At 40.1% G+C, this 288358-nt stretch overlaps 10 protein-coding genes across 18 annotated transcripts; 3 read left to right on the top strand and 7 right to left on the bottom strand.

Annotated features, from left to right (window-relative positions):
• Positions 1–103787: 103787 nt before the first annotated feature.
• zbbx (zinc finger, B-box domain containing) lies at positions 103788–129816 on the bottom strand. Of its 5 annotated transcripts, none has more exons than XM_078792932.1 (9): positions 129606–129816; positions 129069–129182; positions 123159–123246; positions 122173–122224; positions 121480–121589; positions 116583–116793; positions 113661–113820; positions 109988–110088; positions 103788–104939 (listed from the first exon to the last, which is right to left on the bottom strand). In XM_078792932.1, exons 1-9 carry the CDS (start codon positions 129668–129670, stop codon positions 104734–104736), a joined length of 1107 nt encoding a protein of 368 aa, XP_078649058.1. In that variant the 5' UTR covers positions 129671–129816; the 3' UTR covers positions 103788–104733. The 5 variants fall into 5 exon arrangements, with proteins under 5 accessions (XP_078649058.1, XP_078649057.1, XP_078649059.1 ...); XM_078792931.1 differs by having other exon boundaries at positions 122173–122227; positions 129606–129815; XM_078792933.1 differs by lacking the exon at positions 103788–104939 and adding an exon at positions 108222–108422 and having other exon boundaries at positions 122173–122227; positions 129606–129792.
• Positions 129817–148086: 18270 nt separating this feature from the next.
• LOC131134353 (cilia- and flagella-associated protein 337-like) lies at positions 148087–173443 on the bottom strand. 2 transcript variants are annotated; one of them, XM_078792929.1, is made up of 16 exons: positions 173109–173443; positions 171393–171488; positions 169858–170166; positions 168565–168738; positions 167704–167787; positions 167415–167507; positions 167146–167317; positions 163009–163176; positions 161578–161723; positions 160789–161022; positions 159085–159249; positions 158155–158270; positions 157815–157945; positions 152099–152289; positions 149544–149741; positions 148087–148508 (listed from the first exon to the last, which is right to left on the bottom strand). In XM_078792929.1, exons 2-16 carry the CDS (start codon positions 171471–171473, stop codon positions 148449–148451), a joined length of 2322 nt encoding a protein of 773 aa, XP_078649055.1. In that variant the 5' UTR covers positions 171474–171488; positions 173109–173443; the 3' UTR covers positions 148087–148448. The 2 variants fall into 2 exon arrangements, with proteins under 2 accessions (XP_078649055.1, XP_078649056.1); XM_078792930.1 differs by lacking the exons at positions 148087–148508; positions 149544–149741; positions 152099–152289 and adding an exon at positions 154272–154360.
• A 4844-nt stretch (positions 173444–178287) lies between these two features.
• Positions 178288–187603, bottom strand: pdcd10a (programmed cell death 10a). Its single transcript, XM_078793008.1, is given in 11 exon segments — positions 178288–178370; positions 178421–178472; positions 178763–178786; positions 178788–178850; positions 178901–178979; positions 180539–180560; positions 180563–180652; positions 181050–181167; positions 181268–181321; positions 183448–183550; positions 187548–187603. Coding segments are annotated over 11 exon segments (744 nt in total).
• serpini1 (serpin peptidase inhibitor, clade I (neuroserpin), member 1) lies at positions 184884–196003 on the top strand. Its single transcript, XM_058079523.2, has 9 exons — positions 184884–184986; positions 190304–190588; positions 191205–191435; positions 191512–191706; positions 193971–194175; positions 194273–194370; positions 195246–195332; positions 195555–195644; positions 195905–196003. The coding sequence occupies exons 2-9, from the start codon at positions 190318–190320 to the stop codon at positions 195979–195981; spliced, it is 1254 nt and encodes a 417-aa protein (XP_057935506.2). The 5' UTR covers positions 184884–184986; positions 190304–190317; the 3' UTR covers positions 195982–196003.
• An 826-nt stretch (positions 196004–196829) lies between these two features.
• Positions 196830–201671, top strand: LOC131134358 (uncharacterized). The gene is made up of 8 exons (XM_058079536.2): positions 196830–197369; positions 198462–198666; positions 199181–199310; positions 200104–200197; positions 200294–200430; positions 200511–200653; positions 200726–200923; positions 201041–201671. Exons 2-8 carry the CDS (start codon positions 198656–198658, stop codon positions 201156–201158), a joined length of 831 nt encoding a protein of 276 aa, XP_057935519.2. The 5' UTR covers positions 196830–197369; positions 198462–198655; the 3' UTR covers positions 201159–201671.
• A 958-nt stretch (positions 201672–202629) lies between these two features.
• Positions 202630–214137, bottom strand: golim4a (golgi integral membrane protein 4a). 2 transcript variants are annotated; one of them, XM_058079521.2, is made up of 16 exons: positions 213538–214137; positions 210081–210155; positions 209828–209877; positions 209276–209329; positions 209042–209192; positions 208693–208775; positions 207731–207814; positions 206176–206340; positions 205823–206095; positions 205271–205533; positions 205062–205138; positions 204924–204979; positions 204432–204650; positions 204248–204316; positions 203868–203978; positions 202630–203336 (listed from the first exon to the last, which is right to left on the bottom strand). In XM_058079521.2, exons 1-15 carry the CDS (start codon positions 213722–213724, stop codon positions 203871–203873), a joined length of 1914 nt encoding a protein of 637 aa, XP_057935504.2. In that variant the 5' UTR covers positions 213725–214137; the 3' UTR covers positions 202630–203336; positions 203868–203870. The 2 variants fall into 2 exon arrangements, with proteins under 2 accessions (XP_057935504.2, XP_057935503.2); XM_058079520.2 differs by having other exon boundaries at positions 203880–203978.
• Positions 214138–215391: 1254 nt separating this feature from the next.
• On the bottom strand, positions 215392–219138 carry LOC131134643 (lysosomal amino acid transporter 1 homolog). The gene is made up of 7 exons (XM_078792927.1): positions 218530–219138; positions 218206–218335; positions 216995–217082; positions 216806–216906; positions 216517–216618; positions 216085–216270; positions 215392–215566 (listed from the first exon to the last, which is right to left on the bottom strand). The coding sequence occupies exons 1-7, from the start codon at positions 218730–218732 to the stop codon at positions 215450–215452; spliced, it is 927 nt and encodes a 308-aa protein (XP_078649053.1). The 5' UTR covers positions 218733–219138; the 3' UTR covers positions 215392–215449.
• Positions 219139–219940: 802 nt separating this feature from the next.
• Positions 219941–275709, top strand: veph1 (ventricular zone expressed PH domain-containing 1). Its single transcript, XM_058080026.2, has 15 exons — positions 219941–220100; positions 227966–228471; positions 229457–229675; positions 233703–233877; positions 251160–251323; positions 251667–251876; positions 255457–255677; positions 258713–258907; positions 259585–259964; positions 262156–262295; positions 262366–262500; positions 264456–264573; positions 270628–270764; positions 273619–273672; positions 273741–275709. Exons 2-15 carry the CDS (start codon positions 228334–228336, stop codon positions 273921–273923), a joined length of 2469 nt encoding a protein of 822 aa, XP_057936009.2. The 5' UTR covers positions 219941–220100; positions 227966–228333; the 3' UTR covers positions 273924–275709.
• ptx3a (pentraxin 3, long a) lies at positions 235805–243647 on the bottom strand. The gene is made up of 4 exons (XM_058080027.2): positions 243394–243647; positions 240608–240767; positions 240123–240526; positions 235805–237447 (listed from the first exon to the last, which is right to left on the bottom strand). The coding sequence occupies exons 1-4, from the start codon at positions 243602–243604 to the stop codon at positions 236780–236782; spliced, it is 1443 nt and encodes a 480-aa protein (XP_057936010.2). The 5' UTR covers positions 243605–243647; the 3' UTR covers positions 235805–236779.
• A 973-nt stretch (positions 275710–276682) lies between the features above and the next one.
• ccnl1a (cyclin L1a) lies at positions 276683–284276 on the bottom strand. Of its 3 annotated transcripts, XM_058080448.2 has the most exons (10): positions 283908–284276; positions 283642–283716; positions 283278–283387; positions 281683–281803; positions 281532–281596; positions 279616–279715; positions 278667–278771; positions 277882–278135; positions 277713–277805; positions 276683–277630 (listed from the first exon to the last, which is right to left on the bottom strand). In XM_058080448.2, exons 1-10 carry the CDS (start codon positions 284259–284261, stop codon positions 277171–277173), a joined length of 1737 nt encoding a protein of 578 aa, XP_057936431.2. In that variant the 5' UTR covers positions 284262–284276; the 3' UTR covers positions 276683–277170. The 3 variants fall into 3 exon arrangements, with proteins under 3 accessions (XP_057936431.2, XP_057936433.2, XP_057936434.2); XM_058080450.2 differs by lacking the exons at positions 283642–283716; positions 283908–284276 and adding an exon at positions 282722–282888; XM_058080451.2 differs by lacking the exons at positions 276683–277630; positions 277713–277805; positions 277882–278135; positions 278667–278771; positions 279616–279715 and adding an exon at positions 279753–281130 and having other exon boundaries at positions 283908–284246.
• Between the last annotated feature and the right edge of the window lie 4082 nt (positions 284277–288358).

Here is a 288358-nt window from a genome sequence, read left to right as displayed (position 1 = left end):
CGGCTTATATTACCTCTTTGAAATGTTTTGGGATTTTGTTGGCTATCTAAAAAGCACCATCAGCATTAATCATAAAGCATAAATTCATTGCAAGTCTGAATCCCCTATGCAGGCCGGTGTCATTTGGCAGGAACTGGATGCAGCCAGGCGCAACATGAAAGAGTTCTGATATATTATTAGCTGGAGGAATATAAAATCAGCAAGTGAAGTCGAGGCAAGCTTTAGTAATGATCAATCACCTGAGCCCCTCTCATCCATTTTAATAGCAAGCAACAGATGAAACGAGTGGAAAGAGGTTGTTTCTTTCGAGAGAGAGGAGGACTTATCTGCAAAACACTAAGTTCAAACATTCACAGAAGCCAAACATTGTGAGGAATCAACTAGGAGTCCATGAGAATGCCCAGAGAAGTTATGTAACTAAACACATTAAAATGTTCACATTCATTTATGCATTCATTCATATTCTACCGCTTATCCTCACGAGGGTCGTGGAGGGGGCTGGAGCCTATCCCAGCTGTCTTTGGGCGAGAGACGGGGTACACCGTGGACTAGTCGCCAGCCAATCACTGGGCACATATAGACAAACAACCATTCACATTCACATTCATACCTATGGACAATTTGGAGTCGCTAATTAACCTAGCATGTTTTTGGAATGTGGGAGGAAACCGGAGTACACGGAGAAAACCCACGCATGCACGGGGAGAACATGAAAATTCGACACAGATATGGCTGAGGGTGGAATTGAACGAGCTCTCTCTCTCCTAGCTGTGAGGTCTGCGCGCTAACCACTCGACCGCGGTGCAGCAGTTTTTACATGGGGAATGATAGCGTTACTTAGAAATTTTGATCAGGGTTTTATGCTGTTTTTTTTGGAAGGTGCAGAATCTGGAAGACCTAGAATTTGGAGTCGCCAATTAACCTAGCAAACTAGTAAACTGTTTTTCAGTACTCTCGCCCAAAGACAGCTGGGATAGGCCCCAGCATACCCGCGACCCTAGTGAGGATAAACGGCATAAAAAATGGATGGACTAAGAAGAACTTGAAAACAATTTGAAAGTATTTTGGTTATCCTCTTAACAAGCAATCTATATTAACATAAAAAAGGGGGACAAGCCATAAACCCCAGCATACATCACTTAATATTCATTCATTCATTTTTTTACCGCTTTTCCTCACAAGGGTCGCGGGGGTGCTGGAGCCTATCCCAGCTGTCTTCGAGCGAGAGGCACGCATGCACGGGGAAAACATGCAAACTCCGTACAGAGATGGCCGAGGGTGGAATTGAACTCGGGTCTCCTAGCTGTGAGGCCAGGATGAGCCAGATACTTGTGTTAACAAGCATCAGTTATGGATAATGTATTTCTGCTGGATCGGTATTCGTGTTTAAAGAAATTGGTCATTATTTATTCGCTCTGGCCAATCACAGAGCATCTGTCTATTAGCGAGGCCCTCACACAATGTACGTGGTGAAGTGAAAGATACATTTTTGAATTAAGCTGCCAATGCAATGGCCCACAGGATGAGGGTAGTCAAAGCTTGGTGATAAAAAAAAAAAACGCTCTCTTCTCTTAGGAAAACCTCACCAGACGGGAGGATGACGGGTCTAACTGACAGATTGGACAGACAGGTGTCTGCATATATAAGTGTGCACAATGGTATAACCTCATTTGATTTTATTTAACCCTGCGCTGTAGGGTCTCTTGTTTTAATGGAGTTGTCGATTAGTTTTGCAGTCCAACATAATTGGTTAAGTGATAAAGAATACTGGTGGTATCCTTATCATGCCATTACGTTTCACAGTCTGTCCTTTTTGCTCTCTCACACTGTACTCTGTCCTTTCTTAATTCACTCTTAAAACACACAGTTAATCTGTCTTTTGTTGTTGGGTGTATTTTACTTACAGTAGATTATGGTTGAAAAATATTGGTCTTTACATTTGAGGCAATGGATCATTCTTAATTTTTAAGATCACGGGCCGAGATAAGAGATTTTGTTTTCACGTCTTCAGTAAGTGCAGCATGTAAAATTCGTAGCAAATATTTGGCACTTGCTTTTATTGGCACTCCTAATGGGGAGTTAATTTTAAGTAACATACACAAAAGGATGGGATGGTTTGGAATTAATTGGCTGTGATGTAATGGGATTTGGGTCATTATGGTAGAAAAGCTTGCGCTGCAAATTAGCATAGCCAATATACTGCTCTTAAAGCTGATTTCCGTACAAATATGCTTTTCATTCATTCATTTTATACCACTTATCCTCACGAGGGTCGGGAGGTGCTGGAGCCTATCACAGCTGTCTTTGGGGGGAGAGGCGGGGTACACCCTGAACTGGTCGCCAGCATGTAAACAAACAACCATTCACACTCACATTCATACCTATGGACAATTTGGAGTCGCCAATGAACATGCACAGGGAGAACATGCAAACTCTGCACAGAGATGGCCGACGGTGGAATTGAACTCGGGTCTCCTAGCTGTGAGGCCTGCGTGCTAACCACTCGTCCACAAATATGCTTCATATTATATTATATATTGTCGATGATGTGCTCTTGTTGGCACAACCCTGTTGGACTGAAGTATATTAACAACAAAACACCATCATTTTTTTTAATTCAAGGTCATATTCAAAGTCAACATACTTCTGCTTGCGTCTGCAATCAAGAAAATATCTTGCATATGTATAAAACTGATTTTAGGATAAGTTATGTCACCTTGCATGAATTTTGCCTCTGCAGTGTCCCACAATTGGCCGTGTCAATATGTATCACGCTTGAAAAGCGTGGAAACTAGTTTGTGCACTGTTTGCAGTCTGTTTACGCATAAATTACACACTTGGCACCCAGTTTGTGAAAATGGTGTCCATTGGCACAAAATACCACACTGTTGCATGACTTATTTACTTATTTATACTTAAGTCACGTACTGTTTAGGGTCAGTGTATGACATCGTACAAACAAGGTGCATTATTCCCACATGGGGATGCATTTTCATCACTGCATTCCGCAAATGACCTTCAGTCGAATGTGTTCGAATGCCCTTGGGCATACCAGCTAGTCTTTGTGTTGCTCTCAGTACCTTTTTGTTACCTTGTTCAGGTAGCACTTGTATCTATTTAGCTCCTTATCAACATGCTCAGCTCTAGACATTGCCTCGTATTTTTGTATGTACCCAAACCTTCATAAACACATTCCTGGATGCAACTGAGCCTCCGGACTTGCACTAACACGCACACCTGTGAGGGTTACGGTCCGAGTCCATCCAAAGACAGGCCTGGACTATGATGCTGCATCAAGGCATTACTGTACGCTATGCTGGTTCGCTCCTCCCCCCCAGCAAAAACCTCCTGCTAGCTTGACGTTACAGATTTTGGATCAACATTTGCAATTAAAGTGACTGTAATTAATAATTATTCAGTCCGATTAGCTTCAAAACCCTCCTAGTCTCTCTTCAATTGTTCACATGCAGTGGCCCAGTTGTGCTGATCCTGATCCTGATCCTGGTGATCTTGAGCCTGTCTATCAAAACAACTCTAGCATGTTTGAAGTTAGTTTGTTTGAGTGGTATCACTTACTATAAAATTGTTGTCCACTATGCCATTTCTCCAATAGCACAAATCAATACAAAGAATAATCCCAGCTCAAGCCGCGTTCTTCTTCCTTTATCGCATGCGTTTCACCAAATACAGCCCGTCTGTTTCAGCTCTGCTTTTAATCTGCCTGTGTCTTTTTATGAGCTTTTATTGTCTGGTTTGAAAAGGAAATGTGACATCCGGTGCTCCCAGAATTACTTTTATGGCCTTACAAGTGCGACGTACCCTGACTTCTGTATTAAAACCAGCTGAAAGGAACGGAAAATCATATCGGTGCAGTGCAGCAAAGTGGGTTATTTGATGGTAAAAAGAGAGACTGAAAAGGAACAAGATCCAGACTCATTGCTTGTACAGAGGAGGGATAATTACACTATTTCAAAAGGGAAGAAAGGACCAGCAAAGGAGAAGAGAAGCGCGTCAGTGGGACTGATCGGTTCAGTTCCATCTTATAGCTCGCGTTGGACATGTACAGCGGGGATTTACTCTAATAATAATAGGTTTAAACAGTGGAAAGGCACATTGTGCAGCTGCAGAATTAGTCCTACACACCGACAGTCAAGACTTAAAAAGCCATAAAAAACCAAATAGGAGAAATATAGGTAGAAAAGAAGGAAGGGTCATGCGTGCTGTCTCAGTTGAGTGGACTTGAGAAGCGCATTACCATGCCTCGAAGCTTGGATTCTAAGGTGGCTAAACAGACTCCAAACAGCAAGCATAATTAAGACCCAGTTGAATAGACAAGATAGGTAAGAATCAGCCAATAGGAAGTGAAATAAAAAAGGTCAGCTGTTGACACTGGTGCAATGCGGCGGCTCATTGGAGGAATGTCATGGAATAATTCAAGATGGAAAAAACGTCCATGGTCGAAAATGTGAAGAATAACAGAAAAACAAATATATATTTAGCGTACCAATCATCCATTTATTTATCATTTATTAATTCGTAATGTTACTACAAACCTTGTTATACCATTCATGGTGCATTGAGTGTGCTGCATCCGCGGCCGGTTTATTGATTCAGTTGTTGTAGATGCAGTGTAATATTCTATGTGACCTGCAGGTCTGTCATATTGCGTGCTGCAAAATTACTGAAATGTTTATGAGTTGATGTTCTCGACCCTCAGGTCACGCGCAAATAAGTAATCACAAATAAATCATATTCAATACTTTCTATTGGAGTACTGTAAAAAAAAGAACAAGGCATCTATACTTGTAACATTCCTTTCAAATGTACAGATGATTGTTATTTACGATGATAAAACAATACTGGCGGGTGGCACGGCGGATGAGTGGTTAGCGCACAGACCTCACAGCTAGGAGACCAGGTTCAATTCCACCCTCGGCCATCTCTGTGTGGAGTTTGCATGTTCTCCCCATGCATGCGTGGGTTTTCTCCTGGTACTCCGGTTTTCCCACATTCTAAAAACATGCTAGGTTAATTGGTGACTCCAAATTGTCCATAGGTATGAATGTGAGTGTGAATGGTTGTTTGTCTATATGTGCCCTGTGATTGGCTGGCGACCAGTCCAGGCTGGGATAGGCTCCAGCATCCACCGCGACCCTCGTGAGGAAAAGCAGTAGAAAATGAATCAATGAAAACAATACTGGCTTTTTTCAGAATTAGTCATTATCATGCAAGGCGCCAATGCACTAGAGTTTTTATATTGTCTCATACAGTGTGCCATTTAATGACTTAAACATCTTGTTTAGGTTTTTCTGTTAAAAAATGAATGTATAATATACTAAATTAAAATGAGGGAAATTTGCATATTACATGTAAAAAAAAATATTCCAACTGATCATCATTAAATTTCTCTCAGCGGTGATCATCATTAAATTTCTCTCAGCCGTAATAGCTCTCTAGGCTCGAAAATCATTTTAGGGACTTAGCTGCACAGATTAACTGACATTCTGGGGGTTTTTTGGCTCTCAGATGAGTCATCGAATCGTGTTCTCTATGAAATCTAATTCAGGACACATCACTAAGTTGAGCATTCCTGCACACAGGAATTGGAATAGTATGGAGAGGGGGTGCTGGAATTGATTTGTGTAGATGAATTGCTATGTACCAATTGGTAAAAAGTGGAGAAATTTAACAGAACTTATTTTAACTGTGACACAGTGTAGCAGCAGGAATACTGAGGTCAACATTTCGTGATTATCCGTATTCGTGTTTAAAGAACATGCTCATTATGTATTCAATCTTTACGCTCTGTGATTGGTCAGTCCTCTACCAAGATGGTGGCAGTGGCAATGGCTGAGCGGTGCTTCAGGGAAGTTGAAAACGGCTCGACATTTGTCACAATGTCGGTTTTCTTCAGCTCACCTCTAGTTTGGTTTGTATCTTAAGTTACTTGGTAAACTTGTTCCAGGAGCACAAGAGCGTGTATGGCTGACATGAGCCATACATAAAATATGACTCCCTTTCAAGACAGCAGGCATGATCATGCATCAGTCAAATTGTGAGGAGTTGTGCTGCGTTATTTATGTATTAATAAATGTAAATATGTATTATGTACGTGCTACTGCTTAGCAAACAGAAAATAGGAATTGGATGTAGAAAATAATTGGGTGAATATTGAAGTGTCTTGGCTGCACGGCGGTCGTGTGGTTAGCGCGCAGGGTTCAGTGGAGGTGTGGAGTTTGCATGTTCTTCCCGCGCATGCGTGGGTTTTCTCCGGATACTCCGATTTCCTCCCACATTCCAAAAACATGCTAGGTTAATTGGCCACTCCAAATTGTCCATAGGTATGAATGTGAGTGTGAATGGTTGTTTGTCTATATGTGCCCTGTGATTGGCTGGCTACCAGTCCAGCGTGTACCCCGCCTCTCGCCCGAAGACAGCTGGGATAGGCTCCAGCACCCCCGCGACCTTAGTGAGGAAAAGCGGTAGAAAATGAATGAATGAATGAATTGAAGTGTCTTGTGACGAACTGTGCTTTGTTCACATGACAGATGTCCATGAAGTGGAAAGAGCAGCGGGATCACCAACCATGACGTGTGTCTTTCGCTACCCCAAAAAGGAAAAACACTTACCCTGTCCACTTTAGATTTTTTTTTTTTTTTTACTTTTTCTAAGAAAACTTAGCTGATGTTTGAAAATGATCTTTGCACTATGGGGTGTCCAGCTTTATGACGACACAAACTAAGAATAACCAAGACTACCTTTGAAATACTGACTGATGCGGCTTGTCAGTTTAAATCATACCAACCTGGATGGTATGCCATGAGCTCGCACCCACACATCCTGACTGTAGTTATTAAAGCGATGTGACGTGAAGACTAGTGAAGTGCACTGAAGCAAAATAGTTGTCTCGTGTCAGTGCCTGCATGAAATGATAGCAATGCAATGTTTAAAAATTCCCCGCAGACTACATTCAATAATTATTAGAATGTGACTCTTGTCGGGCTTCAGGTAGGACTTGATGCTTATTTTAGATGCAGATGTTGCGTGTGTTTCTCAATTGAGTGTGTGTTATTTAGACCTCTATAATTCTTTCTAAATGTCACACATTGTATATATTGTGTTGGTTTATTGCACACTATCCATCCATCCATTTTGCATACCACTTGTCTTCATTCGGGTCACGGGTTACATAGAGTTGGGTATTGTTTAAACATATATTATCCAATAGCGGTGCCCAATCGGTAGTATTGAAACAATGCTGGTGCATTTTTTTTTTTAGCTATGCTCACCGTTGTCTATGCAAGTGAAAAACGACCAATCACCTTTAGTTGACCCGGCGGTGATTCAACCTAATTTTTGCCTCATTTCAGTGCCACCAAACTAATATCTACTTTTATCTAGTTTTTAGCCTGGTTAAACTGTGGTCGGCATTGGTGCCATTATTGTATCAGGTTTTGGCACCCATCCTTAAGGGTAAACTGCAGCCAATTTTTGCAAACTACTACAAACTTTTCAAATAAATCAAATTTACATTGCCAACTGAATAATTCCGAGTGCATATATTTTGGTATTTTGCATGTGTTCATGTGACTGTGGCTTGTTCTCTGTATTGAATTATTTATTGAACAGCTGGATTTATTAGTTTTGTTGGGGACACATTAGCATTAATTGAATTCAGACCAGACACCTTTAGAGGTCAGGACAAAATGATTTAATCGATACTGATTGCTCTGCATTTGGCCCTTTTTCGCATAGTTACAGTAGAGAAATGTACCATTGCTCCTTATGACATTTTTTTAAAGCTTATGATGCATTATGGAAATGACCTTTAGGGAAAAAAAAACACAATTACAATGTATGTTTCATCTTTTCTCTTGGTGTGGACAATATGTACACACTTATGCATTTGTAGGCCTGTGTAGAGTCATACGTATGGTGCTATTTTAGAACCATTTTATGAGCTTCATCAGACGGAGGGAGGTCACTGTAAAGGTTACGGAGGTTCAAACTTATGGCCTCATTAAATGTTTTAGGAGAAAGGCTGAGCAGTCATGCATATCACCTTCCAGTCCTTTCAATAAGACAGACCAGAGCAATCTATCCTACTAAAGAAGAGTTAGAGCCTCACTCCCTGGATACTTCCTCATTAAGCTTCATCACACAATATTGTTAAAGTACTCATTTTGTATCATTTTGATTAATGCAATTTAATTATTTTTAATGATTGCAACTATTTTCTATAGAATAATAACTACGCCAAAGCTGTATTTGGTGTTGGGAAAATGCTATGCATTTGTGGATTTTATATTCTTTAATATTTGTTACATTCAAGTTATTACCCTACTGTTACTGTTACCCTAAATGATCGGATTTTCCTTTGTCGTGCTTTGAAATCAGATACATTATTTCCTCGTAAAATATGTATACTATAATACTATAATATAGCTCATATTTTGATGGTGTTAATGTTATCATGAAGTCAAATATGTTTCAACTATCTGTCTGGAGTTACAGCAATTCATTTTTCAATATAACGTCATCCTCGTTTTGGGTGATTGCTTCCAAATTTAAATGAAACTGATTTTGCTGAGATTATTCATGCTCACAAAAAAATGGAAATGTGTGCCTTGACACCCAAAACATGTTTTTTTAGTTCTACCACCGTGCGCCTCGTTCCACTGACGCTGTTGACAGTGGACTCGCTCATCTTCCTCTTGTGATGTCACTGTTATGTCCTCCAAATATGATGTTTTTATGGGCATGCAGCTCTCCCAACTAAAATTTCCACCTCAGCTTCAGCTTCTCAGCAGCGGCGATTCATAAGAACCAAGCAAAATGCAAGGGTCATTAAATATGGCCGCAGCATTCGTGATGTACTTTGCATTGACCATTTATGGTAAAATATGGGTGTTTTTAGGGCAGGATGAGAGGTGAATCCACCCATGCAATCTTCCAGGTTGAGTGTGAAAATTGTGTGCAGGTGTGTGTACACACAGTTTTATAAATCTGAATATTTTTTGGTGTACGCCTTTTTCAGTTTTTGGACATACGCACACTTTTAGTATGGATTCTACACAGCAATTATTAATTAATTAGTCAATTCATGAATTAATTAATTCCACAGCATGTGATTTCTTTTCACCGTCCCTCCAAAAGATTGGCAAAACCAAGACGTAGAATACACCTCAACATGCCATGTAAGAAGATTTACGTAATTAGCCTGAGTAAACTTACTGTAGCGGGAGATGTGAGAACCCACAAAAAGGGGCAAGATGGAGTAAATCAAATGAAGAAAATTAAGCGAAGCGCTTAAATGATGAAACGGCGCGTAAAATAGCTCCACGTAGATGTAGACTTTTCCTTGTAAGAACCAAATGAAAAAAAAAAAAATCATCTCTTGCCCTGAGTCCCAGGCTCATTAAAACATATCACGACTCATGTCATGTGGGGACCTGGCAGAAACATGTCTCTGACCCATTCTGGTTCTCGACCATTAAAAATATTAAGCCAGGAGAAGCCAGGGGATAAAGATAAGAGGTAAGCGAAAAGGACTGAGGAGTTGGCGGGAATGTAGAGGCAGATGAGTAGTCAGCAGAGGAAAGACTGTGCATTTTAGGGCCTCACTTCAGCTCCCAGCCTCAGTCGATCCTCCCTTTCTTCTTCTCATTGACTGCCATGGAGGCTAATGTGCCATGAAATATGTACTGAAAGCCAAGCTCAGGTGCTGTCATAAAAAGAATAGGAGACTGTCTGCTTTGCATGTTTATGTGTGTGTCTGCCTCCGTGTACACACATTTTCCAGTATGGTGTCATTCATTCATTCATTTTCTACCACTTATCCTCACGAGGGTCGCGAGGGGGGGGGTGCTGGAGCCTATCCCAGCCGTCTTTGGGCGAGAGGCGGGGTACACCCTGGACTGGTCACCAGCCAATCACAGGGCACATATAGACAAACAACCATTCACACTCACATTCATACCTATGGACAATTTGGAGTCGCCAATTAACCTAGCATGTTTTTGGAATGTGGGAGGAAACCGGAGTACCCGGAGAAAACCCACGCATGCACGGGGAGAACATGCAAACTCCACACAGAGATGGAATTGGGTGGAATTGAACCCTGGTCTCCTAGCTGTGAGGTCTGCGCGATTTTTATTTTTATTTTTATTTTTATTTTTATTTTTATTTTTATTTTTATTTTTATTTTTATTTTTATTTTTATTTTTATTTTTATTTTTATTTTTATTTTTATTTTTATTTTTATTTTTATTCCAAACCTGTCTAAAATTTAAAATAATTTCCACCCAGGACTGTCAATCACAGAACATTTATAGACCCTCGCATTCACACCTATAGACAAGTTGATGAGCTTATGATATGACGTCAACTCAGTGAGCAACCACAGCTCTCATCGACAACGGTAATTAAAGAGAGAAGGATAGTGTTACTATAGCTGGAACTAACCGATGCCTTACAACTGTCATATTAACCACTCGACCGCCGTGCAGCCCCAGTATAGTGTCATACAAAAAAAACTGCTAATATGGTGCTTACAGAAGCATTTGTCTCATTATATACCAGCACATATGAATCATGTATTTTTATTAGGTTAGCAGAGTAGATCTATTTTGAGTAAATTCCCACATTGTACTGAAATTGTGAGGAATCAAATCAAACGCAATCAAGTAGTTACATAAAATGGAAACAACTACTTAAAAATTGAAAAGATCAATCTCAATATGACAGTTATCCAAACTATGTTGGGGTTATTGGGTCATAGCAGCCTCAGATGGGAGGCCCAGACTTCCTGGTCCCCGGCCATCTCCACAAGCTCCACCGGGAGGACACCTCGGCCAGCTGTGAGACATAATCCCTCCAGTGTGTCCTTGGCATGCCCGGAATACCTCACCAGGGAGGCATTTGGGAGTCATCCAGACTAGATGCCCGAGTCGCCTCTTGATGTGAAGGAGATGCAGCTCTACTCTGAGCCCTTCCTTGATGACATACACTACATGCAAAACAATATCCATATATCTACAACCCACAAGTCATTCTTCAGCACAAAAAAGTTACATTTGTATATTTAAATCAATAATTAGAACAATAGGACAAATACTGATTCTCTGATTCAACTCTTTAATAACGCATCCTTATTGTTTTTGAAAGGTACATTAATTAGTTTATTATTTTGTTGAACATGTGGAAAGGAGTGGTTAGCGTGCAGGCCATACAGCTAGGAGACCGGAGTTCAATTCCACCTTCGGCCATCTCTGTGTGGAGTTTGCATGTTCTCCCCGTGCATGCGTGGGTTTTCTCCGGGTACTCCGGATTCTTCCCACATTCCAAAAACATGCTAGGTTAATTGGCGACTCCAAATTGTCCATAGGTATGAATGTGAGTGTGAATGGTTGTTTGTCTATATGTGCCCTGTGATTGGCTGGCCACCAGTCCAGGGTGTACCCCGCTTCTTGCACTAAGACATCTGGGATAGGCTCCAGCACCCCCGTGACCCTCGTGAGGAGAAAATGAATGAATGTGGCAAGCATTATATTATTAGCATTATATATTATTATTATATTATTTCCTGCTTCGGGCATGTAAGCTGCACCTCAGGTGACATACATATGCAGGAGCCTATGCCAGTTGAAAACAGTCCCCTTAATGAGAAAACATTCAAGTGCAGTTTGAATTTGAGGTAGTACAAAATAACACAGTGTGCCAGCAAAAAAAAAAAAAAAAAAAACATTTCACAAACAATAGGTTTCATCCACAAATTCCAAAATAAATTGAACAACATGTGTGTAAAGGTTTTCAGTACTTGGTTTCTGCTATCTGGAGAGTTGAATCAGATAATTTGCAGTTTGTTTTGAAACAGAGTCTTGCCTTTAACATTGAGAAGTGAAGCCTGAAATGAGAAGAAACGAGATAACTTAGATAACTGGTAAAGCACCAACAAGATTCCAGCATATCAGTCCAAATCCTGGTGTACTGCATTGGAGGACAGGTTGAACGACTAAATTGCAGAATACAGGATTATTACACCCAATGGAAAATGTCACAAATAGTTATAAACACCAACTAAGTGCTTCATTTTTCTCCTTAGTGAGCTACTCTTTACCCTACTCCCTCATTTATCTCCAGGCTCCCAATAACTTGTTGTCATCCATCTTTGCAGTTATCCATCCATCTGCCTATTTATCCATTAATTCCCTGTTCCCATTCTCTTATCTTATTTTCAGATAAGTCTCCTTTTCTTTCACCCAGACTCATCCCATTCCGGCTACAAAGAGAAAACTCCAAATCACTATTGATTTTGCTCTCATGAAAAATACATTTTGTGCATTACAATTCAGTATCAGCTCTCTTTCTGTAGGCCCACTGCGTTTACTCCTCTCCTAATCTCCAACCTCCATCATTTCATCCCTCTTCCCGCCTCACAGCAGGTGAGAGGTATGTGCTCAATCCATACGTCTGCTGAAGTTTCTGTCCTCTGATTGATCTGCGACTGGAACTCTCCCGGTTGATTAGAATGAGTGTTTTTATAGGAAATACTTTGGCTTGTCTGTCTCCATCTCCTTCCTATTCTTTTATATTTGTGTTCCCTTGCCCACTATGCCATTCAAGTGTTTAGTTCTCTGAAATCGCACTGCCTCGATATGTCTGTTTGTATTTTCACTAGGGCTTAAATTGCCCCATACTATGAAAACTCAAATTACTTTTCCTCACATGAGCCAGAAAGAAGATCCATTATAATAAAAAACAACTATGTTGTGGACAAAGTGTTGTCTTAAAGGGGGACCTATGATGCTTTTCCACTTTTATGACCTATAAATGTAGTCAGAATGTTGTATTCTCGTGTTAAACGATGCCAAAGTTTCAGATAATGACGTTTGTGCGTTTGGAAGTCTGCCCTGAAAGACGAGACGTCTTGAATTAATCTCTTTTCTTGAGAAACTTCAGAGTTAAAAGTTAGCGGCACAAACAGAAGTCTTTCCATGCACGTGGTAGTGTGACCAACCACAGCGGAGGAGGCGGACCATGGGTGGAATACATTAAAACAGACCGTTTTCACAGGAACCGCACAGCTGAATAGGTGCAGATTCTGGAAGACCTATGAATCTTTGTGTGTTGGTTATTGTGTGTAGCTACTCTATAGGAGTCCAACACTCAATACAAAGATTTTTAGTGTTAAGTTGTGTTGACTAATATTTAAATGTGTTTGATGATCTGACACACTTAAGTGTTAAGTGTGAAATTAATCAAATTAACACCACTGTATATTGAACATAATTTATACTGCTTACAAAACATACACAGCTACAACCGGTAAAATGTTGCATAATAACAAATAAAGTCATATTCATGGTCCCACGTCAACTTCTTCTCAAGTGCCACTAAAATATGAAAAATATGTTCATTTTGCAAGCTCTTCATATTACATGTAGTAGCTTACCATTTATATTTCCCCAGTTTGTTAAGATAATCCTGCCTCAGTGCGCCAAGGAGAAAAGCCAATTAAAATGGGTTTGGAATGGTGCCTTTACATCTTTACGCCTCCCTCAAGCTTTCAACAACACAAATGATAGCCGTATTTTTTAGTCGAAGGAACCCATAGGCTTAGTGTTTCAATACAAAATAGCTTGTACCTGCTTCTCAGAGACTGTTAGAATCAGAGTTTGAACAGCGATCAATTTTGATTGATTTTTGTTTTTTTGCGAACCATTTAAAAAAAATGATCATACTAATTAGTTACAGAAATTTAATTAATTTGGTTGAAAGTCTTGACAGTGTTCTGCAGGATTTAAAACAATATAACTTGCATGGATCACCTCCATATATCTATAACTTTAAGTTCTTAAAATTGCAGTCACTAGAAAAGGTCAGATAAAAGAACAGGATATAAATGTGTCCTATCATAATCCAATTTTGTGGCCCGGCTGAATGCCGTATATCTAGGAAAACTCAAATAGGGACACAGCATTATGTCTCCAGTGAATAAATGATCATATCTCACACTTCCGATTAGAATGACAAGTGTAACAGCAGGCCTCATTTCTGAGCTGAATGCAGATCAGTAGACTATGGCGCAGCAAAGAGGTGAACAATATGCAGGCACTCTTGTTCCATTACAAAAGTCATTCTATATTCTATGTATCACACCATTTCCACGTGTTGTCAGCTATCTGGATCTGCATTTGTCAGTGTGTGCAGTCGGGACTGTATTTCTTGCAATGGCGTTGTCCCAAATGTTTGTTTAACCCAATGAAGAAATAATTTAGTCATAGAAAATGAATATATTGATTTTTACCATGCTGACTATTATATACTGTAACTATGTATTGTATCATAGGATACAAGTATAAATGGTCAGGTGTAAGTATCATACATGGACAGAACATCACACATAAGATAATTAGATCACAAGAATGCTAAGAAGTATTTATGAGCGGAACCCCCCCCTTATGTACCCAGGATGAACCAGCACATGATGCATTGCCATGGTACCCCCCAAGACAAACGGGAGGGCTGCCAAAAAATGTCAGCCCTGGTGGACTGCAAGACGTCCAGTTGTCATACATCTTCCCACCACTTGATTTAAATAAACTTCATTCATTCATTCATTCATTCATTTTCTATACCGCTTATCCTCACGAGGGTCGCGGGCATGCTGGAGCCTATCCCAGCTGTTTTCGGGCGAGAGGTGGGGTACACCCTGGACTGGTTGCCAGCCAATCACAGGGCACATATAGACAAACAACCATTCACACTCACATTCATACCTATGGACAATTTGGAGTCGCCGATTAACCTAGCATGTTTTTGGAATAGACGGGGGTTCAATTCCACCCTCGGCCAGCTCTGTGTGGAGTTTGCATGTTCTCCCCGTGCATGTGTGGGTTTTCTCCGGGTACTCCGGTTTCCTCCCACATTCCAAAAACATGCTAGGTTAATTGGCGACTCCAAATTGTCCATAGGTATGAATGTGAGTGTGAATGGTTGTTTGTCTATATGTGCCCTGCGATTGGCTGGCGACCAGTCCAGGGTGCACCCCACCTTTCGCCCGTAGACAGCTGGGATAGGCTCCAGCACACCCGCGACCCTCATGAGGATAAGCAGTAGAAAATGAATGAATGAATGTTTTTGGAATATGGGAAACCGGAGTACGTAATAGTAGTAAAACGGGGAAAACGTGCAAATTCCACACATAGACTAAATGGCTATGGCACACTCCTCCATTCTTGGTCCTAAAAGGGCAATGATGAGGGTTTCACTATTCATCTGTGTGAGCCAGCGACAAAGAAAGACAGAAATGGTGGGAAATGTACTTCTCTCAAACCATAGAGTGACAGGGACTCCTTTTTCTGTCTTGAATTTATGATGGCGTGTGATATCCGAGTCTCTCTCCTCATCATGTACTGCTTCCGTTCTTCAAGGATTTTTATGTCTCTTGTTGGGTTCATTTTATCCTTTCCCTCCCAGCCTCTCTTTGTCTGAGTCCTTCATCTCGATTTACAAGCCTCGCTCTCGCTCTCCTCTCTGCATATCTCCTACCTACCTGTCTCTCTGTACTGTTCCTCCTCTCAGCAATCTGTGCTGCTGCGCTTGTTTCTGCAGCACGGCCCTGCTGTTTCCCTGGTCTATAAGGCATAACGAGCGACTTGTGTCAGGTTTGGCTTAGTTATGCTGTTCTGCTACTTGTGTCTTCCCGTGTTTCTCCTGTGCCCTTGTTTTGTTCTCTTAGCCTGTAATCGACTTTCCTGGGTTTGGGGTTGTCTCCAACTTTACCCTCTCTCGATACATCACTGTCAAAAGAGGCTGGACTTCCAGACAAGAGTCTGCTTGCATGTTCTTGTCATGCTTGAACGCTTTTCCTCACGAGGGTCGCGGGGGGTGCTGGAGCCTATCCCAGCTGTCTTCAGGCGAGAGGCGGAGTACACCCTGGACTGGTGGCCAGCCAATCACAGGGCACATATAGACAAACAACCATTCACACTCACATTCATACCTATGGATAATTTGGAGTCGCTAATTAACCTAGCATGTTTTTGGAATGTGGGAGGAAACCGGAGTACTCAGCGAAAACCCACGCATGCACGGGGAGAACATGCAAACTCAACACATAGATGCCCGAGGGTGGAATTGAACTCTGGTCTCCTAGCTGTGGGGTCTGCATGCTAACCACTCGACCACCGTGCAGCCCCTACAAATACGTATAACAATATACAAATATTTTGAATTACAGAAAGCAACATTAATCCCTGGTAAAAACACAGGCTACTGTTGTGGTCATAACCCACGACAAGCTAAAACTCAACTCTGAACCCCTGACATCACTTCCTGTTCGCACATTTAAAGCAACACACACAAGCACAAGTTTAATTTATGTCTTACGTGTTTTTGTTTTCATGTTATTTCTGCTATACTGGTAATACAAGTGAAAATGTGACTTTCACCATTTGGGTGTCATTTCATGTTTAAAAGTGCAAAAATATTTCATTGATAAATAAGGATTCCTTCTTTGCAGAAATTCAACTGGAACCACTTCAGTGTGATAAACAAAAGATTACAGTATCACTGTTTTTCTTTAATTACAATACGGCTATCAAGCCACAAGAAAATCTCATGCCCTGTTAGTTTGAAATATGATATGTTTGCATCAGCCCATTTGCATTGGATTTTGTTTTCATGTGTATCACCACATATTCCTCTTAAAACTAAAAGATAATGGAAAGACAGAAAATATGGATACAAATCAATCATAGTCAACCATGAGTGCGGGTCCTGTGGGTGCTGTAGACCTTTTCAGCGAGTTGCCGCTCATTATACATCTGTTCGGCCTGCAGCTTTATTATTTTGGTTCATTCTCTCTGTGCGCATTCAGAATGGGGGGAAAATGCTGTTTTTCAGCACAGTAAGAATGAACCAAAACAATAACATTTCTGGCCAGTCAGATGAATAATAAGCTACAAATCACTGTAAAGCCGTGAGGTGTTTGCATTCATTTCTGATTTTTTTTTTTTTGCAATGCAATAACTATATATTTTTATATATATCTGTAGTGTATAATTTGACTGATCTAAAATTAATATAATATACTTGTGTTCATGTGATGTTTCCTGTTTCTGAATACGTGGCCTGGAGTTGCAGTGAAGAACATTCATTACAAAGTGATCATTTTAAATGACAGAAAAGCAAAAGCTATTAATATGATTTTTTTTTTCTAATGCCTGCTTACCAGAAGCAGGGACATTTTTCTCAAAGCCAGTCTAGTTCTGAGGAGAAAAAACAGCTTACCATGCAAGAGTGGAGTGGATTGGAGTGGAGACCCAATTTTGTGTTGCAAAGAGGAAAAAAAACATGCTGAAAAATCATCATGCTACAACAAATATTGTGAATTAGCTAAATGGCACAATAATTGAGCATTTGGTCGAAACATAATGTTTGTTCGTGTCAACACAGTGTCAGGAATAGGAGGGGATGATACTTGTTATACTTTGTTCTCCTACATTCTGAGATCCTTTGTAAAATTGTATCAGTCAAACAGGTAATTGCTTACCTTGTTGTGACGCAAAGGCAGAATTTTCTTAATGCTTTGTGGCAAAATATGAAATAAAACTGGTTAGCTTGGAAAAAAAAAATTGAAAAAATTCCAATGGATCGTATTGGATGTATTTTTGCTGTTGATTAACCACATGGCACAAATACACAGTAAGGAACAGGTTTTGGCAGCCATGTGGGGACTGGCATTTAGTCTTGGGAGTGTTGCTCTTTTGTTCTTATTTCCGCTCATTTCCATCCTCGACTATCCTCTTTATTCGACTGGCACTCTGTAAAGGTCCTGCTGTCAGCATCCACCTGTCCCTGTCACAGTAAACAAAGACAACCAGGATATACAGCACCCCTCTGTTTTCTCCTGTGACTTTTATTTCTCGACGCCGCATCTTCGTCTTATGTTATTTTATTTTGTTGCATCTTAATTCAAACCGTGGGCCCACGTCTTCCGGTCTTCCGACGGCATTGTCTTTATGACTAGGGTTGTAATGATAATGGTAATGGTTTAATTTCATTTGAACATGCATCAGATTACAATTGAATGCATCACATAATCAGTTCACAGTTCCACATGTCCAAAAAGAGTAGGAAGAAGCAAAGCTTATTAAATCCTACCCCTCCATCTGGTACTTTTACAATCAGTAACTGTTACATTTGTTCACTTCCTGCTTTCCATAATACAATTTAAGTTTTTTTTTGTTTTTGTTTTTTTAAATAATGTACCTACCAAAGTACGAGGTGATATGAGCATCCAATGACATAATGGGTACCATAGTAAGTGTCAAACATCAACTGCTTGTATTGTTTCTTGAATTCGCTCATCGTTGTGCATTGTTTGAGGTCCTTGAGGTCCTTGTGGGTGTGATGGAGTCTATCCAGAAAAGAACATGTAAAATGCAAACCATATTCTACCATACCAGTACCATACCATACAACAATACCAGTTATAAACACACACTTGAGCCTCACCTTAATTGCAAAGACCATAATTGCTTCATTACTGTATGGTGGTTTTACACCACGTTAGTAAATATCGAGTGTATACTCAAAACACTTGCAAATACGGAATACAATTCAGACGTTGTGAAGAAAGAGTCAAGTTGTAAAATTAAGCAAAGATTTCATTTTAAATGGAAAAAGTACACAAACATATAATCTCTCTAATTGTGAAATCCAGAGTTTTATATTCAGGCCTGGTTTTACCACAAACAGAGTCTCAGCAGACTCTGAATGTCTGCATTATGCAAATCACTTCCTGCCCGCACAAACAAGCCGGGACCAATCAATGTCAATCCCCATTCCCTTGGCCAATCAATGTCATTCCCTCTCCCACACAAGCAGGTCTAATCGAAAGCCATTGTTCCTCGGGCATCGCATGCTAAATCAGAAGGGCTGAGAGAGTCTAAATTTCTCACATTCCACTTTGTAGAGCATAACTTCAAGAATCACTAATGTACAATAAAAAGAGATGAAAGCATGACCAATCCGACTCAGGGAGACTGAAATATGGAGAAACACAAATGAAAGAAGTCTGACAACTCCAAGACATCAGCTAAGTACGCTATGTCGTCTACATGCAAATCCAATTTCAAGTGACAGTTAGCTTTCTCCAGTTCCCAAAATCCAAAAAAGTCACCGGAAAGAAGTTTAGCCATTTAGTTGGTTTGGCATACAGTCTGGCAAAAATGCATGATCCATAATGGATGCTTGTCTACAACGAGTTTGTGGCTCATCCCTCCTAACCAACATCACTTCCTGTTCCCCTCGGAACACGTAGATACTTGCAACACACAACACATTCCTCCATTATAAACTACTTTGGCATTTTGATTTTAAACAAATTAATTAATTTAATAGGGTTGAGTGGATAGCGCGCAGGCCACACAGCTAGGAAACCCGAGTTCAATTCCATCCACGTTCATTTTTGTGTGATGTTTGCAAGTTCTCCCCGTGCATGCGTGGGTTTTCTCCGGGTACTCCGGTTTCCTCCCACATTCCAAAAACATGCTAGGTTAATTGGCGACTCCAAATTGTCCATAGGTATGAATGTGAGTGTGAATGGTTGTTTGTCTCTATGTGCCCTGTGATTGGCCGGCGACCAGTCCAGAGTGTACACCGCCTCCCGCCCGAAGACAACTGGCATAGGCTCCAGCACCCTCGCGACCATCATGAGAATAAGGGGTGGAAAATGAATGAATGCATAAACATTTTATACAGAGCAAAATTCACAACCAATCTAAATGTCAAAACTATTTAACTATACAGTATATGACTAAATAAAACTATATATACTAAATATACTATATATACTGAAACTATATGACACTGTGTATGTACAAAAAAGGCACCTTCAAATGTGATAATTTTAACTATAGCAAAGCATGCTGTAATCTGCCAATGTAAAAAATGCCCATGTTTGGGGGGGGGTGATGTCCAGTTTGGCCCACGATCAAATGATCTAATGAAGGCCTTGAGTTTTGGCCCTGTGTGCTATTCAGTTTGCCAACCCTGCTATAGTGAATGGTTTTAATGTTTATACCATAATGTTTAGTTACAAATACAACATCGGCATACCACTAACAATCAGAGTATCCCAGCAATGACCGAAAAAACACCCATTATCCATACTTTCCCTTTTATCTCTTGAAGATGTAAAGCTCATCCAGCTGGAGTAGAGTCGTTAAAGTCAAAAGCGCTTATGTTAATTGTGAGAGATTTGGTCTTTTATGAATAAAAAACTCTCTAGTATGGGCTGCTTGTACATTTAATCAGCTATCATGTACTTTGTACCACCTACACATTTTGTGGGTGGCAGTGTTGGTAGAAACTAAGCACTTAGGCCGAATCCCAATTCTAGCCCTTATCCCTTCTTCTTCGTTTTACCACTTGTGTTACCTCTTCCTCTACCTCTTAAAACCTAGAGCCAAGGGGAAGAAGCCACTAAGAAATGGGACACCACTTGATTCTCATTACGCATAAATTTCTACATTATTTCAATGTTATATGAGAACACTTTTTTTTTTTTATAAAAGGCACACGTTTACAAACTGAAATAGAAATAACAATATAACAAACTTCAAACAGCATTTCAAGGTTGAAAACCTCCCTGTTTTGATGTTCTCCCTCAGAATCTTCTGTAGGAAAGTTTGGAATTCGGAAAAAAAAAAAGAATTTTCGGAATGGCATTTTGTTGTCGTCTACACTGGGATTGCAGCTTTTGAATGGTCCTGGTGTAGCAGAGGGCTGACTTCTGTTTTGGCTGAATTCCCCCAACATTTTTTTTTCTCCCCATGAGAAGACTTTGTACTTTTATTTCATATTCTTTGCAGGGTTCCAACTCATAACATCATATCGGGACCACAGGTTTCCTTGCAGTTTATCCCCCGTCTTTATCTTCCATAGTTGTCTTCTATCTGCTCAGAATAATAATCAGGACAATGGAAATGTCATAAAAATTATTTCATATTTCTAACTGATTAGAATTCATGCCAATGATGGAGATGGTCAGCTATTCTGCTATACAGGATAGAGCTCTGAAACTCACATCATGTCAGTTCACCTCAATAAGTATTGTTGTACGGTTGCAAGGTTTACATTTAAACAGAAACTGCTGTTTTCACCATTTGATTCACGAGTGAATGAAAAGTGCATATGTTGAAAAGTGTCATGCTTTAAGTATTACTTTTCTACATGCTCATATATAAAAAAAAAAACATTTGGCAGCTTTGCAATTTTGCCATCAAACATGCCAGGTTCCCTCTTTTGTCATTCAGGGATTTTTCTGGTATTTCGAGGTCTAAAAGTGAAAGCACATATTTTTATAGGGTTACTGCGGAGAGGTCCAACCTTCCTCACAATACTCACAAGTTGTGACTGCACAGTCAACTCCTGTTGCACACTATCTGCCTCTACCGGAATCACAAGCAGAGGTTTATTGTTGTAGTGAAGGAGCACAGATGAGAAGACGAAATAGAAAGAAGAAGAAGACCGTCCAGACAGAAAATCATCTTCATTATGTGTGTGGGTGGTTTATCTTGTAGATTCGTTCATAGAACACACAGAGTGCAATGAACATCTTTGTATCTGTCACCTTCCTCACCCATTTCAAGCACTGCACCGTGTTCTGATGAGGCATTCAAGTGCACTGAGTGCTAGAGGAATCTGTGCTTTTTAAAAATTAAATACGACTGCCAAAAAAAGTTGCAAGTGCCAGTACGATCTTCCGTCATTTTTCTCTAAACTCTATATCCTTTCATTCTTTGGTGTCTTTTTTTCTCTCCCAGAAGTCTCTTCTGAATACTTTTTCCCAGGCCCCGCCCCTGAGTCCGACAGCCATCGCCATTAGCCTGCATGCCCTCTAGTAGCCTTTCTTGGAACATATTTAAGCAATATGTTTTTGCTAAAATTAAGCATTTTCAAACACTAAAATGTTTAAATGAACTAAAATACATATGCAAGGCACTCAAAAGATGCATAAAAAATGCACCGTACTCTACACTTGTCATTAGGTGTCAATAATAAAAATATATAAAATAAATAAAAAATAAATAAATAAAACTAAAACTTATAAACTTATAAAACTATATTAGGAAAGCAGGAGGTGAACAAATGTAACAGTTACTGATTGTAATAGGATTTAATAAGCTTTGCTTCTTCCTACTCCTTTTGGACATGTGGAACTGTGAACTGATTATGTGATGCATTCAATTGTAATCTGATGCATGTTCAAATGAAATAAAACCATTACCATTACCATTACCATTACCATTACCATTACCATTACCATTACCATTACCATAATGTACAGTAACTGTAATGTTCGGTGAGACACAGACAGCAGACCACCGGAACAACAGGCACAATAATCTCAAATTAAAATCCCTAATAAAAACTCAGACCTTAACCTATGGCAAACTGAAAGTAATCTCCAAACCTCCAACATCCTGTCTGACTCTCCCCCCTTAGTTTTTTAGTGTGACACATGAGCAGGAGTTTAATTTATGTTTTAAATGGCTAATTTACTGTTATTATATCTACTGTATTGAGTAACACAAGTGTAAAGGTGACTATAGGGATGTTAGGTAAGGCCTAGAGGGCTCTAATACTGTTAAAAATGGTATTGTGAAGATCACGACCGGGTTATTAACTGGGATAAATGATAGACTACTGTATTTGTAAATATTGTTCAATGCTTGGTTGATTTCAAATTTTTGGTTCTGCCTGTTTAGAAAATATTTTTGTAAATTAAGTAAGTAAGTATACTTATATACTGAAGTATCAGTTTTTCTAGTGAAATATTATTCCTTAGTATGAAAAGCCACACAATTAAAGCAGCTAAGCCATAAATGATTGCAAGTACTCATTTAACCTAATGGGACAATTTGTCTGTCATATTTTTTTTGTTATTTAATGCAAGTGTTGAGATTTCTTGAACCAATTATGGTTTTACTTCTTTCAGTATGGAATTTGTGTCCCCAGTTAACCTTTCTCCCTCAAGGCTGGATTTCATTCTGTTTCCAACATTTCTAGCCTTTTAAATGGTTTACCCGAGGCAACGCTGTGAGCTGTTGGCCCAGTCGCCAGTGCCCATCCCTACCCATCAGTCTTCTGACATATTAAATAGCTTTCCAAACCCCACAGTACCCCGGCTCTGGTGGTGCGTTGACCTGTGTACCTGGCTGCTTCTTACTTTCCAATCCAGTCTGTTGTTCATCTCCTTTAGCACCAAACTCTGACACAGGAAGTAGATCACCATTGCACTGAGTTTATTTATTCATTTTCTACCGCTTGTCCTCACGAGGGTCACGGCGAGAGGCGGGGTAAACCCTGGACTGGTGGTCAGCCAATCACAGGCCACATATAGACAAACAACCATTCACACTCACATTCATACCTATGGACAATTTGGAGTCGCCGATTAACCTAGCATGTTTTTGGAATGTAGGAGGAAACCGGAGTACCCGGAGAAAACCCACGCATGCACGGGGGTGGAATTGAACTCAGGTCTCCTAGCTGTGAGGCATGCGTGCTAACCACTTGACCACCGTGCAGCTTTCTACTGACTTCTTAAACCTTAAACAGATAAACCTGCCAAGAACTCCAAGTTCTATTCAGTTAAGTAAACTGAATTATCACTTGATGAGCAGATATACGCTTCCCTTCCTAAATAGAAGAAGATAATTCCCCCGGGTTGCCAATCAGTAGCTGTGGAATACTGGAGTGCTGAAAGATGCTAATCTGTTTGACTGAGAAAATTTCACAACACCTTGATTTCAAATCCCATTTCCTTGAAACATGTTTATTTATGGATTAGTCAAGGGAGTCACTGCAGTTCACCGTATGCCGAAAATATGGATGCATGTAAATACTATATGTGTAAATACAGTACACAGGTTTCAGGTAGGGAAATACAGTACGTGTGACAGATGAGAGAAACTGTAAGCCAGAGCAAACTTAAGTTGCTCTATGGTCCCCGCCCCTTCATCTGTCGCTTGTTATATCTCTCCCAGACTTCTCTCATCATCCAATTTCTTTCGTCACTACCATCATCACCTGCGGGTGTCTTGTGTGCCATAGTGCAACACAACCAGCTCCTTTTGCTGCAGACAGAACTGTGGTGACATCTACTGAGATGAGTAGAACCAGGACTTGCACCACTGATTGGCAGAAAGGGAAGGAAGGGAAAGAAAGGGCAAACATCACTCAGACTGAACTGTTCATTTTTGTAATATCAACCTCTTAGAGTCCTTCTCTCCTAAACACAGGATGGCATTCCACCTGTAGTAGTGGATATGTCGTTTCTCTTCGGCGTGGTACTACATGCTGCTACATGTCCTTTTTTCAGAAGTACAGCTGGTGTTATTTTTTGTAGCACGAGGTTGAGTGACAGGGTAATGCTAGTTTGAGAATGTAATTTTAAGATGGGATACTGTAGAAATCCTCCCCATGAGGACTCTAAGTGGGTTTCTCATAGAGGATAAGGGAATCTTAAAGAACCAAATTATAGAAAAAGAATCAGATTGTTTATTCCTGACAACAATACCTAATATAGACGTCCGGGCTTATCTGCAGTCCCTGTATGCCTACAAGTAAGCGTGTCTTATTACAGTGCAACTGCAAAAAAGCACCCTTCCTTTCCCTGCTGGGCCTTTTATACACTCAAGATTGTGTAAGAGGCTGGAGTTCTTGACCAATCAGCTTTCGTCACTGCCCTTGCTTGAACCGCTTTCATGGTGTTTCTGTATTCGTTTGTTCGCTGGGGCATCAAGGCATCTTTTCCTTTGCAGGGGCACCAAGGCGTCTGGAACATTCTGCTTTTCCTTTGTTGCAAAGCAAGCTGTCATATGTATCTTTTGTCTGTATTTGTGAGATTATGTGTTTGTTTTAGCTTTTATCTTTAGCTAGCAAAATTGAGCAAATACCTTCAATACAGAGAAAAATGTTGATTTCTTGGGTACAGTACTGAAAATGAGAGCTATAAAATGGTACCACTTGTGCTAAGTCGAGGGAAAATTAAAATAAAAGTGAATGGCCGAGTCAAGGTGTCAAGAGCGAGAGAGGATAAAACAACATGGGAATGAAGGTGGGGAAAAATATTCACACGTTGAACTCCTGGATCACAGTAACTCGGCCTTATTTAAATAGATCACACACACTGGAGACCCAACCAGTGTTGCACTTCACACACCTCGTGTTAGAGAGTGTTGAAGGACTTAAATTCGACAAGAGGGACTCCTTACTTATTTTCCCTCCTATTTTAACACACAAAAATATTGAAAACACATTGTATATGAGTGACAACTCATACACAATGTTGCTCACTCACATAAATTAGCTGGCTTTGAATAGAACACATTATACAGCTTTTGGCACTGTGGGATGTGTTGCTTTGACGCAGAACAATAATTCCTCACCTGCCATACACGTATGAAAATAAGTTAACCGCTATTAAGGAGTAAGTAGGGATGTACAATAATATTTTCTACTGGGTGATATTGACAGAAAAATTAAATATCAGTTCATATCATACCAGTAGGCTGGACGGCGGATGAGTGTTTAGCGCATAGACCTCACAGCAAGAAGACCCGAGTTCAATCCCACCCTCTCTGTGCACCTGCTCTGTCCCACCCTCCGTGCATGCGTGGGTTTTCTCCGGGTACTCCGGTTTCCTCCCACATTCCAAAAACATGCTAGGTTAATTAGCAACTCCAAATTGTCCAGAGGTATGAATGTGAGTGTGAATGGTTGTTTGTCTATATGTGCCCTGTGATTGGCTGGCGACCAGTCCAGGGTGTACCCCGCGTCTCGGCCGAAGACAGCTGGGATAGGCTCCAGAACCCTCTGTGACTCCTTGTGAGGATAAGCAGTAGAAAATGGTGTATGACGATGATAATAATCACACCAGTAATTCAATAATGATATTGTGCATGAGTGAAACCTCATAAAACTCCACTGTGCTCCACAGAGCACCCCCAAAGAAGCTATACTGTAAAACACCACACACAGAAAACCAAAGTGAAAACGAAGAAAATCCAAAACTAAAGTCCAACCTGTCATGTGAAACATGACATAAAGCAAGAGGAGGTTAGACTGTTCTATCATTAGTTCTGATCTAATATCACACCTCAGAAAGAATCACTCTGGACCAGAGGTGGGCAAACTTTTTTATGAAAAGCTACTTAAAGGGGACCTAGTACACTTTTTCCACTTTTCTGACCTATACATGTAGCTAGACTGTTGTATTCTCATGTTAAATGATGTCAAAATCTCAGATCATTTGGACGCAAGCCCTGAAAGAAGCGTGGTAAAACTGCTCCTTTGTGATGTCACAAAGGCATGGGCATGGCTGTAAGATATACGTATATATACAAGCTCTCCCCAAACTGGCAGGCTGTGGGTGGAATAAATTAAAACAGTCCGTTTCCAAGAAAATAAAGCTTGAATAGGTGCAGATTGTGCAAAATCAAACTTTTTTCCCTGTGCACGTTATTGTGTGTAACTGCTTTACAGGAGGCTTGAAAATGAGCATAACAGGTCCCCTTTTAAACCATCAAAAGATTGTCTCAGATTGACTCTGACTCAGATTACTTGCAAGTCATGTTGCCAGCTTGTATGTTAAAAGTTTAAATGAAATACTTTGGAAGCAACTGCCAACCAGATGTGGCCTCCACGCTGTAGTTTGCTCTAGACACACTGGCACTGTTTCAATAACTTTTATTGCATATTATTTTGATTTATGAAATGCATCCAGTAAAAGAAGCATAATGTGTTCATTACACAACATTAGTTTGGAGGAAGAGCTGCTTCCGAAATCGGGAATGAAGTGCTGGAAAATATTGGTAAAAAAAAAGCAGTATTAACCTTAATGCAGAATATCATACTGGGATGGTGAGCTCTTGTTTGATACTGAACAATTATACAATATATTGAAGTTCAGCAAGATTGGTACAAATAATGCAACACCTTTAAGCTTGTGAGGTTGTGTTGCTAGAGTTTCTACATTCATTTACATAATGCAGTAAAGTATACTTGATTTGTATTTAGGGGGAAAATAGAGCAGGGGAGATTGCATGCATAAAAAAGTAAGACTGCATGACATGTATCTTTTAGCATGCAAATGATAGCAATTCTCTTAGCCTTGCCACGCGTAAAGTGATTGAGGTGTTTACTCCATTGCATATGTTTCTAAATTAGCAAAAGGGTGGGGGCACTGGCTTTGTGCCCATTTCTTTCTTATTATGTTGCAGTGAGATGCAGCACACAATGGTGGATCAATATTAGGGCCACCTTTCATGCACATTTCACCGCAGGACACACTAATGCAATGTGGAAAAAACAAATACATACAGTTTATGATGAGCATTCATGTGTACAGACATGAACTTGCACAAACGGGTATGCTTGTTTGGCCATTTTCTCAGTTTTTAGATGATTAGTGCCCCATTACAACAGTTTTTCTGCCCCATACACACATTTTTTATGCAGTAGGTGCCATGGGATGTTGAGGCATTGTTACCAAGGGCCATGAATCTTCTGCTTCCTCAAATTAAACCTGGTGTGTCATAAACAATTGTGGATAGCCGAAGAAAAACAACAATACAGGTGTGTGTGTGTGTGTGTGTGTTTAACGGAGCACCTAGTATCCCAGTTAAGGGTAATAAAGCACAGGGCTAAAGTAATGTGAGTTTAATCAGCACAACAGCCATGCATTCAACATTACCGATGCCCTACACTCTCCCCTCCATCTCCTTGTATGTGCACAGGCAGCTCCAAGCTAGGCTGGAAGGTAATGTGATTCGACTTGAACGATTAATCTTGCTCAGGTGAGAGTGCATTGGGGGGGAAACATGGGAGGTGACAGGGGGAAGAGATATGGCTTGAGATGGTTAAATGTAAAGGAGGTGGAGAAGTGGAGACTAAGAATGACATACGGCCAATGATTCTGCCCGTCTTTTCCCTGTTTTCCGCCTGCATCCCTTAGTCATTTAATCATGTTTCCATACACATGCTTCAACTCTATGCGTCTTTTTGTTTCCCCTTTTCTGTAAATCTGTGTGTAATGTTTAACGCTGGAGTATGTCCCGTTTAACTTCGGGCAAAAAGCATACTTGCCAGTGAATGACAGGGCACGGAGAGACGGCCAGTGGCAATCACATTCACACAGTCAGTGAGTGGGAACCAAAACCATGCTGGCTGCACAGACGTGTAATAAATTAAACCCAAAGAATTGAAACTGACTGTTGGCAGGAGAGTTGAGGGTTAAAGTCCTGCTACTGGCAAATCATCTATAAGGAATATATTGCCTATCTAGAATTGATCGGACAGCTGATGTTATACTGTACTTCAGTGATATGCAATAATAGTGTGCAATACAGCAAGTGCATTTAGTAGCAACTGCAAATAGCAAAACAGTAATACAGATAAATATTGTATTGAGGATAAAAGCGTAATATCTGGCTAAATAACATGACACCGTGTTACATCCGAAAACGTAACAACTGCCCTCAAACGTAATAAACCCCAAAGGTAATACAAATCTGTAGCTTTGAATGTAATAATCCCGCAAATGTAATAAATTTCCTACAAATGTAATAAAATTTGCCTACTGCAAATGTAATACTGAACATATTACATATGTGGGAAAGTGAAAAACTGTAAATGTAATAACTTCCCACAAATGTAATATGAGACAAAATAATGATCTTTGTGGTTGTTGTTGTTCATTTGTTTATTATAAACTTGCCAATAGTGACTGAATGTTGACAAGCAACCCGCAGGTTAGGTGGGGCAGGTCAGAAAGTGACAGAGCAGTGTTCTAAATGATTAATAACAAACACACACACACAGGTCATGCTCATAATAATCGTAATAATAATTTTATTAAAATAATTGCAATTCAAAATCTTTTTTAATTTAAAATAAATTATAATTTAATAATTAAAGAATCATTTAATGTATTCAAATGATACCCTTTGAATATTTTTTCTACAAAAAAAAAGAATTATCTTGTTAAAATCCTCAAAATGACATCTACACCTTCTCCCTCATTAAAAGAAGAAAGAAGAAACAACAACCACAAAGATCGTTATTATAGTTATTACGTTACGTTTAGGGTTTTTTTTTTTTAATAATGTACCTCACCTTGTACTTCGGTACGAGGTACATTATTAAAAAAAAACAAAAAAACAAAAAACTAAAATATTATGGAAAGCAGGAAGTGAACAAATGTGACAGTTACTGATTGTAAAAGTACCAGATGGAGGGGTAGGATTTAATAAACTTTGCTTCTTCCTACTCCTTTTGGACATGTGGAACTGTGAACTGATTATGGGATGCATTCAATTGTAATCTGATGCACGTTCAAATGAAATAAAACCATTACCATTAGTTTTGCGGGCATCCATTGAAATTTCCTTTCAATGTTTAACCCTGTGCACGCTACACACCTCTTTGCTTTCTAACTTCCTGCTTGCTGTGCAGTGCTCTATTACATGGTAAAGATGTATGCCAAGCTCTTGGGTGAGGTAGCAATTTTCTCCTCTAACCTTTATTTCAGCTTGTATCTGTGTCTTGTATCTGTGTACATTTGTATAAAACATATCTGCATATTTTCTGTGTTCAACAATCCAATTTTAGTTGAGGAGCTACTTTCCTGAAATCTTATTTCAGTCATTACGGTTTTAAAGCTCAGAATGTTGTAATTGCTTCAGTTTCTCAACATTCCAGAGTTCAAGAATGCCACAACGTTGCAACCACAACCACCATGGTATTATTATGATGTGGCTTTTCTTTTTGTGATGATGATTAAACCAAAACTAATCATTTAACAGGCTACAGCATGGCAGTTCTTTTATACCCATTTAAAAAAAAAAATTAATTTCCTTTATCAAATAAAACATGGTCATTTGTTTTCGGGACAGAATTTAGCTGCTAAGCTGTTTGGCAGCAGTAATGGGGATAAACAGCTAGCAGGACCAGCATTCTAATCATACTGCGTCTGTTAAACACTCCTTCATATATACAAACACACATCCATGCACACACACGCACAGTCTTATTATGCCACAAATATTTATAAATCCCAAATTACGACTTCATATGAATAAGCAGCCTGTCAACTAACCTGTTAGCCAAATGGATTTGTAGACACACACACCAAGGAATTCAGATCCCTAATTTAGTAGCTTATGCAATCCATAGCAATATGCCATCCGTTTAATTTTAATTAGTACGTCAGAGTATTCCAACAATTTTTTTCTTTATCCAGAGATGGCCAGATGAGAGGGAATACTAAGTTTTATGTCTAATAAACCAAAACATTGCGCAGCATGATGAAATAACTTTTATAGACTAATTCAAAAGGCTCAGAACAAAAAAAGTGTCTTTCCATTATTACTTGTTTTATTTGCACACCATGATTTTACCTTCCCATAAAATACTCATCACTGTTTTACGATATATTTCTGTGTCTATACATAAAATTATGAATGATATTAGAGCACAATGTTCGCCTCGACCCAGTGAGACGTTTACATCTAAACATGGAGTTTTTTTTTGTTTTTTTTTATTTCAGAGACTAGAAGTGTGGGCGTAAAGAATTCCATGTAGGTTTGATTGACACACGGCCCAAGATAGAAGCCACAGTCACTCTTCATCCTACATAGACCACCCTCCATGTTCTCACTTGTCATCTCCACAAAATTCTCTCGCTGCTTTCAACAAATAAACTCTTTCATTTTCATCCCATCTGTCAGTTATTCTTGCTTTTCTTCACCTGAGTGGATGCTCTCATTTCCTCTCTAAATTTGCCAACTTTTAGCCTCATCCTTTTGTCTCCTTTGCCTCCACGCCCCCATAAGGTTCATGGTGCTCTGGTTCCTCTTGAACTTAATGCTATCATCTATTCATCATTGCAGTCGCTGATGCTGTGAGCCAGCAGCGAGCCATTGGTGGCATATTTCAAAGTATGCAGTAAAAAGGGACAGCATGTTGCCGTTATTTCTAACATTCAGCTCCGTTCATACTTGACAACACTCGCTTGCCACTTCTGTTCAAAGGTTCTGAGTGACATAATTCTAATATTTAATATTTTCAGGCATGCAGGTCGAACTACAGGCAGCTGTTCGTATTGGAAGAAACAGAAAGTGACATTCGGTCAGGGGAGGCAGGTAAAGCAGAGCAAAGCAGAGCATTTGTCAAGTGAACTCTATTATAAATGAAATTTATTATAAAAATGTATAGAAATGGGCGACACGGCGGTCGAGTAGTTAGCACGCAGACCTCACAGCTAGGAGACTAGGGTTCAATTCCACCCTCGGCCATCTTTGTGTGGAGTTTGCATGTTCTCCCCGTGCATGCGTGGGTTTTCTTCGGGTACTCCGGTTTCCTCCCACATTCCAAAAACATGCTAGGTTAATTGGCGACTCCAAATTGTCCATAGGTATGAATGTGAGTGTGAATGGTTGTTTGTCCATATGTGCCCTGTGATTGGCACATATAGTCCAGGGTGTACCCCGCCTCTCACCCAAAGACAGCTGGGATAGGCTCCAGGACCCCCGCGACCCTCGTGAGGATAAGCAGTAGAAAATGAATGAATGAATGAATTCATAAAAATAAAAAAATCATAAAAATTGTAAAAATATATATTTTTTTTATTTCGAACATCATCCAAAGTGCAGCAAACCAAACATAAACACAAATAAAAATACCTATGTACATATAAACATACACATGTTCGAAAGGGAATGGGACGAAGTCAAGACTTATCTAGTCCCACCCCCCCAACCACCCAGATTCCAACCTCATCCCAACAAAACATATATTATTCCTTGTCTACACAGAATAAAAACCCCACATCCAACCACCCTCACCCAGCTTGAGGCACCCAACTACGTGCCAACAGTAACCAGTTCATTACTAGTCATTGTATCCTACATAGTCCAGTACAAAAGAAAGAAAGAATGAAACCACTCCAACTCAAAAAAAAAAACCATCAATATTATGGTATTGTTTCAGTGACATTAAAAAAATTAATGTGAGAGAAAAAAAGAAAAATATTCTTTAAAATACCTCAAATTAAATAATCACACTTGTAAAAAAATTCTGTAAGATTCCAATGTTTTAAAATGTTTTCTGAAGTTAAAATGGCTGAATTTGGACATTCCCTACAGGGATTAAGCTGCCACAACTTGTTGAATCCTTATTTACTGTTTTGATACTTATTTTGCAAGCACTTCCTGTTGTGTCACCTTTGCCTCTTTCAAAGGAAGCTGCCAATCACAGCCGGCCCTCCTTTGTAATTAGTTGGCTTCTTCGGGAGAGTCTTTGTGGTCTTTGTTGTTTGCCTGTTCATTGACGGTTGCTGGACTTGTGATGGTATGCATTCCACTGCTTCACCTCTCGTGACTTATGTGTGTTTTTTTTCTCTTTTTGTTGTTTACACCTGGTTGTGCAGCCATTAAAGACATTTTTGTACCTGCACTACGAGCAGATAAGTTAGCTTAGAGTTATAATCTTAGCGTGCAAGAGTTGGATCATGACAGTTTCTGTTTGTCAGTATGTTGACAATAATTATAAATATTGTAATAATAATACAAATGCTGTAAACATACCTGACTGTCATGCTAAGGCTCTGGTTTTCCATTGAGTGGTAATTCGGCAGCCATGTGGGTTAGTGTTGCCAAAAAGGTGAAAAAAGCCAAAGAAAAATCAAAACGTCCACAAACCTAAATCATCTGATGCTTTCTGAGTTAAAGTCCCTTAAAATTTGGGACGTCCCTGCTCAGCTGCAGATCAGGGTTTCTAGTTCTTGTCACTTTAGGGGCCAAATTTTTTTTCCGAAATTTTTTTTGCAAAATCTAACAAAAACCTCCAGTTATTGTGTTCTGTTTTTGAATGATTCTTGTTTTTGAACATTACTATTTTGGAATTTGTGTCTTTGGTTGTAGATCATATTTTGGAATCGTAATGGAACACATTTCTATCCATACAGAGAAGTTATGTATAAAAATTAGAAGACATCTTTGAGTAAACTTAAGTGTCATTTGAGTATCTCTGCTGGACAACTGGGGCTGCATGGCGGATGAGTGGTTAGCACACATACCTCACAGCTAGGAGACTGGAGTTCAATCCCACCCTCGGCCATTTCTGTGTGGAGTTTGCATGTTCTCTCATGGCGACTCCAAATTGTCCATAGGTATGAATGTGAGTGTGAATGGTTGTTTGTCTATATGTGCCCTGTGATTGGCTGGCCACCAGTCCAGGATATACCCCGCCTTTTGCCTAAAGACAGCTGGGATAGGCTCCAGCAACCCCCCAACCCTTGTGAAGATAAGCGGTAGAAAATGAATGAAGTAATGAATGCTGAACAACTGAACTGTTTTTTGGTAATCAAAATTTGGTCACCAGAATCTTGGATCATATTTATTATTAATTTTAAACCGGAATGTTTTCCTGCTCCTGGAATAGAACAATCATTGGAAGTAAAAAAAAAAATGCATGCCATATCATTAAAATATTGTTATATTATCTTTGCCAAAAGTACCGAAAGATTCCACGCATGTCAGTGCTCAAACGTACACATGGTTCAAACTATTGGGAAGCTTCTGCTGACTCCATTTGGGCAAAGCACCTCTGAGTAAAGGGGCCAGATTGCAGCATAACTAAATAGGGAGGGGATTTAAGCAGCATCACTCCTGTCTGATCCCCTAAAGTAAACTCTTGGCTCTTTTTGACATGGATTTGTTTGCAGTAAGTCGTCAAACCTTTGAGAACTGTGGTTGAACTCTGTAACTTTAACTCACATTAGGAACTACTTGAGACATTTAGGAAATAGTTCTGTTGGGTCTTTTTTTTTTTTCTCTGAGGTTCTTCATTAATAAATACTGCGCTTGCATCAGCCTCCTTCTTCTAACTAGCCTATTCGGAGTGTTGATTTCAGCTATGAAGAATCTATTCTCAGTCAGTTCCAGTTTCTATACCTTGTAACTGTTTTGTTGTATACTTACTGTGGTTTTGGATGCTTGTTGCGTCTTTGTACATTTACTTTGTCTGGACCTGGTGGATCTGCATTTTTAGTGATTGCTCTTTCTGATCCAGTCTCCAAAAGGCTGCACATTAAAGACCATATGCATGAAGTAGGCTGCACAGTGGCCAAGTGGTTAGTGCGCAGACCTCACAGCTCGGAGACCAGAGTTCAATCCCACCCTTGGCCATCTCTGTGTGGAGTTTGCATGTTCTCCCAGTGCATGCGTGGGCTTTCTCCAGGTACTCCGGTTTCCTCCCACATTCCAAAAACATGCTAGGTTAATTGGCGACTCCGAATTTTTTATAGGTATGAATTTGAGTGTGAATGGTTGTTTGTCTATATGTGCCCTGTGATTGGCTGGCGACCAGTCCAGGGTGTACCCCGCCTCTCGCCCGAAGACAGCTTGGACAGGCTCCAGCGACCCTCGTGAGGATAAGTGGTAGAAAATGAATGAATGCATAAAGTAAAAACTTGGTTGGGTAGTTTTTGTGACATATATCAAATATTCCAAACCAAAATGCTGTTTGCACAGTTGGAGATTTTTTATATTCTGCTGTATTTTCCAGCTTAGTTTTCATTAAAAGCTTCTACAATCAACTTTTAGAGAGCGCCAGGATTGAGCAGAACAGAAAGATCACTGAACACTCGTCCATGTCTTCGGTAAATGCAATGTTAGGGATAGACTGTGACAAAAGTGGGGTCCTGGACTCTATGGTCCAGACTGGTACACTACACCTCGCCCCAATGATCTACATATAAATAAAATAATTTAACGGTGGGCTCACTGGGCTGATGGGGTCTCTGGTGTGGTTGTGTCCACATTGTGGCCTGAAACGTATCATAAATCTGGAAATGAAAAGTAAAAGAATTGTGTGCAATAAATGAGTCTGCATGCAATGAGAACTTGGATAAAATATGGGAAAGAAAAATATAACCATCTGGAAAATGTAAAAACAAAATTTGACAGACAGTAATGTATAGACAGTAACAGTGTTATTATACAGAGTATCTTATTCCATTCCAGAAGTGTTTGTTTCATTGTTTATTTTCATTATTTCATTTAGATATATTTTGTTCCTTTCACCCAGTTTATTGGTTAGTATATGAATAATATAGAACAACAAACTCTACTTCACAGCAAACTCTAGTCCAGCATTGGTCCTCATTGACCCTTTAGGACCAGCATACTTCAAGCTTATGATGTGGAAGTGGAAACCAGTTGACAAGCAGTATTGCACATCACTCTGTTCATGGAAAGAAAAACAATTACGACAGTCCCAACCTCCGAGACCTCCGAGCTGGATAAGGCCATGACTAACAGGGTGTCTAAAATTGGTGGTGGGGGGGGTTAAGTAGAGAGGGAAATGGACGCTAGGCAGTCAGAGCTGTCAGGATGTCTGTTGCAACTCTGAAATTATGACTATTTTATAACAATTTTTGCTTTTTCTTCTTTTAAAAATGGTTCAAGTGCTAACGTTTATCTCTTATGTCGCCATGGCAACAGCAGATATGCTCCTCCTCACAATATTCTTTTAGTTTTTCTTTAAATTATTTCATTTTAGCAGTTTTTTTAAAGGATCCCTGTCATCCACTTGAGATTCATTGCACAAGTAATATTGTTTTTATTTATTTATTCAAATCATCCAGGATTTGTGGAGTCTGGCCAACAAACAAGCCGTCGGATTCAGTGAGCAGCAGATGTCCTGTATGTGCCTGCACATATGTGCTGTGTGTCCATGCTTGTTTTTGTGGGTGTGACAAAGTACTTTGGAAATGATGTATGACAAGCAAGAGACTTGAGACTCCCCAGTTGACTTACTAACAAGCTTTGCCTGCACACAAACACACACGTACCGACAAACGTGGACACATGGACACATGGACACATGCACATCAACAGCGTCACAGGTAAATTACTCCCAGATATAAGACTGATGTTTTACTAAATTCATACTGAGCGACAAATTATATCCAAAATTTACCAAAATGTAAGTTAACAATATGTTCTCTGATTGCACAGCATAATATTAAGTGAGGGCGGCACGGCGCACTAGTGGTTAGCGCGCAGACCTCACAGCTAGGAGACAAGGGTTCAATTCCACTCTCGGCCATCTCTGTGTGGAGTTTGCATGTTCTCCCTGTGCATGTGTGGGTTTTCTCCGGGTACTCCGGTTTCCTCCCACATTCCAAAAACATGCTAGGTTAATTAGCGACTCCAAATTGTTCATAGGTATGAAAGTGAGTGTGAATGGTTGTTTGTCTATATGTGCCCTGTGATTGGCTGGCGACTAGTGCAGAGTGTACCCCGCCTCTCGCCCGAAGACAGCTGGGATAGGCTCCAGCACCCCCGCGACCCCTGTGACGAAAAGCGGTAGAACATGAATGAATGAATATTAAGTGATGTATGCTGGGGTTTGTGGCTTGTCCCCTTTTTTAATGTTAATATAGATTGCTTGTTAAGAGGATAACCAAAATACTTTCAAATTGTTTTCAAGTTCTTCTTAGTCCATCCATTTTTTATGCCATTTATCCTCACTAGGGTCGCAGGTATGCTGGGGCCTATCCCAGCTGTCTTTGGGCGAGAGGACTGAAAAACAGTTGATTTTCCCTTTTATTTCATTTCATATGAATGTGAGTGTGAATGGTTGTTTGTCTATATGTACCCTGTGATTGGCTGGCGACTAGTCCAGGGTGTACCCCGCCTCTCGCCCGAAGACAGCTGGGATAGGCTCCAGCAAGCCCCGCGACCCGAGTGAGGAAAAAGCAGTAGAAAATGAATGCATGAATGAATCTGTTTTATCCTTGGGCTGCACGGCGGTCAAGTGGCTTCACAGCTAGGGGACCTGAGTTCAATTCCACCCTCACTCATCTCTGTTTGGAGTTTGCGTGGGTTTTCTCCGGTTACTCCCGCATTCTCCCCCATTCCAAAAACATGCTAGGTTAATTGGTGACTCCAAATTGTCCATAGGTATGAATGTGAGTGTGAATGGTTGTTTGTCTATATATGCCCTGTGATTGGCTAGTGACCAGTCCAGGGTGTGCCCGCCTCTCGCCCGAAGACAGCTGGGATAGGCTCCGGCACGGCAACGACACTTGTGAAGATAAGCGGTAGAGAATGAATGAATAAATTTTTTTACTTACTTTTTCAAGAGAACTTGCATCATTTGTGAAACTTACAGAGGATGATAAGCCTTCTTTAAGGAGACTTTCAGTGTCAGAGTCCGTTGTCTGATGGACCTCTGGCAGGACTTACAAGTAGCACACAGCGGGGCTCCAAGTGAGAACGAGCACTCGGCAGAACCGGATGTCTCCCACCGCTGAGAAAGGCTGCTCATCTCCTACGATGAATTCAATTATTTTCGGGTTATTTGCTTAGCCTTCTGACTGTCATGCTCATGCTGGCGAGTGTTGACTATGTGAGCTGCCGTTTGACTGTCCGTATTCGTCAAACACCCTATTAAACTAAAACTTTTTTTTAATGTGCTACCTGGATGAGATATTTTTCATGGCATATGTTGCAAGATGCAAACTTTACATCACTGCCACAAATATTATATAAATATCCACACGGGAGAAGTTTGGTTTGCCGCTGCATGCCTGCACATTGTGAAGGAAAGCAGTAGGGGGGCATAAACCAAGATATTGTTTTTTATGATTGTCATTGAAAGGCATTAATCAGCATATGCCAATCACATGCTTTTCCACGAACATGATGGGTGCCTGATTGATCGGATCATCCCTAGTTTGGAACAGATTAACAACAAAAACCACTGAACTTGGCTCCAGGTCATCTTAGTGTCAGGCTGTTACTGTCATTAGCTTCCTTTTTTTTTGTCAGCGTGAGTCCTGCTGCAGGTGACAGGCCTGCAGCGAATACATATACTAAGATGGGAAAGGGAGAAAAAAAAGAACAGTAAGACATCATGTAAAAAGCCATCTGTTCGAGTCCACAGGACATTGGGGCTGCTGTGTTTGTGGTAAATAAAAAAATATATTTTGGTTCAACTTTGTGTGTGTCACTGTGGGGCACATGCGGTGCACGTTGTGTACCGGGCTCCAGTTATTTTTGAACCAAGCAATCACAGGTCATTCTTGAAGCCTGCATAACAGCTTTCCTTCTAATCTGTCTCTGATTCTGACAGGCCTCGAATGCATTCCCACAGTGACTCATATTACCACCTCCGAGTGAGAGGGGTGGGCCTGGAGGATGAAAAAAATGAAAAAATGGGACCAAAAAAAAATTGTAAGTTTGAGGGAAGGGCAGAGGGTTATTTCGGGATCATCTATGTATTTCCTCTAACACTGATTTGTGTGGTGACCAAACACAGATTCATTCATTCATTCAAACAACCATTCACACTCACATTCATACCTATGGACAATTTGGAGTCACCAATTAACCTAGCATGTTTTTGGAATGTGGGAGGAAACCGGAGTACCCGGAGAAAACCCACACATGCACGGGGAGAACATGCAAACTCCACACAGAGATGGCTGAGGGTGGAATTGAACCCTGGTCTCCTCCAAACACGGATTGTTACAGCAATTATTTACTATTTTAAACGTATCGTGATTGTATCAGAAAGACAAGACTGTCAAACTTTATACTGAATATGATTATGTAAAGGGCGGCACGGCGGTCGAGTGGTTAGCGCACAGACCTCACAGCTAGGAGACCAGGGTTCAATTTCACCCTCGGCCATGTCTGTGTGGAGTTTGCATGTTCTCCCTGTGCATGCGTGGGTTTTCTCCGGGTACTCCGGTTTCCTCCCACATTCCAAAAACATGCTAGGTTAATTGGCGACTCCAAATTGTCCATAGGTATGAATGTGAGTGTGAATGGTTGTTTGTCTATATGTGCCCTGTGATTGGCTGGCGACCAGTCCAGGATGTAATCCGCCTCTCGCCTCCAGCACCCCCCGTGACTGTCGTGAGGAAAAAGCGGTAGAAAATGAATGAATGAATGAATGAATGAATGATTATGTAAATGTGTACTTTCCAATCCTGGTTTTAGTAACATTGTTATTAATCATATGATAAATTAAAATGAAGTCAATCATTTCGCCAGCCTCGATTTTTTTGCCATGGTCATGCATGTCTCTGTTTTCTGTGTCTCAGACAGGAAGCAAGATCTCTCTCAGCATTGGTTCAGCACCAAGGCATTTCATATATACTGTATATTCATCGGCGAACAGAGTGAGACCTCTTGTAGGTCATACATTCCCTTTGTCTCCATAGGGGTAGGCGGGGCGGCTAGCATTCTCATACAGCAAAATAGTGGAGCTTCGTGAGAAGCAATGCAAGGTAACGTTAGGGAAAAGCATGGAGAAGAGCCAAATGAGGTGGCTCAGGCAACTGTTCAAAGCATGTCCAACCAGTTGAAGGCCCCAGGACATGTTCGAGAGACTATGTCGCCTGGCCTGAGAACGCCGCAGGGACAGGAACGTCTTGGCTTCTTGTCTTCTCGCCTGCGAACCGAGCTCAGACAAGCGGAAGAATATGGTTGGATGGAAGACAGCCATTTATAAAACATTTATGTAAGAAATAAAATGCAAATTTATACTGTATTTTATGCTGAATTTATGCAACCACCAAGAAACATTTGCAATCACAGCTCTGACACATGTCCCAAAAGGAGACAATAGAGGACATCACACAAGACACGAGGAACTCCATAGTGTCATCAGACGGGCGGCACTATTCACCACACACCTTATCTGAATCCCACAGTGTTGATTGTGCGAGTCACACACTTGGGCTTTTTGCTTGATGGGGTTATCAAGTTGGGACTTCTTTTCACAGATGTTCCATTGAATTATTCCCATGACCCCTCCGGGGAAGCTCAGCCTTGATTTCCAGCATCCTAGACCTGCACTTAAACTTAAAGGACAAAAGCCGGCATGGGTATTCCACAAAGATAGAGAAACATTTCTCATTATTCTACTTAGAGACCTTGTCAAGTCTCTTGGTGAGCGAATTCAAGTCCACAACTCTTTAGAAGTCATTTCATTAAAACATACCCAGGGATTTGACCTTGACAACGGTTTGGATGGGAAGAGGAGACAAGAATGTCACTGAAGTAATAATTGAGAATTCTCATATTCTGCAGATTATCGCTCTGGTGGAGGCTTTCGTGTAATAATATGATGTATGGGAAGTGTACCACAGGAAATAGAGTCAAAAGAAGAACAAAGTATTATTTTTATTTTATTTAAAAAATCTATCATACTTCCTCATTCCGCATGCAATGTGCAATGATATGTAGGATCTGTAGGTAAGTGTAATAATAACGATCAGTCGCTCCAACTGGGCATTACAAAACAGTACATTCCAATACGTTATACTGTACCTGGTAGTCTTCTTTGTGGGCGGGATTTTCCCATGCAACTTCCCTTCTGCATCTAGCTAGATAGCTGTGAGTCCACTCTTGATGTCTTTCCCCTTCCATTCAAGTTTGACCAAGTCGCCAATAAACATGGCAAGCGCAGATGTGAGATGCATTCACAGACATCGGGTCATTGCACAATTTTTTGGGAGGCCAAAAATATTGGTGAAAACCCCCCACGACCCACTGAAAATGACAATTAGATGTTTATGTAGTCATGAGCGATACTATATTTTAGGGTTAAAGGGTGAGTGTACATTATTTTCATGCATTTGATAGATAAAGGAAGCTTTTTCAATATCCCAAATATTCATTCATTCATTCATTCATTCATTCTCTACCGCTTTTTCCTCATGAGGGCCGCGGGGTGCGCCGGAGCCCATCCCAGCTGTCCCCGGGCGAGAGGCAGGGTACACCTGGGCACATATAGACAAACAACCATTCACACTCACATTCATACCTATGGACAATTTGGAGTCGCCAATTAACCTAGCATGTTTTTGGAATGTGGGAGGAAACCGGAGTACCCGGAGAAAACCCACGCATGCACGGGGAGAACATGCAAACTCCACACAGAGATGGCCGAGGGTGGAATTGAACCCTGGTCTCCACACTAACCACTCGACCGCCGTGCCGCCTATCGCAAATATATTCAAATCAAATTAATCTTCATTGTATGGAATATTTATTGTATCGTTCATAGTAGTCAGTCACTTTTAATACAAATGTTGATCCGAAATGCACTTATGTAGCACAATGGGAGTTGTAACTTCTTAAAGATGCAGCTGAGTTGGTCACCTGGTAACAAGTAACACAAATAATGTTGCATTTTAGGCTGTTAAGGAGTTGGAAAAATGATATCTCACTTGAGTTTCCAAGACACTGGAAATGCTTGGAAAACTGAGTCAATGACAAAAAGGCCAGGTACTAAAACCTTGATTTGTACCGTTGTTTTGAACCCCAAAGTAATTGCCTATTAGTGTCATTGATTTGTATGACAATTCAGTTTCCTTCATTTTACCCTATAGGCCCTCTTTGTGTACCTCTTGTCATTTTCACAACATCATCCGAGCAAAGACAATCTGATTGCCTCCTCAAGCATCGGTCCCATACTGCGTCATGATGCAGACAGCAGGCGGTAGAGATAACCTCGCCACCTCTACAATCCACAATCTGTTGAAAAAGTCATGAAGTCTGACAAGATGTGGTCGAGGGAAACAGGAAACCCACAGGTTTGACGTGTCCCCTCACTTGAATATGAGGGGATCAAAACATGCAATCTCTTGCTGTTGTCACTTATGTAGTGAGGAATTGGAGTCAGAGTTGGGAAATGTGTAAAAAAGGAGGAGAGAGGAGGGGGAAAAAGACTGGAGGACAAGAGGAAAAATGAAAACAGAGGGCAGAGGAAGAGCATCTTTTTTTTCAGTGACTCTGTCAGGAGCCATAATCCCATTCCGCACAGTTTAATGTGAGAATCAAACATATTGAAGAGCGAAGAGAGAAAAGAAGCAGGGGGATTACACAGCAGGATTGGGAATAGAGGCTTAATACTACGTTTACATGACATTGAGCTACTAAAAACACCAATATTTTTTTTATATATTTCAAATCCATACAAAAACATTGTTAAAGTGATTATCATTCATAATATGAATGCCTGGTTTTTGGAGTCTTACCTCACTGAGTGCTCCCAGTATGTCAGAGTCCAGTCCGTTAAATCAGTAGCCCTCAGGCTGTCCACTGGTATTCCTCAAGGATCATATTTAGGACCGTCATTGATGTTCTCATATTACATTAATGACCTCCCATCCATTTGTCTTGATGTCCCTGGACAAATGTATGCTGATGACACAGTCATTGACACTCATGACAGTGATATCTCACAGGCTCGCTAACTCCATGGTTAATAGGGTTGGAGGTTAACTGGGTTGGAGCCATCCTGCCTGTTGTTAAACACGTCTAAAAAAGTAGCGATGTTCTTCACTAAGGCCAACAATTCCTCCAGTGCCGAACCGATATTTTTGTTTTAGGAGAAAGACTGTAGATCCTATCAGAATACAAATATCAGGCTGTCGTTTAAATCGCATGTAAAAAGGGTCTGTAATCAAATCAAATTTTAATCTCAGTAACTTCAGACATATTCACCATCAAATGTACAAACAGGCAGCAAAAATGTACATGCAGTCGCAGGCTAGTATTAATCGTATTTTCCGGACTACAGTTCTGGGGAAAAAAACCCAACATCACATATTTTCTAAACTATAAGTCTAAACTTTTTTTCATGGTTTGGCTGGTCCTGCGATTTATACTCTGAAGTGACTTATATACCGTATTTTCTGGACTATAAGTCGCACAAGGCCAAAAATGCATAATTAGGTAGAAAAAAACACTGGAGTTTAAGTTGCATTTTTTGCGGGTAATTTATTTTACAAACTACTTGACCAAAACAGACATTACGCCATCTTGGAAGGCAAGTTCTAACATTAATAAAAGAATAGAGAACAGGCTGAATAGGTGTAAGATATGCTAACACAATGGTTATTCAGCTACACAAAAAATAAACATGAACAGAAAAAGTGTCCAGTGTTTATGTAACATAAACAGTTTTTTCATTTATAAGTCGCTCTGGAGTATAAGTTGCAGGAACAGCCAACCTATGAAAAAAAGTGTGACTTATAGTTTGGAAAATACGGTATGTTGTTTTTTTTTTTCCATACTGAGAACAGCAACAGGGATCTCTAGGCTTGTTGCCACTAATTGAATTAATTATGTTATTACAATTCAATGCCATTAGATGGCACTAATGTGCTGGGCATCTATGGAATATCTTGTCTTTTTTATGGAAGAACCATCAGTGTTATTGTCGCTATGCTAGAGCCAAGATGTTGCCGCCCACTCAGATATAAAGCCACCCAAACAAGTTTTTAGTTGATATATGGAAATTCCATAGACAGTGCTATTCTTATACAGGCGATGTGAGGACAATGACGTCCAATGAACAGAAGTGAGCTTTGAGGACAAGACAACATTCTCCTGATGTCTTGTTGTCTTTTACTCCATAATGAAGTAAGGAAGTCGGTATCACGTGATGTTGGTGTTTACGCTTGACTGTGCATGCCCCATTGACTATTCTGGTTGACTATAGCGACGCATGTATTTGGAATTGGAATTGGAATATTCCTTTCCATGTATACCATTGCTTTCGGAAAGGTCATTCGGAAAGAGAAAAACTCCTCATGTAAACGTGGCTAATGACACGTTTTCCGTTTCCTTTTTTCATTGGAAGTGTCTTGTAAACAGTTGGCAGCATATAAAGTACGAGCAAACACATCCCGAGATTGGAAAGAGAAACGGAGAAAATGTTATTATTTTGAAAAATACCAAGTTTTAAGATTTATATCTCTGACCCTCATGTTGTCAAGACTCATTACAACCAAAAGTAAGCCTTCAATGTGGTCAAAGAGATAAAAGGAGCAACTTTTTTAATCCTAAACAGACTCTCATCGCACATTCAGCCTGTGTTCGAGCTGCTCACTTCTTCAGGTCAAAATCCAAAATATGCAACAGGCAAGAAAAGCAATGTGTTTTAATGAGCTGCAGTGAGGCTATGTTTCTCTAGGTACAGCATGAAAATATTTATAAATCTCACAACCTTCACCTGGCGCTCATTTTGGATAGAGGCCGATGAATGAACATGCATAGCAAACGCACAAACCCGTACACGATGCTTGCCGTTCGGTATTTCCATCATAAAGCCCTTGGCTGTCACTTCACAAGAATGTCGAGGCTCGTAATGAATATGATGTCTCTCTGCCAATTCAGGCAATAACCATATCATCTTAAAAGGCATGTGGCTTGTAAATTGAAGCCATGCCACTCTTTTCATTTGGGAGTGTGATTTTTGTGTATTACTCGAGAGACATGCTTCCAAAAAAAAAAAGGATGGACAACATTGCATGGATTTGTGTGTAACTAATTCTCAGTACTCCAAGATGCATTTTACTGTATCTTATCATAATTCACTGGAACTGGCAGACAAGCATTAAATGGGCTGTGTGTGTGTTTTTCCTACACGTTTGCGGGGTGTGACTGTGGAGATTTGTTCTGCTCTGTGTTTGTAATGGTTATTCTTCACCATTGGGACTGATTTTGACCCCAAATTGTTTAATCAAATAGCAGCACCGTGGTGGCGTTATATGATGGGGACAATGAAAATGAAAGTCAGACGGACTTTACATCACATTGCGTACTCGGAATGTTCAAAACAAAACACAGTATGCTGCTTGTTGCTATGACACACTAAACTAAAGAAGTACATAGAACAGGGGTCTCAAACTCAATTTACCTGGGGGCCACTGGATCTAGGGTCTGGGCAGGGCTCGGTCGCATCAGGTTTAAAAAAAAAAACAAAAAAAAAAACGCATTTATTAAAAACAGAAAAATATAAAAACTTTTTCAGTGTTTTGGTTCCGATTTTCTACAATAAAAGCTCTGATAAAACATTCCACTGTTCTCAAATATCTTAATTTGTATTTTTGTGCACAAAATAAGATGAAAAATAAATAAATCAAGAATAAACAAAATCAATCAGTAATAAATAAATATAACAATAATAATAAAACGGCACATAATAAAAACTTAAGAAACCACATATAGTTGGTGGCTAGACAAATTATTTTTTCAGATTAAAATGAACAAAGCATTATTAGAAACCTGTAGACATGACAAAACACGACTATAGTCACATTTATACTTTTTTTATTTACAACATATTGCGCAACTGCAGGGTCTTGAGACACATGCTAACTCGCAAACTAGACAGCTAGCGACCTAAACGGTAGCCTTTAAGTTATTTCCTTTAAACTTAAATAACCAAAAACTTACCACTTCCACACGAATAGGGAGGATAACTATTAACAGTTATTTAACCTTTAACATGAACATTAATCAAACGTAATAATTTTTTCTGGGTACATGATACCATACAGCATCCATATCAAACTTGCGCGGGCCGCACTAACATTAAACTTTCATATCAAGGCGGGGGCCTCAAACTAGTCAAGTCATTCTGAAGTATAAGTCGCAGGAACAGCCAACCTATGAAAAAAACGTGTGGAAAATACAGTATGTTGTTTTTTTTTTCCCTACTGAGAACAGCAACATGGAAGAGGAAGAATACCAAACAATCAGGTCCTCTATTTCTGTCCTTTGTTTACATTGGAGTTAAGTGCCCCCATCCATCTGTGGTGTGAACTGTACCACTGCTACCTCTTCAAAACTGCAATAAACAGCAGGAACGGACTGTTTTATACTCAAATTCACTGATGTTTCCATTTTACGGCTGAAATTTTAAACCATCGTCCTTAGCTGTGAGCCAAACACAGCCCGCCAATTAAGAAATTAGGACTCCTCATTGAAGATGATGGCTTTGACAAACTACCACTTTATGACATCAATAAAGAGCCCAGCATGTATAAATGGCTCACATGCAGGAGTTTCACAAGGCCGGACTGTTATGTGCATCCAAATGAGCTGTGTTAGTAACACTGCCCCGCATGCTACTTCCTGTGTTGTGTAATGGAAATGTATAGCATGTTTCATGGATTTGGATCATATCGTCATTCACATTGCTGTTCTTGTTGCAACGCCAGTCAATAGAAGAGGATGCTGCGGTCCAAAGGGGACCAGCCTCATGAAAGGGATTACACGGTAAGGCTGTTTTTTTTATTGTTATTATTTATTCAAAACCTGCAACATGTTGACACAATGCCACATATAGAGTTAATTTGCTTTTTACATGTTGTAATGCAGTTCTAACATTTCAATATTAATACATGCCATAAACCGTAGTAACGACACTGATTAGTTCAGTATTTTGGATGTGTGTCTGTTTGCGTTCGTGGGTGTGCATAAAACTACAAGAAGACATTGCAACATGAGTGGCAGGATTTGTAGCTCGCTTTATGCAACGATTACCTCTTGGACAATCGGCAAATAGCAAAAAAAAAACATGAGTAATTAATGCAGTCATAAAATGTTTATCCACTTTCAGATCAAAAAAAACAAACAAATACCAAAAAAAAAACCTAAACTGTATTATGGAAAGCAGGAAGTGAACAAATGTAACAGTTACTGATTGTAAAAGTACCAGATGGAGGGGTAGGATTTAATAAGCTTTGCTTCTTCCTACTCCTTTTGGACATGTGGAACTGTGAACTGATTATGTGATGCATTCAATTGTAATCTGATGCATGTTCAAATGAAATAAAACCATTACCATTACCAACATTAACAATAAATGTGACTATGACTCACAACACAACCCAGGTTGAAACCCTAAATATTCTTCAGACACAATCATTGGGTGTCCAGTTAGCCATGCCATAATATGTATATTTTTCCACAGGAAATGTATTTGTATTTGTAGAATATGCTAATCTACAAAGAGTATACGTACAATACTGATACTTGTTACAGCCGTAATTGTCTTGTGCCGGGTCCCTTTAAAAAAATGTGCACACACAAATGCATGCGGACAGCTTATCCCAGGTATCCATGCGTGCCCACACACAGATACCCACAAAATTACAAATCTCCTTCCCAGACAGGGCAGGCTAAACCCAAAGGGAACTTCACTGTGTGATTCGGGCTGAAGAGCAGCAAGCCTCTGTGGTATAATAGCAACAATCTGACTGAAGGCGGTTTCATTTCTGTATCAAAGTGGCTGTAATGAAAGCTGAATGACACCAAGGAAGGACACAATAGCTCAGATACTGCTTGTAATTAATCTGGCTCGTGCTTGAAACACGAATTGGATCTTTTTCGAGTTGAGCAATAGATGTAATTAAGTCTGTTCACAACGACACACTCAGTTCCATGGTCTTTTTTTAAAATCATTTTTCTTTTATTTTTTTTTTATTCTTGTTTTTGTCACAGACTAATACCCCTGATCCATCCACGCTTGGCGATTTTTCACACCCTTACACACACTCCAAAAAATATATAGCGGTCTTTTTGTAAGGGTTTTTAATATTCCACTCATTTGGTCTCCATACTTCAGTGCACATCTTACCTCGTGCCTCTCGAAGGAGGAACCTAACAAGCAGCTCGTCTATGCACCGTGACGTCTCCTGTGGAGGCTGGTCCGACCTCTTCTCACACTCTTGTCCTTTCACCTTTAGAAAATAAACCCAAGCCTAATTGACACCGACAGGATTACCTTAATTGACATGATTTTCAAGTTTGTTCTCCTGAGTGCCAACATGCCTTGTTGCCATTCTTAGACAAGTGGATGGAGTTTTCTGATGAACAAAAAGTTGAGGGCTATGCAGTGGGAAAAAGAACCTGGCTCGTAATATATTATACATTTCATGCATAAAAGCAGTGTACACCTTGACTTGGTTTTATAAAAATACAGTATAGCTTTAAGATGGTATCAGTACTCCAATGTAAGGAGCCATGCATCCATTTTTATTTCATTTTTATGTAACTTTGCAGTACTGAGTCGGCTAGTGTCTATCTTCCTGCAAAAACCTGTTTTAATTTATCCCGGCCCAGTCTGGCGCAGCGCTGCGCACCCACGCCTCTATGTCTCCCAAAGGCGCAAGTGACAAAGAGGCTAGAGAGAAGGCGTGAGAGGGTTTAACCCAGCTGAGAGTGATCTTCAGCAAATAAATGAACGCCTCTCATTGCTTAAATGTCACGTTAATCCAAGCATTTTACTTGTCTACCTGTATGCACACTATATAATGCTACACAGACAACTGCTTTTGCACTAATAAATTGTTACTTACTGCTTGCTCTTCTGACTCTTCCACACGATCAAGTAATGTTGGAAAGGCGTCAGGCTTCAGCAACAGTTTGTTTCGGCTCATTTATGAACATCATTCATTTCGCCGGACACTTAGAGGAAGTCCGACTTAGCACATCAAAGATGAGGTACTGTGTTATTTCTACACCATGAATGTGTGAACATTAGTCACGTTGGTGATACACCCTCCTTTGCATTATATCATGGTGTTGTAAATGTTGCTCTGAGCAGACCACTATTTTTTATGGAGTAATTTTGTGAGAAGTAACTTTTTTTCTACCTCACAGCCCGGAGACCCGAGTTCAATTCCACTCTTGGCCATCTCTGTGTGGAGTTTGCATGTTTTCCCCGTGCATGCGTGGGTTTTCTCCGGGTACTCCGGTTTCCTCCCACATTCCAAAAACATGCTAGGTTAATTGGCAACTCCAAATTGTGAGTGTGAATGGTTGTTTGTCTATATGTGCCCTGTGATTGGCTGGCGACCAGTGCAGGGTGTACCCCGTGTCTTGCCCGAAGACAGCTGGGATAGGCTCCAGCAACCCCCGTGAGCCTCCTCCTTTGGCTATTGTTTTTCCTTCCATTTCTGCACCTTCCAACTTTTGCAGTAATCTTGATTTACAAGGCACATATTGCCTGGGTAGACATGTGGTCATTGATTGGCGTATTTCAGTAACGTCCAGCTAACCCTGTGCTTTTGATTTAAGCCAGTGCCTCACAGCAATATCAAACTATTCAAACCTAGTGTCAAGTCGAAATATATGGGATGAAAACCCAAGGGAGGTATGCTCAGCTGATGGATAGAAAGAATGGAAGCAGGTGAGAGAGAGGGAAAATGAGATTAGGAAAAGGGGGCGAGCTACATTTAAGGCAGAGTTGTCAGCAAAGTGTGAATGACACAGCAGACAGTTGTGACAGGTCTGGTAAGAAAGAGGCGAGGGAATGGGATGGAATGGAAACTGATGGAGAGAAAGAGAGAGAGAGGGAGACCGTGGCACTGTTTGACAGACAGGCATATCATAAATTTGAGCAAGAGATGAGAAAGTGCAAGAAGGGGAAACAATCCTGGTAATATGAGCCGTTTATTTGAGTGTGCGTGATGCTTTCCATCAAGACAAAAAAGGAAAGTCATTTGAATATTGGGCTTGTACCAAAACTGAGCTTTAATGCCTGGTTTGCCAGACCCAGCATGGGTATGCTTCAGTGAATTTCTCACTCCTGATTGCCATCATGTCCATGCAAGCAGTGTGACCAAAGGCCTTCAGAGGTGACTTTTAAAGACAGCGCTAAATAGACTGTGAGAAGAGCAGATGATACTTTTTAATCTTTCCGTCCTTATTTTATGGTACTGACCTTATCTCAGTCGGACTTGACCTCAAAATACTAAATTCTTTCCCTCCAATCCAAACACCACATACACATTTTCATGATTTTGACAAATTATTTCAGAATGTATTTGTCATTACTCTTGGTAATGGTAATGGTAATGGTTTTATTTCATTTGAACATGCATCAGTTCACAGTTCCACATGTCCAAAAGGAGTAGGAAGAAGCAAAGCTTATTAAATCTTACCCCTCCATCTGGTACTTTTACAATCCGTAACTGTTGCATTTGTTCACTTCCTGCTTTCGTAATATATTTTAAGTTTTTTTAATTTTTAAATTTTTTTTATCTTTGAACACATGTTCTCCAAGGCAGAGCAAACACGTCACTATTAACACAGCAGGTACAGAAAATGTTCTCCTCTTCCCAAGAACATGCTGGCACAGCTTACATTTGTCTGTCCAACAACTTGTAAACGGTGTTATGTTTTTTAGTCATTGTATTTGGTCATTGTATTGTATCGGGTTCTACCATATCTTACTTATTGTGTGGAAATATGGAGTAATAACTATAAAAGCAATCTTCACTCGCTAAATGTACTGCAAAAAAGGTCAGTAAGGATAATTCATAATGACGCCTACTGAGAACATACTAACTCCTTATTTCTAAAATCACAAATACTTAAACTTGCTGATATAGTTCATCTTCAAACAGCTAAAATAATGCATAAGGCGAAAAATAACCAATTCCCTAAAAATGTCATCCAATACTTCTCTACAAGAGAGGAGAAATATGATCTCAGGGAAGAACTACATTTGAAACACTTCTATGCTAGGACTACGTTAAAAAGCCATAGCATTTCAGTATGTGGAATCAAACTATGGAAAGGATTGAGTAAGGAACTCAAACAATGCACAACGATGAGCCAATTCAAGAAACAATACAAGCAGTTGATGTTTGCTAAATACAAGGATGAAGAGTCTTGAACCAGTCATGATGTGCTATATATATCACTATATTGACACTTACTATGGTACCCATTATGTCATTGGATGGTCATATCACCTCGTACTTCGGTACGAGGTACATTATTAAAAGAAAAAAAAAAACTTAAACTGTATTATGGAAAGCAGGAAGTGAACAAATGTAACAGTTACTGATTGTAAAAGTACAAGATGGAGGGGTAGGATTTAATAAGCTTTGCTTCTTCCTACTCCTTTTGGACATGTGGAACTGTGAACTGATTATGTGATGCATTCAATTGTAATCTGATGCATGTTCAAATGAAATAAAAACCATTACCATATTTGCAGTAGTTTTAGATCAATTCTACTAGTCTTTCGCCCTAAAGAATGTGACACCTTTGCACAGATGCCCATCTTCCTCAGTAGTTATCAGTCTTGTGTTCTGTACCAGTCACTCAGTCCTGCATGGAAGCAAGGCCTTGACCCACAGCCAGCTGTTGTCTACTGTCCACCCTCTGTTCCTTCCCCAAGGTTTTTGCCAGCCAATGGGCTATCATCCAGAGTTCTGTCTTCTTCAGTGCCAGGATACACAGTATACCGGACATGTCCTCCAAAATGGCCTCTCTTTTGTCACTGACATTGTTGTTACCCGACAGAGTTGCCCCTGCTTAAAACTCACACAAGGGCACGTCCTTTGTTTTTGGTCTGTGTCAGCATTGTTCTCCCCAGGACCTCCATTCATCAACCCAAACTTCAATTGCTCTTGAGGATGTAGCCACCGTTCTCCAGCCTGACGTCCAACTGAGATCTTCTGGCTGGCAAACAACACAAGGGAATGGGTTTGTTCGACCTTCCTGTGGTCACACTGGTCATCTTTGTTGAGCTTAATGTATTTAGTCTTTGGTAGGAAATGTTTTGTTTGGCTATCCCTTCTTTAAATTTGCTCGGAACAGTTTAGATCTTGTTTAAAGGAGCAGCGGTTCAACTCCAGATGACTGTGCTCCACAATTTTGTCCTTTCGGTCGCTACCCAAAGCACATGACCATAGGTGAGGGAAGGAACATAGATCGACCGCTAAATTGGGAGCTTTGCCTTTCAGCTCAGAGGAAGCCGAGGAATGGACCGCCAAGGTTCCCGCCTTTGGCCGCCACCCAGCTTGCTCTGCACCCGACCCCTTTGGCTCATGGGAGGGGGGGACCCATGTCTTTATGTTGAAAAAAAAAAAAAAAAAACACCGGCACTGCATTGCCTCACATCATCTGTCGGAAAACTGTCTTGGGGCTTGAGCCCTTTTGCTGCCTTTACAATCTCGAGGCCATCCATCATAGTCATATAAAAGTCACTATTAATCATGCAGATATACAGTCCAGTACATGCTTACATGGTAGCAAAAGACTGCACACACATTATGGCACAGCCATACACTATGGTGAAAATGTCTTGGGCTGCTATTAGATGTGCTGTTTTAGCACTACTTTAAAAATCATATTAAGCAAGTATGTCATGCAGTAGAGAATTAACTTCTGTCAAAGCCAAATTGAAACAAAATGTGGCTAACACAGAATTCCAAGAACTGCAAGTCTTCGGGAGCTTGGGAAGGTATCTCCGTATCAGGGTTGCATTGGTTGCCACAGTCATGCCTTATTCATGATATCATATCTCGTACAATGAAGTGAAACTCTTTATACAGCACTACATGTGGTCCCACGTAGTCAGGCACTACAGTGTTGAAAATGACCTGCCTAGGCGACCGCATTTGGGATGCTTTATGTTCAGGTTCCGTCTTTGTAACTCTAGCCTATTAAACTGTCTGCGTCATTTATAGGTGAGCCATGTAATTGCATTATCGAAGCACATACCAGAGCCTCCTGCTCAACAATACCGCTGTGGTGTCTTTCCAGCCTGCATCAAACATGATGATTCCCTGGGTCGTATAATTTGCTAAAAAGAATAAATAAAAAGCTTGCATCTTCGGTTAACAGCGGCGTTTTGATTTGCATGTTTAACAAAGAGTTTAATATTTACTCAAATAGGCCGACATCTGTAAAAGCACATATACTTGCACTTTATAATTGCTACTGATATATTTTCACACAGCAGCAATAGCTTTTATTGCCTCGATGCACACTGCCGCTATTGACGGGCTGCAATTTAGAGAGAAACTCCCCCAGTGTCTTTTAGACCGCATGAGGTATAAAAGAGTGGAAAACAGAGAGAGAGAGACAACACAAGGATGTAAAACTGCAGAAGAAAACAACTGAGATATAAAAAAAAAAGTACAGCGGTAGCAAATTAAAGTAGGACTTGATCACACATCCACACCGCCGCCTCAACGTCATGGTGACGATGCAATATACTTGGAAAAAAAATGTCCATACATGTCTAAATTGTCCTTGAACCCCCCTCTGTGGTGTCAAGCTGTTTTCATTCATTCATTCATTTTCTACAGGTCATCCTCATGAGGGTCGCAGGGGGTGCTGGAGCCTATCCCAGCTGTCTTTGTACAAGGTACACCCTGGACTGGTCGCCAGCCAATCACAGGACACATATAGACAAACAACCATTCACACTCACATTCATACCTATGGACAATTTGGAGTCGCCAATTAACCTAGCATGTTTTTGGAATGTGGGAGGAAACCGGAGTACCCGGAGAACATGCAAACTCTACACGGAGATGACCGAGGGTGGAATCGAACACCGGTTTCCTAGCTGTGAGGTCTGCGCACTAACCTCACGACCGCCGTGCAGCCTGCTTCTGTTTTGTAACAAAAATATTATGCTTTGTCCTAGCTAATTTCCTGACCAGCAATTGACAGCTTTATGACTTAGTTGTGGCTGCACGGCGGTCGAGTGGTTAGCGCGTAGACCTCACAGCTAGGAGACCAGGGTTCAATCTCTGTGTGGAGTTTGCATGTTCTCCCCATGCATGCGTGGGTTTTCTCTGGGTACTCCGGTTTCCTCCCACATTCCAAAAACATGCTAGGTTAATTGACGAATGAATGAATGAATGAATGAATGACTTATTTGTGTTTGCCATAAGACATCTAACACTGTGGGCCAAGGTCACCGAAGGGTCAAGTGAAGTGTTCGGGAGGTACTGGGGGTGGCCCTAGGTGAGCACACCGAGTTGCTGACAGTTCATGCAAAAACAAGCTTGATGGATGGAGAGCTAAAAGGTAAATATGATGTTGAACTTTAAATGCCCAGAGCATAGAGTTACCCACAGAGAGTAAAAGTGGGGTCCCGTTTCTGTGTTTCATTTTTAGTCATAAAGCATCCCCAACTTGTGCCCTGTTGGCTCACCATTTCTCTTTTTCTATCCCTTTGCATCTGACAAGTTGTGAGTGTCGTTAAATGTATACTATTTTGTATTTTCCCATCTCTCATCTCTCGCTTCTCTCTTTCCTCTTGCTCAGAGAAGAGGGGCACTCTTCTTAATCAAAGCTCCTGCCCCAGAGCTAACCCAGCACACTACAAAGTCTAATCATCGTCATCATCTTCCATGGGATCCAATCAATAATTCAGCATGCTGCCCCATGCATCACCATTCATAGGGTTATTTTGGCTCACTCCTGCACAGTCCGTGAGCTCTCATACATGGCGATGGAGATATTCACTGAAGGCCGATAACAAGGAGGAAATGGCAACTACAAGCCAATAATCCCCAGTTAGTGTGTGATACTTCTAGTCCTGATGCTGGAGGGCTTGAAGAAGTGGTATACTTTGTTGACTGGCATCGGAAATGCAGACACACAAATGGAGGGGGGGGTTTAAGGGAGAAACTGCACAATCACATGGGTGTCCCCTGCAGGCAACAAATGATAACACAGGTGCAAATAAAAACACTGAAATGATTGATGAAGTTTGGATTGTGGTTTGACCCCAGGATGAAGAGAACAGGACCAAATGCAGGTAAAATTTGTATTTTTGGTAATAATTGCAGCAGCAGGACTGACAAATGATAATCTCGCGAAGGGGAGAAGCATACACCTGAACTAAATTGGTAACAGAAATTAGGAACAGGTATGGATGATAGGGGGCAAAGCAGGAAGTGAATGCAAAATAAGGGTGTCCGAACAGAAACTAAAGCCCAAGAAGGTAACATAAACAGACTGTCACGCGGGAACCTACACAGGGCAGTGACATTGGCCCTGTTATTGTTTTTCCTTCTTCTCTGTTTGACACAGTTTGTTAGGTATTGTTCATTCATTCATTCATTTTCTACCGTTTATCCTCACGAGGGTCGCGGGAGTGCTGGAACCTATCCCAGCTGTCTTCAGGCAAGAGACAGGGTACACCCTAGACTGGTCGCCAGCCGATCACAGGGCACTCCACACAGAGACCAAGGGTGGAATTGAACTCAAGTCTCCTAGCTGTGAGGCCTATGCGCTAACCACTTGTCCGCCATGCAGCCAGGTATTCATTAATTCATTTTTTACCGCTTTTCCTCACAAGGGTCGCAAGGGGTGCTGGAGCTTACCCCAGCTGTCTTCAGGTGACAGGCAGGGTACACCCTGGACTGGTGGCCAGCCAATCACAGGGCACATATGGACTTAGACTTGATCCAGTGATTTGATTCCTTAGGTGACATCAACTCCGACTTTGAGGCTAGCCACTGATTAAGATCATAAGAAAGATGGATAAGATGGATTTCTCAACAGTCTTCATACGCTCATTGGATTTTTATTTGCGTTATTATTATTCGACCATTTGAGATGCTTCTAAAATGCATGTCCATGTACCAGGAGCTCATCCTATGCAGACAGCTTTGACAACTGTACTAAACCTTTATGCTGTTATTTCATGGTTTCCTGCTGTCTTTGTAACAACGGTCCACGTCTTTGATCTGTGCAACATTCACATTTTATCTGAACAAATTGCAGTCAGACTTCTTCAAGCAGTCTTGGTCCACATAGTTGGTGTGCGCCTGGTTTCATATGACAGTCTTCACACTTCCTACACAATCAAATCCCAATGTCGGAATGTCTGTGAGTTTTGCATGTTTTCTGAACCTGCTGAATAAAAATCTGCCAAGGGAGTCAAAATTTAAATTCGAGGTGCACTCAAAACTTGCTTATTGTTTCATAAAAAGATGTCAAAATATGTCTCTACAAGGTTGAGTTCATGAAAAATAATGGCAGATAAAACCGCTCACTCACAAAACAACAATTATGATAGTTTCTTCACCTAATCTACACATCAATTTAGTTAAATGGGACCTTTTTATGCTTAATGCACATCTCTGACCCATATATGTTGTATTATCGTGTTAAATGATGCCAAAGGTTCAGACAAGTTTGCGCTTTTAGAAGTGAGCCCTGAAAGAAGATTGGATGGCTCATAGTGCTGAATGAGTTTTTTCGGCTTACTGTGACTTCATAGTGAGCCTTATGAAAAGTCACAGCTCCACCCAGTCGCTAACTTCCTTATATGGGCTTGCCCACCTTATGTGGGTGTGCCCGGGTACAAGCTGTTAGCCTGAGTGTCACCAATCACAGCGGAGTGACCATGGGTGGAATAAATGAAAACAGACTAGTAAATACAGAAAATCTTTCTGTGCGGGTTATTGTGTGTAGCTGCTCTATAGGAGTCCACAACTTAATACAAAGAGCCAAAAATTAGCATAATGGGTCCCCTTTAAAATAAAGCACTTACATTGGGCAGTTCAGTCCCTTACAAAGCATCCTTATTACACAGCGTGTGGTACTCAGACTATTGTGAGATGTTTGGCAGACTACAAAATATTTCAAACTCAGTAGGGAAATTGTGAGTACTAACAAGAAATTCTGATTTTATACTGGACGTGGGGGATTATTTCATATTGCCAAGCAAAGAATGTTTAAGCTCCTGCAGGCTGATAAGTGATCCCAGTCCACTTGGCTGTGTTTCCATTGTCCAACTGCAAGTCGGAGACACAGCCTGAGCTGGTAGAGCTTGGTTTGTTTAAAATGGATTATACATGAAAACACCTATAGTGTCTTTATGTGGATACATTGAAGAGGAAATGAGATAAATAACACAAAGATGTAAAAAAAAGCACTTATTTATTTCCTATAGAATTGTATTTGTATTTGCTCAATCAATATGACATCTAAATTAGCAGGCTCACACTGCCCCCCACAGGCTGGTGATGATGCTGCACACTGAAGGAGAGGAAACTACTTTCCTCCCTCTGTGATTTATTTATTTATTTTTTGGTTTGAAAACCGCGTACCGTCCTTCAACTCTCTCCCCGCTGAGTCTCATTCACATGCCATTACGACACATGCACTGCCCGCACACATGTTCACAAAGACGCCAACACGCACACAGAGGCACGTTCAAGAATACACTCCAGACTCATAGAAGAGACACGGACACTTGAACAAAATTCTGTAGGGATGCATACCTCTGATATGATAAATGCTATGTGTGGTGCTCATTGATGTCACAAGGATACAGACACTCTCACACCTGGACCATAAAAGATATGTCAGGGGGCCTAATTGCGTACCCAAGTCATGGACGGCGAGGTGTAATGTGAGGGTGAAAAAGCAACAGTGGAGATGTTGATGAAGAATGAATACATAGTCATTGGGTATTTCAGTGCTGCCTCGCAGAGCAATCCTAGACGCTGTCCAAGGGCACTCAGTCTCATTTTAGTTGTGTGTATGTGAGCAGAAAATTTGCATCACACCTTGTATTTATGTGACAAATGGGATGCTAACTTAAAAATTAATTGGAGGCAAAATATGGTGAGCAAATAGAGGCCGCACTTGACCATGGCTTTTATGGTATGGTATATTGTAGGGATGTCAATACAATACAGGTACATTTTGTTTATCATCCCATAAATTGACACTCAAAGATATTATTGTTATTTTAACACACCAAAAAAAACATTAATTCATTCATTTTCTACCGCTTATCCTCACGTGGTCGTGTTGGTGCTGGAGCCTATCCCAGCTGTCATCAGGCGAGAGGCAGGGTACACCCCGGACTGGTGGCCAGCCAATCACAGGGCACATATAGACAAACAACCATTCACACTCACATTCATACCTAGTCGCCAATTAACCTAGCATGTTTTTGGAATGTGGGAGGAAACCGGAGTACCCGGAGAAAATCGGGGAGAACATGCAAACTCAGACACAGAGATGTCCGAGGGTGGAATTGAACCCATATCTCCTAGTTCTGAGGTCTGCGCGCTAACCACTTATATACCACAATAATAATAATAATAATAATAATACAGCTCAGTCTTTGTCGATTTATGTCAGGGCTGTCCAGCTATCGTTTGATATAAATCATTATTTTTTAATATTTTATAATAAATTTATATTGCAACATATGGCTGCTTTATTATTTACGGATTAGCTTTATTAACCAAGTGGTTAGCGCTTAGGCCACACAGCTAGGAGACCCAAGTTCAATTCCACCCTTCTCTGTGTGGAGTTTGCATGTTTTTCCCGTGCACGCGTGTGTTTTTTCCGGGTACTCCGGTTTCCTCCCAGATTCCAAAAACATGCTAGGTTAATTAATATTTGATATTATTTGATTATATTAGATATTATTTGATTTGACAAATGTTGAAGTAAATATAATCAAATGTAAAATTACGACAACTTGTGCTTGGACGTCAAGAAATGGCAAGTGGAAAAAAAACATCCACACGTCACTCGCTGGCGGTGGGAAAGTTACGTTCGTAGGTTGGATTTGATTGCCTACATTACTTTATGTGCGCTTCGGATCAACTGGTGACCAGTCTGGAGTGTTGTTTGCCTTTTGTCCAAAGTCAGCTGGGATAGGCTTAGGCTCTAGCAATGGTGACATGATTTGTTTTATGATGCAACAGACAGAAAAGATGATTATTTTCCAATGATTTTATCAAACAAAAGGTTTAAAAAACATAAACTGAAAGTTAACAATGTGTCTTAGGATGCGTTCAATGTAACAAGTTCCAATGTGAAATGGTGGCAAGTATTGCTATATTATGTTGAATGGAAATTTTTGAATGGAATAAATCAATCACTCTTTACAATTTCAACATTCAAGGCATCCATCATTTTTTATTTCATGCCAGTATCAAAAAATACCCCTTAACAATACAGTAGTTTTAGTATACAGTGTTATTATCAGTGCGTAACATGTATCCCGGAACCTGGTACCAACGAGCAAATTTATTTTATATTAGTTATAATTTACTTTCTATTTTCAAGTATTTAAATTACTATTCTGTTCAACAAAATGTGGGTGTTTTCCTTTTTTTAAAGTACTGGTTTGAGCACCATTGATGCACTGGCACCGTGTCAAAAGTACAGATTTGGCATTGGTATCAGATAATATGTAAACGACAACCCAACCCAACCCACTGTGTATTTGTCTGCATGTGAGATGCTGAACATTGGCTTATTATTCCAAACAAACCGACTCAGATGAGCCTCCATCCCGTATCACCACAGATGCACACATACAAACACACACACACACACACACACACACACATACACAAAGAATCAAATAGACTGTAATGCTGTTACCACAGGAACAAATATTGCCAGCTCACACAGCTGATGAAATAGTCGGTGTTTACTTTCCTCCAAATGTCCCCTTAATTCCTGCATGTGGGGTTATGTGCGTGAAGCGTGTGCCCTCAAATAACACACCGCGGCGAAGAACACAATTTTGACTAACACATAATCAAACAAGTACACACAGAGAGGACACCGCGGCTAATATGATCATCCATGGTATCGACTGTTCTGCTCGTAAATATAAAACCAAGGACATGTTTCTTCATGGAGACACCAGGGTGGACGGATATTTTGTATTGCAGAATAATACAGTACATTGGGGATACGATACTTTATATTCTTGCCAAAGATGTCAGCTCCACCATAAATCCCAGTTCTTTCTACAAAATTGTCGAGCAGAAGTACAAGACAAGCTGTAATATACGTATGTCAAGTATTAGGAACTTAGTCAATGTAGAAAATTACAGTTTTACAAAGTATTAGAACTACACTGAAAATGACTACTATACTACAATACTACAATAAATTCATATAAATACATACTTTTTTTTCAGGAAAAAAGTTATTTCAAGAAAAATATAGTCTTGAGTTGAATTGCAACTTGAAAATGTTCATATTTTAACTACTTAAGTTCACAATCCCAGGCAGCACGGTGGTCAAGTGGTTAGTGCACAGACCTCCCAGCTAGGAAACCAGGGTTCAATTCTACCCACGGCCATCTCTGTGTTGTCCCCATGCATGTGTGGGTTTTCTCCGGGTTTTCCGGTTTCATATTTACTTATGTTGGGCTGCACGGTGCACAAGTGGTTAGCATGCAGACCTCTCAGCTAAGAGACCAAGATTCAATTCCACCCTCGGCCATCTCTGTGTTGACCCCGTGCATGCGTGGGTTTTCTCCGGGTTTTCCGGTTTCATATTTACTTATGTTGGGCTGCACGGCGGACGAGTGGTTAGCATGCAGACCTCACAGCTAAGAGACCAAGGTTCAATTCCACCCTCGGCCACCCTCTCCCTGTGCATGTGTGGGTTTTCTCCGGTTTCCTCCCACATTTCAAAAACATGCTAGGTTAATTAGCCACTCCAAATTGTCCATAGGTATGAATGTGAGTGTGAATGGTTGTTTGTCTATATGTGCCCTGTGATTGGCTGGCCACCAGTCCAGGGTGTACCCCGCGTCTCACTCGAAGACAGCTGGGATAGGCTCCAGCACCCCCACGACCCTCGTGAGGATAAGCGGTAGAAAATGAATGAAGGTTCACAATCTGCTAAACCTTTGCAGAGCAACCAACCCAACGCTCATCTTGATCAGTGATGGTTACTTCACGGTTACCGGACTTTGATTAGTTCCAATTAATGTCCTTAAAGATCAGACATCTGTGTATGGCGGAGGAAGCCACATTTGCATTTTGGAATGAAACCCTCAGGTTGGTCATCTTACGTTTTCACTTCGGCCCTTCACCTCTCAGAACACTTGCAGGGATGCTGTGGTTAATGATGGTGCATCAATTAGCGGGAAATCAATGAGAGAGCTGGCTAGAAGCCAGAAGCTTATTTACTTAAATGACGGTGACACTTTTGATAGATAAAAATGAACTGATTTATTTTTTCTCCAACACCAAGACTTCGCCAGTGCTGAAGGAGTCCTCGGGACATGAATGTTAGCGAAACAAGCTGTCAGCTTTGGCAAAAAGAAAAGTGTTTTGACAGCCCCAAATGTGTTTATAGTCATAAGCAGTTGACATTTGGCAGGGGTAGTATTAGCTGTGCTCACTGCGCTCGTATTTGTTAATTAGCAATGGAGATCAAAAACAACCTGCTAAAAAAAAAACTGACTCTACTGGTCAGTTGATGGCGGCATGATATACCAGAGTCCTGCCTCTTCTGTCAATAATCAGAACCGTATCCAGGATTACTCGGGATTATCTTGACTACAAAGGTGGGACAAAGCCTCAGTCGATGTTTTTTTGCTTATTTTCAGTTCCGTCCCCTCATAATGGCGGTCTAAAAATAAATCAGTCACTGGTCACCAGTTTCGACACGGAAACGTTCTCAGATCAGATTTGTGATTTCTAAAATCACAAATACTTAAACTTGCTGATATACTTAATTTTCAAAAAGCTAGAATAATGCATAAGGCTAAAAATAACCAATTACCTAAAAATGTCATCCAATACTTCTCTACAAGAGAGGAGAAATATGATCTCAGGGAAGTACTTTGGTGCATAATTTAATTTAATTTAATTTAATTTAATTTAATTTAATTTAATTTAATTTAATTTAATTTAATTTAATTTAATTTAATTTAATTTAATTTAATTTAATTTAATTTAATTTAATTTAATTTAATTTAATTAAAAAAAAACTTTTAATGTATTATGGAAAGCAGGAAGTGAACAAATGTAACAGTTACTGATTGTAAAAGTACCAGATGGAGGGGTAGGATTTAATAAGCTTTGCTTCTTCCTCCTCCTTTTGGACATGTGGAACTGTGAACTGATTATGTGATGCATTCAATTGTAATCTGATGCACGTTCAAATGAAATTTAACCATTACCATTGCCATTAACAAAACTGCAAAGTTTTTAGACTGTATGTGTTGTTTGTGTGAAAAGATCACCCACCCGGAGCCATGGCGCCAGTTTTGCAAAAAGCCGTTTTCCCGCATCCTTGTTTGATTGATCATAATGAATTTGCTCCAATTATTACCCAAATACATAAACGAAATTGATTCTTTGCCTTATGAGTGTTTCACCACATCAGTCTGAACACTGGTTGCCTCTAGGAAAAAAAAAACTGACAATAAAGCTGAAACGAATAATTGAAAGCATAACATTCAATTATTATAGCAAAAGATTTTTCTTTTTGCTCATTTGCCTTTTTTTTTATCACACCTACTGTTTGCATTATCAGACCTTCCTGCTGAGTGATGTTATTGTCTGAAATGCCTTTAATATGGAGACTCATTACCCATTGCAAGTTATTGCAGCTTTGTGAGTCTCCTCAATAGGAGCCCACGACGAAAGCAGGAAATGTGACTGAAAACATGAAATTGGACTCTAATGAGTTCAATCCCCGTGTGCGTTTATGTTTATGATTTGTATCCCACAGTGAATACATTGTGTGAATTATGTGAAGTTTTTCAGAGTCTCAGTGCCTTTTGGCACTTAGAAAACTAACACACAACAAAAGGAAGTTGAAAGCAGCTTTTTAATTGGACATCCAAGCGGACCCTTGTCTTAACAAAGAGTTACATTCCAGAGATGTTGTCTTGTTCGGAATCTTGAAGGCAACTGAAGAGGTTCATGGACCGGGCAGGATGCATCACAGTGACACTGATGCAACATTCCAACTCATTTGTTTCCAGAACCGTGACATTGTTCTACGGTAAGTCATGAAATCCACACGAGGACTTGATTTCACACAGACACGCCTCAACGGCACACGCACACTTGCCTTCTCGCACATCAGTCAACAACATGCGTTGATCTGACAGCAGCCATATTGAGCAGCAGGCGTGAAGTGCGCCGATTTATCAGCCATTTAGCAGTCGATGACCTGCGGAGAAAATGACCCTATCATGACAAAGTACCTCAACCCAGCACGTTCAATTACAGGTCAGAGGGCAATACGCACATCGGTATGCTGCATTCATCACCACAGGTATTGATTGTGCCGCTGCTGTGTGTGTGTTTGTGTGTTAGAAGATGTGCATGTGTATAATTGCATGTGGTGGTGCATCCCATCGCATAAAATGGCGCTCGGGTAAGTGATATCATTAAACTTGAGAGTCACAAATGTTTTTGTTCTACACCTTTACAGACGCAGTACAAAGTACACTTTTTAAGAATGTGGAAATTCATCCATTTATGTCTTCACTTTTCAGTATATGAATGTGTCACAGTTTATTGGTAGGATTCCTCATTTATGAATACAATATATTTGTACTTAGAGCATAGAAAACCTGTTTACAACCTTTTAATTACGAGTTTTAACATGAATAAAGACATTAAATAACACCCTTTACTTTACTTTTTTACTTTACTTTACTTTTAATCAACATCAATCGGAGAGAATAAGACTTGCGCTATATAACCAGCAACTAATAAACACATTTTACTTCAATTATCCATTATTATGTTCGAAAATGCGCAGACCTCACAGCTAGGAAACCAAGGTTCAATTCCACCCTCGGCCATCTCTATGTGGAGTTTGCATGTTCTCGACTCCAAATTGTCCATAGGTATGAATGTGTTTTAGCACATGTGGTTAGCACGCAGGCCTCACAGCTAGGAGACCCGAGTTCAATTCCACCGTCGGACATGTTCTCCCCGTGCATGTGTGGGTTTTCTCCAGGTACTCCGGTTTCCTCCCACATTCCAAAAACATGCTAGGTTAATTAGCGACTCCAAATTGTCCATAGGTATGAATGTGAGTGTGAATGGTTGTTTGTCTATATGTGCCCTGTGATTGGCTGGCCACTGTCAGGTTCAAAAGTCCTGTGAAACTTGTAAAAACACTTAAATACAGAAAAGACAGACAACAATATTCAAAGTTACTCGCAGTGAGGAGAGTGAAACCACATACCCAGTGACATGCAGCTCCACTCTGAGTATGTAGTTCACACTCCTCTTTTTTATTCTTTTTCAGGGGTCCCTACTACATGGTTGTGCAACTCTAAGGGGGGGAGGGGGGGCAGTTGCACGAGCTGTATTTGTTTGTCTATGTGTGTGTGTATATGTGAGAGTAATTACTTTTATTGTTTTATGAGTTCATATCTTGACACATTCTTGCAGGATTAACGGAAACATCTGCAGGGTTGCTGTTGGCGCATCATGGCACCTCCAGGACCTGTGTTGGGGGTCGCTGGGGGTCTCTGATCAGGGTCACAGGAACATTTCTTCTTCAGCACATTCAAACACTTTCTATTGTCTAAGCAAATGGATATAAGGGTGATAAGTAACGCTATAATAATTCTATCTACATTTTATTCCAACAGCCACCAGTCCAGGGTGTACCCCGCCTCTTGCCCGAAAACGGCTGGGATAGGCTCCAGCATCCCCCGCAACTCTTGTGAGGATAAGCGGTAGAAAATGAATGAATAAATGAATGTTTAAAAATGCTTAATTTAGATCATGAAATATGCTATAATCAACAGGCTATATATAACCATGAAATTAATACATTTTTTAAAAACTGTTATTCAATCTGCAATTTGGTGAGGCACAACTGTATATCAAAATAGTATTTCAACCGACTTTTGCGAGGCCACACCCCTGAAACACACAGTGTCCAATCACAGACCAGCACAGAGCGGATTCCGTCCATACACTTTCCCCACAGCACTTCATTCAATGAAGCAAATATGAATATGGAAATTGGTATTTCACTTAGACAAGACTTTTCCACCTCCAGGCACTCAAAGAACATTTACCGACTGATGACGCAGCATCAGAAGAAACCGGGGGTTCAGTATCTTGCCCAAGGGTACTTTGACACTATCATTGGGGATCGACCCTGCAACCTTCAGGTTGGGAGACAACCTCCCTACCACCGGTGCCGCTCCGTGAACATGACTTTATGTGGACATGGCTTTGGTGGCTTAAACATTTATGTCATCCAAATTCATCGGAGCATACAGCTGCCATCATGATAACCCATTACACTTTTGTCATCCTCATTCAGGGTAGACATCTTGTTTCATTACAAATTCATCTTCCTGTCACTTGAAACAAACATCTACACTGCATGCAGTCATGCGGCTCAGGTGGGTAGAAATGTGTCACATTCAGTGGTTGGCTGTTATTTTTAGTTTCCCTGCCAAAGCTATCTTCTTGTGTCATTGTTCTTTGCTGCTCTCTGTCTCTCTCAAAGCATTGGACCCATCTGCTTCGTTGTTGTCTAAGTACACTGTACCGTTACTTGACCCCTGATGATTTCACCAGAATCATTTTACACGCACTGAACACTCCACAGATCCAATACAAGAAGCTGTGTATCGAAAAGATATCTATCAATCCTTATCCTGATTGAGTCTGCTGATACAGTTCTACTCCAGTCCTCTAGGTGGCAGTACAATAGGATGCCATACACAGGAAGCTTGTGTCCACCACAAACCATTCTGGGCTTACGTTTTGTGTGAACTGTTACACCCGCAAACGTAATAACAAACGTAATAAAAAAAACAACCGTAATACAAATCTGCAGCTTTGAATGTAATAATCCCGCAAATGTAATAAATTTCCCACAAACGTAATAAAATTTGTCTACTTCAAACATAATACTGATTTTCCTACAAATGGAATAATTATTACAATAGCAGGAAATTATTAAATTTTGTTTGTGGGCATACATATGCGTTTTAGTTAAAGTATATTATTGTATGTGTGATTTTGTGTGTACTATATGGGGAAGAAATAATCAAAAGAAATAATAACATATAATAATAATAGCAATAATAATTTTATTAAAACAATTGCAATTATCACAATTTTGTTTTTTTTTATTTAAAATAAATTATAATTTAATAATTATAGATTCCTTTAATGTATTCAAATGATACTCTTTGAATAATATTTTTTCCACAAAAAAAGAATAATCTTGTTCAAAATTCAGTATTATTAAAGTGAAAATCTCTAAATGTAATAACTTCCCACAAATGTAATATGAGGCAAAATAATGATCTTTGTGGTTGTTGTTGGTTTGTTTGTTTGTTTGTTCTTTCTTCTTTTGATGTCATTTTGAGGATTTTAACAAGTAATTCTTTTTTTTCTTTTTTTTGTGGAAAAAATATTATTCAAAGAGTATCATTTGAATACATTAAATGAATCTTTAATTATTAAATTATAATTTATTTTAAATGTAAAAAATAACATAATTGTGATAATTGCAATTGTTTTAATAAAATTACTATTACTATTATTATTATTATATGTTATTATTTCTTTTGATTATTTCTTCCCCATATACACACAAAATCACACATACAATAATATACTGTAACTAAAACGCATATGTACGCCCACAAACAAAATGTAATAATTAACTTCAAATGTAAGAGTTATTACATTTGCAGGAAATTCAGTATTACGTTTGCAGTAGGCAAATTTTATTACGTTTGTGGGAAATTTATTACATTTGCGGGATTATTACATTCAAAGCTGCAGATTTGTATTATATTTGTGGTTTATTAAGTTTGTGGGCAGTTGTTACGTTTGCGGGTGTAACATCATAAAGACAGTAAAATCATTCATCTTTTAAATGCGGTAAATATCCATTGCTTTAATGGAAAATATGGCATTTCCATGCTGTTAAATTGTAATGTAATGATATGATACAGTACTGTGCAAAAGTCCTTCACCACTGTTTTATATGTTGTTTAAGAAATACTTTAGGTTAGGTTTTTCTATGAGTACATGAAGGTAAACTTGTTTTGCAGTCAGCAAGATTAGGATACGTTCCGAAGAAGGATGCTGAAAATGATGATGTAGGTTGTACAAGATGTACAAGAAGGTTGGAAACAACTGAGATTCACCAATTAGTCGACTACACAGTTGAAACATTTTGTTGAGAGACTTCCTGTCTTTGAGTGAAACAACACAGATTCTATGAAAGTACGCTAAACATAACCATAATGGCTCTGTCAAGATTAAAATCAAAGAATTTTCTCAGAAGCCGGCGAGCCTTTATACACACACCGAATCATAATTAGCTTTAAATTTGAGTTTCCATCAGATATGGTCCAAAGATTCGTGCAATGGGGCCATACGTGCAAAGGATACGCATCACTGCTGTGACACGTGCGTACAGCGCCAAGTCAGTTTCAAGCTCCGTCACCAAGTCGAGAATAAAATGGTAGAATTCACCCACACTTTCTGTTGAATCTTCATCCTAGCCTTTTTTTCTTATTTTCTAAACAACAGTAGGCTCGTAATGCGGTCTGGTACCAGTCTGACAAATCTGGCAGGTTGCCTCAACCTTAGAGAATCAGTTCCCGACCTTTTTTGACCCACGGACTGGCTTATGTTCCCACAAATCTCCTCTGGCGGACCAGGGTGAGGCGGCTTCATTATAGCGATCTAATGTGTCTTATTTATTATGTATTGTGTAAAACGAAGACCGAAACATCATCAAATTAAAAGCATACAGTAAATACAGACACATCATCCACCAGTACGAGTCTTTAATTATCACATTAATTAGGCCTGTCATGATAACATACAGTACTTTACTGGTCGATAATTGTGCTATAAATTATCGTCTATAATCAACATTATCATTATGAGAGGTGTAATTCACATTTGAACTACGAGATGGTTCTCATGTATATTGAACCTGTGTAAGTCGCATTAGTTTGACACATTAGTTGCCTGTATTTATGCCACACATGCCATGTAGCCATTATGAATGGTTGCATTTGTTTTGCAACATAGCGAGTGACACTGTCTGTGAGCACGCACCATTTTGCACGGTTTCGTAATGGTAATGGTAATGGTTTTATTTCATTTGAACATGCATCAGATTACAATTGAATGCATCACATAATCAGTTCACAGTTCCACATGTCCAAAAGGAGTAGGAAGAAGCAATTTACATTTACATTTGTTCACTTCCTGCTTTCTTAGTATAGTTTAAGGTTTTTTTTTTTGTAATTTTTTTAATTTTATTTTTGTCACGTACCGGAGTACGAGATGATATCACCATACAATGACATTATGTGTACCATAGTAAGTGTCAATATAGTGATATACGTATATAGCACATCATGACTGGTTCAAGACTCTTCATCCTTGTATTTAGCAAACATCAACTGCTTGTATTGTTTCTTGAATTTCGTTGTGCATTGTTGATGTTTACATTGCCAACCAAGCGTTTCTGTGAGTTGTCAGGACGAAGGCTAAAAATTGTGCAGTGTGTTTGTGAGTATGGAACAATTTTGGTTAAAATGTGTCCTTCTGTACAATAAAATTTGCGGATATCGTTTTGTTTTGCACTCATGAATGACAACAATGGTGTGTACTAAATCCGTGCCCACCTCAACATTTCAGATGCTGATGGTGAAAACTCCAAATGTAATAGCAAACAACTCTTGTACAAGCTTGACAGAATGTACTTTTGTGTTTGAAAGAAAGGACTTCAGTGACTTCTACATTGGTGTAGTCTCTTGTGTTACATGGTGGGCACCAACTAATCTTATTGTAAAAGTTGATATTGAACATTGAGCATGTCAGCGGTTTTCCACTTCAGCATTTCCAGTTGTATTACGTCACTTCCAGCTTCACCAAGCTCCATTCTCTCATTTAAAAAAAAAAACACTTGGACCATACAGTCAGCAGAAATACATATATTGCTCAAATTCATTATTTTCAAACCCTCAATTGATTTCTCTCTCCTCTAAACAGAAACTCACATTTGCTAACACATCTGAAAAAGTCTGTGTGGAAGTAGTTTCCTTCAGTGTCAAGTACTCCCAGTTCTACTGTCTCAACCAATCAGTTCCAAGACAATGGCTGAGGAATGGCAGAAAAAAGTACGCAGCGCCAATCAATTGGCTGACAAATACTAAGACGTGGTGTCAGAATAGATGGTGAGAAGGAATATTGCTGTTTTCAAGTGACTAAGTGCGAGAGGCATAAAGTAAAATTAAAAGAAAGTGCTGATGTGCATGTGCGTAATTTTGCACAGCGTTAATGCCTGAGCATGTATTGTGATCAATAACACTTGAGCCGGAGAGGAAGTCAATATGAGCTGCACTGCGATGGGAGTGCATAGAGAATGGATGAAATGGAAAGCAAACACAGAAAAACAAGGTTGAGTCTGAATGTGAGATAAATAGAATAACATTACATAAAATAACACAAAATATGAGGAGCAAGAAATAATCAATGTGGGAGTTAGGTGCAAAAAAAAAAATGCACAGCAAGACATTTGTCAAGGTAGGCAAATTTTTTGCATAATTGTCTTGGTGAGCCTGTAACCCCTTGTGAGGCTCAAGGGACAGGGAAATTGTCTCAGTGAGGTGAAAACGAGCAATAAAGTTTTACAATCACACGGAAAACATGGGGGGGGGGGGGGGGGGCAATGCAGCTTTGTAAGGGGCCGTGTTAAGTTTGCATAGAAATTAAAGGTATCTTTATATCAAGCTTTCTTTTTTCCTGGTTGGTGAACACATGCTAACAAGGAGTTATGTGCACATGTGACCTTTGACCTTCAATCTATTCATTATAGTAATTCAATAAAGGCCACCTTCATTTCCAGGGAGATTTGATGCAATTATCTTGAAGATTTTCATTAGATACCATATTGATGAATATTGTCAATACAGTAGTGATAAGGGTTCATCGCAAATTGTCGACTTTTAGAGGAATTGCTGAGGGTCACACATGACTGGATTACATTCAGGTGCATCTCAATAAATTATAATATTTTACATGATTTATGAATTAACTTTATCAAAATTTATATGGTCCCCAAATTGTCATTAAAATAAAAAAAAAGAAAAAAAAGTGCATACAAGTAAAAGGTAAAAAGGCATTGCATTAATGTGGATGCTCCCCCTCCATTGTTACAGCTTTTTATACCATTCCAATATGTTAAAACAGATTGGCTTTATTCATCACAAAATATGCTCATAGGATATGCTGAGTGTTTGCATCTGTATGTAGAGAGCGCCCTTGACATACACATAAATAATTCATTTTGGGGGGCTGACATGTTAAGGTGAATACATGGTCAAAGTCACAGGTCAGGGAGATGGGGGTTTGGCTCGAGGTGGGTCTCAAGGATATGACTGTGAGTTTAACGGACTCCTCTCCAAAGTGATTGAATGTGTGCGGGAGAGAGAGCGAGAGTGTGCTGACGCATATACACAGCAACATAAACTAAGAAATTATTAAGTGCCTTATTCATTCAACCCCATGAAACTGCATAAGTAGCCATGTAAGTTACATACAAACAAACACACACAGTTACAGTATATGTGCTCTCTATGTTAGGTTCATTGGTGATTACCTGGTGATTCATGTCCATAGGTATGAATGTGAGTGTGAATGGTTGTTTGTCTATATGTGCCATGTGATTGGCTGGCCACCAGTCCAGGGTGTACCCCACCTCTCGCCCGAATACAGCTGGGATAGGCTCATACCCGTGACTCTAGTGAGGATAAGCAGTATAGAAAATGGTTGGATAACCATGATGTATTGATTCTTCATGCACTGATTTGAAATATTCTGCTTTTTCGGATGCTTTAAATTCACATAAACAAGTCACCTTTTTTTGTTAATGTCAATGGCCACATAAAAAATCTGATTTAACAAAAAAAAATTCGGAATTGGGTATCATACTCTGCAGTGTGGACGTAGACATAATTTTGTGATGTGAGATGAGGGCATGTTGTAAGACTCTAACATCAAAATATTCATAATATACACATCCGAATGCAAACACACCCATTTAGTTAGCTGTCTCACTACAAGACTTAATTAAATTAAATTAAATTAAATTAAATTAAATTAAATTAAATTAAATTAAATTAAATTAAATTAAATTAAATTAAATTAAATTAAATTTAATTTAATTTAATTTAATTTAATTTAATTTAATTTAATTTAATTTAATTTAATTTAATTTTTATTTCCCAAACCTGTCTAACATTTTAAATTCATTTCCACCCAGGACTGTCAATCACAGAACATTTATAGACATCACTCTCGCATTCACACATATGGACAAGTTGATGAGCTCATGACGTCAACTCAACCACAGCTCTTATCGACCATTTTGTAAGTAAACAACGGTAATTAAAGAGAGAAGGATAGTGTTACTATAGCTGGAACTAACGGATGCCTTACAACTGTCATATTTATTCCGTATGTTGATCTGAAATAGGAGAAACCCTCTGCAGCAGGAAACGATGTCCTACAAGCCAACCAATCACGGTGTTAATGTTCGGCGAGGATTTTTTGGGAGGTAATATGCCATTTTGTAACGTTGACAGCTTAAACACCAGTGTATACGTATGTACAAATCTGTTTTTTCCCCGAAATGTATTTTTATGGGTTTTTTTTTGTATTTAATTTTAAGGTATAAACGCAAACTCATTAGTCGGTGATCAGACATTTCCAACAAAGTATCAAGTATTTTTCTTGGAGAAAGAAAAGGCTTCATGTACTTTATACACATATACTGTAAAACGTAAGAACACAAATGTTTTTCATTTGGGTCGAAGAAGTAACTTAAACAAAGTGGTTAGTTAGGAGATTCTGGCCGTCTCAGTACAGAGTTTGCATTTTTGATGGGGTAGCTCACACATGAACAGGATCAGCGGCAGAAAATGTTACTGTTTGAGTTACTTGTATGTGTATATATGTGTGTATCTTTATTTTATACTGACAGGGTTTTGTTGTCCGAAACAAAAGTTGTCACAACAAAACATTTTTTTAGTCCCCACCAATGCATAATTAGTTGTCAACATTTAAAATTAACAACACTAATGACAACAAATCCAAAATGTGCACGTTGTTTATTAGAGTCCAACGGCTCTACTGAGTAATGATTTTCTGGAAAGTAAAACTGAGATCGCCTCTAGTATTCAAGGGCTACATTATCTGTTATCCAGTTTGCCAAGTCAGTGATTTTAATTTCTTCATTACTGTAAAAAGTGCCAATTAGTGTCCAGGGATATCATTAGTACGCTCTATGCCTTTTCTGTAGTTGCCTGCTAGATTGAATGGGTTGTAATTGTGTGTCACGGTGGTACAAAAGGTTGTGAGCTGTGATCCAGACTGATAATAGCACAGTAAGTTACAGAGCACATTAAGGCTGACAGGCAACGCTTAATTTGAGAGGGGCTACGAGGAGAGGGCTGTTGTTTAAATAGAGAATTATCTGGATTCAAAAGGCCGCCCCTTTAAGAGCAGGACGGGGAAGATGAAGCTTGAACAGTTCTCACTGACGCAAATCATGTGGCGTCACTGAAGGCAAATTGACAAGTGACTTCAGTTTTTCTGAAGGAATATTCCAATCGCGTGTCTACATGCGCCGCTACAATCAACCAGAATAGTCAATGGGGGCATGCGCAGTAAAGCGTAAACACCAACATCACGTGATACCGACTTCCTGGAGTTTATCTTTCACTTGTTGGAATAACTCCGTATTGCCAGTTTTTCGTTCGTCCAGTCTTGAAATTTAGTTTGAATCAAAAACAAACTTTCCGCAGCAGTCCAGTGCCGATTGCTTGCCTCCATTTTTTTAAATCGAAGAATGTCTCAAGCTGCGTATTACGTCATATCTTAGCATTCGCTGAAAGAACGCACCTGGAAACAGGAAAAGATAAAAATCAATCTTGCTAATATTTTATAATTAAGCACATGTTTTATATAGATATGTATTTTCTTTTTTAATAAAACTGGACTTGTGAATGGCGTATAGAAGGGTTTAGATTCTGTTCCACAGATGGCGCTAATGCACACGAAAGCTGCTTGCCAACCGCCAATAAACAACAGAAGAAGAAAAACACCACGAAGAAGAACGCAGTCGGACAACTTTCCGATTGAGCGGGTACAAGATACCTCAATCAGATTGGGGAAGGGAATATTCCACCCCTGTGAATCCGATTATATATTCATTCGGAATTCGGTTACATTCTTTCCGTTTGAGCAAATAACCCGAATGGAATTGGAATATTTGGGTCCATGTAAACGTGGCTATTGGCGCACCAAGGCCAAAAATCTATTACCATATTGTGGTAATGTATTATCCATTTGGTCATTGCCCCTACTTGTGAATTGGTTCGATTCTTAATAAATATCAATAAAGTGTCTATGTAAGCAAGCAGTAAAAAGAATCAAAGAGTAATCCCAAGCTAGGTCTCAAAGTTAATTGGTTCAAGAACAGACCCCTGAATTTCCGCAAAGTCGGATACCTTATTTATAAATGGAATATTTTCATAGTTGGACTAGTTTTTAGCATTATTGGACATGAAATAAATCACTTATAGTCAAATAATGTTCAAACCGTGTTGTAGCTAGGGACAACTGTACTTTGTCACTGCACCTTTGGCAGCAATTACAGCTTGGCATACCAATCATTGAGCGGATTCGGTCATTCTTCATTGCAGGATCAGTCAAGCTCCATCACGTAGGATGGGAAGCGACGGTGCACAGCCATTTTCAGATGTCTCCAGAGATGTTGAATAGCATTCAAGTCTGGGCTCTAGCCGGGTCACTTCAGGACATTTGCAGAGTTGTCCTGAAACCATTTAGGATTGTTGTCTTGCTGAAAGATGAACTGTCACCCGAATCTGAGGTCAAGAGCAGTCTGAAGCAGGTTTTCATCCAGGATGTCTTTTTACATTGCTGCATTCATCTTTAGTCTCCCAGTTCCTGCCAATGAAAAACATCCCCACAGCACCATGTTGCCCCGGCTATGCTTCAGTGTGAGAATGCTATTAGCCCGGCTTGAGTAGTGTCTGGTTTTCCTCCCAACACGATGCAAAAGAGTTTAATCTGTGTCTCATCAGACCATCAAATTTGGTTTGTCAATTGAATCAAACCATCCAAACAGATATCTACGTAGTATATTTCACATTACTTTTAACCTAATTCTGTGGTCATGAGGGTTAGGGTTTTTTTCAGCTTTTTTCAATTTGCTTCTAATGCACTTTTCGGGTCAAAAAACAGGAAACCTCACACACTCAACAGGGGCCCCAGGAGCACCATAAAATGGCATAAAATGCCAAAGTTTATGGCGTAATTTTTTTTACAAAAAACGTTAGGGTTAGGGTTTTTTCAGTTTTTTTCAACTTGCTTCTAAATGCACTTTTCTGGTCAAAAAACAGGGGAAACCTCACACACACTCAACAGGGGCCCCAGGAGCACCCGAAAATGGCATAAAATGCCACAATTTTTGGGGCGTAAATTTTTGACAAAAAAACGTAAGGGTTTAGTATGTCATTTTTTTCAGTTTTTTTCAACTTGCTTCAAATGCACTTTTCAGGTCAAAACCCGGGGAAACCTCACACACACTCAACAGGGGCCCCAGGAGCACCCCCAAAATGCTCATTCAACTGCCATTAGAGAAGAGCCTTCATTATTTAGGATGCACAGACTGTATGTGCATGCATGTGTGTGTATGCGGTAAGGTTGTCAAGACATACGCATCCGGCGCAGCACACATCCACAAAGGTGTAATCATTCGGCAGGAAGAGTGCCATTTCTCCGCACTTTGAGAAGCAACGGACCATTCACCGTTGTGGCTGTATGCGGAAAATAAAAACAGATTGGGAGTGATTGAGGCGAATGAAATGGAAGAATGCAGCAGAACATTAAAGAGTATTTCAGAGCGCAATCTCTGGGGTCATTCCGAGCCAGGCAGGGACAAAGAGAATTTACACATAAAGCAACAATTTGTCGTGCCAGAAAATGTGACAGCAGGAATGATGAATAATGACTGGAAATAACATCAGTGGTTCGATTTATTTTCATAGTAACGAGTAGGCTTCTGGTCTTCTTGGTCTATCCTTTGGAAACAACCTCGAATGCCGATTTCTTATTAGCACCAACTTTAACTCCATCAAACAGGGGAACATTCACTAACGTGATAATAAAGAATACTCAAATCTTTTAGAGGCAGTGATACATATCGGCTGTTTTCTCATCCTGCTGTTTTTATCATGTCAAAGTGAATCTAGAATGCAAGAGATATTAACTCATAAGAAGAAGATGCATGCTTTTCTAACCATAATGCATAATTACTTTGGAAAAAATGAACACAGTCTGACCCCTAGATTCTTGCAAGTCTTCTTCTACATCTGTCTCTCTCACACCAACTACCCTCATGTCCTCCTTCACTACATCCATAAAGCTATTTGGTCTTTTTTTACTCCTCCTACCTGGCAGCATCCTTCTACCAATATATTCACTATCTCTCCGCTGGACATGTCCAAATCATCTCAGTCTGGCCTGTCTGACTTTATCTTCAAGGCCTCTAACATGTAATGTCACTTTGATGTACTACTTCCTGATCCTATCCATCCTGGTCACTCCCAATGAGAACCTCATCATCCTCATCTCTGCTACCTCCTCTGGACATGTCAGAACCATCTCGGTCTGGCCTCTCTGACTTTATCTCCCAGGCCTTTAACATTTAATGTCCCTCTGATGTACTCGTTCCTGATCCTATCCATCCTGGTCACTCCCAATGTGAACCTCAGCATCCTCATCTCTGCTACCTCTTCTGGACATGTCCGAACCATCTCGGTCTGGCCTCTCTGAGTTTATCTCCAAGGCCTCAAACATGTAATGTCCCTCTGATGTACTCGTTCCTGATCCTATCCATCCTGGTCACTCCCAATGAGAACCTCAGCATCCTCATCTCTGCTACCTCCTCTGGAGATGTCCGAACCATCTCGGTCTGGCCTCTCTGACTTTATCTCCCAGGCCTCTAACATGTAATGTCCCTCTGATGTACTCGTTCCTGATCCTATCCATCCTGGTCATTCCCAATGAGAACCTCAGCATCCTCATCTCTGCTATCTCCTGTGGACATGTCCTGACCATCTCGGTCTGGCCTCTCTGACTTTATCTCCAAGGCCTCTAACATGTAATGTCCCTCTGATGTACTCGTTCCTGATCCTATCCATCCTGGTCATTCCCAATGAGAACCTCAGCATCCTCATCTCTGCTATCTCCTGTGGACATGTCCGGACCATCTCGGTCTGGCCTCTCTGACTTTATCTCCAAGGCCTCTAACATGTAATGTCCCTCTGATGTACTCGTTCCTGATCCTATCCATCCTGGTCATTCCCAATGAGAACCTCAGCATCCTCATCTCTGCTACCTCCAGTTCTGCTTCCTGTCTTTTCCTCAGTGGCACTGTATCTGGACCAAACAACACGGCTGGCCTCACTACTCGCACGTATACATGCCCATAGGCTCACGCCAACAGAAACACATAAAAAAAACACTTCCACTGGCTCGGGCCAGAAAGAAAACTTGTTTAAAATGCTTAAAAACAGAATAATATATTTCGGAAAGCCAATGAGCCTCAAACAAAGGCTAGCATAACTTCATACTCAGACAATTAAAGTGGGTGGTTTTTGTTCCGCATTGCTCAAACACCCAAAGAGGATGCAGCGATTCCATTACTGCTTTACACTTATCTGTGCCAAATCTTTATCAGGTGTGTGTGCGTATTCATCTATTTATTCGGTTTAGAACAGAGTGACTGACTAAACCCAAGTGGCCCCCATTTGGCTTTTAGGTGCTGTGATGTAAATTGAAGACAAGCGGATACAGTAAATAAGGATTAAGGCGGCAAATGCATGGATTGAGTAACAACTCTTAAAATTAAGCGCAGGATTAAAGCAACCCACTGGGACGTTCAAACAAACAGCTTTGACTACACTCACTTCTGAAACTACTTGGAAAGTTTTTCAAATAAAATGTATTAATGCACCTCTTCTCTTAAGATTAAGATACACTCACTCTACTACATTTATAATTGGAATAAAGTTACAATTTAGACTAAAAATCTAAGAGACTAACAGCAAGATTATTAAGCTTTTTGTAAGGAAGTGAGTCACATTTTGAGACACTCTTGCAAAAACAGAATATCTTGGAGTAAATCAAAAGTCAACAACATGATTTAACATATTAGACTAGAGTTCAATTCCACTCTCGGCCATCTCTTTGTGGAGTTTGCATGTTCTCCCCGTGTATGCATAGGTTTTCTCCGGGTACTCCAGTTTCCTGATTGAGTGACACATCATTCAAAGGCTTACAACCAATAGGAACGACATACAGTGTCCAATTTCAAGTTGGCCCTCAAATGAAAGCTCGATCCCAATGCATGATATCCTCTTTGCATAATAACCGCTACTACTCAGTTAAATCTACATATCATTGCTTTGATTCCGCACACCACACCATGCCAATGTCTTGTCCTCTTGCAAAAATGGATCGCATTCTCATCAAAATTTCACGTATTTCCCCCCTTCTCTTACATCCTATGTACTAGATCTATTGTAATGAGATTTTCTCAATTGCTTTGATTTGTTCCCTGGTCATTTGACATCATCGGAAATGACACCACACAACAATAATTTATGGATTTAATGTGCTAGAAAGGCAAACTGCCGGACCCCATGTTCTATAAAAGGGTTGGTAATGAATCGGAATACAGTTTGGCAGAAGCAGGCAACCTTTGCGGAGGGAGTATATGAGTAGTATACATCCAAATATGTACCCACTGAGCTTTTAACACAGGAAGTGAACATATCGATAATTGCTGAGACAATGACGCACTATTATTGTAACTCTGATGTAATCAGACAATGTCGGTATACATGGCATTAGAAGATCAGAACAGATTTACATGATATTAAGATTACAGATGACCTTCAAGTGCCTGATCTGATTTCTTCATGCATTTAGTCAAATAAAACCGAAGGTTACTGAAGTGCACATCTTGCAGAGGTTGAAATAAATTCCAAAAGCATTTCTAACTCAATGGATGATATAACGAGACACAGCACAGTGCGGCGGTGACAGCAAGGACATAGAGGCTAATAACAATAAAGTGTTCAATGATATGGTGTATTAATCTGACCGTGGAGAAGACACTACATTAGCTGCTGGAGTTTCAGCCTACAAGCCTATAAACTTTTGTCGTGGCAATGCCCATGGAACCTTATGCTGTCAATCAATCATTTGGTTCACTTGGTCCAACGACGGCAGCCAATAAAGTCCCCTTAAAGTCAGCTAATTAGGTCCTTGCCTACCCTTGTGTTCTATTCTACTTTGTATCTGCTTGATGGGCATTCTAACGGCATTCAATTCCGAACTTTCTATACCATTATAATTTTAGAAGTAATATTCATAGCACTTCCTGAATAAGATGCACTCTGAGAAACTGAATTATACCTCATGTGGTGACTTGGATCTCCCGTGATCCATCCATTTTTCTCCGCTTATCCGGGTCCAGGTCGCGGGGGCAGCAGTCTCAGTAGGGAAGCCCAGACTTCCCGGTCCCCGGCCACCTCCTCCAGCTCCACCGAGAGGACACCAAGGCGTTCCCAGGCCAGCTGTGAGACATAATCCCTCCAGCATGTCCTAGGTCAGCCCCAGGGCCTTTTCCCGGCTGGGCATGCCCAGAACACCTCACCAGGGAGGCTTCCGGGAGGCATCCGGACTAGATGCCCGAGCCCCTCCCGGATCCCTTAGGGTGAGTCCAGCTACCCTACGGAGGAAACTCATTTCAGCTGCCGGTATCCGCGATCTCATTCTTTCGGTCATGACCCAAAGTTCATGACCATACAGTGAAGAAAATAAGTATTTGAACACCCTGCTATTTTGCTATTTCTCCCACTTAGAAATCATGGAGGGGTCTGAAATTTTCATCGTAGGTGCATGTCCACTGTGAGAGAGATAAACTAAAAAGAAAAATCCAGAAATCACAATGCATGATTTTTTAACAATTTATTTGTGTGATACAGCTGCAAATAAGTATTTGAACACCTGTGTATCATCTAGAATTCTGACCCTGAAAGACCTGTTAGTCTGCCCATTAGAAGTCCACCTGCACTCCATGTATCATCCTGAATCAGATGCACCTGTTTGAGGTCGTTAGCTGCATAAAGACACCTGTCCACCCCATACAATCAGTAAGACTTTAACTTGTAACATGGCGAAGACCAAAGAGCTGTCCAAAGACACCAGAGACAAAATTGTACACCTCCACAAGGCTGGAAAGGGCTACGGAGCAATTACCAAGCAGCTTGGTGAAAAAAGGTCCACTGTTGGAGCTATCATTAGAAAATGGAAGAAGCTAAACATGACGGTCAATCTCAATCGGAGTGGAGCCCCATGCAAGATATCACCTCGTGGGGTCTCAATGATTCTAAGAAAGGTGAGGAATCAGCCCAGAACTACACGACAGGACTTGGTCAATGACCTGAAAAGAGCTGGGACCACCGTTTCCAAGGTTACTGTAGGTAATACACTAAGACGTCATGATGTGAAATCATGCATGGCACGAAAGGTTCCCCTGCTTAAACCAGCACATGTCAAGGCCCGTCTTAAGTTTGCATATGACCATTTGGATGATACAGAGGAGTCATGGGAGAAAGTTTTATGGTCAGATGAGACCAAAATAGAACTTTTTGGTCATAATTCCAATAAGCGTGTTTGGAGGAAGAAGAATGAAGAGTACAATCCGAAGAACACCATCCCTACTGTGAAGCATGGGGGTGGTAGCATCATGCTTTGGGGGTGTTTTTCTGCACATGGGACAGGACGAGTGCACTGCATTAAAGAGAGGATGACTGGGGCCGTGTATTGTGAGATTTTGGGGAACAACCTCCTTCCCTCTGTCAGAGCATTGAAGATGGGTCGTGGCTGGGTCTTCCAACACGACAACGACCCGAAGCACACAGCCAGGAAAACCAAGGAGTGGCTCCGTAAGAAGCATATCAAGGTTCTAGCATGGCCCAGCCAGTCTCCAGACCTGAACCCAATCGAAAATCTTTGGAGGGAGCTCAAACTCCGTGTTTCTCAGCGACAGCCCAGAAACCTGACTGATCTAGAGAAGATCTGTGTGGAGGAGTGGGCCAAGATCCCTCCTGCAGTGTGTGCAAACCTGGTGAAAAACTACAGGAAACGTTTGACCTCTGTAATAGCAAACAAAGGCTACTGTACCAAATATTAACATTCATTTTCTCAGGTGTTCAAATACTTATTTGCAGCTGTATCACACAAATAAATTGTTAAAAAATCATGCATTGTGATTTCTGGATTTTTCTTTTTAGTTTATCTCTCTCACAGTGGACATGCACCTACGATGAAAATTTCAGACCCCTCCATGATTTCTAAGTGGGAGAAATAGCAAAATAGCAGGGTGTTCAAATACTTATTTTCTTCACTGTAGGTGAGGGTGGGAACATAGATCGACCGGTAAATTAAGAGCTTTGCCTTCCGGGTCAGCTCTCTTTTCACCACGACGGTCCGGTACAGCGACCGCATTACTGCTGAGGCTGCGCCGATCCGTCTGTCAACCTCACGCTCCCACCTTCCCTCACTCGTGAACAAGACCCCGAGATACTTAAACAGGACCTCATTCCCAAACCAGAGGGAGCACTCCACCCTTTTCCGACTGAGAACCATGGCCTCTGATTTGGAGGTACTGAGTCTCATCCCAGATGCTTCACACTCAGATGCAAACCGTCCCAGTAAACGCTGAAGGTCACAGCCCGAAGAGGCCATAAGAACCACACCCACACCACCCCCGAACCGGACTCCCTCAACACCTTGGCTGTGCCTAGAAATTCTGTCAATGAAAATTATGAACAGAATCGATGACAAAGGGCAGCCTTGGCGGAAGCCAACGTTTACCGGAAACAGGCTCGACTTACTACTGACTTACGTACTTACGTTTTTATCTGAACGCTAATTTTGCCGCATGGGTCGGATGAACAAGTGCGTAGCAGTGATGATAGCTTGTGGTCAAAGAGTGATCGACTTTCCAGCTTACGTTGAGGAACCGACTGACTGAACAGAATTTAACTTGCAAGGAAAGTCAGGTGGACGAAGCTATGAAAATGCAGCGCTATGATTGGCCGTAAGCTTTTCCATCTTCCTTTGTGCAGATTGCTGTGGCTCAGAGACTGAACTCAAAACGGAAACCAAGCGAAACAAAAATGTACTAAAGTCTGTATTTATTGTCATTCATCCAGGTAACTCAGGTATTCTCAAGGGAATTGAATCAATCGTAACTTGACTGCTCAGGTTGACTTAGTTATTTCAAAATGAGTTGAGTTCAAAGTGGTAATGTGCTCCATTTGAGACAAAAGTTTTTTGTGCTTGTTTGGGTTAAAATATAATAGCAATAGAGCGATATGCACATAATTTTGAAAGCAAAGCATAAGAAATAGTTATTGATTGTAGCGTGTGCCTGCATGCATACAGTACAAAGGACAGTGTGACCTTTGAAATTGTGCTGAGAGATAGATGGATGAGAAGATGAATAATAGATTGAGTGCCAATCGAAGTAGGCCTACCAATCATGTGTTTCAAAGTAATCTATTCCCCCGAATGCTAATTTTATGTCACGCACACACACACACACACACACACACACGTGTGCACCACTCATTCAACATAGATATGAATAGGATCTACTTCAGAGTTCCACATTGTATACATCAGTTCCATTGTATTGTTTTACATTAGTCCTATTTTGTATGGACTCATTGCAAATTCACTTTAATGTGTTGTATCATCAACACAAATTGTGCCATCATGTTCTCAGGGCATTCAATCAATCACAACTGGACGGTTCAGGTGATCATAGAAGACGTTCCGCCTCTCATCAGCTCAAGCTCAAAGACGAGGTAGAACACATACCAGTCGGACTCAAACGGTTGGATCTTTAGTAGTGTCAAATGCTGATTGTTAGGATACAATGGGGTGGGGCCTGTGCCCTCCATGATTAGTAGTTTGGGTGGTGTCACCTTCGTTAGCATCCCATTCAGGCATAATGATAGTCATGGACCTACGTGAAACCAAGGTGGCCGTCCCTTGTTTATTTGTTTGAGGCTAAATGAGCGAATGAGTTTTTCAGGTAGACCTGATCTTTTCTTCCTCCTCCATCTTGCTTTTGCTCTTTCTGGAACAAGATCAACTTTTTAAAAAACGACGAGGTGAGGTAAGGACAAGTTTGGAGGGCATCCCTCAGGTGCTTATGCTGTTTCTCTTTGGTCTGTGGGCTGGTGGGAACATTAGTAATGCTAATGCTAATGGTTTTATTTCATTTGTACATGCATCAGATTACAATTGAATGCATCACATAATCAGTTCACAGTTCCACATGTCCAAAAGGAGTAGGAAGAAGCAAAGCTTATTAAATCCTACCCCTCCATCTGGTACTTTTACAATCAGTAACTGTTACATTTGTTCACTTCCTGCTTTCTTCATATAGTTTAAGTTATTATTTTTTTTACATAATGGGTACCATAGTAAGTGTCAATATAGTGATATACTATATAGCACATCATGACTGGTTCAAGACATTTGTTCACTTCCTGCTTTCTTAATATAGTTACGTTTTTTTTGTTTGTTTTTCTTTTTTAGTTTTTTTTTCTTGTCACGTACTGAAGTACGAGGTGATATGACCATACAATGACATAATGGGTACCATAGTAAGTGTCAATATAGTGATACATATAATATATATATATATCAGCTTGGTGTTGTTGGGCTCTGCTAATACCCACCTTGTGTTCCAGTGGGTGGTGTGAATCAAAACGTAGGTGTCGGACGGTGTGTGGGTTTTTTTTTTTTAAGAACAACATGGATGCCCATCCCCAAAAAACAGCATCCTCATGTCTCAACTTGATGGTTTAGCTCGTTCTTCTTGGCTTCTCATTCTGACCCATGTGTCATACATATATGATAGATGGATGGATGGATAGATAGATAGACTGTCTTTATTAACGTATAACATTATATAATAACGTTCAGAACCCTCCTTTCCATGCCCTCCATATAGAGGTTGGCTTATACTGTAGCATCTGGCAACTAAAAATTTCCCATGATTTGAAAATATCGAGGCAAAGTTCCAGCAAATGGCATACAGCCATAACGTCTACTATTAATGTGTCAATAAATTTGCATCCTATTTCACCCCTTGTTCTTTCATCCTTCAACGCAGTGATTCCTATGACTGAAAATAACATTGTAAAGACTGGGGCATAAACAGTACAGTATGTCTTTTAATATACATATTCAGCTTACATGGATTTCAATGCAGTGTGATGCAAGACTTAGCCTTTCTTGCATGCACTCGGAATGAACCTGTCTCTCTGAACTCTTTCCTCAACATTTCCCCTTTGAAAAGACAACACGGCCAAATGAGACGACTGCAGAGCCACTGAGAGAGAAAAAAAAAAAATGACACAATAGGACATGTTCGATATCTTTCTCCGGCTAATTTTAGTTTGGCTCAAACCTCTGCCACGTTTCCATGGCATCTCGAGGGAAGCAGTTTCAAAAGAAGATTTGATTGGCCATTGGGGTTGCTTCCCCCTGTGCTGCTAATTAGCAGTCTCGTGGCTTCCCTCAGGTCTGTGTAGCAAAGTTGGTGGGACAACAGGATTCCATGCTGGCACGCACACACAGGAACAAGCACGCACAGAGCAACACCTCCACACAAAATACATTCCCGCGCACACAGTGCTGTGCGGCGTGATGCTGGTGCATGCAGGAGATACTTCTGTGCTTTTTATCTGCCTCACTTAGGGACGTAATCAGGGAAATAAAAAAACAAAAGACAAACAGAACTCCCACTGCAAAGGCTGTTAGCATAACACTCTTATCAGTATGATATCTGTATCAACTCTTCCTCCATCCGTTGTTTGTCTTCGTGAGGCAGTACTGTTTGTTAAGCTTTGTCTTCAAAAACATTTTTTTTTTCTCTTGACACTTTCTTTTGGTAATACAAATGAAACTGGCACAAGAAATGTGTCCATCTGATGTATAACAATACAAACAATTTATACAATTATTGCACAAGACTAGACACACACAAACTAAAAGCACGTCGAAAAACTTCCAGATATCAACAAGATTAGACACGTGCAATCCAGAAAATGATATGTAACTGTTACATTTAGGGGGAAAAAGTGGGCTAATAAATTGGCAATAAAAGCACAAATACTGCGGATTTCAACAGATGGAATGATAAAGAAGAAGCACTCTACAAGAAGCAATGAAGTCTGTAAAATTAAATAATTAAAAAAAAATCCAAAAATTGTTACAACTATAATGATGAAAATGGTAATATTAATGATGATTATAATAATGGTGATAATACTAACAACAATAATGGTAATAATGATATAGATTATAACAATAATGATAATGATAATAACAATAATAATATTACAATGATAATAATAACAGGGGAAAACAACTGTGGCATGAACATGATTATATCTTGCAAAAAGGGGTAGGCATTTATAAGCTTTTGCTTCAGCCTACTCCTTTTGGGCTTGTGATCAGATAGTTGAATACAAATGTAAATAATGTAAAGTTATTTTTTTGATTGATGTAAGAAATGCACTGTAATGTTTCATATATTTGCCCAAATAAAATAAAACAAAATAAAAATGATCTAACAATAACAATCAGTCAAATAATAAAGCACTATAATACACTGTACACTCATCAAAATGTTGTGTTTACTTAGATAATTATGCTCCTACTTTAAAGTGCATGTTTGATGCACATGTTAAATAACAAACACAGTGATCTACTTCTACTTCCCTTTTCTTCCTATAGAACCCCCTCAACAAACTTCTCCAAAAAAAACCTCTACATTGTGCAATAACTGTGCAATAACCATGCAATAAACCTCTGCCTTGATTATCATGCACATAACTGTAAATAGTGTATATATGTGAATATAAAGCGCAAACATTTATACAGTGGGGGCACAACTTTGTTTGGTATTTTTACTGGATTTTATCATTTCAATCAGTCGCATTTGTAATGCCTGAGCGTTTTTGGGTTTTTTTTAAGATTTGTGATAAATAACAGTAGAGTGATGCAACACGCTTCTTCCTACATGGCAGCCATAAACGGAAGTCCAAATCTCATTTTTATGTATTATCAAACATCCCTAGTATTTTGATTAGAGTGGTATTTTTATAGGTCGAGGTTAGCGCGCAGACCTCACAGCTAGGAGACCAGGGTTCAATTCCACCCTGGGCCATCTCTGTGTGGAGTTTGCATGCGTGGGTACTCCCGTTTCCTCCCACATTCCAAAAACATGTTAGGTTAATTAGCGACTCCAAATTGTCCATAGGTATAAATGTGAGTGTGAATGGTTGTTTGTCTATATGTGCCCTGTGATTGGCTGGCGACCAGTCCAGGGTGTACACTGCCTCTCACTCACTCAAGACAGCTGGGATAGGCTCCAGCACCCGCCGCTGTTATAAATTTTGTAAAGCCCAAATCTAATACAGCTGTGCTACTTTATCTTGTTAGAGTGTGCAGGCATGGCTGCTATTAAATGCCGAGGAATGCACAACATTCCAAATTAAGGAAATTTGGCAACTGACATCTTAATAAGCATTAGACTGATGCACCTTGATATTTATTTTAAGCATGAAACCTGCCACAGACTTCAGAATAATTGTTTAAAGGCAGCATATCAAAATAAACTGTCATTCAGTCAGACAGGTCAATGACAGCGACGACAGAATTAATATTCCAAATTGATGCATTCACGGCCTGCGGAATCTGACACTTCAATAAGTGCTGCAATCCGCAGGTGCATTCCGAGCCCATGGAGGTTTGCGAAACAAGGGCGAGGCAGGGGAGACGAGTTGAAAAAAGGCCGAAGAATAGCATTCATAGCTTGTTGATAAAAGACTACACAATAGCTGATAAGACATATTCAGCAAGTTCAGACAGATAATGGCGACATGAGAGGGACGGCAACGAAACGGAGAGATGCACCGAGAGGGACGTTTATCCTCCCCGTGATCTTGTAGCCGTCTGTCTCACATTTAGCCCACGGTTCTGATTAAGTCGTTTGTGTTTAAAGAGGCGGAAGCTGCTCATTCCCCTCCTTTCATCTAATTTAATTAAGTGCTGACATTCTCCTTTTTTTCTCAGAAGGATAAAAGCAGCTTAAGCTTTTATATGGAGCTTTAATAAAACTTTACTTGCCTGTTTCCTTAGCTCCAAGTGCGCTCAGCTTTAACAGTGTAACAAAACGCACAAGTACAAGTACACTCATGGACACGCGGTGTCATAACATAATTATAATCATGACACAATAAAACGGTAATGACAATAATGGAACCAAGACCTAAACACATTGCCTAAAGTTGTACCCACCAGTGGATTGCCACAGCTTTACGTTCCGTATGAAAAGTTATTTTTAGAAGCCGTCCCAAACTGTTAGTGGGTGGTCTTCCAGTATGGAAGTAATTGGGGAGGTTGCTTGTTACTATAGTAATGAATATGAACGTGGGCAAGTACTGTACATTCAGGGATACCGCCAGGAATTCTGGGCTATTAGGAATTCTAAATCATGTTGGAGCCTCACTTTTTATTTTTTAATAATGACCTATTGTTTTAATTGTCCAAACATTTCCCCCTATAGTGTGCCCAGTCTACACTGAATCATGTTCAGTGACAGAAAGAAAATATAATTGAATTCAATTTCATTTGAACATGCATCAGATTACAATTGAATGCATCACATAATCAGTTCACAGTTCCACATGTCCACAAGGAGTAGGAAGAAGCAAAGCTTATTAAATCCTACCCCTCCATCTGGTACTTTTACAATCAGTAACTGTTACATTTGTTCACTTCCTGCTTTCCTAATATAGTTTAAGTTTTTTTTTTGTTTTTTTTTTTACATAATGGGTACCATAGTAAGTGTCAATATAGTGATATATATAGCACATCATGACTGGTTCAAGACTCTTCATCCTTGTATTTAGCAAACATCAACTGCTTGTATTGTTTCTTGAATTGGCTCATCGTTGTGCATTGTTTGAGTTCCTTACTCAATCCATTCCATAGTTTGATTCCACATACTGAAATGCTATGGCTTTTTAACGTAGTCCTAGCATATAAGTGTTTCAAATGTAGTTCTTCCCTGAGATCATATTTCTCCTCTCTTGTAGAGAAGTATTGGATGACATTTTTAGGTAATTGGTTATTTTTAGCCTTATGCATTATTTTAGCTGTTTGAAGATGAACTATATCAGCAAGTTGAAGTATTTGTGATTATGGAAATAAGTAGTTAGTATGTTCTCCGTAGGCGCCATTATGAATTATCCTTACTACCCTTTTTTGCAGTACATTTAGCAATAATGGTACATAAATTATGTGTACAAAATGATTCTTCTTCTTTCATGATTTTAACCTAATTTTCCTCACATTGGTAGTTAGTGGTACACAGCATATTTTGATTGGCAACATCCATGTGAGCAAATGAAAGACCATAAGTGGTATGAGAAATCAGGGTAATATTTAGAATGTGGCGGAATTGTCAACACAGGTGAACAATCAACAAGGAAAGTCGCACTACTTTCACTTTTTGGACTTTTGTATTACAAAACATTCTTTTTCAAGGATAACAAAAATCCTTACTTATCTGATGGAATTGAAGGCGTCATTTCTTTTTCACTTTTGCCTTCCCGTGAGACGAAGCTTAGCATGAGAAATAGAAGCAGATCCGGATGGAACCTGTTCTAACAATAATTTAGTTGGTTTTATTATGAAACATGACATGTTCTCAAATATAACCTTGTGCGCGTGTTCCAAATAAATTATCTTTACCATAATGGAGCATAATTAAAAGTGATAGACTTATCTTAGATAGACTTCTCTTCTTAATTAATGAATAATATGAAAACTAACACATCTCTACAAGGTTAGAACTGCTTTCAGAATACAGTAATCCCTTGTTTATGGCGGTTAATTAGTTTTAGACTAATTGTGGTAAGTCATTCCTTGTTATGATGTTATTTTATAATCCTGTTTCATTGAACATTTATACATATATACAGCATCATCAATAATTGGTAGATGCTCCAGATACCCCAGCAGATACATTGTTGTTGTCTCTAACAATGCAATTTCTAATTCTGCATAACTGGTAATGGATGGAGGGTGGCCTCTGTCTCAGCTGGTAAAAGCTACCGTTTCCCATGAGCATGCACATAATTGATGGATGTGAAAGAAACATTTTGCAGCATCCACAATCACCTAAGTTTGGAAAATTGCATTTCTCATATGGTCCACACACACACACACACACACACACACACAGAGAGAGAAGAGGGACTGCAAATCTAAAGGGGCCTCAACAAGAGATGCCTAATGAGGATCTCTAACAGGTGTTTCTCATTAAAGCGGACGGAGCAAATCTTGTGAAATGCGAGCGTAAAGTGTGAAGAGGGGGAAAAAGGATGCAACCGATGAGCTACAATATCCCCCGTGTTATTCATTAGTGTCTTACAGACGCCTGGTATTAATGATTCGCTTTTCCATCCTATTTATACTACATTATACTATATGTACTAACACACACATGCAAAAGCTGGGGCAGGCTGCAAACAAACTACAGTATATGTATGCCTCTTTCCTCTTCTGCTATTTTATTTGGTCTCTTGGGTTAATTATGATTTGACAAAATACCACCAAGCACATTGTACTTGGCCCCATCTAGGTGGCCCTTTTAGGCTGTACCCAACCAGGCAAGGTATTAGTCCTTTCAAAGCTAGAGTAAGCAAGCAACAAAACAAGACACAAAGTTAGACAAAAAGATGCAACGTGATCAAAGTTATATTCAGTTCACTAAATAGTAAAGCCTATAAAGGTAAATAAGAATTATTTTTCCTCTGAGCTAGGAAAAACTGAGGAAAAGATGAAGCAGAACTGGAGGTATAGCAAAGATTAGGATGCTGAGGTTCTCATTGGGAGTGACCATGATGGATAGGATCAGGAACGAGTACATCAGAGAGACATTACATGTTAGAGGCCATGGAGATAAAGTCAGAGAGGCCAGACTGAGATAGCTCGGACGGGGGTGGCGAGGGGGTGCTGGAGCCTATCCCAGCTGTCTTCGGGCGAGAGGTGGGGTACACCCTGGACTGGTGGCCAGCCAATCACAGGGCACATATAGACAAACAACCATTCACACTCACATTCATACCTATAGACAATTTGGAGTCGCCAATTAACCGGAAAAAACTTTTTCCGGAATACCCGGAAAAAACTCCACACAGAGATGGGGGGAATTGAACCCTGGTCTCCTAGCTGCGAGGTCTGCGCGCTAACCACTCCTCCACCATGCCGCCCCCCAAAGCAGACATAGTCAATATATTGGTAGAAGGATGCTGCGTTTACAGCTGCCAGGAAGGAGGCGTGGACGAAAACAAAAAAGGAGGTTTATGGATGTACTGAAGGAGGACATGAGGGTATTTGGTGTGAGAGAGACATTCTCACACATGATGCCTTAAGTGAGCTGGGATAGGCTCCAGCTCACCCTTGACCCTGAACAAGATACTCAGTATAACATGAATTCATGTTTGTCCTTCCTCCCATCTGTGTGTGTTTTATCCACCGTGGGAGTGGGTCAGATCCTGAACAGACTGTGATGGATCAAAATCCCAGCAGCAGGTTACACTAGGCTGATGGTGAGTGCAAACGTGCATAAACACTTTTCCATCCCACCTGGCATGATGTGTTTTCCTCCAAGGTTACACATTTTTTTCCACTGAGCGTTTACAGACTCAAATTAACCAGCTGGAGCAATCCATCACCATGGGAACTGTGCTGATTAACCCTAAACACCTCAACCTGCACCCCCCCCCCCCCAACAAGCCCTCTCACCCACTGCACTGAACTCACCGGCTCGGAAGCCAACCATCCCCTGCTGAGGTACACATGGATGCCTTTGCTCCAGTAACATTAAAGTGGACAGTGCCAAAGTGCAAATGGGCAAAAAGGAGGAACAGAAGGATGGGGCTCTTATTAAACACATCGAGCACCCGACAGAGTCAATTACAGTGATGTATTGATTTGTCAGTCAGTCCCGGTTTTCTTAGCCAGGGTACTGGTACCCAACTGGACATGGGAGATTAAATGAGAAAGGAGCGGGAAAGACCAGAAGAAGAACAATGTCAGAGAAATTAAGGAGAAAGGAAGAGATTTGATATTAGGTGGTTGCTCGTGAGTTTTTGTTTTATGTATTATTATCTGTATTATTTATATAATACTGATTCCTCATTAAGGGAACAACAAGAAAAGAAGAAAATAATTCACATTTGTTAAAAAATTTTTTAACGATTCTTCATTCCCTTTGTTCTCAAGAAATGTCAGATTTTTTTAGTGATATGAGCTTTTTTTTATCAACTTTACTATTAATTTCTCACATATCTATTTTCACTAGCGCGCAGGCCACACAGCTAGGAGACCCGAGTTTGGTTCCACCCTCGGCCATCATAATATTTTTGTTACAAAACAGAAGCAGGCTGCAGGGTGGATGTGTGGTTAGCGTGCAGACCTCACAGCTAGGAGACTGGGGTTCAATTCCACTGTCGGCCTTTGCATGTTCTCCCCGTGCATGCGTGTGTTTTCTCCGGGTACTCCGGTTTCCTCCCACATTCCAAAAACATGCTAGGTTAATTGGCGACTCCAAATTGTCCATAGGTATGAATGTGAGTGTGAATGGTTGGTTGTCTATATGTGCCCTGTGATTGGCTGGCCACCAGTCCAGGGTGTACCCCGCCTCTCGCCCGAAGACAGCTGGGATAGGCTCCAGCACCCCTGCGACCTGTGTGTGGAAAAAGCAGTAGAAAATGAATGAATGAATGAGCAATTAATTCCTCACATATCCATTTTCACTAGCACGCAGTCCTCACAGCTAGAAGACCCAAGTTTGATTCCACCCTCGGCCATTTCTGTGTATGCATGGATTTTTTTCCGGGGACTCCGGTTTCCTCCCACATTCCAAAAACATGCTAGGTTAATTGGCGACTCTAAATTGTCCATAGGTATGAATGTGAGTGTGAATGGTTGTTTGTCTATATATGCCCTGTGATTGGCTGGCCACTAGTCCAGGGTGTACCCCGCCTCTCGCCCGAAGACAGCTGGGATAGGCTCCAGCACCCCCGCGACCCTCGTGAGGAAAAAGCGGTAGAAAATGAATGAATGAATGAACAATTAATTCCAATTAATTAATGCCTCTTGCCCGAAGTCAGCTGGGATAGGCTCCAGAGACCTACCGCATCCATTCTGTATTTATTAGAATATTTATTAGAATATTTTCTTTACCTAAGAAAATGTTAAAACAATATTTTGAATCACACACAAAATCCAGGATATGTTTAACACAATGTTTTTTTTCATGATGACTTGCCACTCCTGACTACGTCATTGGAGAGGACTTGTATTTAAAAATATGGCAGGCAGACAACATCTCTCATTATCTTCTTTCACTATTGCCCACAACCTCCTCTGCGATATCCATTTGAGGAAGACCCGTACAAATTCTCTCTCCCTGGTAATGAGGTATTGTTCCTCCAACAGACTATGTGGGACATGATTAAATGGCAAATGCCAATCCAACCTGGCATCCTAATTTGTATTCCTTTAATTCAGAGGTGATGTTGAAACTACATTTCTTGGGACTTCAATATACTGATTGTGTTTGCTTGACTCCTGGAAGCTTCTCGGGGTCAAGGGTAATGACCTTGAGGTGAAGGAGTAGAGTCACTGTGCCAATACTAGTAAAAATACATGCAAGTTTTTTATTTATTATTTTAATTCCACTGTGAATCCACTGTGGTAAAATCATGTGATCATAATGCAAATGAGGTCACTGTTTGAATATGTCTAGCCCTAATTCAATGTAAGAAATATCTTGTGTTCAAAATAATGTTAAATATACACTTTGCTGGCAAAACATTCGAAACCATCTCGAGCAACAAATATCACAGTAGCGCTATGAATCACCAAAGTGGCAGCTTTCAATGGAAAATGATTGTTGTCTGTGGGTAAATGTGAGATGTGTGATAATGGGCACTGTCCTCTCCGTCTGTCCTTTCAACAGGATATGTGGTAATTGCTGGTGATTTGCATCATCAGTATTCACCTGGAGTGATTAAAACTGCCAATAATAGCCTCGTCATTAGTTATATTGCTTTTTGTTCATCCCTTGCTCTTTGAGACAAAGAATTTCACCTCAAAGCCACAATGGTGTCCACAGAATACACCATCCCGACTGTATCAAAATTATTTATAAGTGAAATACGTTGCTTTAGAGGAGGCCGCTTATACAAAACCTCCTCAAAGTCCCCATCCCTCCTCGCCCTGTCACAGGAGGGGAGTTCCTACCCCAATAGAAATTCATATATTGTCATGTTGTTATATCTTGTCACATTCATACTGTTTATAATTTGTATAATCTGCAATAGCCATACTATAGTCATTTATATCACTGTATAGATCCACACTGTATCATAGTCACTTCATTGCACTACTGTACATATTACTGTTATTATATCTTGTCATTCATATTGTGCATACTGTTTATAATCTGTATAATCTGCAATAGCCATACTATAGTCATTAGCCACGTTTACATGAGAAGTTTTTCTCTTTCCGAATGACCTTTCCGAAAGCAATGGTATCCATGGAAAGGAATATTCCAATCGCATGTCTACATGCGCCGCTATAATCAACCAGAATAGTCAATGGGGCATACGCAGTAAAAAATAAACATCAACATCACGTGATACCGACTTCCTCGAGTTTTTCTTTCACTTGTTGGAATAACTCCGTATTGCCAGTTTTTCGTTCATCCATTCTTGAAATTTAGTTTGAATCAAAAACAAACTTCCCACAGCAGTCCAGTGCCGATTGCTCGCCTCCATTTTTTTAAATCGAAGAACGTCTCGAGCTGCGTGTTACGTCATATCTCAGCATTCGCTGAAAGAACGCACCCGGGAACAGGAAAAGATAAAGTTCAATGGGTTTAGATTCTGTTCCACAGATGGCGCTAATGCACACGAAAGCTGCTTGCCAACCGCCAATAAACAACAGAAGAAGAAAAACACCACGAAGAAGAACGCAGTCTGACAACTTTCCGATTGAGCGGGTACAAGATACCCGGGAAAGGAATATTCCACCCCTGTGAATCCGATTATATATTCATTCGGATTGGCACTTTTCTTTCGGAATGAGGTGTATATAAAGGTTACATTCTTTCCGTTTGAGCAAATAACCCAATTGGAATTGGAATATTTAGGTTCATGTAAACGTGGCTATTTATATCCTTGTATATATCCACACTGTATCATAGTCATAGCCTGTTATAGTTTGTACAAATCTGTCCATTTACAGCTCTATTCTATTTCTTCACTTATTTACTAATAAGGTATTTATAAATTTGCACTTCTGATTGGATGCTAACTACATTTTGTTGGCCTGTACCAGTGACATGAGCAATAACAATAAAGTTGAATCGAATCGAATTTAATCAAACTGAATCGAATCTAGGAGACAGATAGACAGATGGACGGATGGACGGACAGATAGATAGAACACAGCAGTGAAATTGCCAACGAAATGTAAAAATGTAAAAAAAAAAATAAAAATGTGGAGAATAAATAATTGACATCAAATATGAACAATGTACAGCGTAATTTGTACAAATAATTTAAAAATTTTAGAATAAATAATAATAATTTAATGTTTTGCATGTGCGTGTGGGCAGGTAGAGGAGCTTATTTGGCATTCAGATCTAATCTAATCTAATCTAATCTAATCTAATCTAATCTAATCTAATCTAATAAGGGCCATCTATGAAAACGTTTAACCATGACCTCCTTTAGATCTAAGACCATGGTATTATTAGAAACTATGAGATGCAGCACATCAATGGACTTATCAACAGGTACCTTTTATAGCATGGTTTCAAAAAACAGATAGAAGGTCTGAGGTACCCGGCCTTTGTGACAAGAACACATTATCGGTCCTTACAGTGCCAGAGAAGCACTGTGAGATATAGACTGATGCTGTCATTAAATAGCTAAAGAAAAAACAGTTTGGAAATCGGACAACCTAGGTCTCCAAGGAGTGCCTGACACTACAAATAAGCATATGCACACAAGTAGTGGAATTCCACTTTATCGTTACAGTCAATCCACTGTTAGACACAGGATTTATCAACCTGGAAATCAGTTGCTGTGTGATCCTCAAATGCTCACGGTGAGCAATGAGGTGGTGCTCCTGAACTTCAGCTGAGGACACGAGTAGCCAAGATTTATTAGCAGCAGCTTCTAGGACTAATACTAAATAGCAACACACACACACACACACTCAAGCCCAAAGTGCATGAATAAATTCGCTATATGACAAACTGGTTTCACTGCCTGGTGTTTATCTTCCTGCACTCATAGCTACACAGAGGGTGCAGAAGCTGTCATTGGTATGAGTTCTTTTTTGCTCTAAAGTCATTTATCATCTGCAGGTGTAACCTCTGTGCTGGGAAATGAGATGTGTGTGTTTGGGAGTTTGAGAGTCGGTGTATAGGAGCTGTATGACCTAATCCAGTGCCACCCTAACCTTATTAAGAACAAACTGATGACAAAGGTTCAGTGTGTCTCCCTGAAGGCCACGCTGGAGTCCAAGCCAAGTGTCTCCTCACTTTGTACTTTAATACACTTTGCATGCAGTTTCTATACGCATACACACATTGGAGTTTAATAACCATTTATCATTCTGTCACCAAATTCAGATTGATGGTAGGTTATCCAAAACCAGTTACTTTTTTTATTTAAGTCAAACAGAAGTACAGTGGTACCTCGGTTAACATCCACCTCGGTTAGAATGTTTTTCAGTTAACATCCAAAAGTTATGTTAAAATGTTGTCTTGGTTTACATTCGCCCACCTGGTAAGCAGGCAATACGGCATATGTGACAAACTGTTTTTATACGTTGAAGGTTGCATGGATTCTTGTCAGGATCAGCAGATTCTTGCCATGGGTGTTCAAGAATCAGTAACAAAGTTGAAGTTGTGCCGGACTTCCAAAAAGACAATGACCCTAACTACTAAGGCATTCATGCAGAACTACATTTGAAACACTTATATGCTAGGACTACGTTAAAAAGCCATAGCATTTCAGTATGTGGAATCAAACTATGGAATGGATTGAGTAAGGAACTCAAACAATGCACAACGATGAGCCAATTCAAGAAACAATACAAGCAGTTGATGTTTGCTAAATACAAGGATGAAGAGTCTTGAACCAGTCATGATGTGCTATATATATCACTATATTGACACTTACTATGGTACCCATTATGTCATTGGATGCTCATATCACCTTATACATTTTTTTTTTTTTAAATCTTAAACTGTTTTATGGAAAGCAGGAAGTGAACAAATGTAACAGTTACCGATTGTAAAAGTACCAGATGGAGGGTTAGGATTTAATAAGCTTTGCTTCTTCCTACTCCTTTTGGACATGTGGAACTGTGAACTGATTATGTGATGCATTCAATTGTAATCTGATGCATGTTCAAATAAAATAAAACTATTACCAATGTTCCAAAATGGCCGTCTCACGGGTGTAGTATATCAAGATGCTAATGGTGTAAAATTGCACATTTTGGAGTGGCCACATATGAGCAATATGGTGATTTTTCATGTGATGTTTTCCAAGTTCCATGTGTTTGTGGCTTAGTTTTTTGTTGCAATTCAGAATTGTGCAATTTGCGAGGCATTCCACTGTACTTTATTTATGGGATTATGTGTACTGTAGCCTAGTTACATAAAATTAGATGCTCTCCTCCCCAACCCCATGCAAAACAAATTGCTGGAAAGCGGTAAAAACTGACAAGATCTTGAAAAAAGATGCTGAATTATCCTTGTGTGTGTGTGTGTTTTAAAGATGTCAGGAGCTATTTAGGAAGCCCTCGGTGTGGTATTTGTTAATCTGGTATTACACGTCTCAGTGTGACATTCATAATGCTGTGCTCATCTAAAGGCCTCCAGCGACGATTATGCCTGCTACATGCATCTACACAAAAACAGCAACAACAGCCAGACACAAACAAAACCAATTCTTGAAATACATGCCCACATAGGTTCAGACAAACATTAAGCAGCACATTAAGACCTCCAAGTCAACAACACACTGTCAAAGTTAAAGTCCTTCAACTGTCTAATGATCCATTACACAATCAACATTACAGATCGAGAGCAAGATTGATGGAGCACAACAAAGAGGGATTACTCCGCCCCGCCCGCCACGGCCTCAGCATGACTGCTGTGTACGGATGAGTAGGGGGTGAAAGTGTGCAAAATTCCTGAAGCAAAGAAAATGCTTTTGTTGTGGAAATGTGGTCAACAAAATGGTATCACGTTCTACACACTTCTGTTGCCTGTTGGCTAATAATCTATCGAGACACTATTAATCATATTCCACTTTACTCTAAAGGTACTGTGTATTGGACAAGTGGTCTCTAAAACCACTCTCCGAAACCAGGTGATGGTTAATAAAGCCCAAAACAAGCTGAGTAAAAATCACAACAAAAAAAAACGGTAAAATCTAAACCCAGTCTGTAACTACGCATTATATGGTCCATTATAAATACTAGTATGCACAACGATGAGCCAATTCAACAAGCGATAAAGAGTCTTGAACCAGTCATGATGTGCTATATATATCACTATATTGACAGTTACTTATGTCATTGTATAGTCATATCATCTCGTACTACGGTACGTGACAAAAAATTAAATAAAAGTAAAATAAAGTAAAAAAAAAAAACTTTAAACTATATTAAGAAAGCAGGAAGTGAACAAATGTAACAGTTACTGATTGTAAAAGTACCAGATGGAGGGGTAGGATTTAATAAGCTTTGCTTCTTCCTACTCTTTTTGGACATGTGGAACTGTGAACTGATTATGTGATGCATTCAATTGTAATCTGATGCATGTTCAAATGAAATAAAACTATTACCAAGTATGAATGTTAACCAAGTTGGGTTTTTTTTGTAGTCTCGCAAATGTGAATGCACCCTTAGTGCATCTACACCGCACCACCTGCACCGTGAAACGACACAAGGTGCTACATTCACATATTATTGATTTTCTTACTAATTTAGCTCGCTGACACATTTAGTGCCTAAAACTAGATACAAATCTAATCTTTCCAAAAGGCATCCATTAAAAGTTGTTGTTGCCAAGCTGGGTGACAAGTAAAACTCCCATGCTTCACGTTTACCTTTGTCTTGCCAAGTGTTATTGGTCCCTCTATGCTTTATCTTAAATAGGTCGCAGTCAGTTGATGGCCAGCCAGGGATCATTAAAATGCAATGTGGTGGCTAAGAGGTCTCTCAACTACCCCCTGTTGGCAGAAACTGTCCAAACCCGTCTGCAATGCTGAGTGACCTGGGTGATGTTAGCAGTGCTCTATTAGTATGACTTGTACACATTGCAGTGTGTTTTGGAACATGAGCAGTGGTGTTGCCAGATGGGTAATTACAAATTATTGTATTTTGAGGTCAAGTATTATTCAGTGACCTCCCATTTATTGTGAATATAGTGAATTTGAGCAAAGTAGGATTCTTTATTTATGAATAAAATGTTTCGTAGTCTGGGGGCACACATTTGCCAATTAGTTATGAAGTAATAGTTTCACAAACAAAGGCGCAGAAACCACATTTCTGTAGTCGAGTTCAAAAAACAAAGCCGAGCCAACAGAAAATTATCGACAAATATAGTCATCATACCACTGAGTTGAAAGTTGCAATTTCATGTGTTGCTTGTCTGTTCACCACTTATTTTGCCATGGAGGCGCAACAGCAAATCAGGAGCGAAATGTCATATGACTTCTACAAAGTCACATGGATGACACATGCCCACACCTTTGCGATAGACCAATCGCTTGCGATTGACATAAGTATATATGATAATCAGGTTTTACCTTACAATGAGATGTTGCGCCACCCGGAAGCTGAAGCTTGACTGAAATGCTGTGGAAATATGCCAAAACATAGAATGAAAGTAAGCGTTAATTGGTAGTTTGAGCTCAAATCAGGAATTGAACCAACCTCTGTTCTCAATCTCTGGGTGTGAAGTCAGTTTAGCCATTGTCCCAATTAGTCGATAGGTGGCGGTGACAAGGGGGCTGTGACTTCTGTCTGATATGATCTGAATATTTCATACAACATGATGAATGCATAAGCAGGAATTGAACCAGGTACCTTTGGGTTGGGAAGCACGTAAGCTATCAACCAAGGCATGCCACCACTGTTAAAACCTCAAAGTGATTCAGTAATGGAACATTTTCCATTACTTTTCACCAGCAGATCCACTTTGTTTTTGGTAATAGTCATGGACTGCGGCGGTCAAATTATTGTACATTATGAGATTTTCAGAATAATTTTTCATATTGAGGGTGAAATTATTGTACAAATTCGATAACAATCGTGCGTCTGGCAATGCTGATGAGCAGTCATTTTCTAAGATGATGACTTTGAAAACACAATAACAGCCAACAAATAGGATTATTGGACAATGTTTAAATGAAATAAGAGAACAGAAGAGAATCCTGGAGGTGATGATATAAAGTAAATCAATAATACAAATAACAAAATAGCTTACTTTAATTTTCTAAAACATAAGTATTGATTAGCCTGTAATAATAACTAGTCACTGATGTTAATGTAGTCAATAAAATGTAATGCGATGATTCATTTTCATTCATGACGGTATCTTCACCAAAACAAGTGCTTAGCAAATCATGCTGGCTTCCGCTTAATGGTTATTTTTCAATTAACTGTATTGGCTAATAATTAGTTTACATCAATTGGCAATTGAAATATCAAAGGAAGTGTAGAATTCTGTCTGTCTGTCTGGATGTACAACTGACATAAAGTGCGCACTAACCACCTAATTTTCTGACTGACTGCTCAGTGGAGGAGGAAACATATAAAACCTGTTGGATCTCAGCGTTGCCATGAAAAATAACTCATCAACTCAACAACTCATGGAGAGCTGGAGGGGTTCAAATGAGCATGTTGTCAAGGTGATCCCTCGTCCATCCTCTTACCCAACCCCTCCCATCTCAGGTCCTCTCGCTCTCATTAAAGTTGGAGCTTTAACGATTGTGGCACAGGCCGCGCTGGGTTTGACGAGCTACTGACTGCCCGCTGTGATGAGGGTAGTGGAGTAGCTCATTGTCAAACTCATTCTTGTAACATAAGCTTGACAACGACAGTTCAAAGCTCGATAGGCAGGAATTTTGATGAGATCACTTCAGCCCAAAGACTTTTGCTATTGAAACACAGTAGGAAATACATTAAAAAAAAAAAGATTGAATCACTACAGTATGCATATGTGTCTTTAAGAAATAAATAATATCACGGCCTTGAGCAGGGGAATAAACCACAATGAGAAACATGTGGCTCAATGGCTGTTTATCGCCTGATATGATATGTAGAGAATATAAAATGAATTAATTAAGCAATAAATTAAAAAATATTTTTTTTTCTCTCATAAAAACCACTGTAGTTTTAAAATGGTGCATTTTATTTCTACCTCTGCATCTCTCTCGCACCTTCATGTCCTCCTTCGCTACATCCATTAACCTCTTCTTTGGTTTCCTCTACACCTCCTACCTGGCAGCTCTAAACGCAGCATCCTTCTACCAATATATTCACTATCTCTCCTCTGGACATGTTCGAACCATCTCAGTCTGGCCTCTCTGACTTTATCTCCAAGGCCTCTAACATGTAATGTCTGTCTGATGTACTCGTTCCTGATCCTATCCATCCTGGTCACTCCCAATGAGAACCTCAGCATCCTCATCTCTGCTACCTCCTCTGGACATGTCCCAACCATCTCAGTCTGGCCTCTCTGACTTTATCTCCAAGGCCTCTAACATGTAATGCCCCTCTTATGTATTCTTTCCTGATCCTATCCATCCGGGTCACTCCCAATGTGAACGTCAGCATCCGCATCTCTGCTACCTCCATTTCTGTTTCCTGTCTCTAGACCAAACAACATTGCTGGTCTCACCATAGTTTTGTATACCTTTCCTTTCATTTTAGTTGACATTCTTCTACAGTAAACCTCGGATATATCCGATTCAATTGTTCCCACTGGTTTTGTCCGATATAAGCAAAATCCGTTATATGCGTATACCGGAAAATGTCCGTTTTACGCATATACCGGATTTATATCCGGTATATGCGTAAATCGGATTTTATCCATTATAAAAAGGCACTTCCTTGACTATGTTTCCAATGTACCTAGACTGGGCAATGAAAAGAGACGTAAGGTAATGAGAATTTAACTTTATTGGACTCTGAGCATAACAAATTGTTAATTAAGCTAGGCCCTGTTACGCCCGTCAGGCCTACGTTATTTCCAATAGTGAGGTTAAGATCTCATTCACTGCTGTGCTAGTATTATTGACGTCACTCACTTTTATATTTGTCCTAAATCTGGAGCCAGGAGAAAGACACGATGCGGCCATCCGATATATGCGAGGGAAATTGGAACAGGACTGGAGATTTTGTCCGAAATAGGCGAAATCCGTTATAAAAAATCCGATATATGCAATGAATTTTTATTGGAAATGCATTACAGAAAAATTAGTTCTTTTTTATCTGTCCGTTGTGAGCGAATTTCCGATATATCTGAGTCCGATATATCCAAGGTTTACTGTATCATACATCACGCCTACACTAATATATAATATAATAATACCATACAGCAATATGTGTTGGATCCAGAATCCGATCAGCAAGTAGAAACTGGACAGTCTGGAGTTTCTCAACGAAAGAGGTTACTTCAAAACATCTCTCAATGGTAAGTAGCTTTTGCATTTTAGTGTTTAGAGTTAGGTAGCGTTTGGTTTTCTACAGCATGCTAACGTTTGAAATGGAAATACATTTTAAAATTTGTGGCTTCATGGCTCTCTTGTCCAAATAGGTTTCCGACCCGTTTTAGATAAACTCATTGCAAAACGCTTACTAAACTTCTACATCAATAACATGACTTCATAGCAACAGCAACACATCCTGTGCCAAACTGAAATTACATGGAAATATGACACAAGGGGTTCTCTGCATGTTTGCATTCAACCACAATTTAGAAGCAAGAAGACAATCACAAGACGATGAAATCCACACGAAGTTCAAATATCCAAGAAAATAAGCCCATAAGAATGGACGTGTGCACAAATATGCTCAAAATAAAAGAGGCATCTCAGGAAATCTCCCCTCGGATCCAGCGGCATTGTCCCCCTTCTCTCATTTTCCAGCACGCAAGCAGCGCTCCTCTGGGTTTAAAACTCATTTTCATCTCTCTTGTAAGCTCTGCGTTCTTACATATTTGTTCTAAATCCTATTAGGAGGCCTTTGTGATATGAGAAATGCTTGCAAATTGGAAACTATCTTCAGGCAAAAAGTTGGACACAGGAGGCAATCTTCACAATCTAATCTCTTCAAGCACAAAAACACCAACAGCATGTGTTGGATGTGGTTCATAACAAAACTGGAAGCCAAAGAAAACAGAATGAAAAGCGTATATAAAAGCCATGGCAAATATAAGCATGCTTCACTCATATTATTACTATGGGTGTGTTTTGTTTGTTTTTTTACACATTATACTATTTTTCAACAATTTAAAAGTCTCAACAGTCTAACAATAGCGTGTTGTGGCCTTGATGCTGGCATTTACACAGTTTAAAAGTGCCTTCCGTTAACCCAGGTGGGAGCATGCTGTTTAGTGTTTGTAGCGTAAATATTAATGAGCTGTGTTTGTCCGCATGGGAGGGAGTCAGGAACTCCAACGACTTGTGCCTGATGTGTCATTAGGAATTGTAAACAAATATAGTCGGCTGCACGTTGGGAAAAAGTGGTCAGCATGCAGGCCTCACAGCTAGGAAACCTGAGTTCAATTCTGTGCATGCATGGGTTTTCTTTGAGTTCTCCGGTTTCATTTCAAAAGCATGCTAGGTTAATTGACGACTCCAAATTGTCCATAGGTATGAATGTGAGTGTGAATGGTTGTTTGTCTATATGTGCCCTGTGATTGGCTGGCGACGAATCCAGGGTGTACCCTGCCTCTCGCCTGAAGACAGCTGGGATAGGCTCCAGCAACCCCGCGATCCTGAACAAATATAGTCTTCCCTTACACTTGAAGAAACACTTGCGTGCCATTGTTAACAGGTGAAGTAACATTGTTGAAGTCATAGAGTGTATCTGGCCTACAGTGAACACCCATATAAGGAAACCCACCTATGTGTGACATCACAAAATTCCAGTTTTACAACGCCCTCTGAAACTGAGCATTTTGAGCCATCCCAAACTTCTTTCAGTGTCTTCCAAATGAGCAAATCTTATTATCTTGGCATCATTTAAGACGAGAATACAACATTCTAACTACATTTATAGGTCAGAAAAGTGGAAAAAGCATAACAGGTCCCATGTAATGTCCAAAACCTGAGGGGAACACCCACCCAGACCCATGATCAAGGAACTGCATCACATTGGTGGAAGTTAATTATGAGTAAAGTTGAGGATTGCACGGAATAAACCGGAGCAGAGTTCAGAGCAACAAGGAGTTAATTTAAGTTGGTCCCTGCAGCTTGACTTTACCCACACACATCCAAAGGGCAACTTCAATTTCAGACTGCATGTGGATTTTTCATTCTCAATGGTGTAAATTCATAATAAGTAAGCATCTTCCACCTCACTCCCTCGGTTTCATTTGTTTCCAGTTGATGAATGGATTTTTAATTAACCCCTGGAACATGTGAGCGCAGCTCAGAAATGGAGGCGAGGGTTTTCCTCTTTTTCCCAGAGAAGGTGTCCCTCAAGAGACACCAAGGCTGCAATAAGGAAAATCTGTTTGGTTAAGATTAGATCAGCAGCATTAGAGTTTAGACGCAGTGTAGATGGAGAAAAAGAAGGCGGCATATGGGGCTGGTGTTGCTTTACAGCCAGGAGGGCAACAAGGAGGGAGAAAATAGGAAAAGGAAGATAGAATGAAAGACAGTTAATAAGTTAACAAGTACAGGCAAGAAATATACCCAATTATCACCAAACATCTTGAATTAGATTTGTAAACACAAGGCAGGCTACCACATCAGCTTCCATTTCAACCCAAGTAAGGCTCTGTAGAGGATTATATAATGTAAGAAAATAATTTGTATTAAATAAAACGCTGCTGTCATGTTCTACATTGTGATGTCTGTTCTCTTGAGGATAAACTTGGTTCTGGCGTCACAGAAAAGGTACACCCAGTTGTTCTTGCTCTCCAGCTCGGCCTTCCGTGTACTTGTTTTATTTCTCCATGGAGTATTTTTAGTTTATTTTAGCTTTATTTAGTGATACCATCACTTTTGGTTTTTTTTTTTTTTGTCTGCAAAGTTCATGAACGAACTTTTGCCTGCACACCTCCCTCCCGTGTGTCCCAATTGTGCATTGTTCGCTAGCTTATATTAATTGCATTGTAATGCACAGAAAAAGGAATTTTGAATGATGGGCAGATTCCCTTTAAAGAACAGTAACCAATAAGCATAATTCTGCAAAATAGTGCAGTTGTAAATGTGATATACTTAGTTTAGTTTTAGTTTTACTTAGTTTAATAGTACTTGTATACTAATTGTGTATTTTATGTTAAAAACTAGGCTGCACGGTGGTTAAGCGGTTGGCGTCCAGGCCTCACAGCTAGGAGACCTGAGTTCAATTCCACCCTCGGCCATATCTGTGTGGAGTTTGCATGTCATCCCCGTGCATGTGTGGGTTTTTTCCGGGTACTCCGGTTTCCTCCCACATTCCAAAAACATTGGCGACTCCAAATTGTCCATAGGTATAAATGTGAGTGTGAATGGTTGTTTGTCTATATGTGCCCTGTGATTGTGACCAGTCCAGGGTGTACCCCACCTCTCGCCCGAAGACAGCTGGGATAGGCTCCAGCACCAACCGCGACCCTCATGAGGATAAGCAGTAGAAAATGAATGAATGAATGTTAAAAACTAATCTTATCAAGGTTAGATTGTGTTAATGTGCTAATGTTAAAAAAACAAGAAAAGTTTGAATGCCATGCATACGTACATGCTATGCACATAACCGTCATTTATGTTCCATTTTTAATGAAACATACGATGGAATCATTATAGGTCATTAGGGATAAATTACAGTACTTTAATAGAAGTACTTTGTTCTTTTCCTTTACAGGACTTGCACCGTTAACACCTCCCGCCTTGGCTCCGCTTTTGATGAATAATGAAAGTAATAAGGTTGTGAAGCAACAAATCAGGTCAGCTACAACAATAAAGTCTACTTTATGTCGTCTGGGAAAGATGTCCTCTCAAACTAATAAAATGTCTTATGGTAAAACTGTTATTAGGGTAGAATCTCTAAGGTTGAACGCAATCCATTTCAGGACTCAAATTCGATTCTCTCCCAGTTCATCATCACATGCAGGAAAATCCAAGCTGTCACTGAACATGTCACATTCACTATCTGGTACATCCTAGGCAGGGAGAATATTACATAATAATAATAAGAATAATTCGATAACATTTCCAAGCCACATACCTGTTGAAATGTCTTCCTCCTTCTCCATCTTTCCACTGTCCAAAGCTAATGTCTGCCTTTCAAGAAGTGTGACGGAAGTGAGTTAACACTTGGTGTAGAGGACATAAAGTCTGTAGCATCATCACATGTTAAAGATGAACTGGAGTCGTGTTTATTCACAGGGATGTGACTAACCACAGTTGTGCTGGACAGAAGTAGTTTCAAAGATGGTGGAGATGAATTTGTGCTGGAAGATTTTGGTGATAAAGCTGACCAGAGCAAAAGGAGAGACTCCTGGTGGGATTGGTTTGGGGTTTCTAGATTGCTTGTTGGTGATTGGGAACATGTCAGTGATGGGATTGGTTCACGGAGTAACTTGAGATAATTGTAACATCTATGGGAGGACTGGTGATCTTGAGCCTTTTTGTAATGGCTTCAATAGGCAGGCATTGGGCAGTAAACTGCAGGTAGAATTTAAAGAAAAAAATGGTGTAAAGGGAGAGATATGCTCATATGGGATTAGCCAAGAAAGATCAGGAAGAAGACGAAAGAGAAGTTGGGGAGGTGTTTGGGATCTCAGTTCGATGATGTGGAAATAATGGAGAGTGTGGGGAACCACACTGGCGTTTTGATTTGTGGATTGTGGGAAAGGAAGTGGACATCTGTGGCTTTGAGGATGAAGTTGAAGTGTTTGCAGTCTCAGCACTGGAGTATGATGGCTTATTCTTCATGGCCAACACTGTATAAAGGAAACAAAATTAGCGTATTGGTTGATTATGTGATCACATGATGTAAAAATCGCATGAATAATAAATAAAAACCACCACGCATGCACATTAAATTATATTGTGGCCGGAAAAACTCATTAATTCATGTTCTACCGCTTATGCTCACAAGGGTCGCGGGCGTGCTGGTGCCTATCCCAGCTGTCTTCGGGCGAGAGGCGGGGTACACACTGGACTGGTGGCCAGCCAATCACAGGGCACATATAGACAAACAACCATTCACACTCACATTCATACCTATGGACAATTTGGAGTCGCCTATTAACATAGCATGTTTTTGGAGAAAACCCACACATGCAAACATGCAAACTCCACACAGAGATGGCCGAGGGTGGGATTGAACTGGGATCTCCTAGCTGTGAGGTCTGCGCGCTAACCACTCGACCACCGTGCAGCCCTGTTGCAGCAAAAGCAAGGCCGGGAATAAAGAAAGAAAACAAAGCTGGTTGATGACATCACCATGTGGACATATGGTGGAATGAACATGGTGGCGATGTTGCTATGAGATGTAGCTCTTAGTCGTACAGGGCCGCTTCCTGTGTCTGGAGGTCAGAGTGACAAATAATTTTTTTTGAAATGTTAAACATTGGTTAATTTATTTCAATGTTTCATTGCATGTGCTGTTTGTTTACTGCAAAACTTCCCTGGGAAGTATTTATAATAACGTCTGCTTATTGACTGCAGTTCATTCCAAAAGTAATAAACCCTAATAGGGGAACAAGTGGAATTCTTCATTTACATTCTTCATCTTCATTATGCACTGTGGCTCCTCCGGTATTGCACAAACAGAATATTTTTTGTATTCAAAACAAAACACATACAGTCATACCTACAGTTATGTGCCCTTTTCTTCTTGGCTTGATTATCTGTACATGTGACTGAAGTGACAGATGCATGTGATGAACATAGATAACAGAGATTAAAATTAATTTCTGCCTGTATAAATGAGCTGACGCCTCTGTACAAGTATATTCTACAGCTGTATTCTACTGCTTGTTTGGTTCATATTCCACCAAAGTTGCCTTGAAGGGTGAAAACGGTGGCAAAGAACTCCATTAAAATGTTGAACTTAATCATTTCTTACAAAAAAAAATACAATTTCATGTCTCAAAGTCTCAAGGGCAACCAATCCCTTTACTTATGTTTTTGTGAGCTTGGTAAAAATGCCTAGATTACAAACCTTTTACGACCTTTACAAAATCATGTTACATTCAAGCAAAAGAAAAGTGGACCTCGGACAGACCTTTGTCTGGATGGCTTTATAGGCTTCTCTATACAGACCCTGACCTATTAATATTTTTTTGTGTGCTTGGAATTGAATGGGTGCATTTTCTGTTCACCTGTTATGGATTGATAGTTGTCTTATTTTCTTGCAGCTTTTTTGGTCAAAGCACTCAGGAAACGCACCAATTACAGTTGGTGGAACTTTGATTTGTTTATGTCCAAAATGCACGCAAATATTTTGCCATGGTCAGTGTACATTTCCTGCTTAGCTGACAATGCCACTTGTGCAGCATCAAGTGTACCTAATGTTGTGGCCAGTCAAGAGTAAATATATAATGAGCATTTTCCTTCAACATGGTACAGTGAAGAAAATAAGTATTTGAACACCCTGCTATTTTGCTATTTCTCCCACTTAGAAATCATGGAGGGGTCTGAAATTTTCATCGTAGGTGCATGTCCACTGTGAGAGAGATAAACTAAAAAGAAAAATCCAGAAATCACAATGCATGATTTTTTAACAATTTATTTGTGTGATACAGCTGCAAATAAGTATTTGAACACCTGTGTATCATCTAGAATTCTGACCCTGAAAGACCTGTTAGTCTGCCCATTAGAAGTCCACCTGCACTCCATGTATCATCCTGAATCAGATGCACCTGTTTGAGGTCGTTAGCTGCATAAAGACACCTGTCCACCCCATACAATCAGTAAGACTTTAACTTGTAACATGGCGAAGACCAAAGAGCTGTCCAAAGACACCAGAGACAAAATTGTACACCTCCACAAGGCTGGAAAGGGCTACGGAGCAATTACCAAGCAGCTTGGTGAAAAAAGGTCCACTGTTGGAGCTATCATTAGAAAATGGAAGAAGCTAAACATGACGGTCAATCTCAATCGGAGTGGAGCCCCATGCAAGATATCACCTCGTGGGGTCTCAATGATTCTAAGAAAGGTGAGGAATCAGCCCAGAACTACACGACAGGACTTGGTCAATGACCTGAAAAGAGCTGGGACCACCGTTTCCAAGGTTACTGTAGGTAATACACTAAGACGTCATGATGTGAAATCATGCATGGCACGAAAGGTTCCCCTGCTTAAACCAGCACATGTCAAGGCCCGTCTTAAGTTTGCATATGACCATTTGGATGATACAGAGGAGTCATGGGAGAAAGTTTTATGGTCAGATGAGACCAAAATAGAACTTTTTGGTCATAATTCCAATAAGCGTGTTTGGAGGAAGAAGAATGAAGAGTACAATCCGAAGAACACCATCCCTACTGTGAAGCATGGGGGTGGTAGCATCATGCTTTGGGGGTGTTTTTCTGCACATGGGACAGGACGAGTGCACTGCATTAAAGAGAGGATGACTGGGGCCGTGTATTGTGAGATTTTGGGGAACAACCTCCTTCCCTCTGTCAGAGCATTGAAGATGGGTCGTGGCTGGGTCTTCCAACACGACAACGACCCGAAGCACACAGCCAGGAAAACCAAGGAGTGGCTCCGTAAGAAGCATATCAAGGTTCTAGCATGGCCCAGCCAGTCTCCAGACCTGAACCCAATCGAAAATCTTTGGAGGGAGCTCAAACTCCGTGTTTCTCAGCGACAGCCCAGAAACCTGACTGATCTAGAGAAGATCTGTGTGGAGGAGTGGGCCAAGATCCCTCCTGCAGTGTGTGCAAACCTGGTGAAAAACTACAGGAAACGTTTGACCTCTGTAATAGCAAACAAAGGCTACTGTACCAAATATTAACATTCATTTTCTCAGGTGTTCAAATACTTATTTGCAGCTGTATCACACAAATAAATTGTTAAAAAATCATGCATTGTGATTTCTGGATTTTTCTTTTTAGTTTATCTCTCTCACAGTGGACATGCACCTACGATGAAAATTTCAGACTCCTCCATGATTTCTAAGTGGGAGAAATAGCAAAATAGCAGGGTGTTCAAATACTTATTTTCTTCACTGTATATGTTTTATATATATATTTCAATACGGATAATGACGAAATGTTTCATACTCTTATCCAGCAAAAATGCATTATCCATAAAGGATACTCGTTTATAACAAGTATCTGGCTCATCCCTAGAAAAATCAGATACATGATGTGTTGCTAGTAATTTTGAGGACCTTTTTCTGGTTGAGGTGGATGCAGTCTCTTGCCGTCGGGAAGCTGCACTCTTGTCTTTTTTCTTCTTGTGTCACTTGACCGTGGCTGAAACCAGATACAACATTGGCAATTGAGAACTTCTGGCTGTGGTTCTGGTTACACTGGCGAGAGGGCTTGACTTATCCTTTTGTGGTGTTCACCAACCATAAGTATTTGGCCTACATCCACTCCCCCCATGGGCTCAATTCCTGGCGCCAGGTACATTGGGAACCCGTCACCCTGGGTCCCGCATTAAGAAGCTAAATGCCCTACCCCGCATTTTCTCTGGTGGTGGAGTCAGCGCCACCAGACAAGCACTACCAGGTTTAGATGGCGAGCCTTCACTTTTCTTCCGTCCCTCTTGTTGCTCAATACTCATTAGCCTTCCATATAAACTCAAGTCCCTTCCTTCATCCTTGACCCTTTGGACACTCAATTGCTGGGCCATTGAACTACTGCCCTATACTATATGCCCTGGAACCCCTAGTACCTGGCTTTCTTTTGTATAATTAATGAATGCACTGCTTTCTATTTTGATTTGTTGCACATTATAATATACGGTACCGCCACAGCTTCATTTTTACTCTCACTCCCAGAGCCAAAATTTAGATATTCTTGAGTCTAGCCCAGATCTTGTAATTATCCTTATTTAGTACTTAAGTATACTTCAATAAGACAACGTACACGCATCTGTGTTGTCCATGCCCACAGACTTCTGGGAGTTAAGCGCTAGGTAGAGACACAGACAACAACTGGTTCTATTCACCAATCATTCTGACATTATTTTATAGCTATTTTTTATTTCTTCTCGCTACGTCGAATCTCGTTCTTGTGTATATTGTTCACTTTATGCTGTTTGAGGAGTTGATACTGGGAAATCATTTTTTTTTTATGCTACCGCTTTTTGAGTCTACTTTTCCTGCTTGTTTCGTCCCAGCGGCGCTTTGTGAAATATTTCCAGCCTTGCTTTGTAGACGTTTTTATCGACAGGATCATTTTGAATTGTATATGTATATCCCTGCTATAGAAAATATATTATGACGCAGGATTAAGGTGGATAAAACCTTGCTGATCTGCATGAGTTCAGGATTGGAGTGAATCTTGATGGATGAGATAAAAGAGACATTTGACAGCCTTTAGCGTCCTAAGGCTCCGGGAGCAATAACCCTGGCCTAACTGTCTCCTAACAGCTACCGCTGGGGGCCAAACACATAGGACACTCCTCTGACTGACGACTGACAGGCCATAAGCATCAGACAGGCATGCAGACCCAAACCCCCACTGCCCTGTCTACCTTGTCCATCTTCTTACCCAGGCAAAGTGCAACCTGTCAGGCATGAGTCGTCCCCGACATGCCTCTGCCCACACAATCAGAGCCTGTGATTATACATTAGTCTGTTACAGATGGACAGGCGGGCACAATGCATCAAACCCACTCAGGAGATAACGTTCTGTGTTTAAACTCTAATGCATTTCTATTTATGTGTGTGGGTCATCTGTCAAGCCCATTACACCCTTAAATGTTTGTTTAGTTTGAGCACTCATTTGGGTATAAGCAGCACAAAGAACAAGTGCATATAACTGTTATTACTGTACATTAATGGGGCATAAAAATGGGGGGAGTTCATTACCTGTTAAGCTGCTTGCCTGTTCCTCTTCATTGCTTGCATCATTCATAGGTTTCAAAGCTGTACAGAAGGCCAATAATGGATGACTATCCTCAAATGGGGTTCTGGAAAGTACAAATTAAATCAAAATGTGTTTAAATAATTATTGCACACTTTCTGTCAATTTTATAAACTTAATTTCCCTTCTCATCTCTCACTGTGTTTGTCTACTATGTGATATATTTCACTGGAAGGGCTGATCCCAACAACTAGTGACTTATAAAGGAAAATCTTGAAAATTATCAGGGGTGCCCAAACTTTTTCGTACCACTGTATAAAGAAAACAATGAAAATCCAGGGAAATATAGCTGGAATACGTGCAGATGATTCTGGAAGATATACAGTAGAATGTTTTCTGTGCGGGTTATTGTGTGTAGTTGCTCTATAGGAGCCTACAACTCAATACAAACGACCTAATAGTCAGCATAATAGGTCCTCTTTAAGTTAATGTACGCATGGACACAGAAAATTAATTTTAGGGTTAACTATTCACATTTACAGCTCACCCTTGTCCTTCAAACTGCCTCGCTTTACATTTCCAGTCAACTTCGTTTCTCTAAGCAGGGCAAAGTGCAAGGCCGGTGAGAGCACCATCTAACCGCAATGTGAAATATTGCCCATTCTGTGTATCCACTTCTTCAGCCTTTACTCTGCACAGGCATGCCAATGTATCTATTATTTGTCTTTGTAATTAATGGACTCGGTATGTGATATTTAATCGCTGTCCCTCTTGTCATCACTGTGCTTCATCTTTCACTTTTCCATTATCCATACAAGACACCGTTGCCTGGAGACTCACTGTCTGCATCGGTTCAATGAATTTATAATTCAAACGGAGGGGCGAAAGACGATATGTTGGTTGGTTGTATTTTTCGTCTTGGACAATATAATCAATTAATAAAATGTGATTAATTCCCAAATGGTTTGTTACAAAGTGAGCATGACATCAGCTATGATATGCATATATAGACCTGATCCAAGTCCTAAAACCACTTGAAAAATTGCAAAATTATGCATTTTGCCAGGGGGCATCAAACATGGGACATTGAAAGGTGGACTGAGGGCCCTCGTCTATGTGGTAACGTTCGCTTGACTAAAGACTTCTTCGGGTAGAATAACATCACTCTTTTGGACCATCCCACGTGCTCCCCTGATTTAAATCCCATAGAGAACATTTGGAGATGGATGGCAAAGGAAGTTTACAAAAATGGTCATCAGTTTCAGACATCAAGCATGCCCAAACCAATTTTTGAAGTGTTTAACAAGAATGGTGGAGCTACTCATTACTGAGTCCAGCTGATAATTTTGTTTTGTTCTTGTCTTAAAACAGCCTATTTCAATTTGTTGTAAAATCCTTTTTCAAAGTGCTTTTTGTCACACTCCCACTTTTGCATATTGTAGCTGTACTTAAAACCTCATTAAGATTCAAACAAAATCGAAATTCTAGCTATTTTAAGATTTTGATCAATCTGTATTAACTCCACTTATCAGCATTATTTGTCATTTGAAGCAGGACTTCGACAAAGATGAGTCTCCCATTTTATTAGAAGTCATACTGTATTGGGTATTTAGCATCATGGGTTTTTAAACTAATTAATGGTCTATGATGGGAGGACTGCCAACAAAATGCTATTTAATAGACACTGTTGACGTTGTGACTGTAACTTTGCTCAGGTAAAGTGTCAAGCAGCAGCAGTGAAAGAGGGTAATCCAAAATGTAGATCATTTAGAGGTCATCTCTGATTTATGATCAAGCCAAGTTGCGGAATTATACATGAGACGGTGTGATTCATTATTTCATCAGGACTGCAGGCTGCAGGGATCTGTGAGGATCATCGGTTGGAAGCAGGTTCCACAGAACTGCAGGGTATTGTGTCAAAAAATATATATAGTCACTCATTGGATTCTAATTTCATGGCTTCACTATATTCATTAATAAATAATGCGACTATGTAGTTGAATCTGGCTTATTATTAGTGAAAACATGTGCATTTTTAAGCTAATATTACATATTTTCAAGTATAAAAATGGCTAAATGAACTAAAATACAAATATAAAACATTCAAAAGATGCATTGAAAGACAGGATGTAGTATTCCACACTGGTCACTCGGTGTCAAGGATTCGAAAGATCTCACAATAGGCACAATAATCCTTCATAAAACTCATGAGTAATCTTGATTCAAAGAAATCTTGGATGGACACCTCACTACAATATTTTTGGAAGGTTTAATATTTTTGATATAACTTGTCTAAAAAAAAATAGTAATAATACATGACTTCCTTGAAAAAGATCACAAAGAGTAGGGTGGATTTCGTTTTCAAAGATTACATTGGTGCAGTCAAGATGAGACCTCGGGCTGTACAGATTTTCTTTAAAAGGTTCAGTGCCTTGATCACAGATACTTTGACTCTGGCATTGATTGAGGAAGGTGCTCACTAACCTCACCTGCACTGCCCGGCAAATTCCCATAATCAGCCTGACAATCCTCCAAGTCACTGGACTGGTGGTGTTTACGACTCTAATACCCCTCTCCACTTCAGTGACATCTATAAAACATCTCACACTCTGTCCTTCCTTCACTCTCAGCAACTTGTTAAAATTCAGCATCTCACTCTTTTTCTGCCAGCCAGCCAGCCAGTCAGTCTCTCCGTCTCTTCATTAAGCTCTGCCTCCATCATGGCTGCGGGCTTATTGCACACTAGATTGGCTCCCTGCTCTGTTCCTCAGCTAAAGGCTGGTGCAGCTAAGGACTTAGAGCAGTCCAGCTCAGGAAGTCGGTGGGCCTTCAAGTGGACTCAAGCGCTCCTCACATCTGGCCCAGTCTCCGGTGGGCTACTCTCTCAAAAGGAGTCACTTAGAGAAAGAAAAAGTTGCAATTATGGAAGCCACGCCTGTTTTACAATTAGAGTTGACTGTTGGGAAAGGCAGATGCAGTGGAAACAAATGAGAAAAAAACGGGTGAGAGGTTTGCTCAATGAAGCTGACGGGAAATTAACCTAACATCTTTTTGGTTATTGGGGAAAGCCGAGTAAAACAGACCATGCAAATTATAAACGCAAAGACCCAAAAATCAGGTGTAATGAACTGTCCATGATGGAATAAAACACAGATAATAAAGCATTCAACGACTCAAGTTTTATTTAAAATTGCAACATAATCCTGCATTTACATACAGTAAATGTTCAAATGAAGTCAGACAAAAATATTTGTTGTTATAATAACATAAATCACACTAACCGTGATACTAAATTAAGTCAAGGTCCAATCTGTCTTCTTGTATTTGTTCTCTGAATATAGAAACTTTATACCATATAGAGACTATACTGTCAGTGGCTGGAATCTCTCATCTCTGTTCATGCAGTCATTGGCCGGTCTACATGTCAATCATTACACTTTATCGCCCTTGGCTCCAGTAGACCTGTTTACAGTAGCACATAAGTGGAAGTCACTGTTTTATAATTGTTGCTTTTTTTATGACTCAAGGCTATATTGGATACTTCCTTTGGGCTTAGTCTTTGTCAAAGCACATCAGGAGAACTGAAAGTGACTAATAATAAAATAAATAATAGAAACAGTAAGGTATTTGTTGTCTTGACAACAGCACAAGTAAAACTTTGTATGTTAAAACTTATACCTGCGATGCTTCTTGAGAAGCAACCTGTCCATGTAGGTGAGTCTGCTTTCCGGGAACTCCACCTTGATGGGTACCTTGTCATTTCCCCAGCTTTCCCTTTGTCCTTCATGGCCTCTCTCTAGAGGAAAGTCAGCCTGGACTGCTACACCAGGCATTGATACTGGAAGAGAATCAACAATGAAGTTGGGTTAGAAGAAATTGAAAAGAAAAAAAGCCAAGCTGAAGGAATGTGTCACACAAAAGTAGGATAGGAAACAAACAACTTTTTCCTCAAGTGAGAAAACACCTTTTCATTGCACCTTAAGTGCGAAAACACAGACAGACAGCAGTCGGATGCATAAGGAATAAGAACGAGATGTATACAATACAACACCAAGAGTACAGATGGAGGTAAGAAAAACGATATGATTGCTCTCCACACTTTTGAAGTCCACAGTGGCAGCTTTAAATTGGACCTGAGAGCCAGTGGCTTGACAGAAATAATTAGGGCTGAAGGGGCTGGCAGTAATTTGCAGAATAAAGCGAATGAGGAGAGGGACAGAGTTTGTCCTAGCGGTAAGGCAGAGAAAATGGGAGGCCAAATAAAAAGCACAAACACCTCGACACACAGAACCTCGACTAACATCACTAATAGCACAAACTGGCAGACAAACCGCTCTGCTGCACATGCAGACCCGCAACTTGAAAGGCTTAAAAAATGGCCTGATGCAGAGGTACAAATACATTCACACATGGTGGAGGGGCCAACCCATAACACTTCTCTCATTATTTCAATATGCAACCACCATGGATTATTTTTCTTACTGCAATGATAAGCACTTTCCGGAAGGCCTCTCAACACATCACAGTACAGGCCAGGAGAGGAGCAGCACTCAAGACTTGGCGAAAATGAAAGGAGCGAGAATGTCAAGTTGATGTAGCAAGAAAGACGTAAATAAATGCTATATAAATGCTATATATTATCACAAACAGTGTGAAAAACAAAGTTTAAATACAAGTTTCCGCATTGTGCATTGTGTTTTGTAACAAGAACAGCCTTTTCAATTATGGATGCTCTTCTTGGTTATCACTGAAGTGTAATAATTTCACCATTTTCATGAGTTACACCTACAGTACTTAAGTTTCCCAATTTCCAAGGTAGCGGGGGTTAATTATTTCAAGTTGATGTAAATATTTTCATAAGGATGCTTGCATTTTCTCTCCAGCTGTTTCATATGTAATTTGCATCTTAATTATAGAAAAATGTAAACTTGTGCCAAAAGTTAAGCCACTGGAACATATTCATTTTGTTTCCATTGTTTCTAATAAAACAATAATTCATTCAAAATTGGAACAAACCAAAGTCAAGAAGTATTCAGGAATTAATAATGCTCTGAGGATCCACCTGAATGACAAAATTGTATTTTTCGTATTTTGAAAAAATGTCACTGATGTTGTTATAACTTGCATACTATTATAATTTTACATATTGGTCTCTTTGCAATAAGGTACACAAACACACAGTAGTTACTGAGGAAGTAGTGAATAACTAATGAGTAGTGGTTAGGTTAGGTAGATGCGTTACTCATTAACTTCTGTATTTTGTGTACCTTATAGTAAAGTGTTACCTACTGCCTTTAAAGCTGGATAAGCTATTCAATAAAAACCTATAACTATAGCATTTCCTCTATGACATGCACATTTAAAGTGAACCTTTTAAGCTTTTTCCAGTTTTCTGACCTATAAATGTAGTTAGAATGTTGTATTCTTGTGTTAAACGCTGCCAAAGTTTCAGATAATGAGGTTTTCGCATTTGAAAGTGAGCCCTGAAAGAAGTTTGGAATGACTAAAAACGCTAAATTTTCAGAGAGCGTTGCAAAACTCTTCCTTTGTGTTCCAGATGAGCGGGCTTCCTTATGGGCATGGCTGTAGGCGAGATACACTCTCTGCCCTCCCCCAAACTCTGCTTCCCCCGCACTCCCAAAAGCTCTGCTTCTTTGCTTACTTTGCTCGCAAAGTGTTTTTAGGTGTCAGGGAAAGCCACATTTGTTTATAAATCCTAAAGACACCACCATCTGACACAAGTGGTTAGAGTTCCTGATTCCCTACCAGCAAAATAAATCAATTGTAATCTGTCAACAGCATTTCACACTGGACTGTTTGGTAAACATGGGTCAGTATGCATCTGGACTAGCCGACAATCTTTCTCAAGTCTGACATCTTTCCAACGTTACTTGGTTGTGTCAAAGAGTCGGAAGAGCAAGCACTTTTGTGTAAGTCATGGAGCAAAATCAGTTCTCTGTGTAGCAATATAGAGTTTGCATACAGGGAGCGGGGTTGCTAATTGCCATTTCCCACTACAATTAGTGGTTCTATCAGAGTTTTTTTTTTTTTTTTAACGGTGGTCCTGCAAAAAATGTGCATTCACCACATTGCTGATGCTATAGAAAACGTAACGCTAAAATTCTTACATATGGCTTTATGTTAAAAGCAGACATTTTAAAAAGATAAATCGGCGTATCAACTCCGATAGCTTTTATCAACCTCTGTCAAGTTGGGTTCGCAGCTAGTGGGCAAAACACTGGAAGTCCTTCTAAGAACTCGGGAGTGACCAACCACAGCTGAGTGGGTGTTCCTGGAGACGGGCCGTAAGTGGAATAAATCAAAACAGACTGTTTTCACAGGAAGCACGAAATTCAAAGAAATACAGCTGGAATAGGGCCGAGAAATGAGCATAAAAAGCCCTCTTTTTCAGGTTCCGACCCAAACGGTTTGTTTAATTTACTCTACCTCCGGCGGTCCTCTTGGTACACCCTCTCCGCTTTTATTGGATAATTTTATGATGACCATGGTTCTGGGTAAGCTCCATTTGTAAAGTGTCTTGAGAATTTGTGTTTGTATGTCATGATATACAAGTGAAATAAATATTATGGCATTTCTTACCTGTTTGTGTCCACGTAGTTACTTGTTCTCCAGCACTAATAGATCTCTCTTTTCTCCACTGTTTGAGAGCATCCTGGAAAGATCTTGCGGACGACTCCTCATCATACTCTCCACCAAGAAGACAATCTTGAAAAGCTTTTTTCACATTCATATCGGGTTCTTTCTTAGTCATTTCCACCCTTTTGTCTTGTCCATAACCTCCAACAAATATCTGCAGTAATAAAAAAAGAGGTGCACTCAAATAAAAAACAAGCCAAAATATAATGTATCTAGTACTGTAACATTATTGTAAAACAAATACAAATTAAATGACAGTCCCAAAAAACATTTTGTGATGTAGCATTGTGGACAATTTAATCTGTGTACTGCCACCACATAGCTGGATAATTAGGAGTTGAAGAAAACAAATAGAAGGGACAGTTAATGAGCTTTTTCAAGGCTGTGTGTATGCAATTGCCAATTTGAGCAGAAGTAAATACTTAATTGTCTCAACATATTTTTATGGGAGCTCAGTTAACTGTACAATCCTAGCATGATCAAAACTAAAAGTTAGGGGGATCCTCACGGCAATAGACGTAACACGGTGCCATGTTTTGCTTTGTTCAATATTGAAATAATATAATAATTGATGACATTGAGCCTACATGTTTTGGGGAGAACCTTAAGAGCTAAGAATCAGCAATCAGATCAGGCATGGTTAGGGTGAACTGTTTGGGGGTGGGGGGCTTTCAATATCAGTGCAGACCTGAGAGCATTTATGAATTTATCGTACTCAGCATGCAATTCGACTCTTGAATACGCTTCTATGCTTCACTGCTCTCCATTTTGTTGCACTTCGCTGGTTTCAGTTTTCAGTTCAGTCTGTAGAGTTCAGATAAATAAATAGATCTGTTTCTCAATACTATATCAATTCGGGCGAGCAATTCAATTGGAAATTGTGCTAAATGTAGGTTAACCCTACTAACTGTAGGCTACCTGTACTGAATAATTTCAAAGGTGTATTTAGACATTTAAGACATGTACTAAGGCATTTGCATTTGATGAAATGGATGAGAAATTCAATTCTTTTGTGAAGAACTGCCAATGAGTTTGAATGTTTATCCACATTATCCTTGTTCCGTGGTATAAATAATACATTCTCAAACCGGGTACCGCGAGGGTTCCGCATTTGTATGACCGCTCTGGAGTGCATCAGTCGCATCAGTCAAAAAATTGTCATAAAGATGAAGTAAACATTATAGTAGTACTATATATTACATTTATTTAGAAATGTCACAAAATTCATTTAATCTGGAAAAGCAAGTGTGACGGAGTAGCTATCATCGCATGCACCGTTGCTACGGTTCCCCCCATGTGACACAGCAGCACGCTAAGGGTGCACACTCCAGTGTGTTCCAGCCTGTCTCAAATTCCATCCATAGCATTATATTCCAATAAAAATACATTCAGAACTTGACACCACAAGGCAACAACAAATATATTTTGTTGGTCACATACCAAACAGCTCAGGTATATCCATACTAATGATAAAATAGGAAGCAGACTTCTTGAATGTTGATGTTGGTTAGCTTCTCTGAACCGCAGGAAAAACTCATTATTCTGTTTCATTAAGCACAACTGACCACACACAGAATGAGGTTAACCAACATGAAAACTATTCATCTGTTGTTGAAGATGTCAAGAACGAACCACACACACAAATAGGTGCACAACCATGGAGGTTTTTTTGTTTGTTTTTTAACTCAGTGGTTAACTTTTTGGTTTAGACTGGCAACTAAATATTGCAATTACTCTTAGTAAGGGTTTCATGATGGCAACAGTTTGACCCTGGAAGAGATTATTATTTTCATTTTCTATGCGAGTTATCCTCACTAGAGTGTACACTGGAGCCTATCCCAGATGACTTCAGAAAGGCGGGGTACACGCTGGACTGGTCGCCAACCAATCGCAGGCCACATATAAAAACAACCATCCACACACACACATTCATACCTATGTACAATTTGGAGTCGCCAATTAATTTAACATGCATGTTTTTGGAAAGTGGAAAGAAACCGGAGTACCTGGAGAACATGCAAACTCCACACAGAGATGCCCAAGTGGAGATTCGAACCCAGGTCTTCTTCATCTCCTGCCTATGAAGCCAATATGGCAACCACTCGGAAACTATAGTCAGATCAGGTACATCATTCTGAAATTAATATTCTTTTTGACTTCCTTTCTCTTCTTCTGTGCCCTTCGCTCTCATTCTTTCCAACACAAATGACACAGGATTAGCTAAAGAGCGAGAGATGCATGCGTCAGCAGCATGTGTATAATCCCTAGCCTTTGTACACTGCCAAAATACACAGTTGAGCGTGATTGAATAAGAGTAGAGATGTGTGCACTTCAAAATGAAGTGGGCGTCTACCGCAGTACCGCAAAGCAACTTAAATGAGAAACCCAGTCTGACCTGCCACTGACAGACTGACGCTGCCAACCAATGGTCTCACTAATTCTTCACAAAAAGACCAGAGCATTCCTTGGACGTCCCCATGCTGCTTTTTAGTGAAGCTTGTGGTCATCTTTTGCAGTTTCACAATGTTTTGCTGTCATCATGATGTCAGTCCCCTGTCACAAGACCTATAAATGTTTATTTTATAAAATTGATATTTTAGGCGTTTCTCAGAAATGACTTCTATCAAGAGCTCAGAATTTCACCGAACACAGTTCAAGCATCTTGAATGAATGGTTGTCGAGAAAATACACACTTGTATAGAAGGATTTTTTTTCCATTATTACAAAGGTTATCTGTGTGGATACAAGATTTATACCGTTTACTATGAATAGGGGCTAAAAGCTGGATATATTTCCTGTCTTGGAAACCCAACGTTGACAAATAAACTTTGACAGAAGTGCTTAAATGCTAAATTGAGTCAGACAGTGTGTGTGTGTTCGAGAGAGAGAGAGAGAGAGAAAAAAAACCATATGTCTGAATTAATCTTCAAGTCTGCTTTTTTTTTAAGTGTTATTGCATCAGCATCTAAAATGACAGGGCATATAGAGGCAAGGTGACATTGCAAGCATTGTTTACACATTTACACAATTGTACACTTTCAACTTTTGCAAATTTAGGATTGGATTTTGTTCGGATTATATGTTTGGCCTCCAAGAACATCTACTATGTATTCATTTTTTGGATTTAGTGTAGCTGTCATTGTGCATTTACTTCATATGTTCCTTTTCACTGATATACCTGTGAGTGTGTATGTCGCACACATCGGCAGTGTAGAGGCAAGCCTACACAAGTATAACACTGCCTTGTAATGGTCCCATAAAGCTGGCCCTTATTTTCCTCTCTCAGGCCTGAGGATGAATTACAGCCACTCTCCAGGGATTGGGCATGCTATCAGGCAACAAGCAGCACATCACTGCACTGCCATGCTACAGGAAATTAGTTCCCAGTTTTGTGTGAATGCAGCGCATGCATCTCAAAAGTGTAGTCTATGAGTTAAAACCAGTTGCTCTGGTGGGCGGTGGTGATAACAAAAGGACAATTACCGAAAGCAAGGCAAAGCTGTATCTATTATTTCTAAAAATAATAATTTTACTGTGTATACTGTCAATTTTACATTCCCATACTTCTTACACACAGGTGTATTGGCATATGCAGAATTGTGTAAGGTGGTTATGAAGTGAAGTCAGAAGACAGATGAAGCGCTTTTCCCATTTACAATGCAACTTCGGCATCAACACCAATCTCACTGTGGGTGCTACCCCGTTGAGGTTTGAATATGTCATTGCTGCAGGGAACCCTGTCTTCTGTTGATGTGCTCTGATGAGAGATCACTAGATTATCGATGAGTGGCTCCAGCTAAACTGTTGGCAGCGCAAACACAAACATTGCTCCAACGGCAACAGTAATGTCACAGTAACAGTGAGGCAAAACAAGAAATTAAAACACCAGCGACAGCATGATGGAGATATGCGCATGAAATACTGTATGTCAAAAAGTGCAAGTTGTGAGAATTTATAAAGAAAAAGCGACAAGCGAGTGAGGCATAGGTCATGAGAATGGACAGTATAGTATAAAAAAAAAACTCAATGGGTTATTGAAATTAAAAAAGTGACAGCATTTTATCCCCTTTCTCTTGGAACTCATAACAGCTGTGTGACATACGTTACTTAATAATGATCTAATTCATCTTTATTATGTATTGTGTAAATCTACGAAAAGAACATCAAATGTATTTTTCAGAGAGATGCACGGTAGAAATAATGTCATCAATTCTTACCTTTATGCAATGTATAAACAGGAAATTTCTTTGTGGAAAGACACTTAATGAAATTAAGTAAATTGACGTATCTTCACTTACAGCACATCCTTGCCACATCCAATATGGCGGTGAAATAGACGTAAGTAAAATCAGCGCTATGTATGTATATATGGTTTTTGACAACAGCACTTCCTGTTCCCCAGCATGCTTTGCTGTACTGTTGTTGTAAATAACTGATAAATTACATGTTTAGAGTACACATAGTTGATGGTTATTCTGAATTATTTTTTTGTAGTGTCTTGTCTGTTACTATCAACCTATTAAATTGCTGTGTGATGTTTTTTTTTTACTCTTTAAAGACACTGTGAGTAAGACTGGTAGATAGAATGTTAACCATGCCCACAATTTCTATGGAACTGGTAAATTCTTTGGGAGTGCTGATATTACACTTACACTGTTACTACTAAACATTATTGGTTTGCATTGTCGGGAAAAAAATGATACAGATGTGGGCAGATATTACCTTTAAATGTCAATATCGGGCCAGTAACTAACTTAATCTGGCATGACACCCATATGTATGTCAGAACAATGTGATTGCTACCAGCCAATCAATGACTTGGACATGGGTTTGTTCATACCTGTCCATCACCTGTGGCATCACCCTGTCCTAAGGTTGATCCGCTTAGCTTCTTTTGTCTTGTTGGTTGAGGACAACAGCAGGTTTCACACAACGGTAGATGAGGTGGAACTGGACAGACAGAGACACAGTGATTCAACAATGAGTGTTTCCGGCCATCGAGAGTAAAACGTTTCTGAAATTTTGACCAGGTGGTGGTGTCGAGTCCATTGGCCACATGAAATAGACACATTTGACAAAAGACACCAGCACGGCAACAAACGGCTATAAAAAGTAGCAACTGAGGATAGTAATAATCAGCATCCATGGTTCAACCAGACAAGGTAATGTTAGCACGTGTTTATTTTTTCATTTCTACCCTTGGAGCCTCAAATTGCTTAAAAAATGTGATTGAATATTGAGCGACCAGGAGTGCAATGTAATATTTGCATAGTTGACATACCTTCAAATATTTAAAAATCTAAAACCTTTAAACTGATTTTAATCTGACTTAAATGTATTTATAATGCTCATAAATGTTCTACCTTGCAAGGCAAACTTGTCAGAACAGTGAGGGTTCCTTTTAAATATTAACCTCCATGTGGAGACAAGAAAGATTTTGCTCCCAGGTTATTTAAAAATACAATATTTTGAAGAGCATATCCATTTGAAGCCCTGCAGCTAAAGCCCCATGCCATGGCAGAAAACTACTTACCTGTTAAAGGTTCATCCTTCAGCACTCGAATCTTCACCTTGCCTGCTGACAGTTGCTAGAGACAAGACACAAACCAGTGATAACGATTTGTTGAAGCTTGGAGCAAAACAACTCTGCCGTAAAGGTTGTTTATGCTTGGACATTTTGTCTGTAATTCTTTGTATGGAAAATGTAGCTCATGACTAAATTAAAAACATTGGGAGTTGGTTTGGCCTAACTACTTTGTGTGTACATCTATTGTGATTTCTAGACCAATGTAAAACGATCGATATTTACACTTCAGTTGGGACTGCAGTGGTTTCATTCAAGATGCAACATGGCTGTGTGTCTCTGCTGTCACAATGTAGAGAAGGCTCCCTTAGCTAGCCCTCGCTCTCGTGTTTGATTTACTGTCACGTGACTCAGCAGCGACAGGCAAGCAAACAAAGCAAACCACTACATTACACCAGGTTGCATAAGTCTTTTTCACCAGATTCAAATGTTCGTTTTCAGTCCCGTGCACTTATTGCATTGAGGACATGTGGCACCTTCTCACTCTATTTTGCAGGTTGCAGCTCGATTGCGATACAGTGACAATTACAAACGTTACCGTCGGCTAAATTTATTTTTGCTTCAATCACCTATTGTTTCATCCATGACTACAAATTATCCATTCATTCATTTTCTATCACGCTTATCCTCCCGAGGGTTGTGGGGATATCCTGGAGACTATTCAAGCTGACTTTGGGCGAGCGGCGACTGGTCACTGGATTGGTCGCCATCCAATTGCAGAGCACAACCACTCACACTCAAGACTACAAATTATGCACAATTAAAATGCATCACATTCACACTTAACAAGGCACAATAATGTCCTAGGCAATAGGCATCCTATCCATATGCCATAGCTTGACAAATATGTCCAGAACAATGTACTGGATGGATGTAAAATGAATTAAAATTGTAATATTTTTGGAACAGGTTCCACAAGTAGACAGCAATGTTACCTTTTGTGTTTTCTTGGCGTTAGCAGTTGGAGAACTTCTGTTTAATGACCCACGTTGTCCTGACTTCCACTGAAAAAGTCCTGTATGCCTAAAAAATACAAAAAGGGAGATGTTTTTAGTAATAATGATATAATCATTTTAATAGAATTGTAGTGTAAAATAATCATTTGAATTCCTCTGTTTTTTATATATAACAACGTTATACTGAAGCCATCCAATAATAAATATACCAGTACATCTTACAACTACTACTAATGCGACTTTTTCGGTGCTACATGGTTTTGCACTGTAATGCTACCTTTCTTTGCGCCTTCTTTGTGAAAGGTTTGGTTTTGCAAAATTAGCAAGCTGACTATTTGATTAATGGAGGGAAGTTTTACTTCTTGACATCTCAATGACCCGGGTAGGCTACACAATGACCCATTAATAATGGGCGTTTTCGTGTGTGACCCGGAAAACATCATAAAGACAGCTGGCTCTGGCCACCTGCATTACAGTAGAAAATTTATGTTTGGTTTAAAATGCATAAGAAAGTCAGCAAACATTTTTTTTGACGTTTAGCGTCAGAACCAGTTGCAGGCATCAAAACAGCCACATCTGGCTCCCAAGCCGTGGGTTCTCTACCCCATAGGTCTCCAAATTGAGGGCATCCTTTGTTATTTATTTCTTAGTATCAGTTTAATCTGGATTTGGAAGCCCTGTTCATCTCTCAACCAAAAGGCACCATCATCTGTGTTTCCCCACTTGTCTCACAGGTCTGATCTTTTGTCTCAGGTCAGTAGCGCTTTTGTTCAGATTACACAGAGATAGCTTTGTTTGTTTCATCCTACTTGTGCCAGTTTCAATTCGCTGAAGTTAAGACATAACGGGGAGGCTTGTTTGGGCAATATATCTTGGTAGTTCTTTGATGAGACTTCTTGATGTGGTTTGATCTGCATGCCACCACTCAAGTAAACTGTCCTTTATGTTATTTCAGGCACAGACGCCTTACTAGTTAGTCAAAGAAACAATCAACTTTAACTGCTAAAATCGGAACAAAGTAAATTTTTTTTAAAAGACAAAGCCCAAAACACTTCTAACATCAATTTCAACATTAAAGCACTTTCAGAGACTTTAGTGCAAGCGTTGAATAATGTAGAGAGAACAAATGTCAAGCAGCTGACAAGAAAATCCTTGATTCATCTTCTTAAAACCATGACTTAGCATCAACATGGTGAGGAAGATACAGTGAAAGGCACATACAAAACAAAATTATGTCTTCATTTTTTTGACCTTCTCTGGATTTTACAAAGTACGCAGCCGTGTACGAGCAACCCCACAATTTGTTGTGTCAAACTGTGTCAAATTTCTTTGATATCTGCCCACTGTAGAAACCCTCCCCCTGAGGACTCTAAGTGGGTTTCGAATAGAGGATAAGGGAATCCTAAAGAACCAAATTATAGAATGAGAACCAGATTATTTATTCCTGACAACAATACCTAATACAGACGTCCGGGCTTATCTGCAGTCTCTGTATGCCTACAAGTAAGCAGGTCTTATTACAGCGCAACTGCAAAAACACACCCTTCCTTTCCCTGGACCAATAGCTTTCGCCACTGCCCTTGCTTGAACGTCTTTCATGGTGTTTCTGCTTTCGTTTGTTTGCTGGGGCATCAAGGCATCTTTCCTTTGTTCGCAGGGGCATCAGGTCTTCGCTGGGGCATCAACGCATTTTTCCTTTGCAGGGGCATCAAGGCGTCTGTTCCTTTGCAGGGGCATCAAGGCGTATTTTCCTTTGTTGCAAAGCAAGCTGTCATATGCGGACTCGATGTTTCCACCTTAACTGTCAGTTGTCACATTAGTCCCTTTTTTGTGTGGGTGCGTGTATAAGTATCTTTGTATTTGTGAAACTATGTGTTTGTTTTAGCTTTTATCTTTAGCTAGCAAAATTGAGCAAATACCTTCACCCCTTACAATGCAATAAAATTCTACATCAGTTTGTGGAAGTTGTGGAAATGGATCAGAAAATAAATAGACACAATCAGCATGACATCAATAGTGGTAGCATAAAGTGATATCTCCCACCTACAGAAGCTTGTCAGATTGTGCAGCTCCTCCAGAGTGGCACATCCATACATGCCGTAGCCACGTGGTGTGCTGTGTCAAGTGTGGGAAGGTCATACCAGGAGAACGGCCAATAAATCAAGTAAAATCAGTAAAACAAGTAGGGGAGGCTGTAGAGGGCAACAACCCAGCAGTAGGCTTTAGGACTTGGGTCAGTGATATCTTGCATTGTCGTAGGCCCTGGGTTACTTCTGGTGCATGACAATGCCCGGCCACATGAAGTTTTAGTGTGTCAGCAGTTTTGGTATAGATGCTGTCGACTTCCCCGGACTTGAAATCACCTAGAAACCTTTGGGACTTTATGCATCATTGTATCCACCAACATATCGTGCCAGAGACTAATCAAGAGACGTCTGATTTGGTCCTATGAGACTATTGTGTAATGTTTTTCATTCTTGAAAGAAGCCTTCAGGTCCTTTTTCACAGGATATTTCAAAAATGATTGTTTGTCTTACCCTTCGTTCAAATGTTTGCTTGAACTTTTGACAAATGTTTTAACCCACAAACCCGAAAGTCTTGAACCTAAGGATATAATGGTTTGATACATATATCCATATACATATACAATTTGATACAGATATATATATACACACAAGATGTATTTTTTCAGTCATAAAGATGCAGATGTACCTGATGAAGGCACAAATGCTCAAAATTCTTGCCTGTTACAGAGTGAAAACATGAAAAGAAATCCTCATTTAGATGGCAGTTATTCATGCTCATGCAGCTGAATTATTTATGCTATTGTGAAGGCTGTTTATTTCGAGTTGAGCTGGCAACCTGTTACTGAAAGTCAGACAATATCTGTGTGTGAGGGAGAATGTGTGTGTTTAAATATGACAAGAGTTGCCAGCTCTGTGAAATCCATTGGTGTGCCATGCTGACACCGGGGGTGGGCGTCAGGTAATCACCCTGGTGCCATCGCCCTGGCAACTGACTGTCGCCAAGGGAGACAGCCGAGGCACACCTCTACTGGTGCAGAATGACAAGATGTCCCTTGAGGACATTCCACCTGGAGACACAAAGTGTGTCCGTGTGGGATTTTTTTGTAGACTGTGCATTAAGAAGCAGACAGAATTAAGTCAATAAGCCCAAATTGATGTATATGTTTACTTGTATTCTAAAACATACAATATATACACAAGGCAGTTCCATTTCAAACCATTACTCTGACTGAGTGCTGCAGGCAGAGTGCTACAGATAAAACGTGATCAGCAAACTACAGTTCTCTTCCAGCGGTAGGGTCGAGCATATGAAATGACGTCAACTCAGTGAGCAACCACAACTCGTCGACTACTTGTGAGCTATCTTTGTGGCGCACGAACATCAATTACACATACATTACCATTGGAGCTGCAAGTAATATATTAGTTACAGCAGTCACTTTTATTGCAAATGTTGTTCCGAAATTGAAGACGACGTTCACAAAGGTGGACGGTACACAGGAAATATAAAAGCCAACCATTTACAGCCTTTACGGTCCTGAGTGATGCATATTCAAGCATATTCAAGGGTCAAGTAGCATTCATTCATTCATTCATTCATTTTCTACCGCTTTTCCTCACAAGGGTCACGGGGGTTGCTGGAACCTATCCCAGCTGTCTTTGGGCGATAGGCGGGGTACAGCCAATCACAGGGCACGTATAGACAAACAACCATTCACACTCACATTAATACCTATGGACAATTTGGAGTCGCTAATTAACCTAGCATGTTTTTGGAATGTGGGAGGAAACCGGAGTACCCGGAGAAAACCACACATGCACGGGGAGAACGCCACACAGAGATGGCCGAGGGTGGAATTGAACCCTGGTCTCCTAGCTGACAAGTAGCAGACGATTGTAAATATGTAAATGAACTTTTTGCTTCTTTCGTTCTGCTTTTTCCTGATCTTTTGATCCGCACACTTGATATTCCAGATACCCTTCCTGATGAATACCAATGACGCTTACTATTTGCATTTGCACCAAAGTCCATAATGGTAACCACTACACCACGGTGGCTCTATATACCACGGTGGCTCTATATACCACGGTGGCTCTAAATATGTAAATGAACTACAATATGAAAACACTACATACAACTCTACAAAGAATGTACATTGTTATTTAACTATTAGGGCTCCTGGCTATTCTATCTGCATCAATAGATAAACAGAACAGCAAAGAAAGAGTGAGGGCAAAGTCATTCTCAATGGTACTTTGGGACAAGGCAAAATTGAGCAGATATCTACAAACCTTCAAAGCCTAAAGACAAAGCCGCATTAAAGCAGAGAGTTGGGCAGACCCAATCACAGAAGGATGTACAGCATTTGCCCCAAAGCCATCAGACTGACTTTATTATTGCCTGTGTACTCATCACAAAGTGGTGATACCACACCTCCTTTCAGCAAACTACATTTGTTCAGCTATTCTTTGAGCCTGTATAACTGAATCTGACTCTAATACAAGGATGAGCCATCTATCTACTCAGGGAGCGCTGCAATCTGGGGGACAAGCAAAGAGAAAAACAAAGTGGTGCATGGCACAGATACACAGCAACTGCACAGCTTGAGTATGAATCATAGCTTGAAGACCCGGGGGGGGGGGGGGGGGGGTTGAGCTTGTCAAATACGTACTGCTATTGTTCTGAGGAGAATAGAGAGTTTAAGAAAGGAGCTTATGGGGATTCAAATCCAGGTAGCCTGAACAATGTCATCCAGAAGATCTATAGAAATGTCACTACAAATGTCTACAATGTGTGTCAATCAAAAAAAAAAATATTGAAATATAGTTGGTGAATTACTGTGGTTATGCAATAGATTTAGATTACTATGTATCGTATAGAAAACAGATACATACAGCACCTTACATTTACAGTATTTACATATACAGTATTCCTTCATTTATCGCCGTTAATTGGTTCTGGACTGTGATGAGTGAATTTCTGCAAAATAGCATTCCTTCTTTTTAAATGTCACATTTTCTTAGTTATAGAAAACCTGTTTAAAACCTTCTAAAAACAATTTTTAGCATTATTGGACACAAAATAACAAGCTAACTGGGTAGCTACTTTCACACTTGTACCCGATCACAAAAAAAAACAATCGAGAACATGCATGATTTGAAGTCTTGATCGTAAAATTCAGAGCATGACATGGCGAGGGATAAATGTACTGTATTCTTTTTATTTCTAAGCTGTTGGAAAACATCCATCATCCATGCATGCATGTTAAAAAGGCAGCAGAACTGTTTTGCAAGGTTATCACAGGATTAATACTAAGCAAACACCTTCGAGTGGACACTTGTAATCTCCCACCTCATGTGACCTGCATGCTTTCAGACGGTATGTGGAAACTATAGCATATGTAGGGATACACACACAGTGTACTTATTAGGAATTCCTGCACATTGCCCTAGAAAGAGTATGTATCAAAAGTTACGTGAGGTTATAGATTAGATAGAAATGTTTCTTGCTTTTAGTTTGAGAAGCACTACACTGCATTTCTTATGAAATCTCAAGTAGCCAAATAAAGTACTACCCTCGCAGTAGTGTGCAGTTTGGTTATAAAGTTACCATGGAACACAATCATAACAGTTATTATTTATGGAGTATCTGCATCAAAATAACAGACAGCTGTGCCCACGCCTTCACACAACCTGGGCCCAGTAAAGAAGTAAACACTGCCATATTTCAGTACTGGTTGTCAAAAAGCAATGTTTCTGTGCGCATCATCCATAACCCTTTGTCCATATCGATTCCTGATGTATTAATTAATGTTGGACTGCCATACAGTACATACTGTACTTCCCCACCATCGATACTCACCCCCTTTCGCCTTTCTCTTTTTTCATGCTCTCTTTAAGCTTTTGCAACATTTCTTCCATTGCGTTGCCCTGCTGGGCCAGAGTCACTGTATCCATATGCAGGCCCTGTGGGTTCCTATGGTAACACACAGATATGGAGACGCACACACTGAGTATGAAGTCAATCAATGACAGTCAATCATATAAATGACCCACTCCATCAGATTGGTGAGCCAGGCTCTCATCAATATGTTCAATTCATCTACTGCATTTGCAGATCCCTGTTGCCATGGTGGATCAATATTTTCATCAATTAGTCACCGGAGGAGTGTACCACCAGACTTGCACATCAATTCAGTCAATTACTGGTTGGCAAATGAGAAACTACAGGCGGAAGTTGGACTACATTTCACATTAAGTGAGGGTGAGGGTTGGGGGGGGGCAATGCTTAAGTATCACAGTCTTGATCACAATGTTAATCTTAATTTTTTAACTCTACGCATTAATGTACAGTATAATAAAAGTATTCGGTTATATCAATGATGTTGTCTTCACTTACCTCGGGTAGAACTGTAATGATTTGGATTTATTGGAGGGAAGCGCCACCAAGTCATTTACATTCATGTGTCTTCTTGGACAGGGTGCAAGGGTATTGTTATTATGTCTTTTTAACAAAAAGACTTCTTCTGAAATAAAATGCAACAAAATTACATTAGATTCATGATCACACTGTGTATGTACCTGGTGATTGACCAGTCCTCACATCAGCTAGGATAGGCTCTAAGTGCCTGCAAACCTGAACAGGATAAAGATGGATAGTTAGCGATTTTAATAAAAACATAGTATCCATTTATCCATTTTCTATACCCGCGAAAGGTGGGGTACAACCTGGACTGGTCACCCCCCAATCGCAGCGCACATATAGAGTACATAGAGTACATACATAGAGTTGCAACCTGCGATCCGATCAACATATATCATAAGTTCATTTAAATGACAGATAGTTGTATCATCACAGCAAACAAACACTAACAGCTCTGATCCATTCATTTCCTATATACATAGGTTGTCCTCAGGGTCACTGGTGAGTTGAGAAGCAGGGTCGACACACCCACGTCAGGACAAACACTGACACTCACATTCACACCCTGGACATTTTGAGCCCCCAATGCACTCAACATGGATATTTATAGAATGTAGGTGGTAGCAGGAGTAGCAAAAACAATGTAACCATGTCAGGAAAGTAAATGTGGAACAGACACTCTTCCACCACAACATGAAAAAAAGTCAATGAATATATGTTGAACTATTTAGACAAGAATACGGATGTGAAAAAGGCAGACAAACTCACCTCTAAGTATCTAACGAGGTAGACAACCTGTCACCTCGTTGGAGTATCCACACTTTCGGTGTTAGTGTTAGTGTTAGAGGAATGGCTGAAAAATGAATTGAGACAACATTTAAACAGGTTTTAAGAAAACAAACAAGCGAGTTAGAGTGTATTGGTCCTAAAATTTAAGAAAGCATTAAGACGTTTACATGGCGAAACAGACACGTCACGAAACAGTAGTAGCCAACGTAAAGGTAATTGGTGCTAATGGCGATAAAAACATCAGTTATTACGCCTTAAAAGCTTACCTGACGGGTGTGACGCAGCCTGTTAGATTACTTAAGTCAACATACGTTTGCGTTATTAAAATATTGTGTTTAATACTAAACAGCTGGATGGTTTAAAAGTCGTAATTTGTTGTTTGGCTTTTTTTTTTACCAACCGGAAGCACGAGGGGACGAGCGAGCAAGCGGCGTTAGTTTGCATTTCCATGACAACCGAATCACGTGACACTGTTTCTCGCGATAGCTTCGCATCTGACGAGATTATAGTGGAAAGTTAATTTTTATGAACTGTATATTAAATAAAACGTTAAAATAATTAGCATTTAAGTCAAATATATTGATACATGTAACCCCTAAATAATTACAAATTGAATTCCTGTTTCTTATTGATTGATAACAATAACATAAACAACTGTCTTTCAATAAAAAAAGTCAGGTTTTTTGTATGAAAGCAAAAACAAACTGACTTCATACATCGACTGCAAGCACCTACGCATTATCACTAAATCCTACTTTTGTTTCTTTGTCATTCCATCCATCTCTCTATTTCTTCCTATATGCTGGAGTATGACCTCTTGCACCTGCCATCATGGAAGAGCGCATGTGTGACTTATTGAGCGTAGCTGTGGGTGGATGGTCTTTTAAGGTTGTGACCCCCCCAACTGGATTCTGTCTTGGCTGCTAAGCAGTGACTCTCACGCTCATTTTTGCTCTCTTCTTACTCTCGGCCCAGCCTGTGAAGACAGACCTGCATGAGCGAGCATACCGATGAGCGGGCAAGTGTGAGGAAGAGAAAGTTCAGTAAAAAAAAGTAGGAAATTCGGTGCTAAAATGAAGGATGTGGAAACGGGGCGATTAAGGGACCAGAAAGAAGACATTAAAAGCAACAATAGATACAAAAGAGCAACCTGCAGAAAGACAATGAGTCCACTGTGAAATGTCAGGGCTATTTGTAGACAGTAATGATGGTCTTGTAATGAATGTCATCTGCTGAGTTGAACTTTACGTGCTAGATGCTGTTACATTATGTACACTAAAAACACACTTCAATAGGTATTCACTCACAATATCTAATACATAATCTTTTCTTTATAGAAAGTATGCTCATTTCATCATATCTGGTCTTCTGGACCATCCATTGCGTCATATATTCATGTTAAAATTGGCTGCAGAACAGTCCTGCAGTCTTATCACAGGATTAATACCGAGCAAACACCTTCAAGTGGACACTTTTAATCTTCAGTGACCTGCACGATTTAAAATTGTATGTGGAAACTATAGCATGTAGAAGATTACACACACAGAAACAATGAAAAGATAACTGAAGTGAGGAGATGATTGTTTGGAATAATGTGATGCCATCTGCTGAATATTAATGGAATATTTATTGAATGAAGCTGATGTAAGTTAGTTAGAGTTTTGAAAAATGTTTTGTTATTAATGTTGACTGGGAAAATGGCAAGTGCAACACTTTAAAGAGATGTTTTGTGGGTTTTTTTATGTTGGGGCTCATTATATTGCATAGCTGCATCATTTTATACTATTTTTGATTTGATTCATACAACTTTCAGTTCCAAACCCATCATAGCCACAAAACTATGTTAATTTTTGGCGTGCACTATCAAATTTTAAAGTCATTTTAACATGCAGCCTGACATCTGTTTTTGCAAGGAAACTTCCCTTATTGTTGCACTAAACTAAAACGCCTGGGGTCACACAGTGCTTCTTTGTTCAATTATGAAGTAATGTGAACTTCTGCCAAGAGATGTTTCTAAATTAACTCTAGCTGTGTTGTGGTACACGGAACGGCAGCGGTATCATTTTGAAAATAATGAGATCCCATTTTGTAGAAATACATGAGAGGTTTATGTTTCCTTCGTCTAGTTCGGAAAGACGTACAGTATGATCATGCAGCATACCATGCACTGTCTTGAATAAATGTCAGTGCTAAAAACCTACAAAGCAGACTACATACACATTATTAGTACTTCACAGTCACTAAAAGTGAGTACACCCCTCACATTGTAGTAATTTTTATTTCAGTATATCTTCTCAAGAATGTATCATGCTTTACTGCATAATGTAACAGAGCATGCTGAAATGAATGAACCGCAGCTCCCCAGTGTTGGCAAGACTCATGCAGCTGCAAACCATGACATTACTATAGACAAGACACACTTATCTTGGTAATGATGTTGCAAATAATGACTGTGTGTTGAGTCATTTTCTGTGGATAGTAAATCTATACCGCCTATCCTCACCAGCATGCTGGAGCCTATCCCAGCTGCATTAATCGCCACCCAATCCCAGCAAGTTAAAATTACAACAACCTGCTGCTCATACGTTGCACCAGTACAACGCTGTGAAACATTCTAATTGTTAGTTTTATGACACATTAAGTGGCACGCTCATGTAATGGTCGGGACACAGGACATAAGACAAGCTCATAAAGTTTGAGTCATTTCCTTTCATGAGGTCAAGATTCACTTTACAGCAATCTGGCATTCAAAAATCTGCCAAATGGATACCTTTAATAATGATCTGTAATCAGCAAACTTCAGTGTTAAACATTTAAAAAGTTATTTACATGAATATATTGTGGCATCGCTGGAATGCTTCCAGTTTCCCAGCATGCTTGTGGCACCTTTTTGGAATTAGCTGTTAATATTACATGTTTATTGTTACATAAGTCGTTGTTTACCCTTCCCTGTAGCGTTTGCAGTGTGTGTTACTTACCTATTGTGTGTTAAAGGTTGTGCTGGTTGTTGTTTTCCTGACACCATGACTGTGGTTAGTGTTCTTTGCCTTGTCACGCTCTTTGCAGCATCTCTCAAACAAGTTGAAGCGCTTCACTTATGTAGTGCTGGAGTGCCACAATATTTATGAGTAGAATATAGGATTTAAATATGCTGTGGTGAGGAGGTTGTGGTTATGCAGAAAAGTGTCAAGGCTGAAAGGGGCAAAGAAATATGACAAGTATGTGATAAAATGCAGGTAGAATGGATAAGAAAAAAAAAGTGCAACAGAAGGTAAGAGATGATCTGATGTGAAAAATGTGTGACTTCCTTGTCACAGAGAGACAGACAGGTAATGAGAGCACTGGTCTGGGGTTGGGGGTTGTGAGGGACAATAGGCCGGATGAAGAAGGCCAAGTGAAAAATGGAGGGCTTGAGTGTGGGTGGAGAGGGGCCAAGGAGGCGGATGGATGAGTGCGAGAGACGGATGTGGACGAAAGGGAGGAGCAGTTTCAAACACGTGTTGTAGTTAAAGCCCAGCGTGACCTGCACTGGGCTGCCGGCACGTGTATGAGACATTGGTCAAGGGCGTAATGACTATTAGCATGGAAGACTAGATCATGATAGAATGTACAACGTTCCTTTGCTTCATCGCAGTTCACTTTTTGCTGATTTGCTTTTTATTATTTTTGTGACTTTTAAAACAATTTTACAGTGTAAGAACACTAGTCCTTTTATAAGAATTGAAACTTGGAAGTTGTGTGTTGTATTCTTCTGTGTCCTGATTGGCTGTAGACCATCTTCTTGTTGTGGTCATGGCGGGCTGTTGCTTGCCGCCTGTACAGTAAGCAATAGCCAAATGTGTGACGATTAACGCTACGCACCTCAAGCTCTCTTTCCGACAAAGAGCACAACGGTGCCGAAAGGCTTTGCAGCCCAATGGCGTAAGAAGCAAGCCGGAACCCGGGACCGAAGGAAGGCAGAAGCTATGCAGCCGGTATACGAATCCCCGGACACGGCGAAGCAAGGCTGGAACAAACAAGTCCTTGGCTCATGGAGGTTTATGGTGGATAATAATGGCACATGCAACACCCTTCAACAAGGACACAAAAACTCCACAGCCAAACAGTGAAGACAGTAAAGCGAAGTCAGTAAGTCAGTATGTTACTGGTAGGTTATTCACTAAAATTCTAACGAAACGTTAACTTTGAGGATATTTAGACAAGAGACAAATGTGAGGACATGTTAATGCCTGTCTGGGAAAAGTGTATGGTGAGGGTTTATGCAGCGTTACAACATGTATAATAATGGTAAAAAAAATACTGTTGGCTACTTTGTGGATTTCACTTATTTCACCATTCATACCTATGGACAATTCGGAGTCGCTAATTAACCTAGCATTTTTTTGGAATGTGGGAGGAAACCGGAGTACCCGAAGAAAATCCACGCATGCACAGGGAGAACATGCAAACTCCACACAGAAATGGTGGAATTTAACCCTGGTCTTCTAGCTGTTAGGTCTGCGTGCTAACCACTCGCCCGCCGTGCAGCCCCCATTTTGAGAACCTATTCCTCGTAATAATATGCATTTTTTTTCCCCATTTCCATTGTCAAAAGTGTACCACTAAAGCAATAGTATTGGTATTGTACAATAATTTGTGGCTACACAACACTATAATATCACATATTATTTGCGCTGCACTGAAAACAGAGCTACTGTATGTTAGAACAATATTCTGTGCCATTGTTGTATGTAACTCTAAGAAAGGTATGGAGTGTAACAATAAAATATGTACAGAAATCCTGGACAAGTATGACATTTAATAAACTGAGAAATTGCCACCAATTGTCATCACCATATTGTTATGCTTTGCATTATTTTATGGAGACAAATAACAGCAACAACGTGATTTAGAGTCGACAATAATCTTTCCTGTGTGTGTTGAAAATGTGGAAGAACATGTAAAATGAAGCACACACACACACACACACAGGAGTCTTGTCAGTGATGTGTCCTACTCTACTCTACTGCCATCTAAAGGTTGTGAGTGGATGATTGTGCAGGACTGATTGGATCACAGTGATGACATGCTGCGTAACAACAGTCACCTTTTAAAGGCTTTCATTGTGATTCCCTACACATGCAGACAGGTCGGGTAGGAGGATGCTGAGGGGAGAGGCAGGCATTGGTCGCCGCACTCAAGCCCATTCCAGCAATGTGACGTAAACCATATATCACAAATGACATGTAATTTGTCACTTGCTCGTTTGTCACAGTCATATTTATGAATTGTGCATCGGCAAATCTAAAGTGACACAAGGAAGTGGGCATTTCTTTGAATTTTGAAAAATGACCGATTGTGTCCATGACGAGTATTATTAATTTTTTTTTTATGATTGGAATGTATATGACTATACCGCTGCTGTGTATATGTGGCAGTGAGCTCTTCATGCTGTCACACACCAGCAGTATTTGTTTACTTGTGTCTGATCCAACAGTGTGTACCTGTCAGTATTTTTTTTTTTTGTGTTGATACAACCGTGCTGTTTGCCTCCCTGCTTTGATAAGACCTTGAAAACATACTGCTTTTGGAAATAAATAACTCTGCAAAGAGGCTACAGTACATATGTACTGCATATCGAAAATATACTATGGGGATCAAAGTATTTGGTTATGTGATGACTGTGAAAAAATAAGGAAATAGGGATTTTGGGAAGACCCTTCTGCGGAAATTTGAGTCCACTCATCCAGAAGAACATTTATGAGGTCTGATAGAAGGCCTGCGAGTTCACCATCACTGCTCTAGTTCATCCACTTGGTGCTTGATGAGCTTTAGGTCAGGGTTCTGTGCAATATCTTTCCAAACTAAACGCATCCAAGCATCCTTTCAAGGACCTCGATTTGCTCACTGAGGCACAGTCATGCAGGAACAGTGTGTATGCCTTTTCCAAATTGACAGTCCTATTCAGTTTTCGTGTGCTCGATTCCAACTATTTTGGGATCACACTCCATCACGACAACCCGGTCTGCCCTTGATGTCCATGGTGCAGAGTATGTCAACCAATACAGCTCCACAGAATCCAAGGCCTTAAGGAACTCTGGATGGATCTTATCCACCGAGGAGCTCTTTGTCCACTTCGGGCACCTCAGTCCCTGAGATAGGAGAGCCCACCATAGAGTCCCCAAGTACAGCTTCCTTCTTGGAAGACTTGTCGGTGGGATTGAGGAGGTTTTTGAAGTATTCCTTCCACCGGTACCCATCTCGATTCGAGGTCAGCAGCATACCATCCCCACCATACATGGTGTTGACAGTGTACTGTTTGTTCCTCCTGAGATGGTGGTCAATAGTTGTTCTCTATGGCTTTCTCCAACCTGCCAGTTCCCGTCTGGTGCCTACAGAGTCCCATACGCCACAAAAAGGCCCAATAAGAGTCCTTCTTCAGCTTGTTGGCAAATGTTCCATTCCTAAATAAGAAATCCTACTTCGCAGAGATCCACTTATCACGGTCACAATTCGCAGCTCCCAAACTTCCGCCGTTCATCGTATCTCCCAAGCACAAGGCAGATTCCCCCGATGGCGGTATGGTAAAGCAAAGGAAAGTAATCAACCTGAGAGTTAAATTAGACTTTTTATGATTGAATTTTATATGTAATATTTTTTATTACTGTATTTGTGGTGTTAATATAGTTATAATTTAAAGTATTTGAGAAATCTACTTATATATAACTGAGGACAATGGAACAGAGGGTCTCTTGTAATGATTCATGGGGAAGTAAGGGGTCTAGTCCAACTCTTTATTGGTTTGTAATTGAATAATAAGTGTATTTTTTTTATTTTATGGTGTGATTATAGTATATATATAGCGTATGAAACAAGTATACCTTACCGCCATTGCACACAAATCACATAACAGCAAGATGCAAGATAGTACTGTGCTATTATTCTTTAAAATGGACATGTTTTATCAGTTTTAAGGCTTATTTGCTTTCTTGCCAAGGGTTAGATGAGGAGATACCGCTCGTATATATCAAGTATGGACCAAGAGTGAGGAAGGGTAGACAACAATCTAAAAGGTGCATTATCTTCCAAATCCACCTGTGTTACCAAAGCCCACAAATTTATTCTGTTTTATTGTATTCATGTAAAGTTGGAATCAACAACTAACTTTCTGTGCATGTTGAGCCAGTGTCTTCGTGACGGACTCTATCACTACCACTACAATCTGTACACTGACTACTCTAAAGTATATCCATTTCATGTCTATAGTGTATCCCTTGAGATGATACACTGTAATAAAAAATGGCTGCTGAAATGTGAGATACTTTTGTGAGATACTGTACCGAAAATGTAAGTTATTTTAACAAAAAAACAAGACTTCACGTTCTCCGTTCATGCCACACACCCGCAGCCATTATTCACTGTCGACAGCGATAAAAAACAAACTGTAATGTGATAAAAATATACTGTATCTTTCAAAGCAACAAAATAAAATTGTACCCTCTTAACATGCAACAACAACAATCAAAATCATGCATCCTCCCAAATAACTCCGGAGCACACACTTACAGTACATACATACTGTACACTCCACAGACACACTTGAAAATGGACAATTTCTGTCATCACAGCACTTTCACCAAACCAGCTCTGATTAAACATCAGCTTAGAGTGCTTTTAATTTCATGGAAGAACAGACAGCGAGTGATGGGGGGGCCGAGAAGACGGAGAGAGAGGAAAAAGTGGGAGGTGAGGCACAGGGGAGAGGACAATGAATGGATGCACGGACAGAGGAAGGCAGAGGAAGGAGGGCTGATAGTAAAATGGTGAATTAAATACACAAGACACAGAAAGGAGGGATATTAATTAAGTAGAGGAAGACTGATGATAGACAAGGTGTGGCAGGGAGTATGAGGACGGGGGAGAAAGTGTTTAAGAAATAATATATATAAAAATACAAGAGAGATCTGAAGGCTGGTGGAGACTTTCAAAAACCTTGAAGAGGAGGTGAGGAGAGGTTGGGAAATAGATAGATACGCTTGCAAGCAGGTCCAGGTCTTCAATATTTCAGGCACATAAATAATTTAAATTCAAGCTAAAATCTGTGAATACTGTATTTGTAATTTGTCTTATGTTCCAACATACTTTCTGCTCTTATTTTCACACACACACAAACACACAACTGCTTTACCTAGCGCTTGAATGTAAAATGGAAGATATTAAAGAGATAATGCTGAATGCTAACACTTTTTCTATGGATAGTAACACTGAATGCTAACTCTTTTTCTATCGATAGTAACACTGAATGCTAACACTTTTTCTTTCGATGGTAACACTGAATGCTAACACTTTTTCTTTCGATAATAACACTGAATGCTAACACTTTTTCTTTCGATAATAACACTGAATGCTAACACTTTTTCTATCAATAGTAACATTGAATGCTAACACTTTTTCTATCGATTGTAACACTGGATGCTAGCACTCTATTGATAGCAACACTGTATGCTAACACTCTTTCTGACGATACTAACACTGAATGCTAACACTCTTTATATCAATAGTAACACTGGATGCTAACACTTTTTCTATTGATCGTAACACTGAATGCTAACACTCTTTATATCGATAGTAACGCTGAATGCTAACATTCTTTATATCAATAGTAACACTGGATGCTAACACTATATCGATAGTAACACTGGATGCTAACACTTTTTCTATCGATAGTAACACTGAATGCTAACACTCTTTATATCGATAGTAACGCTGAATGCTAACATTCTTTATATCAATAGTAACACTGGATGCTAACACTATATCGATAGTAACACTGGATGCTAACACTTTTTCTATCGATAGTAACACTGAATGCTAACACTCTTTATATCGATAGTAACACTGGATGCTAACACTTTTTCTATCAATAGTAACACTGAATGCTAACATTCTATATATCAATAGTAACACTGAATGCTAACACTTTTTCTATCGATAGTAACACTGAATGCTAACACTTTTTCTATCGATAATAACACTGAATGCTAACACTTTTTCTATCGATAATAACACTGAATGCTAACACTTTTTCTATCGAAAGTAACACTGAATGCTAACACTTTTTCTATCAAAAGTAACACTGAATGCTAACACTTTTTTTTATCAATAATAACACTGAATGCTAACACTTTTTTAATCAATAATAACACTGAATGCTAACACTTTTTCTATCGAAAGTAACACTGAATGCTAACACTTTTTCTATCGATAGTAACACTGGATGCTAACACTTTTACTATCAATAGTAACACTGAATTCTAACATTCTTTATATCAATAGTAACACTGAATGCTAACACGTTTTCTATCAATAGTAACACTGAATGCTAACACTTTTTTCTATCGATAGTAACACTGAATTCTAACATTCTTTATATCGATAGTAAAACTGGATGCTAACGCTTTTTCTATCGATAGTAACACTGAATTCTAACATTCTTTATATCGATAGTAAAACTGGATGCTAACGCTTTTTCTATGGATAGTAACACTGAATGCTAACACTTTTTCTATGGATAGTAACACTGTATGAAAAAGCACTTGAATGTAAAATGGAAGATTATTAAAGAGATCAACCATGGCGATGTGACCAGGGGGCCAAACTGTCACAATGTGTTCCAAGCCAACACACAAGCGAGCGGGTGTGTGCACCGACTGCAAATAAATGCAGTTAAGCCACCAGACTGGAGCAATTTCAGTGTGTGTGTGTGTGTGTGTGTGTGTGTGTGTGTGCATCTCCCGTACATGTTATAGGTTTCACTACTGGGGTGGTTCAGTCAAAGGTCTCTTTAGCATACAGAAAAGACAATTTGGACCAGGACACATACATAAACATTCTTTTATAATCGGTTTCTTCAATGCAGGGCTTACAATACATGCTAAAATACTCAGCCAGTCATTTGCTTTGAAGAGCACCGTGTGGCCTTAAGGAGAGGGGTTGCGCAGTAGCTGACTTTGGTAGCAGAATAATAATAATAATATATGAATTTTAATGCCATATCCTCTAAGAGACATGACCTTTACTTCTGGATGGTTAAGTATGGCCCGAGTAAGGATATTTCTTGAAGCCTCTGTGCGTGCTTCTTACCTTTAGACTTTCATCTTGCTCAATAGACATGTTTGTGATGTGGGGAGAGAAATTAAGGTGTCTTTAATCTACATCAAATGCCATAGGTTCCGGGCTATGTAGTTGTGTGCAGAGATTATGTGCACTAAGATGCTGCAATGGTGTGAAAGTATATCTACACAGTAGAAAAGTTGGCCCAATATAAACTTATGGAAACAGAACTTCAGCTCAGTCAAATCCATATATGTGAAGTATATGTGTGTGAATGAATAAGACGGACCTAAGTGGAAGAGCGAGGTTACAGGGAGAAGAGATGCAGAAGGTGGCCAGCCATGTTGTTTGGTCTAGAGACAGTGCCGCTGAGGAAAAGACAGGAAGCAGAACTAGAGGTGGCAGAGATGAGGATGCTGAGGTTCTCAATGGGAGTGACCAGGATGGATAGGATCAGGAACGAGTACATTACAAGAGACATTACATGTTAACATGCTAACACTCTTTCTTGCGATAGTAACACTGAATGCTATCGCTTTTTCTTTCGATAGTAACACTGAATGCTAACACTCTTTATATCGATAGTAACACTGACTGCTAACACTTTTTGTATCGATAGTAACACTGTTTGCTAACACCCTTTCTATCGATAGTAACACTGTATGCTAACACTCTTGCTATCAATAGTAACACTGTACGCTAACACTCTTTCTATTGATAGTAACACTGCACGCTAACACTTTTTCTATCGATAGTAACACTGAATGCTAACACTCTTTCTAGCGATAGTAACACTGGATGCTAACACTCTTTCTATCGATAGTAACACTGAATGCTAACACTCTTTCTAGCGATAGTAACACTGGATGCTAACACTCTTTCTATTGATAGTAACACTGAATGCTAACATTCTTTATATCGATAGTAACACTGGATGCTAACACTCTTTCTATTGATAGTAACACTGAATGCTAACATTCTTTATATGGATAGTAACACTGGATGCTAACACTCTTTATATCGATAGTAACACTGGATGCTAACACTCTATATCGATAGTAACACTGAATGCTAACATTCTTTATATCGATAGTAACACTGGATGCTAACACTTTTTCTATCGATAGTAACACTGAATGCTAACACTTTTTCTATCAATAGTAACACTGAATGCTAACACTTTTTCTGTCAATAGTAACACTGAATGCTAACACTGCCGGTCACGACTCTTTCGACCCCTGTTATGTTTCACGTAATTATTGTGTATGATGTTCAAAATGCTTTTAAAAGTTTAGAATGTTAAATGTTACTTTTAAACACTGACTGTACAGTTAATAAACACACTTCCTCGTGCTTTTGAATAATCAAGTATGTCCAAACTTTTGACTCATAATATATAATGTAAAGAGTGTGTCAAACTAAAACTAAATTAAAAACAACAAACACACATAGGCTTTTTCTTGTGTAAGCAGCTTTGGACCCCATCATAAAAAAAACACAATAATCTAACTAATTTAAATTTACTGAAGCAACAAGTATTACACCAATAAGCCACTGCTTTTAAAAAGAATGTTTTGGCAAACTGTAAGGTTATTTAGGAATATGCATAAAGAATATAAGGTTGGCAAGCCATTTCATTTGAAGCTGAACGGACCAATGAAAACAAGCCTGAATGCCAGAAGATGTACCAAAATTGAGTAACTAAAGTCAATGCTTGATAAAACATGCTTTTTCTTTTTCATGCTTGTTCTCGTTTTTAATTCCAGTTCAGTTTGTCATCTGAATAATAACTGTTGATCAACCTGGACCCTTGTTAGCTGTTGTTTGTTTTCTTCGAGCATAATAATCCCTTCAAGTTTGAAGTCTGGTTAGAATAGTGTGACAACAAACCTCTGTGGACATTGCACACCATGACTGATTGTGTTAATTATTGTGGTAGCTGTCTTCAGTGGTTTAGAACTGCAATGCATCATACTATAATGTTTTGGTCACCTCATTTGGCTATATTAGATGGGAGTATGTTGTCTATTAACTGTGTCAATTAACACTTTGCATGTATATAACATTTGTTTTTCTCATGCAAAAATCGCAACAATGTTGTTTATATTCATTCGTCTTATATGCAGGTATGCATTTCTGTTCTGTTTCTGTTTCAGAATCAAGTGCAACCTAAAAACCAACAATGTCAGGGGCTATTTAAACAACTCCACTTTCATCTGAGACACATTATTGAGAAACAAAACATCACATATTTTTTTTTATAAAACTTTCATTCGAAGAAAAATTGTGTTCATGGATTTAGTTCAGTTGAATAATGAAAGCTAATATTGATCTGGCTGTTCACACTTAGCGATAGACACTATGAACAAACTGGGATGTACTGCATACCCGCATGCATGGGTGTGTTCAGTCTTTCTTTCACAACAATAAACCTTATTTGCAGTGAACGCTAAAATTAAACAAGCAACACCAAGATGAGAAGTAAATTACATGACAAATGTAAATCTGATTTATTGTAATTATGCAGCAGTCTGGCAGCCTGAGCTGCAATGTGCATTCAGACTCAGACTAAATCACCTGCCACAGAACTCATACATATAAATGAAGCTATCTTTAAAATTAAAATAGGGTATATGAGAATATAAGAGATGAGGCAACATTACAAAGCTAGGCCAATTAATGTTTAGACTGTGAAATAACCACAGGCTGCATAATGAGTTTAAAGTCACACAAGTGAACTTCACTTTCTGTAGGCCACTTTTAAGGTGTGATTGTATTTTGATACTTCAAACTACATGTGAATATAATAAGGTTTTTGCAAAGTTTATGATTTCATTAAACATCATCTTTAATGCATAGAATAAGAGCAAAAGAAACCCTTCCTGCATCCCAAACCAAACCATAAACATTGAAGTAATATACAGTATATTTGCCTGCAATTGATGGATATAGCTTCGGAACAAGCTATTCCAAATTAACTGGTCTTTAGTGTAAAAAGTCCCATAAATTAGGCAAAGCCAGGATTGTGCTCACACAAGATGAGAGTACAACTGCCAAAAAAAAATCTGTACAGCGATGCACTATATCCACACAGTCCATTTCATTTCTCCTCATTCATCATTGTCCTGCTTCTTATCCATCTTCATAAGGATATGGCAGAGGAGGAAGATTGGCCACCTCCTAATAGCTAACTGATTTACATGATAAGTGTTTAGCCTCGCAGAAAAGGGGCAGAAAAAAAACACACACTAATAAATGTACCCACGCAGAGTGAACAAACAAGGCTCAGCTATTAAAATTGATGAGTTAGCAATGGTGCAATGCTTTACTTGCTCTCAGTTTGTAATGGTAAAGCCATCACAGATGTTCAAGGGCATGCAGTGATGGTGGGTTGTGTGTTTAAATGTGTGTGTCTTGTGTGTCTTAACTCATGCTAATTCCAGCGCCATCATTAGCAGCTGCCATAAGTACGGCACTAGATCTATTGATCACGTCGGAAAATAATGTAATCATAAAACCCCAAGAGCAGGATCCCCTTAGTCAGTTGGCAGTGTTACATAATACATGCATGAATATTTTTATATGAATTTTGACATGATGTCCACAATACCAGTTTAAAGTTAGCAGAGCTTCGTTAAGGCAAAATGTTAAATGTGAAGCTCTTGCACTGAATCTCATTAGATTATGTAACCGATGTTGGTGCCAGAGAGTGTTGGACTGCAAATGAATAAAACAACAACAAATGACAGCAAAATCCATTCCCTAATTTAAAAGATAATACATTTTTTTTAGCCCGAACATGTAGCATGGTTTAACACTATAATAAGTATACATATGTGGGTTTATAATATATTTTAGTGTTGTCATAATAGTAATTGACAGTGGACCCACTATGATTTAACACATTTTGAAATAGGTTTTGCATTGGAAATATTGAAAATAGAAGTTCTATGGACAAACGGGACTAATTATTATAAAAACAGGTTACAGTCAAACCTCAGTTTTTAGCGCGCAGGCCTCATAGCTAGGAGACCCGAGTTCAATCCCACCGTTGGCCATCTCTGTTTGGAGTTTGCATGTTCTCCCCGTGCATGCGTGGGTTTTCTCCACGGACTCCGGTTTCCTCCCACATTCCAAAAACATGCTAGGTTAATTGCAGACTCCAAATTGTCCATAGGTATGAATGTGAGTGTGAATGGTTGTTTGTCTATATGTGCCCTGTGATTGGCTGGCCACCAGTCCAGGGTGTGCCCCGCCTCTCGCTCAAAGACAGCTGGGATAGGCTCCAGCCCCTTCCGCGACCCTCGTGAGGATAAGCGGTAAAAAATAATAGATGAATGTATCTTTGCTTTTTATAGGGGAAAAATATTGTTTCATATTTGGGTCAACACAGAAGTTTGCTAGACTTTGAAGTGACCGGCTTTGTCCCCCGGTGAGAGCTAATGGCATGGCAGAATGTCTTGGGTGGTACCACTGCTGAGAGGAAAAAACAGTTTATGGTCACCAGAGAGCATGTTGTTCAGATTACACCGACCACCCAGACACATTAATATCACTGTGGCCAACAACTAAACACGCACACACACACATTCACACACACACACAGGGCTGGTGATAAAGTGAGACCATTGGCATTACTCACCTGAGGACCACTGGCTAGCAGCCCAGTGTCGACTTGCCAATTGACCCCGCCACTAAAACAACCACTCAAACTTTTCTATTGAGTTCTGTGCAGTATGTGCACTCATGCACTCTGGTTTCTCTCTTGCACACACACACACACACACACATTCATGCATTTTTATGCGTGGGAATCAACAGCCACCATGCAGCATAAAGGGACTGAATATGATGACTGTGTCAGTGATTCATAGACACGTCCTCATCTCAAAACAAGTCAAGTCTTTGCATAAACTGTGACTCCACGTCCAATCGTGAATCTTTACTTTTCTGCTGTGTTTATTTGTCTGACATATAAGACATTTTAAGCTCTCAAAAGCATCAGTAATATAGAGGTGCAATTTTCCATGGCTACAGATGTATGCAGCTGACCAATTTAAATCATTGCAACAACTTTCTAACGTCATAAAATCAAATGCAAACTCGGTAGACTCCAAACTGCTTCATCTATTCATTAACAGCTACTTTCAGACACTCGAGTATAGCTACAAAAACATCCCAAGGAAAAAAAAAATGTCAACTCCTCGACAAATTATAATAAATATTCAACTTAACATTTGCAGCACTCACATCAATTTTTCATGACACTCACTGAATAATTTGAAGCGACCACAACCAAAGCACTTGTAGGCTTTCATAAGGCAAGCGAGTATATTTGGTAATGAGTCGAAATATGGACAGTAAGGAAGTAGTGCATGTGATTTGTACTAATCAGTGAATAAATGTAACAAAAAGATGTATGTACTGTAAATATGTATAATGGCAGATAGGTATACCCCACCGGTAAATGTTAGAATTGTATTTTCTCTCCATGTTTTTCAGACCTTTCTCCTACTGAATATTAAATTATACCTTTGAGTGGTTTCATTTAATGGTCAGGCAGATCTTTTGGGGTTGGTGGGTCATATAATTCAGAGGAAGAAATATATTTTGCCACAGTACTTCAGCATCCCAGCCCAAGTCCATCACATACAGTGAAGAAAATAAGTATTTGAACACCCTGCTATTTTGCTATTTCTCCCACTTAGAAATCATGGAGGGGTCTGAAATTTTCATCGTAGGTGCATGTCCACTGTGAGAGAGATAAACTAAAAAGAAAAATCCAGAAATCACAATGCATGATTTTTTAACAATTTATTTGTGTGATACAGCTGCAAATAAGTATTTGAACACCTGTGTATCATCTAGAATTCTGACCCTGAAAGACCTGTTAGTCTGCCCATTAGAAGTCCACCTGCACTCCATGTATCATCCTGAATCAGATGCACCTGTTTGAGGTCGTTAGCTGCATAAAGACACCTGTCCACCCCATACAATCAGTAAGACTTTAACTTGTAACATGGCGAAGACCAAAGAGCTGTCCAAAGACACCAGAGACAAAATTGTACACCTCCACAAGGCTGGAAAGGGCTACGGAGCAATTACCAAGCAGCTTGGTGAAAAAAGGTCCACTGTTGGAGCTATCATTAGAAAATGGAAGAAGCTAAACATGACGGTCAATCTCAATCGGAGTGGAGCCCCATGCAAGATATCACCTCGTGGGGTCTCAATGATTCTAAGAAAGGTGAGGAATCAGCCCAGAACTACACGACAGGACTTGGTCAATGACCTGAAAAGAGCTGGGACCACCGTTTCCAAGGTTACTGTAGGTAATACACTAAGACGTCATGATGTGAAATCATGCATGGCACGAAAGGTTCCCCTGCTTAAACCAGCACATGTCAAGGCCCGTCTTAAGTTTGCATATGACCATTTGGATGATACAGAGGAGTCATGGGAGAAAGTTTTATGGTCAGATGAGACCAAAATAGAACTTTTTGGTCATAATTCCAATAAGCGTGTTTGGAGGAAGAAGAATGAAGAGTACAATCCGAAGAACACCATCCCTACTGTGAAGCATGGGGGTGGTAGCATCATGCTTTGGGGGTGTTTTTCTGCACATGGGACAGGACGAGTGCACTGCATTAAAGAGAGGATGACTGGGGCCGTGTATTGTGAGATTTTGGGGAACAACCTCCTTCCCTCTGTCAGAGCATTGAAGATGGGTCGTGGCTGGGTCTTCCAACACGACAACGACCCGAAGCACACAGCCAGGAAAACCAAGGAGTGGCTCCGTAAGAAGCATATCAAGGTTCTAGCATGGCCCAGCCAGTCTCCAGACCTGAACCCAATCGAAAATCTTTGGAGGGAGCTCAAACTCCGTGTTTCTCAGCGACAGCCCAGAAACCTGACTGATCTAGAGAAGATCTGTGTGGAGGAGTGGGCCAAGATCCCTCCTGCAGTGTGTGCAAACCTGGTGAAAAACTACAGGAAACGTTTGACCTCTGTAATAGCAAACAAAGGCTACTGTACCAAATATTAACATTCATTTTCTCAGGTGTTCAAATACTTATTTGCAGCGGTATCACACAAATAAATTGTTAAAAAATCATGCATTGTGATTTCTGGATTTTTCTTTTTAGTTTATCTCTCTCACAGTGGACATGCACCTACGATGAAAATTTCAGACCCCTCCATGATTTCTAAGTGGGAGAAATAGCAAAATAGCAGGGTGTTCAAATACTTATTTTCTTCACTGTAGTTTTGATTTTCCATCTCATTAGGATGTAATATCACAGCTCCGGCTGATAAATGGTACAGTAACCGTGACCCGTACAAAGATTTATACTTTCTCCAGACTGTAACTGCTGACGTAAGTCGAGAACATCTTTCTACTTGACTTCAAGGGACTATCATTTATGTTTAGCGCCAAAATAATGTCAAAATTTATAGAAACAAATTCCTCACTAGCATCATTTATTAGACTGAGCACACATTTCTCAATGATGCTTTTATAAAAGTGGACCAACGACAAAAATGTATTGACATTAATACCCAACATATCCATATACCCGTTGACATAGTCAACATCTCATGAGTGCGATTATGATTATGTTATGCCATGTAGCTATTCAGACAGTTAAAAAATTGGTACTTATAATAAAAGCAATATGATACAAACAGTGATGCATGTCATTATAATGCAGTGCTTCAAAAATGATAGTATGTGTTTAAACCTTTTCACACCGCTGTATGTGCCTTACAGGCTACCTTAGTAAAATGTGAAATAAGTAATGCAATTTTAGGATACTTTTTGGATGGAAATTTTGTCTAACCGGTGCAGACGTGAACTGAGGAAAAACTATATATCAGAATTAAAATACCATGACGCTTAAGTCAAAAGGGACTATTCACCCAGACAGTCTTCTTCCTCATCCGTCAGGCCACCTCCTCCTGTTGGTGCTCATGCTCAGGTCTGTTGATGCTCCACTGCTCCTCCTAACAAAAGATCATTTTAGAATAGCATAGCTTTTTTTATGTATTTACATTTGTCATCCTCTGTTATGTACCTGGGAACACAAATATGGCACACTGCTGCATCATACTAAAAGGTTTCTAATATTTCTTACTCTTTGTATTGAGTTGTGGACTCCTATAGAGCAGCTACACACAATAACCAGCACAGAAAACTTTTTAGATTTTCCAGAATCTGCACCTATTCCAGCTGTATTTCCTTGGATTTGTGCTCCACTGTGCCTCCTAACAGAAAATCATTTTAGAATAGCATAGCTGTTTTATGTATTTACATTTGTCATCCTCTGTTATGTAGCTGGGAACACAAATACGGCACAAATACGGCACACTGCTTCTTACCCTTTTTACCTTTTGTATTGAGTTGTGGACTCCTATAGAGCAGCTACATACAATAACCAGCACAGAAAACTTTTTAGATTTTCCAGAATCTGCACCTATTCCAGCTGTATTTCCTTGGATTTGTCTCGAAGTGGACCACACAAGTACTTCCAGACTACTACAAACCCCACTTTCCTAATATAGTTGGTATAGGAGTTGATAATCAACAAATAAAGTCTTTGGAGAGCTAATTGAAAAGTGTTTAAGAGCTACTGGCAGCTCATGATCTTCTGGTTGGAGACCCCTGACTTACCATGTATGAATTCAGAGTGGTAATGTAGCACTGATGGTGCAGTAGAGCTCAGAAGCCGGATGTGAGTGGGTCTGCTTTTCTACGTTTCCATGTCCATTCTGTCCATGTACTGTATTTTCATTCTTGCATGTGTTTGTGAGCCTAAACACCGTAACACTCTGCAGGTATCACTACTAGCTACCTGAATGTGGACCCCTTGAACACACGCATGTACACATTTGTCCTTTCACATCCATTTCATCCGTCACAATCATCCCACCCACCATCATGCAAGCAATGCTGAGCAATGCTTTTGCCATAAATCTCATAAATGGAAATATTGTCTTTTGACTATAGTTATACTTCCTGTGTATGAGCATGTGTTTTACCTGTCCAAACAAGCCAATAGTTTCTCCTGACAGATAGCTGAGGGCCACACTGCAGTCTGAAGATGCTGATAGAAGAAGGAGTTGATCGTTGTGGACAAACATTTCCAGGTGAGTGACCCCATTCTGGTGTGGGCGGAAACTTTGCAGCAATTCGGGAGTTTCCGTCATCGCATCCTCATCGGACTTCAGGCAATAACGCTGAGGGAAGGTTCACTGTATTTACTAAATGTTGAGCAATCATTCAAAAGAACAAATACGGATAAACCAGTAAGCTTCTTCTGAGGAGGATTCATCGTGTATGGAAGTATTAGAATAAAATGTAGATAGAATGAATATACTGTTATCACCCTTATATCTTTCTATTTAAAGGGGAACTGCACATTTTGTGGGAATTTTGCTTATCATTCACAATGCTTGTGTGAAACATGAAACTTTTGTGTGTGTTTATAACGTGAGAAAATGACTTAATATGAGCTAGCTAACAATGCATGTCATTGAGACGTATCTATTTTGACTATGAACACATACAGTGATGATAACGTGGAATACTTACAGTACCTTGCTGTATTTCTTTTCTGGGAGTTTTGATTTCACATATTTATATCACATCCGTCAACAACAGCAGCATAGATAGAGAGACAATTGTGACGAAATATAATTTTACTGCATTTTTTTGTTATGGCTTTAGCGTAAAAATAAGTGCTATGACATCCTTTGTTAGCTAGCTCATATTAACTTGTTTTTTTCTGGTGCTAAAATTGTGAATGATGGGCAAAATGTAAAAAAAATAAAAAAGTGTATTTCCCCTTTAAGTCTCACATTCCTGCATTGTGTCACTGCTCAGACTTAAATTCGTTAAACGACTACTTATATTGTTATTGTATTATATGCAAGGTGTCGTTTTGTCATTGCTGTCTCATTAAACTTGGCCCACTTTACTACAGCCAAAGAAAGCTGCTCGTTTACCACATACATTGCCATTAAGACAATTTACAGCATTAATTTACGGTATAATGAGCTGCCACAGTCAGATGCACTTCGTCTGAAAAGCACAACACAGTGCAAACGTTCAAACCATCCAGTTGATCCCAAAGCACACTTGCCGAGGGACAGGATTTTAACCAGAGTGCTGAGCATGCCCGGCTTCTTCAACTTTACTTCAACACATACATTTCCATAAATTAAACTGGGAGCAAAATGAGCTTCAGCGATCTGAATTCAACCCCTCTCATGAACAGCGACAAAGACTCGGGGTCTGAATATTATGGAAATTATACATGAGAGGGGTTATTTTACTGCAATAATGGGAAAAGTCAAAAGGCCTCTCTGAGGTATCAGTCAGTTTAGAACCCTTTGAGTGTGTGAATGTTGTATTGAAGTTGATTTTTGACGTCACGTTTTCGATGTTTGAAACCGCCTGCCCATTGTTCTTCTTCCAATCTCGTCTCATTAGTTTCACTTGTTCACTCAGTTTTGTTTTGTGAACACCGGCCTGTTTTGGTGACAGATAATTCGTTTTCAGCCAATCCTTGTGTTCTACCCAACTTTCTCATGTGTTTTGATTATTTGAGTCTTAACTTCACCAGATACATTAATTCATTCATTTTCTACACCCTGGACTGGTGGCCAGCCAATCACAGGGCACATACGTATAGACAAACAACCATTCACACTCACATTCATACCTATGGACAATTTGGAGTCACCAATTAACCTAGCATGTTTTTGGAATGTGGGAGGAAACCGGAGTACCCGGAGAAATCCCACGCATGCACAGGGAGAACATGCAAACTCTACACAGAGATGGCCGAGGGTGGAATTGAACCCTGGTCTCCTAGCTGTGAGGTCGGCGTGCTAACCACTCGTATACCGTGCAGCCTCACCAGATACATTTAAATAATTTTTTCTAGATTTGCTCATAATCTAGGTTGCACGGCGGTCGAGTGGTTAGCACGCACCTTGCAGCTAGGAGATGCATGTTCTCCCCGTGCATGTGTGGGTTTTCTCCGGGTACTCCGGTTTCCTCCCACATTCCAAAAACATGCTAGGTTAATTGGCGACTCCAGATTGTCCATAGGTATGAATGTGAGTTTGAATGGTTCTTTGTCTATATGTGCCCTGTGATTGGCTGGCGACCAGTCCAGGGATAGGCTCCAGCACCCCCCGCGACCCTTGTGAGGAAAAGCGGTAGAAAATGAATGACTGAATGAATGCTCATAATCCTAATTTCCATTATGTTTTTTAGATTGGATGTTATTGTCACTGCACACATACATGCAAACCAACAGGTGGCACCAAACAACTGACCATGATCGTCAGTATATGGCTCATGTGTTGTAGTTGTGCAGGGACTAAAAAAATGGTCTTTATCCGTTCAATTTCTACAACTTTCATGTTCAGGGAATTATGTGAGCTGGAGCCTATCCCAGCTGACTTTGAGTGGAAACACCCTGGCATAGTCGCCAGCCAATCAAATAGACAAACAACCATTCACACTCACATTTACGCAATTTAGAGTCTCCACTTAAATCCAAGTATCCAAGCACCAACAGTACCTCGATGTCCCACGTCTTGATCGTACCCTCCTGATCTGCTGTGATGAGAAATTTTCCACAGGGGCTGACAGTCATGACAATAGGGCCCGGTTGTCCGTTATGTGCCGTGAACTCTCCAAGCAGACTCCCGGTGATGGTATTCCAGAACCTGACCAGTCCAGAACTGCCACATGACACCAGGTCTGCACTACCTAAGACAATTCAAATGTCAGTCAATAACCCCAATAGTCTACATACATACACCTTATACACCTAAATCCATTGTAAGGATGCAACAGCTCATGGTAAAATACTGAACCATTACACATCCTTTGTGTTTGTGCTTCTGTGTGTCTGTCCAGTCTGTTGAAGAGCCTCTCCTGCGACTTAATGTCCAATTCCCACACTCTACATATTTCAATGAAAGACAGTCATCAGTCAACAGCCACCCAGCCCCACCTGCCTGTGTCAGCAATGTAGGTGACTTACCTATGGTGCCCACTGGGCTCCGGTCTCCTTGGCCGCAACTTGCACTTGTTTTTGAACACTTCATCTCCGTGAACAGACAAAGATGAGTGCTTACTAACGAAAGCGCTGTGATGCCATTGTTCAGTATGAGAATAAAATAATCATCACCCTGTTCAAACTCTTTCTGTTGCACCTTCCTACAATTAAACACTGTAAATCAGGGGTGTCTAAAGTGCATCCTAGGGGCTATTTTCCGCCCGCAGCTTCTCTTTTGGAACCTGCGGGTTATTCTAAAAATTCATTCATTCATTTTCTACCGCTTTTCCTCATGAGGGTCGCGGGGGGTGCTGGAGCCTATCCCAGCAGTCTTCAGGAGAGAGGCGGGGTAGACCCTGGACTGGTCGTCAGCCAATCACAGGGCACATATAGACAAACAACCATTCACACTCACATTCATACCTATGGACAATTTGGAGTCGCCAATTAACCTAGCATGTTTTTGGAATGTGGGAGGAAACCGGAGTACCCGGAGAAAACCCACGCCTGCATGGGGAGAACATGCAAATTCCACACAGAGATGGCCGAGGGTGGAATTGAACCCTGGTCTCCCAGCTGCGAGGCCTGCGCGCTAACCACTTGGTCGCCATGCAGTCCTTACAGTGTGATTTTCTGTGTAAATATCCTATGTTACAATGTTGACAACTGCAGCGTGTAGAAAATAAATGTTAAAATGTTAATTAAATGTACAAAATTCTTATTCAGGTGCAAGAAAATAATTTGTTCTCTTTACACACAAATAAGTGTCGCCCAATTAGGAATGTATGGACAGTAGCGAGTGTTACCTGCACCGTTGCACCCCAACAGACAGACAGACAAATGGACTTCACCTGTTGCTATTTGTGCGGCTGTACGACTTTGTAAAAATATCAATCTGGTGATCCCAGGATTGTCCTTTTGTTCTAGGAGACAAAAAAAAGTCACAGGCAATTTATTTATTACTAAACAAATGCTAAAATGTCTAGATTCTTCAAAACTCTCCAGTGGGTGCCCGCCTTCCGAAATACCGAAATCTTAAAAAAGGCATTGAAAACTAACCAGGATCTTACCGAACGTCCTCAGTATCTCACAAAACTTGAAGGCTGATCAGTTTCCCAGGTTTTGCTTTTACGGATTTTTTTGTCCTTAATGATCAAAATGTTAAGACCAGTTAACAAATTGCAAGAATTTACATTTTGCACTGTTGAATCTTAAGGAGGCTGGGGCGTCAAAATGCAAAAATATTTGTATTGCAAGAAAAACATTAACAAGAAATACACTGCTCTTCAGCTGATCAAACGACCACAGCCTTTAAAAGCCAAAATCTTGTCAAAAATGCTTGTTGAGCCACATGAGCAAGGACTCACCATTCCTGCTGAGGTTGGACACAGTAAGACTTTAACTTCTTAAAAGACTTTGAGGGTTATGGAACAAAAAATTTAAGTGGTACACCCCAAAAAGCCGGAGGAACCGATTAGGTGTACGTCAAGATTCTTCCTCCTGGAAACACTTCATTCATTTTCTATACTGCTTACTAGGGGTCACCGGAATGCTGGAGCCTATCCCAGCTGGCTTCGAGCGTGGAACTGGTCTTTTGTAACCCAATAATACAAATTTGAACAAATTAAAGTAATGTAATTTTCAGTTAGCGTTTGCATGTCAGAGTGGACACGCGACCCAGCTACTTACCGAATTCTTCATGCTTAGCAGGCGGCTGCAGTTTTCTCAAAGCTTTTTCAGTGTTGTTGTTTCACACTATAATCTCTCCATCACAACTTCCTGCACATTTTTTGGGGAGGTGAACATAAAGCATGCTTATAAACATTTGTCCATACATACATACATACATACAAGAAGTAAATACAGCAATCCCTTGTTTATCATGGTTTATAAATAGAATATGTTCATGATTAGAGCATAGGAAACCAGTTTATACATGTCTAAATACAGTTTTTGCCCTATGGACATGGAATAATACCCATATACAGTAGTAACCTTTACACTCATATTACTCTCGGACTACGTTAAAAAGCCATAGCATTTCAGTATGTGGAATCAAACTATGGAATGGATTGAGTAAGGAAATCAAACAATGCACAACGATGAGCCAATTCAAGAAACAATACAAGCAGTTGATGTTTGCTAAATACAAGGAGAAGAGTCTTGAACCAGTCATGATGTGCTATACATATCACTATATTGACACTTACTATGGTACCCATTATGTCATTGGATGGTCATATCACCTCGTACTTTGGTACAGGACAAAAAATTTAAAAAATAAATTAAAAATGTTTAAAATAAATTAATTAATAAAAAATATAACATATATAATATAATAAAATGTAATTTTAATAATTTTGATAATTTAATAATTTAATTAAAAATAATAAAAAATTGTATTTAATTATATTGGGAAATTGTAATCTGATGCATGTTCAAATGAAATTAAACCATTACCATTACCATTACTCAATAAAGTAGATATAATCAAAGAAAACAAGACATTTAAGAGATAAATAAAACTTGTACTTGTGTTGCAATAAATGTGTTTCAGACGTGTGGACAGGAAGTGACTATGAGAGTTGAGTTTTAGCTGGATTACGGCAGTAACAGTTGCGGTTTGTATATCTTTAGAACGCACAGAAACCAAAAAAAAATGTGATGGACACAATTTTCTTTGAACTTAAGGCAGGAATCTTCTCAGGTGGTTTCATATAGGTGTGTGCATATGTGAGGGAAATTGTGTGTTCTTCAGCTCTTGTTCAGTATTTCGGTTATATTTAATCATTTGGAGACAGGGGAACATAGAGGCTGATACTTTTTAAGATTGTACTAATCTCATACAGCACATCCTGATTATTGGATTTAGCCTCACACACAAATAAACAACAACCAGCATCATTAGTCACAGCAAATCTTCTCTCGACGGACGAGATGAATGAAGAGTTAACACAGAATTCAGATGCTCGGCGACTTCAGAAGGGATCAAAGGTTAAGTGTCATGCAAGCAGTGGTTAAACCTGGAGATGTAATAGCACTTTCACAAACTTGGCATAAACGTTAGGAACTTGGGGAGCAGAGTTTCAGAACTTTCTTCAGAATCAAGCTTTTGTTCCTGCACCAACCATTATTTCCCTCCCAGAGCATTCACCCTGCAGCTATGAGAACACCCACTCTTATCTAACTTTCCTCACGCATGCAGCCCTGACTTTATCTCCTTTCCTTACTTATCTTGAGGCTCGGTGTGCTTTAGAAGGTCAGTGCAGGTATGCGGTGTATGCTCACACAGTCTGCTACACGGAAAGTGAAGCCGTAAGTGATACAAGTCTCCTTTTTTAAAGCAACTAAAGTCTTCTTAAAATGGACTGAAAAGAGAACCGACAGTCGGTATTCATCAATTTGATGTCTGTACATTCCTGATGAAAATGTTAAGGCCAGTTGAAAATGTTTTCACTTTGCAATTCATTGCAATTGACGGCTGTGTTAAAGCTGCGTGTTACATCATTTAAAGTAAGTGTGGTGAAAGTATTGTTCATACTCTTATTCCTAACTCCAGCCTATTGTTAGACGAGCACACTCGCCGAGTGAATTATACATTTGACTGTGAAACCTTAAAATATCTGTCTGTTTAATCATGCATGCAGACGCTCAGAAAAGCAACTATGTGTGGAGAATGACTCCTTTTATAACAACCACACTTCATTTAATCAGCGCATAATTGCTCTTTGTTATTTCACTTAAGTGCTTTTCTCAGAATAATTTTCATTTCTAAATCTTTTTTTTCTCTGTGTATGCTTTTTTTTTTCCGTCCACATGACACCCACCCTACAGATTATTCTGCAGTCATTAAAGTTTAATTTACAAAAGAAATGAAAGGATAGGGACATGGTGAGAAAAATAGTTTTATGACAATCCATACGTTGGTCAGGAAGTTATAAAGCGATACTTTAACATGTTAGTGAGTTATTTGCCAAAATGTGTTTCCTCCTTATGCTAGGAGTCCACTGGGCCGGCGCCAGTTGGTGCCAGTTCGCGGCAATACAATTTATTGTCGCGCCTAGTGTCACCAATAAGGTGCCTAGTGGCGTGCAGTGGCTCAAACTGCCTCCCAACTGGTTCGTGGTGGCCCTTAACGGCGGCAAAAATTGAGTTTGGCAGCAAGAAAATTTCAAAATGTTTAAAATCTGTCCACCAAGTGGAACCAAATGTCACAAACAATCCGCCTATTGGAATCCACTAGAATGTAATGGCAAGAAAATTTCAAAATGATTAAAATCTGTCCACTAAGTGGAACCAAATGTCACAAACAATACGTCTATTGGAATCCACTGGAATGTAATGGCACGAGTCAAGTTGCGCCAATAATGCTAGGAGTCCACTGAGCCAGCACCAGTTGGTGCCAGTTCGCGGCAATGCAATTTGCTGTCGCGCCTAGTGTCACCAATAAGGTTCCGAGTGGCGTGCAGTGGCTCAAACTGCCTCCGCAACTGGCTCGTGGTGGCCCTTAACGGCGGCAAAAATTGAGTTTGGCGGCAAGAAAATTTTAAAATGTTTCAAATCTGTCCACCAAGTGGAACCAAATGTCACAAACAATTCGCTTGTTGGAATCCACTGGAATGTAATGGCACGAGTCAAGTTGCGCCAATGATGCTAGGAGTCCACTGAGCTGGCGCCAGTTGGTGCCAGTTTGCGGCAATACAATTTGCTGTCGCACCTAGTGTCACCAATAAGGTGCCTAGTGGCGTGCAGTGGCTCAAAGTGCCTCCCAACTGGCTTGTGGTGGCCCTTAACGGCGGCAAAAAAATTTCAAAATGTGTCAAATCTGTCCACCAAGTGGAACCAAATGTCACAAACAATCCGCCTATTGGAATCCACTGGAATGTAATGGCACGAGTCAAGTTGCGCCAATGATGCTAGGAGTCCACTGAGCTGGCGCCAGTTGGTGCCAGTTCGCACCAAAGATTACGTGATTGGCGGGTAGTTGCTCTCTGTGGGGCCGAATTAATTGCAAATTCGATGCCACAGCGAGCCACTACACAACCGGGACACATGCTTCTGCCTGGCTACCAATGATAAGCTATAAAACAAACAGTACCCAATTTAGAAAACAATATATTTTGAAGTTGTAAATGTTTTTTGCTTTTAAAATCTTTTTTTTCAAAATTGCTGCCAACAAAGAGGTCAGGGGTTGCTAAAAAGTATAAAGTATAAAAAGTATAAAAATGCATACCTGTGACCAGAGTCTGCAGAGGCTGGAATGCCGCACACAGCACTTCTGCACGATGATGAACACCGCCCTTCCACTCTGATGGCTCAACTTGAGACTTTGAGAAAGAATGAAGGCGAAATACTGTCAACATCCTACAGGGGCAGAAAAGTGAGAGGGCTGGTAAGGAGCAGTCACAAAAACAAGCTATTACCAATCATTGAGAGAACGATTAATAAAGGATGAAGTGGCAATCATGTAGGATGCACATCATAAAAAACACTCTACATTTTATTTCTAAATACTTAGTAGTCAATACGAGCAATCTCATTGTTGTCAAAACAATGTACAGCATGTTCAGCACCTCTCCCAGCCCATCACCAGGATGCTTCTCCTCAGCAGCAGGATGTGTGAGATGACTACAGCCTTTCCCAGACCAGCGTTCATTCTATGGAGGCAGCGGCCATTGAAGTCCCATACCTGCAAGTGTTGATCATAATAAATATCAAAAACGGTTTTGGTGGTTGCCTGTTGGTCCTTAATAAAGGGAAACTGCACTTTTTGCACGGTGAACAAGTGGTTAGCACGGAGGCCTCACAGCTAGGAGACCTGAGTTCAATTCCACCCTCGGCCATCTCTGTGTGGAGTTTGCATGCGTGGGTTTTCTCCGGGTACTCCAGTTTCCTCCCACATTCCAAAAACATGCTAGGTTAATTGGCGACTCCAAATTGTCCATAGGTATGAATGTGAGTGTGAATGGTTGTTTGTCTATATGTGCCCTGTGATTGGCTGGCTACCAGTCCAGGGTGTACCCCGCCTCTCGCCTGAAGACAGCTGGGATAGGCTCCAGCACCCCCGCGGTAGAAATTCAATAAATGCACTTTTTGGGAATTTCACGGAACTAATGCTACTTCTGTCAACAAGGTTAGACGCCTCCTTCCCCCAGGCCAGAGAATAATGTTGCTGTGTGCTAGGCAGATCAGGCTATAGTGAAACATACACACACAAAACAGTTAATTCCAATGTATGGTCTAATTGGGGCACCGACTGATGGAATAGCTGTATCTTCCAGCACAAGACATGTTCTCCCTGTTGAATAAAAAAAAAAAAACGCTAGGACAATAGGATTGTGAATGAGGTAAAAAAAAAAATGCAGTTTCCCTTTAAATAATGGTCCATCAATATAGATTAGGCACCGGGGAAAAACCTGTGTGTTATTGGTCAGATCTGCAGAATGAAGTTAACCCTCGAGGAGATGAGTTGTGATGAGTTGTGTGTGTGTACGTTTTCTCACTTTAACCTCTCCATCAGTGCCTGCAGTGAACAGCCTTGTCTGTGTGCCATCCAAAGCCATGGTGGAGATCTCGGCATTGCCATGGCAACGGTGAATTTGTTTAACCTTTTGGCCTGTGTCAGCTAGCCAGCAGATCACAGAAGAGCCGGTGTCGCTGCTTATTACCTGCGGAGAGAGAGAAAATCAGAGGACATCAATAATTGAAAGCTGTCTGATCTACGATATGTGGGAAGCAATAAAGATTTGTAATAATTGTTTCATGTGGTGAGAAAAAAAAAATACTTTCAATTATTCTAACATATAACACATGCATCAGATCTTTTTATTGCCATGCCAAGTCAGATGGAAGTTGTATAAGTCATGATGCTGTCAAATTGGAATGTATTAAAATAGGAGGACGATTCCACCAAAAATCCCAATGTGATAAAAGCTAATGCTCCGACTTACGTGCATATCTAAGCAAGCTGCTGAAGAGATTTCAGAAATAATCAGAATGTCGAATGTAGCCTATCCAACTTGCACTGAATTACCTCTGTCAAGTACAATAAACATTTGGCCTTGAGTGCAACTAGTGAATCAGTTAGTTTGTTGTCTGGTCATCAATCCATCAGTCCGTCCATCTGTCAGTTGGTAACCGTTTTGTCAGGAAGTCGGTCAGTCTATCCATCCATCTGTAAGGCCACCAAGTATCACGTCAAACGGTCAACCAGTCAATTAGTCATTAGTCAGTTACAAAATCAGTCAGTCCATCAATCGATAATTTAATACATCAGTCCGTCCATCTGTCAGTTGGTAACCGTTTTGTCAGGAAGTCGGTCAGTCTATCCATCCATCTGTAAGGCCACCAAGTATCACGTTAAACGGTCAACCAGTCAGTTAGTCCCTCCATTCATTAGTCAGTTACAAAATCAGTCAGTTACAAAATCATTCAGTCCATCAATCAAAAATTTAATACATGAGTCCGTCCATTTGTCAGTTGGTAACCATTCAGTCAGTAAGTCGGTCAGTCTATCCATCCATCTGTAAGGCCACCAAGTATCACATCAAACGATCAACCAGTCAGTTAGTCCCTCTATTCATTAGTCAATTGGAAAATCAGTCAGTTACAAAATCATTCAGTCCATTAATCAATAATTTAATACATCAGTCCGTCCATCTGTCAGTTGGTAACCATTCAGTCAGTCAGTAAGTATCACGTCAAACGGTGAACCAGTCAACCAGTCAGTTAGTCCCTCCATTCATTAGTCAGTTAGAAAATCATTCAGTCGATCAATCAATAATTTAACACATCAGTCCTTCAGTCAATCCATCCAGCCAGTCTGTAAACAGTCAGACCAGTCCATCCAATCATTTTTTATGAAAATACAGACAAAGGTGCAGATCGTCAAACTGTTTTTTTTTTTAATCCAGTGGCATTAGTGTGGTGGTAACGCACCAAATCCAGCAAAGGGAGCTGCAGTGGAAAAAAAGCACACTAAGTGTGACAGTTGACTCCCACTTTAGAGCAGCCATTATTGCCACTCAGGAATGGAGTGGAACCGTCCTGCCTCGCATATGATGATTTTTCTATTGGAGTGCAATTCTACATCAAGCTTTATTAAACCGGTCCACTTAGCCTCCCACTCCACGTTTGAATCCATTTTACTACCACATGATGATGCATCTACTACCATACTGTGCAGTAATACATAATAATACATAAACCTGTCTGAAAAGGCTGCTGTAGAGCACACAGGTGACGGGATGCTCATGGCTGCTGGTTCTTGTCTCCTCCTTCATGGTCTCCAACAAAACAAGCACGCTATTGAAGGTGAGCAGCAGGACTTGGCGCTCTTCAATCCACAGCAGAAGTGTGTGCACGCTCTCTTGCGTTGCTGGAAAAACGCCATCCAGACGGTGAACACACAGCTGACTGGAAATATCCCATAAAAACAAAACCTGGACAAAGAAAATGGAAGCTGGGTGTTTGTTTACAGTTATAAAGTGTAATATTATTTGGAGACTTTTTTTAAACTAATTATCACGAGATGACCAAAGATAGATGACCAGTCTGCCCCGGTTTGTGCACTGCATGCCTCAGAGGGCCTCTTAATGAGAGGTCTGCCATATTGGTTTACGGCACCAAGCAAGATGAATGTCTCCGGTGCAGGAACACTTCCAGAGGAAAGTGTGGTAAAGCTTTCAAAGCTTCTTGCAGTGGCAGATGGTGTTTAAGCAGCGGGCAGATGGAACATAAATCACCTCTAAAATATTTATTCCCCTCAGAAAATCGAAAAGTGAAGGCAAACATGCACAATGCTGCAACAGGAGGAACGGGAAAGCAGCACCAAGATTATTTTTGCAACAGACAAAAAGCAGGTTTGAAAGAAAATGTGGTCGTGATTGTAGTAAATGCAGGTAGCAGTGAGAGCCACATTTTCTTACTCATCTGCAGCATAATTCTCAATATTATATCTAAATTTTTTTTTTTACTGCACACAAACACACACATACCTTATCTCTTGAGAAGCTGAGTAGTTGTTTCTTCTGCATGAAGTGAACAGATGTAACTGGGGCCATGTGGCCAGTGAGTATGCAGACTGGCTGAGAGGTCACATAAGCGTTCCATAGCTGGACTTGATGATCTACACCTGCCGTGGCTACCAGAAATACGATGATATGTCTTCACATTCACAAATGCACATTGTTTTTAGTAGTAGTATTCATCTAGGTATTTGGAATTTTTTTGCACATTGTTTTTAGTAGTATTCGTCTAGGCCAGGGGTCTCAAACACGCGACACTAGTTTGAGGCCCCCGCCTTGATATGAAAGTTTAATGTTAGTGCGGCCCGCGCAAGTTTGATATGGATGCTGTATGGTATCATGTACCCAGAAAAAATTATGACGTTTGATTAATGTTCATGTTAAAGGTTAAATAATTGTTAATAATTATCCTCCCTATCCGTGTGGAAGTGGTACATTTTTGGCTATTTAAGTTTAAAGGAAATAACTTGAAGGCTACCGTTTAGGTCGCTAGCTCTCTAGTTTGCGAGTTAGCATGTGTCTCAAAACCCTGCAGTTGCGCAATATGTTGTAAATAAAAAAAGAGTATAAATGTGACTATAGTCGTGTTTTGTCATGTCTACAGGGCTCTAATAATGCTTTGATTTTAATCTGAAAAAAATAATTTGTCTACCCACCAACTATATGTGGTTTCTTAAGTTTTTATTATTATTATTATATTTATTTATTACTGATTGATTGATTTTCTTTATTCTTGATTTGTTTATTTATTTTTTATCTTATTTTGTGCAGGAAAAAAAAAAATAAGATTTGAGAACAGTGGAATATTTTATCAAAGCTTTTATTGTAGAAAATCGGAACCAAAGCACTGAAAAAGTTTGTATATTTTTCTGTTTTTAATAAATGTGTTTGTTTTTTTTTTTGAAAACCTGATGCGGCCCAGCCTTGCCCAGACCCTAGCTCCAAATTGAGTTTGAGACCCCTGGTCTAGGTATTTGGAACTTTCAATGCACATTGTTTTTAGTAGTATTCATCTAGGTATTTGGAATTTTCAATGCACTTTGCTTTTAGTAGTATTCATCTAGGTATTTGGAATTTTCAATGCAATAGTTGCCAGTGATAATCACTAAGTAATAATAATGCAAGCTGCCTAAGCACGCATGCTTAAGAGCAAAGAACAGCATGGAACAATCCCAGATTTGTGAAACCAACCATCTGGCTTGTCAAATCATAAAGATCATATACAATATGTTCAACTATTTTTTTTGCGCTTAAAATTTTGTAATCCATGACCATATGGTGAGACCAAATTATGTCATTATGTTTAGTACTTTATATACAGATAGACAGTAAACAAACCAGAAGTTGCACTCAAGTTGGGCTCACTGCTACAGTCCATTATAACTATATTACTTTACTTACCAATAAGTTTCAGCTCATGATGATAATCTATGTCCCAAACTCCCCTCTTTGTAACGAAGGAAGAGACTCGTAGACTCCTGCGCTCCTTCTCCCGCCAGCCAATCACCATGCTGCTTTGTGGCCTGGTGCTGCATGACACAAAGGCCTCCAGTGAGTCCAAGTAAAGGACTGCAGGATATAAGAAAAGTGAAGGTCAACTACAGATTGTTCTCAAACTCAGCAGGGTTGTTCACACCGCAGAAAGTGTTGACATTATTGTGTGGTTATTAAGTCCTCCTGGATATTATGTGCCAAAATGCATGGGAGTAGCCTGTGTTACAGTATCTGACAAAGTGACTTTAGCCCTCTCATTTCAGCAATTTTATTACAGTATGTCTTCGTAGGAGGTAATAAAATAACAAAATATTGAAGAGGGGTTGCACGGTGGATAGTGGTTGTGATCACGGATAGGAACTTGTTCAGATTATGTAAGAATCAGCGCCACTCTTTAGGTTTTTATTACCTGCAATCTTGCTGCAACAGCATGTTATTGTCACTGCCCACATTTTACCAGCGGGCGGCACGACAGCGTAACAATCCAGCAAGTCTTAAAGGGGACGAATTTTGCTAATTTTCAGCATGCTCATTTTGTATTGAGATGTGGATTCCTGTAGAACAGCTACACAAGATAACATGCACAGAAAGCTTTCTAGATCTTCCAGATTCTGCACCTAATTTTATGACTACCGGCTTCTGACCCAAACGGTCCATTTAATTTATTCCACCTCTGGCCCTCTTCTACGTATGCCCACTCCACTGTGATTGGTCACACTTCCAAGCGCTCCCGAGGACTTCCGGATACGTAGCTCCATGCTTACTAACTTACTAACACTATAATTTGCTTTTGTTTGCACGGCGTGAAGAAATAAAACATGCAAAAAGGCTAAAAAGCATAAATAAAGAAAATCTATGTATACTGTATGCTGTACGGCGGTCGAGTTGTTAGCACTCAGGCCTCAGATCTTGTGAGGAGTTAGTGGAGTTTGCATGTTCTCCCCGTGCATGCGTGGGTTTTCTCCGGGTACTCCGGTTTCCTCCCACATTCCAAAAACATGCTAGGTTAATTGGTGACTCCAAATTGTCCATAGGTATGAATGTGAGTGTGAATGGTTGTTTGTCTATATGTGCCCTGTGATTGGCTGGCGACCAGTCCAGAGTGTACCCCGCCTATTGCCCCAAGACACCTGGGATAGGCTCCAGCACTCTCGCACCCCTTGTGAGGATAAGCAGTAGAAAATGAATGAACTTTATATTCAATATTAGTGGAAATCCTGACTGGAATCCTCATCGATTCTTCCATGGGGACACCATGGAGTCCACCTTGAAGTCCTCCACCTTCAGCTTGAGGATGCCCCACAGGAGCTCAATAGGGTTCAAGTGTGGAGACACTTAACCACTCCACCACCTTCACCTTCAGCTGTGTTTTAGCTTGTTATTATGTTAAAATACTACTATGCGGTTTCCCAAGTATGGTATATGGTAGTATGGAGTATACTGTATTGTCAGTCACAATGTCAACATTAGAAAACAGAAATTATGCATGCTTTATAATATAACTTCAGCTTTTTATTTTGCAGAATTGCTTATATTCCTTTCCCTGCGAGCTCACTTGTTGCGTGACAGAATTACCAATCACCTACCTAAAATATGGCTGCTCCCTTTTCAATCCATCCTCTACACACTTCAATTTAGGATGAAATCACCTTAACTTTGTCAAATTGAATGTACAACATCCGCGCAAACAGATCATAATGATGACACCCTACCCATTGCTTTTATTCAGATTGGATACTTCATCCTATTGCTTTCGCTGACATCCATTGACCGCAAATCCACTTGAGAGGAAACAAGCCATCTACAAGCGGGAGAATTAGCCTGCTTTCACTTGCTCGCTGGTATTACAGAAAAAGTAATGGACCTTGCATCATTATCCATCTCAATTAACACATTGATTGAGGACATCTGAATTGGATGCCAAACATTTCTTTCACTGGTAGCTCAGTCACAAATAGTAACTTGAAGTGCTGAGACGGCATGCGACTGTTGCAGGTCAAATGTTAGCCAAAAAATATTTACAACTGATTACTTTCGATTCAATACAACATTTTTTTTTCTTCCACTCTAGGAATGAAAAGATTAGTGTCGTTGCATAAGTCGTCAGTGATTATGGCTTTTTGCCCTTTTTGACTGACACATCCAAATCACGAACCCTTATGGCATACAACAGCTGCTTTAGTCTGATTAAGCTTGTGTCATTTCACTTTCATTTCTTGGGAGTTTGGAATCGAAAGCAGGAGATCAAATCAAACCATCTTGTTCCGAGGGCAAATCAGAACATTCAGTCTAAGCATCCGTTGGTGTGTATTTGAGCATTTCTCAGGCACAAACTTTACCCTTCCACGGAGACTGGCTCTATATTCCCTCATGGGTGTGTGGCAATCCCAATTTCCTCCTAATTCCCAAACAACTGATCTTCTCGGTACCCCACCCAAGTCACTCTGGTGGCCCAGCTGTGACTAATGGTAAGACTCCCACTGGTACCGCAGGGTGGGCAACTTCAGAAAGAACAGCACCAGCACCCTCGAGGTATGCAAACGCACACACTCCACTGAGACGCACACAAACACATACAACTCCCTCTTGGTTTTTTCACACACACTGCCTAAAAATTGCAATTAGGCACCACTTTTGAAATTTCGGCTTTGTCGCCTCTCATTCCCCTTTTTACTTGTTTTTCTTTTGTTTTCCCATTGGTTGTGCTTATTTATGAGTTTATTCTTATTTTTCCTCCCTCGCTTTCTGCCAAGTTAGTCTGGGAACACAGCAACTGCTGACTCATTGTCAAACAGCCCAATGACTCTGAAGTAGGGATGGAGCTGAATGATGCAAGCGATCAATGACACAATAAAGCGACCTCTTTGTCATCCGTGATGAGCTGAGGTGGGAGGTCAGACCTCCGGCGCAAACTTTCCATGCCAGTAGTCAAAAGTCTGGCAGGGGAAGTGGATTACTCAGGGCTCTGCAAAGCATCCCCATGCTGCTGCATTGGCTGTTATTGTTCTGATGCTGAATAAATGAGCAACAGGGCTGACAGTAGTGTGCAATGTGTATGGGTCAAAACATGGCAACAATCTGAATACTTGTGAATATCTGATATTGCAGTTTTCTGCTTTTGCCATAGGGCACCTTGCATATTCCTTAAGGGGGAAACAAGAATTTTAATGACGTTTAGCATAAGGCAACATCACAAAAGTGAATTAAACTGAAGGGGGTCTGAATAATTTTGTAATTCACTTTAAGTGTCATCAACAGAGATTCAGTATAAAATGATGAACTTATGTGGCATGTACTTGTAGATGAGGTTTTTTTCACACTCACATTCATACCTATGGACAATTTGGAGCCGAGGGTGGAATTGAACCCTGGTCTCCAAGCTGTGAGGTCTACGCACTAACCACTCGACTTAACAATAATCATTCATTCATTCATTTTTTACCGCTTAACCCCACGAAGGTCGCGGGGTGTGCTGGAGCCTATCCCACTTGTCTTCGGGCAAGAGGCGGGGTACACCCTGGACTGTTTGCCAGCCAATCACAGGGCACATATAGACAAACAACCATTCACACTTACATTCATACCTATGAACAATTTGGAGTCGCCAATTAACCTAGCATGTTTTTGGAATGTGGGAGGAAACCGGAGTACCCGGAGAAAACCCACGCATGCACAGGGAGAACATGCAAACTCCACTAACTCCTCACAAGCTAAGTGCTAACCACTCGGCCGCCGTGCAGCTGAGTATAATGTGATTTTATTATGCTATTTAGCCTGTATGCATGTTTTATTTCTTGCATGAACATGCAAGAAGGCAAACTCCACACAGAGATGGCCGAGGGTGGAATTGAACCCTGGTCTCCTAGCTGTGAGGTCTAAATGCTAACCACTCGACCGCCGTGCAGCTTAACAATAATCAATCTATTGTTAGATTATATCAATTTGTTGTCTTTTTCTAAGGAAGAATTTAAGTGGAGGTCATGTCCTGGTTCACCGAAAGGTCATAATGTTGCAGCTTAATAGTATATACAATGTAGGTCCTACCTTTCCTCACCCAGGCCGCTTCATGTCCCTGATGTGTGACGATGTAACAGCAGTGATGTGTTCCTTTGACCACATCATCCCATTGGACAACGACCACAGAATCAGAGTCTGTCCACCGACTACGTCGTTCAAACAAAGAGATCTGAGCTGAAGTGAAATATAAAGCGCTAACCTGTAAAATAAAAAGCAAATGTGCCTTTTGTGGGCTACACACCCTTCTTGATACTAACCTTTGCCCCTGTTTATTGTGTTATGTGCATGTTACTCACCTGTCCACCAATGTCACCTATAGCAAGAACAGCCACATCTGGGTTAGAGATATTGGTCCAGTAGTCCAGACACCACGGTGTAAACTTCAAACCCTGTAAAAGAGAAATACAAACACTTCTTGTCCAATCGTAGAATATTTACAATTGTCTTTCTTCATGTACGTATATACAGTATATAGAATGTACTGTATGAGTGTGTGTACAAACAGACCTATACAGTATGTATGCACACAGTATATAGATGATTTATCCTTTTTTTAAGCAAAAAAAAAATAAAGGCAGGTCTTACCTGTAGTTTGTATGTGCAGCTGAAGTCCATTTTCGGCAATATGTCATAAAAAACTATTTCCTTACTCGTGAATGACACAGCAATCTGTGTGCAAGTATTAGGATAATAAAAGAGCAATTATTACAATAGTCAAAGTTACAAAGTAACATTTTGATCTGAATACTATGACAAAATATGTTATGTTTATTTTCATTCATTCATTCATTTTCTACCGCTTATCCTCACGAGGGTCGCTAGGGTGCTGGAGCCTATCCCAGCTGTCTTCGGGCGAGAGGCGGGGTACACCCCGGACTGGTGGCCAGCCAATCACAGGGCACATATAGACAAACAACCATTCACACTCACATTCATACCTATGGGCAATTTGGAGTTGCTAATTAACCTAGCATGTTTTTGGAATGTGGGAGGAAACCGGAGTACCCGGAGAAAACCCTCACATGCACGGGGAGAACATGCAAACTCCACACAGAGATGCCCGAGGGTGGAATTGAACTATGGTCTCCTAGCAGTGAGGCCTGTGTGTTAACCACTCGTCCACCGTGCAGCCCCTGTGTATGAATTGTGCTCTATAAATAAACTTGCCTTGCCTCATGCAGTGATCGTGTTTTCATCTGACAAATCTTAAGTAAGTTTGATCAAGTGCAGAATTAGGATAGCTTCAGCTTGGACTTTTTGTTCTTTAAATTCGGTGAGTTTTTTTTTTACTCAGGGCTAAGAAACTCTTTTCGAAGCGATGCCATGTAAAATAGCCTTGTTGTTATGTCACAATCGAGTCAAAATCGTAATGGCTTGTTAAAAGGAAGATCACAAAACAATATTGTAGAACCTCCAGGTAAGAATTCTGTGTTGTTTTAAGATCACCTTATATAAATTGTGCATCAGCACCACGTCTGTCACCCAGAGGTCTTTGGGTTGGACTGTGCTGTTATGCAGTCGTTGGGTGCTCAGTAGTGACATGTCAGAACTGTCCCGCAGGCCCACAGATCCTCCTTTGCTCACCGTCATGTACTGACCCCAATTCTTTAGGTACAACACCTGAGGAAAGCATAAGACGTCATAAGACAACAGGAATTTGAATTCTTTACTGACAGACTGCAACTTTATTTGATCATGAACGTCCAACAGCTAAAATAATGCATAAAGCTAAAAATAACCAATTGCCTAAAAATGTAATCCAATACTTCTCTACAAGAGAGGAGAAATATGATGACAGGGAAGAACTACATTTGAATCACTTATATGCTAGGACTACATTAAAAAGCCATAGCATTTCAGTATGTGGAATCGAACTATGGAATGGATTGAGTAAGGAACTCAAACAATGCACAACGATGAGCCAATTCAAGAAACAATACAAGCAGTTGATGTTTGCTAAATACAAGGATGAAGAGTCTTGAACCAGTCATGATGTGCTATATATATCACTATATTGACACTTACTATGGTACCCATTATGTCTTGGATGATCATATCACCTCGTACTTCGGTACATTATTAAAACAAAAAACCTTAAACTGTATAATGGAAAGCAGGAAGTGAACAAATGTAACAGTTACTGATTGTAAAAGTACCAGATGGAGGGGTAGGATTTAATAAGCTTTGCTTCTTCCTACTCCTTTCGGACATGTGGAACTGTGAACTGATTATGTGATGCACTCAATTGTAATCTGATGCATGTTCAAATGAAATTAAACCATTACCATTACCATTATTTAATACACGTTGTATGTAGCGTGGTGTGACGCCAGACCCAAGTGAACTGTATCACATTTGCTTTTGTGTCTTTTAAAAGGACATGTAGACATTAGAGTCTGTCAGTCATTTGGGGAAACACAACTAACATTTTGACATTCTCAAGCCTGAAAGATTACAGTGGTAAGCCATCACATTATTCACAGCTGTCGGCACTTTTAGCAGCCTGTTCATTTGCATACTAATTGATAGATGTTTAACTTTCAGGAGTCCGGTGTTATCTCGAATGGGGGAGAACCATTCAGACCGGAGACCTTAATGCTTCACAATGTTATACAGTCAGCAGAGTTATGGATTCCAAAGCTTTTCAATGTCAAGAGCTGCAAATAATTATTTTTGTAAATGAACATGCTGGATCAATGACTCTAAACAGACTTCTACAGTAGGTTAACCATCATTTACCTTCTGTAAAGAATCTCGATGGGGACAGGTCAGAGAACGAGGAGGCTTCCAGTAAGGCGCATTTCCTTTTCTGCTGCGCTTCAGTTTTTCAGACAGCGTCTGCTGAAGAAACGAGCACAGTCCTCCCCAGTCCACGCGGCCTTCTTCCTTCACAGCTTCGCAGTCCAGGAGGAGTCCACGGTGCTCTTGACAGACAACCACACTGTCAAACAGGAAGCCGTACTCCTCTTTGGAGCCGCAGCTGACCATAGAGGAGGCGAGGTGGATGAATTCCTTTCTGGACAAAGAGCAAGGCACCCCTGAGGAGTCCTGGGTCGATATGAAAAACAATGAAGAACAATGATGATTTGAATGAAGGACATGTTTGTTTAAAAATTTTCATATAGCAAGATTAACAGCAGTATTGACTTTCTAATATCCATTCATTCATTTTCATTTTTTTTAATTTAATATAGAGCCAAGTGCTGTCCTGTATATTAGACAGACTTTTGCTGCAGGACAATAAAAGTCTTAAAAATAAAACGTCATTATTTATTGCAGTTAATTAGAAGTCAATTTCCGCAAAGTAGGATTCAATATTAATATTAATATATTTTCATTGTTAGAGCTTAGAAAACTGTTTTGACTTTCTGAATACTGTTTTAAAATTATTTGAGACCTGTAGACATGAAATAACACCCCTATAGTCCCTTACTAGTTACGCAGTTAACTAGTTAGCCTCTCCAATTTACTTATTGTACTTAATTGTACTTGAGGAAACCTTCAGCAATCTCTGTGTGGAGTTTGCATGTTCTCCCTGTGCATGCGTGGGTTTTCTCCGGGTACTCCGGTTTCCTCCCACATTCCAGAAACATGCTAGGTTAATTAATTGCCGCCTACAAATTGTACATAGGTATGAATGTGAGTGTGAATGGTTGTTTGTCTTTTTGTGCTCTGTGATTGGCTGGCCACCAGTCCAGGATGTACCCCGCCTCTCGCCCGAAGACAGCTGGGATAGGCTCCAGCACCCCCCATTACCGTTGTGAGGATAAGCGGTAGAAAATGAATAAATGTACTTAAGAAAGTGGGGAGTGGGGAAGAAGGACAATGAAGCCAAAAAAGTCCCACTTCCACACAGAATGAGAGGAGAAGATTTTTTTTCACCCAATCTCAGCCGTGGCATGTTGGTTCAGCTCTGGTAATGTCATCTAATATTAGGCAAAATAATCTGAACAAGTATTTTCATCTTTTTTATAGATACTAATATAAAAGTACCATTGATTAAGAGGTACACTGAATGGGAAAATAAAATGACACACCATTCTGATAACAATAATACGCTATAAATAAGGATTGAGAACTAATGTCTAATGCAGGCAGACAACTGATTGATCAATAAATAGGTTGAAAAGTTGTCCAAATAAATCATGAATCATGAAACATTTCCTATAAAATGCTGATGGGGTTACTATGGGATACCACAGTAAGGCATCAATTATATTACACCTCCTTTGTTGCTATAATGTAAGACTATTCATAAAGTGACAAAGGCTCACCAGGAAAAGGCTCTGCAGCTTCCTGTAGTCCTCAGTAGTCATCCGGCTCTCAAGCAGTGTCACCTCCATCCTGGTTCCCATGGTTACACTGCAGACCTGTCAATCAATCAACAGCATACCAACATGCGCAGTCTGCACTGAGGACCAATCACAGTGGGCTCGTTGTGACTTGATGAAGAAAATGAGATGTTCCAGACTTTAATAACCCCGAGCCACATGTTCCACAGCGGGTTGTCACGCGCCACAATCATACCTAAGGAATCATTCTAAGAGGAGTTCGTTTTGTCAGATATTTTCACAGTTGCGCGCCGAATAGCTGCTCAGTGTCACTGTCAAAGCTTGGAGCTTGGTTGTTAAAATCATGTCTTGAAGATAAGTTGACGAGGCAGCATGTTGCCGGACACAATGCACAGGGAATGTCAAATAGAATAAGATAGAGAAGCAGCAAGTATTCTAGAACATATAAAAGGTTTGCTGTACTACCGAGTGTAATGATTTAAAAGCGCTGCTGATGTCTGAAGCATATGAGACATGATGAAAATGTTGCTTTATCTAATAAGCCCTTCAAAGGGTGGTAAAACAGGTTGACAGAAACATTTTATGAGGCGGATTCGGTGCAAGCGGCATCATATTGAGCTGAGATTTAGGCGACAGTGCCTGTAATGAAAGCTAAAGCAGTCGCTGAAGCACGCATAAACTACAGCAAGATATTAAACTGTTCTGTTTAGGGTGACGACAATTTCCTTATGCTGTTTAGTGGTAAGCAACTCACTTGTGCCAATGGGAAATAAATATGGGACTATGGTTGGTATACACATTGAACTGGCGGAATGTGCGTAATTTTTTTTACCTGAGATTGCTTAGATTCATTCATTCATTCATTTTCTACCGCTTTCCTCACAAGGGTCGCGGGGGATGTTGGAGCCTATCCCAGCTGTCTTTGGGCAAGAGGCGGGGTACACCCTGGACTGGTGGCCACATATAGACAAACAACCATTCACACTCACATTCATACCTATGGACAATTTGGTGTCGACAAATTAACCTAGCATGTTTTTGGAATGTGGGAGGAAACCAGAGTACCCGGAGAAAACCCAGTAAGAACATGCAAACTCCACACAGAGATGGCTGGGCGGTGGAATTGAATACCTGTCTCCTAGCTGTGAGGCCTGCGCGCTAACCACTCATCCGCCATGCAGCCCTAAACATAATCATCATATTTAATAAATATGCTGTCTTACTAAAATTGTATAAAACTGCAATTTAACAAAATACATGTCAGGTCGTCATGAACAGATTATTGTTCAAATTATTGAACCCGGAGAAATTGCACGCATAGAACATGCAAACTCCACACAGAGATGGCCGAGGGTGGAATTGAACCCTGGTCACCTAGCTGTGAGGTCTGCGCGCTAACCACTCGACCGCTGTGCCACCAAGATTGCTTAGATAAAATAAGCAAATTGGTCTATAGAAAAGCAAATTTATCTTAAAAAATATTAATATATATTAATATTAAAAAATAATATAATATTAATGTTAATATTGAGTAATTAATCATATTAAGTAATTAATTAATCATTCTAATATCAATAAGTCAATGTTAGCATACTTGTGGATGAGATGATCAATGATAATTGATTGATTTGATGTTTGAGATTGAACATCACTGACAATACAACTGCATTCAAGCTGGATACTCAAATTCAAACTTACCAAGAAATCTAACGTCTTCCAGTAGGTGTCCAAGTTTGGAAGGCGAATCGTCCCTGATGTTATCCAAGACACGTTGTATTTTTCAAATGCACGACGGTTCTTCGCCTGTGGCCTTCAGTGTTCCACATGTACATTTGCTTGATTCCAGAAACATAAGCTGTGAGCACAAGAGACAGACAATCAACACCAACAAGCCAGGATGCTGCACAAACACACACACAGATAGTTAACAAACTACCCCAGAATACCACACACCGCCACCCACGGACACACACACACGCACAAGCACACATTTCTGTTCTTTTATTAGTCCTACTTACCAAAGACCCATACAAGTTTCCTGGCAACCAAGTAGTCAAAAAGAATTGTGTTTACGAGTCCTGGCCCGATCGTCTGGTTTCAAGACAATGTGTGTGTTACGTCCATTTACGGATTAGGGCACTGGAGAGCGAAAGATCAGTGTGACAGCAACACACCCACACATACAATGGACCTACAAAATGCAACAACACAAAGCGTGCCATTAGAACATTTAACAAATAATACAAAAAATTTGGACTTGAGCAAACCTGAAAGTCGCACACACAAATGAACAAAGCGCTTTATTGGGGCCATTCAAATGCTTTAAAAAGGTTTCCTGTGGTCAGGACCTTCGAAATTCTGTAGGAGGATTTGTGGAAGAGAAAACTAATAGAGATTTCCAGTCTGAACACCAATAACGGCTCCTGCAATACAGATATGATCTCCTCTCGCCTTCCCTTCTGCCTCAGTGACCACAATCAGTTCCTATGTGCGATTTAATGGCCTGGAATAACTTGAATTAGACGATTACGGCGGTCGTCAACGGTGACAGGATCAGAAAATTAAGTCTCAGCAATTTCAATAATAAAGCTTTCAAAATTAACGCTATCACAATTGGATTACAGCGGTGCATGTAGGAGCCAGCGCGAGGCTGAAAATAGCCCCGCGCAAATCCACCATGGAAAATCCACTATTATACAGGGAGAAGAATGAAGTTGCTGCAGTGGGAAAAACACGGGTATGGATCCTCATACAGGATGGAAGAAGGAGAAGGAAAGGGCAGTGGAGAGGAAGTGAAGTACTTTCATTCGGCACAAAGATTTACTTTGGAAAATCTTCTTCCAACTCTTTGAACTCTTAATCAGGAGTTGGGAGAAGAGTTGTGTTAGCATTTGATTGACCCACGCCTGCATCACAACTACTTTACTGGCTCAAATATAAGACGACCGATTTTTGAGACCAAACAATATAAGACAAAAAAAAGTCGATGTAGCATGAATATTTTTATGGGCATCTTGATTTCTCTGATACGCTGTGTTACACCCGCAAACGTAATAACTGCCCACAAACGTAATACAAATCTGCAGCTTTGACTGTAATAATCCCGCAAATGTCATAAATTTCCCACAAATGTAATAAAATTTGCCTACTGCAAACGTAATACTGAACTTCTTAATTTTAAATTATTACATATGTGGGAAAGTGAAAAACTGTAAATGTAATAACTTCCCACAAATGTAATATGAGACAAAATAGTTGTGGTTGTTGTTTGTTCTTTCTTCTTTTAATGAGGGAGAAGGTGTAGATGTCATTTTGAGGATTTTAACAAGATAATTATTTTTTTTTGCGGAAAAAATATTATTCAAAGAGTATCATTTGAATACATTAAAGCAATCTTTTATCTAAATCTAATCTAAATTATAATTAATTTTAAATGAAAAAAGATAATTGTGATAATTGCAATTTTTTAAATAAAATTATTATTACTATTATTATTATATTTTATTATTTATTTTGATTATTTCTTCGCCATATACACACAAAATCACACATACAATTAAACTGCATTATGGAAAGCAGGAAGTGAACAAATGAAACAGTTACTGATTGTAAAAGTAAACTGTATTATGGAAAGCAGGAAGTGAACAAATGTAACAGTTAGTGATTGTAAAAGTAGCAGATGGAGGGGTAGGATTTAATAAGCTTTGCTTCTTCCTACTCCTTTTGGACATGTGGAACTGTGAACTGATTATGTGATGCATTCAATTGTAATCTGATGCATGTTCAAATGAAATAAAACCATCACCATTACCATTATAATAATATACTGTAACTAAAACGCACATGTACGCCCACAAACAAAATGTAATAATTCAGTATTACGTTTGCAGTAGGCAAATTTTATTATGTTTGCGGGATTATTACATTTAAAGCTGCAGATTTGTAATACGTTTGTGGTTTATTACGTTTGCGGGTGTAACACGCCATCATAGTGCCGCCTGTCCAACATCCTCCCATGAAGTAGCCTGCTATCATACAAAGAAATGAACAAACATACACACACTTTGTTGAGATGTCTGTGCTCTACTTTGTCGACTTTGTTGTTATTCAAAGTCATTACAAATCTAATAGTGGCCTTAAGACTTCTGTCCAGTAGTGTAGATCACAGTGGTCGCTTGATTAGGATCATCTTTCACAAGAGCACAGGGCATCAAATGAAGAAGAGGCAAAAGTCAGCAAAGTACTGCAAATCTCAAGTACGGTCAAGTCAATTTATTTACAGAATGAAACCAGTGAACCAGTGCTGGAGATCTTATGGCCAAGAACATCTTCATGGGGAGCTCATGAGAGGTCTTTGCCATGAAGGCCATGCTGAGCTTCCAGTGACTAGTTTGAGAGACTTTAACCACGTTTACATGACGAGTTTTTTCGTCGTTCCGAATGGAATATTTCTGAATGACATTTCCAAAAACAATGGCACACATGGAAAGGAAAATTCTGGAGTTTTTCTTTCACGCCTTATTGGAAGTTTTTCATCTGTCCAGTCTTGAAATTATGTTCAGTTATTTCGAAGTTTGGAACAGACTTTCGCAGCAGTCCAGTGTTGATTGCTTGCTGCCATTTTTAAAACTGAGGAACATCTCTAGCTGCGTGTCACCTCAATCGGTTTAAGGAAAGGAATATTCCACCCCTGTGAAACCGATTATATGTCCAAACAGATTGACACTTTTGTTTCAGAATGAGGTGTATACAAAGGTTAAATTATTTCCATTTGAGCAATAAACCGAATGCAATTGGAATATTTGGTCCATGCATACGCGGCTTATTAAAGGGATAACACCAAATTTAAAACAGCTAAGAAAAAAGTGGACCCAATTTGTACAGTTTCACATAGTAATGTGCTATAAGCGCGAGGTGTCCGCATCGTAACATGGGATATTTAGTACACAGGAAGATGTTACACAAAAAAAAAATTCAGCTTTTAACTACATAAATGGTTAAAGAGTCTACCAAATCAATCAAACAGTCCCATGTTTCCTTCATCACACACTTTGTCAGTCTCTCTCTTTTATTGTCGCCCTCAGTGTCATGTTCATGTGGAGACAAATCAACCCTTGAGCTTGTACTGTCCTCTTAGTCAAGATCCACTGGCAGACTTGAGTAAAAGTTGCTAGATTGATCACCTTTTAGAGCCCATCGGATCTACTCTGACCCCACACACCCCCGACATGGACTGTTTTCTCGTCTGGTGTCGGGGAGAAGGCTCTGCAGCATCCGCTGTAGAACAACCAGGTTTAGAGTATTATTATTTATTCTAAATTATTTTAATTATTTGTACAAATTACTGTTTACGCTGTACATTGTTGTTCATATTTGATGTCATCTATTTATTCTCCACATTATTATTATTATACAGGAGCAAGACAATTACATTTCATTGGCAATTTCACTGCTGTGTCATTGTGCCATGACAATAAAGGAAGTCTATCTATCTATCCATGTGCATTTATTTGTGTGCATTTTATGATGAGGGTGTGTATATGAAGCACAAATAATGGTTCTAAAGCATCTGTTTGCGAGATTTGAGCGTGGGCATAAACTAGCAGCATCACTGTATACGCCGCATGGTTCAAAAGTGACAAAAAAGTTGCAGCTTATTACGTTAGTTGAGTACTGGTGTCCACTTATGTTGAAGGGACAGTAAATTTACACTATCCAAGCTGGACATAAGATCTTCTTTAGCGTAGTCCCATGAAAAGGTATAATAAAATATTTGCAGAAATGTGAGTGGTGTTGTCACACGCTGTAGTTAAGGATGGATACAAACATTCATTCATTCATTTTCTACCGCTTTTTCCTCACGAGGATCGCGGGGGTGCTGGAGCCTATCCCAGCTGTCTTCTACGCGAGAGGCGGGGTACACCCTGGACTGTAGGGCACATATAGACACATATAGGAATGTGGGAGGAAAAACGGAGTACCCGGAGAAAACCCACGCATTCACGGGGAGAACATGCGAACTCCACACAGTGACAGCCGAGGGTGGAATTGAACCCTGGTCTCCTAGCTGTGAGGTCTGCGCGCTAACCACTCGACCGCCGTGCCGCCCAGATACAAACATTCATTCATTCATTCATTCATTCATTTTCTACTGCTTTTTCCTCATGAGGGTCGCGGGGGTGCTGGAGCCTATCCCAGCTGTCTTCAGGCGAGAGGCGGGGTACACCCTGGACCAGTGGACGGCCAATCACAGGGCACATATAGACAAACAACCATTCACACTCACATTCATACCTATGGACAATTCGGAGTCGCCAATTAACCTAGCATGTTTTTGGAATGTGGGAGGAAAAACGGAGTACCCGGAGAAAACCCACGCATGCACGGGGAGAACATGCGAACTCCACACAGAGATGGCCGAGGGTGGAATTGAACCCTGGTCTCCTAGCTGTGAGGTCTGCGCGCTAACCACTCGACCGCCGAGACCTCCGGATACAAACATAACAAAAAAAATTAAATTTCTTTCTATATGTACAAGAGAGAATTTCTCTCTCAGGCAATAAAACAAGAGCTTTGAGATTTAGTCATTAATTAATACGAAATGGCTCTATGGTCAAAGGCAGTTACCATGGAGCTATGAATTATAGATGAAAAGACAAGGCCCAGCAGTGTCCAGCACTTTCTTAAGTAGGTGTGCAGGCATAATAAAAATGTGACATATACTTGGCTTCATTTTGGTATTGTCAAAATTGCAGTTGGTAAAAATGCAAAAAATATAAAGAGATTTAAAGTTGACGAAACGAGCTAAATGAAAATCCAGCTGTCAACTGCCTGATCTCGATCGCCTGATACGTTGCGGCTGCAGCATTTCAAGATCTTACGTCACTGTCTTGAAGGCCTTCGGTATCATGTTGATTTGGTGGATGAGCCCGTTGCCTGCCGACAAACACGTCGAGCATTCTGGGAGCGACCATGACAGAAACACAAGGACACGTACGTATGTCTGTCACCGAGCAAAGAAACCATGGCAACAATATTGATCCAGGAAACACTTTGATCTGCCTGGAAGGGAAAATGTCAGGCTTCAGAGAAAACAAGCCAGCGTGAATCCACTGGAAATGGGTCAAAGGAATTATTTAGGAAGGGCGGATTGCATAGGAAGCGAGGCCCTGTGATCAAACGACAAGCATTTTGCGTGGCAGCGACAGCTTGTGAGTGCATGCTGGCAAGCGCGGGTTTAAAATGATGTTCATAGAAGGAACATAAAAAGGAACGTCTGGACTGAGGGTGGAAGAAAAGAAACAATTGCCAAAAGTCCTAACACAGCAAATAGACTAGAAGCGGCGTCTTACTTTTCCATCTTTGAAGAAGGTTTTTGAGCGAGTCGCTGAAACTCTTGGAGCATTTCACTAAATCTTTCTTCTGCCTAACAAACACAGACTTTCAGCTCTGCTTCTTTCAAGGAAAGCAGTCATCATCTATCTACTTACCTGTCTGTTTTGATACTGGTATCTCCTGAAGATGGCGTTAACAATGTCTAGCATCTCTTTTATGGCATTGGCAATGTCTCTGGGGAGGACACAAACACACCGCCATGGTTAAAGAAAGACTTTATCGTCTTTGTTCTCAAGCTATAAATTACTGTTCACCTTTTTACCGTCTTTGCATTTTAACCCCTACAAAGTGCATAACTTTATTTTATTTTTTTAATAGAACTTTTTATTCAAAAGCCCTCAGCTGTGTAAGCAACTTAAGAAGTGACTCAGTCGGAGCGTTAAATTTAATCAAAATAACAGTGAAGTGTGCCAAAAGAAACTGTGTGTATACACATAATACTTAGACCAAAATTAAAGGAAAATGTCTGTGTCCAATGTCTAACATTGAAATAAATATTAATTTTACTAAACCAGCAGGGGGAAAATAATGCTATTATGAGAAAAACACTGTCTGGATGCATTGCTTTTAAACATAATTATTCATTTTCTACATTTTCTATCCTCACAAGGGGCGAGAGGCGGGGTACACCCTGGACTTGTCACCAGCCAATCACAGACAAACAACCATTCACACTCACATTCATACCTATGGACAATTTGGAGTCACCAATTAACCTAGCATGTTTTTGGAATGTGGGAGGAAACCGGAGAACCCGGAGAAAACCCAAGAAGAACATGCAAACTCCACACAGAGATGGCGGCAGGTGGAATTGAACCCTTGTCTCCTAGCTGCGAGGCCTGCACGCTAACCACTCGTCCACCATGCAGCCCTAAACATAACCATTCATTCATTCATTTCTACCGCTTTTCCTCACGAGGGTCGCGGGGGTGCTGGAGCCTATCCCAGCTATCTTCGCGCGAGAGGCGGGGTACACTCTGGACTGGTGGCCAGCCAATCACAGGGCACATATAGACAAACAACCATTCACACTCACATTCATACCTATGGACAATTTGGAGTCGCTAATTAACCTAGCATGTTTTTTTGGAATGTGGGAGGAAACCAGAGTACCCGGAGAAAACCTAGGAAGAACATGCAAACTCCACACATAGATGGGTGAGGGTGGAATTAAACCCTTGTCTCCTAGCTGTGAGGCCTGCGCGCTAACCACTCATCCTCCATGCAGCCATAAACATAATCATCATATTTAATAAATATGCTGTCTTACTAAAATAGTATGAAACTGCAATTTAAGAAAATACATGTCAGGTAGGGCGGTAGGTATGAATGTGAGTGTGAATGGTTGTTTGTCTATATGTGCCCTGTGATTGGCTGGCCACCAGTCTAGGGTGTACCCCGCCTCTCGCCCGAAGACAGCTGGGATAGGCTCCAGCACCCCCGCGACCCTCGTGAGGAAAAAGCGGTAGAAAATGAACGAATGAATGAACATGTCAGGTAGTCATGAACAAATTATGAACCCTACATCAACATATATATATATTTTTTTTGCCCTCAGTTATTATTGAGGTGGGTCTCAAGTTTTGTGCAACATTTTTTTCCCTAAAAAAAGGCTGGGTACATTCCACATTATTCAACTACATAAGGGTACAACTTCAGAGATTGAAGTATATTTACATTTTCGACTTACAGTGTACTGCAACTCTCCACATACACACACCCATTTGCCTTACTTGATGGTGTGCAGGAAGCCCACTCATCAGATACTGTACTGAGAATGTGTTTCAATGCCCATGCCCGCTTATTCGGTTCCTGGAACTCTGGCTCCTGCCTTTCAATACGGAACTCTGACAAAACACGCAGGGACAAAATAAACACAAGTTGACTTTCACTCCTTTGAAGCTCTGACGTGAAACTCTGACAAAAAGTGTGCAGAAATCATGTCTACAGTAGAAATTAAATAATGGTTACAGGATCAATTATACACTGATAAGACTGCGGTTAATTTAGGAGGAGAATCTATGAGGTCAGTATAAAACACAAGTGTATGTGTGTGTGTGGTGTGTTTGTGTATTCATTAGTACCATCAATCACTCCACAGCACAAGGGGAAAGAAAAGAAGGAAGGGATTTGTGGAGAAACAGCGCCCCCCAGTGTAGAATTAAAGACGTATTTACCACAGTGTTTTTTTTTCCAGCATGCAATAAAGCTGCTTATTAACCTTGGTGGTATACATTATCTTACCTTTCATATCAGCTGCGGCCATGCGAAAGAGACACTCATTATAATTGATTTTTATGTTCTTCTTCTCAAGTAGCTTCAGCGCAGATTCCTGAGTCACTCCGGGGTTATCCTCCTCTGCCTTGAGACATAAAAATGACTTTTATAGTGAAGGATGGAGGTTTTACCTAAAGGTGGCAGTGCGTAAAATATGAATAAAGTAACATAAGCATTTTTTTTACCTTAATAAAGGCGGCACGCAAAGTCTGTGCTGCTGACAGGTTGACTTTCTGCAACTGCAAGTCACCAAATACAAAAGAACATTTAGCCTCGCGCTTATCGGGTCTTTAGTAGTGAAATGTAATGCTGCAGTTAGACATTGTGTGATATCAATGGAGGACATTGGCTCTGTGGTATATACATTTCAATAGTACATGGTCTCCCAGAAGGTATTACTCTCAATATCATGTACCTTACGGTCTCTCTGGACCAAAGTCAGCTGACCTAGAGTGTCATGACTTAGTACAGTCGGTTGCCATCTCACTCTTTCAGGTTCGCCATCTCATCTTTTCCGCTGCCGGAATGTCAATCTCAGTCTCACTACTGCCTGACCTTTCAAGGTTTCAAGGTTCAGAGTCTTCAATCTGTTCTGACGCATCTTTCTTCTTGGTGACAAAGATTTGGTTGAGGATGGTGGGGCTCTGAGGTACCACTGGACGGTGCCGCTGTTCTCATCCGATGTGTCGCTATTCTTGCACTGTTGCCGCTGTTTACGTGGAGGTCGAGACACTTTGTGACTTTGAGTCTTTTTGGGGCTGGGTAGTCTGTGCTGGCGGATTTTCAGATTTTCAAGGAGCAGGAAGTCACAGGGAAAACAGAAGGTTCCTGTGCAGCACCTTGTCTGGACTGTAGGCCAGGTCAATGGGCAGGCGTGGGGAACATCCAAAGATGAGGTAATATGAGGCGTAGCCTGTTTCCTCACTCTTGGTACAGTTGTATGCATGAACAACTTTCGCCAGCGACTCTTTCCAGTCATCCTTCTCCTTGTCCGCAAGGGTCCGTAACATCCAACATCAGCTATGTAGCCCGTCTTCTGTCTATGATGTCATCAAGGAGTTGACTCTTTGAAAAATGTTAACACAAAACACGTTTTTATAGTTTTGCATACATAAAATGATCAATGAAATGGAGAAATTAACATTTGAAGGTAACTTCAAATCTTCAGCAGGACACAAGAAGACACTATTTTCCTGTTTTGCCATGAGTTATTACTTGAATTTTGGCTTATTGAGTTGAGAAATGGGTTGAGTGGTTAGCGCGCAAACCTCACAGCGAGGAGACCAGGGTTCGATTCCACCCTCGGCCATCTCTGTTTGGAGTTTGCATGTTCTCCCCGTGCATGCGTGGGTTTTCTCCCGGGAACTCCGGTTTCCTCCCACATTCCAAAAAACATGCGACTCCAAACTGTCCATAGGTATGAATGTGAGTGTGAATGGTTGTTTGTCTACGTATATGTGCCTTGCGCCGAAGACAGCTGGGATAGGCTCCAGCACCCCCGCGACCCTCGTGGAAAAAAAGCGGTAGAAAATGAATGAATGAATGAATGAGTTGAGAAACACGATTGAATTCAAGAAATAACTCATGTCAAAACAGGAAGGTGGTGTCAGTGTGGTGTCTCACTGCCACGTCCAGTCTTTGGGAACAGTCACACAAAGAATCTTTGTTTTCCATGAAGATAAAGTAACCTTAAATGTATTTATCCCTTTCATTCATCATGTATTTATATGCATTTGGAATTGTTTACTGCATGTCAAACTATAACTGCAAAACTATTCATAAAAAACTTGATGATTTCTTATGGGAAAAATCATTATGTTCTAGTTCCACTTTTGTAGAGTAACAGTCTAAAGTCAAATTACTTTCGAAAATTCGAAAAATTGGCCACAAAAATCACATAGACTTGCATCAAGCCAATATAACAATTGCCTTAAATTGTTTGCACTTACAAAAAGTATCAATCAAAAATTATTATTATTTTTGTAAAGATTGAATTTTCGATACAACCATTTGTATTGGATATGTATGTAGATATACCTAACATTGTGTCCACTCAGTGGATGTCCTTATTATAGAGCTTATCAAGGATAATGAGTTCTGACATTGTTCATTATAAACATCAGACAAGCTGTCATCTTTCGAGCCTTTAAAACAACTCAGTGAAGTATTTTTTAAATAATAAATACACTGCTGGGTTTTTATCTCATCATCGTTTCTTTTTATATTTTTATCAGACTCAAGTGGTGGTTTATGATCTCTGAATTTGTTTTTATGGGCCTTTCCTTGAGGGTTCTGTAGAGACCGATGCTGTACGCATTGGGTTTTACATTGCATGTAACATGGAAAATGGAGAGTATTTCTTTACCTGCTTAAAGACAGGATACATCACAGTGTGGAGAGCCATGACTGGGGCGCTGTCTGATTCTTTACTCAAGTCCTCCACGATAATTGTTGACCGATTAATGGATCTTTATGTGTGTGTGCTCTACACTGTTGCCACTTTCCTTACGTTCAATCCCTCCCACAGGCTGACAGCATGGGAAGAAAACTAAAAAGAGTACAAAAGAGAGTAAACAATTGATGGGATAGTGACTGCTTTATTTAGCTATTTATGGTCTCGAATTGATTAGAAGATAAGAAGAGGGTTAGAGTATTTTAACCCTCATCTTTCTTTCTTCATTAAATTAATATAAGCAGGGCTGCAGGCAACACAAACAACATAACACAGGAAAATATAATATATTATACAGGGTCTAATATCAGCAAAATAATCATTTACAGTATACCATGCCTATTGTCAGCTGGTATAGGTTCCAGCATACCCACAACCCTAGTGAGTATAAGCGGCATAAAAATTGATTGATGAATATTAATCCTATATCACATTCCTATATCAAATTAATGTATCGTTGTTGGGTCTGAAACGAGTTCCAATTATTTCATTTCAATCATTTCACCGGATACGTACAGATTATTGACTTAAAAATAATAAAACTTACAAAAAAAGATAGTTAATAGCCACTTTGAGGAACATTACTATGTTGTTGAGAGCTTAGCAGTTTAGAAAGTGATGTCGTAACTATTCAAATGTAATACTGCCAATCGCCATTAATACAAAAACGTGACATGAAACAATAAACAAAGAGCCGGTTGAGACCAACCGTATCGCTCGTTCTTTTCACTTTTGTGTTTGATTCGGAAAATTTGTGTCGCTTCACAATGCTGGAACCCAAATGAAGGAGAGTGATGTTGACGCTTGTTCTCAACTATTGAGTTGTAGTTCTCTCGGCAAGTCCCCTTAATACTATCCATTCAATTAAGACTACAAATCCCAAATAGCTGCTGGACGCGAAAGTACTTGAAAGGCTATCACGTATTCTCACGCGGCAGCCCAAAGTATAATATTTATTTAGTTATACATCTACGTAAGAATATCTTTAGGTGAAGATTATGAGTAAATATAGTAAATACTTGAAAAAAAAGCTAATTGTCAAACTCGGTCGGTCTAACTAGATTAAGATAGTTCTCCCTCCACCCGGTTTGTGTCGTCACAAACGAAAATATTAAGTATGTGTTTGCTTCACGTTAACTACTTATTTCCTCTGTCTATTACAGATAACATTTTTAAAGCTTTAAGGGATTATAAGAGACGCAATGAGGACGACCAGGTGTGTAAATATGTATGCTAACGACGCTTTAGGTGGCAACATAGAAAACGAAACGAAGGGAACGGTCTTTTTTATGTTATGCTCTTTGCTGGACAGTTTATTGACCAATTGGCGTGCAGGGGGGCGGGGTCTGCGGCAAAACAGCATGCAGTAATCTGCGGTGCTGGAGGAGAGCGGCAGTCGTAGAGAGGCAGGGACACATCAACTCAAGCATCGCTCATCTACACTAAACATCGGTAAGAGCAGTTTTACACGATCCTCGTAAAGTCAGCAATGATTCGAACGAACAAATGTGATGAGGACCGTGGCCATCCTTTAATTAAGCTACAGCTTTTGTGATATTAATGCAGACATGTGTCACATAATTATGTGTATAAATGTACAGAGATGGGACCGTGCCATTGTCATTATTGTTGTATTGTATTGAATGCATTTTGATCTCGTATTATGTGCTGTGGGAGTTAATGATAAACGCACAAAATCACATTTATACACACAAAAACGTTTAGTATTATTTATTATTTTATCATTGTCGGTGCCTGTTGCCGTATGAATCATTTTATGCATCCAATGTGGAGGTTCTTGTCCTTGAAAATACATGATGGCATGATGGTGGGTGTGAATTTACGAAGCAGATTGTAATATCCTGCTCCTATTCTACCCTTACAACTCCTCCCCACCCCTGCGCAACACACACACACACACACACACACATGAATTTGTGATTGGCAATCAATGATTGCTTTATACAGGTAGAAATCCACAAAATGTCATTCAATAATTCAATAGTACAGTGCTAGAAAAACAATATAATCTATGTCACAACAGAAATTGTAATTAATTAAAAATACATGCATTTGCATCAATCCATTTTATGCAACCCTTGTCCTAAACATTGCATGTTAATTTAGAATTGTTTGAATGACAGTTATTCAAATGAAATTGCTGGTCATTCTCCCATACCGTATTGTCCAGTCACAGAATAGCAACTCGCTGGTAAATACTGGCTGAAAGTGTTATCAAACCAAAGGGAATATGGCCAAAAACCGGTGTGGTGCTGCAATAATACAACTAAAAATACAAGCACAAGCTTTAGAAGGTATCCCAGAAGGGAGGTTCTACTGTATTTCACATGTTGATTGTCATGATCCTCAACCAGATCTACCATGTTCCATTTCTATGATTCTGTTTGCTATTTTCCCTATTTTGTCTTTCGCCGGGAGTGTCAACCGCTGACATGTTGACAGAGCACAGACGGCAGCAAAATAAACGCTGTGTGTTCACGCTCGTGCGCTGTTCTCTGATTGGTTGTTTCACGGGCACGATACCAGAGCAGGGGGCTGATACTGGACATGGTTAAACTCTTATATTTTATCAGTATCACTGCCCTGGGCTTTGACACAGTATCATTTCAGCCTTTTCCCGTATCATTCATGGGCGGTTTCTAGGGTACACGGCCAATTAATACTGTAGTATGTGATAAATTCAAATCCTACCTTCTCATATTTTTATGTTTAGAAATGATGTGCATGTCTGAATTCAAACAAACCACATTTATTCTAGTCATAATCTCTGGATAAACATGTGTACAGATGTTGTGATATATTTAATCTCATCATAGTGTCTCTCTCTGATATGCTTCCTGCTTGTTCCTGTGTGTGTGTGTGTGTTATGCTCAGCGTCAGTGAGCAGTGTCAGTGTGTTCTGCGTATTCCTTCCAAGCACTGCACTAATTGCATTTCAATAATTAAATGTCTTTGGAATCAGCCTTGCGAAACCAAACAAGACCAAGGATGCAGGGTTGTGTGATGTAACAGCCAAAACCTTCTCAATGTGTGTGTGTGTGTAATGAAATACCCACTGTGCACTACTGCAAAATAACTCTACTCTACTCTAACTAAACAACTCTTAATCTCAGTTTGTCCGGAAGTAAAGTACGTTCATGCTGACGGTTGCTAGATTTGGATTGTACCAAAAATGTACACCTCACAGGAATTTGTATGGAAGACAATATCATGTCCCTAACCTAGTGTGACCATGGGCCCGGCTTTAACTGTCTGGCAGATTTCCTTCCCCATAGGGTTCCACCGGCTGCACTCCTGTGCGCCATTGCAAGTCCCTTAATGGGTTAGGTATCCTCCATATCCGAGCCTATGCAGACCGTCATGTTATCAACTCTTATCCCCTACGAAGGAGGATAAAAGGAGTTCACACAGTGTAAAAGTACAAATAAATAAGGGGTGGTAGGCAAAATAACTCTAGCCAGAACACGGTAACCAAAAACAAAGGCATACACGCAAAAGTGTAGGACCGAAAAACAAAAAAAAAAACAGTGACAAAAACCGACGGGCAAGTACTCACGACTATAAACTTAAAAGCCAGAAAGCAGAGGAACAATGGAAGCATGCACGTGGCGGGAGACGAGCAGCAGACGAAGACTGTGGAAGTTTGAGGGACAATCTGGCAATTAGTGCAGTTGTGAGCAGGGCTGAAGTAGTCCGATGGATGATTGAACTCAGGTGTGTGCAGGAGTGGGCCCGTCAGGGCGCTGCAATGAAAGAGCAGCAGGGCGCCAACACACAGATCATGTTGTTACCTAAACTTTTCCTCTACACTTCCTAGTGGTCTGTCTGAGGTTCCTCACATTCAGCCATTTAACTACGTACCGATCTCTTCATCAAATTGTCTTTGCCCGTATTTATTTTTCCTCTCTATTTACAACTTGTTCACATTGGTCCTCTGGCCGCTGGCTCCAGTTAGTAAGGATTAATAAAGGGTTGTTAACCTCTCTCCTCACCCGCTTTCGTGTGTACAGTGAGCACCCTGGGACTTGAAGCCGGTTCCCGAGCACATTATGTCATTTTCTAACAAGGCAAGCAATGAGCCAAGCCACTGAGATGAGGCTAGGCTGCAGATAGAGGGGGAATTAGTTTGATGTTACAACAGCAATCACCTGCTCATGAGCACAGATAATTGAAGATGATGCTACGATGTGACTTAAACAGAACATATTTAATGAACCATACTGGTAACCATGGATAGGTATGATCATCGATTATAGTTAAGAATTGAGTCATTTGTTTGGAGTTCATTATTGGTTAACCATGTAACTGAATGCATTACTAGTCTTCAACCAAAAGAGGCACTGTTGAGTCTACTATACATTTATTCATTTATTAATTTTCTACCGCTTATCCTCACGAGGACCGCTGGTGTGCTGGAGCCTATCCCAGCTGTCTTCGGGCGAGAGGCGGGATACACCCTGGACTGGTCGCCAGCCAATCACAGGGCACATATAGACAAACAACCATTCACACTCACATTCATACCTATGGACATTTTGGAGTCGCCAATTAACCTAGCATGTTTTTGGAATGTGGGAGGAAACCGGAGTGGTTAGCAGAGTGGAATTGAACTCGGGTCTCCTATATATATACCTGAAAAGATGTCTTGTTCATAAATATAAATCAACCAAATTTAGTTGTGTTGTTGTGAAGTCTTAAAGCAATCTGTTTGTTAAAAATTCTAAAATGTGGTCTGGAACTTCTTCTGAAAAGAAATGGATCGGGGTGTGCCAGTCTGGTGAGATTATCTCTACAGTACGTGTGCATCCATCACTTGCTGTTGCCAAGGTAACCTTGTCTTATGCGGGAACATGTAGGTCAAAGTGGATGTGTGTGTGTGCCCCTGTAGATGTGATCCAGTCATGTCTATGTCCAGTAAAGTCCCCTGGCCTCCCAAGTATGCCGGTGCATGGTGTAAGGTTAAAATGGCAGTAAGGATTAAGCTTCCTGTTGACGTCACTTTTTAATTGTGCAAATGTCAACTGCCGGATTAGAAGGGAGATTGCTTTTAAAGGCAGATCACTTTGACATGGAATTCATCAAATTGTCAAGATTAAAGGATTTTCTAGATGATATGGTTGTGTTAGTTATAAGGGGGTGTGTTTAATAGCTTGGTGCAAGTCCTGCTAGGAACCTTAGTAATTCTATGTTAATTTGGTCTGCAACTAAGCTTGTTGTTTTGATTAATCGAGTAATTGGTTATAGGCCCTAACGGACCAAATCAATATGAGTTTGGTTTGGTCCGTAACATATCAGAAAGCATATGCTTTCATGAATCACTAAAGGTATTGGTTCATTGTTGCAGTCTAAACTGACCAGTAGTACACAGGCCACATAGTACTGATCCTACAAGTCCCAGAATGCATTGCAATCACTGTTGTGTCCTGTCAGTAGTCCCTGTCTTGTTAGTACTCATAGCTTGTCTCTTGAATTGTTGCTTTTGTAACACATAATGAGTCGTGCAAAGTCAATCAAATGATAATCAAATCAATCAAAAAGAAAGTAGATAGTTCAAGGTAATTAGTGTAGCTTAGCTAACTGTACATGTCCTTAAAGGAATAAAGGCAATTGGTGATGTGCCCTGTTGCAAAGTTTGTTTGAATCAAGATTTGTGCACACTATCGGCTGCATTCAGTCATTCATTCATTTTCTACCGCTTATCCTCACGAGGGTCACGGGGGTGCTGGAACCTATCCCAGCTGTCTTCGGACGAGAGGCGGGGTACCAATCACCAGCCAATCACAGGGCACATATAGACAAACAACCATTCACACTCACATTCATACCTATGGACAATTTGGAGTTGCTAATTAACCTAGCATGTTTTTGGAATGTGGGAGGAAACCGGAGTACCCGGAAAAAAACCCATGCATTCACGGGGAGAACATGCAAACTCCACACAGAGATGGCCGAGGGTGGAATTGAACCTTCAAAAGTAAATTATATACTTGGCAATATACCCCTCACTTTATATTTTGACCTTTTTCAACACCTCTGGGAAGATATTTTGATTGATGGCAGCCATGTTTTCAAGTCAGTCCGCCTAATCCTATCCTAATATCCTAATAATCCTAATATCAGCACTGTCATGTGATGGGTTTTGTCAACAGAGGCATCACAGTAGCACACCTTGTTGTTTTTACATGACTGTACATATAACTCACAGAAATGAAAGGTAGAAAAACACACAAAAGAACAGTACAAAAGAAAACCGGAAAAAGGTAGTGGTATTCTCGTTGCTGCCGCTATTGTTGTTGCTGCGGGCACTCGGCTTTAGCAAACCAGCAGATTCCAGCCTGTCAACAGAGTAGATGAGAATGGACATTGATAACTGTAATTTTAGTTACCTGACATCTGCCTTCAGAGGGATCAGTAGAGAAAACACTGGATGATTTTTAAGTCCTTCATTTCATTAAACAAAGATTAACCTCCATTGAAGGCAGATGGCAGAGATGTTGTCTAATGTGGGATAATGACTCATGGACTACATTTGTTTGGTTTGTTGGAGCAGCAAAATCACCAGACGTGCAAAGACGATATTAAACATTTAACAGTTTTATTTTGAATATTTTAGGTATATTTTACACAAATTAGCAGTTGTCCTACATAAGTTAAAATTGGCCATTAAAGCTCATAGTGTTCATCCTTGCTCATCTTTCATCTCTGCTTGTCAATCCCTACCTCTCTTTATCTCCCTTTTCCCACTAAGCTGTCACTGCAGAAATGAGGATCCTGGAGATTTCGTCCCTGCTCCTTTTCTTCCTCTCCATTCTGTTCCCGGGCTACGGTGGCCAGGCGGTGGACATTCCAGAGGACATCACATCAAAATTCTCAATCAGACTGTACCATCAGCTCCAGGCGGCGGGGGGCCAAGACAACATTATTTTTTCCCCCCTGAGCTTGGTCGCGGCCCTGGGCATGGTGGAACTGGGAGCCAGGGGAGTGTCGCTGGAGGAGATTCGACACGGGGTTGGATTTACCCAATTGTTGCCAGGTGACAATCCATGGTTGGCTACATGTGGCCCCCGGGCCGTAGTTTGCCCACCCCTGGTTTAGACAGTCATGTGTTTAGACTTTAGAGACACTAGACTGGTATTACATTTCTTTTTATTTTAGTGTCATTGCTATTTTTTTGGGTGGCACGGTGGTCATGTGGTTAGCGCGCAGACCTCACAGCTGGGAGACCAGGGTTCAATTCCACCCTCGGCCATCTCTGTGTGGAGTTTGCATGTTCTCCATGTGCATGCGTGGGTTTTCTCCGGGTACTCCGGTTTCCTCCCACATTCCAAAAACATGCTAGGTTAATTAGCGACTCCAAATTGTCCATAGGTATGAATGTGAGTGTGAATGGTTGTTTGTCTATATGTGCCCTGTGATTGGCTGGCGACCAGTCCTGGATGTACCCCGCCTCTCGCCCAAAAGACAGCTGGGATAGGCTCCAGCACCCCCCGCGACCCTCGTGAGGAAAAAGCGGTAGAAAATGAATGAATGAATGAAATGCTTATTTTTTTCTCAATATTATGGCTTTTGAGAGTACATAAGGAACTAACTGGGGGCTGATATTTTTATTTATGTTTTGTATTATGAATATATGTACTTGTATCATCCAGGGGTGGAGTTCTCTTTGCTCCAAAACCTGACAGCAGCCCTCTCCGCGGATGACAGACAGTACACAATCCGCTTCGCCAACAGTCTCTTCCTGCAAGAGGGCATCACCTTTAACCCTGAATTCCTGCACATGATGAACAAGTATTTCCACGCCAACGTGGAGACCGTCGACTTCAGTGAATCGGCAGCTGTGGCCGAGCAGATCAATAACTGGGTGGAGAATCATACGGAGAGTGAGTAGGAAAAGACGATCAATTGGACTTCTGCTACTTTTAAAAGCAATTAAGGTGGACACATTACTCCTTATAGGTAAGATCTGTGATCTTCTATCCGCTGAGGACTTCAGCAGTGTGACTCGTCTAACCCTGGTCAATGCGGTCTACTTCAGAGGCTCGTGGAAGAACCAGTTCAGGCCAGAAAACACCAGAACTTTCTCCTTTAGCAGAGATGACGGCTCAGAAGTCCAGACACTCATGATGTACCAACAAGGAGACTTCTACTATGGTAGGTTAAGACAATAAGTATACATTTGATTACAGTTTATTTAACCCTTAGATGCACGAGTGACTGGACCCCATACTAAAAAATGACCCATACTAAAATCAATGCCTTTTTATGCCAATTTTGCCATTTTGGTTAGGAATAATCACTTGCATGATATTTAGTATTATATTTAGGACCACACAAGAATGATTTCATCCAGCATCTGTAGGACCATTTCAGCTGTGTATCTAGCAGCCAGGGCATGGATGAGGAAACAAAAGAGTAATGCCCAACAATACATACATAACACTAATACTAACAGTCATAAGACACATACACAATATTATATGAAGATAATACTTGTTATATTAGCACTTTATGTGTAAAATAATCTTCCTGAGGGGTGACACTTCTGATATAGTCTATGTGGTCTACAGTTAATTTAGTCCTAATTTTCTTAAAATGTATAAAAGGTAAGTTAAAAATGTGAATGGCATGATATTAAAAACACGTTTTTTTTCGGAATACCTGGAATATGAAATGATGAAAAATTTTCATGACAAAGATATTTCAAGAAAACAACCTGACCCGGTTAATTTTTGATCCACTTATGGAAGGTTGGGGTAGTAACACAAAAACTAAAATTTCTTAAAATTTATAAAAGGTAAGTTAAAAAATGTGAATGTCATGACATTAAAAACATGTTTTTTTTAGGAATACCTGGAATATGAAATGATGAAAAAATGTCATTACAAAGCTATTTCAAGAAAATAACCTGACCGGGTCATTTTTGACCCACTTATGGAAGGTTGGGGTAGTAATACAAAACTAAAATTTCTTAAAATTCATAAAAGATAAGTTAAAAATGTGAATGGTATGATAGCAAAAACATGTTTTTTGAGGAATACCTGGAAAATGAAATGATGAAAATTTTTAATTTCAAAGATATTTCAAGAAAACACCCTGACCGGGTCATTTTTGACACACTTATGCTAAGGTTGGGGTAGTAATACAAAAACTAAAATTTCTTAAAATTTATAAAAGGTAAGTTAAAAATGTGAATGGCATGACATTAAAAACATGTTTTTTTAAGGAATACCTGGAATATGAAATGATGAAAAATTTTCATTACAAAGATATTTCAAGAAAACAACTTGACCGGGTGATTTTTGACCCACTTATGCATCTAAGGGTTAAAACTGCTGAATTAGTTGGTTAACAGGATTAAAAATGACAGCTTTCATAGACTCTGCATTTGAGTGAAGCAATACACTGCAACACTGCAAAGTTGTTGTCCTTTTTTTTTTTTTAATAAGAAGGGCTGCCAAAGGAAATGACATCATCCTCTCATTGCATCACTTCTAAAGTTGGTGCATTTGAGCTATTTTGGTGCAGTGCGATTGCACACTTGCATACACCAACATTCACAGGGTGCAAGTGTACTGATTGGCCTGTTTGTTTGTTGGGAGTTTACTTGTGTGTGTGTGTGTGTGTGTGTGTGAGAGAGAGAGAGACAGACGGGTTTGAAGAATAGGGACAGGTCCTTAGAGAGAAACCTGTGTTTTCATTTTCAAGACTGTTAAGTTATACAACCTCAGTGCCTTGCAGCATTGTTGCCTCAACTTTGCGAAGAAAGAAAAAGAAAGGGAAGGTACAAGGAATGTCAAACATTAAACTTTTTTTTTCCCCTTTTGTTTTGCCTTTGCTATTACAAAATGGAAAGCCACGTTTTATTGTGTTTTCATTTGTCAAATTTAATTACTTTTTTGGTATAAATACATTTTACGATCCTGATAAATAAAGGAAAAAAGGAGGGCGAGATGTCTCTCTACAGGTTGGCAAGGTATAGAGCCAGAGATGGGAAGGACGTGCAGCAGTTTAGGGTGGTCAAGGATAGGAATGGAAGTGTACTGACAAGATGCCAGTAGTGTGATGGGAAGATGGAAAAGAGTACTTTAACGAGTTGATGAATGAGGAAAACGAGAGAGAAGGAAGAGTAGAAGAGCTGAAGCCCAAGCTTTTGACACCCCTCTATTAGCCAGTACTGAATTTAACGAACTGGTACTCACATTTTGATGTGAGTAAAAAACATAAGCCTATAGAACTGCACATTTAGGAATATCACGATTAATTAAGATTGAGTTTTAAGTATGCAAGGTCTTAAGTAACAGTTAATTAAATTACTGTTACTATATTAGTTATATCAATTATTAATTCAACTCAATGCTGTGTGTGTGTTTGTGTGTATGGTTGCTGGCTTATTTCACACTGATTTTCCCTCCCAGGCGAGTTTAGCGATGGCTCCCAGGAAGCTGGTGGTGTTTACCAGGTGTTAGAGATGCCGTACGAGGGAGACGACGTGTCCATGATGATCGTGCTACCTCGGCAGGAAGTACCGCTCGCTTCTCTGGAGCCCATCATCAAAGCATCACTACTGGAGGAATGGGCTAACAATGTGAAACAGCAGAAGGTCGAGGTGTATCTACCCCGGTAAGAGATCAGTCAAACCCTTAAGACTATGCCAGAGCTGTATAAATCTGCCTTTTCTGATATTTATGAATGTGTTTATCGACGTGATGTTGCATAGGTTCAAAGTGGAGCAGAAAATCGACCTCAAAGACAGTTTGGAAGAGCTGGGCATGAAGAGCATCTTCACTAAAGATGCTGACCTCTCCGCCATGACAGGTGATGTCTTGAGCTTTATAACGGCCATCCATTCATTATCTATGGATTTGGAGCCTATCCCAGGTGGGGTACATCAGGGACTGGTTGCCAGTAAACAAACTATGGACAATTTGGACTTGAAATAAGCACAAAGCACCCAGAACCGTTTTTTTTTTTTTTTTTGAAACCACATGTGCTACTTTCGGGGTTGCACGGCAGGTGAGTGGTTAGCACGCCTCACCGCTAGGAGACCCGAGTTCAATTCCACTCTCGGCCATCTCTGTGTGGAGTTTGCATGTTCTCCCCGTGCATGCGTGGGGTTTCTCCCACACTCCAAAAACATGCTAGGTTAATTGTCCATAGGTATGAATGTGCCCTGTGATTGGCTGGCGAACAGTCCAGGGTGTCCCCCGCCTCTCGCCCAAAGACAGCTGGGATAGGCTCAAGCATAGCGGTAGAAAATTAATGAATGAATGTGCTACTTTAAAACTGTTGTGACATTTAAACGTGGTTTGCGTATGAATGCAAAGTAAGTAGTCATTGGTAGTTGGCGCAGTGTTTCTGCTGCTTTGCTGCACTGAAGTAGCCCTTTGTACTTTTCAAGGTAACCAAGGTAACTGCCATCGAGTGGGCAGGTTGAAACTGTCGCATCCGCTTGTAAAAATAGATCCGGTGAGAGAAAAGTGCACGTATATATGTAGTGGTGGAGAAATAAAGCAACAATAATGCATGTATGAAACATGAGCTCCATACATAAGCAATCCTGTTTTGCTTGTTTATTTCCCAGTTTTCCTTTTTGAGTTGTTCTCAGAGGACATGATGTAACTTGTATTTTGTATATACGGTAGGTTTTTTTTTCTCATTTTGTGTGTTTTGTCTGTGTGTGCTTGATTCAGACAAGGAGAATCTTTATATCGGGATGGCGGTACAAAAGGCCTACCTGGAGGTGACTGAGGAGGGAGCCGAGGGTGCCGTCGGATCAGGTAGACTTCTGTGTTTAATTATAGTACACGTGACGAGGCTAGACAGGGCAGGCTAAGGAGCTGATTGGCAAACAGAAGAGAACCAAGCAGGACAGACACAAGAAGTAAAAGCAACAGGCTGTCATAGCATGTAACGTGTGAGAGCTTGTGATACTTCTACTGCCCCCTTCTGGCGGTGGATTACATGGTTGACTGAACATCCTCTCCTATGTCGTCTTACAGGAATGATTGCCCTGACCAGGACTCTTGTTCTGTACCCACAAGTCATGGCTGATCACCCATTCTTCTTCGTCATCAGAAACCGGAGAACAGGTATGTATGTGAATGTGTGTTTTTATTTGGGGCATCACGAAACACTCACAAGCTCACAAGTTGAGACGATTGGGTTCATGAACTCCCTGGGGAGGTGTTCAGGGCACGTCAGGTTCACATCTACACAAAATGGCGAAACGCCGTAAGCCACCGACCACCTGTATTATTAATTAAACCACATTAGAGGTCACATTGAACTGCATTAAGTAACTCACACACCATCCGATACATACAGTATGTGTGTTTTTCTTTCCCTCCAGGGTCCATCCTCTTCATGGGTCGGGTCATGACCCCAGAGGTCATCGAGCCGAACGACCATGACTTTGACTTCATCTAACCGTGGCGTGAAGTCACTCATTCTCACTACTTCTATCGTCACCTTCAGATATATTTTATAAAGATATCAACCAATTATTATGCAGAATGAGAAAGTGTGTTGAGAAAAGGCATATATACTGTACATATTGCAAGGTGTTTTGATACTGGAATCTATATGGATGCAGAAATGCAGGAGTTGTAAGTTGTAAATATTCCATGGTAAAGTAATATTCTATAAGTACACATGATATTCATGCGGAAGCGCTTCTGAGTTAAGCAGCTTTATACACAATACACCATTTGAAACATTAACACCCACTACTTGCAGCTTTATTTCAATTATATTTAACATGTGTACCATATATGCTGAGTATTTATTGTGGAGCAAACATAGCGTCCTCATACAACGGCTCTTAGTAATACTACAAAACAGCAGACCGCATTCTAGTCATTTTTTATACACGTTAGGCACACAATTAAACTGCCGATAAACTAAAATGCCTTATATCAAATGCGGTTGAGGAAGCCTGGAGCTGGGTGTCTGACAGGTGAGCTGAGGAGACTGCAGAACTAAGGCGGGTTGCCATAGAGACCAAGCAGGGCTTCCAGGCGCACTGAAAAAGGTCCACTGCACCATTTTAAGGATGTACAGTACATAGAGGAAGAAACAATAACACCAGCTGTATTCACTCTTATACTCAATAAAAATAGAAATGTTCCTAAGCTTAAGTGTATTTTTTATGGCTTTTCTATTGCAGTATTTAATACAACAGAGACATTGTCACTGTACATTTAGATCATTGTCCAAGTACAACAAAATTTTTTGGATGTGTTCAGTAAATCTGGTGAAATAAAAAAAATAATAATGGTAAAATAAAATAAATAATTTAAAATTTGTTGTAAGTAAATGCTGCAATTGTAAATTTTCTGATCAAATGCTGGTGAGAAACCCAAGATAAAGCAGCCGTCAGTTGTAGTGCTAAGCTAGGGGGAACTATTAAAGTTGAGGGTTGTTGCCACCCGAATGAATGACAGTGGGAAGAACCATACTGTATTTATTGCGGTTATCGGGGGTGGGGGTCTTCTTTCGCTACAGTTACGAGTGTGAGTTATGTTGAACAAGAAAATAAACTTTGCTCCTACCTTCGACACTCCGCCTCAGACTTCTCTTTTTCGGTTTTACACTCTTTAATGTGACAAGTTAAAGCAGAGGGTGAAAAAAAATGGATGGAACTCCGGGTCCCGCACCGGAAGCAGTAGCTAGCTGCTCACCAGGAAAAAAAGGATAACTATTAAAAAAGTTTTCCGGTTAGGAGGTCATGGACGACAACTTTTCCCAGATGTGGAGACGCTTGCGAGCGAGGAGTACAGATGAACCGGAGCCTAAGTCTGCTACTGGACTGCAAGGTGAGGCACCAGCGACCACTTAGGACTCGGTGTGTCTGGTTGTCACAGCCAGCACCCGCCATTGTTAATTGAACAAGCCCCGCCTACTAACACAGACAGTTGGATCATGGCGCCTGTCATTTTATATTTGCTCACATGTCAACAATAGAATAATGTTTGCAGAAACATTTACTATACACCTTGACCTTCTTGATACAGCCTGTGTGATATCTTTAATGTAAGTGTGACATCGTTGTTCTTGTTCATCGTGCAATAAATTCTGGAGGGGGCTTGTCACTGCTGTCTTTCCATAGAGAGGAAAATCCAGCATTTTTTGAAAGACTTTTTTCAAAAGTCACAAGTTTGAACACACTGTCACATTGAGTGTCTAAGTCTAAAAAATAAAATAAATAATAATAATAATTCATTTTCTACCGCTTATCCTCACGAGGGTTGTGGGGGTGCTGGAGCCTATCCCAGCTGTCTTCGGGCGAGAGTCAATGTACACCCTGGACTGGTTGCCATCCAGTCACAGGGCACATATAGACAAACAACCATTCACACTCGCATTCATACCTATGGACAATTTGGAATGTTTTTGGAATGTGGGAGGAAACCGGAGTCCGGAGTCCCCGGAGAAAACTCCACACAGACATGGCCAAGAATGGGATTGAACCCTGGTCTCCTAGCAGTGAGGTCTGCGTGCTAACCACTCACACACCATGCAGCCCATAATTAATATTAATAATAATGATATTAATAATAAAAAAAATAGCCTTGCAATTAGCTCCATGTATTGTTTTGGGTTGAATTGTTCAATTTCCAAGTTCAATGAAATGAAAGCATGAAAGCACAAGAATGTTAGACAAACACAGTGGACAAATTTAGAGCAGTAACTTGATACTAGCAGCAGCAGCCAGGTTATTACGTAACAAGCAAAGGCAGCTCATTAAAACATGTAAAAAAAAAAATAATAATAAATCCCTCTCATCTGCTTCATTCAGTATTAAATTGCTACATGAATTAATTTTTCATCCTAACTCCCAATCCATATATATATATATATATATATATCCCTCATATCCACCTTCCTCACTTGCACACTGTCGCTAGGCAACGCACAGGAGTGACATTCCTGTAGCACTATGGGAGCGTCTCACCTGACTTGAAGCAGCCTAAGAGCGGCAGGACTCGGAACAAAGAGCGTCTGCCTCCATGGGTCAAAGCTGCAGATTCACGCAGCCCGAAAGAAGCGCTAGCTATGTGTTGTTAAAGAACGACAGCGTTTACCTGCACAAGATCGGGACATGTCAGAAAGGTGAGATCTATTTCAACCTATTTAAGTATGCATCAATTATAAAAATGAATCGTTTATCACTACTGTCTGTATGTATATTGTATGGAAAGTTATTATTATTACCGTGCTGCTTTGATATGTATTATTGCATGTGTTAATATAGAAATATCCATCATACTGAGAGCTGTTATTGTGCTACATTAGCAGGACAACACTTTGATAGCAGGTGTACCTAATGTTGTGGCCAGTGTGTGTAAAGATATGAGTAAACGTAGAAAATAAATATCATCATGACTCATCCTTGACCCCTCGGCACATAACTAAAGTTCATACCGGTTCATTTGGAACTCTGCATTTAAAGAGACGGTATCAATAATAGAACAGCACACATTATAAAGCAGTGGTAGACCTGCTCAGGTGTCCCTGCCTGTAACACAAGGACTCAGCCGGGGGTCGGGTTCTCAGTCCGCACACACTGAACTTCCCGTACTAACAAAGTGTTCTTCTTCTTCTTCTTCCTCACTTTCCTTCTCAGTTCTTCAGATGTGAACACATTGAGTGGCAGCCTTCCTAAATCTCACTCGTCCCGCTATTCTGAACTCGGTGTGGCACACTTACCTGCATCTGTGCACCACAGTTCTGATTCTGGACTTGGATCCACACCTGTAAGTGATAGATACACCTTGCAATGCTATTTTGCGTCCGGTTTATGCCGATCACATTGGGATGATTTTTGCCCATCGATCAGAGCATCACAGCAAGTCAACGATCTTCAACATAACTAGACCGCCATGCTCTTTTTTAAAGATCCTCTATTTATTTCAGGATTGCTTTTCTGATTTTAAAGAGCTACGGGAAAAGTCAAAGATCTTCTACACAACAGAGATGCTTTCCTTTGTTGTTTTTAAGGATTCATTCATTCATTTTCTATCGTTTTTCCTCACGAGGGTCGCGGGGGTGCTGGGGCCTATCCCAGCTGTCTTACACCCTGGACTGGTGGCCAGCCAATCACAGGGCACATATAGACAAACAACCATTCACACTCACATTCATACCTATGGACAATTTGGAATATGGACAATTTTCCATACCTATGGACAATTAACCTAGCATGTTTTTGGAATGTGGGAGGAAACCGGAGTACCCGGAGAAAACCCATGCATGCATGGGGAGAACATGCAAACTCCACACAGAGATGGACGAGGTTGGAATTGAACCATGTGAGGTCTGCGCACTAACCACTCGACCGCAATGCCGCCCTGTTTTTAAGGATCTACTACAAAAACACAAGTCAAAAAAATCCTCAACAACATAAGCACTTCGCCTGCTAGTCAAAGATCATCTACGTATATGACAGAAGATTTTAGCTGTTTTTTTTTTGTCCATACTGCAAAAATGCAATTTAGTGGAAAGTTCATTTCCACTCATTTTCTTTTTTTGGGAATTCTTTCCTTCCAGCTTCCATCCAGTCGCTTCCGGTTTGTATCATGGCATCGCCTGCCGCAGTGCGACCTCACCGGTGATCAGCTGAGCTGTCCCAGGGTCAGAGAAGGTCTCGCTATGAAATACAAAATTATTAAATTATTACATAAAATGAAATTATTACAACTGTCGTTAGCTGATGTTTTTAAAATGGTGTCATTCAAAGGGCCATGTCCTGAGGAGATCTCTCACAAAGATAGGGATGCAGCTGGTGTGGAGAGATGGAGAATGAGGAGGATGAGGACAGAGGAGGAAGGACAGAGTTGGGAGGAGAGAAAACAAGAGAACTGGGAGAACTGTCTGGTCAGTTTGTTTGTTGACATGACGTGAAAAAGAGAGCGAGAGTGAGATGTCTTCCACTTCTAACTGCTGCTTCCTCTCAGGAGTTAAATCTATCCTACCAGGATTTGGGGGATCCTTTCCAGCAAGAGAACTTCCTCCGCATCCTCCGCAGGTTGATCCGCGTGGAGCAACTGCAGCTGGTTGACAACTCTCTCAGCAACCTGAGTTCTGTCCGTCTGCCAAGGTATGTAGAACAGCACATCCTTCCACAATAAAAGCCTCCTGCGCACTGACGCCATGATGTGGTTTTTATCAGGTGCAGGATTCTAAATCTGCACTGTAATCACCTGGTGTGTTTACGCCAGTTGCCAAAACTGCCAGCTGTGGAACAACTTTGCTTGTCCGAGAATGCCATCAGCTCCCTGGGGGGACTGGACACTCTGAGGAACAGTCCTCTACGATCCTTAAACCTGACTCGCAATCCTGTCACCTTTACTCAAGACTACCGTGCACGGTAAAGTGCTAGCTCAAGTAAAGTGTCCTATTAGTGACACCCCCCTCCATGTGTAACTTGCTCAGCTTTACAGATGCCGGTGCAACAATACATTCATTCTCACTTCCTCCCCTGCAGTGTTTTCTCCTGTTTGCCAAACCTTGAGGTCCTGGATGGAGTCCCTAAACTGCCAGAAGACAACATCCACACTGGATTACACGCCCCACAAATCACCAGAATGTGCAACATCTTATAACATTTTCCACAAACGGATATAAGTTGTCTTCAAAACTGGACTGAAGAGAAACTTTTTACTGCTTTTTTTTAATTTTTTTTTTTTTTTTTTAAACGTGCCATACAAATGCCAAAAAAAAACAGACCTGACCCCAAGGTACGTTAATGAAAGAGTTAGTTGGAGGATAGAGAATCCATTGCCATGTCTTTCTTAAATATTTTAGTTCCATTGTGACAATGACAGGAATGGAATCATTGAAGGAAAATATTGAGTATGAAGATAAGGCCGATCGCAATACTGCTTTTTTAAAAAAAATATATTATTTTACATACATTTAATCTGAAAAAGGCACACAATGTTTTTGTGAAATGTTTGCAAATGTAGAAAAGTTATGCACATTAGTTTTTTATATTTAATACTTTTGATAACATATTGTAGAAAATGTAGAACATCTGTAGAAAAGTGAATACTTATGCACGTTAGTTTTTTATATTTAATACTTTTGATAACATATTTTTTAAAAAATCATGTTTATGGGGTGCTGTTTGTAGAATTTTAAGAATTTTTTTTTTATTTTGGAATAAGACTGTCACATAAAATGTGGAAAAAACTGAAGCACTATGAATACTTTTTTTCCCGGATTTTATTTTACAAGTTAGTGGTAATATTAATAAACTAGTAAAAACAAAAAAAGCATCATCACATTTTGTATGGAACGTCAGTTTGCTGAGATTTAAAAATAAATGCCTCCCAAATATGGTTTGTTTCTAAGTTGATTGACTTTTGCAAATAAATTAGAGATCGATTTGAAGAAAAAAAACATGATCTAAATACAAATGTGTGTGCCTTCTCTGTGCTGGAATTAATGCAGTCACTTTTAAGCTGCACCTGCAAAGAAAAACATGTTTTATTGGTTAAGTCCCAAACCCTAAATAAGTAGTCACGTGTGCCTGCTTTTTATTATCAGATCAAGCAGAAAGCAGGGCCCCATCTCACTAACAAGCACTTAAAACAGGCACAAACTGCCACTTAAATGCCTCATTGGCATGAATGTAAAAGTGTACAAGGCTTATCTCGCTGCACGTGTCGGCAGAGAGGCGAGTAAATGAGCTGCAGCAGCAGACAAGATACAGGTCAAGGAGACGCTTGTGATCTCCGGGGATTCATTTGGAAATGTAATCATCTGAAGCTGTTTTACAGTCTGCTCTCAAGACAATGTTATATAAAAATGACTGTCAAATTGACAATTTAGGGTAAATGTTTTTCTTATGACCAACAGATAAGTGAATACAATAATTCAACTACATTTATCCAATAATAGCTGGCCATGGAAAACATAATTGAAATCTTCTTTATTCCACACAATTGTAGCATTCATTAAAATCCCACTTTTGATTCAAATAATACAAGTTTAAAAATATACAAATGAGCAACATGTATTTTACTGTACATTGTATAGCAGACTGGCAGAACATTGCATGAGGCTTGTGAATGGATCATCAGTAAACTTGTAATATAGCAAACAATGTATTTTACAGTAAGGCAGGAAAACATTGGCTGGTCTACAACCTGTACAACTTCTCTCCTAAGAACTCTGGGAATGTGGGAATGGAAAGGCACATGCTGACATGACACGGAAATAGCTTTTTGGACCGGTTAGTGCAGAATGCAGCTCTTATCTCAGTGTCATGAAACTGGTAAACAAAAAGGGGTAAAAGTTGCATTTTTTTTTGATTGTCAGAGGCTTCACAATCAATGAACAATAAATAAATGAAGACATGTTGACTGTCCATTCTGTCTTTTTAACATCAGGATAACATTAATTTATCGTAAAATTACATTCTCTGTATGTGTGGGATTTAAAGGGCCATCAGGATGTAGACACTGAAGCCACAAATGAAAACAATGTGCATTTTACGAAATCATCTCCGCACTTTAAATTCTGTCCCATTGCACAGTGTCAAGCGGATCGGTTCCATCATCAGCCTTGTCACATCTCCAACTGACCTTCTTGGAGTCTTGACAGGACGGCTGTGGTCTTCCTTTTTGGAAACGAGGAGGAAGACGCTCGGTGAGCAGCTGCTTGTCGTCTTACATCTCGGCTCGTCGATCGGTTCCCTCGTCTCCTTCCTCCTCCTCGTAATTCTCCTCCTCGATGTTCTCTGCGTCTTTGCCGTGGGTCTCTTCTCTGTGTGGTCCCTGCATACAAATGCATCATCACCGTTAGAAAAACAGCAATATCTGTAGCTGATTTATAATTTGGCAGGACACTCATTGTTCTAATTGTAGGCAGTGGAATTAATTAATTTTCAGTGGAATTAAGCTATACTGCTATCCAAGCGGCTGCACAGCGGTCGAGTGGTTAGCGCACAGACCTCACAGCTAGGAGACCCGAGTTCAATCCCACCCTCGGCCATCTCTATGTGGAGTTTGCATGCGTGGGTTTTCTCCGGTTTCCTCCCACATTCCAAAAACATGCTAGGTTAATTGGCGACTCCAAATTGTCCATAGGTATGAATGTGAGTGTGAATGGTTGTTTGTCTATATGTGCCCTGTGATTGGCTGGCAACCAGTCTAGGTTGTACCCCGCCTCTTGCCCGAAAACAGCTGGCTCCAGCACCCCCCGCGACCCTTGTGAGGATAAGCATCAGAAAATGAATGAATGAATGCTATCCAAGCTATACACTGTATATTCAAGTTTACTGTCCCATGAGAAGATACAGTACCCACATTTTAGCCCACCTGTTCCATGTTCTCCTCCTCATTGTAAGTATCATCTCCTTCCTCCTCTCCTTGGTCATGTTTCTCTTTCTTCTCCCCACCAGCTATGTCCTCCTGAGCCTGAGTGCAATATAACAAGTGGCATTATTAATTTTGATTAGACTGTCAGGCGTGGAAATGTACACACTGTCATGATCATTCCAATGAATGGACATCTGTTTCCATGCCGTTGCAATGATTGTTTTAGCTCAGCTTTGCATTGCTGATGCCATGACGTTGTTTAGACTATAAACCAGTGCTTCAGACGCCATTAATGAACGAGTTCCACAAGGATGATGCCGATTCTTGATAATTATACTTGGCATGCAACAAATACAGACGTGTCATACCTCCTCATCTGCTTCCTCCTGGTACTGCTCATCCAGATTGTCCTCCTGCTGATCTGGGTTTCCAGCAATCTAAGCAAAGAACAAGAAAGTGAGAAGGTGCTCCAACTGGCCCTTTGGAAGAATACCATCATCATAATAGTATCCATTGTTATTTTTATTGTTATATCCAAGCCCTCCCACTCACCACCAGCTCGTCCTCCATAGCAGGATGCTGGATGCCTGCGTGTGAGTCTTTGTGCTGGCCCCGTGCTGCCGGCTCCTCCTCTTCCACTTCATCCTCCACAACCTCATCCACTTCATTATCCCGGTGATGGGACTGCTCGTCCTCGGCCTCCTCAAACTCGTCCTCTCCCTGGTTGTTGGGGTCATCTTCGGGGTCCAGTTCCCTGCCGTCGATGGCAACCTGACGTGGACGAGAAGAGTAGGAAGAATGCATATTAGACTTTAGATGTTGAGTTTATTGTAAACATCATATGTCAACTGCAAATGAATCAGCAAGTAGCCTGCTAAGTTAACTAATAAATAACTGATACAAACACAAATACAGCACCGCACTGTATTTTACTTCCGATTATTATTGTTTGAGTCATAAAAGAACCGATAATATCCTCTCCCTCAAATCTTGAGGTTCAACCTAGCTTGCAAACACAATAGTTTATCAAACAGACAACGTCACCTGCTGATGTTGAGGCACCTTCACTTTGTCCTCGTGTAACAGATGAGCGTGTTTCTCTGTGAACACAGAATGAAGCAAATGAACTCTTGTGACACGGTGACAGGGAAATCAGTGTGTGACAAGACCACAATGTCTCACCTTCTTCATTGTCAGCAGGGTGCTCCTCTTCACCTTGGACTATGTCATGGTCCAGGTTTTCATACTCGGCCTTCTTCCTGATAATGACAGCACAGGTTGCTCAGATGGTCAGTGAATGAGTCTGGACTCACATTAAGACTCATTTCAGGTTTGTTCTTTAACAGCCCGATTTAAATATAAATAACCACCACCCGGTAATTTAATCTGACCTTTGGTGCTCCTGTCTTAGCAGCTGCTCCCGTCGGTCCGCCTCCTGATGATGCTGCTTCTCCCGCTCCTGCTCGTCCTTCAGCCTCACCTCCCTCTCCCTCAGCACCCTCTCTCTCTGGGCCTGCAGGGCGTCCTGTTGCATGTGGATCAGCTGGCGCTCTTTGGCCCTCTGCGCCTCCAGGCGTTGCTGCTCCTGCTGCTGCTCATAAGCAGACTTAGCACCCACCTCCTGAATGTGCGGCTCATGTTGTGGATCGGCCACCTTTTGAGTGATATTTAGATTCCAGATATGAGGTGAACAGACACCAGAAGCTACTATTAATCTGTGTTGCAGGCATGTAATTAATCTTTGGGGAAAGATTAAAATGACAATGTAACAATAAGTGGAAGGTTGCAAGAAGATTGCTATTAATCACAGATCACAAGTCTCATTTCCTTCTGAGATTAAAGCTAATTGATTTGTTTGTGTGGTGGCTTTGTTTTGTAAAAAGTGTAATTCATTTAAGGATTTACAATTATGCAATACAGATTAAAAAAATAGAGACACCCACTTTTTGTGGTTGATGTATATGGCTGTGTAAGGCGTTCTCGTCTGGCTGTTCCAATTTTGGATCGCCTTCCTCATCGTCTTCCTGCTCCTCCTCATCTGGCCGCTGGTCCTGGTCCTCCTCCTCTAATTTTTGAGGCTGGCCGGCTTGAGCCATCTCCTCCTCTGCCAGCTCCCGCCTTCTCTCTGCCTCTCCCTCCTCCAAGCTATGCTGGGACATGGTGGGGTGAGACTGGACCTCGGACTGAGCTTGGGCCTCCTCTTCTTGCTGGTCCAACTGTCCGACAAAAAAGTTCAAGCTGAGCTGTATTTACATTGTGTGAGCTTAAAGTAAAAAAAAAAAAAAAAGTATATTACCCTAGACTCTGTGTCATGGTGATCTTTTAGGACGGGTGTATCCAACATGACAGCCTGCTGGGGATTGTGATCTGGTTTCTGGAACACAAGACTTGGCTGAGGCTGTCTGGTGTCTGCTGCCTTATTCAGGGACTCCTTCAGCTGTTTATATTCATTCACTTGCACCTACATTAACAGAAGGACAAAAATATTACCTTGACAATACAGGGAAAGAAGTATACAGTATACAAAAGATGCAGTATTATGAGAATAAAGTTGAAATATTATGAGCATAATTGTAAATGTTAAGTGTTTATTTTCTGTTTTACTCCTTTATAAATACTCTTATTTACAAAGTTGATTTGATGTACATTTAAGATGAGATGGACTACAGGCTCATTGGCTCTCTATGGAGGTTTGATTAAAAATATGTTCTGCAGTCTCTTGCGTTGTCTCCCTTCCTCCATTCATTCTCTCTTAATGGATGACTGACAGTTCGTATCAGTATCAAACCAGATAAACCATGCTCCCCCCGCCTCCATCAGTGTGCAGGAGAGACATTCGAGCGGAAGCAATGATGGAGGCCAGGCTTTAAAAACACATTAACAAGAGAAGATGGAAAGCCTGTCAAACAAATTAGCAGCATACATACATACTATATGTTCCCGTTCTTCATGGGTAAGTCACTTTCAAAAAGTGTCACATCTACTGCTACATACAGTACATGGTACATACCTTGTGTTGTTTACTATACATTCCTGAACAAAAATGTAAGACCTGAACAATTGAAAGATCACCAAACACATTGAAAGGTGGAATAAAGTTTTGTTCTCTGATGAGAAAAAAATTTAACTTTGACGATCCTGGTGGCATCCAACATTACTGCCATGACAAGGAGATCCCGACTGAGATATTTTCCACACGGACCAGTGGAGGGGGTGTCCATCAAGATCTGGGGTGTTTTTTTCTTAAGTGCAACAATGGAGCTTCAGGTTGTGCAGGGACATCAAATATAATGGCTATGAGAAGATTTTGCAGGAGGCATCCCTCATGACTGTCCTAGAATGTCCTTGTCTGTGTGGTAATGACTGGCCTGACAAAGGAGTTCTTCCTTCACACTTTTGGACCATTCTGTGTGTTCCCCTGACATAAATGCAACTGAGATTGGAGATGGATAGCAAGGAAAGTCTATAAAAATCAGTTCCAGATAGTGGATGCCCTCCCTGAAGCCATCTTCACCACCTGAAGCAACATTCCCATTATTCCCACTCATGTCAAGCATGTCCAAACCATTTTTTGAGATTATTAACAAGACTCCTCATTTTTTGTGCTGTGGTCTTAAACATTTGGTCAGCGGACCTTTGTTGTTTGCAATAAATGGCTTACTCTAATTGTTCTTTATCTCACTCTCTTTGTGAAGCTCTACTCAAAGCCTCCTTAAGATCTTAAATTTTGGGGGAATTTTGTTTTTGACTGAAATTTTCAATTGGTCTTAAAATTTTGATCAGGAATGTACGTATGTGTAGTTTCTGCCTGAAGAACCTGCTTTAGGATCTGCATTCAGCTGAGTGCCTACCTGAGCTACTGCTAGTGCGTTCTTGTGGTCTTCCAGTGTCAGTGCAATCTGATCGTGTGCCGTCTTCAGGTCCTGATGTCTTACCTGAACACACAAATGCGCCAACACATTATATTGGCTACTAAATTAACTTAATTTTAGGACAAGCAGAACATTTAGGGGAGGGGAGCGCAAGTAAACATTCACATTTCCTCTCATTTTGACTGTATTATGAATAAATACTCCAATAACGCCTTATTTTCACACACATTATTGCGTTACTGTCTACCTTATTTGGGCGTTACTGTAAACTGCCGGGGCAGAAATGTGGAGCAGATGTTTGTCAGCACTAAAAAAATATAATAATAAAACAAAACAGGTAAATTCACTGGTAAGGTTGCCTTTCATTGTGTAATTTGATGCCTCTCTTAGAGTAATGGTAAATGTATTCTTCACTAATGTTTTTCTTTTTGATAAAACCGAAAAAGATAAAAAAAAGATTAAAAATCTTTCTCATATAAATCTGAGCTGCTTAAACAGGTACAGACAGTAAAAAAACAGTATAAACTTATGATGACGCAGGTGACCTATTTGTGTTTTATGTGACTGTCAGCATTTACATTGTACTTGATTTACAAGCACATCTCCACTGAAACAGTGTCCTCATTGTCTTTGTGCTATTTTGTGCTCATTTGTCATTAAATATAGGTCTGAAATAAAGAGTTATAAAACAACTAAAAGTTGAAGCAAATATTATTTGAGATACTCAACATTAGAGCGGGGCAAACATACGTATGTCATAAGTGTGAGAGACACTTGTAGGTTCGCTGCAGGGGGGAAAAAAAGTAGCTCTGAACAAACCGTATTGCTTGTTTGTTTTAAAAGACAAACTGACACTCATTTAGAGTCTGTGTACCAGAGACGCTAGTCTGATAACGCCCGAGAGACAGAAGAGAGTCATAAAGGCACAAGTCTTTACTCACCTGTGCATCCTGCAGCTGCATGTGAATGTCATGGTGGGCTTTCCTGAGCTGTTTATTTTCCTCTCTCAGGTTATACAAGCTGTCTGCATCAAAATGGAGCACAAATCAAAACATGAAATACAGAATTCACAAACAATATGCCCCTTTATACAATGGCCTCGGTGCTGTATTGTGGTGAATCCGCCCGAGCTTTTAAAGAAGCTACTGCAAACAAACAGGACTTCATTCCAATTCAGCTTGGTAACATACATATGTACATACTAAGAATGTCTACTAACAAAACCAGACATGCAGTTTTTAAGTACATCAGAAGACGGAGACAAAGTAGTAAGTAAAATGGGATAAAAACCTTTCAGCTGGGCCACCTCCGCCTCTTTGACGTGCTGCAGTTTATCGTAGCGGTCTCTGTGCTCATCCAGCAGCCGACTGTGATCATTTCCCTGCATTTGATGCTGCTCCTGCAGTTCGTAATACTGCTTTTTTAAGTCATCATGCTGGTTCTGATTGACAGGAAAGACAAGTAAAAAAAAACACTCAGTGTCTTATTTTACATTATACAGTTAGGTATGTATCTTAAGTGAACCTTTAACATTTGATGTTGAACTTGTAGTGAGCTGATTCTGCTGCTGGAGTCTTGCTGTGTGAGCACACACATAAAATGATGTCAAAACAAGTATAACAAAAACAAATGACTATGTTTAATTTAAAGAGCATTTTAAATACAAGATACATTATTTTCCGCACTATAAGGCATACTTAAAAGCCTTAAATTTTACACAATATTACATTCCTCCGCTAGTGTGAAAAACCAAGTGAAGCAAATTAATTCGGAGCTAGCCATCATTCCAGGAGGGTTAACAACAGGGTTTTGCTTCCGTTTGCCTTTTTTTTTTTTGTATATACAGTAATTCACCCCAGAGCTATTGAAGTTGAGGGTGTTGCCACCTGAATGGTATGAGGCAGTAGAAAGAATCATTCTATTGTGCTTTTTGTACAAGTGTGTTAAGAGTGCGAGTTTATGTTGAACAAGAAAAGTTTGCTCATAGTGCCTTATAATACGGTGCGCCTTATGGTGCGGAAAATACGCTAATTAATAGTGTTTTTTTAAACAGATGATTACAGGGAAGTAAAGTACCTTTTCCTTGTTCAGTGATTGTTGTGCTTCAAGTTTATAAACCAGGTAATCTGGAAGAGAGAAATGCTTTTGTCATCTAAATAAATATTTCAAACTTGTTTGGAAAAGGGTAGATCTAGTCTTCGTGCATTGTCATTATGAATTCTTATGCTGTCATTAGTCAAACATGTACTATATACCGGTAATATTTGTGAATTGACACGATTTATACACGTAACACAGGACTGAATGAGCATTTTTCTTTTCTTTTTACCTTCTTTGGCTTTTTTGTGCTCCAACTTCTCCTTTTGAAGAGACTTCTCCAGCCTGGAGCGATGCTCATACACCACTGCAAATGTGAAACGGTTAAAATAAACGGAATGTTTGAAAACACATGAGATTTGAGATGCTGACTTGAAGAGACAGAACAGGAAGTAATCCAAAACATGGTTCAGAGAGTGAGCTTCATTACAAACACACAGAGTATGCAAGGTGTGTCAGAGCTATACAAAGAGGCGATTTTGCACATTTGCACAAGTTGTTTTTTTTTAACTCTTTTGTTTTGTTGATACTCCATACTTCTGGCTGTGAGACAGACCTGCTAACCACAGCGCTATCCCATGGAATAATTAATAATTATTATTAAATATACACGATACTCCATGCTCTCCCCATTGTGGTTATCTTACTTAGAGCTTCCAAACACACATGAAAATGGGAATCAGCAATTTTTTTTTACCAATTTCCATGATATAAAAGTGTATGAACATTATGTGAAACAAAGCAGAGCTCCATGACGTTGACCTTTGCTGCCCTGCTGGTTTAGATAGGAGGATGATTGGATCTGTTGAGTGGACTAGTGGCACACGGCCTGAATAACGTCAATCACAGCGCACAGAGAAATGGCCAGCACTGGTTGTCTGTGTAGGGTTTATGTGCAGATTTGCACCCATGACCTTGCTCAAATAGCAGCGATTGCCACTATCTATGTGAAAAGAAACAAGAAGCAGCTGTATGGTACGCTATGGTATCAAGCATTTTTTATCTTCTTTAATGTGAGGCCAATAAAACCTTTTCACATCTTCTAAATTAGAATTAGGCAACATCTCTATTGTTACTGTCGTTTAGTGTTCTGTGATGGAAGTGTGTCAATATAAGTGAATTAGCTGCCCTGTAGCTCTCACTGCCCCATTTACTCTGCCATCGATAAAGCGACGCTACCAGCGCTGGAGTTGGCCTAATGGGCATAACATTCTATTAGGCTTTCCTGTCTCGGAGAAAATGTGGCAAAGTGCCAGGACCAAAACTGCCTTGTACAATCAGCTTTTGTCTTGAAACAGAAAATGAGACAAACATGAGTTTGCCCTTGAGAAGACATTATGCAATGCAAGTGTATAATGTACACATCTGTGTTGATGGAAGCATAATTTTGGGTGCATGTTTTACTGCTTGCCATTAACGGAACCCTGACACACATTCAGTGCCTTGTGTAGTAAAAACTTGATTCAGAATTGGTGAAGCCAGAATAGCAAGGTCTGTTGAGCAGCTGTTAATTTAAACTATTATTACAGCGTATCCAAACGCTGCAGCAAGTTAAAACATTGTGATATACATCGATGATGCAACAGGCCGACAGTACATTACAGTACATTATTGTACATTACAGTAATCTCTCATTGATCATGGTTAATTGGTTCCAGACACGATCATAAGTGACTTCCCGTAAAGTAGGATTCCTTATTTATAAATGGAATATTTTTTAAATGGACCAGTCCAGGGTGTACCCCGCCTCTAGCCCCAAAGACAGCTGGGATAAGCTCCGGCACCCCCCGCGACCCTCGTGAGGATAAGCGGTAGAAAATGAATGAATGAATATTTTTAAATGATGCAGCACAATTATTCCATCCATTCATTTTCTATGCTGCTTGTCCTCACTAGGGTCCCAAGTGTATGCTGGAGCCTACCACAGCTGACCCTGACTCTGGATTGGTTGCTACCCAAGTGCCATTTCTCGTTTGAGTGATCATAAAGTTGCTGTTTTCCACATCAAATATCTTGTCGGACATTTCTACATTTTAATTGCAGCTGAGTTTCTGCAGGAGCCACACAGTCAAGAGATCGGAAAGACCTGGGTTTGATTCTCCGATTGGCATCTGGTTGTTGCATTGGTGTCAATTAAAGGCCGGCCGATATATATCGTGCCGATATTTGCATTCTTTACTTGAATCGGTATTGGCCGATACGTGCGTAGATAAACTTAAACTATGACAGAAATGTTTTGCACAAGGTTGAATATTTATTCCTTTTAAAGTTGATAATGACATTTCAATTTTAAATGTGTGTTTAAGAAAGCTGAATCCGACTATGTTCAGTGTTTACATTTCAATAAATATTTGTTTAAACTTGAGACCGGTAATATTTGTGATCATTGTCATTTTTTCATGTAAATTGAGGGAGCAAAAGCAGTATTGGCCACAAATATCGGCCCAAGCAAAATCGGCCATCGGCGAAGGCTGATGGAAAAAAATCGGTATCGGCCCCCAAAAAAACATATCGGTCGATCCCTCGTGTCAACACAGTGGAATCTAAAGTTCTCCATAGTTGACACAAACACAAAATCAATTGAGTGGAAGCGGCCACAGTCTTGCTATAGTGTTTAACCTAAGCACAATAGGAATTAACTACTGTGTCATTGTGGTATAAGTAGTTAAATACACTGATGCAACAATGCCAAGTAGTCAAACAGACTGAGAAACAGCTTCTTCCCAAAAACCATTACCACCCTGAACTCAGACATACAAGTCTGAGTCTGGTCATTAGCGTAATGCAAATGTGCAATATTTCCATCACTGCCTCTGTTTCTACCTCAAACATATTTATTTATTTAACAACTCAATACACTAAATACAATACATTCATATGTGACTTTTACTCATCTGTATACACCAGTCATTATTCGCACTAAGACCTATTCATCATTGCACTAAAATTAATATATCTGCAATATGTCTGCTCCTGTGTGTGTATATTTTGGATATCTTGTTTAACTGTCTTTTTTTTAACTTTACTTTTTAACTTGACTAGAAGAAGCTCTCCAATCTTGTTGTACATCTTGTATAATGACAATAAAGGCCATTCCATTCCATTCCAAGTAAATCACAGTTCAAAGTATTACAGTGTATTTCTAATACAGGCACGCCAAATTATTTTTTTTATATATTTTTTTAAATAAATAAGCAAAGATTTAACCCCCGCCCTTGTCGCCACCCAATCCCAGGGTGTTATTATAGCACACATTTTTTGTCACTCCCAATGTTTTTGACTGTAGTGTCCTTGATTAAACGCAATAAACCTCACTACATCTAAGGGTCTAATACAAGACCCAGACATGCCCTCAATCCACTTAACTCAGTTGAGCTCCTTGCTAAAACCTAACCTGGCTTGTCACAAGATTAAACAGCACCTTAGGGCTAAGGTGTAGGAAAAGGTGTTTTGAGGGAGGAGAGGAATAGTACAACAGAGTTGAAATTCCAATTGATTTTCCTGAGGTTTATGTATATTTGCTGTTCACTGTGTAGTTTTTAGTGTAGCTGATGAAAATGGAAAACAAAAAAAAGTTGGTCAAATAGCAGAAGCTTCAAAATATGTTAAGTTGTCGGCCATAATAACACAACAATCGAACAAAAAAGACACTGTTTAACAGAGTTTGGCGCAACGAGGTCGTTGTTTACCTTGGAGTTGCGCCGACAGTGACTCTTGGTGCTGCTGGTACTTGAGCGCCATGGCCTCTGTCCTCTTCAACTGCTTGTGCATCTCGTAGGATATCATACCACCGTACATCAGCCCGCAGACCACCGTCACCAGCAGGAGACATTGGAAGATCCTCCGCTGCCTTCGCGAACAAACCCCGTTCCCCATGTTGGACCCGCGCCCCTCCCCGCCTCCTGTGCGAGTAAGCCCCGTGTCTGCTACTTCCCGACTCAACTTTCCACCTCGCCCCTCAGTTCGGGAACATTTTCCACGCAGAGCAAATAAGTTAAAAGCGAGACATGGACTGGCGTTAACATTACTTTCAGACGACAACCGTCATTCGTAGCTTTCCTCCGTGTGCACCAAAGTGGCCGCTCAGAATTTTGACTTGACGAGTCACGGTTAATGAAAAACGACTCACTCCTTTTTTTCCTTGGAGATGGTTGCTTCCCTAACACAACTAACATAAGTTTTGCTGAAAAAGTAAAGTTTTACGTCGCCAACGAGGCCTGCATGGCACCTTTAACTTCAGTTACGTGTCATCCCGGTAGATGCCTGCCATCCAACCGCAACTCTACAGGAAGTTCCGCCCACATGACCATTAGGTTTTTTTTTTTAAAACCTCGCTCGTATTAGTATACCTTTCACCTATTGGTAGCCTGAGACGTCTATCAAACAGCGACTCATGGTCGGGTTGAGTATGTTCTGAATTCAGCAGTATTAGCTGTACGGCAAATAACTATATTATCAAAGTTGCACTCAAAATGTCTCAACTCTCTTTATTATAAAGTCAATCAAATCACTTAAATAGCTTAAGGCACCATGAGCACATGATAAACATGATTCTAGTACAGTACTGTGAGGTAATATTACTATACGACTCAGTTGTCAATTTTACAGTGTTATGCTGACACTAAGAACATTTAGTAATTTTCAAATCTTATTAGTTTTTTACAATATTAACAATATTGTCAGTGTGCATGTAAACCAAGTCAAAATGTATTACCCATATTTTATAAAATTCATATATACATATAAAGGTACACTTTTGCGAAAGACAACAATGGATGCTTCACAGTAAAGACCTGTTAAGAAGGCAGAAAAAAACTTTCCTTCGCAAAAAGTAAAACAAATATTTGCATCAATACTTAATATCCAAACGGGCTGTGTACCGTATTTGATAGCACTCTATGACCATAACGGGATAGAATATTGCATTACAGATATTCAGGTATGATTTGTCATACCAAAGTCAAATGCACTTTCTTTTGCTGGAACTGAAAATACACTCCTAAAAACAAAATTTTAAAACCACAAATTTACTTTTTACATTTGTAGGTTCTAAGTAGAGCTTCAAATTGCAAAAAGAAGAAATATGAGTGAAACACATTTTTGAGAAAGCAATTTATTGCACAGCTACAGACAACTGCTTTTGTTTCTGGAAAGGTGTTGGGCTTCAGCAACAGTTTGGCATATAGTCCAGCTTCATATTGGCCGGAATTCACAAAACTGTTCCATGTGAAATGCCATTGACAAACAAAAATATTTCCCTCTTGCTGGCCACGAACCACCAACTCCAACCACTTCTGCCTGACGCTTGCCTCACCATTGCTAACACCATAAACAGAGCAAAGCAGAGCTGGGGGAGGGCAGGCCTAAAGCATATCTGAGCACGCCCATATAAGGAAGTCCGGATTGCATTGACATCATAAAACTTGGTATTAGAAAAAAACTCTCTGAAACCAAGCGTTCAGAGTCATCCCAAACTTATTACAAGAATACAACATTCTAACAACAATTATAGGTCAGAAAAGTGGAAAAAAGCATAATTTAATAGTGTGTAGTTGTTATGTTGAGTAAAGTGCTGAAAGATGGTGGCGAGTCTCAGGTTTCTTAAACTGCTGATAGCTCCTCTTCTTCACACAGTAGAGGTTCGACTTCTAATGCAGCAAGTACTGCGTGTTGTTTGTCAGAGTTGTTTTTCTTATACATAATGAACTGGATCGTCACCTGGTCATCAAGGTCAAGGTTCAAAGGGAATATAAAAACTGACAACTCATTCAGTGGCTTGATTTCTTTGACTTATGATCACATTTTTGTTGTCGTTTAACATAATAGTTTCATTTCAGTTTGCATGTTCTCCCCGTGCATGCGTGGGTTTTCTCCGGGTACTCCGGTTTCCTCCCACATTCCAAAAACATGCTAGGTTAATTGGCGACTCCAAATTGTCCATAGGTATGAATGTGAGTGTGAATGGTTGTTTGTTTATATGTGCCCTGTGATTGGCTGGCGACTAGTCCAGGGTGTACCCCACCTCTCAGACAGCTGGGATAGGCTCCAGCATGCCCACGACCCTTGTGAGGTAAGCGCTAAAAAATTAATGAATTATCCTATTAGTAGAAAAAAAAGTATTTTAGGGACCGTGTCCAAATTAGTGGTAAATCAACAACACATTCACTGTCTTGTGAATGGAATGGGAGCTGAATTATCGCCCTAACGTATAACTCCATTTTCAATTTCAAGGATACAAGGAAGTCCAAAACGAGGACTCCCAGACTCCCAATGAGCCAGGCCAGATGCTTGATGATGAAGTTGTGTCTGGAGTCCTTTAGTGATGGTAGTACTACAATGACACTCAAACCGTATGTCCCATTGCCCATCATCGCCAGAGCAAACAGTAGGTAGGAGGTGCCCTCGGTGGACTGCCTCTGAAACTAGAACAGAACAGACAACTTGTGGCCAGTGTAGAATACTACATAGCATCAAGTCTTTGAATGCATCTTCTGAATGCCTTATACTGTATATGTACTTTAGTGGATTGCCATTTTATGCTTGAAATTTTTAATTTAGGCAAAGTTGGAGTGTTGATGAATTTATTGAAATATACATATTTTTACTAATTATATGCATTTATTATTATTACTTGGGATTATTAATAATGGCAGGAAAGCATCACTTACATTTTTGTAGAGCTGTGGAAAGCGGGATGCAAGGTAGAAAACTGATGCCAGGTATCCACATACATAGCCAGAAACTTCTAATGATTTAGAAGTAGTTGTCCCCTGAAGAAAATATATACACAAGAGTACTATCATCCATCCATATGCTATGAAAATTATTACTTTGGGGGAATAAATGGGCATTTAAGACAATGTATGTATACAACATTGATGATGATGAACACATTAGTGGAATACTGAAGTTAAAAAGTACTACATGTGGATACTTTTACCTACAAGAGATACATACTGAAGCTGTGCTATTGTCTAAGATGAGACTGGGTGAAACTATAAGGAATATTGTTGCGGCGCCACACCACAGAAAGCACAGCCACTTCAACACAGGGCTCTCTAGAACACAGATACACAAAGCATTGATTAAAGAGTAGAAAGATTCAGTGCAACTCAGGCCTAGAATCTTAAATATCATTGCACTTACTTGTGCTGGAGTTGTTCTTTATCTTATAGTAAATAAACTGTGAGATGAGAACCACGTCTGTAAAGATGTAGAATATCACTGTGATCATCTGCGAGGAAAACACATCACACATACAACGCCATGACTTGCAGTTACTTGTGTTAATATTTCTGACAATAAGCTTCAAAAGGCATAGAGAGGGACAGGTACAGCTCATAATCTGATGTTGTTTTGAGTTGTACCCAGTCCAGGTTATACCCTGATTGTCACCCAAAGTCAGCCGGAACAGGCTCCAGCACACCCCAGCGACCCTCGTGAGAACAGTATGAGTACCATAGTGATATGTAACGCGCTAACGATAGCGCTGCGCCCGAGATGGATCCATCGTTAGCGCACAAATCGATCGATTTCTGCGCTCACGATCGATGGTATATTACTGCGCCCGGGATGGATGTGTGTAGTTTGTTTAGATGCCAACAGATGGCAGCGCTGAGCGTTGTTACTTACAAGAATCAACAAGAAGTCGATGCATGCAAATTTCAAATCTTTGATTAATTGTCAAGCAGTTCACTTTGTTACCGTTCTTGGCGGGGGGGGAGTGTGAACCCTAACCCCAACCCTAACCCTAAACCTAACCCTGTCATTGTATGCAATTAGCAGATCAACGATTGTCATTATATCGTCAGCGCAGTGTCAAAGCATCGGTCTCCAACGCAAGGCAGTTATATCCATCGTGAGCCTCAAATCGATCGATTTCTGCGCCAACGATGGATCTAGCTCGGGTGCAGCGCTATCGATCGATCACGCAGATCCATCGTTAGCGCGTAATATATACACTGTCGGCCTCTATTCTCTTACATGTGACCTTCTCACCAACAGGCCCCAGACTGTGAGTGAATTAGCGCGCAGACCTCACAGCGAGGAGACCAGGGTTCAATTCCACCCTTGGCCATCTCTGTGTGGAGTTTGCATGTTCTCCCCGTGCATGCGTGGGTTTTCTCCGGGTACTCCGGTTTCCTCCCACATTCCAAAAACATGCTAGGTTAATTGGCCACTCCAAATTGTCCATAGGTATGAATGTGAGTGTGAATGGTTGTTTGTCTATATGTGCCCTGTGATTGGCTGGCGACCAGTCCACGGTGTACCCCGCCTATCGCCCGAAGACAGCTGGGATAGGGGATAGGCTCCAGCACCCCAGAAAATGAATGAATTAATGTTTAGAATGACTTTACCTGAATGGGAAGCTGGCTGGTGAAGTAGCATCCTGCGAAGTTGGTGAGATCTCCACTGAAGAGGAAGAAGAGGAAGCCAAAAGACATGGCTTGATCCACTTTACCATTACGATAGGCTTCGTAGACCTGACTAGAAGATAGAAGAGATATTCCTCAAAGTTAAATGATTAATTTGGTCTTATCTGGTTTCTCATGTAGGGCAGAATGACGTCAAGTGCTTGAACACCACTACTAGGTGTCGGTGTATGTGCCATGCACTGTCCATTATAATAATTGCCAGACATGAGTAGATGATTACAGAGATAGATAAAAATATATACACACGGCAAAGTGGATAGCAGAAAGCACAACATGGAGAAGAGCCCAATCACCACACTGCTGTACTCCCACACGTTCTCCACACACTCCTCTAGCAGGTAAAGGATCCAAGGCGTCCCATTCAAGCACACAGGACGGTCCACCGCTGGCGAGCTCCAGTTGGTGGCCGGCACGCCCTCACTTTTTCCGGGGAAACGTGCGGCGGCCATGAGGTCAAGTCTTCGGTCCTCAAGATGTGTTCTTAAGATGCGCGCTGTGTGCAAATTGCAAGGAGGCGAATGTTCCAAAATGGAAGCAGCGCTTTACCAGCCCTAAAAGGAGAAAAAACGAACCACTGTCCCAAAAACTCTTCTCAAAAGTTTTGAGTTTAGATCTCGTTTTTTTTTTAGCTTATTGTTTGCAAACACAGGATGCTAGCTAATGATGCATCTGCATAAACCGGTTCGACGAAGAGAATCCTGCTGACCCGACCATGGCACAGAATGTTTGCATGTAAGCACGAACCTGTGCCACATTCTCACACGTTTTTGTAGCTAATATTATCCAATTTGGATGAGTGAAATTGATGTAGTCTCAAATATGGTGGGGATCCATCACCCCGGTCCAAACTCCAAGCGTCAATCCAATGTGTTACAGCAATTTCCTGTCAAATGTTCAAAAATAATCGCAATGTCGTGCCATATAACTGTATCATTCTTTTGTAAAAAAAAAAAGGCAGTGAAATTACGCCACTTTGGTTTACGTAAACACATGCTGCTTATCATTATATGTAATGAACCTCACAGTTTGTTGGAATAAAGTGTTGTAACATCTCTTATTTTGAAGGCAAAACTGTCACTTACCGGAAACTGTTTGTATAAGATTTTAAGCTTTACTACAAAATATCGTCCGGCTAAATACCGTCACCTGCTGGCCTTATTATGTACAACCCATGTTTTTAAGTGGTATCCTGAGGTCCCCGAAGGCAGCATCACAATACGTTTAGTTGCTCCCTTGTGAAGACATGAAGGAAAACTCAAACAATAGGCCATATGATAAATAATGTGTTTATTAAGTATAATGAAGAAAAGGTACGCTTCCTATTCATGTTATTACTTAATCAGGCATTATTCAGTGTTCAATAAAGGCGATATTTATCACACATTGTGTACTTCTGACTGAAAAATGTTTTATTAGCTTACTGCTAAACATTCTATTTAATTTACTATTATACATCTTTACCCTAGTTTGTCCCTTTACTGTATGTAACCCACCAATTTGTCTGTGACATGTCTGTGACTGTGACTTTCAGAGGTCCTTGAAATCAGCACCAGACCTCGTCCCTCCATCCGTCCACCTGTTGCGCGATGTTACTCATTCTCACCACACGGTGTCGCCCTTTCCAATGTCATCCTACCCCCGACGGAATGGTGTTTCGGTGGGGGGAACTTGAAAGAAGCTCGCCGGGAATTAAAATGTGTTGCTATGTGTCGCTTTGTATCAAGCCCTGGAGCCACTAAAGCTCCACGCAGCTACCCATTCACATCCACGGACTGTGTGTCCTCTTCTTCTTCTTCTTCTTCTTCCACACGGAGCAGGTAAGCTGCGCAACGCTGGGGGTGTTTAGAAGAGAATCAGGTTGTTTTGTTGCTCGGTTTGCTGTCAGGAGGGACGCGGTGTTAAAATACGTGAATTCCGCCCACATTCCACGATTCTGTTAAAGTTAAGTGGATGACCAAGGAGGGAAAGACCGAATGGGACAATAACAGGACTATAATTTATCACGCAAACATATTTAAGAGGAAATAAGACTTGTTAATGAGTGTATTATACAACTATTACACGTATACTTTGTGTCGTGTCGTCACATTGGCAGTGGAATGTGTGGGTTGGAGTTTAAAGGCAAGTTAAGTCGAATTCCACCCATTTTTATCATAATAAAGAAGTAGGGTGTTGAGTGGCACCGTCCTTGACCTTTGACCTTGATTAGCTTATTTCAAGGCTTGCATACAAGTACTGCCATGCATGTGATGTGAAACCTTTTGCTATGGGTGTAAACACACAGTAACCTATAATGATCCAAAATCAAAAACATGTTAACTAATTAAATCCCGGCCATTTTTCAAAAATGCCCGTCATCTCCATCATGTCTTCAAAGACAGACATCCTCCAGATTGGGAAACTTGGTTTTAGGAGGGAGGCTGAGAGATTTGCCTGCAAAAGTCAGCAGTGAGTTCATGAATAATGAATCCCAGTGAAAATACACGTGAATGTGAGAGGCTATTCCACGAGAGCTTTTTCCCTCAAACGCTGTGGAAATCCTCTCAAAGTGGAAAGTGTGAAGAGAAACCCCCCCTTCCCATATTTACTACTGAGACACACATACAGTAAACTACATTATTACACAGCCGCTTTTGAAAATCTTTTGCGTAATAGAATTTATTCCAGTGGTGCAACTAGAATATGATGACAATGGAGCTGGAAGCCATCTACTGTAGTGTATATGGTGTAAGTCATGTGACTTAAATCCATTATAGATGATTACCAGTCACGTAAGCACATAAAAATAGAAACTAAGAAAATGGTAACGGTTTAGTTTATTTTGAACATACTTCAGAAAATGACAATTTGGAACATAATGCTGCATGTTTACACTTGCACGAAAAAAAAAGATGTCGTATTTAATGTTTCAGCAATTACTGATCAATGCTGACAGGAACATTGTATAAACAATACATAACATAATAACTTACTGTATTAGTACACTACATCACTGTTGCCAATGTTTCAGTAAGATAAGTAGCTATTGGCTGTCCTACAAGTGCTTAGAAGTTGCAAGTCATCATCTAATTTGCATATCATTTGCATATAATGTTGTTAAATAGGGGAAAAAAACAACTCATCGTAATATTTCTTCTCGTAATAGTTTCCCCCAACTTTAATAACGAAATACAGCTTTATTTGTTTGTTTCTGTAAATATTATGACTTAAAATAAATTATTTATTAAGTTAAATTTTTTTCACAATATTATGCAATATTATGTTTTTGTAATTTTTTTTATTTTTAAATAATACAATTTCTCTTAATATTTTTACTTTATTCTTGTAAAATTACAGCTGTTCTCTTCATTTCCGCTGTTGTCTTATTTTAAATTTTCTAACTGTTTCAAGTTTTTTCTTGTAAATTTTATTCTTGGAATTATGACTGTTTCTTCATAACCTTTTCACTTTATTTTCATAACATTTTATTCTCACAACTTTTTCCTCAACCTAATTTTCCAAATATTACAATTTCATTCCTTGTTTATTTTGTTTTTCATGATGTTGTGCTTTAAAAAAATAAAAATAATAGTTTTTTTTCCTACAGGCCAATAAAAAGTACACACTTTGGACACCCATGTTCTACACAGTAATCTAAATATAGCACAAGTGTGTTGTTTTATTGTTAAATGTCAAGGAAATGATGGACACATATCCGTTTTTTGTACCTAAAACTATGCAAAAAAAACCTTCACATATATCCACAGAATACTGAGCATTTAAAGTTTTATCAATGTTCCAGTTTTGGACATAGATAATAAAGTCAAGGTTGAACGTATGCAGAGCATATACCCTTTTATAGATACAGTAGATAGATTTTATCAACCCCATTAAAGGAATTATAGCAGATCTACTTTATCTTAATGGCAACTATTTCACCCTCATGCCCAGTCTTGGTTTTTATCACCGATACTTTTCACAGCTCTTGCATATGGAAGTGTGCTGATGCGTACTGCCCAGTCAACTGTTGTGAAGTTTTTCAACTGTTTGGTTGTACGTCACCTCAGTCGATGCAGACTCAGTCACCTGTAATGATTGCTTGAAGGTGATATTGTGAACTTTTTTTTTGCTTAATACAATATGTGGCTCTTGCATTAAAGAGCAATTAGCATCAGATGCATCGATGCCGTTGACAGTTTCTGTTGGTGCAATGCTGCATGCTGCTACTTTCTGATGTAAAAGATGCAGGTTTCATCCCAGGATAGCTTAGTTATAGACAAGAGGAGGTTTGTAATGGGGGGGTGCCAGTCTGGAACCAAATTTTTGTCCCAATCCACTCCTGATTTGAAATACTAGGGAAACCGATAATATGTATTAATGTATCTGTACAATGCAACATAATGGAGAGCATACAAGCGTAGTCAGGAGTCACATTATATTTTGAGTACTATATATTTGTACATGTTGGTAAGGTTAAAATTACAAATGAAAGCCTCTCCCGACACTCGGGGGGGTCTGTATTGTGGAACACTGCCTTACATTAACACTGCATGAAGGGCATCTCCGACATGATAGAGTGAGAAAAAGGTATCCTCCCATACCGTGTGGAAGTGGTACGTTTTAGGCTTCTTAAGTTTAGACGAAATACATTTGAGGCTATGGTTAGCTGTCTATCTTGCTAGCTAGCAGACGTCTCAAGTCCCTTTAAATTCCTATTCTGTTTAGCTTGCAGGTCACAAAATGTTAATTTTAGACAAAAATTGTTTTTCCTTTTTTAAGTACCAGTTTGGCACTGTTTAAACACTGTACGTAAGTACAGATTTGGTATGGTATCATTTGTAAATGATACCAACCCTCCTCTCGGAGACGTGAAACACCCAATCGTTGGTTCATTGCTGCAAATTGAGAGCATAAATAATGGAGAACTTTTCCTTTTGTTCCACATCTCACACACACACACACACACACATCTTTGCAGCTTCGAGGAGTCTATCGCTGAGTCTCTTTGTAATTTTTTTCATTGTTTCTATTCTTGTAACCCATTGGATCAGTGACATCACAGTTTTCTTACAGCCTGAGACAGCCCTTACCGTTAATATGAAAAGTTTGTTCAAGTTATCATAAGACAGCACAAAGTGTTTGAATTGGAGAGGTCACATCGAAATGAATGGCAGTACTGTAGCTCTGTAAAGACTTCTTGGGCTTTGGGCATGGAATTGCAATAAATTGCTGGAGATTTGCTAATCTCCTCCCTGACTGCTGTCAAGGACACTGACTTGACACTGACAAGACAAATGCAAGTGCAAGACACTGAATGCACCATGGCAGCCTTGGTGTAGGTTTGTGCTCCACTGAGTGCTATTCTAGTGGAGCGATGCTGGCAGTTTTATTATCTGTATACCAATCATTGGATTCTGGGATGCCACAGTTTGAAATTTGTCACAAGATGACCGTGAGATGCATTCATGGACACTCTGAATGTCTAAATAAACAGAAAAAATATCCAAATATCCATCCATGCATTTTCTATGCCACTTGGGGGCTATGCTGGAGCCTATCCCAGCCGACTTTGGGCGAGAGACATGTATGCTATCCTTTAGCTTAAATTTTCAGGTTGAGGCTGTTCATTCATTCATTAATTTTCTACCGCTTGTCCTCACAAGGCTTGCGGGGGGTGCGGTAGCCTATCCTAGCTTTCTTTGGGTGAGAGGCGGGGTACACCCTGGACTGGTCACCAGCCAATCACAGGGCACATATAGACAAACAACCATGGGCTGAAGCTGTTAATACATGCAAATGTATATATATAATCCTTTTCTGTTATTTATCTTTCTTTCAATAAAATGCAGTAAAAATGGGCATATTTAACACATAATCGCAAATGGTGATTAATCATGATTGATTAATTTGAAAACCGTGATTAATCTGATAAGAAATTGCCATCATTTAATGGTTACAACATAATATTACATGTTTGCCTTCGCATTCATTCATTCATTTTCTACCGCTTGTCCTCACGACGGTCGCGGGGGCTGCTGGAGCCTATCCCAGCCGTCCCTGGGAGAGAGGCGGGGTACACCCTGGACTGGTGGCCAGCCAATCACAGGGCACATATAGACAAACAACCATTCACACTCACATTCATACCTATGGACAATTTGGAGTGGCCAATTAACCTAGCATGTTTTTGGAATGTGGGAGGAAACCGGAGTACCCGGAGAAAACCCACGCATGCACGGGGGGAACATGCAAACTCCACACAGAGATAGCCGAGGGTGGGATTGAATTTGGGTCTCCTAGCTGTGAGGTCTGCGCGCTAACCACTCGTTCGCCTTAGCATTTACACAAAAACAAAAAAAAACAAAGTCCTGAATGCTTATTTCAACATATTCAAGATGTATATGTGTGTGTAAGACGTACATTTCTGTGTAAAATTACAGAGCAACACCGTTCTATTAACCTGTGTGGCTGCATATCTTTCAGGTTGATCGATAACTTTCCAATAATCAGCAACAAGTGCCATAAATGTTTGACTTCAGGTGACCATAATGCAGCATGTACATTCGACACAACTCGAACATACCATGCAAAAACATCAATTAGTTCAAAGTCTCAAAAACAAATGGTTATTGTGATGTAAATATTCTCTTCATGGTTTTACATGTATAGCTGAAAAAGCAGCTTTTCCTACAGGAGCATGGCTACAAATAACCACAACTCATTCCATGGCAACATGGACAGTAACAAACCAAAACGTAAAGCAACACAAACTCCATATCGTTTTTTTTTGGCAAGTTATGCATGATAAAATACATTCTAATTAATAACTCTCTGATAGTGTCTTCTCACTGTGGGAGATGTCTTTCATGCTATGCAGGTGCACGTTACTCAGAAGGACGGGGGCTGAATGAACAGTGAGATATGCAGACATGGGGGTGGGGTGGAGATGGGGGGGTGAAGTGGGGAGGGCTCTGTCTTATAGGTGGCACAAAAGAGGCAGTGTTCTCGCTCTTGCAATGTGCAGAGTGAAGACTGTATTGGTGCTGAAAGCCAGCGAGCCACAGAAGCAAAGAGAGAGCAAAGCGATAGAAAGATAGAGACCCTCCCCACACACTCTCAATGTGGCCCACCAGCATGCACCCCCACTTTCATCCCGTTCACCCCTGGCCTAGTGCCCCACTCACTTGTGGATTTAAAATATATATCCAAAAAACAAAAACAAACCAAACTTAGCATCCAAGCAGTTAATTGTCAGTCTGTTGTAAAGCAACAAAATGCGAGTGTTCCATTGGACGTTGTGCGTGTTTTTAAAAGTCACATTCCTGAGGTCGCTCAGCTGTAACCGGGCAGATTAATAGGAATGAGCAGATTGTTGAAATTGTTTAAAATCTGACATTCTTCTACACCTTGCACATTTATTTAATTGACTGATGTCATTAGAAACACATGGACTGAGATCCAATACGATCCAATCCAATCCACTTTATATATACCTTATATATACAGTTATTATATACAGTTATTATATATACTTTATACTTTATATTTACTTTATATAGCACATTTTATAAACAGAGTTTCCAAAGTGCTGCACAGACTAGTGAAATAAAAAGTAAAAATAAAATACAATAAATAAAAGTACAAATTAAATTTAATCCAAAAAAAGATCAAATAAGAAATAAAACAATAAAATAAAAACAAGATGCAAAACAATAAAAGTGTAAAAAATAAAACCAATTAAAATAAAAGAAAGAACTGTATACGAGAACTGTATACCACAGCAAATTCATAACAATAAGGAATTTTGTTCAGTAAAGAAAAACTCAGAAATAATCAATAAAAAATGTAAATACATAATACTAATATTAATTCCTATTATTAAAAAAACTAACTTAATTCACAAATCAGCTCAAAAGTACAGGTGAGATTTGCTTTCACTTAACTCACAAAAGCTCACAAATCTTCCAAAAATAATGATCTACTGAGCAGTACTATGTACAAATTCACTCATATTATGTAATATGTGCTATTTATGCATAAATCTATGCACGGAACATGCTGACGGTAGCAGTGCCTCTAAAGTGTGTCTCTGAGCGACTGATAAATCTCATCGCTTCTGTTTTCATGGCTGCTTCGGTATCTCCAGCTTCACTGGGACCAGCAAGAATTCCTGATGTGGTAACCCCGGCAACATGGGCGGGTTTCCAGAGCCAACACCAAAGTGCTTCTTCTTTGTGCCTTTCTTTGGGCTAGATTGGTGTTGGCCGGGACGACGATGATGATGATGATGATGATAATGTCTGGCTGTAGAGGGAATGAGTGCAGATTGTAGACAGTGACACAGATACATACACTTAGCTGGTGGAGTCGAGCTCGAAGCAAACTAACTCATGATCACAAGAAGCAGATGGATGGATGGGTGGATGATTTTAAGAAAGGCTGTATGTGTGTTTGAGAGTCCTTGTTGCAAAATGTAATGTGTTAATACCCCTCACAGTGAAATGTTGTTTTCATAACCATTTGCTACATAAACTATTTGCCAATAAAGATACTGTGTAAAAATACATCATATTATCAATGGTAGTTTACAAGAACAGATTGTAGGTAAAATTGCATATTTTCACAATTACGATTTTTTTGGACACAAATAAAATTACTGGGGCTGCACGATGCTCGAGTGGTTAGTGAACCACACAGCTAGGAAACCTGAGTTTGATTCCATCTTCAGCCATCTCTGTGTGGAGTTTGCATGTTCTCCCTGTGCATGCATGGGTTTCCTCCCACATTCCAAAACCATGCTAACTTAATTAGTGACTCCAAATTGTCCATAGGTATGAATGTGAGTGTGAATGGTTGTTTGTCTATATGTGCCCTGTGATTGGCTGGCCACCAGTCCAGGGTGTACCCCGCCTCTCGCCCGAAGACAGTTGGGATAGGCTTCAGCACCCCCCGCGACCTTTGTGAGGAAAAAGCGGTAGAAAATCAATGAATGAATGAATGCACGGCGGACGAGTGGTTTGCACGCAGGCCACACACCTAGGAAACCCGAGTTCGATTCCACCCTCGCCCATCTCTGTGTGGAATTTGCATGTTCTCCCCGTGGGTTTTTTCCGGGTACTCCAGTTTCCGCTCACATTCCAAAAACATGCTAGGTTAATTAGCGACTCCAAATTGTCCATAGGTATGAATGTGAGTGTGAATGGTTGTTTGTCTATATGTGCCCTGTGATTGGCTGGCCACCAGTCCAGTGTGTACCCCGCCTCTGGCCCGAACAGCTCGACAGCTGGGATAGGCTCCAGCACCCCCCGTGACCCTCGTGAGGATAAGCGGTATAAAATGAATGAATGAATGAATATAATTACTAGTTGTCCATGTCACGTGCACACGCAAAAGTAGTCGTGATGTCTGACGTTAGCAGCTAAACTTTGCCAAATTGCTGTCATCAGCTGACAACAACCATCAGTACTGTGCATGGGTGTTTTACATTGACATAGTCAAAGCAGAAAAATGTGGGATTTCATGTTATTTGTTCAAATGTCGGCGTCCTCTAGGCAACTTTATAGCAGATTAATAGTAAAGAACCCTTTAAATATTGGTGAGAATCTGTACAAAGGTGTAGATACAGTAGTTTTGTGTACGTATGTGTTGCAGGTTCCTAACATTTACAACAAGTAATTCCTTGTTTTCTTCTCCTCTGTGCCAGGACTCTGCTGTGCCACCACTACCTACTCTGGACTATGCTCTGTCTCTATGGTAACAGGCCTGAGGAAGATCCAGAAAAACACTGAGCCAAGTTGATCCTCATACCTGATCCTGGACACCAGGGATGAAGATTTGAATTCAAACACATTATTGTGTTGATGATAAAACCATAACAGTGACTTAGATGATATTTTTTAGAGTACTTTGTGTGTCCTCTTGGGATCACGGTGGTCCCTTAACATCAGAGGTATTTTCCTCTGATATAAGAGTAAATGATGCTGCAGATATCCTCATTCTATATTAGAAGATACTAAATTTGGCCACAATAGTCCCAAACGGGTCTGAAAGGCATTGTCACCCAGGACCAGGATGCACCAGCTTTTTAGTCAGGTGCTGGGCCAGAGGGATTTGTCACGAGCAGGAGATTTGTTTTCTCTGGAGGATGCAGAGATCGAAGACTGCCTGTCACACGCTCTGGATCAGATCAAGTCTATTTCCTGCTCACCGGTTAGTAGACATGCACATCGGCCAAATATGGTAATGGTTTTATTTCATTTGAACATGCATCAGATTACAATTGAATGCATCACATAATCAGTTCACAGTTCCACATGTCCAAAAGGAGTAGGAAGAAGCAAAGCTTATTAAATTCTACCCCTCCATCTGGTACTTTTACAATCAGTAACTGTTATATTTGTTCACTTCCTGCTTTCCATAATACAGTTTAAGGTTTTTTTGTTTTGTTTTGTTTTTTTTAAATAATGTACATTGTAAAGCTTATTAAATCCTACCCCTCCATCTGGTACTTTTACAATGAGTAACTGTTACATTTGTTCACTTCCTGCTTTCCATAATACAGTTTAAGGGTTTTTTGGGGTTTTTTTTGTTTTTTTTTAAATAATGTACATCGTAAAGCTTATTAAATCCTACTCCTCCATCTGGTACTTTTACAATGAGTAACTGTTACATTTGTTCACTTCCTGCTTTCCATAATACAGTTTAAGGTTTTTTTTTTGTTTTTTTTTAAATAATGTACCTCGTACCGAAGTACAAGGTGATATGACCATCCAATGACATAATGGGTACCATAGTAAGTGTCAATATAGTGATATATATAGCACATCATGACTGGTTCAAGACTCTTCATCCTTGTATTTAGCAAACATCAACTGCTTGTATTGTTTCTTGAATTGGCTCATCGTTGTGCATTGTTTGAGTTCCTTACTCAATCCATTCCATAGTTTGATTCCACATACTGAAATGCTATGGCTTTTTAATGTAGTCCTAGCATATAAGGGCTTCAAATATTTGCTTTATAATTATTGTTTCTTTACTTGAACTGCTTATATGTACACATTTTTCATACTCATATTCATATTTTAACCCTCCAGGTAGGCATTTTGGTGCATGTTGCCCGATTTCTCTCTGTGTTCTCTCTGTGAAATCGTCTTTTTTTCTTTAGTCTCTGAATGTTTATGCGTCTCATTCACAGGATTATTTGACCAATGATAATGACCAGGCTGTGGTCGAGATTTGCATAACACGCATCACCACGGCCATCAGGGAGACAGGCTCCATCGAGCGGCACAGCACGGCCCTGGTGGGGCTTTGGGAGTCGTGTTTGGAACATAACCTCACGCCTCAAGGTGACAACACCGAGGACACGCCGCACACCAAGATAGCCTCGGACATTACCAGCTGCATCTTGCAGGTACACACACACACACACACACACACAAACACACACACAGACAGCACTAACTGAATTGTAAATCACACAGAAGGTCGGCTATAGAGTCTTGCACCTGCAAAAAAATGTTCAGTGAGATTTTGAGCTGACGGAAGTAAGAAATTATGCTTTCATCAGTGTCATGCATTAATGATACATCATAAACAACTTTTTGCATTGATAGGAAATAAATTTAATCCAATTCATGCCTCCGGTTTTAATATTTAAAGTGCCCAAAATACTTTTGAGGACTGGGGGAACCTCTTAAAGGGGAACTTTTGCCCATAATTCGTGATCCTTCCCCCAAAAAATGTAACGTAATTAACAAAATAAATTAGTTACCATTGCTAATGCAGTATTTTTTTTATATCAAAATACAGCAAGATACTGTCAGTATTACATGTTATCATCAAATCGCTGTTCGAGGGTTTTTGCAGTCGAAATAGGTGTGTCCCAATGAAGTGCATTGTTAGCTTGCTTATATTAACTCGTTTTTCAGCATTATAATGCACAGAAAAGGGAAATAAATATATGTTCATGTTTCACATAAGGATTGGGATAATGGTTAAAATTCCCCCAAAAGTGCAGTTCCCCTTTAACTGGGCCAAATATACACACAGTTCCATCGTGTAGTGATTGGAGGTATAATAATAATAATAATAATAATAATAATAATAATAATAATAATAATAATAATAATAATAATAATAATAATAATAATAATAATAATAATAACAATAATAACAACAACAACAACAACAACAACAACAACAACAACAATATATAAATAAATAAATAAATAAATAAATAAATAAATAAATAAATAAATAAATAAATAAATAAATAAATAAATAAATAAATAAATAAATTTAATTTATAACGCACTTTATATAAAATGAATGATCTCAAAGTGCAACAGTTACAATAAAAAAATAAAAAATAAGAATTAACAACGAGTGTCACCACACACAGTGACCCAAAGTCATTAAATATGCATTAAAATAGGCAAGCTATGTAAAAGCTTTTCTAAAAAGATATGTTTTTAAACTTTTTTAAAAATAATAATAATACCTTGAATAATACAATATTACAGACAGTCAGAGTGGTACACACTAAACACATTATTGAATTAATGCTCTGGATTTAATATAGGTTAGCCAATGGAAAGTAAACAAATCGGTGCCACCTCGAGCTGCCACTTCGCTGCTTGCCCATTCCCACTTCAGACTTCCACCACGAGATGATGGAAATTGAGTGGGACCCATTCTCCTCTGTTCTTTCTCCAAATATTTCCTGTGGGAATAGGAATGTGCTTAATACCCCTGTAATGAGGCTGCTTCTTCAGGAGACACACACACACACACACTGAAGTGAGCCTGAAAGCTTTGACAGAAGCCCAAGGCCCTGCTATCCAAACTCCAACAGCACGGGAGCTCTTCTTCTTTCATTTTCTTTCCCCTCTGACCATCTGTCTTTTCTTTTTTGTCCTTCTGTTCTCACTTTGACTTCACAGTTGAAACTGCAGATGCTCAAACGTCCCTCATGCCCTTCCACTGTTGCTCCCACTGAGAGGCACACGCATGTAAACTGGAGAACACATCAGTGACGCAATACTAACAGTTCAGGTGTACAGTATGCATGTGTAGGTTTCACCCTGCATCATATCACGTACAAAGACCGACCCGTTGTAAGTTAACTGTGTGTAAGATCCAAATATTTTCTGATTTACTGAACTTTAATTCCAAATACTGTATGTGTATCATTATATGAATATATCTGAAACCAAATTTAGAATGCCTGCAAGACTCATATTTACTATCAAACTCATTAATGTGGTTCATTTGAATTAAATGGCGACCCATTTGCTCATGATCATAGCCATAGTAGAGGAAATTACCTACCTCTGTAATTCTTGTGTGCAGTGCCATCATGTGGTGATTAGTGGTATGGCGTTACAGGACTTCATTCATTCATTCATTCATTTTCTACCACTTATCCTCACGAGGGTCGTTGGGGTGCTGGAGCCTATCCCAGCTGTTTCCGTGCTATAGGCGGGGTACTCCCTGGACTGGTCTCCAGCCAATCACAGGGCACATATAGACAAACAACCATTCACACTCACATTCATACCTATGGACAATTTGGAGTCGCCAATTAACCTAGCATGTTTTTGGAATGTGGGAGAAAACCGGAGTACCCGGAGAAAACCCGCGTATGCACGGGAATATGAGAACATGCAAACTCCACACAGAAATGACAGAGGGATTGAACTCAGGTCTCCTAGCTGTGAGGTCTGCACGCTAACCACTCGACCGCCGTGCAGCCTGCACTACAGGAGTGTCATACTTAATAAATATACAGTACTGTACCTATAGAAGTTATTTAAACTGTAATAAATGTGCATAAATAATAATATAACGTGCATTTAGATATTATTTATCTAATTTATTTAGGGCAGCACGGTGGTCGAGTGGTTAGCGCGCAGACCTACAGCTAGGAATTGACCAGGGTTCAATTCCACCCTCGGCCATCTCTGTGTGGAGTTTGCTGGGTTGCGTGGGTTTTCTCCGGGTACTCCGGTTTCCTCCCACATTCCAAAAACATGCTAGATTAATTGGCGACTCCAAATTGTCCATAGGTATGAATGTGAGTGTGAATGGTTGTTTGTCTATATGTGCCCTGTGATTGGCTGGCCACCAGCCCAGGGTGTACTGTGCCTCTCGCCCGAAGACAGCTGGGATAGGCTCTAGCACCCCCTGCGACCCTCGTGAGGAAAAGCGGCAGAAAATGAATGAATGAAGGTATTTAGACGGACGTCTTTATTATGAAGATAATCATACTTGTGCTCCAGTGGATAGTGTTGTTGTGGAGGAACTTAAAAGTCCTGACCTCAAGACCATGAAACATTTTTGGAATCAACTAGAACTGAGATGGTTAGGCAGCTGGTCCAACAACAGCTGAATGGCCAAAATGGACCAAAATTTTGTTGAATGTCCACCACAATGACACTCATTGCTGCACATTTGTCACTCCAGTTGAGGGCGCTGTTACATCTCAAATCTCCTTTCCCATGCTGCTGATCTCTTTGGAGAAAAGTTCTTGTCCAGGTGTCTTCCATCCTTTCATGCATTTTCTATGCCACTTATATTCACAAGGGTCAATGGTGTTATGCTGGAGCCTATCCCAGCTGACTTTTGGTGAGAGGCGGGGTACACCCTGGACTGGTCGCCAGCCAATAACTGGGCACATATAGACAAACAACCATTCACACTCACATTCATACCTATGGACAAATTGGAGTCACCAATTAACCTAGCATGTTTTTGGAATGTGGGAGGAAACCGGAGTACCCGGAGAAAACCCACGCATGCACGGGAAGAACATGCAAACTCCACACAGAGATGCCCGAGGGTGGAATCGCACTCGTAATACCCAACAATAAGAGTAAATAATCAATTTATGGTATAACTAAGACGTTCTCTTGCAGAGCTGAGTAGTGACTGGACAAGAAGCGACGTCGGGGGTTCAGATTTGAGTTTTAGCTTGCCGTGGATTACGGCCACAACAGATTTTGTGAGATAATTTATAAATTGTAATAATAAATTTTGCAATAAAAATCTGCTGTTCCGGTGATCAAGATGCTTGTGTGGCTCACCGTCAACATTAGAGTAACATTACTGACAACTAGTGACCAGTGCAGAATACTACACATTATTTGTATGTATTTTTTGTACATGTATTTTAATTCATTAAAAAAGATAGACCTTTGAAAAACCATGATAAAGTGAAGCCACTTAATTTTAACCGCAAAGTGTCAAAATGATGTTAGTACATTGGTACAAATGTACATTGAATTGAACAAAAGAACATAGATTATTTAAACAATTAAACAGTGAAATGTACAGAGTGACTTTTTACCATTTTCGCTATTGTGACAAATACGTTACATCGGCTTTCCACAGCAATTGATGTTTCCCAACATCCTCCTCCTCCTCTCCTATTTCCACAGAATTACAGTTGTCCATCAGTTATGGTGCTGGCTGTTCCGGTGGCGGTGCGTTTTCTGCATCGAGGCAATCGAGAACTGAGCAGGAACATGTCCAGCTATCTCTCACTGGCTGCTATAGCCGAGATCGATCTGCTGGCTGAACATACCGAGGCCATAACGCTCAGTGTACTCGCAGGTAAGACAATATATCCATATAAATGTATTTACTTTTTGGGTGTATTTTTGTGCATAGGTCAGAGTTTTGTTGGGATTACATAAAAAAAATCTCAATATAAGCCAAAAAGGTATCTGTTTCTTCAGTTTGGATTAAGTGTTGACCATTTTTCTCAACTACAAAAGTAGTACAGTTTAATTTGAGTGTCATTTGAAGTACCGAGTGACTGTAATGTATACTTTACATACCAACGGCTCTGAATCACAGCATGCCAAAGTCAGCGACCTACAGAGCAGCCAAGAAACAAGATGGCGGTTCTTTTTGAAGGCCAGAATATGGCACAAACGAGCACACACAGAGTAGACGGACGATAACTTAAAATAACAAATTCAGAATTCAGTTTTGCCTTTTGTGTCTCGCCGCGGCTCATCAACCGCTTGCAATATTTTACCCTCATGTTGCAGTTTAACGAGCCGTGCCTCCCTGGAACTGAATGTAAACAGAGCACAACATAAACATTGAAACACAAACACAGGAGAGCCCCCCCTCCAAAAAAAAAAAAAAAACAAAACGTGCGCTTCCACATGCAGCTCAACAGATGACCTATGTGTGTCTCTGAGAGGGAAGTGCGCTGATGTAATGGGTGAAGTGCATGATGGAGTATGTGATGTCTTGGTTAAACGTGTATGTTTTTATAGGCATTTAGAATTTCACTTGAAATGTCAATTTCTTTTTTCAGTCTCATGTGGCTTAGTTGAATGTGAGGTCGCAAAAACATATGGACGGTTTGGCGATCCTTAAATATTACAACGCAGGGGTTCCTTCCACCTCATAGCAAAACCTGATCTTAAGGAAGCAGCCAAGTTTGAAAAATATCACCAATTGTACTTAGTCCTAAAACACCCGAGTACAGTCGAAGGAAGGTTTTAAAGGGGGCCTATTGTGCTCATTTTCGGCCCGTGGTATTGAGTTGTGGACTCCTACAGAGCAGTACACACAATAACCCACGCAGAAAGCTTTCTAGATCTTCCAGAATCCGCACCTATTCCAGCTGCATTTTCTTGAATTTCCAAAACGGTCTGTTTTAATTTATCCACAGCCCATGCCCGGGGTACGCCCACTCCGCTATGATTGGTAACACACTCAAGTGCTCCGGAGGACTTTCAGACTACTGCCGAAACCAACTTTCTAATTGATAATAAGTTTATAATAAATGAATTAACCCTAGAGAGATACTTGAAAAATGGTTAGCTCAAGAGCTACCATTTGGAAACCCCTGACTTACAGTGTATGAACTCAACGATTGGTAACGTAGGCACCGCTGATGCCCTGGAGCTCAGGAGAACCGTGACATGAGGGCGCTACGTCCAGCTTGTCTGTCCGAGGAGAAGCACTCATGTCAGACACTTTTTGTTCGAGGCACAACTAGTGCCGTGGAGCTTAGAAGCCGGTACTGCGTTTACTAAGTGCAGACAATCTCGGCACAACAGTTGTATAAATTTGATCATTAAACATTTTTTGCGATATGAATTGAGTAGATCCAACGATTGTGGTGAAAAAGGCTATTAGCAAACTCCAATCGGTTAGAAGGCAGACAATGTTAGGCTTCAACAACAGTTTGGTGGATAGTCCAGCCTCTCCATGTTCACAAAACAGTCCCATATTTTTGTTGTTGGTAGGGAATTGTCAACTCCAACCACTTCTGCCTGATGTTTGCCTCGTTAGTGTTCCTTCCAGTCATGTCCTGGAAGCCATTTCATTGTGCTAATGTGGGGGAATCTTCCACAAAAGAATGCAGCAGAGTGCGGAGGAGGGCATGCCTACAGCTTGTACCTGGGCATGCCCATATAAGGAAGAAAAAAACTCTCTGAAACCAATTTTTCGCTTTGTTATCTTTTAAAACAAAAATAATACATTTTGTTGATGGAAATGAAACACTTTTCCAAACAAAGAAACTATAACATGTGTTTATTCATACCACGCTCTGCACTCAACCAACCACATAATATATTTATGCACAAAGTACATTCATTTTCAACCCGTTGACATTGACTGGGACATCAAAAGCAATATACAGTATAATACAAGACAACATAATTCACAAAATATCAAACCTTGTAAACTTTGCCCTCATTTATAGTATAAAAAAGTCAACCTCAAGTGACAAATACAGCAATTTCACTTTGTAATATAAAAAAAGCGAGATAAATATACATTATCCGATGTGTAAAAAGTACTGAAACAGCTGACAAAGCGGGTGTATGAAGATCTAAATGAGTGAAAAAGTGGAAATGTATGAAATCAAAATCAAAATTGCTGAGTTTCTACAGTTGGTTATGCTTAATCGATGCATGCACAGCAGTTTTCAGTCAGACAAGTATTTGATGGATCACAAGTAGCATGGCTCATTCCATCACAAACTTAATATGGTACCTCTGTTAGTCCTATAGCGAACTAATCCAACAATCTATAAACACCAAGTTTACATTATCAAAAAATGATAATAATGACACAATAACTGTATTTGCTATTTATATACAAAACTAGATGGATATTTGTTTTTGACCTGTTGTTGGTCTCTCCTGTGTCTGCTCAGTTATTTTATTTATTGGCTCAGAATGTGCTTACTCATACAATGGATACTTTCTTTCACACTAATTAAAGTCTTTGGTCAACAACATGTCTTGCTACGACGCACCTTTTCTCAAAATGAATGCACACCACTGTTTGTGTTGTAGAGAGCAGCATGTGTAAATGATATGGCCTCAGTTGAAATTGAAATTATTACCCTTATGAAACATTGAAGTATTGAAGTACTTGTACAAAGATTATAGCAGAGTAGATGTTCTCTCCGTTTTAGAATGAAAAGCTTCTTACAGAGTTTCTGGGATTAAAAAAAAACAATTTTGATGATTGCAGTCTTTTAGTTGACGAATTGAGCGCCTCCGTGTGGCACCATCTCCGTCACACCCCACATCACTATATTCCCCCTATGCTTGCAACCTTGACCGTCTTGCAAAGCCAACTGGGAAATCTTCTCCTCTGGCAGCACTTTGTCCCACATATTGACCCCTGTCATTGTTCCTGTGAATGCCAACTTGGGATCAAACCCTGCCTCGAACCCCGCCATACCGTTTCCGCTGCTGCTCGGGGTCAGATGGCAGCAACCGTTCCTTTCCTGTCCCAACTGTAGAGAACCTCCGTCTGGTAGGATGTGTCCTTCAGCCACTCCTGGTGTAGAAGCTACCTTTTTCCCACCTGCCCACAAAGAAGCCAGGCCTTGCTCAGAGGACCAAACACCACATAGGTGGAGCCATTCTGGTGGACTGTCTGGTTTGACCACTCCACGTGCCTCCACCAGGTGAGTTTCTCCTCCTATGGTTAAAAAGGCGGACGTGTGGCTCAGCAGCAGCTGGATCTCATAGGGATTGCGGCGGTTGCCGTAGGAGAAGAGCACTGTTTTGTTGGAGACAACGACTGGTTTCACCCACAAGCAGACGGTGAAGGAGGACAGTGAAAGAGGAACATCTGGTATTACAGAAGTGTATATCCGACGGGAGCGCATGGGGTAGAGGAGTGCCATCTCACAACCTGTGGAGCAAGAAAAAAGGAATTAATACATTTGTACAAGCTGAAAGTTAGGTTAGGTACTTTTTACTTTCAACTCGTTAGGGGTAACTTTTTGACTCGGTTCTGTTGATCGAACCAAATTTCAATCAGTCCCTGACTCTTCCAGGTCCCAAATCTCTCTTAAAGAGAAACTGCACTCACTTTTTGGGGGGATTTTGCCCATCAGTCGCAATCCTTATGTGAAACATATACACAACGATGAGCCAATTCAAGAAACAACACAAGCAGTTGATGTTTGCTAAATACAAGGATGAAGAGTCTTGAACCAGTCGTGATGTGCTATATCAGGGGTGGGCAAACTACGGCCCGGGGGCCACATCCGGCCCGCCAAGTGTTTGAATACGGCCCGCCCAATCTTTCCAAAGTACTTCATTTAAACTCAACATACAACCTGGCATCATGGCCTGAGCCAACCTTTTGATGGTTTTATTAATTTTGTTTTTTGACATGGTCTGTTGTAATAATTATTATTATTAGATTATTATTAGATTATTAGATTATTATAATTATTATTAGAACTATTATGATTATTATAATTATTATATTAATGCTAATTATTATATTAATTATATATAATATTATTGTTATATTTGCATATTTTACATAATAATAATATAATAATTATCATTTTAATTTTATTGTCATTATTATAATATTTTATTATTTTTAAAATATTTAAACATAAATATAAAATAATAAATAATAATAGCAGATTGCATGACAATTTTATAGATACAATAATACCAGGTGGACTGTTACGTGTAAAATATATAGTCTGCCCCCCCCCCGTAAATTTTGTCATATCAATGCGGCCCGCGAGTCAAAAAGTTTGCCCACCCCTGTGCTATATATATCACTATATTGACACTTACTATGGTACACATTATGTCATTGGATGGTCATATCACCTCGTACTTCAGTACCAGGTACATTATTAGAAAAAAACAACAAAAAAAACTTAAACTGTATTATGGAAAGCAGGAAGTGAACAAATGTAACAGTTACTGATTGTAAAAGTACCAGATGGAGGGGTAGGATTTAATAAGCTTTGCTTCTTCCTACTCCTTTTGGACATGTGGAACTGTGAACTGATTATGTGATGCATTCAATTGTAATCTGATGCATGTTCAAATGAAATTAAACCAATACCATTAACATTACCATATTACCAAACACGAGCATATATTTAGTTCTGTGCATTCTAGCGCAATAAAAACAAGTCAACAATGGACGTCATGGGAAATACGTATTTTGATGCAAAAGCCATCACAAAAAACACTCAATTAACCAAGAAACGAAAATCTATATCTGGCAGACTAACTCAATGCCTTGCTGGCCGCTTGTGTCAGCGTTACTCACAAATGGAAGAGCGGTTATCTAGCTCTCAATTTCGCTACAAAGTTTTTTTACCTGAGGACTGAAGACACAGTCATCCCAGAGAGCGGACACTGTAACTGTTGTTGCTGTATTGATGCTGATGATTATTGATTATTGTAGCATCAGGCGATGTTATCAATGTACTGTCTATCAAATGATTTTTTAAAGGGCTTTATAGTCAAAATAGGTGTGACGTGTATTGTTAGCTAGCTCATATTAACTTATTTATGGTGTTATAATGCACAGAAAAAGGAAAAAAAATACAGTATGTGTTCATGTTTCACATCAGTATTGTGAATGATGGGCAAAATTCCCAAAAAGTGCAGTTCCCCAAGGTACTGGTGTTTCTATGAATTAAAATGGGCTTCTGATTGTGAGATGCCCAAGATACACGTTGGATTTAGTTGATTGGTTTGGTTTGCGGTTGCTCTATGTCCTTTGGAATGGATTTTGCCGTAATGATGATGAGAGGTAGACTAATTTTCCAACTGAAATGACATGTACACAGAATTTGGTTGAAATGGTGAGCAGTAGCTCCTAATAATCACTGCTAACCGTTGTGTCATTCATAGAATATTGGTTAAAAAAGGCATTTTGAGCATAGTGCTCATCTGGGTCTTCTTGTCCACAGTGGTTTGGTTTGTTTTTCTCTGGTGGTTGATTATCTTTTTCTTATACAGTTCCCAGTTGCTGTTTTATTCTCGACTGAAATTAACAAGTGATTCCCCAGGCCTAAATTTGTCTTAGTCTAATTAGTTTGTCCAACTCATCGTTATGAGTCACTGTTTATCTGAGAGACGGGCTGTAGATGGGAGTCATAGTGGAAACACTGTGCGTTCAGTTGTCTAATTATCTGTTTATATCATAATTAATCAATTAGATGTGTTGCAAATTGTCTGTGGTGTGCTCAGTATACATGTTACGATGCCATGTACATTTCAGGTGCAATGAGCGAGGATACGGATGAACCATGAAAGACGGTTTGTGTAACTGTATCATCTGACATTGTTAAAAAAAAATGGAAAAGAAGGGGGCTTAACCTGACTAGAGACAGACAACAAAGTATTTAGGACAAACACGAGCCGTGAGATTAGTCACTGAGTGCTGAGAAGCAAGGGGGGGTCTCATTCCTGAATGTGAAGCATGACCTGAATATGTCAGCGCAGATAAAAATTGAAAGAAATAAGATGGCAGGCTAAAAAATAAATAACAGATTAAGCAGTAGCAAAGGGAGAAAGATGAGACAGGTGATAAGTTACCTGCAGGCAGGTGTCTTGGCTGCAGTGACCTCAGCCCCTCCAGCTCCGTTCTTGTCTGCTGCAGAAGAGCCAGCACTCCCTCTAAAGTTCCCTCTCTGTTGCCTGCTCCTCCGATCTCTGGTTGTTGGGGTGCTGCTTTAACAGTTCCTGCGTTGCTGAAACAGCTGGTTTCCATCTTGGCTAGTCTGGTCGCTTGGGTTCGTGTGGCGGAGAGAAGCTGTTGTAGCATTGCCTCCAGGTTGTTTGAATTCCCAACAGAATTTCCCTCAACAGGACCAGAAGTATGATCACCAAATTTTAGCCGCACCAGGGATTCTCTGAGTCTTGCTTCCATTTGCAAGGCCATCCTTCTTCCTGCTGTCTCCACTGCAGCGCCGCAGGAACCCCCATACTGGGCCACAAACCTAGCAAAAAGAACAAACATAAAGGATCTGAATGGAGCCACCTCGATTAATCATTATGTAAAATATGATAGGATAACCTACCTGAGAATCTCCCCTCGTAAAGAACCCATCTCCACTTTTACAATGTCATCGGCATACTGGAGAAGCATGTTTTCCCTCATTTGGCTATTCTCCAGCATTGAGAAGATTTTGTCCCATTTTGTGAGGTCTGGAGAATTGCAGGGAGCCGCACTCGGTGTGGCTGGAGAAAGATAGTAATAATTAACATGACACATTTCTCAGGAAGTGATTTCATTCTGGCCGACTGCTGATCTGCTTCTCTTGTGTAATCTATTGAATTGGAAAGAAGAAGAAAATAATAAAGTAATAGTTTTTTTCGGTTGGTTTTCTATTGCAGGAGCCTAAAAGTTGGTGAATGTTGACAGGAATTAATCAATGCATGGAGAAGATGAAGTGTAAATGCTTGTCTAACCTTGGTGCTTACCATACAAGCAGACTTGGGGGGTGTGGGGGGGTCAAACTCAATTGTACAGGGACACAAACCCTCTTATAGTTCAAGCAGAGGAACCACTCCATATTGATATCCAACTGTTGCCTCTGTATTGATGCTAACTGTAAGATAAACATGCCCTGTGATTGGCTGACGACCAGTCCAGGATTTACCCCGCCTCTCGCCCGAAGATAGCTGGGATAGGCTCCAGCACCCCCCCGGCGACCCTTGTGAGGATAAGCAATAGAAAATGAATGCATGAATAATCCATCCAGACGTCTCCTGGGCAGTACCCTCTTGAGAAGCAGCTCGAGTTTCTACCCTCAAATTGACCTTGAAACAATCTAGTTCCTGTAGTTACAAAACAAGGGTACGTTTCAGGGTGGTGAGTTCCTGCAGTAAAAAAAAAAAAGGTCTTCTGCCCTGGCTGGTAACAGTGACCTCAGAAAGTAGGTCAGGCAAACATTTCAAGATGAGTTCAACGGATCTGAGGGTGGACTACATCATTGTGATGTTGAAGACTCTGCATTACTTAGAATTAAGGGCCTGAAGGAGTAAACCTTGCTATGTATACCTATTAAGACTACATAGTTCCCAGAGACATACTGTCTGGTTAGTTTAAAGGAATTAAACTAAATAAAATGTATGCACTAAGAGGCTTATTTGATAGTTGTTTGAAATATCAGCGACATGTTGGGTCTTTTTTAAAACCTTTTTTGGTAACATAAAGTGGATGTTCCAATGCTCCAAGTAATGTAATGTTAATATTATTACACTGTTCAGTCAGTGGCATGCTGACACCACCAATGTTGTGTTGTGTTGTGTTAAGGTACACCAGAAAACCTCAGTTATTATATTGTGTGCTATGAAAAATTTGTTTCAAATATGAACAAATGTAGGTCGGCCAGTGTCTCAGAGGGATTTCTGTTCCACTTTAGATGTTTCACTATGTAGCACCATCATAAAATAGTTCATGGATATATGGATCTATAGTGAAATATATTCATCAAATAAATAAATGCAGGTGGCACGGCGGTTGAGTGGTTAGCGCGCAGACTTCACAGCTAGGAGACCAGGGTTCGATTCCACCCTCGGGCATCTCTGTGTGGAGTTTGCATGTTCTCCCCGTGCATGCGTGGGTTTTCTTCGGGTACTTCCACATTCCAAAAACATGCTAGGTTAATTGGCGACTCCAAATTGTCCATAGGTATGAATGTGAGTGTGAATGGTTGTTTGTCTATATGTGCCCTACAGTCCTTTTCTTGCGTAGAAGACAACTGGGGTAGAAGACAACACCCCCCGCAACCCTTGTGAGGAAAATAATGAATGAGCAGAAAATGAATGAATGAATAAATAAATGCAACATTTCATAAGACATTATAGGCTTGAAATTAGTTCTGGTCGGATTTCGGTGCTGAGGAAAGTAGTTCCAGCTCGTTACTGGGGACAGTTAAATAAAGAGTTTGGTTTCTCAAAACAGTATGTGTTCAAAAGCACAAGACATTTGCATTACAAAAATGCCTAATAGAAAAAATCAGACCTTACTAATCGCTTGACGTTATTTTCTCTGTCGATGTATCACTTCAGGCTCCCGCCTGTCCATTGTTACGTACATTTGCATCACAGGTTTCATTGTGTTTACTGCTGGGATAGTGAAAGTAAACATGTCTGACTATGAAACAAGTGATGACGATATTTCTTTTAGCACAAAGTCAAAGGGGTATCTTTATGAACCGGAATAATTCAACTACTGTCCTTAATTTTAAAAAATTGTCATCAATTATACTGCTAGTCTCATATGTTCAAGGCTCATTAACTATGGCCTTCAGTCGGCTTTAAACCGGATTGAGTTTGTTTCTAGTTAACTGTTGCCGCTACAATGAGGCCTCCCCCTGGATTAAATCAGCAAATACTCAAAATGCAAACTGCGTGACGGAAATAACTACACACGCTTGTGCATTCCCACACTCAAGGACATTCCTACACACATTTGTCTGTATCATTTACACACACCACACACACACAGGAGTACTTCCCAACAGCTGAGAAGAATTTATGAATGACTTGTGTCTCTATTATGTTTGTTCTGGTCCTGCTTCTGTAGAAACACAAGAAAAAAAGAACTTCCTTTGCTAAGTTGGCCTCTTCAAGTACAATAAAGGATTTTTTTGTACAGGTAGAGTAATTGACAGCTACAACACTTTCAATGCAATAATACTTAAATCAAGAATGTCATGCACATCTACCATATAGGAATTATTCCTATATTTTGCTGTATTATACTAATAGGTAAAACATATATATAACAATTATTTCTCCAAAAGTCAATGGGGATGCATTCAAATCCATGATTCTTTGGTCACAGTGTAACACTCACGCTCTGGTGTCTCCTCCTCGGTGATTTCGTTGTAGTAGGTGTCAGCATAGTTGACCTCGATATCGTCCTCATAGGTAAGAGCCAGACACGCACACATCGACCACACAGCGACTGCCAGGGGGAGCCTCCAGTGCAACATGCTGCTCTGCTTTGGAAGTGGAGAATAGATGGATGTTGATTGGCCTCCTATTTGGCTTGTGTTTTTATGCATGTGAGGAAATGTCAGTCAGTCAGTCAGTGAGTGTGCGTGGTTCCCTCCCATCTGTCTGACTTTATACAGCTCTGCAGGTCACCCACTCTTTTTTCACGTGCTCCCTCCCTCATACCTCTTGCAGTGTTTGTCCCTCCTCCCACTTTCCCACTCCCATTCTTTCTCATTAAATGCTGAGCAATCCTTTGGCAGGAAGCCTGCCAGTGTTGTCTACACCAGGCAGAGTGAGTGAGGGAGGAAGAAAGAAAGGGCCTCCTTGGGCTTGAGTCACGCACAAACACACTCATTTCTATCAATCATATGTATTTTATAGGATAGCTTGCGGTTGACTTTACTCTACTTTTCTATCAGGTGTTGACATGCACATAAATCGCCATCGGGGCACGTTTACAATGAAGCGTGATTACAGTTATTGCATCACTATATGGCTTGATTCATAATTATAAATGACAATAGGAGAAATGCATGCCTTTTGACTACAGATAGACAGCGCAGAGATGAAGTGCATGGTCAGCTGCATTGCTCCGAATCACTGGTGTGTGTGTGTGTGTGAATGACAGGAAGAAAAGCTCTGACTCACTTGAGGAGACATTATTTGTCACCATGGTATAGAAGATATAGAAGACTTGAGCATTTTTCTCTGGAAAAAATACAATTTATATTTGTGTTTATTTTTGTGCCAGTATCGTAAATATCGGACTGCACGGCCGCCGAGTGGCCTCACATTAGGAGACAGCTCGGAGATTGTCCATCTCTGTGTGGAGTTTGTATGTTCTCCCCGTGCATGCATGGGTTTTCTCCGGGGACTCCGATTTTCCTCCCACATTCCAAAAACATGCTAGGTTAATTGGGGACTCCAAATTGTCCATAGGTATAAATGTGAGTGTGAATGGTTGTTTGTCTATATGTGCCCTGTGATTGGTTGGCCCGTCAGTGTCATTTTACTGTCTCCAACTTATGACCCCCAATGGACCAAAACTCATTAATCTATAAAGCCATTTTTCTACAATTACACAAGGCATCGAACAAAAAAAAAAACACTTGAACCCTCAGCTGTGACAAACATATCAAGTTTAAATTGTGAACCCAAACCACTGTGACATTCTTAATCTGTGTAATTTATGAAGAAATCCGCTGTATGTGTCCACCACATGGGTTCTTCTGCGCTGTCAGACCACATCCACGTGTTTGGCATGCTTCTCTGCTTATTTTTGAAAGGTTAAAAAGAATTATTGTCTGGCCCTGCGGTGTTTCATCCTTGGCTTTTCTCCAAGTCGCTTGACATGGATCATTATGTAAGACCATAAATAAAGACTTTATGCTGCTTCTCTGTCATTGTCTTTGCAGAAATGTCCTATATGATTTATCGAGCTTAAACAAAACATTTGGTTTTGGTTTATCTGGTGGTGCCAGGAAGGCTGACAAAGCAGTTCATGCTAAGTAAGATGTGTGTATTAAAATGTGAAACTTTGAACAAAAAGACACGATCCTGAGGTCGCACGATTTAGCATTAAACCAAAATAAACACTCACACGGTCACAAAAAAATCTGAGATCCAACATCAGCATGTCATCTTGTGTGCTCCACATTGCTCCAATCTCAAAATTGTGAAGTAACATTCAGTAACTAAATAAAATAAAGTGAAACTGACTGACACAATGGAGAAGTAACTACCACGAATAAAACAAAACACCTTCTTTAGTCCGAGTTAGTCTTAGTTATTGGGAAAATACTGGACATTTGTCCCAAATATCACATATCACGGCACTTGAACACCTCAGGCATAACGTCAAAGTGGAACAAGACACTGAGGGGTGAAAGTGTACCTAGAAAGCCTTATTTATTAGGATTCTGTGTACTTTTGTTACATATTCCTGTCTACATACTATTTCAAGGAGGCAATTATTCATTAATTCATTTTCTACTGCTTTTCCTCACCCTGGACTGGTGGCCGGCCAATCACAGGGCACATATATAACTTCCGCTTTTCATCAATTCTCTGATGGCAACACCAGGTCCCATAGTTATTGTAAAAAAAAAATATATATATATTTTTTGACTAATAATAGTTCATAGTCAACCACAAAACAGCAGTCATTTAATAATTAATTATTCATTCATTCATTCATTTTCTACTGCTTTTCCTCACAAGGGTCGCGGGGGTGCTGGAGCCTATCCCAGCTGTCTCCGGGCGAGAGGCGGTTTTGGTCCATTGGGGGTCATAAGTTGGAGACAGTAAAATGACACTGACGGGCCAGCCAATCACAGGGCACATATAGACAAACAACCATTCACACTCACATTTATACCTATGGACAATTTGGAGTCCCCAATTAACCTAGCATGTTTTTGGAATGTGGGAGGAAACCGGAGTACCCGGAAAAAACCCACGCATGCACAGGGAGAACATGCAAACTCCACACAGAGATGGCCGAGGGTGGAATTGAACCCTGGTCTCCTAGCTGTGAGGTCTGAGCGCTAATCACTCGACCGCCGTGCCGCCCAAGGCTATTATTATTGGTCAATATTTTTTGACTAATAATAGTTCATAGTCAACCACAAAACAGCAGTCATTTATTAATTAATTAATTTTTGAAAAAAAAATCATAAGGCAATGCAATGAGGAAAGACCGTACCTGGATTCATTCCAGAACCGCCTGGCTGTAAGGCATGCATGCTACCCACGTGTGCCACCATCCTGCCCTAATAGTTTCCATTTGAGTCTCAATGAGCCATTCTTTCCTTTTCACCTCCATAGCAGCAGCTCTCTGTAGGGTATATCTATGAATGAAAGGTTTTCTCTCAAGTGATGGTGACTTAATTATGATGCAGCACAATGGGACATTTGTCAGAACTCCATACTGCTGAGTCAGTGAACTTGAAAACTTGGTCATTCACGACCAAGCGACACTGTGAGTTACTTACCACTGTCGGGAAGTCAACCGCCTACACTTCAAATATGTCTCTAACACCTAATTTACACATTGTCATAGCAACTGTGACATGCTGAGACTTGACTCAATGGCCGCCGCCTATGAATGCATGACTGTGGGCTGCCGGACAATTAAGGTAAAACCGCAAATAGCTCAAAGTAGAACAGTTAGATATGGACGTTGTGACATAGAACAGATCTATCTAGTTCTGTTTGCATTTTAATATTATAAATATCAGCAGTTGGTGTGAAACTTATGTGTGTTACACTTGACTTTTGTTTACATTGATTTCCTTTGTCCTTATTAACGCTGGCTGAGCAGTTTGCGTCCTACTGGTACTACAACATTGGTTCTGTTGTTGCTGTGTTGTGCACTTGTTAATGACAATGTGGTGGAAGAGAAATACATTTTCTTTTCTACTTTCTCAGGTGCTCCAAATCACTATTACAGTTAAAACTAGATAAGTTAAGTGCTAAGGGAAAGCAGAACAAATTGTGATTCACATCAAAATCATTTTTGTAGCAGTCTTTGATATTTTGTAGGACCTGTTGGAAACTTTTTATTCCAAGTGTTCTGATCATTTTTTGTTGATTCATATGCACAAATGCTGACAATGGTCTGATCGCGCAATGTTAAAGAATTCTTTCAAATATTTCTGGAGTCAGACGGTGATCTGGATCACCCCCGGAATTGAATCCGTTCTTCCATATCACATTTCTGAAAATCACATAAAATTTCACCCAAATCCATGCGGGACTTTTGAAGTCATTTTGAACAAAAAATGACTTGCTTATTATGTATGTATGTTGTCAACCTCTCGCCAATAAACGCCCCATCTTTTTGCATTCTTTCATAAATACAATAAACATCCCGGCTTTATGTTTAAAAGTTTATGATCAAACAAGGCTTTCTGACACAAAATGGGTCCATCCTGTTCCCCCCACCAGATAACGGGCATTTATACACGAAGGAAAAGACACAGGCAGGCAGTTCAGAGCAGCCAAATCCTAAAATCCCAGGAGGAAGTCATTAGTTCCATCCGCTGGAACAAACACACAAAAGCACACACATTCACACACAAGCTAACATGCAGATTCTACACATGTGATGCACCTAAATATTCAACAAAATAAACACACTTGTAGAGGTCTACAAATAAAGACAAAGAAACAAGAGTGCAGAAAAACAATGAAGTCATTGAGAAACCGCAAAATATTCACACACACACACACAAACTCTGCAAGGGGCAAAAATCAATCCCTCCCTCGTCTTCCATTACCTGTACCCCCCTCCCTGTGTGTGTGTGTCGGAGCAGCAGCAGTAATATCTGATTACGACATTCAGGCTGCCACCAACGACGCATTACTCACCGTCTCCCCTCTCTCACAGGTTGGGGCACTGCTCACTTTTCTTTACTTAGTCTTTCTTAGTCTTAAACACAAAGGTAGAATTAGATTCAGGTTCATATGTTATTAATTGCTAGGCTCTGGGACAGTCACAGTTTGAATCCAGTTGCGAATAAATAAACTGCCGCAGGAAAGCAGATGACTGATGTCAACTACTTCTGGTGTACGTAATTGTAATAGAATAATTTAATACTGGATCATAATAAAAATACAAGATACCATAAGTTCCTGAATGTAAACTATAACTATTTTCACACGCTTTGAACCCTGTGGCTTAAACAATGATTTAGCTCATTTAAAACACAAACGCAATACACAAAAATAACTGACAGTGAAATATGAGTTGACTTTGACTCCCAGTTATTCATGCCGGATTACCATTCATTACCACTGAGGGTGGAATTGAACTCGGGTCTCCTAGCTGTGAGGCCTGCGCGCTAACCACTCGCTGACCATTCATTCATTCATTTTCTACCGCTTTTTCCTCACGAGAGTCGCAGGGGGTGCTGGAGCCTATCCCAGCTGTCTTTGGGCGAGAGGCGGGGTACACCCTGGTACACCCAGCCAATCACAGGGCACATATAGACAAACAACCATTCACACTCACATTCATACCTATGGACAATTTGGAGTCACCAATTAACCTAGCATGTTTTTGGAATGTGGGAGGAAACCAGAGTACCTGGAGAAAACCCACGCATGCACGGGGAGAACATGCAAACTCCACACAGAGATGGCCAAGGGTGGAGGTCTGCACGCTAACCACTCGACCACCGTGCCGCCACTCACTGACCATACAGCTGTTAATACATACAATATACAATTATTTCAAAATTGACGTACACATACAGTACATATACATTAATTCCTGCATTTCTTGTATAAATTGTATACATTTATCCCCAAAAGTCCATTATCGTCATTTTGTACCATTGCTGCAATGCTTCATACATAGAACATGAACACATAGAACTGTAAATAAAAACAAATCAAACAACTATTTCATTGTATGTTCAGCTTAAAATCTCTATATTGTAAAATATTTCTCAGTATATATTATAGAGTCATGTATGCTTATGTTCCCATATGCTTTCCATGTGTTTACATGTGTGCAGGCCTCAGGGTACAGTAGTATAACTCTTTAAATCCCCCACAGTGTGTTCTTCTGCGAACCTTTAAAATTCCTTAGAAGAATCCTGTAAATGCTTCAACTTAAGCCTTAGGGTCATAAAAACGTTCTCTCTGTATGTGCTGCAAATGTCTGGAACTGTCATAAGTTTACTGGAGGAGGAAGTGGGCATCAGGATTACCACTGATGCATCCTCTCGATATTTATGGGGAACTTGCTTATGCACGTCTACAAGCGCATGATATACAGTAAACTCTGGTTAAGATGACTCATAACTTCCGTATGCGTCATCGTGTTGTGGTCCTACTTATCCTGTCTATGTAACATCTAACAAAAATGTACATTCTTTTCAGTATTTACAGTTCATCAACCTCTCAGGGGTGTTTATTTTGTCTCAATCTCAATTTTCCAACAAGAAAATATACTAAAAAATATATATACAGTAAATATATATACATATTACATATAAATGGGATGTAACATCTAACAAAAATGTATATTCTTTTCAGTATTTACAGTTGATCAACTTCTCAGGGGGGTTTATTTTGTCTCAATCTCAATTTTCCAACAAGAAAATATACTAAAAATATATATATATACAGTAAATATATATACATATTACACATAAATGGGATATAACATCTAACAAAAATGTATATTCTTTTCAGTATTTACAGTTCATCAACTTTTCAGGGGTGTTTATTTTGTCTCAATCTCAATTTTCCAACAAGAAAATATACAAATATATATATATACAGTAAATATATATACATATTACATATAAATGTGATGTAACATCTAACAAGAATGTATATTCTTTTCATTATTTACAGTTCATCAATCTCTCAGGGGTGTTTATTTTGTCTCAATCTCAATTTTCCAACAAGAAAATATACTAAAAAATATATATACAGTAAATATACGTATATATACGTACATATTACATACATATAAATGGGATGGCAAATGCCAAATTGCAAAATCATAAAAAGTCTTATTGTCGTCTTGGAACTTGAACTGAGTATAGTCTCACAAAAATGACTTCCCTACATTTCTTTTTGTTTATCTTTGAAGGTCGCATCTGTAAAGCAGATTGAGGAAAAATTGCCATGACAATAAATCCTCAAACATCTGCACTGTAATCTGTCACAGACCCCATAACATCTGTGATATATTCTGTCAAACCCCAATATTCATTTCATGTACAATATTTCCTGCCTTTTCAACTGTCACCAACAACTGTTTGTTCAGATATGATATACTGTATGCAGTATATGATGTTTTAATATTAATGTGAGAAATCTATCATTTTTCTCACTTGTTTGCTACAATTTGCAAGAAATTTTCCGAGCTTTGTAAAAAAAAATAAAAGGCACGCTTCATTGCACATCTTCACATGTTCTTCTTCACAAAGATATGATACCCTGAGGACTCTAAGTGGGGTTTCAAATAAATAAGGGATAAGGGAATCTTAAAGAACTTATATAAAATTATAGAATGAGAACCAGATTATTTATTCCTGACAACAATACCTAATACAGACGTCCAGGCTTATCTGCAGTCCCTGTATGCCTACAAGTAAGCGGGTCTTATTACAGCGCAGCTGCAAAAAAACACCCTTTCTTTCCCTGTCTGGTCTTTTATACACTCGAGGCTGGAGTCCTGAGGCTGGAGTCTTGGACCAATCAGCTTTCGCCACTGCCCTTGCTTAAAACCGCTTTCATGATGTTTCTCCTTTTGTTTCGATCCTTTGCAGGGGCATCAGGACATCTGGAACATTCTGCTTTTCCTTTGTTGCAAAGCAAGCTGTCATATGCGTACTCGATGTTTCCACCTTAACTGTCAGTTGTCACGTTAGTCCTCTTTTTTTTGTGAGTGTGTGTATCCTTTATATCCAAAGTATCCTTTGCTTTTATCTTTAGCTAGCAAAATTGAGCAAATACCTTCATTACACAGTAGGGATCCCCTTTTCACATATACATGTCCCTTACAAATGGGGAATCATCAATTGCTTTTCCAAACAGGTGTAACTAATACTTCATGTCGCTTTTAAAACCCAAATCTACTGTACTTCTGTCTGTCAACAGGGAACGCCATGCTGCTTCGTGTGCTTCCGTCAGTCTACCCCAGACAACCTGATGTCATCCACTGTCACCTTGGTAAACTCACCGCTATGATGTCACAGTTGGATTCTGCCGAACAACAGCACCTGATGAGACTGCTTCAAATGGTGGCAGAGCAGCATCCATTGGTGAGGTTTATTTATTCTTAAAGAAACAGTATAAAACAGTATAATTTAGACACTGTGTATATGAAAATATTCAAAATCCCAGAGGATTTGGTGATTATTCAGATGAAGTGACTTCAATAGCATGGGGCGGAGAGGGGGGGGGTTCTGCAATGGTCAAATCCAGTCCAGTCTAGCTGCGGATAATGAGGATGAACTGTTTCCAGACGGTCCTACAGTCATGTCTTTGTTTATCATCAGTCAGCACACAGTTCATCTCGCTTCACTTTTCACTTCTTAAAGAGACAACCACCTAATTCTTGCTGCTGTCATGACAAAAAAAGTTTGACCGCAACTCTGTTTTCAGATGTTGAGCCCCCAGGTACCTGTCCTGGTCGGTTACATCGGCAACAAGTCTCTGATTGAGGCCATATTAAGCGCTTTGGTGGACGTGTCTCAAGCCAGCCCCTCCTCGCTGGTCAGCTCTCTGCCAAAGCTCAGGACTGTGGGACAACAATGGCCTGCTCTCTTGGGTCACGTGGCCAAAATCCATGGTGCTGTGGGCATCATCAGTGAGGTACAAACACACACACTCATTCACAAGTAAAGTTTAGAAGCAAATTAATTCAATTGATAGCATGGTTGCATCCTTGCATACTTTGATGTGTCACAATTTGAATGGCATTGGGTAGAATTTAAATGAAATATGGTGTGTAGTACAACTTAAGCTTCTGTTGTGCAGACCTCATGTTGTGCATGAGTCAGTCCATGATTATTGTGTGTGTGTGTGTACGTGAGAAATGATGGGGGTGTTACCATTTCCTCCACTCTCTTTTTCCCTTCGGGGCCCATTTAAAGCAGTTAACTGACAATTTGTGAAAATGAGCACAAAGGGAAAATAAAGCATGACTATGATGAACGCACGCGTGCGATCACACACACACACAAGTTTTGAAACATCCGCTGAAGGCGTCAATTCCAGCACACACACACACACATAGTTACGTAGTTAGTTGGACCTTTGTGTACTGTGTTTCTTCACATTGGATCCATTTGGCAAAAAAGTTTTTTTCTGGGAAATTACTCTGCAGAGACCTCCCGGTGGTGGCAGTGCGGAGTGCCTCCTGTAGGTTTTTGCCCCCATCCCCCCATCCCCGATCCACACGCACACACACACTCATTCTCTTTCTCTCTTTCTACCTGATTGCAAAACATTTCTGGCTCCTAAAGGAGTTCAACTGTATTGAGTTACCGAGCTTGTTATTTGTTTGGTCTGAATAAGTCACCTTAATTTTGCAATATTATCAGGGAGTCCAGAAAAAAAAAAAAAAAAGATAACATATACAAGGTACTGATCCATTCAAATGTTCTGAGGTCAATCTCCAGGTCTCCAGTTTGCCAGATTTCATCTGCAAAGGAATTAGCAGGTTAATAACCGTCTGAATCCCCTTGTATATTTATCCTACCCTTGCATCTCTTATCTTTGCAGCACATATTCTGGAAAACACAAGACAGTTATTTTACATAAACATTCCAACTAGTCACCGTTAATCCTTATCTGTGATAGGCTCATGTGATAAGTCACTAATAAGTTACTGCGTCACTTGCTTGACATCCATACAGAGAGCATGGATTCAGTCTCCGCTCAGTGAATGGTTGTTTTGTTTATCTGTGATTGACCGGTGACTAGTTTACAATGTTCAATGTCAGCTGGAATAGGCTCCCGCTCACCTATGACCCTGAACAGGATGTACATATACAGGATGTAGACAATGACTAGACAGCTAGATGGGGTCACGTGATGACAGTGTTAGTCACTATATTGACAGTTACTATGGTACCCATTATGTCATTGTATGGTCATATCACCATTTAAAAAAAACAAAAAAAAACTTGAACTGTATTATGGAAAGCAGGAAGTGAACAAATGTGACAGTTACTGATTGTAAAAGTACCAAGTGGAGGGGTAGGATTTAATAAGCTTTGCTTCTTCCTACTACTTTTGGACATGTGGAACAGTGAACTGATTATCAATTGTAATCTGATGCATGTTCAAATGAAATAAAACCATTACCATGACCAAAATGCTGGTAAGCTCTGCATATGGTGCAAAACCTGCATGCATTCAAGCACAAAGTCAAATATGAAATCATTAAGCCCTTCAGTACACATTCTCGTGATAATTGTATTTTCACCACAAACAAGCAATTTGTATGCTGTACCCCAGAGACTCCTAAATACCTCTACGGCGTGCTGTGTGCATCTCTACTGACTTGAATTCTTACTGGTAGCTTTAACATCTCCACATGATGTTATTACCCCACAGAGAGTGCTTGTGAAACATGCCCAAACTATGCAACAACTACATTCTTGCCATTAATCATTCAGGTTTGTCTAACATGTAGCAATGGATGCTGCTTTATGTTTTTGGACAGGGTTATACAGGGTTACACAAGTCGGGGAAAACACGGTAAAAATATGCAGAATTTGTGCGGTTTATTGTTCTGCAATTAATGCCTCTATTCAATTACCCGCCCAAGACCAGTTTATACCGGAGCCTATCCCAGCTGACTAGAGAAGGCACACCTCGGACTGGTCGCCAGCCAATTGCAGAGCACACAGTATAGGCAAAGAACCATTCACACACCCATGGGCAATGGGTCTGACTGTGAGACCAACATCTTAACCACAACCTCTCTTGCACTACCCAGATGTTGTGAACCTCATCCACGTCACTTTTACAGACTATTTCTTTACTGGAAGAGGAGGCAAAATGACCTTTTTGATAGTAAAGGTTGCCGACCCCTTATGGAGGTAAATAGATGCCCTGGCTTTCAGGTGTAACTGTGTAAATTTGTATTATTTTATTCAAACTTTGAGGTATATTTTCCTGTTTATATACCATAGTTAATCTTCCAAATCTTAGATTTACAACTTGATAAATATACAGACCCCCAAAATATAGCTTGATGTTTACCATGCACTCTTTTTACTCTTTGCACGAGTAGGCGACTGACCATGCGGTTCACCGTCACAGAGGCTCTGGACCAGATTTTAGAACAAGATGAAGAGAGCACTGAAGTTAAACCAGAGATAGAGGAGGTTGTCTTAGAAGTGGAAGACTACAGGGATTTCATTCCAGACTTTGAGGCGACTGAACAGTCAACAGATGCATAGGCAAAAAGTCTATGGGATGCAGCGTCTGGCATCCCATTTTTTTTTTAGTGCCTATTTGCATTTTCATTACAGTTATTCATGTCAATGACTACTCGTAGTCATTGGTCACAGCTAAGCAGTGTTAGATAAAAATTTGGTGGTGATTAATGGTTTGGTATTAATTGAAATTATATTTAAAAAATTAGTAGATATCAACATATTGTTGTATATTTATTTTACATTTTTTTCATTGTAATTTTCTTTAAAAAAATAATTTAAAAAAATAAAAAATATCTTCTTTTCTTCTTCACATAGACCCAATCTTGTGTAGTGTGTCGTCTCGTGAGCTAACACGTATTTTTGCAATAACTTTGTAATTGCTGTCCCAAACTGCCCTCTGTTACAGCTTCCATTTTGACTTTAATTACATAATAGTTTAACCACTATTTTACTTTTCACATCGTTGTTTTTTTAGTGTGATTTATTTCTTAAACTTAATCTGTTTTGAAGACTCCTGCACAGTGTTTATTTTCCCACAGTGGACAGCTTAGTAGAAACTTTTTTTTTTCTTTGATCGGTTTTTTGTCAACAAAAAGGGGGTCTTATTTGGACTGAACGTTGCAAGAGAGCTGACATGAAATCCTACCACCTCTGCTCCACTCTCACTTTGTTATTAGATCCAGTACAGGGGGGTAATCATGCAGTGTGACTGCCAGCACGCAAGAGGTTTTCCCCTCTGTGAAAATAGAACACATATGCATCAAATGGTAAATTATGCCAATTGCTATTGTGTGACAAAAGTGATAAGGCTGCATTAATGTTGGATGAAGTTTATTCTGCAGAAGCAGTAAAAGAGAGCAGTTTGTGCCAAGTCCATGTGTTTATATTTATTCATAATTAGGAAGGTAATTTTAGGTAAGATTTGGAAGTTGCAATGCAACTTTTCTTCACCAGAACCATTAGTTCTAATCTATTTTCTAAATGTTTTACATTTTTTTCAGACACATGCACACAGTTCTTTGGTCTACCTGGTGTCCCTTCTGGGCAACATGGAGCACGCTTTTCACCACACGCTGCTGCTGGAGATCCGAGCTCTGACAGACCGTTATCCTTCTGTGCTCGGAGGCTATGGGAAAGACCTGTACCGGCTGAGCAACTCGTTCGCCGCCATTGCCAAACTACTGGGGAGGCGCCTTGAGGAAAACACCACCACACGCTGCAGGTAAGAATAGTCATGACACACATACAAACATTTTAATTTTGGGCTTTTGTTTAGATGCAAATTAGCTTTTTGTTCTTAGTGACAGCTTTTTGCAGGCTTCAATAACTGGGAACTCACCAAACTTTTTGAACACATACTGTTTATTGTTGCTAAAATGTATGTACAGCAGTTCCTTGTTCCTTGAAAACATATAAACAACCTTCAAAGTATGTTTTTTAACATCATGGGAGTCATCTAGACAGGAAATGGTCTTTCTCTTTAGACTTTTCCCTTCAGGGGTCACCACAGAAAATCAATCTCCTCTATCCAAACCTATCATCTGCTTTTGTCTCTCTCACACCAACTACCCTCATGTCCTCCTTCCATAAACCTCCTCTTTAGTCTTACTCTACGCCTCCTACCTGGTAGCTCCTTAACACAGCATCCTTCTACCAATATATTCACTATGTCTCCTTTGTCCCAACCATCTCAGTCTGGCCTCTCTGACTTTATCTCCAAGGCCTCTAACGTGTAATGTCCCTCTGATGTACTCCTTCCTGATCCTATTCATCCTGGTCACTCCTAATGAGAACCTCAGCATCCTCATCTTTGCTACCTCCAGTTCTGCTTCCTGTCTTTTCTTCAGTGGCACCGTCTCTAGACCAAACAATATGGCCGTAGTTTTTCTCATCTAGACAGGGAATAGCAACCCATAATCACCTTTAAACACATATTACCCAATATAGTAGATATAATAAGAGTAAATAAGCCATTTATTGCATATATAATAATAATAAAAGAGCTGTGCTTCTGTGTTGAAATAAATGTGTTCCCTCGGGGAGCAGAGCAAGTGACGGACAGGAAGAAATGTTAGAGACTTGGTTGAGTTGAGTGTCATCTTGCCAAGGGTTGTGAACGCAACAGTAGCACGTGTTTTTATGAGGCATTTTGATAATAATTTATTTTCATTATTGTGCCTGGTTGGACCTTAAAAAACAAAACAAAAGTACAACCTTTAGCAAGTCTGGTAATTGTCTGCCTAACCAAACATTACAGTAACATTATTGACATGTAGTGGCCAGTAAAATATTACGTCAACATTTTTGCATGTGTCTTTTGAATCTCTTATATTATTGTATATTTATATATTAAATGTCGGAGTTCATCCTGACTCATCACTGACTGATTTGCAGGGCCTACGTGGTGTCGTCTTTTGGTCGGTTAGTCAGACAACGCTGAGAAAAGTTTTGGGTTGTTTGTTTGTGGGGAGGGAAAACGTGTGAATTATTAAACAAAATCAGATCTGATTATTACCACACACTTTTGTTTGTTGTGTGCTCTGTTTTTCAAGTCATATTTATGCACTGTGTTGCATAAAGTGCGTGCGGTGCTTCAGAATGAATGTACGTAGAAGCACACTCGGGTGGGGTAAACATGTGTTTGTGTGTTTGTATGCATGTGGGAGGATGACACACACATACACACACAATCCCGTGATACACAAGGACATTGTGTTCAAGATTAAAGGCTTTGCTTGGGGTCTTCTGCGTTGGAACACGTCAGATGATGATGAAGAAGGGTGGGTGGTAAGACAAACCTGTAGCAGAGAGAAAGGAAAACAAAAAAAAAGTGCAGGTTGGCAGACCTTTTGTTGGAAGTTGTTTTTACCTCTTTGAATGGTCGTAGCGCAAAGGTTAGAGTCATTAAAAGAGTTCATTCAGAGCTTGATGCAAATCCAAGCCTTTTTTGTCCTTTCCCCTGTTGAGTCTTGCTGGAGCGGAATGGTATGGTCCTGTTTTGCATCTTAGTAGATTGTTAGCTAACATACAGGAAAAAAAGAACACAGTTGGTGCTCAGTGTTTTTTTTTCTTTTTGTAGAGGAATTAATTTTCTCTATTTGTTGTTTGAGTCATAATGGAAGCGTTCCCACCATTCCGGATTCATAAATGGTACGACCCTGAGGTCCTATATCGTACTCTGTGAACCAGGAAGTAGCTTGCTAGCTAACATACGGACAAACAAGCCAAGCACAAACATGGCACTTGGTGATTTTTTTTGGCCTTTTGAGTCATAATGGAAGTGTTCTCACCATCCCAGATTAAAAATGGTACAACCCTGATGTCCTGCATCATCCTCTGTGAACCAGGAAGTAGCTTGCTAGCTAACATACGGACAAAAAAGCCAAACACAAACATGGAACTCTGTGATTTTTCTTGGCATTTTGAGTTATAATGGAAGTGTTCCCGCCATTCCAGATTCAAAAATGGTACAACCCTGATGTCCTGCAACATCCTCTGTGAACCAGGAAGTAGCTTGCTAGCTAACATACGGACAAACAAGCCAAACACAAACGTGGCACTCAGTGATTTTTCTTCTCACCATCCCAGATTCAAAAATGGTACGACCCTGATGTCCTGCATCATCTTCTGTGATCCTTTTGAGTCATAATGGAAGCGTTCTCACCATCACAGAATGTAAAATGGTATGGTCTGATTAAGCATCGCTCGGAACTAGGAATTACAATGGTAGATAAACAAACAAACACAAAAACAGGGCTCAGTGGTTTTTATTAAGGAAATATGTTTTTTTTTTCTCGTTGTGTTGTTCCAACCATTGTGCCTACACCATATAAGCCTTATATACGTACTGTCATTTCCTTATATTATAAGAAAATGGCATGGTTCTATCATCTTACGTTGTCCTCTATGAACCATGAACCCGGTAACTGACCGGCAAACATACAAAAACAAATACGATGGCACATAATTTTTTTCACTTTTATTCAAGGTTCAGTTTTGGCAGTGTTCTGTGCTAACCTGAGAGCTGCTCTAGTCATGATTGTTATGAACTACTTTGGATGGAGGAAATAATTGGCTGTGTATAAAAAGAACAAATACTGCCAGAAGTGGGAGCTCAGAAGGTGACAGACTGAGAACTTGAGCCAGACAGTTAGAAATACTAAAATGTCAGCCAGAATGTGAATAAACTACACAAATGACACCATCACCTTTATAGCACATTTTTATTAAATATGCTGCTTTCCGTGTGTGTTACAGCGAAAATGGAGTGGAGCCATCGCCATCATCCACTGCGTCCCTTCAAGGGGGAAGTAGGCGAGGGGGGTCTCAACAGCGGCAACAGGTGAAGGCTGGAGGTGAGATGCAGGTGCAGGAGGACTCTCCGACCCCCCAGCGGAGATACAGCCTGAGCCATGCAGTGAGGGAAGAGCAACGAGAGATGAGATTCAACAGGTGGGTAGCAAACCCACTTGTTACTTGGTTACTTGGTAATAGTAATGGTAATAGTTTTATTTCATTTGAACATGCATCCGATTACAATTGAATGCATCACATGCTTCACAGTTCCACATATCCAAAAGGAGTAGGAAGAAGCAAAGCTTATTAAATTCTACCCCTCCATCTGGTACTTTTACAATCAGTAACTGTTACATTTGTTCACTTCCTGCTTTCCATAATACAGTTTGTTTTTTTTGTTTTTTTTTTTAATAATGTACCTTGTACCAAAGTATGAGGTGATATGACCATACAATGACATAATGGGTACCATAGTAAGTGTCAATATAGTGATATATATAGCACATCATGACTGGTTCAAGACTCTTCATCCTTGTATTTAGCAAACATCAGCTGCTTTTGTTTCTTGAATTCGCTCATCGTTGTGCATTGTTTGCACTTGTTATTTCACGTTAATTGTGTGCACTGTATATAGTACGGTAAATGTAGAAGCATTTCACTAACAAATTTACTATGAATCAAGGTTTTAAATTCCCGTTCTGTTTCATTTGCATTTCATTACTTGTTTGAAGACCATCCCAGTGTCCAGTGTAGCAGACGTTATCTAAATGTAGGAGTCTGTGGATATTTTAGACTTAAAATATCAACTATATTAACACGGTGTTCTGCTAAAGGTCAAAGAGCTTGGCCCTTCACGCTGTGCGCTCACGATCCATCAACTCAGACGGCGGGGAGGACGCAGACGGAGTTGATCTCGGTCCAGATATCACCTTCACCAGTGTTTTACCCTGCCAGCAGAGCTCAGTAGAATACCAGGGAGTGACACTCCCTGAGAAGAAACTGACAGACAATGTACCCGCATCCGCCGCCATTCCAGACAGAGTCGTCAAGGAGTCCGAGAGAGGTCAAAGCGGACAGAAGACCAAAGAGTCGGACGAAGTCGGGGTAGCTGACAGACTCTTTGTCCATTTAAAAAACAATATGGAGATGATCCGAAAGTTCTGTAAAGACATGGTGCAACACATCCCCATACCAGAGCAGTGTGTCATAGAAGGTAAGAAGTTCATCTCTGCTGTTTACATGCTGTTTATCTCTGCATGTGGTTTCTTTGGGTCCACCTGCGTCCACCTTCACCTCCCACTGTTGTAATATTAATAGCTAAAAGGAGGTAAAATTCCATCCAGATGCAGAATTCCTTTTGGATCCAAAGGAACATAATGTCAATACTTGGGTTAAAGAAGTTCACACATGGATTTCACGGCTGAGTAATATTTAAGCATAAGTCTGTGCTCTTGGTTTAACCTACTATTCGGCCCCAAAAGCACTAACCACACACACATAAAATGTAGCAGTATTTATGACTCAACAATATATATTAAGATTCAGCCAGACAGGAGTTATTACTATGCTGTGGTGGGGGGGGTAATTTAATAATGATGTTAATCCCATCCAGAGGGCATACATGTGATTTCATTTTTCTCTTTTTCCTCTTACCTAAATATTATTTTTAATCCGAAGTTACCAATTGTCTTGGTTCTCAAGACTTCTTAAATGTAATTCAATTTAAGTATGTGTGCTTTTAAGAGGTTTGTGTTACCGGATCTCAGCAATTATGAAATCCCCCACCTTCAACCTGATTGTTAAACTCAAAATAAGTGTGTAGGGATACAGTTTGGATGCGTGATTAATGGCGTGATTAAAACAGACTCCCAGATGTTAATTGCTGCATAAATTACAGCCATTCTAATGGGACCTAAATAAAACAATTCTCATTGTTTGTATAATTTAAGGAAAATAAGAGTATGGGTTCCTAATATGCTCGTATAGGCACATGAACTGAAAATGAGGTAGAGCGGCACACGCCTTCAACATAAATATACAACACCCTCTACTGGTAGCAGCAGTAAATGCAATAACACTTTAATACACCACAAGGATGCAGAACACAATGCATATTCATTCTATTGAAAAAATGTGAAACAGCAAATCTGAGAATGGTGAAATGCAATGTAGTGAGGTAATTAATATATACGTTTTAGACATTTTAAACATTTTATCTTCCAGAACAATATCACAATAAATATCTGCTCATATGAAAAAACATTCTCAGGCTGTCACATTTATGCCAAAGCAGCAGGTGGCGCTTTTCCTCTTAACCCTAAGGTCATTATAACCATTCACAAGCTTGAAGAAAGTCATTTAAGAAAAAGACACAAGGACTACTAGAATGGTGCTCAGGAGTGAAGGCATCTGCAATGTTTAATCATTATTGTTTTGGTCTTTTCCCTCAATATGATTTCTTCTTAATATGACTTTCACACAGAATGAGAATGGGCCGTACCATTTGTGATTTTGAGGTGGGGGAAATGCTATGACTCATACATCAGTAAAAGAAACAGACGATTTCTTCATAAATACAAGCCCCATTCAACAATGAAAAAAAAATGAAATCAGTTATGGAGGGTAGTTTCTACCTTTCATCTTAGCGCTTGGATATGGTAAAAATTGAGATAACATAACAAGGAAATCATCGGTCTGGATGAACATAAAGTACATTTACTGTATAATCACAACACTCCATCCTCTGTCCCTTGGTCCCCTGCTAATGTGAATATGAAGAGCAGATTTACTCATATACGTATAATGTCAGACTTAGGAATCAAACAATATGCACGTGCAAGAAGTGACGCGCTATTGATTGACAGGAAGGGATGTTATTGCTATACCTTTGACCTTAATGTCATTTGAACTAAAAGGCAGCCGGGAGCACAAAACATACACAGACATACACACATTTAAAACAGGAAACGAGTAAAAAAAACAGCAAACCCCTCCATTCCACTCTTTGTAATTGAATACATATGAAACTGAAAGTGAGTAAATCAACACATCAGCACTCCTCATTGAGCAATATAAACCTTTCCATTTGCTTGCTTATAGATTGTCCTGTTGGGAACCGCTCCAAAATGCTGCAAATATGATGTCATGGGTGGTCTCAGCTAAATGACCCACCTTTGTCTTAGGGGAAACAGATTTCACAGAAAAGTGCATGCACTCGTGCGCACTCAATCCAAATATTAACACTCAGAGAATGCAGAGAAAAACAACATACAGTTTCAAGACTGCTTGCTGCATGATGCAATGTAATGTATATTGATGTATATGTAAATATGATTTGTTTGGTTTATCATAGGAGAAAGCAAGACGTTCATTTGAATCTGAACAACTATTCAATTGCATTACAGAATCAAACCGAGGCTGTGTGGCCAAGCTGTCATTCTCTTGCCCCTTGAAGGGCCACTACTGCCTGTATGCCAAATCCAGTTTTCACCTGAGCAGCTGCCAGCCTCATCTTTGGATACACATCATGCTGCTCCATTTACAGGTACCCCTAAACACCCCATATTATTGTCAATTCCCTTTTATTTATGTACTGTAATGTTTGTGTTGTGTAGAGTAAGTCCAACGTTCCTCTGTGCTCTGGAGATGAATGTGTCCAAAGATTGGCATCTCTTTGGGGGAAGACGCAGCTCAAAGGAGCTCACAGCTTCCACATGGCAATGACGCAACACGCCACCCCGCACAGAAAGGTATTTGAGTATGATTTATGAGAAGTCTTGCTCCAACACACTCCATAAACATAGCAGACATACTGCAGAAAACCTGCACCAGCATACTTTATTACAAAACATTTTTCAAAGAACTTTATAAGTGTTCTGATAATTATTATCCATTCATTTTCATGCTAAGAGAAAGCCAAACTCAAGTAGACGTAAGTGTGTGAACATGTGTTGTATGATAATAATGAACATAATGGAAGAATTGGAACGAGTTTACGTTACTTTGTCCAAATAAAAACAAAAATGTGTATTTTCAGTCTAGTCGTTTCAAAAGAAGAGAAGAGGAAAGGGAAACCAACATAGTGGCAGATACGAAGAGAAAGTGGGCTAAAAGGTGGAAGTCTGGGATGGAAAAGATACTTAACGATTATTGTTTCACCTTTTTCCCCTCTTGTGTTCCCGAGTGGAAGGTTTTGTTGATGTAGCTGTTTTGTTGATAAAAGTGTAGCAGAGGAAAAGGAGTGAGAAGGAAGGTTAAAGACAGGAGACAGGATGCAACTTGAAGCGAGGAGCCACAGTTTAGATAACAACAGGAAGACGGGGGGGGAGAGGAAGCTGGAAGGTGAGAGGAAACGATGAATGATGAAAAATGTTTTTAGTCCTGTTTCCTCTTTCACCCTTTCACACATAATGTTGGTTGCACCCACTTTTATGAGGGGGCGATGATGATTGATTTGAGCTTTTTTTTATCCATCAATTAACCAAAATGTAGGTGATATTATTAAGCAATGTGTACATATTTGATATTTGATTCCACAATTTTTGCATTGCTGGAAATACAAAAATTGCCAAATATTTACAGTATTTTCCGGACTATATGTTGCACTTTTTTTCATAGGTTGGCTGTTCCTGCGACTTATACCCCAGAGTGACTTATAAATGAAAAAAATGTTCATGTTACATAAACACTGGACACCTTTTCTGTTCATGTTTATTTTTTGTTTAGCTGAATAATTTATTTATTTATCTATTCAGTTTGTTCTCTATTCTTTTATTAATGTTAGAACTTGCCTTCAAAGAGGACATAATGTCTGTTTTTGGTTAGTTTGTAAAATAAATTACCTGCAAAAAATGCAACTTATACTCCAGTGCGACTTATGCATGTTTTTTTCTACCTAATTATACATTTTTGGCCATGTGCGACTTATACTCCGGAGCGACTTATAGTCCAGAAAATACAGTACTTTCTACAACCACGTAGCATCATATAATGCATGTCATAGTTATGTCACATGGGTATCAAACAAGTCAATTTGCCAATTTGTATGCACTTTTTGAATCCTAATTGTCATAAGAATTGCCATACTCATTGACTAAGTCACATTTTTAACACCGCTATGAATGCGGGTCCGATTACTTCCTATAATGTAAGTGTTTTAGCCATACAAAGGCAGACCAAAAGTAGACCCCCCCCCCCCCCCCCAGAACTGAGGTGACTGTGACTTTAAGCATGAAGGCAGGTGAAACACAGAGATATTGTACAACGTTCCAAACTATGCAAACTCAGGGGTGTTAAAATTTAAAATTTCCGCTTTTGCAATTTCAGCACAACATGCCATGGTTGTGGATTATTCCGATTCTGGTGAATCATTTCCGCTAGAGGTGTGTTAATTGTGTATCCAGAATGACGCTTTATTCTAAACATGTGCTGCAGGTTTGCACTGATTTGTCATGGGAAAAGTCAGTGTTAACCATTTTTTTTTCCCGTCACACACGCATGAATAGTTTGATGAGGCTCAAAATGCACCATTACCTCTATCTGGCACGCTTTTAAACTTACACTTGCATTTGGAAGAAGGCTGTATGCACTGAATGTTTTCTTCTTATCAGATTTCAGTGAAGCCTTTCACTGAGTAGTATACTGGAAATAAAATCACAGTGATTTCAGTTGAAATGTCATTTACTGTTTGTACTCCTGTCTTCAGGACCTGGACAGTCTACAGATGCAACTGGAGGAGGTTCGCTTCTTTGACCTTTTTGGCTACAGTGAAGAAGAGGGAGGGTGGCTATGCTTCATGTGCAACAACCCAGAGAAGGCCACAGGTACACACACACGCATACACACATATGTACTGTAAATACTCAGCCTGTTCACTTGCTGATTACCAGCCTATTTCAGTTTGAGAACAGAGTATTTAATTTTTTATTAGTTCCTAAGGGATCATTTCAGTGTAAATCTGGACAAGTGTTCCACTTTAGAGGTGTATCTACGTATCTCCAGCCTCACATGGAAGCAGTTAGTTACATAAGGGGACATTTTATTGGTGCTTAAAGACATACAGTAAGTCGTCGTCGGAGGAGGAGGTGCAGGAGGTGAAAAAACAAAAACGAGAAAGAAAGCGAAGAGTTCATAATAAGTAGCTTTTAAGCGCCGTGCCGACAGACTTTTAGACTGATGTTTAAAAGGGCAAATAAAAAGCCAGCAGCTGACAGCCAGGAGATATAGTAACTCCGCAGGTGAGGACGCAGTTAAACGTACAGACGCCTGGAGAATGTACACGCCGGACACGTGTACGTAACTGTGTAAGAGTATTATGTAACAATATGTACCCTTTGTCATGCATAAGTCACACAGAACTCAATACATACATATAAACCTATTTAAACCAGTTTGATTTTATTGGATCACATTACAAGGTGCAGGTATATCGTACTCGATATTGTGGCCGCGGAATCGTTACAAAATCAACACGCACGTATTAGAGGGGCTTAGAGAAAATGTAATTTAGTGTGTATGCATGTGTGTGAACCACGGTTCCCAAAAGTATCCCGTGTCCTTAACTGACTGTTTTACTTGAAGCCAGGCTTTTGTATGCAAAGTGATAACAGATGCGACACAAGCAAACTCTGGGAAACGCATAAATGTTTTTAATATACATAGTCTATTCATATCAAATGCACCCCACTCAAATTTGGTCTTTTATTCTCTGGAAGTACTCCATGTAATATTGGCATGCAAGCAAAAATATGATGATGTCTGTGTCTTTTTTAGAATTATACTTTATGTTAATATTCACGACAGCAGCATTTTGATGTACAATGGCTTTTTCATACTCATTTGGAAAGTCAGTCAGCCCACCGTTTGTCACCCTTCCATGACCTTTCGCTCCCTTAGGCTGGACATTTTCTTGTCAGTTAAACCACAGAGTGATGACACAAACTCACCAGCCTGCATATCCTCTCATCACTTGTCAGAACTGTTGAAATTCCTTCACACATCATGAAACTAAAATCATAGTTCCTTAACCCTTAGATGCATAAATGGGTAAAAAATGACCCGGTCAGGTTGTTTTCTTGAAATATCTTTGTAATAAAAAATTTTTAGCATTTAATATTCCAGGTATTCCTCAAAAAACATGTTTTTGATATAATACCATTCACATTTTTAACTTTTAACATTTTAAGAATTTTTTGTTTTTGTGTTACTACCCCAACCTTCCGTAAGTGGGTCAAAAATGACCCGGTCAGGTTGTTTTCTTGAAATATCTTTGTAATTAAAATTTTTTCTCATTTAATATTCCAGGTATTCCTCAAAAACATGTTTTTGATATCATGCCATTCACATTTTTAACTTACCTTTTATACATTTTAAGAAATTTTTGTTTTTGTGTTACTATCCCAACCTTCCATAAGTGGGTAAAAAATGACCCAGTCAGGTTGTTTTCTTGAAATATCTTTGTAATTAAAATTTGTTATCATTTCATATTCCAGGTATTCCTCAAAAAACATGTTTTTGATATCATGCCATTCACATTTTTAACTTTTAACATTTTAAGAATTTTTTGTTTTTGTGTTACTACCCCAACCTTCCGTAAGTGGGTCAAAAATGACCCAGTCAGGTTGTTTTCTTGAAATATCTTCATAATGAAAATTTTTTATCATTTTATATTCCAGGTATTTCTCAAAAAACACGTTTTTGATATCATGCCATTCACATTTTTAACTTTTAACATTTTAAGAATTTTTTGTTTTTGTGTTACTACCCCAACTTTCCATAAGTGGGTCAAAAATGACCAATAGGAACCTTTGATTTTTATCAACTTATCAACTCCTAAATATAATACTAAATATCATACAAGTGATTATTCCGAACCAAAATGGCAAAATTGGCATAAAAACGCATTGATTCTAGTATGGGTCATTTTTGACCCACTTATGGAAGAGTGTAGGGTCCAGTCACTAATGCATCTAAGGGTTAAAGACTCATACACAGTCTTGATGCCGTAAAGCCCACCACTTATTTATTAGCGAACATTGACAGACTTGGACACATCTGAAAGTTTCCACCATTTTGTGGAAATTATTGTAAATTGCTCAACAATAACTGTCAGGAAACAATGACCGCTTTATTGTACCAAATACAGAAATATATTACACTATTTGACTTTTTTATGTTTAGAATTCATTTGCGGCACCTTTTCATGCCAGAAAATATTGGACTGTTGAAACAATAACATGAAATCAGCATGTCCATAAAATAAACTCTCAATCAACTATGTCATTCTGGAAATGTGGAAACGTGGAAATATTATCATTCAGTGTTAGTGAACACGGTCCAAGTATATGTAGTGTTGGAGTTATTATAGCAGATGAAAGGGATTTCTTGTCAAATCTGGATTACTCAAGAATCCCAAATGGATTCAGACACATCCAGTGTGTCCGAATCCAACTATAGCATTACTGAAGCTGCCTCTCCAGTGTTCATTTATTTAAATTTACAGTATAAAAAAGCGAAGATGACACCTGAAGTTAACGACAAATGACTTGATGCAACAAATATTTGATTTGCCATCGATGCATATATACAGTATATGCATATATATTAATATCAGACAAACAATACACATTATGAATGTTCAAAACATCACTCTACACCAGGGGTCTCAAACTCAATTTACCTGGGGACCACTGGAGCTAGGGTCTGGGCGAGGCTGGGCCGCATCAGGTTTTCAAAAAAAAAAAAAAAAGCATTTATTAAAAACAGAAAAATGAATAAACTTGATAAAACAGCTCTGATAAAACATTCCATTGTTCTCAAATATATTCATTTTTATTTTTCTACACAAAATAAGATCAAGAATAAAGAAAATCAATCAGTAATAAATAAATAGAATAATAATAAAACGGCAAATAATTAAAAATTAAGAAACCACATATAGTTGGTGGGTAGACAAATTATTTTTTTCAGATTAAAATTAACAAAGCATTATTAGAGCCCTGTAGAAATGACAAAACACGACTATAGTCACATTTATACTCTTTTTATTTACAACATATTGCACAACTGCAGGGTCTTGAGACACATGCTAACTCGCAAACTAGAGAGCAAGCAACCTAAACGGTAGCCTCCAAGTTATTTCCTTTAAACTTAAAAAGCCAAAAACTTACCACTTCCACACGGATAGGGAGGATAACTATTAACAGTTATTTAACCTTTAACATGAACATTAATCAAACAATATTTTTTTCTGGGTACATGATACCATACAGCATCCATATCAAACTTGCGTGGGCTGCACTAACATTAAAGGCGGGGGCCTCAAGCTAGTGTCTCTACTGCACACTTTGTAGTAACATCCATTGAAAAGCAGTTCTCAGTTCCACTATTTTGATCTGTTATGAATGATAGTCTCATATGTTTCCATGAAGCTCATAATATAATCAAAGTACTGATTTTGGCTTCTACACAACAGTACGACTTGGTTTAGTAAAAATGGACCTTTATTGTCAATCATCAGCTGGAAGCATAGTGCCTGTGTTGAAGCTTTTGCAGTTGAGAAAATGATTAGACAGTGTTTCTTTTGTTGACATTGTGTGGGAGGTGAGGCTTGTGGTGGGAGATATGTGGTTTGATCAACTCTCCTGGCGTCCTTCTGAGATACGTATATGGATAAATATTGTGTTAAAACCTTTTATAGTTTTGTGGGGATTTAAAAAAAAAGTGCCTTCAATAGCACGCAGATGGAAAGTGGAGATATTTCATCAGACAACATTACATAGATCACATAATGTAACATAAGCCAAAAACCCAACTATTATTCCTGCTGATTTTGAACTTGGTCTGGTTCCCATAAGAGCACTACTTCGCAGCTTCCAAGGTAATCTCTTGGATTTTCCAAAATCAAGCAGGTTAGTATGTGATTTCCTCCATGATCACATCACATTTTTGTTCACTTAGGCACTGATGTTGTGACAGGGTTCCACAATGGCAACAATATATGGAATCAACCTGTGTGACTCACCATCACGCATGAGCGAAAAAGTAGCTTTAATGATTGCATGAAGTCAGGAAAAAGGTGGAGGAGGGTTTTCCATAATGGAGGTTAAAGAAGTGTTCACTGTGACTCCATGATGTTTTATGATAAAACTGTCGTGTTTAACAACTGGAATGTCTTTGAAGTGAGCGGTAACTAGCAGTAACAGTGGTCGAGCTCTCTTTCACCTGTTACGAACCAATAATAATAACAATAACACCCATTACCTATCCATTGAACCATTGTCCATTTGTTCTGTGTGGAGTTTGCATGTTCTCCCCGTGTGTGCGTGAGGTACGCCGGTTTCCTCCCACATTCCAAAAACATGGGAAACAACAGGGAAATTCTATGTGGTCTAATGAGGCAAAAGATGAACTTTTTGGAATGTGTGTGTAAAAGTAACAGTACATTTCAGAAAAAGAACATCATACCAACAGTAAAATACGGTGGTGGTAGTGTGATGGTCTAGGGCTGTTTGGCTCTTTCAGGACCTGGAGGACCATGGAATCATGAATTCTGCTGTTTACCAAAATATCCTGAAGGACAATGTCCGGCCACCCTTGGGCATCTCAAAATTACAGTGACGCTCCTAGCCTCACAGCTAGGAGACCCGAGTTCGATTCCACCCTCGGGCATCTCTGTGTGGAGTTTGCATGTTCTCACCGTGCATGCGTGGGTTTTCTCCAGGTACTCCGGTTTCCTCCCATATTCCAAAAACATGCTAGGTTAATTAGCGACTCCAAATTGTCCATAGGTATGAATGTGAGTGTGAATGGTTGTTTGTCTATATGTGCCCTGTGATTGGCTAGCAACCAGTCCAGGGTGTACCCTGCCTAGTGGGGATAAGCAGCATAAAATTACAGGGTTTTTTTTTGGATCACATGATCACGTTTTTGTCAAGCTACATGTTTTTCCAATGATAAATTCACTAAAGTAATGAATTTTATCGCCCGCGGCGTTTGACTGATGGTGATGAAGTCTTGTCAACCTGAGAGATGACTCAGACTAAACACTTGACAGCCGATTACTCTTGTCGAGTGGCCACACAATTTTTCTGGTTTTCTACCTTTTTGTTCAGTCTACACAATTCCATACTAGTTGCAGAATAGCTCATCTCCTTATTCTCCTGTTTGGCAGGCAAATACAGTATATAAGTGTGAATTCTGCCTAGCAACAGCCAACTAAATGCGTCACATGACACAGAAAACAAATATAGTTATTCTCTTGCTCTTTGTTGTCATGTGTACATGACACTTTGGTTCCCTTGTATGTAGTCTATTCTATATGGTTTTCATACATTTGAATGCAACAAAAGCACATTATGGATGCACGTGTTGCATATTAATATCATACATTCTCACGTATGTGACTCCAGATGAACCGTGTATGTTTTTTTTCTGTGCATGTCAGTGTGTCTCTTACAAAAGGTTGTGAACCGCAGTCCTCGCCAGAGGCTCTCAACAAATCAGGGGATGATTTTTCCAGGTGTGTCCTTCAAAGCAAAGAGCGGACACACCCCAGAAAGATTTATGCGGCAGACATGTTTATTTCTGTGTGCAAGAACTTGGAATATTTTTTTTTACACGATGATGCAGACCCCTACTCTGTTGCAGCATGTCCACTCAAACAAACGTTGTCTCTTTTCCTAGCGGAGGTTGACAGGAAGTCTGATTGGTCACAGGATTGACCAACCTCTGTTGGTTCTATATGTTCCTTCTTTTTTAACACATTTTTTTAGGTTTTTGGCGAAATGCATTTTCAGTTTTTATGCAACTGTAAAGACATATTTTAAAGTCTAAAATTGTACGATCATGCAAGGTTTGTTTGTTGTGTGTCTTCTCAGGTGTGAACCAGGAGGGTCAGCCTCTCATTGAAGGCAAGCTTAAGGAGAAGCAGGTCCGATGGAGGTTCATCAAGCGGTGGAAGACTCGCTACTTCACTTTGGCAGGAAACCAGCTGCTATTTCGGCGAGGCAAATCGGTACATGCATACAATGTATACACTCATAAGCAATACAGTCTAATGTATATTGGAGCTGCACGGCAAAAACGACTACACTGTTCTTCATGACGACACTGTATGAAACAGTGGAAATCTCACTATCTGTACCGTAACACATCTTGGGACACCGCCACATCCGGGGGAACTCCTAAGGCCAAAAGCGTTATGCAGCAACAACATGAGTCACTCTCATCCACTCTAACTGGCATAAGCCAACAAAGTGGTCATTTTATTCTAGCAATGCATTTTGTCTTTTAACATTCATTGTTTGTTAAATTCCATGCTAGTGGACTAGACCAAGTGAATTTCCATAATTTTGTAGTTAGAAAATAGAAAATGGGCTGCACGGCGGTCAAGTGGTTACCACATTAAAGCATTCCAAGTCCAAAACAACAAAGAACATTATAGCCTGTTTCAATTTTGCCCCCGCAAAAAAATCTACTTCATGACCTCCCCACCCCGAAAACCTTTGGGAAATTCTCTGTGGTCTGATGAGGCAAAAGTTGAACTTTTTGTAAGGTGTTTATAAAAGTAACAGCGCATTTCAGAAAAAGAACATCAAACCAACAGTAAAATACGGTGGTGGTAGTGTGATGGTCTGGGGCTATTTTGCTCTTTCAGGACCTGGAGGACCATGAAATCATGAATTGTGCTGAATTCTATCAAAATATATGTCCGGCCAACCTTGGGCATCTCAAAATTACAGTGACGCTCCTAGCCTCACAGCTAGGAGACCCGAGTTCAATTCCACCTTTGGCCATCTCTATGTGGAGTTTGCATGTTCTCCCCGTGCATGCGTGGGTTTTCTCCGGGTACTCCGGTTTCCTCCCACATTCCAAAAACATGCTAGGTTAAGCTTTATTACACATATGCATTGAAGTTTCACACAGGAGCTGCTGTCGGCCACAACTCATGCCAGCCACTCACTGCTACAACTCTAGCTTGCTGACATCACACACATCAATTCCAAGACAGATTCAAGTATCTGAGCATACGCAAAAACAACTTGAGTGTTCCTTGGACGTCTGTGATCGGCATCGGACGTGCAGGGAGGGCAGGGATTGAACACAGACTTTCTGCTTTAAAAGGCAGCAGCTGTACCATGACACCATTGTTCTGCTACATGATGCAGATTAGATTTTTGTTTCTCTCCTGCCTCGAGCTGACTTGGTGCTTTATACCTTGCTACCATAAAGCACCGTTTAATCAAAAAAGTGCCTCCTTGCTCAAAATGGCCCCGTAGATTGTGGGTGTGTACACACAATGTGTAATTCAGTCGGGAGGCGTGGTTTGTGATTGTCAAAGGAAACCACTACATGTTAAATACCGTATTTTCCGGACTATAAGTCGCACTTTTTTTCATAGGTTGGCTGTTCCTGCAACTTATACTCCAGAGCGACTTATAAATGAAAAAACTGTTTATGTTACATAAACACTGGACACCTTTTCTGTTTATGTTTATTTTTTGTGTAGCTGAATAACCATTGTGTTAGCATATCTTACACCTATTCAGCCTGTTTTCTATTATTTTATTAATGTTGGAACTTGCCTTCCAAGATGACGTAATGTCTGTTTTGGTTAAGTAGTTTGTAAAAAAAATAACCCGCAAAAAATGCGACTTATACTCCAGTGCAACTTTTGTATGTTTTTTTTCCAACTAATGATGCATTTTTGGCCTTGTGCGACTTATACTCCGGAGTGACTTATAGTCCAGAAAATACGGTAGTTTGTAAAATAAATTACCTGCAAAAAATGCGACTTATGTATGTTTTTTTCTACCTAATTATGCATTTTTGGCCTTGTGTGACTTATACTCCGGAGTGATTTATAGTCCAGAAAATACGGTATAATGATAAAGCTTCCACTAGTGGAGCGGGAACTCAAGTGTTGGGTTTCAATCCCATAGAGTGATCCCTGAAAAATATCCAGTATTAATCTTTCATGTTTTTTTTTTTTAATCCCAAAACATCCATCTTTTTGCTTCTCTCCAGGATTGTAATGAATCTTCTGTTTTCCAGCAACCACAATTGGCAAAGGTTATTCATCTTTTGTTCCCAGGACATCCTCATGGCAGCTTGTGTTGATGTGTTGAGAAAGATGCATTCCCAAATGAGGGGAATGGGATTCCAGAAAATGTTATTCATCCATCCATCCATCCATCTCAGACAAATAAAATTAAATAATAGTGCTTTATACAGTTATTTGCACCTACTTCATGCATGTGTATGAATATGTGCTCATTAGGCAAAACATTGGACACACTCATGTCACGGTCGGTCTTGAGAGCTTTAAGGTTCGACCCCAGGATGCAGAGAACAGGACCAAATGCAGTTAAAACATAATTTAATAATAATAATTGCAGCAGCAGGCTAAAGCAACTCAGGGATCAGACGTACAAAAACGATAACGATCCCACATGGGGAGAATCCCACACCTGAACTAAATACACAGGACAAATTAGGTACAGGTGTGGGTGATAAGGACAACCAAGGCAGACACGGCAAAACAGGAAGTCAAATACAAAATAAGAGTGTTCCAGAACGGAAACCAAAACCCAAGAAGGTAACTCAAACAAACATGTCACATGAGAACCCACACAGGGACAATTTTTTGGGGGTCCAACAAGGGTAGGTTTTAAGTCACTAGTGAATGTTACTGTTAAAATACCCCCACTCAGGATTTACACAACATAATTTCAGTAGCTGTCTAAGTGATTTGCTGTGTGGGTGAACATACCGGAATGGTACTTTTTGAATTTACCGGAATGGTAAGAGTGACACAGCATTGTGACGGAGAAAGGATTAAGCTGTTATTGTTATTCCTTCCTCTGCAGAAGGATGAGTTGGACGACATTCCCATCGAGCTGAGCAAAGTACAAAGTGTCAAGGTAAAGCCTCAGCATCACGTCGTGTCTTTTTTTGTCTGGCTCCTGACAAGCAACTCTTTCTTCGTCAGGTGGTGACCAAAAAGCGGCGGGATCGAGGCCTACCTCGAGCGTTCGAGATCTTCACCGATAATAAAACATACGTCCTGAAAGCCCAGGATGAGAAGCACGCCGAGGAGTGGCTGCAGTGTATCAACGTGGCCGTAGCTCAAGCCAGGGAAAGGGAGAACAGAGAGGCTACAACTTACCTGTGATGGCCACACCTCACCTTTACTGGATGCTGGACTGCTGCGTTCAATGTTTCACATAAGGATTCATGACTACGCAATAAAATGGCCTGCATGGCAGCATTCCAAGACCAAGAACATTATAGCCGATCTCAATTTTGCCCCCCAGAAAAATCAACTTGATGACCCCCCCCCCCAAAAAAAACTTTTTGGAAGGTGTGTGTAAAAGTAACAGCGCATTTCAGAAAAAGAACATCATACCAACAGTAAAATACGGTGGTGGTAGTGTGATGGTCTGGGGCTGTTTTGCTCTTTCAGGACCTGGAGGACCATGGAATCATGAATTCTGCTGAATTCTACCAAAATATCCTGAAGAACAATGTCCGGCCAACCTCGGGCATCGCAAAATTATAGTTTCGCTCCTAGACCCGAGTTCAATTCCACCCTTGGACATCTCTGTGTGGAGTTTGAATGTTCTCCCCGTGCATGCGTGGGTTTTTTTCCGGGTACTCTGGTTTCCTCCCACATTCCAAAAACATGCTAGGTTAATTAGCGACTCCAAATTGTCCATAGGTATGAATGTGAGTGTGAATGGTTGTTGTCTATATGTGCCCTGTGATTGGCTGGCCACCAGTCCAGGGTGTACCCCGCCTCTCGCCTGAAGAAAGACAGCTGGGGTGCTTTATGCTGGAAAACCCAACAATGTGACTGAATGACAACAATTCTGCAAAAATGAGTGGGACAAAATTCCTCCACAGCTCTGTAAGAGACTCATTGCAAGTTATTACAAACACTTGATTGCAGTTGTTGCTGCTAAGTGTGGCCCAACTAGTTTTTCACACAAGGCCATGTAGGTTTGTTTTTTATTCCTCCTTTAGTAGTAAAACTGCATTTTGTGTTCGGTTGTGTTGTCATTGACTATTATTTAAATTAGCTTGATGATCTGAAACATTGAAGTGTGACAAGAATGCAAAAAAAATTATAAAAATATATAAAGAATTCAAAGCAATAATAACAGAAAATGAGTACAAATGATGTATAAATGTGGATTGTATATGTAGCCATCAGACAAGAATGTTTGAGTGTCAGATCCTTGAACGCAAAGCAACTTATCACATTTCCCCAAATGTCAAAATATCCCTTCATAATGAATGTACGCACATATTTTTTTTTAAATTGACTTTTGTTATTCTTTGTATTTGTTTCACAGTGGTCATCTCATGTTACGTCCACCAAGACCTCATAGTCTATTTTGGAAATACCCATGAGGGTCAGTGAAGTGGTCAGGTTTCTTTTCTTTTGCAATCACTGTCTCGACTGTAATCACAGTGGAGTTGATACCGTTTGCACTTATTTCTAAGAAAACACTAAAGTCAATGAGACGTTTCTCCATGTCGATTCAAGACAACTGATTGTGTCATGATCTCTGTGGATTTTCACATCCATAAAAAAAAGTGCATGAGGCTGACATTTCAGAGGTGTTGTGTGTTTTTATGGATGTCACAAAGCAGCTTCTTGACTCTTATTCAGCTCTTACCAATGTAAATGAAAAGTAATAATAAATATTATTAGTAGTCATAATAAAGAGTTTGTTCAAACATGAAACTGACCACTGCTTATAACGGAATACAGCATTCTACATTAACTAACGTAAACTGAATCGCTTTTTCTTACTTTGTATAGGAGAGAACTATTTATTTTTTACATGCATTGCCATCTTTTTGATTTTACACTATTGTTAATGACTATTCCATATGAATGTTATTGCAGATGATCCGCCATTGTGTGTATATGTGTCTGTGCTGCATGTTTAACACACGTTTTTCCATCAATAAATCTGTGTAAAACTTGTACTTAGTAATTTCTATTTTGCTTGAAGTTCTGAGTTTTCAATTCAACTCTTTTGGTTCCATTTGTGTAACAGCACCCTCTGCTGTTCATGGACGGAACATGCAGTCCATATCCTTAACAGACCATTTAAGAGATTGAACATGGTGTAGTTTTAACACACTATACTGGGGCACAATAGTAATTCCAGTTACTAGTAAGGGGTGCAACTGTTTTTCAGTTGCCACAGAGTTCTTATGTAGAAACAATATCCTTCTACGTGGTAAATTTTATTTCATATTAAATAAGATAGCTTCCTTAATATTGTTGGGAGGCTGTTTATGCTAATGCTCATCTGTGCCAGCTACAAACAGTCTGTCTTGGCTTTGATATCAGACATGATTTTGGTGTTTGCTTTTGTTCTCTTTATGACAGCAGTTGGAATAAAAACCCAGACAATTTGGTGCTATAACTCATTTATTGAATAAAAATTGGACATGAATAAGTGCAGACTAAAAACCAGTGTAACCAGTTAACTGCCCTAAAACATTTTCTAATGGAGTCTGCATCCCCTGATGAAAACAAAAAAATACCTGCTCGATATCAAAACAGCTCTTTGGAAAATTGAAAAAAGAAAATGAAAACAAAAAGCACTTAAGCTACTTACATATGTTGACAAGAAAACACAAAAATACAACCTGCCTGCCAACCACTCCATGTGCAAACATACATGTCTTTCCTGAACGGTTTTATTTTTACACAAGTTCAACCTAATCCACTGAACACTTAAACTCGGCTTTAAAAAATTAAAGCATTCAACATAGTCAGTGAATATCAATCCAACTTTACACTGTAAATAGATGTTTTGCTGTCTAAATGCAACTTCACGTGAAATCCACCAGACAGGGCAGGCCAGAGGGGTGGTGGCGGTGGTGGTGAGTGTGGTTTTTTTTGGGGGGGGGGGGGGGGGGGGGGGCTCTGTGCCCACATCACAGTACGTTAGTCATGTGACATTAACGACATGAGTGGTGGGCTGCTGGTTATGTTGGCCACGGCCTGGGTTCCTCAGACGATCTCCATGAACATCACCTGTGCTAAATGTTAGCTGCAGGTGTGACATCAAGCAGACAGGCTATTTCAAGAAGCAAACCCATGTTGCGTTCAGGTGACAAATCATCATGAGCTATAAACGTCTTGATTACTTGTTTGTACCAAAATTAACCTTCCTATGAAGAAAAGAAAGAAAATGTTTGCAGTAAAGATGTTTGAGAAATGTAGAAACCCAACAAAAAGGCAGGTCATGTTGGCGTACGTTCAGTGAGGAAGTGAGGCTTGGCGTTATTTACATTTTTCCTAGTTCTTGTTCCAAAGTCCCACACAATGACTGGAACTTTGTCTGGGCGACCATCATCATTCCGTCAACATGGAAAGAAAATATCGGTACACTTCAGCGCCGATGTCGACTGTGTCCTGAATGTCCGCCGCTGCTGTGATGCTTGCTCTTGTGACTACGCTCCCTGTCCCTTTCTCTTTCATAGGAGCGGGATCTCTCCCTGTCTCTCCTGTCGCCTCGATGGCCGCCGCCGCCTCGCTCGTGTTTGTGTTTCTTCGAGGACAGGTCAAAGGCGCTACGCTCTCTGTCCCTCTCCCTCTCTCTGTCCCGCTCCCGGTCAACTTTGACCGGACTGCGGGAACGTGAGCGCGAGCGCTTCCTCTTGTGACTGCTGCCACTGTTGCCGTGGCGTCCACTTGTTTTAGTGTCACTGTTGCCATGATGGCTTGCCTTGGACTTTAAGTGAGGGAGGAGCGGTGACGGAGGATGTCTCCGAGGGGAAGGACTCCGACTGTGAGATCGAGAGCGTGAGCGAGAACTGTAAGTCCCTGAGCGACTGCGCCTGCTGTTGTAACTGTAGAATTAAGACAAACGGGAGCAAGAGGAGGTTAGCCATGAAGGCCGTTTGTTGGTTGTGTGACTAATGTCGTACTTACTGTCTGCGGGGAGATCTGGAGCGTGAACGCGTTCTTGAGCGGGAACGGCTTCCGCTCCTACTATTCCTCCCAATCTTTACCTCTTTTCGCAACCTATTGAAGAGGGGCAAAAAAATATATATTAAGAAGTTTAAAGTGAATGTAATTCATCTCAGGCAGCTTTTCTTACCCGTTATGTGGACTCTTGGTAATCTGAGTGCGACTATCTGGCTCCTTCTTAACTGCTTTGGCCGTCTGGCTGTTGGGGGACTTCTCTTCTACTTTCACCACATTTGGAGACGAGGGTTTGGAAGCAGGCGAGAAGCCCCCCAGAGTGGACAATGCTGGGGTGCCGTCAGGATTGAGTCCTTTGGCCTTCAGTTTAGCTTCCGCTATGAACACCTTCCTCCGCTCCACTTCCTTCTCCAGCTGCTCGTAGTTTGGCTGTGGAAGATGCAACATTGTCAGATCACCATGTCAAGTAGACATGGCGGGTGTGTTTCACTTCGATACAGGGCTGGGCGATTTTGGCACAAACTCACATTGAAGTCAATTGTTTTGCACAAGCTCTACCATTAATACACAAAGTTAGACAGAGAGCTGCTAAGCCTGATGAAGTTGCCACGGTATTCCTGCCACAAAATGACATGCTTACGTCTTCTAAAAATGTTTTCCTGAAAATACTACTGTTTAAAGTATTTGAGTTGCTGACATTTTAAAAGATCCTCTTAAATCAGGCACAACTTCATAGGTTGTTCTTTTGTTATTGGCTGATGATTTGAGCATAGCTAAAAGGTTTACAGCAGGGGTGTCAAACTCATGCCGAGACACTGCAGGTTTTCTTTCTAGCAGGTCACAAACGAAGGTGAGGAAGGAGCTCATCAATTACATCACCTGCTGGGGAGAAAACCTGCAGTGCTTCGGCCCCTCCATGGATGCGTCTTTTACAGTATATCCTGGACTGTAACTGCTTACCTTCTTCCTTGTATATAGTTTCAGGGTTGTGATACAGATGTCTTTAATCTCATCATCGGTTGCTCCAAACAGCAAGTACCAGTGCGGTCTGGATGGTAGGGGTATCTGTGGGGGAGGGAGAGAGAAAGTCAAGTACAGTAGATCTTTTTTTTCTTGGAGGTTACCTTCTGAATCCACCAGAAAAACAACCACTAAACCCTCCTGCAAGCCTGATGTCGACGTTCTCATACAATTTGGGGTCAACTTTTTTTTTTTTTTAAAGTGGCTGTTGTAATAATTTGATTAGCGTCAGCTCCAGAACTGTGTCCTCCTCTAATTGCAGTTGTCTACTCGCATATAATCCAGGTTTATGCCCTATATGATCCTAAAAACGTAAACATTTTAAGTGTTCCCTGTATCCATACGCTACACTAATGAATCAAAATGCAAGATGAGTGCCTTGTGACCTAGAGGCCCATTTGCCGCTTGTTTAATGACCCACAGAACACTGTAGAATTACAATTAAAACCAACAACCAAGCAAAAATGGAAAAGAAAATTGTGCTGAAAGGCAAAATAAAAATGTGGATACTACGAACCTGATTTTCAGCATATGGCATTAAAATTCTAAAATTCCAGTATTCACGATTATGTATTAGCTTGTGTTCACCTGTTTAGAGGCTGGAATGACTTAAAAGCTGATGCTGCCATAGTCAAACAAACTTGTGTCTCAAAGCACACAACCATGGTGCATTCAAGGAAGGCTGAACAAAGTATGAAATCGACACAAAAATATCTGAAGTGCAAAAAATGTGCAACTTCTCTGTATAATTACCAACTATTCGAGACAAAAAAAAATCAAAATTTAAAAATATGGTTCAGCAAAAATTTACATAGCTCGGAATGCTGATCTCACATGTGCGGGTAACCCATAATATGTACAAAAATAAGCACATAAAAAATCCCCCCACCTGCAGCGCTCGAGCAGCAAGGTATATGCAGGCACAGGCAATGGTCTCCGCTTGGAACCTCACAAACACATTTGTCCTCAAGCTGTCATTCATGTAGTTCCTGTCAAGACAAAGAGCAAACAAAAACATAGCATCTTTTCTACACAAAATCTGAGTTCACCCCAAAACATTGTTATTCACTTTGATCTACCAGAATATAACAGATTAATCAAGCCTTCTTTGAAGTTTACTTTTTGAAGCACAAAAGTTTACCCATTAGTTGGGCTTTTGAGTACATGCAGCATTTAACTTTGTCCATTTCTCTCAGGGCATCCATGGGAGTACCGTTTGTCAACATTTCATGCAGAGCATGAAGACACAGAACTACCTTCTTAGGGCCTGCCAGACTAGCACTTCACCCTGCTATGAGCAAACGAGGTGATGACACATGCCTTGGGGAACATGCACACATGTAGATGTCAGAAATGTATCTACACCGCATTTGCCTCTTTCAGATCATTAAAATAGATCTGAAGAAGCAAAGCAAAAGCATTTATGGTGACATGCACAAATGTTAATTTTTGAAAGGTCAGTGGTGGGCATGGTGAAATGAATCCCTGCAAAGCCACAGACCAATCACCTTAGCTTGTTTCTCTGCATGGCATACACACTTTTCCACAAGACGGGCAGCCTAAGGATTGCTGGTAAAGTTTGGGGAGACCGTTGTGCTAAAGCACACACAAATCTGAGAATCCAAATTGGGTACATCAGGCAACTAAATGGGCATCAATGACAGTCTGACAGAGGCCATTGTGTTGAAAAAGAAAATAAAGGGGCATGGTAGACTAGGAGGAGCAGTTTGGTAATCGCAACTGATCCCACCTGATTGCCCGCCCCTCCCCCAGAAGTAAAAAGACTGTTTGGCCAGGCAAAATATGTGGTTTCATTGTACTAAAAACAATGTTCTATGCTCACAACTTACTTCCAGTCTAACCTGCCATTATCTAAACAACCACTAAGGAAAGTAGTGGGTCTGCATTAAAATGCTATGCCAACAAGACAACAACGCTGTTGAATTCTGACTTCTGCAAGGCGAGACAGGTCCTGGGAGGAAAAACCTGAGAACTGGATCAGCCTGCAAGACACACATGTCTGGACACCACGTCAGTTGGGAAAAAGACACACTACAGTATTAACTAAAAAAACATGGCAGGTTACCTGGTAAATAGTATATCAATTCTGGCAAAAAATACTTCAATGCTAGAGAATAAACTATAACAAAATTAAAATGAATAAATCTTCTAAAAGCCTTGGCACAAAAGTCCTAAAAAAAAATACAAATCCTTGATGAGACCCGACAGAAAATAAGATGGTGTAGGCTGTTGGGAAAGGCCCGACCGCCCCTTCACGAATCTCAGCATTGGGACTGGCTGTGTGGAGAGGGGCAGCCGGCCAAAGGGGAGGCTTCCTGAGGTCATGTAGTTGGAGGAGGCAGAGTTCAGAGGTTCTTTATGTGACTTACCAGCATGGACTACCCTTTAATCAAAGAGTAGAGAGAAAGGACAAAGTTAAATCACGCTCCCTGACACTACAAACAACTTTAACACAAGGCCAAATAAGTACATACACGTGAGAAGTCACAGCAATAATTAACAACAGTCAGCAACTGAAAAAGTGAATTGGGTCAAATGGGAGTAGGGAATTCAGACCTGGGCAAAATGTTTGCACACAGCATTTTAGATGTGCTTCAAGATAAAAGTCTACTTAAAATACAGTTTCCCCACATAAACTGTATTGGAATCCCAGCAAGTAATCAAGCTCCCTTTTAAACAAGTTGAACTTCATCTTTGGCCCAGGTCTGTCTGGCGGTACGTCTCGCTGACACGAGCGCAGTGGCAGCTGGGGATGAGGGCTTAACGGGAAAACAAGAAACCTACCAGGCTGTCTGGACCAGTGTCTGGTTCTTCTCACACTCCAGGACTTGCAGGTACATGACAATAATCTAGACAGATATAGAATCACAGCATGTTAAAGATTTAGCATCTCACTGCATTATGTTGGCATGGCATCTAAGTGATATAATCTCACCTTGTGGGGATGCTTGACATGCACACAGAAGCCCAACTCCTTTAGAACACGCCGCTCAGCTTTGATGACTTGATTTTTGGTGTTAATGTAGTTCTGATCAAGAATCAATGAACTTGGAGTCCTAGTTTAAGAGGGAATTAAAATAAAATACAGGTTCTCTGCTAAACCCTCCCAAAATAAAAGTACCCTTCTGTTTTTGCTTGTACTCTATTCTTTTTACCCATTCCAACCAACTCACAGCAGTCTTAACTGCATGCCTGACAGTCTGCTGGGGTTTGCAGACTCCTGTGGTTTCTTTAAGCTTTTTGGGTCTGTAGCCATCAACCTAAATCACAGCATGTCACAGCATTGAAATATCAACAATGGTCGTTGCATACAACACAATAAAATCTATGTTCCTAAGGTATCACCAGATTTAACTTGAAACATGTTTAATGAAATGACATTGATCTCAATGAGGAAACAATGACGAAAAAAATATGTTCAAGTAGAATTAACCACCATTGTCTGGGTTTAACATTTTCAAAGAGTGTTAACAGAATACATTAAGACATCTATGTTAGCCTCTTTTCGCTTTCAAATTGCAATGTGTCTCGATATGAAGCACAATGGAAATGTAGTTTAAAAATATATACTTAAATTCCACTGACGCTACCTTGAATTACAAATACATTTTTAAACACTGGCTTTTACTAAATATAATTTGCTGCGGATTATCAGAAGACTGTATCCTTAAGGACACCCCAACAGTTGATAAATAGATGTACTTTTAATATACTTAATATTGTTACCATTTTCCAAGTAAAATGTCTACATGTATATATATGCAACGAACAAAGTGATATTTTTTATAGCTTTAGACAACAGCTGGGTAATAGACTTTTGCTCTACAAAGCATAATCAAATGCATGGTAAGCAGTAGTCAAAATAAAACTACATTACCCAAATGGTCCGCAGACTGGCAGACAGATACCCAAAGCTTAAGACTGAACCACAGGAGTCTTCAAGGGGCCCAGGGGGCCAAGGACCTTCGGCCAACCTGTCATCCCCGATCCCAGTGCCCGAGGGGGCGCAGACCACTGGCTTCTCCCACAGGAAGGGGCCTGGGCGAGGAGATAGGCCCCCTCGCATCATGGTTGTCATGCCGACTGCTTCATCTTACGTACCATTCCACATCACCCAGGGTTTGGTAAATGTAGCTGGTCGCTGTTAGTTGGTTGCAAGGGAAAAAAGAATCCAAGTTAATATCAATGTCTAATAGTCCTGCCATGAACAAACTACTATTACTCAAACTAAAGGTTCACACACTACCAAAGCAGTGGTGCCATACCTAAAGGTGTACTCAACATGTGAGATTGGAAACTCATACATTTAGGTGGGTAGTCAAAACTAAAATGTTACATGTTGACATAAGCCTCTGAAACTACTAGTGCGGAAGAAACTGAAAAGCTTTAAAATGGTTGAGAGTACATGGATAAACAGAAGAGCACTTTCACAGCCAAAAAACAAAGAACAGTTCCTAAGGAAAATGTATACAGTCAAACATGGGGTTGAAATATTTTGACAGAAGAGTTATCCAAATTGCCGATACTTACTTTTTGACTCGTATTTGCTTCAAGTGATGGAAGACGTTGATGACATCTCGTATTCGCCTGGGTGCTTCTTCGATCTTGGAGGCCAAGTTAACACAAGCCATAGCGACAATCTAAATAAAGCAGCAGACGGTTGGATATATGAGTGTATGGAAGTCAATCAACACATTATAACACTGTAGATAATTGCGTGCATATGTGGAACCACATAAACTTTATGGGAACTGCTAAAAACAAAAAAAATTGGACGATTCGCCGCGTTTACATGAGTGGCTCCAATATGGCTACCGACAACGTTACACAAACGTTACGCTAGCATGATACCGCCAGAGCGGCCTAACTACTTTGTGGTTTCAACCAAACTCACCTCAAAATTATGCTTTACGAAGGACTTGGAGTAAAAGAAACGATGAAAAAGCACTTGCCCGGTTGCCATGGCTACCTGTTCAGAACAAAACACGTAAATTAAGTTATTCAAAAGAGCACAATGGACGGTCGCCATTTTGACTCTACCACGCCATCGACACATTAAGCTATGTAGCTAGCAAGCGGCTAACAACTGGCCGTGGCGTATTACTTTTAACAAATACATTTTACAACAATTTATTGTAATACATACAAAAAAGAACAAACCTGTGGTAAACGGAGAAGAATCCCCGCCGACTGAATCAGCTCACATCCCAGGATGCGAAGGTCGGTCTCTGTGTGTAGGTCGAGGCCGTCGAGCATTGACGGCGTCGGAGAGAGCCTTTCCTCCGGAATGAGCGAATTGTCGATCGTAAGGTACACTTCGGAGTAAACTTTGTCACCAATAAGGATGCCATCGTTGTTTGTGGACGCGTTTGAGGAAACAGAAAGAGGTCCTGCGGCCATTTTCATTCGAACGATGACGACGGTTCTCCGCCTCGACGGTACCGCTGCGGTAGCAGGGTAGCTGACAATGTGTGTGACGTCACAAAGAGGACGACGCACAGACTTTGTGCACATCCGAGAGGAAAAGTAAATTGACAATTATTTACTGATAAATAAGGCACACGGTTTTCTAAACGTTAAAATTCCGTTTTGAGAAGGAAGGATATTCTATTATACACATGTACACACAATCACTAACGCAATAGGGACAAGTTGATTGGTGAAAGTTTATGTCCTCAAACATAGTGACATTTTAGGCACGTATGTAAGTAGATGTGAGAATATCAATAATGGATATTTTTATAATCTAAGATGTAGGGAGCAGAAGGAAATGCCAACTGCCAAGTGACGTAGGTTACGGGAAGTTCCAGACTATTCACTTTTACCTTCGGAACATATCCATTCGCCGATGCATTACAGTCATGATGCAACATGCACGTGCTTTGCTGCTAGTCCGATACTGAGTACAATTTAGATTGATATCGATGATACCGAAACTGTGCAGCGATACCTGATGTGTCTCAAATCATAGCATAAAGAGAAGAGAGATCAAAGTAAGTCAATAAATGGAATCTTTATTGATAATTCACACATGGCTCATTTTACCATCAGCCAGCGTTTCAATAGACCGAGACAGTATGAGTAAATCGATAATGAAATATCGATACCTCAGATATCAGCCTTTTTGGATCTAAAATCGATTCTCAAATCTACTATCGACACTTTGATGCTCCAATCGTACATTAATATAATCATCAACAGGAACAAAGTGAAAAGCAATGACTCTAAATACAATGGCCTGTCAATCTTGCCTCCACTTCCGTATTGTTGTTTAGCCTCCATGATGGTGAGCAGAATCCACAAACATTGGATTGCAAACATGTACTTGGCACACTGTGCACCAAAAGAGAGTTCAAAAGACCAGAGTAGTAATTTTCATAGTATAATAATAATTATTTTAATTATTTTGTAAATTGCTGTGATTGGCTGGCGACCAGTCCAGAGTGTACCCCGCCTCTGGCCCAAAAAGACAGCTGGGATAGGCTCCAGCACCCTTAATGATACTAATATATGATACTATATACCATCCGAAATGACTGAAGCATCAAAAATATCGACATTTTTTTTTGAGAATCATTTTGGAGCATGAAGAGTTAGTATTTTATGAATCGATATCCACATAGAAGCATCAGAGTGAAGCAGTACACAACATTTAATATAATAATAATCATAATAATGCACGTTTGCCAGACTCTTACTGTTACTATTGCGGCTATTCTAGGATTGTCAACAGTCAGAATGTTTATGTGGAGAACAGGTCTTACGACAACACAATTACCCTTTAATTTGAGGCGTTGCAGTAGCTCCAAACAGACAGCAGATGACGCTATAGACTCAGCAGAAAAAATCAATAGCACTGCCCTTAGTTGGCATGATGACCCCACAGTCAGGAGATTGAAAGTTCGAATCTGCGTTTGGACATTAGTGTGGTGTTTGCATATTCTCTCTGTACATGCGCAGGCACCCCCAACTTACTCACACATTCAAAAAAAAACATTCATATTAAGTTAATTGGAGACCTACTGTTAATTGTCCATACATGTGTGAATGTGAGTATGAATGGTTATGCGCCCTGTGATTGGCTCATGGTGCCAGTAGGCATTTTCAAAATGTGGCAGTCTGAGTTACAAATTGGGCCTTCTCTATTCCCCCAAAACAGAATTTCTGGAGAATTTAAAAAAAGTTTTAGCAAATCATTTTGCCGTTGACTTTTCGGAAGATAATTTGTGACTTTTCTTTATTCTTTTTCAAGCTGCTATGGCTCTCCTGAGGTTTTCAAGGGAGATCAGCCAAAAGGCATGTCAATACAAAAGATGTACATACAGCAAAGGAACACTGCACTTTGGGGTGGAATTTTGCACATCATACACAATCCTTACGTGAGACATGAACACACATGTCTCTCTTTTCTGTGCAAACAAATAAAAGCAACATGGAATGGGAAATGTATTCTTAGCTGCCTCTTTTTATCTGTATTTATTGTATTTTCCATGAAGTTTGGTTATTTGTAAAACAAGTTCAAGCACTTTTCTTGCACACAAATTAGTGACGTCGACTTGCAGCTTGTGATGTTGATTTATGACATGATTGTGTTCAGTGAACTCGAGGGAGTGAGTGTTTCTAACAGCTGAAATGATACATTCACATACACACTTTAATCTGTGTGACAGCATAAAAGTGTCAGACTGAAGCCTCATTGTCCCCATCATTAACCAACACCTACGACCGGCACCTCCCACTCCAGAGACTCACGCAGATACCACGACAACCAGAATACTGAGCATTCTTTCTCCGGTTGCCCTGGTGACTCTAATTATAGGGCGTGGGCGGGCTTACGGGATGACAGGATTCCGGCGTGACCGTAACGACGCAGGAGGAACGCGTTCAGGGACACCCAGTGACGAACAAAGGCTTAGTTATACACACATGCGCATGAACACCACTCCCTGTTATGTGCGTGTGTTTACAAGCAACTTACATAAATTCTCCGGGGATATGTGTGCAAGCCTGCCCTGCTTTGGTAATTATCTCAAGCAGATCAGACACAGTGTATGATTGTATTACAAAGTGGCCATTTAACTTAAGCAGGTTTAAGAATGACTGCTAAAAAGAGATCCAAACATATTTCATGCCAACAGGAATTCATGTGTCGTGTACAACATAAGATGAGTTTACAGGGGGTCGGAGAGGAGATGCACAATAAGACCATACACAAAAAAGGAAAAAAAGCATAAAACCTTGTTTAAATACTGTGACTAGATGAGCAGATTTGCCCTTTGACCTCTGCTACCCTGATCATCCTAATGATTGAGAATTACTACGGTTCTTTGTCAAAGAGCAACAGTCGCCCAAAGATGGAAAAAGAGAAGAAGAGAAACATTTGAACTTTGTAACAAATTGACCCATGACCTCTATAATAACTTAACAATTTTATGTTGGACATCATTCCCAAACAGCATTCACTTCAAAATTCTTCTCATCACCACGATCTGACCCCTCCCCCCCCATATCTCACAGACCTCCTCCATCCACACAATCCCCCGCGTCCCCTTCGCTCCTCAGACTCAAAACCTCCTGGCACTCCCCTGTAAGACCAAGCTCCGAACCTGGGGAGACAGAGCCTTCTCCATTGCTGCCCCCACCCTCTGGAACTCTTTGCCCCATTCACTCCATGCTTGCCCTGACCTTCCCACCTTCAAAAAACAACTCAAAACCCACCTCTTTAAATCTGTTTTTAATATCTAATAATTTTTATATCTGACTGTTGTGCCCCGCCCCGTTTTTACTCATGTTTTAACTGTGTATTAACCAATGAATGTTGTATTTTGGTGTGTCTTCTATTCTGTTTACTTGCTTTATTCAACTTCACTCTTCTGTAAAGTGTCTTTGAGTATTTTGAAAAGCGCTATACAAATAAAATGTATTATTATTATTATCTTCCAGGAAATGATATCTGAGTAGTTGATATTTCAAGTAACTAGACCTAGTATTCATTATCATATTGTTACATTTTACAATTGATGGTACTGACCTCTCAACAATTAGTGTTGATACATTCGCTATCATTATGGCTTATTGTTTATACTACATACTGTATGCTATATTCATTAGTCCTTGTGTGGCCTTTATATTGAACCTTTCTCAATGGACACAAAAAAAAAACAGCTTGTAATCTATGTGGACCACTTGGATCGACACGACAGCACATGTTTGTGTTCTGGCAAAGAGAGGAAACAGTGAGTGGACAAAATCATTATCATCCCTCCTTTCTGTGGAGACAACATGTCCGTGCATTGTCTCCCAGCTGGAGTGGAGGAGTGGGATGGCAGGGGGTGAAAACCAAAGCCTTCAATGGTGTGTGCCTGTGAGGAGGGAAATGTGTTCTGGAACTACACACACACACACACACACACACATGTACATGCGTTTCTCTCAATTCATCCCAAATGCAGTGAAAGAGGAAGAAAGGGGGGGGGGGGAAGCATGGAAAGGCTTTATTCAGTGTGAATGATGTCAATAACACACAATGCTCGAGGGAAGGTGTGTGTGTGTGTCTTTTGTTTGTGTTCACAGGTGGTGAGGGATCATGCTACTTCACCCCCCCTCATAAG

Source organism: Doryrhamphus excisus, linkage group LG8 (assembly GCF_037039965.1).
Source record: "Doryrhamphus excisus strain RoL-2023G ecotype Guam linkage group LG8, RoL_Dexc_Guam_v1.1, whole genome shotgun sequence".
Lineage (NCBI taxonomy): Eukaryota > Metazoa > Chordata > Actinopteri > Syngnathiformes > Syngnathidae > Doryrhamphus > Doryrhamphus excisus.
The sequence above is the reverse complement of the archived record's forward strand: the minus strand, read 5'-3'. Positions and strand labels throughout refer to the sequence as shown.

Coding starts and splice junctions, on each gene's coding strand:
- LOC131134353 (XM_078792929.1), bottom strand. CDS start 171,473: ATGGGAACCAGGATGGAGGTGACACTGCTTGAGAGCCGGATGACTACT. Junction 170,167..171,392: donor AGCTGCAGAGCCTTTTCCTG/GTGAGCCTTTGT, acceptor ATATCGACCCAG/GACTCCTCAGGGGTGCCTTG. Junction 167,508..167,703: donor GCTGCACATACAAACTACAG/GTAAGACCTGCC, acceptor TCTCTTTTACAG/GGTTTGAAGTTTACACCGTG.
- LOC131134358 (XM_058079536.2), top strand. Junction 199,311..200,103: donor CTGGACTTGGATCCACACCT/GTAAGTGATAGA, acceptor CTTTCCTTCCAG/CTTCCATCCAGTCGCTTCCG. Junction 200,654..200,725: donor AGTTCTGTCCGTCTGCCAAG/GTATGTAGAACA, acceptor GGTTTTTATCAG/GTGCAGGATTCTAAATCTGC.
- LOC131134643 (XM_078792927.1), bottom strand. CDS start 218,732: ATGGCCGCCGCACGTTTCCCCGGAAAAAGTGAGGGCGTGCCGGCCACC. Junction 216,619..216,805: donor TAGACAATAGCACAGCTTCA/GTATGTATCTCT, acceptor TATTTTCTTCAG/GGGACAACTACTTCTAAATC. Junction 215,567..216,084: donor TCCTCGTTTTGGACTTCCTT/GTATCCTTGAAA, acceptor CTTGATGACCAG/GTGACGATCCAGTTCATTAT.
- zbbx (XM_078792931.1), bottom strand. CDS start 129,670: ATGAATGTAAATGACTTGGTGGCGCTTCCCTCCAATAAATCCAAATCA. Junction 121,590..122,172: donor GAAGGATGAACCTTTAACAG/GTAAGTAGTTTT, acceptor CTGTCTGTCCAG/TTCCACCTCATCTACCGTTG. Junction 113,821..116,582: donor AACTACGTGGACACAAACAG/GTAAGAAATGCC, acceptor ATTCTCTTCCAG/TATCAATGCCTGGTGTAGCA.
- ccnl1a (XM_058080448.2), bottom strand. CDS start 284,261: ATGTGCACAAAGTCTGTGCGTCGTCCTCTTTGTGACGTCACACACATT. Junction 281,804..283,277: donor AAGCAAATACGAGTCAAAAA/GTAAGTATCGGC, acceptor CTCTTAAACTAG/GACTCCAAGTTCATTGATTC. Junction 277,806..277,881: donor ACCAAGAGTCCACATAACGG/GTAAGAAAAGCT, acceptor CCTCTTCAATAG/GTTGCGAAAAGAGGTAAAGA.
- golim4a (XM_058079520.2), bottom strand. CDS start 213,724: ATGGGGAACGGGGTTTGTTCGCGAAGGCAGCGGAGGATCTTCCAATGT. Junction 209,878..210,080: donor GCACAAAAAAGCCAAAGAAG/GTAAAAAGAAAA, acceptor TCTCTCTTCCAG/ATTACCTGGTTTATAAACTT. Junction 206,096..206,175: donor ACCATGACACAGAGTCTAGG/GTAATATACTTT, acceptor TTTGTCGGACAG/TTGGACCAGCAAGAAGAGGA.
- veph1 (XM_058080026.2), top strand. CDS start 228,334: ATGCACCAGCTTTTTAGTCAGGTGCTGGGCCAGAGGGATTTGTCACGA. Junction 251,877..255,456: donor CTGTGGGCATCATCAGTGAG/GTACAAACACAC, acceptor CATTTTTTTCAG/ACACATGCACACAGTTCTTT. Junction 255,678..258,712: donor AACACCACCACACGCTGCAG/GTAAGAATAGTC, acceptor TGTGTGTTACAG/CGAAAATGGAGTGGAGCCAT.
- serpini1 (XM_058079523.2), top strand. CDS start 190,318: ATGAGGATCCTGGAGATTTCGTCCCTGCTCCTTTTCTTCCTCTCCATT. Junction 191,707..193,970: donor ACAAGGAGACTTCTACTATG/GTAGGTTAAGAC, acceptor TTTCCCTCCCAG/GCGAGTTTAGCGATGGCTCC. Junction 195,333..195,554: donor CGAGGGTGCCGTCGGATCAG/GTAGACTTCTGT, acceptor GTCGTCTTACAG/GAATGATTGCCCTGACCAGG.
- ptx3a (XM_058080027.2), bottom strand. CDS start 243,604: ATGCATAAAAACACAAGCCAAATAGGAGGCCAATCAACATCCATCTAT. Junction 240,768..243,393: donor CGAGGAGGAGACACCAGAGC/GTGAGTGTTACA, acceptor ATCTTTCTCCAG/CCACACCGAGTGCGGCTCCC. Junction 240,527..240,607: donor TTACGAGGGGAGATTCTCAG/GTAGGTTATCCT, acceptor TCTTTTTGCTAG/GTTTGTGGCCCAGTATGGGG.